This window comes from Sceloporus occidentalis, unplaced genomic scaffold (genome assembly GCF_023333645.1).
Source record: "Sceloporus occidentalis isolate IW3139 unplaced genomic scaffold, rSceOcc1.0.p SCAF_4, whole genome shotgun sequence".
Classification (NCBI taxonomy): domain Eukaryota; kingdom Metazoa; phylum Chordata; class Lepidosauria; order Squamata; family Phrynosomatidae; genus Sceloporus; species Sceloporus occidentalis.
The window spans coordinates 23,031,390-23,319,747 of NW_028316984.1; the positions used below are offsets into that span (position 1 = coordinate 23,031,390).

At 40.3% G+C, this 288,358-nt stretch overlaps 1 protein-coding gene across 3 annotated transcripts; it reads left to right on the plus strand.

Annotated features, from left to right (window-relative positions):
- The first annotated feature begins 11,523 nt into the window (after positions 1-11,523).
- SATB2 (SATB homeobox 2) lies at positions 11,524-196,725 on the plus strand. Of its 3 annotated transcripts, XM_089519484.1 has the most exons (10): positions 11,524-11,619; positions 49,932-50,108; positions 92,560-92,686; positions 93,724-93,847; positions 110,133-110,235; positions 116,524-116,996; positions 134,324-134,536; positions 142,571-142,726; positions 157,294-157,491; positions 193,705-196,725. In XM_089519484.1, the coding sequence occupies exons 2-10, from the start codon at positions 49,937-49,939 to the stop codon at positions 194,158-194,160; spliced, it is 2,022 nt and encodes a 673-aa protein (XP_089375610.1). In that variant the 5' UTR covers positions 11,524-11,619; positions 49,932-49,936; the 3' UTR covers positions 194,161-196,725. The 3 variants fall into 3 exon arrangements, with proteins under 3 accessions (XP_089375610.1, XP_089375612.1, XP_089375613.1); XM_089519486.1 differs by lacking the exons at positions 11,524-11,619; positions 49,932-50,108 and adding an exon at positions 75,952-75,995; XM_089519487.1 differs by lacking the exons at positions 11,524-11,619; positions 49,932-50,108; positions 92,560-92,686 and adding an exon at positions 92,826-92,888.
- The last annotated feature ends 91,633 nt before the right edge of the window (positions 196,726-288,358 follow it).

A 288,358-nucleotide genomic window follows, 5' to 3' on the forward strand; every position in this document is an offset into this window, starting at 1 on the left:
TCCCCAACAGATGGCCATCCAGCCTCTGCTTAAAGACTTCTAAGGAGGGAGACCAAGGGTTTCGAACCCTGGTCTCTAGTAAAAAGAATGCATTGCCTACATTAATGAATCACACGATGCAGAGATTTCTGGCTTTAGGAAGGGCCTCGAAAGAAATATTTATTTATTTATTTCCTCATATAAAAGGAATATTTTTTTCAACTCTCGCATAAGGGGCATCTCTTATCATAAGGGACACCTGCCAGCGCAAACTTTCTGGACCTCAAATAGGAAGCAACCAGACCTAAAGAGACATCTGACAACCCTACTTTGCCCCCGACTTTGTTGTTCTTGTGTGGCTTCAAGTCCTTTCGGACATAGGGCGACCCCAAGGCAACCCTATCACGAGGTTTTCTTGGCAAGGTTACTTCAGAGGGGGTTTGCCATTGCCATCCTTTGAGGCTGAGAGAGTGTGACTTGCCTAGGGTCACGTAGTGGGTTTCCGTGGCTGAGCGGGGTCTGGTCTCCAGTGTTGTAGTCCAACACTCAAACACTAGACCTCCTTTCCCCCAGATATGCCCTCCATTTCAACTTTCTCTCCAGGAGGAATCCCAAAACGTCCTCCTTTTGAAGCTGAGAAGCATGCCTTTATATTGACAGAAGTGTTTGAACTTTTACTTGGCCATGGCCTTCATTGTTCTGGAACGCCTTCCATTTTGAGTAGCACCGAGAAGCATGTATTTATTATATTCAGATGAGTGTTTTGGGCACTTTTCTGAACTGTCTTCTATTTTTTGAGTCTGACTAAGAAGCATGGGCATGAGTGTTCTTTGCATTTATTTGGGAATGCCCTCCATTTCTTTTCCCCTTGGAATGTCCTCCATTTTGCGGTGCCTGGTCCTCCTTTGCGGTTTTGAGAGGGCTGGGCTCCCTCTCGTCCAAGGCCTGCATGGCTGTGCCCTTCCTGGGTCTGCCAAGCCGAAGAGGCGGGGTGAACTGCCTGCCCCAGAGGCCTCTTCTCTGCCCCCTTTGGGGCATCTCTCCCCCTTGAACAGGTTGCCAGCGCCCGGTGGCGCTGCTCCAAGGCAAAGCCTGCCCCCAAAGCCCCTTTGCTTTGGCTGGAGGGCCGGAGACACTTAGCAGGTCCAAAACACACTGCAGAAATAATCCAGTTTGAGACCGCATTAACTGCCCTGGGTCAGTGCTAAGAAATCCTGGAATTGTAGTTTATTGTGATACCAGAGCTTCCTGATAGAGAAGGCTCAATGTCTCACAAAACTACAGTTCCTAGAATTTCCTCAGAGCAGTTAAAGCGGTCTCAAACTGGATTATTTCTGCAGTGTGTTTGGGACCTCACTTGCCAAGGAAATCCCAGGATGGCGTTTAGGGTCGCCTCCTGAAGGCGATCTCTTGGGGTGGCCTGTTCCCAAAGAGGCCTTCCCTCTGCCGGCCTAAGACCCCCTCCCCATCCCTAGCCTAGTCCCAGGCTTCTTTTCTCCCCCCCCCCCCCCTTTCCCAAACTTGAGGCCTTTCCGTTCTTTTGTGGCTGCGACTGCGGAGAGTTACGGGCGAACAAGGCGCAGGCAATTGGTGTCCGAGTCAAGAGGCCTTTCACGCAAGGGACACGTGTCTGCTCCATTCAGAAGGGGCGCTTTTAGGTCTAAGCTTCAGAAGACGTTATTCCTGACCTTTTTAGGTTTGCGGTCGGAGGGCACCCTCCTAAAACCGTCGACCTGGAAGAGTTTCCCCCTTGAAGTCAATGGGATTCCCCTAAGGGTTTTTTCTGGCCCCTTTGAGACCCGCTGAAAGAAAAAAGCTGGGAGCATGAGCTTTGGTAGACTTGATCTTCCTTCCTGAGAGGCCTTTGGTGGAGTGGAGGTCCCAGGGCTAGGCCTCCAGAAGCAGGGAGGAGGAGGAGGAGGAGGAGTGTGTGAGGGCGGCCAAAGAGACGCAAGGCCCCCTCCACTCCGTCTCTCTCACGTCTAGGAAAGCTCAGGACAGCAGCTTCTTTCTTTCCGTGAGTCTCAAAGGTACTGCACCAAGATGCCACCCTTTGCATGCTGATCTTCCAGAAGAACACATGGCCAGGTCTTTGGATTCTCTTCTTCGCTGCCTGCAAAGGGACCTTGGATCACCTTTGAGAGTCACGGAAAGAAAGCAGCCGAGAGCATGAGCTTTCCGACTAGACCTGAGCCTCCTCCTTCAGATCTCAGTCCTTCTTCAGAGCAAAGCTGAGGCAACCCACTTCTTTCTTTCCTTTCGTCGGGAAGGTGTCACAAGAGGGACAGGGCCAGGGCTTTGCACGCTGTCCCTTTTCTGTCGCGGACGGAAACAACCATTCCAAACACGGATTTCCCCACCACTCTCTCCAACACCATTCTTTTCCTAGTCCCTCGGCTGCCCCCTTCCTAGCTAGCCTCTCTCTTGCTCCTCCGATCAGAAGTGAAACCTTCACCTCTTTCCTCTCTCTCTGCCCCGATCAGGGGGAGCCCCATGGCCCCAGGAGGGAGCAAGGGCCGGCGCAGCCTCTGCCTCCAAGGCCTGCCTTCTTCTTGGAACCCTTGGAGACGGCCACCCTCCGGCCCTCCCTTGGGGAGCTTCCCCTTCCCTGCGGCCGCTGGGATTTCCTTCCCCCGAAGGGCCTGCTCCTCGGCGGGGGCTCTGGAGAAACACCGCCTTAGTCTCCCTTGCAGCAGCCTGCCTCCGGAGAGGGTTCCCCTGACCCTTTCAACACCCCTCCAGCGTTTTGGGGAAGGATAGGGATCCCCAGGGAGAAAGGAAAAGAAGAGTAAAAGGGGAGCTTCTCAATCCGAAGACTGAAAGAGAAAGGAAACCAACAAGTCTCAAGGGAGCAAGATGGGGCATGGCCTGAAGCCAAAGGAGGAAAAGAAGGAAAGAAAGAAAGAAAGAAAGAAAGGGAAGAAAGCTGGGAGGGAGGGAGGGAGGGAAGGGAAGGAAGGGAAAAGAAGGAAGGAAGGGAAAGGAAGAAAGGAAGGAAGGAAGGAAGAAAAGAGGGGAGGGAGGAAGGAAGGAAACTGAGGAAAGGAAAGGAAGAAAGGGAAAGGAAGAACCAATTGAAGGAATAAAGTAAAGAAAAGGAAAAAAGGGAGGGAGGGAGGAAAGGAAAAGAAAAGGAAAGAAAGGAAAGAAAAAGGGAAAGAAAGAAAGAATGGAAGGGAGGGAAGTGGGGATGGCGAGGAAAAGATTCTGTGAAGCGAAATGCTGATGTTAAACGAAAGTATGCTTCGGAGAGGAGAGAGTGGGGGAGCCTCTAGGCCCAGCCTGGACCGAAAGCGGTGGCTTTGGAGCCCTGGGTCCCTGGATCTGGAGAAGGCCAAGGACCAAGGGATGGAGGGGGAGGGGAGGAAGGAGGGCTCTGGGGCGACAGAAAGGGGCCACCGATGAAGAACCCGCCTGACCTGTCCTGACGGAAAGGACCCGGAGCAACCTCCAGCTCTACCTTAACCCCGAGGGGGGGCTAGGAGAGGCTTGTTCTTGCTGAAATGCCTAAATGCTGCAAATAGAAGGGTTTCGGACCCTGCGTATTTACCAGGAGAAGAAGTAGTGTTTTTCCTCTCTGGTCAAATAAAGACAATATGTGAAAACGATCAGCTTAGAAAGCCCCGAGTAATTTGAAGCAGAAAACGCTCTTTTATCGGGGAAGGGAGATTGGTAAATATATATTAAAATGCTTCTAGCCATAGATGTATTTCGCTCCGTTTAAACCTTTTTAGGAGGGCAGTTCCCACGATTAAAACTTTAACAAAATAATAAAAAAAAACATCTCAGACAACAGACAAGATCCGAAGGAGGGAGATTAAAAGCGATCGCTTCCGTTCCATGCTATTTTCGGCCTTGGAGTAACAATGTTTTCCACCTTTTTGCAACTCCACAGTTATAGGGGCTTTTTTAAAACAAAAAACAAAAAAAAAAAACTTTTCGCGGCTTTATAAAGGGTTTCGCCAAACTTTTTGACGGAGGAGAGGGGGGAAAGGGCGAAAGCACATTAAAAAACACAACCAAACTAAACCAAAGCACCGCAACCCATTGCAAACAATTTTGACATAGGTATTTAATTGGATGCATTATTCAAAATAATCCTGGGAGTGGTTGAATAATTTAGAATCAATAGTTTTCCCCTAAAATCTTTATAAAATATTCACGCTTTATGAAATATTGATCCGCTGCTAACAATCGCGGCAAAGGAGGATGGACTTTGGAAACAGCGACGGGATTTAAGCCCGGTCTTTAGTCTTTGGTCTTTAGTGACCAAGGGGAAACCCGGAATTTCCGTTATGAGGGGAGGCTTTACACACACACACACACACACACACACACGTACACATTCATATCGATTAAAGAGCCAGAATCGAGGCTTTCTATTCCCCACCCCTTCGCCGAAATAGTGAGGAACCCGCCGAGAAATCTGCCTTAAACCATTAGGCGTCCCCCTCCCCAAAAGCATTTTTTTAATGCTTTGTGTACTATTTTACTATTGACTGCTGGTCTTGGACCGTAACAAAGTTATTCGTGCATTCATTCATTCATTCATTCACCCCTAAAAGAGGGGCAGGCCTTCCAGCTTTGGCTACTGCCATCAAGGGAAGGGAAAGATCGCTTCCAGAATTGGAGGGGGAAAGTCGGGCCAGGTAAGGATGCGGCTGTCAATCCGGCCAACCAAGACCCCCACCCCCTCGCTCCACTCCAGGCCTTACTTGCTTCAAAATGCTTCCCCCTCATTTTTCAAAGGCGTAATGCGGCCAAGGCTTGGCTTGCAAGATATTCCCCCTTGGACCTTGGAAACCTCTTCTCGGGTTGCCTTTGTCGGCTTCCCGTGACTCGTGGGAAGATCCCCAGGGCACAAAGTTCGGCCTCCTCCTCCTCCTCAGCCTTTCCCGAGGCGGGAAGAAGAAGAGGAAGAGGAAGGAAGTGGCTTCTTCTTGGCCCAACCTTGGGGCTGCCAGGCCCGGTCGGGATGGGTTTAGACCCACTCCGTTTCGGAAGGGAAAGGAGCTGGAGGTTCATCTCTTACCCTGATCCGGGGTTCCCTGGCGGCAACAGGTCCTGGAGAGGGACGATACTCCAAGAGGAAGGAGGAGGAGGAGGGAAGCTGTGTCCGTTTGTCTCTCTCTCTCTCTCTGTGTGAAATAGGAAAGGAAAGGAGCCCTCTCCAGCCTCTGATCCTCATCCTTTGGAGGAACAGCCTCCTCCTCCTCCTCCTCCTCCTCGGTCTCCTCTCCTGCCAGGCTCTGCGGGTTTAGACTCCGAAGTAGCAGCGGCAGCCCCTCTCCCCTCGGCCTTCCTCCCCTGCAACAGGCACAGAGGGAGGGTTGGTTTCTGCATTGGTTTTAACGGGGGCTGGGGGTCCTGGGTGTCATTGTGTGCCTCCAAATCGTTTTCGACTCAAGCACACCTCGCCCTTGTGTGCCGCCTCCCGGTCGGTCCCGACTCAAGGCGGCCCTATCCTGGGGTTTTCTTGGCAAGGTCTGTAGAGAGGAGGTTTGCCCTGGCCTTCCCCTGAGGAGGCTGAGAGAGTGTGACCTATTCCCGTTCACTCAGTGGGTGAGCTGGCATGCGACGCTAAAACCAGGACGCCAAGTGCTGGCTCTCAAAAGCAAAGCTAGGCTGTTCTTGGCAAGTTTCTCCAACACAGCAGCTTCATTTATATACGACTTCCTATTGAAGCCTAAGCAGTCTCTTCTAAGCGGTGGAACAACTGGAAGCCAATTGCCCCCAAGAAGGCTGGGGACTCATTTTGGCGACCCTCCCTCTGCTCTTCTCCGTCCTTCTTCCGCCAACTTTGGACCACTTTCCCGAGGGTCTAGGTGGACCCCTTCACTGGAGGAAGGCAGAGTGAGCAGATACGTCCTCTCTGCAAAGGAGGACGAGGCCCAGAGAAATGGAGGACATCCTAGAGGGGGGAAAAAGAGGCCATGACCCAAGAAAAGCTCCAAACACGCTTCTTAGTCATGCTCCAAGCGGAGGAGATTTGGGGCGTTGTAGGGAAGGTTGAAATGGAGGACAGGCCCTGGGGAAGGAGGGAGAGAAGAGGCAGCTGCATCTGCTGGACTTGGTCCTCTTCCCCACTGCCTTCTCCTTCGGTGCCATGCCTTTTTAGACTCTAACTGTCTCATTAAGGATCTGCGAGCCTTTGGGGCTGAAGAGGGGAGCTGTATAAATATTGTCAAAGGAAAAACAAAAATGGGGGAAGAGAGTGGCCCAGCGTTTCCCCACCTTCATCCCTAGCTCCCCTGAAGTCAGTAGGGACATACTATAGCATACTATTCAATGCTGGGGATTATCCTGGCCACGGACTTGGCTCGGTTCCACTCAGTGGCCCGGCCTCTGTGCAAATTACACTCCTCCAAAATCCAACGGTGTCGAAAGGGCCAAGCCTATCTACTACTCTCTTTGCCCTTGGTTTGAAAGGGAGAACCCAAGGAAACCCACCCCAGGCTTTTCTCTTTCGCTCTCGCTCCCTTTTTGACCCTCGGGCGCCACCGTCAAAAACGGGATCTCTTAAGGCGGGCCGTGGCTGGGCGGGGGAGGGGCTCCGCGGCTGAGGCTATTCCCAGGCTTTTCCGGCTCCTTCTGTGGAGGGGCGGTGGGAGGGGAGAGGGGGGCAGGGGCCGCACGGCGGGGCTGGAGCGAGGGAGGGAGGGAGGGAGGTGGGTGGGGAGAGGCCTTGCCTCCCGGGGCCACCTTAAGAACCGGCGCCGCCGCCGCCTCCGCCGCCTGGGACGCCCCTGAGCGGCTTCAATCCTGAGGCGGCTCTACTTCTTTCCCTCAGGAATCGTCGTCGTGTTTTGTTTTTATTTTTGAATTTTTAAACCGACAACGGTTTACTTCATCTGAAGTCGCTATTATTTAAATGTATTATTTCACTATGACCCAGTCGTCTTTCCCCCGCCCCTCCCCCGCCCCCACCCCCTCAGCGTCATTTCTCCTCATGTTTACAAAAGCCAGAGAGAGAGAAAAAGCCGGCGCGGCGCTTGGAGGAGAGTGAGGAGAAAGAAAACTCGGGCCTCCCTCAGGGAATACAGCGAGCCTCTTCCACTGAGAGAGGGGGGAGGGGAGGGGAGGGGTGGGGTGACTGACAGCCCAACCGACTCTCTCTCTCTCTTTTCAAATGGGAGGCACGCGACCCTTCACATGCCCCGCCCCCTTTCCCCCTGACTGGCACGTGCGCCCCGCCCCCTCAGCGCCCCCTCTCTCTCCTAACCATTACCTGTCACTCTCAATCTTCTCCCACCGTCCCCTCTTCGCCTCAGAGGCTGGAGTATCATAGAGTCCTACAGTTCGAAGAGAGACATCGCAAGGGCCCTGATCCAGTCCAACCCCATTCTGCCATGCAGGAAATCTCAGTCAAAGCATCCCCTGTGACAGATGGCCATCCAGCCTCTGTTTAAAGACCTTCAAGGAAGGAGACTCCACCACACTCCCAGGGAGTTTATTACTGTCAGGAAGTTCTTCCTGTTGAGCTGGAGTCTCTTTTCCTCTAGCTTGCATCCATTGTTCCAGGTCCAGGGCTATCATATCACATCTTAACCTTCCCTTCTCCAGGCTAAACATCCCCAGCTCCCTAAGGCGTTCCTCATAGGGCTTCATGGTTTCCAGACCCTTCACCATTTTGGCCACCCTCCTCTGGAGCCACTCTGAGGCGCCCCCATTCCCCACCTGAGCTGCCTTTCTTCCCCCTTTCACTCCCTCGCTTGCGGGACTGGTATAGGGAGAGGAGGGGTGGCCATGTGCGTTTGTTTTGAGGCCTCTTCGGCAAGAAGACTTTATAAGTGGCGACAGGGAAGGGCCGAGGCTGGGCAGGCCGTTCTCTTGCACTCCCAGTGCCAGCCTCAGGCCCGGGCGCCCTCCCACGCGTGGCCAGCCCCTCTTCCCCTCCTTCCCTCCCCTCTTCCCCTGCCTCTCCTCCCCCTTCTCCGTCTTTCCCCTCCCACGCGGTTCCTCCTCCTCCTCCTCCGCGTGAAGCGCGTGTTTCCATGTTTTTTTAAAATGATGTATTTCTGGTGTCTCTTCATCTCCTGCCAGTCGCTTTCTCTTTCTCTTCCCTCCCTCTCTCGCCTATTCTTTCTCCGCCTGCCTGCCTGCCTGCCTGCCTGCAGAAGGGCTCTCCCGGTCCTTACCAGCACCAACGCCAGCAGCTATAATTTGTTGACAAAAAACCCAACAGCAAAACCCTTAAAAAGGGCTCTATCGTCAGCTATAACTCAGCGATTTTCTCCCACAAGAGGGGTGGGAGAGCACTCAGGGAGAGACAGAAAGGGAAAGGAGGAGGAGGAGGAGGAGGCAAAAGAGGAGGCAGGGAAGCGGAGCTGGTGTTATTTTGGATTCCCTGAGCCGGGAGGGGAAGAAGGAGGAAGAGGAGGAGGAGGAGGAGGAAGAGAAGGAGGAGAGGAAGGAAGAGAGGAAGAAGGAAGAAGAGAAGAAGGAGGAGAAGAAGGAGGAGGAGGAAGAGAAGGAGGAGGAGAAGAAGAAGGAGGAGGAGGAGGTAGAGAAGCAGGAAGAAGAAAAGGGGAAGAAGAAGGAAGAGAAGGAGGAGGAAGAGGAGAAGGAGGAGGACACCAAACCCCCCCCCCCCCAGATAACCCTCCAAGGAAGGAAGGAAGGAAGGAGGGACAACCCGAGGAAAGGACTCACTTTGCCTGATGACTCCAGGCCGCTGAGAGACCCGTCTCCTCTCCTCTCCTCTCCTGGCCAGAGGGAGAGCCTGGAAGGGACACCCCGCGGCTCCTTCCCTGCCTCCTCCTCCTCCCTGGGAGCAGCGTCCCTCTTTAGAGGCAGCCTCTCTGCCCCCCTTCTTCCCCTCCCTCCCTGCTGGATCTCCCCTCCTTTTTGTCCCCTCTGGAGACACCCCTTCCCCTCCTCCTCCTCGGCGGCGGCTTCCCTCCAACTTCCCAGCCATCCAGGGCTCAAGGCGGCCAGGCATTTGCAGCGGCCACATCGTCCTGGTCCTCCTCTTCCCCGCAGCCTGACCCCGGGAGGCTTGAGAAAGCCCCCATCTATCCGTCCATCCATCCATCTATCGCTGCCGGAAAGAGGCGCCGAGGGCCGGCGGGGGAAGGCGAGGGTTGGGGAGGCGGCGGGAGCGGGAAGGGCCCGCGAGGAGGACGCTTTCCACCCTGGAGTCCCTACTCTTGATCCATGGACAGAGCCCGGCGCAGCCCAGCTACGGACAGAGCATAAGCAGTAAGTACCCGCAGGGTCACACTCTCTCAGCCCCTTTCCTAGGGGAACAGGCTCCTCCTGGGCACCCAGGATAAAGAGGGTCGCCTCTTGGGGTTAGGTCGGGAGCGATGACTCCAAGGCACAGGGCAACAACCACGACAACAAGGACTCCGGGCGGAAGGCTGAACTAGCGAGAGGTTTCCTTCCCCCCAAAGCCCACAACTTTTTCGTGTTTCACGGTGGTTTCTTTGGGTCAAAGGATTCCTGCGGGACACGGGTCACACGCCCCTCCATTGATGGCTGTCTCTGGGGCTTCCCCCTTCCTCTCTCTCTCTCTGCCTCTTCTGTTGTGTAGCCAGGCTTGAAAACGCAATCTGCCGGAGGAGACACAGCCCTTCGCCACAAAGTATCGAACGGAGCTGCCAATTGCCGCGAAGAGAGAGGAGCGGAAGCCCCGAGGAGAAGGGCTACAGAGCAGTTGAGAATGAAATGAAAGCAATGGAAGCCCTCCCTTTCAAAGCCAACCACCGGCGCCTCTTTTGCCTAATAATAATAATAATAAGGATAATAATAATAATAGGATTGAAGAGTAGAATTAATTTTCTTTAAGCGGCGCCTTGGGAAACTGAAATGGTGACGTGACTTAATAAAATAAAATGTATACACCACTCCTCCGCCTTGTGTAGTCAGAGTTTGCGAACCAGGGCTGACCTTGGGCCAGCCCCACTCTCTCAGCCTCCGGGGGAGGAGGAGGAGGAAGGGGGAAGCGACGGAGGTACCCCCTCTCCTCTCTCTCTCTCAGGGAGGGGGCCTCGCCCAGAAAAGCCTCAGATGGGGCCCCCCTTCAGTCGGACGGGGCTTCAGGCACACAGCCGCCCAGGCTTCTCGCCAGCCACACAGACTGCCTGGGAGGCTCCGGGGCTCCCAAGCGCCTTGCCCCCTTGGCTCCTGGGAGCTTCCTCCCCCCGGTTTGTTGACTCCAGTCTTTCCTTCCTTTTTTCCTCCCTCCCTTCCTCTCTTCCATCCCCCCTCCCTTCTTTCCTCCCTTCTCCTCCCTTCTTCCTTCCTTCCTTTTTACTTCCCCTTCCTTCCTTCCCTTTTCTTCCTGCCTTGCTTCTCCCTTCCTCCTTCCTTCCTTTTCTTCCTCCCTCCCTCCCTCCCTCCCTCCCTCCCTCCCTCCCTCTTTCCCTGGCTCTCCCGGGGTTTGCAAAGCCCAAGGGCGAGGCCGGGCCCACTCGGGGCTCCAGGGTTTCTGGGCGGCGGGGCTCTGGGGCCCCGGGCGCAGTCCCCGCTCTCTGGGCCAGGACGAAGGCGGCTGGGCGGCGGGGCTTTCTGAGGGGAGAAGGGCCCGGGTCGCCTGGGGCTTGGAGCGCTCTGGAGACCGGGCTTCAGTCCCTATCTCAGCTAGGAAACCTATTGCCTGGCCCCGGCCGAGTCCCACTCTCTCAGCCTCAGGGCAGGAAGAAGAAGAAGAAGAAGGCAATGGCAACCCCCCCCCCCCTTTTCAGTCTCTGAGGAAACCTTTCCCGGAAAAGCCCGGGAAGGAGCGCCCCAAGCCCCGCCACTGCTGGGTCAGCGCTTCCCGGCCTTGGGCCTCCAGGCACGGCAGCCTTCCTCCCCCGGGATCCCTGGCCCTCGGGGGCATGAGGAGGAGAGCCGGAGGCTGAGAGCTGGGACCTTCCCCTTCCCGGACTCCTGCTGCCTCCTGGGCCCTGAAGCGCGAAACACCCGGGACACTTCAATTTGGTCCTCCACTCTCCTGGAGGCTTATTCCTGCTTGAGATGGGAAGCCCATTTCCCTCCTGTTTCCTGGGACGGGAGGGAGCCCTTTCCTTCCTTCCTTCCTTCCCCGGTGTTTGGGGTGGGTTTTGTGGTCCTGAAGAGTTTCTCCCTGGCGTCTCGCCGGCATCTGTGGCATCGTCCTCAGAGAGGAGAAAGGGGAAGCTATAGGACTTTAAGGGCTTCTCTGAAGATGCCGCATAAGAAACTCTTCTGGAACAGGGACCCACAAGGAAGCCCTAGGGATGCCAAAGCCTCGGGGTGTCTCTGCCTGTCTTTCTTCCTGGGATGGCGGGACAGGGCCAGGGCCAAGGTCTCTGACTACTGGTGTCCCTCTCTTGTGTCTCCCCGCAGGCCCCTGCTCCTTCTACTGCGACCTTCCCGGGGGGCCCTTGTCGCCGGCCAGGGCCAGGATGGACCGCAGCAGCAGCAGCGACAGCCCCGGGCACCACCAGCAGTCCCAGCAGCAGCAGCCCCAGCCCCAGCCGCCGCCGCCGCAGCATCTCCGCGAGAGCCCCCCGGAGCGAGGCAGCCCCGAGGCCAAAGGCGGGCCCTTGGCCCCTCTGCCCTCCCTGCCCCTGGCCCTGCCTCCCCCGGCCAAGGTGGCCCGCCTGGAGCAGAACGGCAGCCCCCTGGGAGCCCGAGGAAGGAGCAACGGCGCCCTGGCCAAGACCCTGGGAGGTAACACACACAGACACAGAGGGACGCTGGGGCATCCTTTGGGCACTCTCTGCCAGCTGGACCTGGCTTGGTTTAGGGAAAGGCGCCTCCTGGATTTTCCTGGGAAGCTTTTGGGGGGAATTAATTAATTTTGTTATTTGCCCCTCTATTAGGATATGTATGTATGTATGTATGTATGTGGGAAGCTTTTTGGGGTTATTAATTTTATTATTAATTCATTAATTTATTTTATTTTTGCCTCTCTGTTAGGAAACATATATATATATATATATATATATGCATGCCTTCTTAGAAAGTTTTTGGGTTATTAATTTTACTATTTTATTTTATTTTGCCCCTCTGGTTAGCATATATATATATATATATATATGTATGTATGTCTTTATGGAAAGCTTTTGAGTTGTTATTTTATTTTATTATTTTTTGTTAGTAATAATAATAAACGTGCCTTTGGGTGTTTTTCTTTTAAGACGGATCTCTTCCCCCAAATAGGACAACCTTAGCTAATGATTTCTCCCCACCTTAAGTCTACTATCATTCTCCCATTTCCCAGTAGATTGTTGTTAGCAGTATTTATTATCAATTGATCTTAAGTTGCAATGTGTTTAATCCTTTTTTTTTTTTAAAGGAGGGGGTTAGATATAGTATTGTACAGACTTTATGTAGCAGAAAAGCGGGGTATAAAGAAAAGTTACATTTCTTTTTATTTGAACTTCCCCAAAAGTGGCCTTTTTGGTGCTTTTGGGAGCTAAAGAAACTAGTCCTTCTTTAGTAGCTGTGCAGAGAAGATTCCTCCTTCTGAGTTGAGTCTTGAGTTGAAAAACAAAAGGTATCAGCTCTTTCTCTTCAAACACATTAAAGTTCACAGAAAGAAGGCATCACAGCAAGTGGTATGTTTTCTAGAGCTATGACTATGATATGGAATAGCAGTGTAGCCTGGATTAAAGAGGGCGGGGGGGGGGGCAAGGGATCCTTTCCAGGCAGTTATACATTGAAATTAGAAACTGATTGAAAATCTTTGTCTAATAGGAGATGTCTTAGAGTTTTAAGGGGATGGCGCGATCATTTTAGTAACTAAGGATGCATGGAGATAAATACAGTATACATATGTATTGTGGGTCACTTGTCAGAGAGGAGAGAAAAGGAGAGGGTCACTCATTTGAAATTTGTGGAGTCTAGCTATGCATCAGCAATGGCTTTCTAGAACTGTGAGTTCAAAATATTCAAATGAGTTGTTTCATGGCAATATGTAGAATATAAAGCATCTCTCTCTATAAGTCAGATACTCTCCCAGACTTCCCCAAACAAAAGAAAGTTGGTTTTTAAAATAGAGTTACTGCAGTTTAATTTTTTTAAGCAAGGATCCAGCTGTTGCAGATTTGTTTATGCAATTATATCGTGTTCTTAACCTTGTGGTGTGACTTAAATAATTCACGCAGATACACAAAAATCCTGAATGTCACGATTCTCATTTATTCAAATCTATTATTCCATCTTAAGATCTTCAGCATTTTCTCTGTGTCCCAAAGCTCCCTTGCTCAGTGTCTTGGCAATTGCTGGAAACTGCTGAGAAACAGCATCTTGGAGGATCTTTGGAGCTGATTTTTTATAATGGGACCTAATCTTTCTGTAAAGTTTATGGGGGGGGGGGGGGCGGGGGATGATAGTCTAATGGGCAGTTCTTGCAAACATACCACATGCTAAGATGCCTTTTTTCTGTGTACTTTAATATGCTTGGATACAAAGAGCTAGTAGTTCAAGCTGTAAGTGCAGCATAGTGCCATTCTGCCAGTTTTTAAGAGCTTCAGCATTTTCTCTCTGTCCCTTGCTCTCTGTGTTAGCAATTGCTGAAGAAACTGCATCTTGAGGTTCTTCGGTCTCCCTGATCTTACTTATCTTTGTATTCTTAGGTAGCTCATATTATCTTTACACTGGGTGAGAAAAAAAGTTTAAAGGCTGGCTTGGAAACCTTTGCCGAATGCATTTCTTTCTCTCGTTCTTTTCTTAGACAGAACAGAGAAAAAGTGCACAGTTAAATACTGTACTTTCATAAGTTTCTATCTAGCATGGTAATAAAAAGAATACTTACCGATTTGTTGCTAGGTCAGTCTGCAAATGTTTCAGAATGACCTCTGGAGTAAACCAGGGCTATTTGGAAGCATTTGGGGCAGTTCAGAAGCATTTTTTGTTTGAAAGAGTTTAAGTGCACATTAATATAACAAGATGCTCTGCTAAAATACGCTGCGGAGAATGGGGAGAATTATATTAATATTTTGGCATACATGGATCTTAAATTGCTATAATGCTTTCTCCAAAGGAGTCCACAATGGTTTGTGATGCTATTTTTAAAGAATCTGAAAAGAATATTTTGGTTTCTGAATGCCATGGTCTTCTAAGAGGTTAGCTTTCCATGCAGTTTAAACAGGAGATTTGCAGTACAGTTTCCCTTGAACTCTGTGCTTAAAGCAGATATTTATGTTTGGAGTACTTCCTTAAAAACAGAACAGAAGCCAACAAGAAATGGGGGGAAATGTGCTTCTTAGATGAGTAATACTATGTACTAAAGTAATTAGATCAACCCACCTTGATAAGGCAATGACTACAATTGATTTTCATCTTATTTTAGAAAAGCTTTTGAGATAGCTATCTTGTGAAAGGCTTTTTCCCACTGTCCTTCTAAAGTATATATTTTTAAAGATATTTTTGAAAAGATTGGTCACATTTTGAGAACAAATTATAAATTGGGGCATCAGAAGAAGCTTACACGGTTTCAGGATCCATGTGAAAATAGTACAAATCTTGTCCCCTTTTAACTGAACCACTTGGATATGATTTTTCTCAATGTGAGAATTCTTAATTATATCAAAAAGAGGAATCAATGCCAGATGTTCAGCTCTCTCTCTGCCTTATGAAAGTGAAATGGCAAGCTTTGTAGTTGCATTGAAGGAACATTTAGCACACAGTAAAGTGAAGAGGCTTTTCATGAACATTAGTTATCGGCCTGAAAGATAATGATTAATTAGTCAAGATGCTGGCTTTTTGACAAGTAGATTTTAAATACACAGACAAATATATGTATTTGTATATAATAAAGTTTAATCTGACCTAGTATTCCAGTCTGCCACCTTAATCCAAGTCATTTTTTTAACAACTGAAAAAGGCAGAAGCTGAAATATTTTAATTCGCTTATAAAGTATTATTTGATAGTCACTCATATATTTGATAGTCACTCATATGTGCGCGTTCGTGTGCGCATGCACATGTATCTCTATCTATCTATCTTATCTATCTCTAAACAAAAACCTAAATTATTTTGCATCTCATGGGAGAAAAACAGTAATATACTCTTTCTTTACTATGTACCATTTTTTTCACTCTGCTAAGAATACATCATTATTATTGAGCATGATTAACAGATCTGAAGTTTCTGGCAGTTACTATGCTGGACATATACCTGTTGTTGTTGCTGTTGTTGTTGTCCTCGTCCTCCTCCTTCCTTCCTCTTCCTTCCCAATAATGGCATCTTTTAGCAAAAGAAACACTTGCAAGGATCTGAATTTGGTCCATTTCATTCCCCCCCCCCCCTATACAATAAATGAGATTACAAAATGCTCTACTATTGCTGGTACATGTTAGCTGTTCTGACGTTAAAAACTTTTTGTTGTTGTTGTTGTTTATGGGGAGATGTAAAACTCTTGAAGGAAAAGTTAGAGCCCGTTAGAGGCATTTTGCCTTGGGAATTTAATAACGGTGTCTGATGTTAATCTGAGTCGAATTAGCCAGCCTTAGGCATTCTGTCACTTCCTGCAGTTATCTAAGTGCTCTATTTTCAGCATCTATGTAATAAAACAGAAGTGCCTGCGATATTCACGATTGGCAGCTTTTATAGTAAAAGTGAGCGAGGGGGAAAAAAGGTGAATATCTCTTTAAAGCACATATGATGCCTGGGAGAGAGGTTAAAGCAAGCAAGAGCTCTGTGGTGTTGACAGCTTTATATCCCTGCTGGGCAACATTCACTTACTAGAATTGGCGGCACTTCTCAGTCAGTAATTCGCTCCATAAGCGTTTCGAAAAAAGAATGATTAATGGCCAGGAAAGTCAGATTTCTAAAAATCCTGGTGAAAGTATATCTATATTCACAACTCTTCCCTTTTCGTGTGCATTTTCCCTTTGGTTAATGTTTTTAAAAAGACAGAAAATTGGTTTGGTAGACTCAAGCATAACTCAAGAGAATCTCTGTTATGGTCACAGACCAGCACACAATAAAAGAAGGTAAAAACACAATTTAAAAACAGCATTTAAAGTATCATTTCAGATTCCAGTATAGCAAGACAAGATTGGTACTAGTCTGCTGTGGAGGTCTATGCCTGGCAAATTTTAACTGCAGCTGCACAAAATCTGGCAACGTTATATGTTGTATCAGGGTTGATATCAGAAAGCAGCAGAGAAGTATAAAATTGACTGGTGTGTCCTTGGTATTTATGCAATAAGGCTGAGGTGGATGTCCCTGTAGTAGGAGCACTAGAGTAGTATGTGCTCTGCATAAATATAACTCAGTATAACTCAAGTATAACTCAGTTTAAACAGTGAAGGCTGTAGAAGTAAGTTCTGTTAAAACTGTATTTCAAACGACATTCCCATTTGCGAAGTAAATGAACAAACAACATGCTGCTGTATCATTGTCAAGCCTAAACATCAAGGTACTCTGTCATATTTGATTCATCCCAATTGATTCTTATATCAGCGGTAGAAGGTTTAAACATATCCTTTGTTATCAAATTCTCTATAATTGATTCAGACTTAATCAAGCACTAGTTGGCTCTTACCTAAACAGAAATACGGTGTGTGTACATGTTTTAATGGAATCTTACTATCCTGTTTTGATGGAAAGGTCACACTTTTGTTGTCTCTCATAGGGCAATGTGAAATAAACTTTTACATTGTTTAGTCTAAATGCTCATGTGAGTTTTAATGCAGGTGGTCTAATTCTAAAATTATAGCGGGCTATATTCAGATGTAGTCATACTTAGAGCAGGCCCACTGAAAGGAACCCAATGAAACCAATGCAGCTTAGTTAATCATAGCTAAATCTCAATTCCCATCGATTTCTGTGGATCTGTTCAAAGCATGACAATGTCTGGCTCCAACCCACTGTCTCCATCTTTTAGGAATTTAAGAACAGGTACTTTTTGAAATCCCACTCATAGAAATGTTAAATTGTATTGTAAAATGCCATTAAACGGCTTACAATTCAGTCCTGTTTATAAGAAGATGAATCATAGTTAATAAAAACAAATTGATATCCAGTCTAGATTTCTGTTCACACAGTAGCTCATCAGTTGCCTATGGGACTATAATCCACAGGACATAAATGCAACAGCACCCTCCTGCCCATGCTCTCCATCAACAGTTGTACAGAGGCATCTTGGAGGATATATGTATGTTCATCATGACTAGTAGCCACTGTGACTAATAGCCATGCATGTTTATTTGGAATCAAGCCCCACTGAGTTTAGTGGGTCTTAGTCTATCATAAACAAGAATTGAATCGAAACATTACATATTACACATAGAGCCTAGGCTTAACGCATATTTACTTCAGTTTCTCTAAACTACGTTTAGAGTTTTGGTTACTCCTAAGCAGGTTTGTAGCCTTTTAAAAAGTAGTGTATCACCGTTAACCTCTGTAACATACAAATGTTAATTGCCAGCATGTTGTGACCCTTTTTTGCTGTTGGAAATATGAGTGGGAAATCACCGCTGATGTTCAGTTGAAGCCTTTGGATAGAACATGGAGTGTGGTCAGAACACTGGCATTAGAGTCATATGTTTGTTGTCTCTCATAGGGCAATGTAAAGTAAACTTTACATTATTTAGTCTGAATGCCCATGCAAGTTTTAATGCAGGAGGTCTAATTCTAAAATTATAGTGGACTATATTCAGATGTAGTCATACTTAGAGCAAGCCCACTGAAATCACCCTTATGAAATCAATGCAGCTTAGGGCCTGAACAGAGAAGCCAAAATAAAGCTCCTAAGGACCGGAGCTCAGCTTTGGTGCAGCTTCTGGCCTCTTAAGATGCACATGTCATTTAAATAGCACACCTCCAAAGTGACCCGAAGCAGCTTTATTTTGGCCTGTCTGTTCGGGTCCATAGTTAATCATAGCTAAATCTCAGTTGAATATTGTCTTTGACTACTGTTTTGCTAACTTTTGCTAGTACAGTATTTACTTGCAAATGAATAGAGTAATTTATAAGTGCCGAGTCCTTCTGTATTGTTCCTTCAGTCTACCATGTAAGGGGTATTTTTCTAGGAAGAACACACATATAAAAATATTTCCTTTTCTATTGTTTTATATTTAAAACAGTTGACTATCATGATAGTGCAAACTAGTTCCAACCACAAAGACAAATGTGCTTGTGTGAATTATTAGAACATGCTATTTTGATATGTATAATTGGATGACACAGCTTTTTAAAGCATTAGGTTTTAACACCGTTTATTTTTATACGCTGATGTATTTAAAATCTTTCAAAGTAAAGCCTAGAGAATAATAACGATTTCTTATTAGAGTGAATTGGAAAAAAGGATTTTAAAAAACAACAATAGCAGTTTTTATCTTTAAACATTCTGGAGTCACTTAGCTTGTCAATTCACCTTTATCTGCTAAGACAAAAGCCTTTCTCTGTGATTTCAGTACTTGGTTTGTTTAATGCGAATCTGCAATTGTTCTGGTTTCAAAATATTTGCAATTTTGCATTCTCATTTTCCTTACTATATTCTCTAGTCAAATACCTATGCTTGATGCTTTGTATAATTTTGAAGCACATTGTTCAATATGCTCTAAAGAAAGTCATAATCCTAATGGGTTTGAAACATCAATATGAACTAATATTTTTGCGCATTTGTTTATAAGATGTCATTTATAAGAGCTGTTTTTATAAGATTTGTTTAGTCTTGTTGAAGACTAAAATGCACAATGCCTACATATTAAAGGAATTACAAAGAAAGGATAAAGTATAAAAAGTTGGAATCATGGCTCTAAAAATGCTTATTAAGAAGTAAATTCCAGTGACTTCGGTAGGATGTAAGCACTTGCTTGGAGGTATTGCTGAGTTCATTGGAAGATGTATGCTTAGATTACAGCAATATAGTATCTAAACCACTCCCGTGATCAGGGCTTATTGGCATTTTCTTTCTCTTTCCTCAATATACCATGAATTATGTAGATGACCTGAGCAGTGAGGGAGAGGATGGGGGTTGGGGTTGGAGACATTTCATTCACAGGATCGCCATGACACAAGTATAACTTGAAGGCAGCTAACAACAACAACAACAGCAGCAACAACAACAACATCCCCTTAGAAAGTGAGCAGGTTTAATAGGTTTTTTTAAAAAAATAATAATGAGAAGTAGAAGAGAAGTCAGGAGTCCTAAATTTATTTAGTTGGAAAGAATTGAGTCCTGGACTGTGACTCTGGAGACCTGGGTTCGATTCCCAGCTTGGCCAGGAAAACCACTAGGTAACCTTGGGCAAGTCATATGGTCTCAGCCTCAGGAGAAGACAAAGGCAAACTTCTCCGAACAAGTGTTGCCCAGAAAACCCCATGATAGGTTTGTCGTAGGGTCTTCATATGTTGGAAATGACTTGAAGGGGCACAACAACAACAAAACGTTAATCAAAATAGCTATATAAGTTCTTTTTTTATTTACTACTTTCAGTGAGAAGGAAGTCAGTAGGACTTACTGGTAAGTGTGTCACGTTAGAAGTGGCACTTCTGTAACTTTTCTTGGTAGACTAAGGCCTGGTACAGACAGGCCCTTTGTGGCGCGCCCATGACGTGCTAGAGTTGCTCAGGGGCAGGGCGTACACACGCCCCGCAACCCTAGCACATCATGGGTGTGCTGCAGCTGTGCAGCAGCACTCAGTTGGTGCGTGCAGCGATGACATGCCAGCAGTGCAGCATCCAAACAGGCCTGCACTGCTGGCACGTCATTGTGCCATCACTGGCGCTTTGGCATGGTGCAAGTGCACCGCAAAAAAAGGAGCCACTTCCACGCACTCCTTTCTTGCTGCGCAGCAATGCCGCACAATTTGGTTGCTACGGCGCTGCTGCGAAGCAAGGAGAGATGCCTCCCCGGCGCCTCTTTTTGGCACTCTGTACTGCGCCAATAAACCATATTTAATGTAACATTTTAATTCTAACATGTTTATCCAACAATAGTGGAATGCATCCTAATACCTGCACAAGAAATATATTTTGACTTTAATACTAACTTCTTATGCTAAAACTGCAATAATGTGTGTTAGATGTTGGAGGAAAAAAGTCTTATAAAAGATATTGACTATTTTGATGTGATACATATTTACATATAGCAAGAGAGAGAGAGAGAGAGTTAGAGAGTGAAAGAGAGATGCGGGGGAAGAGAAAGTACATTCAAGGATGGAAATGTCATGCTCCGTCTATTGGACTTCATTTACCTCCAGTCCTAGTAAGCATAACCAATGGGAGGGAATACTGGGAGATGCAGTAGAGTAGCATCTGAAGGACTTCATGAATCCCACCTATATAGAAAGAGCCTTCATAGTTGGAAAAATGTCAGTGTACTAGCAATATCTTGTAGATATATTGCGATATGATAGTTGGCTAATTTAACATTTCCAGAGAAAACCACAGGTTTAGATTGTATATGAAAACGTTGTTGTTGTTGTTGTGTGCCTTCAAGTAATTTCTATTTATGGTGACCCTATCATGAACCTACCACAGAGTTTTCTTGGCAAACTTTCCTCTGAGACCGAGAGAGTATGACTTGCACAAGGTTACCCATTGGGATTTATAGCTGAGCAAGGTTCCAAACCCCGGTATCCCAAGTTGGTGTCCCATGTTCAAATTGCTACATCATGCTGGCACTTGAAGAAAAACTAGATCACTTAAAACAACATCAATCACTCCACTATCCCTTGGGTGTTGTTGTGTACTTTCAAGTCATTTCCTACTTATGACAACCCTAAAGTGAATCTATCATAGTTTTCTTGGCAAGTTTCTTCAGAGGGGGTTTGCCATCAACATCCTCTGAGGGTGAGAGAGTGCGACTTGCCCAGGGCTACCCATTGGCTGAGTGGGGATTTAAACCATGGTCTCCAGAGTCATAGTCCAGCATCCAAACCACTACACTAGGTAGACTCCCTTCACCTCAAAACCACCTTTGCTTGCGAGAGTCCACCACACTGGTTCCTGAATTACCCCTTTACCTGATGAAAATACAATAAACATGAAATGGCAACAATGAAATAATGCATCATGCTTATGGGTAATGTCTTCGGGAGTAAGTGTAAATGAAAACTAGGAAGGTCTAATGTAGAGACATATAATGTAATATGTAACTGAAAGTCATACTGACTAAATTAAAAGTTAAGCAGATCAGTTCCTAGTCCTTTTTGTTGTTGTTGTTGTTGTTGTTGTGTGCCTTCAAATTGTTTCCAACTTATGGCAATTCCGACCTTATAACGAGGCTTTCTTGGCAAAATTTGTTCAGAACTTGTTAATTTTGCATCCTTCCGTAGGTCACTAAAACGAGTACCCAGCTTGTTGGGGGCAATTAGCTTATACATTGTAAACCACTAAGGGAATGCTTAAGTGCACTGATGAACATTATAGAAATGTACTTGATATTGCTATTGCTATAGAGGGGGTTTGCCCTTGTCTTCCTCAGTGGCTGAGAGTATGATTTGCCAAAGGTCACTCAGTTGATGGCTGAGCAGGGAGTCAAACCCTGATCTTGGGAGTTGTAAACCAGTGTTCACACCACTACACCATGCTTCTTCTAGTCACAGTTAAAAGTACTTTAATTTTAGAGTACCATCTTTTAGTGGCAGGAAGACTTCTACTGTCTGCCTGAAGGTAGATTACAACCCAAAGAAGTGTTTAATTGACGACTGGGTCTGTGTATGAATGAGAGAGAGAACAGGAACAGGCAGCATTATCTAGAAGGGAAAACGCTCTCGCGGCAACACAAAATATTGACTTTGAACTATAGAGTGTGCTTAAGATGTAACTCCCCCCTTGATAAATGATGAATCAATCTTATGGTAATTGGTTCCTACTGTATAAACTCTGCAGAAACAGATGCAGTTTTGTATGAGGACATTCTATAAGTGAAACTGTTTTAAGAGCTAAAGCCACAACTGACAAACATTTGAAGAGCTGATGATTTCAGAGAAATATATTTAATTATCTGCCAACAGTGTATTTTCCCACCATATTTAAGCTAAGCACTCATCCATATTGTTACGTAGTTATCTTGTATTTGTGGAAGAATGAGTGTCAGCTGATTTAGATTACAAGAAAGAGGATCGATGGTGTACAAGTCTTCCTCTCCACTAAAATATTGTTTTCTAGAAAATGAATTGTAAGAGTATTTCTTTGACCCCCCCCCCTTTGTGACAGTGATTGTGTTGTTAGCAGTGATAGTTGTCTAAAGTTGTATAAGATTTTTTTGAGGATGCATGCCAATCTAGAACTCATTTATAAGGAATTAGTGCTCCGTACTTGCAAGTAAATTTTATTGACATAGGGGACACTTCCTTTCATAATAGTAGTGAGAAATGTTTGTATTACCAGTTCATTTTTACATAGGGAGCGGGGATGCATGAAGTCGGAAAATATATATAATATCAGATATATATCAATAATAATTAAAATGAACTGAAAAGTAGTCTAATATGAACATAGATGTTTCTAGAATACCTGATGGACCCAGACTATCCAAATATGTGCACAACATTTTGAAGGCGTGTGTATAACAATTGAACATGTAGTGATGTCATTCCTTTCAACTAAATGTCTTTTAAGATAGAATGAGCTCAATATATAGTGTACATTCTTTTTATTTCTTTTTCTATTTTACAAAACATGTTCCTTGCTGCAAAGACTTACAAAGAACCTGATGTGAGCCTTTTGTCATTCTTGGCAGATTTGTTTATACACATGATTTTTTTTTCTTGCACTGTTGTGGTCCAAGAATGGATTGTGAAAAACAGATACAGAAAGAGGATAGAAAGTGCAAGAAACACAGTCTAGAACAGGTTAGGCTGCCAATAATAAATGTAATTAAAATTATGGAATTTCCAGTGTAGTTCTGTAAATGTCTTCTTGGAAACATGTCTCATATGATTTTTAACAGTGATTACTTCCGGGTAAACTGCTAAAGAATTGCAGCTGCAGGTGCTTAGTATTATGGTGAGCCCTACTGAGTACAGTAAGATTTAGATGTATTGAGTTTACTGTTTTGGTCACACATTTTTTCTGTTGCCTTGTTTCTACCTGCGTGTGACAATTTTAGTATCTAGGTTCCCTATGAATTGGTTAATAGTGGGTATAATGTCTATTTGCTCTTTTACAAAATGATCCCCCCCCAAATGCATCCAACTGCTAGTTTTAAAAGGCCATTTGACATAAAAATAGATAAGATCCAAAAATTAATTTTGCTGCATGGGGGGACCTCTATAACAGACCTCTATAACAAACCTTAACAAGCCTGTCTCACAATAATGTGCAGACTTTAATGAAAATCCGAGCTGTCCAAAAACGGAAGACATTTCCATCCATGGCAGTTTGACATAATGAATTATTGAAATGAATTTATGCATGCTTTTGTGGTTAACCGGTAAAATGTGAGGCAACTTTGTGTGCTGGCGTGTGCATGCGCACACATTTTTATAAAACCACATACTGTAAAAATATGCTGCAGAGAGCTACAATTAGTTGCGGTTATTTGCGGTGTGTGTTAGTAGTGAACAAATAGTGAAACAAATATATGCAGCCATTTTGTATGTTATCCAGTTCACAGGAAAAATAATTAACTTAAATATGGTGCTTTTAGTACTCCTGTGAGTTGTACTTAGTCCTTCATGGCTACTATCTGATGCAGATAGCATTTTTTTAAAAAAATAAACACATTGCAATGAAAACTTAATTAGGATATTTAAAAAGTTTAATCATATTGTTCTTTTAAATTGTAAGTTACATTGAATCCCAATTTTGGGTGAAAAGTGTGATACTAAAGCTACCACGGCTACTTATTACTACTACTAATTCTACATTAATAAGGCATTTATAGAAATTAATAGCTCCATCACAGGTATGTTTAAATATTTACTAACATATGGTGTGCTACTTTGTACAGAATATGGGCAACAGTTTGAGCTTTTCATTAATGTGGTCAAATGTACCTGTTAAAAATATAGTCTTAGCCTGATTTGTCTGATTTGACCACAGTTCCAGTCACACTAATGAAAAACACAAACTGTTGCCCATACACGCGGCATGACAGCAAGCTGTATGTTAACAGATACAGTATTTAAACAAAAGATAATTTCACTGGAAGAGAAACATACGAAATAAGTCTTCAGTTATGGTGATGTGCCCTGTTCCTTAATTTGTGGCTGCTCCATGCAGTATATTTGTTCCTGCACATAAAAATTGTTTCAGCCGTCCTTGGCTATTGAGTCTTAGGGTGCATCTACACTGTAAAAATAATGTAGACATCACTTTAAATGCCATGATTCCATCCTACAGAATTCTGGAATTTGCAGTTTTGTGAGGCATCAGCACTCTTTGGCAGAGAAGTCTAAAGAACTTGGGAAACTACAAATCCCAGGATTCCATAAGGTAGAGGTACAGCACTTAAAGTGTTGACAAACTGAATTATTTTTACAGTGTAGATGCACCTTTACTGAGAGATGGACATGGGCCTGTATGGAATGGATATACATATGGTTAGCATTCATTTTTCCAGCAACTTCCTGAGCTTTTCTCATTATGGTTACAGGGATTTCAGTGCAAATTATTGGTTTATACTATTTATTTTCCAATTTACTTATTATATATAGCTGTGTAAATGTGTATTTACAGGTGATTGGAACTGCTTGCATGAAGAACAAATATATGATATTCACAGATTCTTACATGCACATCTATCGCACATTGTCAACATAAAATGATTCCATTAAATTTTGGGGAGATGTATTTATTTATTGGGAGCTATAAAAGCTCTCAGAGTGGCTTACATTTTTTTAAATTAGACAGTTCCCTGTCCTCAGGCTTACAGTCTAAAAAGACATGACACAAAAGGAGAAGGGAATGGTGGTGGAGAAGGGATCAGGTCCAGCAGTTCTTCTCCCCCTCTGAGACCTGGACCATGGCAGAAGGGCTTTTCATCTTAGTTTGAACTATGCTGTCATGCTGGTTTGATACAAAAAGAAAATAGATTACAAGAAACATACTTAGCTTCATAGACTAATATTATACAGAGTAGATGATGGAAGTATAATTGAAGTTGATGGAAATGAATTCCTAGTGCATGTGTACATTTTAGGACTGTTGTGTTCCAATTTTGCAAAAATTGTAATAAGAATCTTCATATAAAGGCAGTTGCTTTTTATTTAGTACTAAAAACATCTCTAGACTATAAGAAAACACATTAGACCACAGTAAACAGAGCTTAATATCAGTAAGTTGATTATTAATTTCTTTTTAATAACATAATAGTTGGCATTCCAAGACATTATTTGATTTAGATCTAAAAGATGTGTAATGCATGTTGCATGTTTGTACACACTTATCTGAGAATAGGTCTCTCACTGAACATAATGATACTTCAGAGTAGACATGAGAGTATGCCTCATTGAATTCAATGTGACTTACTTCTGAATAGACATGTCCTGTTGGTTCAGACCGGACATGGCCTGTTGGCATGACACAACAAAGTAATACATAGGTCCCAGTGAAATGCGAATACATGCTCATCCTATTTAATATATACATGAAACCACTGGGAGGGGTCATCTGGAGTTTTGGGGTGAGGTGCCATCAATTTGTAGATGACACCCAACTCTGCTACTCCTTTCCACCTCAATTCAAAGAGGCTGTCCTGGTATGGCATCAGTAATGGACTGGATGAAGGCAAACAAATTGGAATTTAATCCAGCCAAGACAGAGGTGCTCCCGTTCAGTTAGAAGGCAGATCAGTGAATAGGGATCCAGCCCTGTGTTAGATGGGGTTACTCTCCTCCTGAAGATGCAGGTACTTGGTGCTGAACCTGGAGGCCCAGGTTTCTGCAGTGACCAAAAGTGCTTTTGCACATTTAAAACTTGTGCACCTTGAAATCTTGCCATGGTGGTACATGCTTTGGTTACATCCCATTTGGACTACTCTACTTTTGGCTGTCTTTGAAGAGTGTTTGGAAATTTTAGCTGGTCTAAAGAGTTGCAACCAGGCTGTTAACAGGGTTAGGTTAGAGGTCACACAACACCCCTATTGAAATAGCTCCACTGGCTGCCAGTTTGTTTCCAAGCACAATTCAAAGTGCTGGTTATGACATATAAAACCCTATATGTCTCAGGTCCAACCTATTTGGCAGACCACATCGAGGGACGTAGCTAAGGGGGGGGGGTCCTTGGGGTCCGGACCCCCCCTTCCATTAGAAAAATGAATGGTGTGTGCTGTTGCACCACTGCATGCAAGCCCAATTATAATGCTGACACTAAGTCTGGACCCCCCCCTTCCTAAAATCCTGGCTACGTCCCTGCCACATCTCACTGTATGAGCCAGCCTAGGCTCTGAAATCCTCTGGAGAGGCCCTTCTCTCCGTCCCACCACCATTGAAAGTTGGTGGGAACATGAGAGAGGTCCTTTTCTATGGCTGCCCCTAGACTGTGTGTGGATCTTCCTTTCCTGGGAGACCAGAATGGCCCCTTCCTTGTTGGCCTTCTGTTGGCAGGCAAAGACCTACCTGTTTAAAGCATGGGGTGGCGTTGGATTGTTTTAAAGTATTTTTAACATTTTTATCTTTTTAGTTGTATTTTATTATTTTGATATATAACTTGTTTTAATATAGTAATTAATTCTGTTTTAATGTACTACTTTTGTATGCTTTTAACTGTACTTTTTTAATGTGAGCTGCCCTGAGTCCCAGTTTTGGGTAAAGGGCAGGATATAAATAAATAAATATAATAAAAAAAATCCAAAACATATTTTTTGGCAGTGGTTTCCTAAGCTTTAATGTCATGTGAGCATATTTAGGACTAGCCTTATGTTCAGGATCTTTCTTACTGATGATGGTGTTATACTAAAAGTGAAACATGTCCTTTGAATAACCTATATTTTTTAAAAAAGAGTATGAATTCATATTTTAACACAGTGTGCACTTTATTATTTATATGTTAGAACTGAATATGCATATTTCTTAGATTTGATATTTTATATTTTATTGGCTATTAAGGAATAAAATTCTCGGTTATGAGTTATGCATTACTTTGCAGTAAAAGGTGCCTTTCGTAATGTCTTTTCCCAACTTACAAATAACTTTTTTGCCATAATACTCACATGCTACCAGAGAAACATGATAGATGTCTCCTTAAGTGTCGTAGTAAAAGAAAATGACTTGAATTTTGAGGCTGTGGATAGTTTATGTTGTTTTGGACCAATTTCCCAAGCAGTGATCGAAAACAGATTACAATAACAATTATACAGTCAGAAGATGCAATATCCATTTCTGCTTTAATTGGGTGAAAGAATAATAAAAACATCATTAAGAAAAATGAGATGGACCTGTCACATACTCTACCAATTTTTAGACTTTGAGAAAATGCAGAGTAACTGAAGTACTGTTTAGTTTACTTCATCTTGTTAGCTAAAATCTGTATTTATGGTAGAAAATATGCAACTTGAGCACACAGATGTGGACAAGTTTTTAGTAACTGCTGTTATTAAGATGTTAAAATAGAAGTGAAATATTTGGGCGTATGCCTCTCAAAAAGATGAAGAGCTTCCTGTTGCCTGCTTATTTTTCCCCTCTCCTTTGGTTGTTATAATTGGAGCCATTTGTGATCTGCTAGTTTATGAAATGGAAGTCATACCTTAGTGATTGTTGCAGTTTAGGTTTACTCCTAAAATATGTGTTTCCTTGGTTTGAATTCCTCATTCTTCTGAACAGTTAGATTGACAAGCTTTATCATCTATGAAATAAATGAGCATGACCTTTCTGGCTGAGATACTACTATAGACACCAGAGATGGGTAAATTGTGGCCTGTGAGTTGCATGTGTTTGTTCCTCAGCACGTAGTGCACCCCCCATTTCCCAATTTTGGGAGCCAAAAATAGTGTGGGATGGCCATTTCCCCCTTTTATGCAATTTCATGCCCCAAGATTATTTTAGTCCAAGAAAAGAGAGCCCCCTTTTGACAAACTGGAAGTGACCAGCCACAGTCACTTCCTCATGTTATAAAGGATATTTTCTGGCCTAAAACCGATCTGAGGACATTGTGTAAAATTGGGGGATTGTATCTTCAGAGACTTCCAGGGTGATGATTTGACTTTGCTCCCCAAAAGGCATGCAAGGTGGGGTGGGTGGTCAAGGACAGAGGAGCCTATGCCCCCCCCCCCCCACTCTCTGGGAGAGAGCAGAAACAGCGTGTAGACCCTAAAGCATTGCTCACACCTGGTATGAGTAAATATTTTGCTTAAATGTATTTATATTTCAAATATTTAAATATTTTACTTAAATTTGCTTTCGAGAATGCAATTTTCCCTATAATCCCATATCTTTCTAGCATAGTGGAGACTGGGTACAAAAGAATCAATCCCATGTTCTAGGTTTGATATTTGCAGAGTCTAGAAGCTTAACATCTAGAAACTCATCTGATAGGGCCCAAATAGTAGTGAAATTTAGTTCGAGTTAATTTGAAGGCGTGAGCCAGTGGGTGTAGGTCTGAGTGTTAGACTACAACTCCAGAGATCAGGGTTTGATTCCCCGCTTGGCCATGGAAGCTCACTGGGTGACTTTGGCAAGTCACAGATTTTCATCTCCAGAAAAACCCATTTCCCATAAGTCAGAAATGACTTAAAGACACATGATTTGAAGACATTTTGTGAAATTTTGTTAAATTAAAGGGCACATGTATATTATTAATTAAATAATAATAAAATAAAATTTTTATTTATATCCCGCCCTTCTAGAAATCAGGGCGGCTTACAACATGGATTAAAATACAATCAATATACACATCGAGGTTAAATTTACTTAGTATAATATAGTAGCCTGATGTGTTTGATATATTAGGGGGATTTGTCTTTGTATAAGACAGAAACTGGATTTTTAAAGGATCTTTTGATAATCATATTAGTCTAAATCCTTTTGGTTAGTTCCAATCAGAGTAGACTCAATGAACCAATTATTGAATTTAGTGGTAGATACATAGGTATTGTACTGAACCAATGAATCAACTCTACTTGGGATGAACAATGTGATTTAGACTATTGTTGACAAATACATATGCTGCCAGATGTTGAACAAATGTGATACTACGGCAATATGAATGTTCTTGAAAGTTATGAACATTAAAGCCATCCTATCTGTAGGACATATGGGATTTTGGTGTACCTCACATGCTCCTAATCCATGCCTATTAATTTTAAAAATTGTGTGTGTGGGGGGGAAATGATGGATTATTGTGGTTGCTAAGTGAATACATAAAGGTACATTTGTTGATTCTAACACATTTTGAAGATGAACGCTTCTTTAAAAGCAGTCTTGGGCCCAACCATGTTCCAAAGAGTTAGGGAGTAAATAATGAAGCCCAAGTTCAATGGGTGGGAATGCAGAAGATATTCCAAAACAGAACTGAAGGTTTTTTTTTAGTGCACATGAGGAGCTTTGTTGGTGTGGATTATTCTTTATCCATTTATCCTCACAGAAATGCTTTTATGATAGCCATGGCTTTTTTGGGAACAGTAGTGTGAGATCAGTTTGGAAAGGAGATGTTAGAGTTGTTGAGATCATGACAACTGACAAGGCAAAAAGATTTGCAAGGGATATTCTGATATGCTTCACTTAGATATAATGGCAATGTGTAGTTTTGTGTTAAGCAGTTGAGTTCTGTACTCATGTAGCTCCTCTTTGATAGCTTACCCCACTGTATGGATGTTATTGCAAACTCTGTTTTGTTGCTTACCATGAATCATTGAGTTGGAAGAGACCACAAGGGCCATCCAGTCCAACCCCATTCTGCCATGCAGAAAATATAAATCAAAGAATTCCCAACAGATGGCCATCCAGCCTCTGTTTAAAGACCTCTAAGGAAGGAGAATCTACTACACTCTGAGGGATTATGTTCCACTGTCTAACAGCCTTTATTGTCAGAAAGTCCCTCCTAATGTTGAGGTGGAATCTCTTTTCCTGTAACTTGCATCCATTGTTCCTAGTCCTGTTCTCTGGAGCAGCAGAAAACAAGCTTGCTCCCTCCTCAATAGGATATCCCTTCAAATACTGTATTTAAACAAGGCTATCATATCACCCCTTAACCTTCTCTTCTCCAGGCTAAACATACACAGATCCCTAAACAGCTCTTCATAGGGCATGATTTCCAGACGGTTTCACTGTTTTGGTCGCCTTTGTCTGGACATGTTCCAACTTGTCGTTATCCTTTTTGAATTGTGGAGCCCAGAACTGGACACAGTATTCCAGGTGAGGCCTGACCAAAGCAGAATACAGTAGTACTATTTCTTCCCTTGATCTCTAGACACTACACTCATAGTGATGTGGGATCATATTGGTTTTTTAAACTGCTTCATCACTGTCATCTTTAGTTTATTGTCAATTAAGACTCTAGATCCCCTTTGCATGTACTGTTACCAAGCAAGGAGTCACCCATCCTGTATCTGTGCATTTCATTTTTTTCTGCCTAAGTGTAGTACCTTGCATTTCTCCCTATTGAATTTCATTTTGTTAGTTCTGGCCTAGCTAGCTAATCTGTTAAGGTCATTTTGAATTCTGATCCACAATCCTTTATTTTTACCTTTTATAATACTGGATTTTTGAAGTCTAATGCCAAGAAGAGAAAGAGGGGGGAAAGAATGAAAAAGAGTTGCTCCTGGTCAGCCAAAAAGCTGGTCAGGAAATAGGGATTCAGCTGGTGTCAGATAGGGTTATACTTAACCTGAAATCTCAGCTTCACAGCTTCAATATACTCCTGGAATTATCCCTGATCTAAGCACAGGGTTTACCAGTGGCCAGGACTTGTATGCACAGATAAAACTAATTTGCCAGCTGTGCTTATATTTCTCTAGATGTTAGATTTGGCTATGATGACACACACATTGATTGCAACCTGCTTGCATTATTGTAATGCACTTTATCTGGAGCAACCTTTGAAACCTGGCTGGAAACTTCGCTGAATCCAAAACGTAGTGGCTAGATCGCTGCCTAGGTCTATTTATAGGGAAGATAAAACTTCTCTGTTGTAACAGTTTCACTAGTTTCCATTCTCTTTCCAGGCCAATTCAAAGTGCTGGTTATCACCTATAAAGCCCCATATGACTTAAGTCTGGGGTATCTGAAAGACTGCACTTTGTATAGTAGCCTGCCTGAGTTATAAGGTTCTCAGGGGAGGGCTTTCTTTCAGTCTTACTTTCAGTTTCATCACGGCAGGCATTTTAGTCACAACACAGTAGCTGCATTCCGGCAACAGAATTCCCTCCCACAGGAGAATTGACTGGACTCCTCTCTGCTCTCTTTCCACCTGCAGGTTAACTCTTTTATAATTAAACAGGCTTTTCGCTATTAACTATTGGTTGCAGAAGGATATTTTAATGGGACTGTTGTCCTTTTAGTCTCATTATCGCATCTTTAATGGTTTAAAATTGTTTTAAATTAAATCTATATTTAACAGGATATCTTACTTGTTTTAAAACATTTTATTACAATGATCATTTTAACGATCATTGTTTTGCTTTAATCTGCATTGTTACTCATCTTGTGACCCATTTGGGGAGAAGGTGGGATATAAATTAATTAAAAATTAAAAGCAGATTACAAAAGTTGTTCCAATTGTACATATTCCCATAGGGCACTTAAGTAACTGACAAAATAGCCAAAATTCTTGGTCTGGAGTTACAATTGATCCAATGTGTAATCTCACCATCAAATCATGCCAGGCCATCTTGGTAGCAGAAACTGCAAGGGGCACCATCCCTTGTTTTCTTTAATGATCCACAGATTTGATCTTACTTTGTTTTGCTGTGCTGTCTCATTACTACTGTAGGTTTTAATCTGCTTGCTGTTGCACCAGTTTAAATACTTGTTTATTTTTCTACATTAACAATAAAAGGATAAAACTCTGATTTAAAATATAGTAATTCACAACTCAGTAGAACATTTTACAACACCCAGGATGGGATAGCCTGTGTAATGTAAGACGTATCTTTCTTATTATTAGTTTAGGTAATCAATAAATTTATAAAATGCCAAGCTGTGCCTGCTGCTTCAGTAGTTTAGGAATGATAAGATACACTCACAGAAACTTAACAGTATGTTAAGTTTGTGTGAATGTAACCCATTAAAGATATCACAGTTTGGTGGATTTTTTATGTTTTTGGATTAACAGTATGTAGTTCATTACAATAGATCTAGACTGTTAAATTGATGTGTCACACTACCTATTACAGTTACTATCAGCTGATGGCTACCTTTGCTTATACAGCACCTCTAGACATCCATCAATAGACACCTTAGCACTACCTAGATATTGTACTTGCATACTTTTCAACAGTTCACAGATTAAAACTAGGAAACCCTGTGGCGAAGCAGCATCAGAATGGGATTAAGAGGGCAAAAGTTATAAAAGAGGAAGATCACACAATGCAGAAGGGGCTGAATCTGCTTTCATTTGAGCCTACCAGGAAGATTCCTCTCTTCTTCCCACACTGAGTGGAAACTATGTTTGCACTTTGAATTCAGTTTGCCACAATTAAAGTAAGTGAGGACAAATGGAGAAAGTGGGAGGAGGAGAGAGAAAAACTGGGACATTTTAGCAGCTGAAAAAGTTGAACCATATAAGATTAATTGGGACTATCCCTACCAATTCAGTTATTGGGTATGTACTCAAGAGGACAGTCTTCCATATGAGCAAAGAGGATAGTAGACACCGAAGGCAGTTTGCAAAGGAGTATTGCAGCATCTTTGAAACTAACAGAGAGAAAGGAAGAAGTTGGTAGTGTAAGCTTTTATAGACAGAAATCTTCTTCTTCAGATGTATGGAGTGAAGTGTCTAGGAACTGACATTTATAGTGAGTAGTGAGCCATAGGGGTCGGGTACCTTGAACTGGGTACCCAAAGACCAGAGTTTAGAACATTTATCAACTACACTATCTTGCTTGCTTTTAAAACAAAACAAAACAAAACATTTTTCTGGTATTTAAATTATTTATCTTAGCAGTAAAGAAATGTATACTGTGCTTAAAACTTTAACACTTACACCTCATGTTCTGCGCTCCCAACGTCATTTTTAGTCAAAGGCAGGAAAAAATAATAGAGAGCTTTCCTACAACTCCATGTTGTTTTCTTAGCATCGAGTAGACAATATTAAGTGAATAAATATTTTCTCTGTACCTGCAGAGGATGTTTGATGTTGTTAAACTGCTGTCAAGTTGACTTCAACTTGTGGCAACCTTATGTACGAGACGAGAGACCACCAAGTCACCCTATCCTCTGCAGCCCAGCTCAGATCTTGTAGACTCAGGGCCATGGCTTCCTCGACTGGAGTTTATCCATCTGTAATGGGGGCTTACTCTTTTCTTACTGCCTTCTGTCTTGCCAAGCATCATCTTTTCTTATATGTCCAAAGCATGACAGTCTCAGTTTAGTCCTTTTGGATTCCTTGGGAGAGTCTTGTTATATCATGTAACGTCAGTTTGCTCAGAAACAGCAAGTGAAAGCTCAGAAACCTAAGCAAGAATTGGCAATTAGTTCTAGACAGGCTAAAGTTATTTTCACGAGACAAAAAAACTTAAACAAATCCCCATGTTTGATTTTAGCTAATGTGTGTGTGAGAGATTGTGATACAGCGGTATGTTCATTTAATATAAAAATGGATGTATATGTTTTGCTAGCTAGTTTGTAATGAGATTTGGTTTTAACTGTTATTTTAAAAAGAAGTCAACATAGAAATTTAGTATTTTATTCAGATTTTAAAAAAAATTTAAAAATTGAAAAAAAATTGTTTAATTAATAAATAAATCTGTTTTTAAAATTCAGCCTATGAGCATAGAGCTTAATCATGTAGTGCCAAACCATGGTATGTTGCATCTAAAATAACACATTACTTCTACTTTTAAAAGGAGAAGATTTCCCTGTTTAATTCTTGTATTTGGTCCCTATGCTCTCATTACTTGTCAGATGACAAGCAAAGGAATTAGCTTTAGGAATATAATTTACAAAATTCATGTAGATTAATTGTTATACAAAAATAGAATTAAATTTTGACTTGTATTATAAGACAATTTCAGTTCCATTTTTGGAGAAAGATATAAATAAAATAAATTTTGTAATCACATTTGGGCCTAAATCCTGTTGTTAGTCTTGACTATAGCAAACCCATTGAATTAATTACATTTACCTATATTGCTTGATTGAATTGCTCACCTCTAGTTAGAACTAACAAACAGGATTTCAGCCAATATTTCCACATTTTTACAGTAAACAGTTCTCGAATTTTATTAGGAATGAATGACTGAGATAACTTAAATAGTTGTTTGTAAAAATAGTTGTTTGTAAAAATATAAACTGAAAAACCCACACAATTTAAATCCACATAAATATAAAATATAAAAGTCATAAACCAGTAAGTGCTTGCTTCTAAATGTGGGAAGTGGGGAAAAGGTGGGGATAGTGTGTATACCCAGAATCCCACAGATATGGAAAACAAGAAATGCTTGTTAATATAATTAACAATCCTTTGTTAACATCATACCATGTAGTTAAGAAAAGTAGGTTACCACTGATACAAGGGCATTCTGGATTTGTGGATTATTTGATCATAATCACGTACTGTCAGACTATAAAATTAGTATCTAGTCCGTTGAATGTGAACTGAGAGTTCCTGTCCTAAAAATGGCAGAATGTTTGAGTGCAATGTCTTTTGTATAACAGATTGGGCAACAGAAATGATTGAATAATATTTCCAATGGACATATATGTTGACCAATAATTCTAAATGAAATTAAAAATGCAGCTCTTTAAATTCAGTGGAGCTGTTCGTTGCCTCATAAGACATGAATAGATTCTTTATATTTTGAAAAAGGTTTTTTACACCAAAGTTACATATAATGACATCTTAATATTTTAGTACAAGATCTATTTGTAGTTGCACTTTTTAAGACATTGGAATGTGATCATTAAAATTAACTTTGGGTGGAATTTGGCATCGAAATTAACATTAAAAATTATAGCTGCACAGGGAATTATCTTTAATTTTCTCCCCTCTAGACGACTTTTTACTGTTTTATATGCATCAGAAATACTTGCGTATCTTAAAGAGGTAGTTTTAGGAAAACGTCTGTATTATTAGTTATAAAATGGCATTGCTCTTTTGAGGTGTAATATTTATATATTTTCCATTAGTTCATGTTGTAATGTATTGATGTGGGATATTTGTAAAACAGCTAATAGCTAACTAGTTTTGCACTTGGTTTTTAATATGCATTTTTAGAGTAATATTTTATCTACACAGAGAGTTATTTTTGTAATACTGGTAGGGAATGATGTCTTCAAAGGAAAATGGTAATAACAACTTTCATTTATTTGATTTATATGCTGCACTCCATCACAAAAATCTGAGACCTAGCTTACATGCTGCATTATCTTTAAACTATGTATTGCCTTTTAACAGTTTTGTATATATCTGCTTGTGCTTATATCTGGTGTTAAAATGAAAACAGGCTAAGAGGTATACAGGTATGTGATCCTATATATATATAATATATTAGCTTATCCATCCCTTTTGGCAATGGTTATACTGTGGCGGGATACAAACCGCCATATAGTACGTATAGGATACGTACTAGGGTTAGGAAGGGGCGGTGCTTCCGCACCCCCCTAACCCTAGTACGTATCCTATACGTACAAGATGGCGGCGGCCCTTCCACATGGGCGCCGCCATCTTTACGTACTGGACGCATAGCGTCCAGACGTGTTGCGGCGCCTATGACGTCGCGAGTCCGCGCCAGGCGCCTCGCGACGTCATAGAGGCGCCGCAAGAAGAAGCTCCGAAATGGAGCTTCTTTTTTGCTCCGCGCGGGAGCCGCGCGGTTTGACTGCTGCACATATCAGCACATATCTTTTCTATGTTTAACCATTTCTAGCCATTACCTTTCCACTTTCCTTCTCATGCTCAGTGATCACATGTCACAAGTCATAGTATGGTTTATTAAAATTTGGCTTGTTGTGATGTACCGACCCAATCCTGTTAACCAGCCACAATTCACTTTATGAATCCATAGTGTGTTGTTAGCTTACCAATTGTGAATTGATTAAATCATAGTTGTTGTGATGACTACATCTGCAATACTGTTTTTCCTTGGCTAGTTTCCCTAGCACCCGACCCAGAGACAGGAATGGGGAAGCCTTGGTTTGTTTGCTTGTTTGGTGTGTAATAATAATGATAAAAGTAAAGCAAGAATATTACTGTATATAATTATGTATAAGTCTAGAAATTTAGGTCAAAAATTTACCCCAAAAAACCTCAGTCGACTTAACTACAGGTCAATGCAAGTACTGTATCTTAATTCTTATTTATAAGAAGGAACCATCCCCTGGTGAAAGGCAAGAGTATAATCTGTTCAGGAAGCACCAATCCCCTCTACTCTCTCATCCATCTACCCTTAAGAGTGAGCACAAAGAGCTATGTCTGCTGGGATTTTGTAAGGTTTTTTTACATTGTTTTGCATTGGTTCATCCCTTAGATTCTTTGCTGTATGCCACTAAGTTTTACCATCAGCTTATCCATGGGTAATATCAAAATCCATAATTTTGGCCCTAAAACTTGCCCGTGATTTATACAGGAGATTGACATATAGTTGAGTATATACAGTATTTGCTCTAGTAATATTGCTGTCTTTGGGGGATTAAGAAATTGGTGTGTTTTAAACGTATATTCCAGTAATGTTTCACTATTTCAAAGAGCAGTAACATTTCAGTTTGTGAACCATCTCTGTGTGGTTTTTTTCTGAGATTTGCTGCTATTGATCAGAAAAATTAACATGAAACAGCTGGATGCTGCAGTTGTCTTTTTGTCAGAGAGAAAAAATTTAGGAAAACCAAGACTAACTGTCTTTCCTGAGGCTCTCTTAAACAAAATAAATTATTGCTTATCTTTGATTCTGACTGCTGTTCATAACTACACATATGTTGGAGATTAAAAGAAACTATAAGGTTGACATTTGGGGTGGGGTTTTCCTGGTTCAGGGCATAATGCAGTCCAATCTAGACCCAGATGCAGGGATTCCTTCACACAGTCTTGCTTTCTCATCCTCATCCTTTCTGGCAGCAGAGTCTCTGCATTGCCCCAGTCCCCATACATCCTTCTCTCTTCCTGATGCAAGTTCTTCTCCTGATCAGTTTTTGTGCACACTTGAGAACAAGTGTGCTACCAGCAGTCTAAAACAAAAAAGAACTTTTTTTGTTGTAGGAAGGGAGAGTTTTTCTTAGGGTTTTTTTTTTTGGGGGGGAGGGTGAAACTGACTTGACCCTTTGTGATGTTTGTTTCCCCTATCCCCAGTCTTTACTGGCCTAAAGATCCTTCAGAAAGTAAACAGCTTTTGTTTAATGCTGAAATAATAAGCTGACTGCTATAAAAACAGTTAGAAACATTTGTATTTTCGATTGTTGATTCTGTTTGATAGTAAATGGCTACTTAAATGACAGCATGTCACAAAAATAGACAGTATGAGCAGTGGAGTGCAAGCATTCTGATTTGTGCTTTTCTAGAGCAAGGAGTAGTTATGATTTAATGGAAAATGCAGAGGATTATTTTTGCTTTCAAAATTCCTATAGGAATTATGGTGTAATACAGTGGTGGATAGACTTTGGACTTGTGGGATCAACTTGCTCTTCACTGTGGTCTCTCTGCATCACACATAGGGATCAATTAGCTACCTAATGCACCCCATGCTATGATTATAAATTTACATCTGAATTACTTTGGATTTGGACCTCTGGAACAAGCTCAAAACAGCTGTTGTTTTGCACAAAACAGTTATTAGCCCTGTTTCACAGGTATGGAATATAACGGCAGTTATCATAAGTGATTAGAGAGCTTATCGCTCACCTTTTAAAACCAGCTCCAGCCTCCCAGGCTGGAGCAAGGACGCAGGATGAAGGCGGGGATTATTGCTCACTAAATCGCTCCTGACCGCTGGCCATTGTCAGCTTGGGTCCAAGCCAGGTCCTAGCTGCACTCCACGAGAATGTTTTAGAAGTCGGAAAGCTTCCGACTCCTATAAAGTGCTGGTGGAGTGCGGCTGGGACCCAGCTTGGAACTGAGCTGATGGTGGCTGGCAGTTTGGTGAGTGATAATGCCCGCTTTCATCTTGTGTTGTGGAACCAGCCAGGAGGCTGAAGCTGGTTTAAAAAGGTGATTGATAAGCCCCTAGCACAGGACCAGCCATAGCAGATTTTTTTTAAAAAAACTTGCTACTGTGAAACCATTGATGTCCCACTGAGATCTATCTTCTTCCTGCCCAAGTGTGAAAATGATTAGATCTATTATGAAAAGACTGAGGCAGTGTCTTTTCTAATTTCGTCCCACTTTAGACTGTATAGTGGGCTCTTCCCTTATGCGGGGGGATCCTTTCTGGACCCCACCCCCCGCGTAAGGGAAATACCGTGTATGCTCAAGCCCCATTGAAAACAGTGGGGCTTGTACACACAGTGTGGTGTGGTGCACGTGCCATGGACGCACACACCATTGCCTATTCTGGCTTGTGGCTTCAGCTGAAAGCCACGTATGGTGTGCCCATGCACTGTAGTCCTTTTAGACATTCTTATTAGCATATCTACTTAACCAAGCATGTGTCCTGCTGTATCTGTATTCAACAGTAGCATGTCACATTAAACATAGTTTTAAATGAATTAGCAAATGTGTATTTCTAAACCTGTAGCAAGACGAGCCCTCCCTCTCTGCATCTGGCATCATCTGGCCTCAGAGGGAGCGAAAAACCGCTGGACTTGTTCCCCTTCCCACCACCATTCCCTTCTCCTTTTGTGTCATATCTTTTTTAGATTGTAAGCCTGAGAGCAGAGAAGTGTCTAATTAATGATGTGAAAGCTGCTCTGAGAGCCTTTCTGGTTGAAGAGCGGGGTATAAATATAGTAAATAAATAAACAGACACTGGTCCCATTCTATTCTGCATTTTTTTTGCTTGTTTTGAATAATTGCATATGCGTTCCCTCATGGATCTTGACTAAATCCTCCAATTTGTTGAATGCATTCTCCTCAACCTTTTTTGTGGTTCCTCCTTGCCACTAATAATTGTTCTATAGATGTGTATGTGAAACTGATGACCAACCATGGAATAATGAGGCTAGACACAGGAGATTGGATTAAATTAGAGCCACTTTATTTCACCTAAAACCTATTTAAATTGCTTTGAACCTGGAAAGGAGCAAGGGGGCAAGTAACTTGATGCAGGTTCAGGTGAGGCCAGGTGTCACCCCTTGACTACCTCCTCAGCCTTCCCTTGGGCAGATCACTAGAGCCCAGATGGCAACCCAATCATTGGGTTGCTCCTCAGCTGGCCATTTACTGGAAGGCAGTAAATGGCCAGACCACCCCCCCCCCCAGATCCCAGGATTTTATAAATGAGGGAAAACCCCCAGGTCACCCCCAAGGGGAGACTCTTTCCCCAGTCCCTAAAGAAACTATCCTAGAGGGATATGCTTAATCTCTTTGCCCCACCAGACCAGCCAATATGGTCCTTACTCCCTGTTGCAATTCCCTTGGGAACAATATGTTACCCTCTTCTGACAGATGACACCATCAACCTTGTAGAGCTCTGGCGGTCAGGAAACTGGGGGATGTGGAAGAAAGTGACCCAATTCCCTATTCAATGCATTTTCTGTTTCCATATTTATCCTTCTATGGGCAAGGTCAAGGCATCAAGGATCCCGCCCCCTTGCCCTGTCAAACTTGGCGTGGCAAAATAGTAGACCAAGAGGCCATCTGCTTAGTACACTTGGGAGTTTTTGGGTTATGCTACTAATCAAATGTGGTGTTGGAAGAGACATAATGCAGACCCTATACAGATATCTTCTTAAGACCACACACAAGATACCAGCACTAGATTAAACAATAGTTCTTCTAAATCCCCCTCTTTCCAAATTGGCTCAAGAGGAGGAAACAGTGTGGATTCAGGTTTTCTTGAAAATCCAACACAGATCAATAACCATCTTTGGGTATGGGGTACTGAGCCTACCCAGGCTGTGCTGATGCAAAGGAAAGAGGCTCCATCTGGCTCAGGGTCTTGTCTGCCCCTGCATCCATCCCCAAAGGCCTTCTGATTTAAGAATCAATTATGTAGTCTACACAACACTCAAACCAGTGTTGGGCTAGGACACCAGGCGACCAAGTGTCTCCCTGCTGGGTCTTGGAAACCCACTGGGCGATCTTGGACAAGTTACACCCTCTCAGTCTCAGAGGAAGGCAAGGGAAAGCAAATTCTCTTGAGAAAATTCCCCGATAAGTTTATCTTAATGTTGCCATAAGTCAAAAATGACTTGAAGGCACACAACAATAACAATATGTAGTCTGTATGTGAAGTATTTTGTTTTGATCAAAGGCCCTGTGTAAAAAACACATACATTTAGGCTCCAGCACTGAGTCACTGTAAATTTCGCCATCCACTTAGAATGGGAAATGCTTGCTGAATCTGAAGAGATCTAATTCAGGTGAGCTGCTTATGGGTACTGAAGATGGTGCAGTCCTATGCTACAAAATAATATTTTTTAGCTAAACAGAACTATTTGGGGTCCAAGTATGCTTTGGTTTTACTTTCTCTTTAATATCATGATCTTGAAGCAAATGACTCATAAAGTGATTTAGGCAAACTTTCCATAGTTCAGTGTGCAATAGGCAAGGTAGGGAGAAGAAATGTTTAGTCACTTTAAAAAACAACAACAAACAAACAAACAAAAAAAACCCCTCCAAAACCACAACAGTGTTCTTTATGCAGTTTCATACTGACATGTATGAAAACAATTGTATGAAGTGGGTATTAAGTGGATGGGACAACGACGGGTATGAAGCGGGTGGGACAATGACTAGAGTGCGATTGGCGGAAATCTGGACATTTATCTGACAGAACTCACCATAGGAAATTCCTTTTTTCTTATGGAGAGGCAATTAAAGCAGCGAAGAGATCCTCCTCGTCTGCTCGTATTGCGTCTGCAAAGTCTCGGCCAGCAGAGCTGTTTAGAGCTGACGATGATGCCATCTACCAAGAACCCTCTGCTTAACCCAACAACGGCTTGCTGCGACACTTTCAACTACTTTATAGACAAAATCTCTCAGATAAGAGCCCATTTGGACACCAACGTTGAAGCAAAATCGACTAATGAGGTGTCCAGTAAACCTGTTTATAAGATTAAACTGGATCAGTTTGAGCTAGTGAGTACTGATGACGTGGACAAGATTCTTGGAAAGGTAAAAAAGACAACATGCCCTCTTGATCCCTGCTCATCATGGCTGGCCGCCCAGGAGGTTGAGGCATTGATGGCACTTCTCAGACATATCATCAATGCTTCCCTTGGGGAGGGTCATATACCATCCTCTTTGAAAGAAGCGATAGTTACACCGCTCTTGAAAAAATCCTCCCTGGACCCCCTGGACATGAAAAATTATAGGCCTGTTTCCCATCTGCCATTTTTGAGCAAGGTGATCGAGAGGGCAGTTGCTCTTCAGCTCCAAGCGGTCTTGGATGAAGCCGATTTTCTTGATCCATTTCAAACAGGCTTCAGGACCTGCCATGGTCGCTTTAACTGATGACCTTCATCTAGCCATCGACAGAGGGATCGTGACTCTGTTGTTGCTGCTAGACCTCTCAACGGCATTCGATACAGTAGACCACAACATCCTCCTGGAATGCCTGAGAGAGTTAGGAATTGGAGGCACTGTGTTGCAGTGGTTCCGCTCCTTCCTCTCAGGCAGGTTCGAGAGGGTGATGCTTGGGGACAGTCACTCTTCAAAAACAGAGCTTAATTGCTGTGTCCCTCAAGGCGCCATCCTGTCCCCGATGCTATTCAACATCTGTATGAAGCCGCTGGGAGAAATCATCCGTGGATATGGGGCTGGGTATTATCAGTATGCCAATGACACCCAAATATATTTCTCCATGTCCCGGTCATCAGCGACAACGACAGATGGCATCTCTCCCCTCAACCAGTGTCTTCAGGCAGTAATGGATTGGATGAGGGAAAACAAGCTCAAGCTGAATCCAGATAAAACAGAGGTACTTACAGTAGGGGCCCCCAAACCAGGTATTGGGCTGCAACCTCCAGTCCTAGAGGGGCTCACGCTCTCCTTGAAGGACTGTGTTCACAGTCTGGGAGTGCTTCTTGACCCATCGCTTCAGATGAGGAATCAGGTGAATGCAATGATCAAGAGCGCCTGTTATCAGCTTGGGCTGATAAGCCAGCTGCGCCCTTTCCTGGAACAGGGTGACCTCAAAACTGTAGTACATGCGCTGGTAACCTCAAGACTTGATTTTTGCAATGCGCTCTACATGGGGCTACCCTTGTGCCTAGTCTGGAAACTCCAGTTGGTACAGAATATGGCAGCCAGGTTGGTCACAGGAACAGCAAGGAGTGACCATATAACACCAATACTGAAGTCACTCCACTGGCTGCCTATCAGTTTCCAGGCACAGTACAAGGTGTTGGTTATTAACTTTAAAGCCCTGCATGGCTTGGGCCCAACCTATCTAAGGGATCGCCTGCTTCCATACAATCCGCCCCGTACTCTCAGCTCCTCTGGGAGGAATTTACTACAACCCTTAAAGACCAGGCTGACGGCAACCTCCCAGAGGACATTTTCTGCAACCGCTCCCAATTTATGGAATGGCCTGTGGGACGAGATCCATCACATTAACAATCTAGAGAGCTTTAAAAAAGCCATTAAGATGGATCTCTTCCGATAGGCCTTCCCGGAATAAAATACTCGGCCACGGACAAGACTTCCCATCTAGTGACTCTGCCCATGATGATTTTTTTTATTAGTTGGTTTTTAATCTTATACTGTTTAATCTTGTTTTAAAGGGGGGTACTGTGTATATATGTTTGTATTTTAACTTGTATTTTAACTTGCTGTACGCCACTTTGATTGCTTGGCAAAAAGCAGGATAGAAATAAAATTTTTATTTATTTATTATTATTAATTGTTCATTCCAAACCAATGTGTAGGTAGCAGGTTTTGGTCTGGCTTCATGTGGAAAAAAGGTGTCAAATCTGCTGTGATTTTTTTTTTATAATAAAACATTTATCTCATGGCCAGTATTTTGCTCTTAGAATACCATTAATTTTGTTACAAGGATCAAGACCAGTTGTTTCTAACAGCTAATACTTTGCCAAATGTAATCAGATAATGTGTGTGTATTCGGAATTAGTCTGAAGAAATTGAGTTAATATCCATTTAATGTTTGGAATTCCATATCTTTTTCAAATTTTAATACATCTAAATCATCTGTAAGCAATAACAAGTATTCCATGCTTCAACTTTTGTAACGGTATAGTGGAGTTTCAAAGAATATCAGAAAATTACGAACCCTGAAAGCTTTAGTTTAGGGCAAGAGGGAGGAACCTGTGGCCTGCCATGTGTTTTGGACTCCACCTCCCAGAAATCTCGGCCTGTATGGCCAATGGTGAAAGCTTACAAGAACTGAAGATAACATATTTCAGGTCAAAGGTTTTCCATTTCTGATTTAGAACTTAAATATGGATCATGTTCCTTTATACACCCATAACAGAAGACACAGTGGGTATTTTCGCATGCATTACCACAATATGGTTTAACTTTATGATACAGATCTCATACACTACAGTTATTTTCTCTTTCAGCATGGCCACGATAATAAGTTTGAAAGCATTTGCTCCCATTTTAGACTAGTTGGAGCTTGTGGTTAGAGCTTTCATTTATAGATGATAAATGTCTTTTAATTTTCAGTCTCTATGATATCCACAGATAATACTGAATTAATTGGGAAAGGAAAGTGGAGACACTGATAGTCCCTGAGATAGGCAGCTCTACAGAAATATGAAGTAGTATTTGATCTTGGAGATGGTTTTAATAGTTCTATATTTAATTGTTGTATTTATACTTGGGGTTTTGTGTCTTGTTTTTTTGTGTTTCAGCCTCTGTTTAGAATATCTGAAACTGGCAGAGTTTAGCACAGGTTTGCCCTAGCATCGCCCTAGCGAGCAACCATTATTTTAGTAGGAGAGCTATGTAAACAAATAATTTTTCTCTGTTGCTGAAATAGCGGTAGGTTGGAATTGTCTCTCTTTGGTTGGTTCATTTCCTTAGATAGTGAAGTTTGTTCTTTATTACTAATTGGGGCATTTGTTGTTATTGAATGTTAATTTTAAAAGCTTATTTATGAGAATAATAAACAAGTTTTCTAGATTATTCATCTCCTTTGGGTCTTGCTGTTTTTGCAGGTTTTTAAAAAAAATATATCAGGTATGGGAGTTAACTAAAGATCTTTACTATGGTCCTTGGATTTTTTTTGCCATTAGTTTTGAATTTTCAATAATTCTTGCGGGCTTTACTAGCAGAAGAGCATATATATACAATACGGGACATTCTTGCAGAAAACTGAGAAGCCTTCAGAGTAGAAAAGTTCACTTTTTGAAAAGTGTATAACAAATGTTGCTGTAGTGTTGGACTATTAAAATCACTTAAACCCTTGTTTGGTGGAAATAGGTTATGCAGCAATTTATTACAGCACAAACTTCATATTTACTTTAAAACAGATTTTATTGTGACTAATTTAATAATCAACACATTGTATTAGCAAAATCATACAGCTTGCCATCAGCAAGGGATTCAGGTGAGGGAATGAAAACACAACAGAATGAGATGGCAAAACAAAGAAGGTTTTCTGAGAGGTTCTCAAATCAAAATAGTAAATGAGCCTTCCACTTTGCTGCACTCACTATTTTGAGCATGGCAGGGGGTTGGACTGGATGGCCCTTGTGGTCTCTTCTATTCTATGATTTTATTCTACCCCGTTCTTGAAAAGGTGTTGGAGAAGCCTGGGTTGGATATGGGCTGCCTACTGCCTGGGCATGGGACAGTGTGATAACATCCATTGCTGAGGATTACAACCTGCATGTAACCCAGTGCGGATTTTATGTGCGATAATCTCCCAAGTTGTAAGCAGTATGTTAACCAATAGAGTGCGCCCTTGCCTTATGTGGGGGATTTGTTCTGGGACTCCCTGCGTAAGGCAAATACTGTGTATGCTTGAGCCCCATTGAAAACAATGGGCTCGTGCACGTGGTGCATGTGGGCACACACACCATTGTTTGTTCCGTTGCGTGGCTTTCAGTGTAAGATGAAAGCCGCATATAGCGTGCTTGTGTATGATACGGGTGCACTGTACTAAAATGTCTCATAAGTATTTTATGAGTACTGTATTTCGTTGTCCAGTGACCTGTATCTCTAGGCACTTGAGTTCCTTAGATTTAAGCGGCTATTTGGTGTTGCTGTTTTGTGTCTCTTTGATATAGGGAAGGGCCTATCCCCATATTCAGGGGGAAATTTAGGGCTGTTTTCCCTGAGGATCTCTGTATTCTTCCTTGAGTTCTCTTGGTATAGATGTTTTGCACAGGGAGCATAGGGCTCTCTCTTTATGCTCCCAGGTTAGTACAGGAGCATCCTCCAAGAAACATGGATATGCTGGAGGCATGAAAGGAATGTTCCAGTGGCTCAAGGGAACCTTCTGTGGGTCGTATATTAGCACACTCTGTGAACAAGTGAGTGGAGTTAGAACTAGGGGGCAAGGCCATCCATGCTCCTCGTTCATAGACACACATATACTTGCACCTTTTTGCAGTACATAATACAGCAAGGAACTAGGTTATGGAAGACCTGTAAGGAGCCTGTTTTTTGTTAAGCAAACCTCACCCTACCCCCGCAATGTTCAGTGATCCTAAAACATTCAGACATCTCATCAACATTCCATTAGGATGCAGGAAGACAAGGGGCAAATTTAAAGTTTTATTTCACATCTAAGACATGGATACAATCAAAAGCGTTTTGCGAAGTTACTTCTGTTTTCAAAATTAATTCCAGTTTGATTTCCTTGGATTCTTTTCTCGTTTTGGAAATACTCATGGAACAGATGTGTCATTCATAAACTGAGCTGTCATTTTTCTGAAGCATTCTTTTGCCATCATGTATTTTTTCCTGGTCTGAGCAACTTTGCTAAACTAAAAAAAAATTAATTTGTTCACTGTGCAGGTTTCCCTTGAGGAAAGGTAACCAAAATGCAGAAATTTGTTTGAATGCAAACAGAACACTACTTTGAGGTTAGAGCTTGAAGAAATTAATTTTGGGGACTACATGTCCCAGAACTTCCCATCTGGGTAATTTGGGGAGTTATAGCCCAAAGATTAATTTCCAAGCTCTTTTTGAGATATATTAAAGTTAAATTCAAAACGTAGCAGAAAATTCAAGACATAGCAGAATGATAGTAAGATAAAGGACTTGTCTACGCTGAAGGAAAAACTCACTCCAAAACCATACCTGGCAGTCGTAATGGTGTATGGTTTCTGCCTCTAACCTGACTTTGCTCCAAACTAAGCAGAGTCAGGCAAAAACTTGGTGTTTCCCAGAAACCCTGGCGTGACTATGGTTTTGTTTTTTTTGGTGTGTGGACAGCTGGATTCCATCCAATTCAGCCTTATCTATTGTCCACATGTCAAGAGCCACACCACCACCCTTCCCCATGTTGAGCAGTACAGGGATGGCCTGTTTTTGGAGTCGCTGCTTCTGCTTCCTCATGGACATGAGCTCTGTATAAATCTTGCTGAGCATGCCCCCACTTCTGCTGAGGACAGAAACAGGCATCCGGACGTGTAAGCAACAAGAAGGGGGGTTGGTCTACCCCTTCCTTAATGATTACAGGGGCTACCTGTTCTAACCCCAGCAGAAGCAGTGGTGCACTGGGTAGGTTTTACACAGAGCGGTGGCAACAGCACAGAGAGGGTTGGGTCAGCAGGGCTGATGTTGGCCCATGTGTACAATGATGCATCATTGCAGCCTATGTAGCCTGGTGTGTGTGGCTACCATCGTGGTTGTTCTGGGTCCAGTCCAGGCTTAATGCTCTGGGCTGGCTCCAGATTAAGAGGGCAAAACAGACTGCTCCTTTGTGCTGCCTGGAAGCCAGCTTCATTCTGCCTAGCTGCCTATATGTGGGCTGGCTTCCGGGCGCTCTGGCAGCACGACATTTACACACTTCACACTGCCAAAGTACCTGAAAGCCGGCTTCTGTCCGCGGCAGGGTGGAAAAGCCAACTTTTCGCTGGCACAAAAAGGCAAAAAAGGTGGATTTGGACCATGCCGTGCAGTTGCTGCAGGCCCAATCCAGATTTCTCAGAGGTGGCTTCAAGACACCCCTTCGGGGTAATCTGTTTCACCCTTAAGTGACTAAGGCAGATTCACCCAAAAATGTATTTTTGCTGAGACACTATACAAATTATTCTGAGGGCCACTTTTACATTCAGTTTTATCTCTAATTTACAATGGAGATTATCAGACGGGAGCAAACAGATGGCTTGCTCCTGTCCTTAAACCATACTAATTGCACAATCAGGCCCCCAGATTATCAGATGGGAGCAAACAAGTGGCTTGTTTTCATCCTTAAACCATGCTAATCACGTGATCAGGGCCCTGAAGGCTATCATACCCCCACGCACTTATCCCATCCTTCTGTTGTCCGTAAAGAGTAATGGAGCCATCATTTGGTATTAACGGGAGTTCCTGTTAATATCAAATGATACCTCCATTACTTTTTATGGATGACAGAAGGATGGGATAAGTGCACAGGGGTGTGATAATCTTCAGACGCTTGGTCACGCAATTAACATGGTTTAAGGGTGGGAGCAAGCTACTTTGCTCCCATCTGAGTTTAGCCAGTTAACATTTATTTTCTTACTACAACCATAATTGTACTCACTGCTCTCTCTGTCCCTTTCTCTGTTATTTAGCCTTCTCACCATAAGAGTGTTCTTGCCCACTATTTACTTTCATTTTTATCCCTCCCCTTTCCTCCTTGTTCTGTGTTTGTCTTCTTCATTATCTCTGCTTTGCACTCAGTATGGTGAAAACAATTTTCAAGGTTCCTGCATTCTGAGTTGTAGGTGAGCTGGCTGCCATGAACAAAAAAATCCTGTTGCCAATCCTGAAGCCCACCAATCCAGGGAGATGAGTAGGAGTGTAAATGTGATGGAGCTGTCCTCAGAGAGATGTTGGGAAGGACTGTAAACTGAATATTCTGAATTCTCTGGGATGCAGCAAACAGTCAGGGATGGCTGGCTTCAAGTTTAAGGGATCCCGTGGTAAAGTGAGCATGGATGGTTGTCCTCTGAGGTGGGTAGGCTCCTGGGAGGGGGTGTGCCTTGTTTTAGCACTGATAGGCACAAATGTTAATTTCCTGTAATGGCTTGGAGAAATGTTATAGTGGGAGCATATGGAAAGCTAACAGTGGCTATTTGCTGCTGTTTCCAGATGGGTAGGACTGGCATCAGTGTTGGGAGTTGTTGCTGGCACATTTTGGCTATTAATGCTGACACATGCTCTAAGACTTTGGGGTGGGAGGGTGGTGGATTCAAGTTATATCTAAAGGAAAAAAAACACAGAGTTTAACATAACCTGTTATATTTTCTACTCTGAAGTCTGTATCTGTAAAATAGAATTAGTGATGTGTTTAACTGGAGTCTTCTGAGAGTAAATGCCACAGGCTTAGAAAGCACTTTACACAATTAAATGCAATATAAATAAATGAATAATATACTTGATTTATGGTGAGTTGGTCCCAGCAAGTTGGTGGTTAGGGTTAACCAGTATTGATTGTAATGTGTTTGATTTATCTTAAATGACTCACAATGCTATAACTGCCTTTGAAAGCCAATTTCGTAATCTGTTTATTAATCCTTAATGATTCCTGTAGAAGTGCTTTCGGTAGAAGAGAGATAAACAAGTATTCTTTAAAAACATACGGCTATTTTGTGGTATGATCCTGAGCCCTGGTTCCTTGAAAGATCACCTACTCCTAGTTGTGACTGTGTGACTAACCAAATCCTCTTTGGAGGGACTGCTTAGACTGCTTAGAGTTCCCTGCCATATTGAGGTGCAATACAAATTATGACATTATCTCTTGTGGTACCTCCTCACCTTGGAATCTCCCTGCCTCTTTAGTTTTTCACATGCTTACTCTAACAGCATTTAAGCAACAGATGGAGGATTTTTTTAAAAAGTAGGTTTTATTTTTTAAAAAAGCATTTATTGCTGTTTGCTGATTGAAACTGCTTTATTATTTGATGTATTCATTTTGACATTTTTGTAATTTTACCATGTTTGTTCAAAAATGTTGTTTCCTGTCTTGGGAGTTCTTGAATGAGAGGCAGAATAGAAATATTTTAATTAAAACAACAACAACAACAACAACAGCAACCTGTGGCCAGTATCTTAGCCCTCTTTGAAAAAAGTTAGACAGATGTATTGAGGATGAAGACTTGGTTTGGATGTTCAGAATTCTAATAAGGTAAACGTCTGAGGAGAGGGAATGGGCTAGCTCCATCTCCTCACATTTTCCTGCCAGACTCTATGTTTGGAGGGCAGCTTTCTGAAAAAGAGTCTCCTTATCCATTAAGGCTCTCTGTGCAACTTGGAACACTGGAATATAAATGTTCTCTTCAGAAGATCACTGTGAAGAGGGCAATGAAAATGCATTCAGAAAGGGATGGGACTAGTACATGGCCCTTTTTCATATGCTTACTCTCTCTGGAGTCTGAATGTTCAAATAGGACTTTGATTTCTCAGCTAAAGGATACTTGGAAGACAAGCAGAGTCAGCTCTGGTTGGTCGTTGGATGGGTGACTGCCAGTGAATATCAGGTGCTGTAGGCTATATTTCAGAGGAGGGTACTGGCCAAACCACCTGTGAGGATTCCTTGCCTAAGAAAACCTTATGAAATTTATGTAGTCAACAGGCGACTCAAAGGCACATGCACATACATGCTAGTTATTATTGGGCATGCAGTGTGGGACAGCTGTTGCTTCCCCCCACCCCCTGGCTTCCCAATGGCATCTAGTTGGCATCTGCTGGAGACAGAATCCTATAGATAGACCTCTTAGAAGACTGAGCCAGAGGTGATTATTTTGTTCTCTAATTGTGTATCCAACAATCTTTCTCTCTCCAGGCTTGATGATCCCAGTCTTTTGTGTAGTGGAACAACTGGACACTTCTCTTGAATATGATAACCGAGAAGAACATGCAGAGTTTGTTCTGGTTCGCAAAGATGTGCTTTTTAGTCAACTAGTGGAAACTGCACTCCTGGCTCTTGGATATTCTCATAGCTCTGCAGCACAGGCACAAGGTATTGCATGAAAACTTTTGATGGTGTGGTTGCTAGCATGCAATTTCTTCCATAGACTTTGAGTACATTTTGAAGGCAATGAGGAAGCCAATAGTAAATTTAAGAAGCAATGAATCCTTGATAAGGGTATATTGTTAAACATTAAAGCTGTATTCCTATGCCCATTTACTTGAAGAAAGTTTCTTTGAACATTGCAAGACATTGTTTTGAATAAATATATTCATGTTCCGATTTCACATTGTAAAAAACTATCCATTTGCAGGTTGGGTCACAATATTTGCCTTCAAAAGGAGCAACCTAGAATATTGTTTGTGTGTGCTTTTAGCCAAAGCATATAGGACAGGCTACAAAAGTTTATTTTAATAGCTCAGTACATTAGCATGTGTTCATGATAAATATAAAACTGTGTAACGATATTCATTTGTTTTACCTGTATTGCAGTTTCTCACTCACAAACCATAAGGTTGCGAGTTCAATCCCAGCCTGACTCAGGCTTGCATCCTTCCGAGGAGGTCGCTAAAATGAGTACCCAGATTGTTGGGGACAATTAGCTTACACTTTGCAAACCGCTTAGGGAGTGCTTAAATGCACTGATAAGTGGTATAGAAATGTACTTGCTATTGCTATTGCTACCAGCAGAGTGCTATACATGATATTTTACAAGTAATTGTATCCATAGTGGTTGTGGCATATTGTTCAAAATCAAGTTAAATCACCTGAAGAGATTTAAGTTTGTAAGAATGCCAACTTTGAGTAGCCACTCATATTGAAAAAAATCTATTAAAAACCCCAGACTTTTAACTAGCGGTCCTGAACTGAATACAATGAATTGTGATGTATGATTAATGTTTTGAGCCTTGGGTTTTTTTTTTTGTTTTTTTATACAGACTGGGCTGCTTTTTGTATTAAATACATGCAGTTACCTGGAGAGTAATCAGTGTCTTTTGAAAGCTGAACATTCCCTTGCAAGTTAGATGATGCTTCAAAATGCAAAAGGCTGTTGTCCAGTTAAAGAAATCTTAGCTGATTGTCATTTGAGCTTGAATCAGTTCATTTAATTATTGATTAAATTTGCATAAAATGATATGAGAAAAACAACAGCAAGAAGCATTCTTTCTTTGCTTTTTGATGATGCCACAACGTGTAGAAGCCATAATCTTAGGAAACATATTTGGTACTGGAATGGAAGATAGGGAATCTTGCTTTTAATCTTAAGTTTCCTAATTACGGATTTGAAAGAATAACATACAAAATATATCTGTGGCCTTTTAGGTCAAGCACTCTTATAACAATCTACAGTCCTCCCTCTGTTCTTGTGGTTTTCAGACTCGCATCCAATAGTTATGTGCGAGGGATGAACAAAAGAAGAATTAATGGGGTGCGCGCCTGTGCACCCATGCACCTGTGCCTGTGTGCCCATGTACCCGGACCTATATAAAAGCCAATGGGACTTGAATATAAGTGAAACTCCATTTTTGCGAGGAGGTCTGGAACAGATCCCCTGCAAAAAAGGAGGGACAACTGTACTAATCTAACCAACTAAGAAATAAAATATTGTAAGACTAACTAACTTTCCCATCACAGGATAAGTGCTTCAAATTATACATTCTTGCCTTTTGGTAATTTCTTCGGAGCAGAGTAGAATGATTTAGACTCAGTTAGGAAAAATCTGCTGTCTTAGTTTGCTTTGATAAATGAATGGAGATGGTTTACACATTTAAACTAATTTAAGGTTGCATTTCTAAGCATGCTTACTTGGAAATAAGATAGACTTGGTTTATGAGAAGGTTTTCAATTGTGTTTGAGGATTGACTGAGAGTCTAAACCTGTATTTTAATACGGCAGGTGAGAAATTAGAAAATATTCCATATGGGTTTTGGTGTAATAAAATCAAAATAAATAGGCTGGAAAATAGGCTACTAATAAGGCAGATTTTAAGGGATTTTTAATCAGAGCAGTGCAATAATAACTTCTCTCCTTTGTCAGTTTTGAGAGGAAGTTTAAGGGTGTGATTAGAAATAAAATACATGTAATAATAGAGCCTAGCAACATTGCACTCAGTTACCAAACATAAAAAAGCAAGCAAAAAAAAAAAAAAAGAGTTTTAAAGAACCACTTCATGCCATTTTAAGAACATTTCTCATTGAATATAAAGGTCACTGTATCCCACTGTTTCTGTCATGGTGAACCAGCTTCCTCTTTGACAGCACTATCCATCAAAGTTAACACAGTTGCTCAACATGTTGTGAGCTAACATGTGGAACATTCTGAATTAAGCAACCAAGGCATCATTCTTGGCATCCACAAAGGGAAGGAGATCCCAAGAAAGGGGGCTTTTATGGATATATGCACATTCATTTACTGACCAGCATTAGCTGAGTATTTTGCTTGTGGAAATGTATTGGGACTCCATTTAGGAAAAAGTGATTGATTCAAATTGACCTTTTCATCTTTAGGAAACAGTAGCTATGCAAGTAGTTCAAACATTTATTTGCTTGGCATGGATATTTTGCATCTGTCATGGCCCAGAGACTGCTTGGTATTATCACTATAACATTTTTTCTAAAATACCTGGTTGGGTGGGTGAGGATTTCTGCATATCTATGCAGAATCAAATGTTAGCTGGTGTAGATTTATGTGCACTTTTCTTATTACATAACTTGCTTTTCCAACTCACAATTTATTTATTATTTATTATGATTTGTATGTCACTCTTTCTCTGGTTAGGTGACTGGCAAAAGATTTGATTTAATTCAGGGGCAAGAGCAGATAGAAATGTCAAACATATTCAACGGAACCTAAAATACATTCTTGCTAATTATTCAACTAATTTTTTTCTGGGCGCTAAGGAGGAGTTTGGGTTCTTCTCTTCCAGAGTAATAACAACTCCAGTCAGTGGACAGGGCAAAGAAAAACATATCTTTCAGTCTGTATGCTTGTTACTGGCATGCTATATCTGTGCAATAGTTTGGTTAATACCATGACTAAGATATGTCTCTTTCCTTATGAAGAAATAATCATTGTGGTGGAAGACAAACTTCGGTGTATATGAATTGTTTGAAACATCCCAAGGGATGGGCAAACAGGGTGCTGTGTATTCTGCAAATATACATGATGTAAACTTTCCTCGTTTATTTAGGAAGATTTTAGTATAGTGGTGCTTTCCAATTAACAAGCTCATAATACATTGTATTATGACACAGTCAAAATGATTACATCTCTGAGTGTTTGAATCGGCTTTGACATGATAAATGGTTTTGTGTTGTATAAATACAATGATTCTAATACAAAGGGAAAATGCATTTGAATAATATTAACAAATTTATAATCTCACCATGATTTTTAATCTAGATTTTTTCATATAGTTGTCTATCTGAAAACATACAATGTAAATTATATCAGCTGGACTCATAGGAAATGGACACAGTTCTTTCTGAATAAATATGGAAGACAGGAAATAGACGCTTTTTTCTGAATACATATATTTAGGAATAATATCTAGCATGGTATGAAAGGCCTTTAGTCCCATCTGTGTTGACAAAAATTAAGACATAATTCCAGTCCTAAAGCAGGTGCTGTGTAATTTGGATATGAAAGTACATTGTATAGAGCATGTATTAGAAGCTTCATATCCAGGATATCTGTTTTGAAGACCGAAGTTCCCCTTTTCCCTCAGATAATGTTTTGTAGCTGTACTCTTGTGTAGTGGTTGTCAACATTTCTACAACACTTAAAAATGACAGGAACTGTTGTAAGAGTTTATCAATTTGCAAATTTCTCATAAAAGGTTTGCTTTAGAAATGTTACTAGCACTTTTACGTAAACAATACAACCCCTGTATCTAGAACTGGTATCTGCAGTCTCACTTACCTACATCTGAAAGGATGTGTTCTCTCTGGGCGTTTTCTGGGTCCTGCAGCATGATTCTGGTATGTTTCCAGTGGAAACTGATCATAAAGTAGCAGTGGAGGACTTAGAAATGCCTAGAGAATTCATTAATTTCAATGGGATTCGCTGTTATACATGGTAAATTTGGGAACATATCCCCATGAATACAGGGATCTAACAGGAAGGACATATATATACAGATACTTCAGCACACATTGAATACATTAGTAACTTGTTTCCTATGCCAGTGCTACTCAAAAGTGGTAGTTGGTGGACTAGTGCTGGTCCATGAATTATTGGCTGCTGGTCTGCATTGATTTTCCATGAAAGAAAGAAAGAAAGCTATAGTCAATGGGAACAAATATATTGTTGGCCTTGTGCACTGGGAAAAACCTCCTGCTCATATCCCACACCCCACACTATGGTGCCGAGGAAGCACTAACTTATGCTATATATCACTAAATGATAATTTGTAAGAAAACAAAAATAATGACCACAGGAGATCTACATAATTTTAAAGCAGATGATGAAGACATTGAAATAGTTCAAAATGTTTTGGGCTCAATCAATCAGAGAAGAGACTGTAGTCAAAAAATCTAAAGAAGACTTGTACTTGGAAGAGCTTGAAGTGTAAAAATATACCACTGACTTTTAAAGTCAGGATGGTCCATGCCATAGTATTCCCTATCTCTATGTATGGCTGTCAAAGCTGGACAGTGAAAAAAGCTGACAGGAAGAAAAACTCATTTGAGATGTGATGCTGGAGATGAGTTCTGTGAATACTGTGGACTGCTAAAAAGACCATTAAATGGGACCTAGAGCAAATCAGGGCTGAACTTTCATTAGAAGCAAAGAAGACTAAACTGAAGTTGTTGTACTTTGGCAATATCTTGAGAAGAAAAGACTCACTAGGAAAGACAATAATGTTTGGTAATGTTGAGGGCAATAGGAAAAGAGGAAGACCATGTAGCAGGTGGATAGATTTAATCAGAGAAGTCATGGCTGTGAATCTGCAAGAGCTGAGCAGTGTGGCTGAGGATAGTGTGACTGGGGGGTCGAGCAGATGGGGCAAAAGAAGTGGTCAGAGGCTGTTCCTGCCCTGTTTGCTTCCCATTTAGCACAGGACTCTGGCAACCAGATGCTATGGTTCTGAGGCGGGCTGCCACCACAGTCCGCAATGGACCTCTGGCAAGGAATGCTTTTTTGTGCTCCTTTTGTGGCTGAGTTTGGGCTGCCTTAGGTGGCTGTGGTACAACCTCAGCCCAATCCGGAGGCATGCATCATTTGAACACCATGCCCCTGGTTCGCGCTTTTGGCCTGTCTTTTCAGGGCCCTGGAGGTCTCGCATTCATAGATTTGTCATAAGTTGAAGTCAATTTGCAGGCAGTTAATAACACTGCAATAGGTCTGTGTTGACAGTCCGAGAGCTTGATTATAAGATGTGGACAAAGTCAGCTGAATGATCAGAAGTTAATGTAGATTACAGTTCGGAGAGATACAGTACTTTCGCTTTATTTCCAGTGAGAACCGTAAGGAAGTCAAATAATTCTAAAATGAAATCTGTATAAAATTAATCTCATATTAAGATCTTCCCAGGCCCAAGCAGAGGAATTGGGACTCAGGGCGGTACCCGTGTTGGATGGCTCCAGGAGGACAGGCCTGGGCAGTAAGCCCATTACCACAAGGAAAAATTGTGGCTCATGCTGAAGGAAGTTTACATAAATTTATTTCTGTTTGAGATGTTTAGATCTTGTGAGACTTGCTTGTACCCATCAGAAGCAAGAAACTGTCTGCCCAAGCACAGGTCAATGAGAGAGAAAAGGAGAGATAAAAAGGATTATGTTGAAAACTCTTTGAGAGAGGGAGGAATGCATGAGCATATATGATTCTTTCTCTAAAGAATTAATCAAGCCCCAAATTCTTTAATATTTGTTGGTGCTTCCTGGATACATGTAAGAGGAGCCAATAGAATATGTCATCTGACTAGGTTTGCCAGCTATACTTTATGATAGAGGATGTCCCCTGTTTGTGGGCCAGAAATCTTATCCCTTATAGGACTGGTAGGTGTCTCTAATTATAAGGGAAGTCCTCTGTTTGAGGGTTGAAAAGCTTTTCCTTTTATACAAACAAGATGCCAAAAGATACACTAGTTTGGGGTGTGAAACCTTCACAAAAACAGAAATGTGTGTGTCTTGAGAATAGCAACACTCAGTGGCATTGACTCTGAAACTGTTAAAAATGTTTTCGCTTGGGCAAGCAAGCCAAGGCACCAGGGAAGGGGGGGGGGCAGAGTGCATGGTCTCACCCTTCCTTCCCCAATGCCTTGACTAGATAGGGTGAGCACAGCACCCCTCCACAGTGGGAGGAAGGCTGAACCAGATGTCACCCTCCTCTCAGATGTCACTTGGTGCAGTCTGAACTCCCCATGCTTCATAGTGACATCACTGATTCAGACCCTGAGAATCTTACAATTATCTGGCTCAGGAATCTTTCTCTGATGTTACTATAAACATGACAGTGTAAGACATAATGTTTAATATCCTCTGCTTGACCAACCTAAAGGGACAAAGATGGTGTTCCATAGGGATCTTCTAAAGTTTGCCTTTGAAATAAGCAGAGGCAATGTAAACTTGAAAATGCTTTTTGTAAGGGGGCACTGATAATACAGTCGGTCCTTCCCTTACGTGGGAGATCCATTCTGGACCCTCCGCGTAAGGGAAAAATGCGTATGCTCGAGTCTCATTAGAAGTAATGGGGCTTGTGTCCATGGCGCATGCCGCATTACTCCTGGGACGTATCAGTGTATTCAGTGCGGCTTCCAGTGTATGCTGGAAGCCGCATAAGCCACACCTGCATATAATACAGGTGCACTGTATGAATAAGATCAGTATATATCAAAACTATATCTCTGGAAAACATCAGAAAATCTGTTCTGAAGCAATATTTTAAAAGGACCTGTTTCTGGTCCTGTACAAGGAGAAACATACACTGGGGAAATCAACTAAATAAATAAATCTAATAAATATATTTGACTATAAGTTGACCTCATGTATAAGTCTAGGGCAGGTTTTGGGGCCAGAATTAGGGGTTTTGATACGACCCATGGATAAGTCAGGAGTAAAACTTAGAGGCATGTAACAAAGGATGTAAAGGATGAAGCAAAGGTAAACAATGTCAGACAAATGTGTATATTTAAGGAACCAATTTAAAACATGCAATTAATTATCCACCTTTTAATTGATTGATTAACAGTTCAGTGTTGGAACTGAGGGCTGCATAGTGTAGATTTTGATGTTCTTGGCAGTCTGTTTAGTATTTGTTTTTGGGGAGGGCAAAATGAAGAAAGTTATTTTTGTTATTTCGGAAGTTGTCACTTCCTAAATTTAGGAGGTGAAAATGAGAGAGAAGGGATTGAAATGGTGGAAAGGGGCAATAACATGAAATGGTGGAAAAGTGAACTAAGCAATCGTAGCTGTTGCTGCTAACTGTAACTTTATGTAATGCACATATATATGTAATTATTTATTGTTGAAAGTATTTATTATCTCTCAGTCAACCATTCGATGCTGACCTGCCATTTTAAAGGCATATCTTCCACCATCCCCCTTACACAACTGCTGCCTTTAGGATACCAATAAAAATCAGCAATATTCACATGTTCTATATGCTGAAACCTTTAGTAGGTAGACAAAACTTCTGCCTTGAAACCCTGGAGAACTGTATTAAGTACAGTAGATCATGGTGAGCAGGGGGTGAGCAGATCCCCCCCTCACAACTCAGTACAAGCAGTTTCTATATTGCCTTTCTGTATTGCCTCTGACCATAGAAGTGTACACAGGCAGAACACAGGTGGAGCAGATTGGAGGACATTTAAGTATTTGGAGCTGAAAAAAGAGATAGAGAGATGGGGAAGTCTGCCCATTTCTGTATTTTTTCCACATTAAGGTTTCTTAAATCTCACAATATTTCTGCCTCACCTATGAAGATAATTGATAAATTCTTCAAAAAGGAACGGAAATAAAATTCATAGCTATCTGCACTTCCAACATGCAGAGGCATGTGATGTGGCTACTTGCAATATAGGTGTCAATGTTGAGGAGCCTATCTGGGAAAAAAAAGAGATGAGCAAATAGCAACCATGATTCAATACTAACATGGTTGAGATCATAGAGATCTGAAGCAAAACCTTTAATTGTTAAGCACTTAGAAATTTGGGCTGGGGGGGATGAATCTGTCAGTTTCATTCTCTTCTAGATGCTTATTTTAAAAAGTTCATAATTTTCTATCTTGAACTGGGAAAAATTGTATTTTTTGTAAATTCTTAGAAATTAACTAAAATAAAATTCTCACTATCTCTAAAGATAGGCTTGACAGGGTGAAAACAGAACAGCTTCTTGGAGAGGCTTCTTGATTTTGTGTTCAGTTTTCTTAAAGATGAAGGGTCTTAGCTATAGAGGCAACACTACAAGGAATGCAGAAAATCAGATGTGCTTATTTATATAAAAATAAACAAAAATGATCAAGGAAGAGCTTTGTCTTCTTTTAGTATTTAAAGGATTTTACAGAGACAGTCATAACCAACAAACAATGGATCTGAGATCACTACAAAGAGGTGTATCAAGTTTGTGATTCGCAGCACTATCAGTTTAAACTCTCCAGCTGATATAACTATTTCCCACAAAATCACCATGTTAGGAGAAGAGAGACAAAATACTGACATTTTCATTTGCAGAATTTATAAATTGGTTCCATGTTGCATAGAAAACTTGTGCCTTCTTGAGCAATTGGTTATAGTTCAGGAGCTGGGAAAAGTGTGGCCCATAACTCTGCTTGTTTTTTTTTTTTTGCTTTTGTAAATTAAGCCCACTTTAGTGTTTGACTGGGAGGAGATCTTTTCTCCAGCTTCTATTTATTTTCCGGTGGCTTCAAAACATGGTAAAATTCCCTTATGGCCCTGGAGTGCATAGAGGGATTTTTGTTAACCATTTCCCTTCTTAAAAACCTTTTCTTAACAGTAGAAAATTAAGGGTTGAGGTTGGGGTAGGTGCAGTCCTATTGGTGATGTGCAGTTCCTCAAGCTAGTATAGTTGCTCACCGTTTAATTTTCAAAGGAGAGTCATTTTATACATTATAAATTCTTAAACAGAAGGCAGTTCTGCACAGGAATTTGCATGATCTACCTGCATGTAAAATTGTCACATATAAAGATTACATATGAATGTTTTGTCGTATGTACACCTGCTGAAAAACTGGCAATGTGCATTCGTGTTACACAATACTGTGGGAAATTTGTACCACAGGATACAGTCCTTACATCTTTTGCCTGCAAATATTGAAAAGCTTACCCAGGGGAAATAGAACTATTGCCCAGGTAATCTATTCTATTGTAATTTGGAATAGAGCAGTAGATATTATTAAATTGATTTAGGTTAAGAGTTGGAAAATGGGTTATAAGTAAAGCTGCCAGATCTCCTGATGTTCAGGGTGCTGAAGGCTCAGGGAATTGTGCTTCTCTGGGTCTCCAGGTGGAGAATCAAGCCTTGGAGCAAGTGGCACTATGGAAAGAGAAAGTCTCAGTGTTTTAGCTGGGCTCATTTTAAAACCTTGGCAGCAATCTCCACTCATTCCCAGATGGTGCTACAGCTCTCTGCCTCAGTGCAAAGGTATTCTATATTTGCTGTGAAAAACCAGGTGCATGCATGTGCTTGAGTTCACCATGTCATTTAGAGCCAGATGAAACAGAGCACCAGTTTTGTGATTTGTGAAGCTTTGTTTACAAGCCTGGGTAGCATTGACACAAAGCCTGGGGGAGAGAATCCTGGTGGGCTATCGGTGAGCTTCCCACAGTGCTCAGCAACAGCAGCATTAGGCCTGTATTTCCCCTGTTCCCATGTCATATGTGCAAGAGGTAAATTCTCTTAGGGTGTGACCCTGGAGAAAGAGTTTCTAAGAGTCTGCAACCTTTTGCATACTTTTTGCATACTTCTTCATACCCTTTCCCACCTGTCCAGTCCCTCTGCCCTTTGCTTTGTTTTTCTTTCCTGGTTGTGGGTTGTCATTTAATCTGATTCACTGGGTCTGATGAAAATTCTGTGCCCATTTACTGAGAATACCTATCAGGCCTGAATCCCCAAGCAGATGATCCTGAAGTAATTTCAACCTACCTGTCAATACCACTCTCAGGCCTCATTCACACATCATTTTTTTAAAAAAACTGGAACAATACAAATAACCTCACACATTCTGGGTTTGTTATTCACATTATGGAACCACATCTTTCTGGGAACCGCATTGCTGTGAGTTAGGCTGCTTACACATGCGGGCACCCCTTTCTTTGTCCCTGCACCCACCAGTACTGCTCAGCCAGACACAGGCTCCTCCTGCTGCCATTCGAGGGGATCAGCATCCCTTTTTTCTCTTGCCCTTTTCCTCTCTCTTTCCCCCTTTTCTCCCCAGTGGCGGCTGTTCTGCTGGGGAAGGGTCGGCACTTTCTTGACCGCATGATTAGTTGATGTGAATGCATTTGAAACCCACTAAAGGCTTGGAGATATTTCTCCTGAGTCTATTTGGGTCTATTCATATTGCTGTTCATACAGCTGGCAGTGTGAATCTTATGTAAAAACTCAGAGGGAAAGCTCGATATCGATTATCCCGGGGCAAGTGGATTTTTGACAGCCCCCCTTTGACTTAATTGAGTGCATTTGAGATGCGTATGAACAACAAATATACATCACAAATCCATCCAGGATTATTTTCATTGTGTGAATAACCCTTCAGAGAATGAGATGCTGCTGACCTAGCAACCCTAAAGCTAATTGCAGCATCCCATGCAATTACTGCAGATGCCATAAAAGTGCAAGTAAATGAAGCAGAACTAGATGCATCCTCTACAAACCAGCATGGATGGAAAGCAGTGATTTGCATATTTTTATTTTGCACAAAATAAATAGGAACTAATGAATAAATAGGATCTAATGAACATTGAATGAAAGGCACCTTTGTTTAGTTTCAACACTGTCCATTTAAATAATCTCAACTCACTTCTTTTTATCATCAGAGCTAAAGCTGACTTAATGATGCAGATATCCTTATATTTCCAGTTTAAACTGTACTTTAAACTCTTATATTTACATTTGATCTTAACACATTTTTCAGCACAGATCATTTTAGTAGTGAATTTTCTTTATCATGAAGCAAATTTGTTGTATAAGACTTTATTTTCAAGTGACTCTAATTATTTGTATACTGTTTACAGGATACTTGTTTTCTCCTCAGCAAATTTCTTCAGCAAATAATAATTCTTTCTTCCTGTTCTGAAAACTATTATTCTGAGATGTGTGATTAATTTATTTGTATTTGGGCAGTACAAAAGGAAGTAACTGACAGAAGCTTAACCAAAGCTATCCTATTCCACTTGATGTCTTTCCCCTAGACCAGAAACATCACACATAGAAGATGAAATCCAGGTGAATTCAAGCAATGATTTGAATGTATAGAGCACACCTTGTTCAATGAGCAATTTTATTTCACGTATGCTGTTTATATTCTGTATGCTCATGGTGAAACCTTTAAAGAAAGTATTTGGATATTTCAAAGTTGGATTGGCTGCTTTGGGAGAGTCTAGCAAATCATGTTTCAGTCAGTTATCTCTTGTAAGCTAATTCATTCAGAAATTCTGAAAAACTTTCTGAAGAATATTACTAAAGTGATAACAGCTGTATTACTTCCTTAGACATGAGGCACAGATTCAAACTTTCACTTATTCACTTGGTGCAGACAGTACTGAGTGAATGCATTTTCAAAAATGAGGAATCAAATTTCTTTGCCTTTTTTGCTGCCAGCAATCTTAGTGATGACTCCAATGTTTTATTTATGCTGTTGTAATCTGCTTTGATTCCTTTGTGAAAAAGCGGAATACAAATAAATATTATTATTATTATTATTAAGTGATCACATCGCCTTCTAAAGCTTAATTTGAATATATACAGATGTCCCCTTTTCCATTCCACCTCAAGACATCATGGAGACATCATGACTTCAAAGACAACCCAATTGTCATATCCCCTTTGTCATGCTTGTCTGAAGAAGAGAACTGTAAAGTGTGCGATTTCCTACTCTCATTTTGTTTGTTAGTAAAAATATCATGACAATATAAATTCTGGAATTTTTCTTATGGCCAACATAGCTAACTTCATTTTTGGCTTAGCTATGAAGCTCATGAGGTAGTATCAAAGAGATTATTATATGTCAAATTGGGAGGATAACGTAAGTATACAGTATATTAATGTGTCTCTTGGCATAGGACATGGGAAAAATAAAATAGAAAAAAGCCAATGCCTCTGCACTTGCATTTGTTTGTGAAAGGCAGGTGGTCTAAAACATATTTTACCATGAACCACATCAAAGAATTTGTGAATTAATTTATTGATTGACAGAAGCTCCCCTTCCCCACTAGATTTGAGATTAGAAAGTAATCTGGTTGCATGGAGAATGTGAATAGCTGCTGGAGGAATCTTAAATGGATTAGTGTTTTTCACTGAGGCCAGTTGTTTCTGTTTGTATTGAGAGATTGCAACACTCAAACTTCTCTCTTTGGCCTCTGGGATTGCTTTGAAGTGAGTATTCTTGAGGATCATAAATTCAGTTGGAGCATTACATTGTAGAACATTCCAGTAGGCTTGAATGTACTTGATGCCTAAAGCATTTCTTTTTAGTTCTGATACATTTCTCACTGCTTTAGACAAACTAAGTAGCTTCTTTTTATATTTTTATTCATCCTGTCTTTATTTATTTATTAATCATAATCATTATCATCATTTCTGACTCACCACTCTCCATGGATTGAGGTGGGGGAACAACAACAATTAACAGATACACCACATTAGTTAAAACACATCAATTACAATACACATCAATTTAAAAGGATTGCATACATATTGAAAGGACAAGATATGCACATATTAAAAACAATCCAAATTTAAAATTCATCATTTAAAATTCACAGTTTAAAAATCATCTGGGTAAGCCTGCTGAAAGAGACTGGTCTTTAATGCTGTTTTGAATTTAGACAGCACATTCAGCTGTCAAATCTTTCCCAGCAGGTCATTCCACAGTCTAGGGGAGGCTGAAGAAAAAAGAAGATGTTTTTATTCATCCTGTCTTGTTGATTTAGAGCAGGTAATGTGCTTAAAAACACACTACTTTTACTTCCACTTCTTCAAAAAATATCCATGATGTTCAGAGCAGCAGCTTTTGAAAATAGGAGGCTTTCCGTTAGGCAGTGAAACAGAAGAGTGTGAAGCAAGTTTTGTCTAATACTTCTATACTGAATACAACATTGATGTATGTAGCAGCTTAAATACCCTAAAGGCACCAAAACATGCCTGATCTTGGAAGCTAAGAACAGTCAGCTCTAGTTACTACTTGGATGGGAGATCATCAATGAATACCTGATGCTATAGGTTGTACTTCAGAGGAAGAGACTGGCAAACCCACCTCTGGGGATTCCTTTCCTAAGAAATCTCTACGACGTTCTTGGGGTTTTCAAAAGTTAGCAGGCAGCTTGAATAGACACACACATTAATATAAGTTAAGACTTAGGATATTTTCCCCTGTTAGAAGAACATTTAAAAATTTAAGATTGACATGTAGCTGATTACTTTTTTTTTGTATGTGTAATTTTGAAATATTTTCCCTTAGCCTTATTACTACAGGTATTGCTGAAAAATGTCTGTCTGGCAAGTAGCAATGGTAGATGAGGGGCTGTATGGCTCAGCATAGTTTATTCTGCATGGGAACTTAACTAAACTGAACCATATATCACTACCTGGTACAGTAGACACCTATTGTATAGCCTCTGAAGGCCTCACACCCCCAGCCATATTCTGTGCCTCCTGAGTGGCAGACAGGATAAAGACGTGTTTATCTATATCCTCTTAGCCAGGTGTGAAATGATTATAGCAGTGCTGAGACCTCTGGAGAACCCTAGCAGATCTCAGCATCTGGCTATGTGGCTGCATCCAGATGCTTCTCTGATCCTGCCTGCTTGCTATGGGACACAGAATGACCATGAAGGGGGGATTGGATTCAAAGGCTGTATGTTAGGTCAGTGGGATGCTTTGGGTGCTGGAGAGGGAGGAAGGGAATACCAACCTTGGCTGTGCCTAAGAGAGGACATAAACTGAAATAATGGAAACTTACACACGTGTAAGCTTTTCTGTATTACATGTTATTTATTTTAATTGTACAGTGCTCTGCCTCCAAATACTCAGAATACTCTAATATTGTTATCTAGACAGAACCAGTGTCTCACTATACAATTCTAGGTCCTCACCTTTTGATACTTCTTGCAGTTTTAATTGTTTGTGTGTGCCAGCACTGATATTTGGTTATAACATCTTTTCAAAGGCATTCAACATTATAACTGCACAGTCATAAAAATCAGTGTATTAAAGCTGACAATGACTGCGGCTAACTTTCTCCCACATTATCTACTGTGAAGCTCTCAGTTATATCTAACTTTTATTTGCCGCCTGTTTCTTTTTACTCAGTTCCTTTGTTTAATAATGACAAAAAAAAAACAACAAAAAAAAAAAACAAAACAAAAAAAAAACAAAACAAAACAAAACATTACCATCATCATGTAGGAGTTGTATTACAACTAATACTTGCATTCGATTTTAGCTTTTCTGACTTCAGCAGAAAGAGGCAAACTGTAAAAACATGGTGGTACTAATTTAAAAAAGGGATGCAGAAGCTTAGTGGTTAAGACACCAATTCTAACTATTGGAAGATTAGAAGGTTGGCAGTTTGAGGCCCAGGTGATGCATGATGGGGCGAGCTCTTGCCACTAGTCCCAGCTTCTGCCAACCCAGCAGTTCAAAAGCATGCAAATGCAAGTACTGTAGATAGATAGGTACCACTTCGGTGGGATGGTAACAGCGTTGGGTGCAGTTATGCTGGCCACATGACCACCAGAGCACTCTGGCTTAGTAATGGAGATGAGTTGATTATGACTAGACATTCATGTTAAGGGATTACCTTTACCCTTTTTTACTTTACTAATCTAAAACTTTTATTAAATGAATTAGCTGTCACCTCATGTACACCATTCCATATGTATTCCACTGTCAGGCTAAGGAAGTATCCACATTTTTTTCATTCCATGTAATAAATTATTTCTGTTTACTAGAATTTAGATTCTATATATTTAAGAGTTAAACTGCAGAGATGAGATTAAAAGAGAATGTTGTGTACAATTCAAATTCTTAGCTAAATTGTTTCCACATTTCATTCTTGTAATATGTTTGCTGCTTAGCCACAGTTGGTCTTTCCCCTCATTGCTTCCCTAAAAAAATCATTAGTGGTCTAACTAGTCTATACTTCCTACTGTATTTGCAACTGGAACTCCACACTAAAAATATTGTGGGGCCCAGCAATTATTAACAGACTGTGTCTTTCCAAGTCTGTAGCATTCCAGCCTCCTATCTGAATTCTATGTAATAATTGTGAGAGTAATAACGAGGAAGGCTGTTTATTTTGAGCATCATGTGGCAAAGACTGGTTTCTGGTCAAGGGGGGCTTGCCAGTTTAGGGAAAGAGAAAATCATTTTTTAAAGCTTATAAAAATTATTCTGCCTTTAACAACAACAAATGATGAATAAAGCAGTTTGACACCATGAATCTGCCGTACATAAAGTAGCACTGTGGGACTTCTGATAGTTCCCATGCTCTTCAGTGTCTACTGTATAAACTCAACCATAAGTCGACCTCATGTATAAGTCATGGGCAGGTTTGAGGGCCAAAATTATGGATTTTTCCATGAGCCGTGGATATGTAGAGGGTAAAACTTGGAGGCTTCTTCAGTGTGTGTATGTGTGCGCACAGCAAGAGAGATTCTGAGGCTTTTTGCTTCAGTGATTCCTTTACTCCCCAGACAGTATCAGCCAGCATGGGTGGGAGAGGGACTCTGTTTTTTTTTACAGCACTCAATAACCCAAGACTCTTTCTGCTTGTCTCAAGAAAAAAAGAAAAACTCTCCTGACCGCATGGGGATGCTAGTCATCAGTCACCTGGGCCTGTGCTACTGCTGGATGTTGCAATGGTCTGGATGATATCTGGATGTTGTAATGGCCTGTATGATATCCAGTAAAGGGAAGATGAATCTTATGCACACAGACTGTGTGAATGGGTGATTCCTAGGTCTGAGAAATGGGTAAGAGGTCTGTCCCAATTGGATTTAGATTCACAGTGAACGAGCAGATGTGTACCTAGGGGAGCACTCTTTTTGTGAAACTACCCTTGAAGACAACCCAGAAGTTGGGGCTGGTACAAGATGAAACAGCGAGATTTCTGACCAGAGTAACTCATCTGAGAGGAGCTGCATTGGTTGTCATTTTTCTGCTCTGAATTCAAGGTGTTGGTGATGATATTCAGAGCTATAAATGATTTGGCACCCCAACACATGAACGGAGACCTCTCTCCCTCTGTCTGCTGGACACTGAGATGTGTTGGAGGGGCCCTCCTTTGCGTCCCACCAGTGGAGCAATATACTGTGGGAAGATATGGGAAAGAGCCTTCTCATCTGTAGCACTCTGCTTACCCTTTGAGGACTGATTCACAGTGATGAAAGTTTCATTCTAGCATGAAAAGTTATAGCTTGACATTAAAGCCATTGGGGCCTAATGAATTTGTCCTCATTTGTATATATACAAGGTTGTGGACTGTTACAACTATTTAAATTATTCAGTTATATTGTTTGTAATGTTTAATATGTTTCTACAGTATATAAAGTTTAAAGTTTTTATTCTCTTAAAAAGGAAACTGCTTAAACTAATTTAATTGTAAGGTGCCCAGAAATCTTACGATATAGAAGCCATGTCCAGAAGAGGGCAACCAAAATGGTGAAGGATCTGGAAGCCATCCCTTATGAGGAGTGGCTTAGGGAGCTGGGTATGTTTAGACTGGAGAAGAGAAGGCTAAGAGGTGATATGATAGCCTTGTTTAAATATTTGAAGGGATGTCGTATTGAGGAGGGAGCAAGCTTGTTTTCTGCTGCTCCAGAGGCTAGGACATAGAGCAATGGATTCAAACTACAGGAAAAGAGATTCCACCTGAGCATTAGGAACAACTTGCTGGCAGTAAGAGCTGCTTGACAGTGAAATACACTTTTTAGGAGTGTGGTGGAGTCTCCTTCTTTTGAAGTTTTTAAACAGAGGCTGGATGGCCATTTCTTGCAGGTGTTTTGATTGCATATTCCTGCATGGCAGGAGGTTGGAGTAGAGGATCCTTGTGGGCTCTTCCAGCTCCATGATTTTATGAAAAGGATATAAGTCAGTCAGTCAGTCAGTCAGTCAATAATGCACCTGCATCCTAAGATGTTATGTTATGAAGACCTGTGTGAAAGCCCATGAAAAATGATAGTTTGGCTGGGATCCAGATCAGTGCAAGCAGCTACTTCACTCATGCTTAGTTTTTCCCCCAAAGCTCTTTCTTGACATGCCAGTTTCCTTGGATCCTTTGACGAGTCTCCTGACAGTTAACTCCAACAGCATCAATGCTTGTTTTGTAGATCTGTGTTTTCTTTCCTTGAGAAGGGAGGTGTCTTCTGCGCAGGAATACTGATGTATATCTCTGTCAGTGTTGCCAATTTCTGGGGAATTCCCCAGAATCCGGGAAATTTAATTATTTAATTAAATTTGTTTTTGACTGAATAATAATAAATATTGGGGAATTCAGGGGATTTTGGATTTTAGTAAAACATTCCGGGGGATATCTTCGAGGCTTTTTGGCAACACTGATCTCTGTGGTCATTTGACCAGTGTTGCTTGTGAAGATGTCACTTTATTTACCCCTTTTCTGGGGCTAAATAAAGTTTATTCCCTTTTATTCTTCCCTCTTCCTCTCTCAGCTCTTACCAAGCATCGAAGCAGAAACCAGCTTGTGCTACTAAATATGTTTTTTCTTCTTACTTACACATATGAGAGTCAGCTCTAGGGACTCTTCTACCAATTATAGTTTTCTCTACTGATTAGTTATTTTGTAGAACCTAGATACAGTATAGCAATAAAGTAAGTTTCTTTTTTCCTACCAATGTATCCTATTTATTTATCAGAAGCTCAGATCTAGTTGTTTTTACCAAATGCCTATGGAGTACATGCTTGTTGCTGTGTTGCTGCTGCTAAACTTTCTTAACCACAAATAACCAAAACCATAATCAATTTTCTAACACTGAAAAGATTGCTCCGAGCCAGCATCCAATAAGAAAAAAGGTGCTTCTGTTGATTAGTAAGCCACCTTATTCTGAGTAAGACCACTGTTCCATATAGCTTAGTGTTGTCAGAACTGACTGGTGGTGGCCTTCCAAGGTTTGAGACAGGATTTCTTTGTTGCACTACATGGAGTGTTGCTACTTTCTGCACACAAAGCACATTGTGTAGTACCATTCTGTGGCATCTACCAACATTGCAAGCTTCCTTAGGTTATTGGTCCAGCTAGCCCAGTATCATCTGTACTGACTGACAAGAGCTCCCCAGGGTTTTAGGTAGGGTACATGCCTAGCCCTACCTGGAGATGCTAGAAATTTGAACCTGGGACATTCTGCATGAAAAATGTGTGCTATACTATTGAGTTTTTTAGCCTTTTTTTCCATGCTTGAGTTGAAGCGTTTGTCATGTTTACAGTGAAATATTGCAGTGGAGCTGATATTACATGCTGAAACTAGATTTAATATATATATTTTAGGGGAAATTATGATAGGTTTTTTTTTGCTAAAGTTTATCACATGTAAGGATAAAATGAACACTAGATTTGTTTTAAAGGTTATTTTTATGACAACTGCTGTTTGGTTGTGTTAAATATTCCAGCAACTTGCCATACAGTATCTTGCTACATTTGCTGCCCTTGGAATTCTGTGTGCTGAAGTTGCAGGGTATAAATGCAGTAATTAAATGTCTACCTAAATAAAATTGAACACTGCTCAAAACAAACAAAAAAAACCAGTGCCTTGGAAGTGATTTTACAATGACGAATTCCTAAACTAACTTTCTGTTTTGTTGAGAATTGTAATACATATACTTCGAGAGTTTCTTTAAAATATAGTGTACATACTGGCTTTAAAAAGTGATCTGCTTCTCTTAACTGAAGGATGTATTTATCAGGCTTCAGTGATATTTGTTTTAGAATTGGAAAACTGTATTAGATAGTTATAAAATTATTTTAATCATACAGTTATTTTATAATAGACTGGCTAATATTCCACTTAGCAAAATACAGAGGCATATATGAAATCCATTTTCTGGATTAGAATAATAGACTCATAGAATCATAGAATCGTAGAGTTGGAAGAGACCACAAGGGCCAACAAGTCCAACTCCCTGTATTTAAAGACCTCTAAGGAAGGAGACTCCACTACACTCCAAGGGTATAAAATCCAGGATGGTCGCAATGGAGAGAGCCAGTGCAGTGTAGTGGTTCAAGTGTTGGACTAGGGTTCCGGGATGCCATGCTCAAATCCATGCTCAGCCATGAAAACCTACAGACCTTGGGCCAGTCACATTCTCTCACCCTTTACAGGAAGGCAATGGCAAACCCCCTCTGAATAAACCTTGCTAGGAATACCCCATGATAAGTGCCTTAGGGTCACCCAAGTCAGAGAGACAGCGTGGTGTAGTGGTTGTATCTTTCTTATACACTCTCACGCTGGCATGGGCCAAGGTATGTATGCAGCTAAGGGGAGGCAATGTCTTCTCCTGCCATTTTAGGGTGTGGTGCCCTCTACTCTACTTAGACCATTGGCAGGCTCTGAACTCTATGTAATATCACCAAGGAGCTAAACCCAGGGCATAACTTTATAAATAAACAGATAGAAAGTTATACAGATAGAAGGGTTGACTTTCAATGATACCGATTTGTAACACAATATAAATAATGAGGAGCCGCCTTTATGAATGACAAGATAATTACATTTGAATAACAATGAATAACAACGAGTTTGGTAGAGTTATTGGAAACTATTATTAGTAGCATTTTGGTAAAAAACTAAAACAAATTAAAATTACTGTCATCCCTCTTTATCCACGGATTCTTTATCCAAGGAGTCAACCATCCATGGCTTGAAATTCTCCATGCTAAGGGAAGCGTTGCTTATTTCTAAAATCTTAGAACTGCAGCTACTGATGGAGCAACCAAAAGCAACATTTACTGTACGTGTTTCCCCCCATCTGTGATAGTAGATATAAGTAAAAGAAAATGTTTAAATTGTGTGAAAGCTATTAAAATGCTTAGTGTTGTAATAATTGAAAGATCTGGTAAAAATGGCTATTAAGAAGAATTATTTTAAATAAAGTGATAATGTGACTATGTGGAATTAGGTTTTGTGTCTCCTGATGGTCATTGTTTGCCTGTTCATGCTAAAGGAGTGTTATGTTATACACATGATATTGTAATAGTTGCTTGTGGTAATATGATAAACGATAAAAGATATTCATAGTTTTTTAATTTTTTTAATTTGTATTGTTGTGCCAATTAAAATACTTATTTAAAAATATATAGAGCTCAAATTATATAGCACCCAGCTCAGCCTCAGGGATTACAGTAGTCTGGGTGTCTAGGGACTTCATCTCTCTGGTCTATCTAACATCTAACAGACATTTAGCTTTTCACGTCTTTGAGATTGGGGACTTGGAACTGGACAGGGATGATGTTGGTGTAGTGTTCATCTTATTGACCAACAATTTCTTTTCCTAACTGATCATTGAGAAAATGTTGAGGTCTCACAGACCTTGGGCTGTTCCCATGCATGCTCAGACCATTTCAACTGGGCAGCTTCACAACGTCATGGCAGCAGTGATGACCATAGGCTTACCTCAGTATTTAACTTGACATGTGAAGGATATATGTTGGACTTGGTATGCGGTACTGCTTTGGGGGGAATGATCTGTGGTTGTGAGGATGAGAAAGAGCTGCATCGTCATGAATGAAAAATCATCCAATTAGGTTTGATAAATTGCCTTCAGAAGGGTGATAGCCTTCAGAAGGATGGTAGATAGTTTTAGTGGTCTGCTTGCTGAACCTGATATATCCAGATGATTTCCTGAAGTTTCCGGAGGGTGGTGAGAAGGGATTATCTTTACTTTTCACCCAGGTACTGCTGAACTCCATTTCCCCCTTAGAAGTAGTAGATGATTCAGCCCAGTGGAATCATCTTTCTTAAAGAGTCTTGCCCTAATTAGAGACACAATGTTGCCTTAATACTGTGATAAACTGCAGATATGAAATATATGGATTGAAAAAAGTAGAGCACAGATGGCAATCTACCCCTCAAAAAACTCACCTCACCAAAAAACCCTCAGTGACAGGCATGCTCAAACTCAGTCAGGCTTAGACCTTAGGATATAATTTATGATGGTGATAGTTGGAATAAATTTTACTTCACAATTAACAACTACTGATATCTGCAGTGCTGGCCAGTAGCGCTTTTAAAAGTGTTGATCTTCCTTCTTTAAGATCAGGACATCAGCAGGCTCACTGTGACCAGATTACATCACATTTTGCAGCCAAAATTTCTCTTTACCTGTTCCAGCTTGGGCACCATGATTTTGACAGAGTCATAGAGGGATGTGGCTGATGTTTTGTTTTGTCATGTTATTTTGGATGCACTTCAGCTTATATGGTGTGATTATGGGGACAAGTTACTTGGTAGGTTGAAGCATATCACGTGGTTTTGGGCTCCATGCCCTTCCTGGATATTAAAATTTAGGTTTACCATCTGGATACTGAAGGTGATTAATGCTTCTCCAAGGAGGGGTATGGCTCTCACTTCAGTTACAGAAGTGGTGGCCAAACACCTTTCCTGGGGAAAACAAAACAAATTTGCTAGATAATTATCATCCAGAGCTTAATGTACTAGTTGTGAGTCAGATACTTGAAAAGGTGGTATTTTTGGATGATGGGTGATTATTTGGATCTTTTCTGATCTGGTTTTGAGACTGGTTTGGGAATAGAAGCAGTCTTGGGAGTTGGATGACTTTTGTCAGAGATTACAGATGATGAGTAAAATGTTCTTAGGTACCCAGGATTTCTCAGTAGCTTTTGATACTATGAGCCACCATTTCTTCAGGCATGATTTAAATTAACAAAAGAAAATTAGAATTTAAACTATAGATTTAAATAAATAATTTCCCCTGGTACTGCTTCACATATTTCTGATGCTGTAAATTTAATAACTATTCATCTGTTTACAACTCAATAGATAAGTTTATTACCTCTGTAAAACAACATATGAGACAATTGTTTTTCTGTGCAAGGCCTGGCTCCACACACATGAATACAGTCTCTCAGTCAGTATCTTTATATATCATATAATGTTCTATGACAAACAGTAATTGAAAGCCAAGAGTTTGAAACACGAATTGGTAATTATTGTTCATCACTGGACAAACTAGAGCCATTTACATTTCTTGTAAAACACCCATGTATGGTTGTTAATAGCTCTATGTCTGTGAATGTGGCAGAGTCATTCTTTTTTTAAGACTAAGTAAAAGGTTAGCTAGCTTATTTGTGATTATATGTAATTTGAATTATTATTTTAAAATGAAAAGAAAGTGTCCTTAAATTAAATTGCTAGTCCCAACTAGAGTAGATTCATTGAATATTGGAATTTACGAAAGTGTTGATATACATCATAAGTGTTTAATTATTTGTGGTTACGAGGACAAGAAAGAGCTATGTTGAAAGAATACAGTGGCTGCTTCCTATATGCGGGGGATCCAGTCCAGATCCCCCCCCCCCCGTGTATGGGAGAAATCGTGTACGGTTAAATCACATTATTTTCTATGGCGGTGTGTTCCCGTGTGCAGTACTGCGTGGGTGCCTGTGGCTTGTCTGCTGTGGCTTGCTTATTGCGTAAGCTCAAATCCACGTAAGGCAAGCCCACATATGGCGTGGGTGCACTGTATATTATTATTATTGTTGTTGTTGTTGTTGTTATTATTATTATTATTATTATTATATGCTATTCAGTGAATTTAGTTGGGACTAAATCGGATTTAACTCGTAGCAATTAATTGTGTGTGTCTGTGTGCATTTTCTAAAATTATCAATTTTTATCTAGTCTGATTTTTGTCCCACATGTTTGTAACATCTACATGGAGCCACTGGGGAAATCATTAGGAGGAGTGGGTTAAAGAATGTAAAAAGCGGAACTTGTTATAATGGTCATGACCTGTCCACTCTATGGGGGACTGCTCTTAAGGACAGCTCAGAGGCTTCAGTAGGTGCTTAATGCAGCAGTCTCAGGTGTTTATGGAGTTTATGGCAACTGGAACATATATAACCCACATTCTATACCAGCTGCATTTGCTACCAATGCATTTTCAACCACAGTTAAAAGTTCTGGTGATGACTTTAAAACTCCATCTGCATACATGCAAACATGTCTGTGCCCCAAGATGAACCTCAAAGGCCCAAATCATGTGTCTGCTGGTAAGATTGCATCCATTTTGGACTACTTGTTACATATTTTGAGATTCTAGGAAAGCATTTTTGTTTCATTATCATATAAAACTAAAGCCATTATAACATGTAACATCATTGGTGGGAATGTGCACACACCTCTTGTAATGAGAAGTGTGAGCTTAAGATTTGCAGGAAGCTCGTGTATCTCCTCATATCTGTTCCCTTTTTTATTTTGTATATGACATAGTGCATCATACAGAGTACAATCTTGCTGAAAAAAAAATTCTGAAATATATTTTGGAAGCCTAGTTTTATAATTAGGATTACCACACTAAATGAACACATGCAGAAGCATAATAGAGAAGTGACTGTGCGTACATGTTTTTACTTTTCAGCATATTCTCAGAAACGTAAACTACTTATTTCCATTATAGTCAGAGGTGGAAATTATATGTACATGACACTGTTGTAGCACTGTAATGCCACTTTAACTGCCATGACAACATCCTGGAATTTGTAGTTTAATGAGGACCAATAGCTCTCTAGCTGAGAATTCTAAATGCCATCTCTAAACTGCAAATCTCAGGATTCCATGTTAGGTCATGGCAGTTAAATTGGAATATAGCACCATAACAGTGTAGTGTGATAGAGCCATAAGTTGGTTAAATTTGGTACTGGGATGTAGAGGATAGGGCTGTTGTCTGACTTACCAGAATTCAAAACCTCATAAGCATACCCTTTAATTACTTTTGTCTTTAAATGTCTAGTTGGAAAGGTTAACACATATAGCTTCAGGATACGCAAACAACTATAGAACAACATTAAATTGTGATCTGAAAAAAATGAAAACAAAAAATCCCCAACCATCCTGCAGAAGCATTCTGAGCAACAAAGTATTGCAGAGAGATCTTGTAAATGTTAGTTTTTGCCACTACTGTACTTTTTGATTAAAGGATCAAATACTGTCTTTCAAACACTATTTGACAAAATACTTGTGTCAAAATGTAGCAACCATGAGCCCTTTCAGACATAATGCAGTGGCGCACTTCAGTTTGCCACCAACTACATATTTAACAGAGAATTTGCTGTCTAGGTGACATCCATATCTGTATGACAAGACTAAAAAATCTAGTACTTTTCAATTTTCAAGTTTTAAGTGTGCAGTTATAAGTATGTAAATTGCCCCTTAAACACAATAGATTGTACTTTTCTGCATTTTTTTGGCATCACTTGGGTTTTGGTGGGAAGCAAAAGTTTTTATAGGGGGCAAAAGCAGTAAGAGAAGTTTAGCAGTAGGTTTTAAAATAGTTTCCAAAACTGGACAATTTGATCCCCTTTTCCAATCTGTTAATGAGATGAGTGCAGTTTGAAAAATGCTGTTGGAAGTCAGTATGTTTATGTTGCCATACGGTAGCGGTGGACAACCTTACTGTTGAGGACTTTATTTCCTTTTAGCTTTTTTGTCTACATGCTGGCCAATGATGGGTGAAGCTGAAGCAAGCAGTGGCAAAGTTTGAAAGTGCTACCTTTTTTGACTACAGCTCCAAGTATATTATAGCTATTGGCCATGTTCTTAGACTTGTAGTCCAAACAAATAACTTCCAAGCTCTAGTCATGAACAGAGACAGATCCAAAAGTAGGCACTCATTCCCATTTTGTCTCTACCATCCCTTTCTTTCTCTCCCTCTCCTCCCCATCTAGTGAGCTGCTGGGGAAGTGACAAGTCACTCTTGCAGAGGAAGAGGGCTTTTGAAATCACTTGGACAGGACTTTAGAAATTATGGTGAGGATTTTGTATGATCAGCATGGGGCCACATGTGGTCCTAGGACTGCAGGTTGCCTACTTCATCCATATGATGTCTTTATGCATGTTCTGTAATATAAAATTTGAGGAATGCCACCTTTGTTACTTTTATATGAAGATAAGGGTATGCATTCATGCAGCACAAAATATACCACAAATCTCAAAATGGAAAATGTAGAGGTTTAGGGATAATCATTGCAAAGCATCTCCCTGGAGGTTTATGAGTTTGTAAGGGAGTGGTTTATAAACTTTAATTTCCATTGCTTTTTAGAATGCTTTACAGTATTTATGTCAAGACTTTTTAAAAAGAGTAACTGAATACAAATGTGAAGATGTTTCAGAGACAGATGTAAGAGAATATCTTTTACCCTATAATTCCATTATAGATCAGAAGTAGCTTCACTAATTGTACAGCCGGCCCTCCCCATTTGCGGCTTTGACTTTTGTGGATTTGATTATTTGCAGATTTGATTAATATGTTCTCTCTAAGAATTCCTCGGTCCTCCAACACAACTCTGTGGTTAACTTCCACCATAGGTTAAGCATAATGTTGTGTTGGAAGACCTAGAGAATCCTAGAAAGGGGTGTGTGTGTGTGTGTGTGTATGTGTGTGTGTGTATATATAATTTGTGTTTTTTCCACTTTCATAAGGGTCCAGCACCCCTGACACCAGCAAATATGTGGAGGGTCCATTTTATTGGTTTTGGGGAAATGACTAGAGAACTGTTGCTGAAGAGGAGGTGAGGAATTAGTGTTTTGACTATAAATCTTAGATAGACTGTAACTTCCATCTTCTGAATATCTGTAGGATCTGTAGGTTTTTGACTGTTGAGACTGCCCATTTGCTTGTCCATTCCTTGGTTATGCTTGGACTATTGCAATAGCCTACTGGCAGGTATGCTTTCCTGCTCTTTTACTCCTCTGGTTTTAATTGAGGACAATGCTGTCTGGTTGTTTTAAATCTCCCCAAATATTCACATGTCTCTTCCTCTCATAGATCCCTCCACTGGCTTCCAGTTTATGCCAGGGCTCGTTATAAGCTTTTGGTCCTAGTGTTTAAGGCCCTGCAGTTTAACCTCCTGCTTTGGCAGCTCGGCTAGCGTGGTATGTACCATCTAGAAATTTAAGATCTTCAGACAAAGGATTATTGGCAGTTCCACCAACGTGTACAGCTTTGCCAAGGCTGTGAGCCTTTTACAATTTGGCTCTGCATTTGTGGAACAGCCTTCCTTTTCACCTCCAGCTGGAGGAGAATCTGATCCACTTTTGTAATGGATTGAAGATCTTCCTCTTCGATTCACCAGATTAAGTTGCTGAGCATGCTTAAGGTGATCAAGTGACTAAGGAGGATTTTGTTTGTTTTGTTTTTAGCATATTCATATATTATTTTAGTATTTTAGTATTTTATAGCGTGGTGTTTTAGTGTTCACTGTTTATTGTTTATGTTTTGGTGGAAAGTTCATTATAAATAATAATATTAATAAACACATGCCATGATGACGCCCCTACCGTGGAGCTCCGTTTGGGCGTTCTGACACTCTTGCATCATCATAGTGCGCTCCGTATGGACGGATGTGCACCAAGATAGCGCATGGGTGCCAATAGTAGGTCTTGCAGCATGTAAACACTAAGCCCTACTTTTGCCCTACTTTCAGGCCCTGGCCGGTGCAAAGCGCCTGTCTGTACTGACCCTAAGGCATTAAAAATAACATCTTCATTTATTACATATTTTACCAACAATGAATATCAGCATTTTTACTTAAAGAATTATACTGACTGTTTTGAGAAATATTATGTTATTTGATGCTTTGTTATGTTTGGGCATCAATTGGGGGCAACGTGTTACTAAGAAAGAACACAACATGTTGCCTTTTAAAAGGAAAAGCGTATAATTCAGCTCCCTTCCAAAATAATGCTAAAACATTAGTGTTAAAAGGCAACATTTCCAAAGAGTAATTTGTAGCACCTTTACTTGCACAAGGGAGCATATTGTCCCTTGTGCATATAAGACTAAGTTGTGATTTAGTATTGCGTTTGAATTGCTTCTCTGACTGGCAGTAGCTTTCCAGGGAGCTAGGCAGAGGTATGTAGGTCTTTGCCAACTCAACCACCTGACATCATTCTTAGCTGGAGAAAATAAGGATTTACTTGAAATGCTCTGCATACAATTCAGGTTGTATTCTGTAACTGCTATGGCTTTCTCCTACCATGGTCATGTTGTTGTTGTTGTTACTACATTTGAGTTATACCACAGTCTTCTTCATAAAAACTCAAGATGGCAAACAAAAACATCTCCCCCTCCTCCTCCATCATCATAGTTTCCAATTACTGGACTCTGTTAAAAACATCTTTAGGTGCCCACCAAATCAAACATACAAAAGTTAAAGACAATATATATACAATAAAGTGGCACATGTAATTGTGACCTAAGTGTACCAGTGTTGAAGAACAAATCATTTTAAAATGTTTTATTGACACATTGTCTCATTTATTCACAATGTGTATGTTATTTTGATATTTTTATGACTATGCAAAATAATGAAAATAGAAAGTTCCCTCAAAATTTGTACTAAATGAACATCCTTTTAGTATGCATTTTGTCTTCCTCTGGATCCTAACAAATGATACAGCTTTTTCATTTGGAATTGGAGCATAACCTCTTTCCTTTCCTGTGTCATTTAAAAATATTTCTCCATATAAAGTGAGTTACTTTAAGTAAAAGTAGTAACTGTTCGCTTGAAGCTATCTGAAAATGTTAGCTTGAGATGTTCCTTACATCCATTCCTCCCCCTTCAGCTGGCATAGTAATAATTTCAAAATTAAGCCTTGATCTGATTAAGCCTTAATTTCAAAAATAAGCCTTGATCTGAATCTAGATAAAGTCCAGGTAGTTATCAATGCCGGAGAAAACAGAAAAATTTTCATGGTGGCCTGGTATGTATAACATGTTTATATTTTTCTAGGTAAACCAGATCTGCAATAAATGCAAAACCTAGACTAAGAGAACACTCACTTATCTTCATCAATCTCACTGGAACATATCTTTAAAAGTTTTTGTTATTGCCCTAGATACATTGTTAAATGATGCATGGCCTATACACTGCATTCTTCATTGCATGGAGAGATTTCTTATCAACTAAATGACCATGATTTCAAATAAAATGCCTTTGAGTTGTATTAACATCTGAGCTCAGATGCAAGATGGCATAAAGAAAAAATGTCCTTTGGGATTTGAGAGGAATGAAGTCTTCTTTTTTAGTATTTTTCTTCAACATATGTCACACTGTTAGGAGTCATTATCTAGGCTCTGTGGAGGAGAAGGGGTAAGGTGTGTGTGTTTAAGTCTGGAGTTAAATTTTGCAGTGGAGAAACATGTTTTAAAGAAACACATTTTTAATTTGAATGGCAGTCAGTTTAATTTGGAATATTGGTTCCTGCAGAACAAAACAGAGTGTTTCAGTGGCATGGAATTCCCCCTCCATCAATTAGGCTTGGAAGTCTGTCTGTGGTGAAGACTCAAGGCTGACATAGGTTAGTTCCTTGTCTGAGATGCAATCCAATCTCTAATCTGCACTGCAGAAAGCAGTTTGACACCACATTTATTGCCACAGCTCAGTGCTATGGAATTCTGGAATCTGTAGTCTGTTGTTGTACCAGAGCTCTGTGACAAAGACTCTCACAGAACTACAAATCCCACAATTCCATAGCATTGAGCTCTGGCAGTTAAAGCGGTGTCTAACTGTATTAATTCTGAAGTTCAGAATAGATCTAAGTCTCACACTTTTCTTTCTATTGTACTTGTTTTCACTTTCTTAGAACATCCATGTCCCTCTCTTGTCATGCCAGCAATTTAAACCATTATTTGGACTAGCAAGAAAAAAAGACTGTTCAATGATATGTTAAATCAACTTTACCATTTATGATTATCACACTTTCAGAATAAAAAAGCAAGTCCATTGTTTCATGGAACTATTAAGATGTGTTGCTTTTTCTAACAAATGTACATTTTAACTATACTTTTTGAAATTAATTCATATACATATATTAAATTAAAACAATTTTTAATAAAAAAGTTTAAATCATCCAAATAACCAATAAGTTGCATCTAAAAATCAAAAGGAAACACACATACAGGCCTAAATAATCTTTTATGAGTTGTCTGCAGTGCAGAGAACATAGGTTGAAACCTCCTTCAATTAGGCCTCATCCTGCCTGTGCAGACATGGATCTTGAACATCTGGTATGATTCTGGGGTAAAGAGCTTTTACACCAGGTAAACCAGCCTGGTTTCCTGTGGAATTTCTAAGAAACTACATGGCAAAACTGGGCTGTTCAACCCCCCCTCCTTACCTTTTTGGCAGTGGATCCAACTGAGAAGCCCCCCCAATCGCCTTGTCTGACTTGGAAACGGGGTGCCTGGCCACATGGGTGCAGCTAGGCATCCCATTTCAGCATCATACAGGGTGTGGGGGCTTCTCAGATGGATCCACTGCTGGAAAGGTAAGGAGTGGCACCCTGGTACAGGGTCTTGGGTCAGTGCACCAACCCAGGGACTAACCCAGGTGAGTACCGGGGCCGGGATAGCATGGGCTCAGCCTGTCTGCACAGGTCATGTTTTGACTAGGGTAGACCCATGGAATCCTTTAGATTTAATCACCATTCAGCAATTGATTGTATAGGTCTCCTTTAGCTGGGATGAACCAACAAGATACCAGCCGCAATGTATTACAGTGATAATTCCTGGAAGTTAATAGGGAGTGGATAACTGTGGCCTGATATTTCTATATGGAAGAGTTTGAAGCATATATGTGTTATAAAAAAGAAATTATTTATTTAAAAAACCACTTCAACCTGAAAATATCAGTTTCTTGAGAAGCTAAGCTCCAGATCCATCACTGCATTGATGTTGTACTGCCAGTACAGTAGAACTCGCCTCTTCTTTTCTCCAGCATTCCTCTGTGTTACCTCAAAATCAGCTCTTTCTCAGCCCTCCTGAGCAGGCTTTGGTAGGGCAGAGTGGCTACACTGGGAAGGGAGATCACTCCTTCCTAAATCAATTGGTGGAAACAGTTCCACCAGCAAATGTCCTCTGCTACAATTACCGTATATAAACAACTATAAGTTGACCTCATGTATAAGTTGAGGGGAGGTTTTGGGGCAAAAGTTATGGATTTTGATATAACCCATGGATAGCTTGAGGGTAAAACATAGGGGCATGTAACAAGGATGTAAATGATGAAGCAAAGAAAAATGATGCCAAAGAATTTACAAAATTCCAGCAGGCATAATTGTTTGTGCTCACAGTAAAGGCTGGATGGATGCAAGAGTGTGGGGATTGGTGTTTCTTTTAGGTACACTTTTCACCAGGGGATGTCCCCCCCTCCCATAACAGTTAAAGTGCTGTACTTACATTGACTTGTGGATAAGTATACCAAGGTTTTTTGGGTCAATTTTTTGACTAAAATTTCTAGACTTATACATGAATATATAGAGCAAGCCAAGATGTATAGGAAGACAATTCTGTTTATTATCAAGAAGAAGCAAAAAGAAAAAGTTAATTTTCTGGCATCTTGTTTTGAATGTCTGGAATTTTTTTTATAATAAACTATGAAATATCAGTTCTGTTACCTTTATATCTTGGCCATCATTTTGGCTGTTCTTTGAAGGAAACAAAGCTTTGAAATCAAATAACTTGCTCCTCAAGTCATTAACTTTAGAAAGTTTTATTTAATTCATGGCCTAATTCTGTTCTCTTCATAAACTTTTAAAAATTAGTTCAATCTAGTCACTTAGTACTTAAATTAATCTAATCTGAGTTAGGACTCTTGTCATAATATTTACCAAATGTGAAGTAGCATCTATTACATGAGACTAATCTTTATGCAACAAAATACAAAATATGTATATTAAGTTACATGGCATCAAACTGTTTGGTATATTTATATGCAATGGGATAATATATATTGTACAGAGCAACAGAGGAAAAAAGGCATTACACAATTAAAAACGTTAAGCCATATGTAAGTCCTTTTTTACCCTTAAAAATTGTAAATTTAAATACATAATTCTTCTTGTGCAAGTTAATTTTTTCACCTTATTTTTGTGACAGATCCACAGTACCATAGCTTTTATATATTCTCACAATATCCACATGAGCAGGTTGCCCCAGTTCTCTTGAATGGAAAGGAAACATTATACATGTAGTATAATGTTTAATAAGAACACTTTCTCTAAGTAAGAGAAGTACAGTTACCTGGAAATACTCTGTGTACTAGGTTTCTGCTCTTCTACTGCATCATAGAATCATAGAATCATAAAGTTGTAAGAGAACCACAAGGGCCATCCAGTCCAACCCCTTGCCATGCAGGGAATTTCAATCAAAGCATACCTGCTTTGTGTTTTTAATGTTTTGCTTTATTTGCAGCTCGTTGGTCACTAGTCCAGAATCATTTGTACTAGTGTGAAGAGCAAGGCATGAAAAATTTACTTGAGTTGTAGTTCAAAAATAACTTTTGCAAGCTGTGGTGAAAAGAAATGCAAATATTTTACTTGCTTCATAGATATATGGCTACATAGCTGACTCAGTCTTTTGGTATTTCGAAGGGGGGGAGATATATTGGGATATCCCTCTGATGTCAGAGAGACTAGATTCAGGTTATTCCCTTTCCTTGGAAACTACAATGAGCAGAATATTTTTGGGTTGTCAGGGTGCTTTAGAAGGTGAAAGCTCTATTCAAATACTGTCTTTGATTGAAAATCTTACCAGTAGATTCCTTTGTCAGTGCTGGAGATTCTTGAGGGCTGCAAGAGGAAGGAGAATTGCAATCTCCCCATCCCTCTGAGGGAAGGAGTTCAGTCAGCAGAACAGCCCCACTGGTTCATGACAACTGTTTATAATAGAAAGGGAGAAGAAATCAGAAGGACTGTGTACATGCAAATGAAGTTCTTTTGTGTACAACCAAGTTGCTAGCTTTTGAATTTAATGGGATACTTGCACTGCTTTCTTGTTTGAAGGATTTTAGGCTTTTCACTTGTTTTTAGATTTCTTTGCAGTCCCATTTCTGATGTAATTGGAAATCTCAAAAAACATTGAGAGTATTCCTTTGAGCTTCTATAGTCACTCTTTTCTCCTTTCTGCATGGCCCACTTATTTACTATTTTTGTGTGTGTTAATTATAGTTTACTGTAATTTCTAATATGCCAAAATATGGGAGGTGTTACCTCTTAATCACTATTTCAAGCTTTGCACACTGTGAAGTGATGGTTGGCACTGAAGATTGCTTGCCAATGTGAAGATTGCTTGCAAACGTGGACATTGTGGCAAAATTTCAGTTAGAAATTTTCATTTAGAAATTTTCAGTTAGAAGAAGTAAAAAGGTAGAAAAGGAAACCAGTATAGAAACAGATCATGCCAGCTTGTTGAGATCTTCCTAATGGTTGAACTAAGCTTGGTCTTTCCTTTGTATCTATCCAACAATATAGCAGTAGCAATAGCAAGTACATTTCTATACTGTTTATCAATGAGCTAGCACTCCCTAAGCGGTTTACAATGTGTAAGCCAATTGCACTCAACAAGCTGGGTACTCATTTTGCCAACCTATGAAGGGATGGAAGACCGAGTGGACCCTAGAGCCATGCAGGATCGAATTCACAAACTTGTGGTTGTGAGTGGCAACAGTCAGCATTTAACCACTGCACCAACAGGGATCCCTTTAGAGTTTATATAGTTTAAATCAGTTGTTGTTAAAAACAACAACCCACCCACCCCATATCAGAAAAGCTAAAAATATCAAAATAATGAATATGAACACGCATTTCATTAATGAAAGTCATCTTTCTGTACATAATTGTCTCATACGTGAGTTAAAGATATTACTCACTATGGATTTCCAGGTGATTTGTAGATCTGTATGTCACACTGCTTTCACATTATTTATTTGAGTTTGTCTGCTAAATTATTGCAGTGGAACTGAGGTGTGTGTGGTGAATGTGGAGTGGGCTTCTTTTATATTAACATTAGTGTAGCAATTTGCAGTATACAGTAAAGTACTATAAATCATCAATATATCAATGGACAACAATTCTCTCCTAAAGATATCCTTTTGAGCAGAGTATAATTTATGGACTAGGCAAATCAGCTATTGTGGCACTCCTTTTTTTTAGTTATTCATAGTTTTTCATTATACATATAGTCACAAGCTTTACTGTAATCTATATAGAACAGGTGGGTTTTCTTCTGAAAGTCTTTGGTGTAATGAAGTTGTAATGAAGCTCTTGGTGGTGTAGAGGAGCAATCCACTAGCTAGTGGGTTTTATTTTGCACCAGCTTTATTAGGCAGAAGTCAAAAGTTATTTTCAATTTAACTGCTGATTCCCCTCTCTCCTCAGTTTGTCTAATTCTGCCTTGCCAAACAGAAGCATTTTTTCTTTTTACATTTTTTTTATTATAAACACATATACATACAAAATATAGAAAAACCAGTTAGAACAAACACATAGAAACATTTTTGTTTTTTCTTCTTCAGTTGTGTAGAAACACTTCTGAAAAACCTGTCATTATTAAGCTAATGTCTTTAGATGCAACAAAAATGACAAAACAAAAACAAAAACCCAAAGGAAAGGAAAGAGGTTGATTTAGATCAGAGACTGGAAAAAATGCTGCAGTTCTCTTTAAAAAACAAAAAGAAGGGAACCACCGAGAAGCTAACCCTATTAAATGCTCATTTGACTGTTGAGCAACAAGTCTCTAAGTAATATATGGAAAAACAAAATAAAGCCATTCACGTGGTTGCCAATCCACAAGCCCTTGAGCAAGCAAGTGAATTGCTATTATGAAAAGCATTTACATGGAGAGAAAGCAATCTGGAGTGTTTGGCTGGGACATCACCACCATGACAAGAAAGATTCTGCTGAAGATTACCCCAGTGAAACCCCCCTGACAAATCCAATCTGAAAAAAATGAAATACAAAGGCAGGCGGGATACATACCGCCATTTAGTACGTCTTCTATACGTACTAGGGTTAGGAAGGGGCGGTGCTTCCGCACCCCCCTAACCCTAGTACGTATAGAATACGTACAAGATGGTGGCGCCCCTTCCACATGGGCGCCGCCATCTTTACGTACTGGACGCACAGCGTCCAGACGTGTCGCGCCGCTTGTGACGTAGCGAGCGCGCCCCTGGCGCCTCGCTACGTCGCAAACGCGACGAAAAAAGAAGCTCCATTTTGGAGCTTCTTTTTCGGTCCGCGCGGGAGTCGGGCCGTGTGAAGGCTCCGGCTCCCCCGCGGACCTACTGGCGGCGGCGGCAGAGCGGCGCAAAGTGGCGGTATGTACCCCGCCGAAGATAATGTTAGTTGAGAGACAGAAAGGGAGGTTGGCGATTGAAAGTAAAGGAGAGTAAAAAAAATAAAAAATTAAGGAAAACTTTTGGGGAACCAAATTGTAAAAGAGGAAAAAAAACCAAACGATTTGACAGAGAAAAATCCTAAAATGATTTCAACCCACTGTTTGTTTCAGGGATTTTGAGTCACAAAGCGGGCTATGGAAGAAAGAGTTCTCAAGCAGAGTTCCATAAACACTAGACCAGTGTGGTTCCCAAGCTTTGGTCCTCCAGCAAGCCTACAATTCCCCAAAGCCCCAGTCAGCTTGGCCAACAGCCAGCAATCATGGGATCTGAAATGAAAAATATCTGGAAGAGCAAAGTTTGGGAATCACTATGCTAGACATTTGTCACCCATTGTCCATATATTTACATTTGATAAGAACAAACTGGAAAGATTGGCTGTCCCACTTGTGGATGGTTCATAGCTGTTTTGATTTTGGAGGCACTTATTCCTAAGGATAGTAGTGCATGTCACATATACCTCATTTAATGAAGTGGATGGACATTTCTTTTATAACAAAATTTGGTACCAAAGGCAGAATTAATATGGAATGAATAAGGATGGGTTCCTACACCTCAAAAAAGAAGAGCGGCTCAACATGTTTTGCCAAACTTTTTATTCAAAACGAATAACCCTATATGTACATGTGAAATGAAACAACCAGGTTAGGTACGTCCTGCTTTTTTTTTTTTTTTTAAATTAAAACCATTTTGAACATTTTCTAGAGACTGATGCCCCCAGGGATCACTTCCTTTTACCACCACCCACTTTTCTTATGAGTTTCATTTTGGTAGAAATTTATAGGTCTGTGTTTTTTTAACTTGTTGGGGATAGCCGATGAGGTAGGTTTATCTGCTTTGCCCTTTCCTCTTTGTTTTTCTGTTCACATATGTTCAGTAAGGCCAGCCTTATGAGAATTCTCTTGGCTAGTTCATCACATCTTCTTTCTGTTTCTAAACTAGTGTCATTACATTGCAGTAATTCCCACCATCATCCATAATGCTATCTACTCATCTTGGCTAGAGGCAACATCCTTCCTTCTGCCTTTGTCCCTCAGTGACCATAATTGAAACTGAACTTGTTACCTTATCACTATACTCACAAGTTTTGCATTTCTGTTACAAACATAGCCTACTTATAAAGGTCTGTTCCTAGGCACTTCATTCCATTCATCTGTGGAAGTAGACTTGAGTCTACGAAAGCTTACACTACAAACATTTTTGTGCTCTCAGATAGTTTCAAAAGTGCTACAGGATCTCTTTGGATACTGATTCAGACTAACATGGTTATGTCTTAGAATTGAAATATCTGCATTTCAGTATGGAGACTTTCCAAGTTATCAAGGGAAATTTACATTGCAATAACTACCTTGTGTCTGTCAATGACACGGAAGCTTGTTTGCATATTCACATATTTGAAGAAATGGGATACAGGTATTTAGACAACATCTTCTGAAAGCCTTGGACAGAGAGAAAGGCATCTCAGACAGACAATTGTATGTCTAGAACAATTCTGATTTCAGCTGAATTACAAAAAGAGTCATAATAATAGTATTTATTTATATCCCGCCTCTCCCTGTATTGGATCGAGGCGGGTAACAACATACAAAAAACCAATAAAATCAAGAACATAGAACAATAGATATAAATACAATGAGCTCCCGATTCCCACTCCCTCCCTCCCCTAAAATTAACATTAAAAGCAGTTCGTGAACAATGGCGATAAAATCAATCAGAAAGATAGATCAGTTCAAAGGGAACACGTTTAAGCAAATGGAGAGTGAGATTAGGGGGTCAGTTTGGGAAGGCCCACCGGAAGAGATCTGTTTTTATTGCCTTCTTAAAGGCCTCAAAAGATGTTAGATGGCAGATCTTGTCCGGCAGATTGTTCCAGATTTTTGGAGCAGCAGCAGAGAACGTCCTCTGGGAAGTGGTTGTCAGTCTAGTTCTCTGTGACTGCAGTAGATTCTTCCCTGAGGACCTGAGAGTGTGGAAAGGATTGTATGGGAGGAGGCGTTCCGTCAGGTAAGCTGGACCCAGGCCATGTAGGGCTTTATAGGTAATGACCAACCTTAGTCATCTTCAGTTAACTATGGGGTCAAGCAGACGGGTAGCTTGAATTGGCCTCTGGCCTCTCCAGCACCGGTTGCTTCCTATTTGGCACAGGACTGTGGTGCCCAGACACCATGGTCCTGAGTCTGGCTGCCATCATGGTCTGCAACAGACAGACCATCAGCAAGGAGTGCTTTTTTGCTCTCCTTTTAGGGATATGTTTCGGCCACCTTAGGTGGCCACAGCGTGGCTTCAGCCCAATCCAAGGGTGTGCATCATCTGTATGCCACACCCCCAGATTGGCCCAAAGCCAGCACTTTTGGCTTGTCTGTTTCGGGCCATGGTGCCTGATACACTTGGGAGCAGAAATAGACAGTCAAAATATGTGTCTAGATTTATGACAAGAAAGAAAAGTAAAAAAAAATATTGAAATTGAGGACTGTGAAATCAGCAGGGATAATATATTTGACAAAAATATTAGGATTTTTAATATCAACAATAAATCTAGTACTATAACCATATTGTTATACGAGGGACTTGCAAATAATGTAAGGATGTAATGTAATGTAATCAAATAACAATAATAGAGAAACATTGTTATGAAATAAAAATAAAGAAGGAGTTGAAATCAGCCCTAGTGTGGTGGATTCAGGAAAGGAATTTGAGGAGGGGGTGTACCATTTACACTTCCACAGACAGTTGTAATAGCAACAAGTGCAAGCTTATTATTCTGGGGAGCACATTGCAAGGAAAGGACAATTCAAAGAAAGTTGATTCCACTAGAGAGGATCTCCTGAATTATTTAGAGTTGGGAGCAGTGAGGCTATAGTACTTCTTCATTTTGAAGAAACATTTAGAGGGAAACATGTTCAGATTTGTATGAGCAACATGACTGACAATGAGGGAGTATATCAGTAAAGAAGGAGAAATTGATCCTTTTGTCTGATGAAGGAAGTAAAAAAGCTACTGAAATGGACAGAAAAGAGTATAAATTCAGTATTGACAATTCATGTGAAAGGAATACAAAATGTACAGGTAGATTATCTGAGCTAAAATCAGTTACCTCTGACAGAGTGGATGTTGCACTAGGAGGTCTTTGAGCAGTTGCAGGAGGAACTGAATCCATTTGTGGTTTACGTCAAAGAAGAATGCAAAATTTAAAATATTTCTTAGAATCGTAGAGTTGGAGGAGACCACAAGGGCCATCCAGTCCAACCCCCTGCCATTTTTCTGGTAAATGAAAGTCCAAATACCTTAGATCATGATACACTAATTAATTACTGGCCACATAATTTGCTTTATGCATGTATTATATTATCTCCTCAGGAAATTATATACAGGTTTTTTTTTTTAAAAATAGGAAATCAACAAAAAAGGAGAGGCAGTAATGATTGTACCTTTCTGTCTACAACATCTATGGTTTCCATCACTGCTTCTGTTACCCATTCAACAGTCAATTTATCTGCCCTTAAGAGAGGACTTTTTATAGTGCAAGGACCACTACAATCTTCCAAACCTAGGGTCTCTAAAACTGTTTGCTTCGACAGTGAATGTAATGGTTTCGCTCCTACTCCTGAAAAGAAGGAAGTTAAAAAGGTAAAGATAAAGGTTGCCCCTTGACATGAATGTCTAGTCATAACCAGTGTAGGGGGCAGTGTTCATTTCTGTTTCTAAGCCAAAGAACCAGCATTGTCTGAGGACTGTTCTGGTGTTCATGTGGGCAGCATAACTGCACCAAACACTGTTACCTTCCCACCTAAGTGGTATCAGTTTATCTACTTGTATTTGCATGCTTTCAAACTGCTAGGTTGGCAAAAGCTAGGAGTAGTGACAGGAGCTCACCCCATCATGCAGCACTTGGCCCTCGAACTGCCAACCTTCTGATCTTCCTATCATCAGAATTGGCATTTTAACCACTAAGCCATCATTTCATTCACTTAATTCGAACTTTCTCCACATCTTGACTCTACAGAGAAGTTCACTCTTCTGGGAAGATGAGAATCCTATGTGCACACACATGCAAACACTCCAAGCAAGGCACATGAAAAGTGTGTGGGAAGAGGAGATTTTCAGTGGACAGCTTTATTTTAAGTAAGCCATCTAATGTTAGCAAAAATAGTATCTTTTCCATGAAGGCATCTTCCTTCAGCCAATACTTAGGAGATGTTAAAAGCAATCTAGGTCATATTTAGCCATGCTTAAAAATAAACATAAGCCCCTAACATGACTAGGTAACATTGCTATTCTGTTCACAATACAGATGGTGTTCTGAGTCTTGGACATCCATGGGGGAAGTTTGGAGTCTGAACGCCTTTGCCTAGCCTGTGATAAAGCTTCCCTTAGGTGAGGCAGGTGCCTCAGTTCCTTTGTCTCTCATTCTCTCTTTCTCTTTCTCTTTATGCCTTGTGACATCTTATTGGGAAGCATTTTAAAGCTTTGCATTTCTGAAAAATTGGTGATCCTCATTGGGCAATTATCTTTCCTGATCTCTGTGCTCATCTGTGATGCTCAGCCCCAGTAAATGTAACTTGAACCAACACATCCTTAACCATCTGTTTACCTGGAGGGGAGACTATATCCCTCGGTTGTGTTGCCCAGATAATGGGAGAGTCCATTATCACATGCTCTCCCCCAAAACCTCTGACAGTTTGGAAACAATTGGAGACTGGAATCACCTTGGCTGTGATTTCATCCTGTAACCAAGGAAATAACAGAGTTAACAGACATGAAAACACAATACTAAAAGGTTAGCTATGCTGCCAGTTAGCAGGCATGTAGGAAATGTCCCCCTGCCTAACCTCCCACTCCCGTGTTGGCCAGAGTGTTGGAATTTCCAGATACCTGTTGAATATCAATGTCAAAATCTTGGTGGGTCAGGCTTTACCAGAGCAGTTTCTTGTTAGCTCCCTGGGCTGTGTAGAGCCATCGAAGGGCAGCATGATCAGTCTGAGGAGTGATACAGCATCCCCATACATGTGGCCTCAATTTGTCAAACACATACATAATAGTGTAACATTCTTTCTATGATATGGACCAATTGTACTCTCTCATAAAAAGCCTCTTGCTGAGGAACAGAACCGGATGCAAGATGTCATCTGGACTTTCTTGCAGCAGGACTGCTCCAGTGTCTCTGCTGGAAGCATCTGTAGCTGCGATGACCGGCTTGTTAAAGTCAGGTGCCATTAGCATTGGATCTGACATAAAAGCCTGTTTCAGTGACTTGAATGCTTTTTCACTCTCCATTGTTTTCTTCGCTGCTTTAGGCTTCTTGGAACCTGTCAGATCTGTTAGAATGAGTGGGTATGCTAAATTCCAGTCCCACATACCTCACCATTGGCCATGCTGGCTAGGGATCTTAGTCCAGTACCATCTCTGTGGCTTCATGATTCTTACACCATCCTAACAGAATACAAAGAATGCATTCATACAGTCATCTTGAGTTCTGAAAGTAAATGGCATTCTGCTCTTTGAGTTCTTTTACTGTTATATGAGTAAGCTTCAGAACTGTCTCCTTTATGAAAAGCAGCCCCTGTGTTGGCAAGTGGAATATGATATGAAGAGCCAACCCTGAAGTCTTGGATACTGAAAATTCGCTTTGTATGCTAACTCTGTAAGATCAGAATCTAGACATTAGTTATACTGCGGCATAGTCAGCACTAGATTGTGAAATTGTAGTCCTGATCAGTAACATGATTTTAATGTTATTGTTCCCTTTATGTCATGTTTATGTCAAGCAACAGGCATTTCTCTCTGACAGACTTACCAAAAAAAATTCTGACCATCAAATTGTAAATTAGTCTAATTAAAACATGTTATAAGTTGTCTGTTAATGTGGCTTTGCTTTGAGTCCCTAGGAAAGGGGACACCAGAGATTGTAATAACCACAGTAACCACTGCATGTATCTTACATACAAGCAAAATGGTGCTCAAAATTCTACAACAAAGACTTGTATCATATATGGAGTGAGAAATTCCAAATGTTCAGGAAAGGAAGAGGCACTAGGGCAGTGGTTCCCAACCTGTGGGTCGGGACCCCTTTGGGGGTCGAATGACCCTTTAATGGGGGTCACCTAAGACTACTGGAAAACACCTATTTAATTACAGTTATGAAGTAGCAATGGAAATAATTTCATGGGTTTGGGTCACCACAACATGAGGAACTGTATTAAAGGGTCACGGCATTAGGAAGGTTGGGAACCACTGCACTAGGGGAACATATTGCAATCATACCTTGGGTAATGGAATGCACCAAATAATTCCAGAAGTAAATCAGACTGTGCTTTCTAGATTATGGCAAAGCATTTGATTGTGTAGCTAATCTTGGGATCTTTCTTAAAGAAATGAGTGTGTCACAACATTTCCTTGTCCTGATGTGTAACCTATGATCAAGACAAGAGGCTACTGTCAGGACAGAACATGGAAAAATTGAATGGTTTTCAGTTGGCAAGTGGGTCAGGCAAGGCTGCATTTTATCACCCTTCTCTAATTTGTATGCTGAACATATATGTATAGCAGAATTAGACTTGGAGGGAGGAAGTATGGATTCCCCCCCCCCCTTAATTTTGTTGTTTATGAAATGTTATAAATAAAAGGGCTTGTTCCAATTCTGTGTAGAGTTTACTAAGAGTATTATTAAACTGTGGGACTGTGCAGACTGACCTTAAAAACCGGCTTGGGAGTGGAGTCAGGGTGTGGCCACGCACCGTGATGCCACATTCCGCTCCATACGGCACTTCTCTGGCACTGTGTCCACATGATGCAGTGCCAAAGGAGCACCGTAAAGCCGCAATGCCGCAGCTATCATACCCTTTGCAGGGTGCAAAAAGGAGCTGCTTTTTAAGGCTTCTTTTTGCACCCTGTAAAGATCAGCTTGGGGCTGCAGTGTGCAGTTGTCGCAGCCCCGATCTGACTGTAAAAGGGGCAGCTGTCTGTGCAGCCTCTGTGATAGTTTTAAGTGTCTCTTCTCAGAATCTTGGTGTTGATCATCATAACTAGGGCACCACAGTTTAAAAAGGATGTTGAGAAACTGGAGCGTGTCCAAAGAAGGGCGCCCAAAATGGTGAAGGGTCTGGAAACCATGTCCTATGAGGAACGACTTAGGGTGCTGGGGATGTTTAGCCTGGAGAAAAGAAGATTAAGAGGTGATATGATAGCCCTGTTTAAATATTTGAAGGGATGTCATATTGAGGAGGGAGCAAGCTTGTTTTCTGCTGCTCCAGAGAACAGGACCCGGAACAATGGATGCAAGCTACAGGAAAAGAGATTCCACCTCAATATTAGGAGGAACTTCCTGACAGTAAGGGCTGTCCGACAGTGGAACACACTCCCTCGGAGTGTAGTGGAATCTCTCTCCTTGGAGGTCTTTAAACAGAGGCTGGATGGCCATCTGTCAGGGATGCTTTGATTTGGATTTCCTGCATGGCAGGGGGGTTGGACTGGATGGCCCTTGCGGTCTCTTCCAACTCTATGATTCTATGATTCTATGATAGGTTCAATCCCTGGGATCTCCAAGCAGGGCTGGAAAAGATTTCTCTTTGAAACTATACAGCTACTGCCAGAGGGATCATTACTTTGGCAGTGTATATGAATACTTGCTAATTTTTTGTAGTCTTCGTCAATACAAAACAAAATCCATATTTCTGAAGGGCTTTGGAGGATGTGGATTTTCTTTCTTGTCCAAAGCTTACTTACTTTCTAGGTCCTTCACATTTCCATGAATAGGAAGGATGAACAGGGCTATAACTGTAAACTGCTATCAGAAGAAAATTTCAGCACCCTAGTAAAAGTCATGCCCCTTGAACAAATAATCTGATGATATTCGCAAACAGATATATGTTCATGTATTTGTTTATTCCATTACCTTTTCCAGGTATAATCAAACTTGGGAAGTGGAATCCTCTTCCACTCAGTTATGTGACAGATGCCCCTGATGCTACAGTAGCCGACATGTTACAAGATGTCTATCATGTTGTGACATTGAAAATTCAATTACAAAGGTGGGTATTCGTGAACATCTGCCCTCCCCTCATCTCTGAGCTGCTCTACCGATCACAGTATCACTACTGAGATTAGCAAATCCTGTCTTCATTAATTTCAGAGCTTTGGTTGAAATGGAAAGCAAGATGAAGGAAGAGTGCTTCAACTGGCAGCTCTTTGTGGGCAGTATTTTATTTCAACATGATGTTGTAGTACAGACAGGTACTGTTAGTCACTGAAAGATCTTTCAAAGAGAACTTTCCATACCCCACAATCTGTAGCTCCTCAAGACCTCATTAAATGTATATATATATATATTAAAAATAAACACTTTTGCTGTTTTTTTTTACAACTTATCCAGAAATTAAGAGCTGAGATCTGAAGTCTTAAGGGTTGAGTCCTTCTATTGGCTTTTACTGAGGTGTAACACAAGCAGTAGAAAATGCTTCAGTTTAGTCTGTACACCAGCATCCAAGTGACTGTTTTTAAGTCCAGAAAACATATCTAGGACTAGCCATGTTGGCCATCTAGCAAAGTAAAATATTAACCAAAATCCACAAAACAATGATACTTTTATTGGACCAGTCAGAATGCACATTATACCTGTTGCCTGCTTTTGAAGTTTCACTGGCTTCTTTATCAGGCAAAGGTGTTAAAATCATACAGGAGAAAGAAAGAAAGAAAGAAAGAAAGAAAGAAAGAAAGAAAGAAAGAGACATAGCCTGCAGTTGGCCAAGGTGTCATGGTGGTTGTCCTCAGTTAAGATGGTATGGAAGGATATTTATGCAGATAGGCCCCTTCCTCTTTCTGGCCATGTGGGTATTGGGAGATTCACTTCAGGAAATATTCTTAAGTTCTTAAAGTTCTTAAAAGTTCTTAAGTCCATTTTGGATTCAGGACTGTAGGTGGATGAAATGGTTACATCACAAGTGGAAAGAAGCATGGGAATCTAAACTGTGTTTGGCTTCACAGAGCTTTGTAGCTTTTAAGTAAAGAGCAACTATCCTTGCAGGTGATGCTTTCCATCTGTTTATTCTTCTGTTCTGTGTTTTCACAGTTGTTCAAAGCTGGAAGACTTGCCAGCAGAGCAGTGGAACCATGCCACAGTCCGCAATGCCTTAAAGGAGTTGCTCAAAGAGATGAATCAGAGCACATTAGCCAAAGAATGCCCTCTCTCCCAGGTTAGTGCTGCTGTTGTTGAAAGAGGTCATTTATCTTGATGGTGAAATAATACACTATAAAAATGAAGGATGTCTTTAAAAAAAAGAAAAGGAAAAAAATCAGTTGCATGGATTGAGAGGCCAAAAGCATAGGCAGATGACAAGGAGTGACAAGAGGATAAACTGAAAGGATAATTGCTGTCTTGTTCATGTGGACATATCCCATGTGTGGTTCTGAGTCATGGGTTGCCTGTTTTGTCTTTCACCTTCTTTCTGTTTATTGTTTTCTTGGCTAGCTTTTTGACACAAGCTGCCACAGTGGCTGAAGTGGTATATATTGTGTTCAAAGATGAAAGCTGTATAATTTCAAAATAATGGGAGGCTGTTTTTTTTCAAAGTACTGAAAAATTAATCAATAAAACCTGCAAGTTAACACTGATGCAATGTTTATAAATTAACACTGCCACTAAATTGTCATTAATGGATACATTGTCACTAATGAACTGTATTCTGATTTGCCAGAGTATAGTTTTACTTATGCATCACATTCTGATCTGCCTGTCTTAAATACAGTTTTGTTTCCATTGTACATAATACATATGTGACAGTAGTTAACTGATTGTGTCTACCTATACATTTGATATGATTAACAAATTAAGGACATCTATTCTTAGATTTTGGAGGTAGTATCTGAACTAGTATCGCGAATACATTGGGCCCTCAGTATCTGCGGGGGCTTGGTTCTAGACACACACATACACCTGCATATACCAATAACCATGGATGCTTTAGTCAATATTTAACATTTAAGATTACCTGGACAACAAGTTCCTGGCATCAGGAAGGCATACTTCTTGAAGTGTTTCTCACCTTCCCGTCACGAAGGCTCTGCCAGAATTGAAATCCCTTTCTGACTCTTGTTTCCCACCTCCTCAACTCTTCCCATCAGAAAGCCTCTGCCAGATTTCAAACTTCTTTGCCACCAATCCACCTCAGGGAGGGGCAGCAGACGGAGTGGGGCAAGGAGGTGTGTCGGTGGGTAAGGGATTTCAATCCTGCCAGAGGCTTCCTATGTGAAGGTGGGAAACAAAGTGAGGCAGGAGTGTAAATTCTGGCAGAGGCTTCCTTGCAAGAGAAAGGCAGGGTTTAAATTTTGGTAGCTGCTTTGTGATGTCAAGGTGGGAAAGAGAGTGAGGAAGAGATTTCAGTTCTGACTGTGGCTCTATGGTAGGATTGACCACCATGGGAGGGAGGCATCGGCTTGCCTGGGTCTTGCTGCAGCAGACTCAGCTATTGCCCTAGGACTGTTTCTTAGCCTGGCCATCATGGTTAAAAAAAATTAAATCTTCCTTCATTTCAATCTGCTGTTGCGCAGATCCATAGATATCGAACTTGTGGATACCGAGAGCCTACTGTACAGGCACACATGGCACAGAAGCCTGAAGACTGTTGAACAGTCTGTGAGTGTTTAATCCAGTACTTCTCAAACTATGGGTCTTATTACTCGATGTGTCATCCATTGAAAGGATTGTTTTTTTTAACACACTGAAAGGATTTTATTTGGACAAGAGCATATCATTAATATTACAGAGTCCCTTTGAATGATAGCCACCTTCTCTGTCAGTATTTGGAGGAAAATGAAAAACTAAATTTAAACTTTCTTAAATTGATATTTATACTAGCATGTAGAAGGGGGAAGTCAGAGCTTGAATGGTGGAATTAGTTTACAAGTGGATCTCATTGTAAAACGTTTGAGAAGCATTTGCATAGGCTTATCCTGAAAACTTTGGCAAGAACAGGCATCCCTCATTTAAAGATGAAAATAAGCTTTCCAGAGACATCTACTTGGCCACTGAGAGATAGAGGATGCTTGACAAGATCATCCTTCAGTGTGAAACAGCAGGGCTATTAAATTCCTAAACATACAGTTGAAACATGTCGTACAACTATAGAAAGCCCACTGAAGCCTAGACGATAGATAAGGGATTGAATATTTAAAATATTTAAAAGTATATAAAACAGTTCCTACACAAGAAGCCTATTGTGTCAAACTTGAACAGCTGTATATGATATGTTAGCATTTCAGTGTAAGGTAGTCTCTTTTTTTTTTGGAAGAATTAAAATATCCACATCTGTCAGGATGGTATTATGTCCTTCTGCTCAACCCAGAAAGGCAGGTAGATAGGCATTCTTGATGGCTGCTTATCTGTAGTGGAATTCCATTTCTGTGGAAACTTGCCAAAGCCTATATGTGACCATATTTCAGAAATGCAGGTGTTTTAAACTTTTGCAGACTGTTAATGGACTCGGGATGATGTGGGGCTGGAATTCAAACATTTGCAAGGTTTTAATATTTTTTCTTTTAACTGATCAGAGTTTATATGTTTGCACACCTCAAACTACAAGTGCATTAAAAATTACCATCATCCTAAACACCATCATGATGTTTACTGTTCAAAGAGAGAACCACTAAATGCCTTTATTATATCATGACTCTGTTCTTAAACAGGCCAGCTGCAGACCAATATCGCTGTGTGTTGTTCATGATTAAATTCTTATCTATTATTTTTAAAAAAGGAAAACAGAGTGGATATTGGAACTTGCAATGGGGAGTTTGACTAGTATAAGTGATACCCCCCTTTACATGTTTTCCGTCTTTATGAAAATATGTCACTAAATAAAATCTTTTAGTTGCTAAAATCTGCTGACAGATGAAAATACATACAATATAGTTAACATGTATAAAAGTTCAAATTTAAAATGGAATTAAACTATCACCAACATTTTAAAGTGATTTGAAATACACCTTCTTCGAGGTTTTGTATAGCAGCATGTGTGTGTGTATTTCTATATGGCCTCCAGTCAGCTGTCAAATTATAACCCCATGAATTTCACAGGATTTTCTTAGGCAAGGAATTCTCAGAAGTAGTTTTTCTAGTTCTTCCCTCTGAAATATAGCCCACAGCACCTAGTATTTTTGGAGGCCTCCCATCCAAGTGCTATATAGGGCTGACCCGACTTAGCTTCTAAGATCAGATGGGATCTCATAACTCCAGAATATTTAGGATCAGACTTGCAGATTCATAATGAAAGTTGCTTTTCTGCCTGGAGAGTCATTTTTAATTATTGAATTTAAATTATTAATTCTTAAAAACCTCATAGAGATTACCAGAGCACACTGCTCCAGCAGCAAAACAGCCCTGACCAGCGTTACATGTGTTACCAAACAATAAAAACAATAAAAATATGCTTCATATTAATGTTTTTTGTTCTCAAGTTTGCAAACTTTCAACTAGAATTTGCTGCATCATTTCAATTTTTCCTCTCCATTTGAGATTTTAATTTTGGTTTATTCCAAAATGCACTTAGGTTTAAACTGTTTTAATTTTTAAACCCGTTTTAAAAATTGGTTAAATTGTTTAATATGCTTTTACTGTGTTCAAATTATTTGTATTGTTTTGATTTTTAAACTGTTTTAATAATAATAATAATAATAATAATAATAATATTTATTTCTATACCGCCCGGTGGCAAAGCCAATCTGGGCGGTGAACAACATAAAAATTTACAGAATAAAATATACATAAATATTTATACTCCCTTCCCCCCCTTAAAAAATATGAAACACTTAAATGTATTAAAATGAGACTATAACAATTTATAATTATACTATCCTAAACTACACCCCCAAACCCTCAGTAATCCTCACCATCAGGGGATGGGGCCACGAGAGGAATAAGGGAAATCGGGGAGCCGGGGAGCCTGGGCCGGGAAAAAAATTTAATCTGGAAAGGCCTGCCGGAAGAGATCCGTCTTGACATCTTTTTTAAAGCTGTCTAAAGATGTTAACTGACGGATCTCATCCGGCAGATCATTCCAGAGTTTAGGGGCGACAACAGAGTATGCCCTCTGAGAGGTAGCCGCAAGTCTAGATTTTGAAAGCTGCAGCAAATTCCTCCCAGAGGACCGGAGAGCGCGGGGAGGATTGTACGGGAGGAGGCGGTCTCTAAGATAGCTTGGACCCAAGCCATTTAGGGCTTTAAAGGTGATAACCAACACCTTGTACTGGGCCCGGAAGCTGATAGGCAGCCAGTTTTACACTGAGTTCCCTGTGATAAAAGGATATAAAGTAAATAAACGAACAAAAAATTGACTGTGATCAAAATAGTAAATAACAGGCATGAGGGAATCTCATCTAAGTCAGATCTTTCCAATATACATGAAAGATAATCATTTATTGAGAATATCCTTCACCTCTTTCAAACCAAGGTCATACCTGCTCGCATTATGCGTCACTGACTGCATGCTGATTGTCTACATCATCGTTCTTTTTCCTAAATCCAGTTGTTAATCCCAACTAGAACAGACCCATTGAATCAATCTGAACTTGTTAGGGAAACACTGCTATTAGTTGCCTTGATTCAATGGTTGTGCTTTAGTGGGATAACAGTTTAATTCTGCAGTTTAAACCTTGATGGTGTATATATGGTATGACCACATATCTGCAGGACTGGTACCCACAGTTTCACTTACCCGTGTAAAATACACACACACACACACACACACACTCTAGGAATTTTCTAGGTCCTCCAGCACATTCTATGGTATGCTTTTGAAGGAAGTTGACCATAGAGTCATGGTGGAGCACCAAGAAATGCTTAGAGAGGTGTTTTCTCTAGGAATTTCTAGGTCATGACTAGGTCCTCCAGCATGACACAAAGTCACTTTGCTCCAGAAGTCATTCATTTCATGCTTTATGTTTCCACGGTAAGTCTGGGAACGGATTCCCTGCAGATACAGGGACTGTACTATAATTACAATCCCTGATTAGTGTATGTAGCCTGATTAGTATATGGATATCTGTTTGTTTATGTATTAAAGTATTATACTCATGCACATACCTAGCTAGGCTTGTTCTAAACTGAATGCATTCAGAGACTCCTCAGTCTGTGTTCCGAATAGTAATATTGCGACATATGCTCTGCCTCCACTGCAAAAAGTGGACAAAATGTTTGAGCAGTGTTGGTAAAATTATGCTAGGATTTAGAAAGAAATCCTTTCCTTCTCTAATTTTTTGTGTTTTTTTTGGGCTATGTGGCCATGTTCTCTAAAAGTTTATTCCTGACGTTTCCTTCTCTGCTTCCTTCTGCTACCTGTTTCCTCATCTAGAATATTTCTGCATTCTACTCTGTCAATTTTTTTCCAGATTTTATTAAAACAGTAGTGCTTTTGCTAAAATCAGTTTAACCTTTCTGTTCTATATTGAAACCATTTGAGCATCCAGAGGTTAATTCAAAGATTTGCTTCCCTCTACTCTTTTCAATTAATATCCACTTACAATGTGGATAAAAGTCAAGAGGGTAGAAAAGATTCTACACAGTCATAGTGGTGATGCTAACCTGCTGCATTTAATAAGATATTCACTGCACAAAGGGCAATGTCCCTGATCATATGAGCTCAAAAGGAGTAGTAGATGAGTTAGAATCATAATCCTTAGTTTGTTGTTTAGTCAGGAAATGTAAATAGTGCAGAAAAGAGACCACAATTTTGTTCACTACAGTAAACTAATAAACACGTGTTTTTAAATGTAAGACGTGCTGATGCTCTATTAACACCAACAATAACAATAAACCTATATTATTATAACACTGTTGTGACTTTCATTGAAAATATTTGGGTGTCTGTTCTTTCCTAGTCCTCAAAATCTGGGGAGCATTTTCTTTTTCAATGGTTTTACAGATTTATTCTGGGAACCTCTGCTATCTGCTTCCCTCCTTTTCTCCTTCTCTAGGGAGTGAGTTAATACCCACTGCCTCATCCATGATCAGAATGGCTACCACTGAAATGGTGCAGAAGCATCCCCTTTTCTTTTTTCCTAATAAGACTTTGTGTGGTGTGCATGTACAATGTGGGATTTGTTCAATTTCTTTTTTAAAATGGTGATTTCTGTTGTAGAGTGGTAATATCTACAACAGTTGTCCCATTGCAGCATCCATGGTAATGAAATCTGACCAATATAAATGATGCCCCTCCCTTACATGTATTCCATATTTACCTCCACCAAAGGTCACTAAAATCTGCTGACAAAAGAAAATACATACAATATAGTTACAATATAAATCCCTATTGTGGGGTGAGTCCATTTTCCATCTTTGCATCCCTCAAGCCTCTTGGAATGAAAATGAAAATATATAAAATACAGTTAAAATGTACAAAAGTACAAAAATAAAATGGAATGAAACTATTATCAACATTTTAAAAGCATTTAAAATATACATTGTCCAGGGTTTATATAGCTATGTCTGTGTGTCTGTATTTGCATGTGCCTTCAAGTCACCTGTTAAATTATGGCAACCCCATCTCATAGAACTGAGAAAAGGAAATCTAGACCAGGAATTACAAAGATTGGATAATATACATTGTCTTGCTTTAAAACTTTCCTGTTAAACAGTTTTTAGAAATAATTTTGGGATAGTAAATATGCAAACACTTTTCTTAAAATTTTATTAATAATTCTCAAATAAAATATTCCAGAGTCCATTTTAAATTTTTCCTTCGTTTTTTTCCCCTTCCAGGTAAAAAGCTCTTGGTGAAAAAAAATCTAGAAAAAAGTTTTCCCCCCTTCAAATCTTTCTTTTCTTTCTTTACCTTGGGCTTTCATATCTCTAATTCAGATTTTTCATATCTCTCCACTAATTTATTGTTATGGAGATGCTTCCAGTAGCAATGATATAAGAGAATTATTACTTAAGGAACAATTTGTTTCATCATTGTATAGACAATAATAGCAATTTATTTTGAAGTTATTGTGTGTTACCAAGTTGTTTTTGACTTATGGTGACCCTAAGACAATAGGGTTTTCTGAGGCTGAGTATGTGACTCACCCAAGGTTACCCAGTCATACTATTATTTGGTCTATTATTACTTGACTTATTTTTCAAATTAGTATGAATAACTTTTTGCCAGAAAGTTTGAACTTTAGGGCACTCTGTCCACATATGAAAGAAGCACACTCTTTATCACAACCTTTCCATCATCAGTATCAGCATTATCGTTATCATATATTTATATCATGCCTCTCCTTATGGATCGAGATGGGGAAGAACAACAGTTTAAAACACATTAACAGATTAGACACATAACATCAGTTTCAAACATGTAACATCAGTTAAAAGATACATAACACCTATTAAAAGACACATGAACCCTGGTGGCACAATAGTTAAATGCCGGTACTGCAGCCATTCACAGCCACATGGTTGTGAGTTCGATCCCAGGCAGGCCTCCAGGGTCGACTCAGCCTTGCATCCTTCCGTAGGTTGCTAAAATGAGTATAGGCAAGAAACTGAAAGCATGCAATCAAGCAGCAAACAAAGAGGAGATAAGCTTCATGTGCTCTAAGATGGTCAATTGTTTATTCAGTTTTTATTCAGTGTTTAAAAGGCCCAGCGTGTTTCAGCCACACTAGGCCTTCAGGGGTGGAAAAGAAATATAAATACAATTAAAGTATAATATTTTAAAAGATAGGACAACACTGAATAAACAGTTGACAATCTTAGGGCACGTGGAGCTTGTCTCCATTCTGTTTGCCCCCAAAATGAATACCCAGCTTGTTGGAGGCAACTGGCTTAGGCATTGTAAACTGCTTAGGGAGTCCACAGATAAGCAGTATAGAAATGTACTTGCTATTGCTATTGCTGTAAAAGATCACATAAAACCAATACATATTGTTGTTTCCTTCAAGTTATTTCTGACCTAAGGCGAATGTATGAGTTTTCTTGGGAACTGTTCAGAAGGACATTGCTTTTGTCTTTTTCTGGTGCAGAGAGAATGTGACTTGCCCAAGGTCACCTTAGGGAGATATCCGCACCCCAGTCTCCCAGTCCAACTCCAAAACCATTACACCATGCTGGTTCTCAGTACATATTAAAACGGTAAATTCATAATTCATACATAAAAATGTATAATTTAAAAAGCATTTGGTCTAACCCATGGGTAGGCAACCTGCGGCCCGCGGGCCGGATGCGGCCCGGCAAGGCCTTGGGACCGGCCCCAGCCTGGTCCTGCCGCCGATTGCCACCGGGGGCTTTGGGGGGCAATTGTCTATAGAAGCCTCAGAAACATGCATTTATATTAACATTTTTTAAAAAATCAGCAAATTTTTTCACGTGTCCTCCATTTTTTTAAAAAAAGTGTCTTCCATTTGAAAATTTTGTCCTACATTTGTCCTGGTTTATGTCTATATTTAATTTTTTAAAAAATATATTTAATTATTTATTTTTTGGCTTCGGCCCCCCAGTTGTCTGAGGGACAGCAACCCGGCCCCTGGCTCAAAAAGATTGCCTACCCCTGGTCTAACCAATACAGAGATTAACATGTAAATCACTTCCTCTCAACCAAGGGTCACAGATTATATGTGTGTGTGTGTGTGTGTGTGTGTGTGTATCCCATTCACTCCCATGCCAGCATTCTCTGAAGATGCCAGCCACAGATGTTGGCAAAATGTCCAGAATACAGTGGACCCTTGTTATACGCTGGGGTTTGGTTCCAAGATCCCCCGTGTATAACAAAATCCGTGCTCAAGTCCCATTAAATATAATGGCATAGCAAAATGGTGTCCCTAATAAAAAATGGAACATCAAGGTAAATTTATACTTTTTTGGAACATTTTCAAACCGTGTATGCTTGAATCCGTGTATAAAAAATCCGTGTATAAGAAGGGCCGCCTGTAAACTCTTCTAGAACATGGCCACGTAGCCCAAAAACACCACCGAAAACTATCATCTAAATGTTTAAATGCTGTATCCAATTTTGGTTTTAATCTAAATTTCTTATCAATTATCCATATATACAGCATAGCTACTAAATATTTCTCTTCATAATCCAGTTTCTGTACATCCAGTTTCAATTTGTTAAAAAAATGATATTGGGTTGGTGTATCTTTAACTAATTTCTTGTCCAATTACAGTGTTTGCTCAGTATGAAACCATGGTATTTTCATTCCTTGACCTTTTTGAAATATTTGATTTTTATCAATGAGTTTGCCTTTTATTAATACATCTTTTACTGTGAGTAAACCACACACAATCCAATAATATGAAATTTTAAACTGCTTTTTATCATTACACATACTAGAGCAATGAACAAAATTAATTTAAATAATAAAATTTAGATCCAGTATGGCTTCAGTGTTGAATGGAGCTAAGCATACACTATGAAAGGTTAATGAGAGTAACAATAATGGTAATAGCATTTCCCAATTTCCTCTCTATTAGATCCTCCTTCTTTGTTTTGGTTCATGTATTGTAAAATTAGGTATGTTTTAGATAAGCAGTCTGTTGCCATCATCTGGCTATGCTTCAAATACAGTCCTTTCCCCTAAATCAGTTTTAAGAAAATATTGTGCCAAATGTGAAATGTCATTACAGCTCCCTTGTGATTAATATATTATTGACAGCAGCAATTTACGGAGTTTTCTCCTAGGAATGAAACTGCTGAGTAAATCCTGCTGTTTATTAATGTGCTCACAATGCATCAAGTATTTTTCTGCAGAGAAGTGAAAGGAGGTAGCAGAGGGAGTTTTCTCTTTCTTGTTTTGGTACATGAATTTACTTCTAGATTCAGATAGCCATTAAGGTAGGAATGTAAGCACTTGTCTTGATTTATCAACCCTCAAATTAGATGTAATCTGCTAGGTTTTAAGCTCTGGTCTTGGTCACTCTTGATATAAAGTAGCTGAGATGAAAAATAGTTTAGTTTGTGGATCAGTAATGGAACTGTATTGTCAAAACTGTGCCATTTTAACTAAATACTAAATATCCATCAGTACTGGCCAACCGAAATACACAATATACTTGTTGCAAGCTTTCAAAGCTCCATGGACTTCTTCATCAGGCAAGATGTTACAAACCAAACAGGAGAAAAAAAAGACCAATTGCAGATGTTAGTCAGCCTGCATGTTGTTTCAGTTCTTAGTAAAGATGTTATGATGGGAAGGATATCTTTTGCAGGCAGGCTTCTCCTCCTTCTGGCCATGCAGCAATAGGGAGATTTTCAAAGTCCAGGAAATTTAAAATCCATTTGCGTCTCAACAGGGACCCTTCTTTTGCAATCCAATATGTCTCCATTCCAGTGAGGCCACAGGCCTCTTTGTAGGCAGAGAACAACAGAGGTGTTCCTGTTGAGATGCAAATGGACTTTAAATTTCCTGGAAGTAGAAAATCTTCCTATTGCTGTATGGCCAGAAGGAGGAAGAGCCTGCCTGCAAATATATCCTACCCCAAAATACCATCTTTACTAAGGACTGAAACAACATGCAGGCATCTGATCAACATCTCCAATTGTGTTTTTTTCCCTTCTGTTTAGTTTGTAACATTTTGCCTGATGAAGAAGCCCATGGAGCTTCGAAAGCTTGCAACAAGTATATTGTGCATTTTGGTTGGCCAATAAAGGTATCACTGATGGATTTTTGTTTGTTAAATGGCCAACACAGCTATCCCTGAATGTTTTAAATACTAAATAGTTAGTTAAATCTGTATTTGTACACATACTGTTTAACTTCAGGACTGGGCAATTGTCAGGGGTTGGGGGTTGGATTGATTTGACATGGGGCCTTGCAGGCCTTCCCCCCTGCTATGTCAAACACCTTCAGTATCAGACACTACTTAGGTTGGGCTGGGAGACAATAGAAAAAGTAGGGATGGGGATGATTAGCTCCCTCCACCCTCATTCCTATTTTGATAATCACATCAGACATCATCACATCATATGTATTTATTGTATCGCATATACAAATTTATTATCAAGAGCCAATGGAAAATTTTGTTTTGGTCACTTTTATATGTCACAATAATAGCTTCCAGTTTAAGTGGAATAGGATGTTCTATTATCTGTTGTTTTCTTTTCGGTATTTCTTTACATTTTTGCTTCAGGTGTGAATTTTTTTTCATATTGATAATGCAGGAAGCTGAGCCTTCATTTTCTTGAGGGAAATGATAAAAAAACAGAAGTGTGAGTGCGATGACACTGCCTGAGCTTTTACCCAGGTATCCATGTAACCATGATTTGGGTAGTGTGATACTGTGAATTACCTCCAGCTCACACAGTTCTCCTTGGCTGTATGTGCATTGTGGAAATAATGCAGTTTGACACCACTTTAACTGCCATGGCTCAATCCTATGGATTTCTGGGATTTTTAGTTTTGTCAGATACTTAGCCTTCTTTGTCAGAGCGCTCTGGTACCACAATAAACCACAGTTCCCAGAATTCCTTAGCATTGAGCCATGACAGTTAAAGTGGTGTGAAACTACATTATTTCTGTAGTGAAGATGCAGTCCTTAGCTCCACTTCAGCTTTGTGAGCAAGAGACGAGAACTTCTACTTGTCCTTTAGAACTGTAGTTGCACATTAAATACAAACTCAGGGAATTAGATTTACTTCAATGTGATCTCAGTTTGTTAAGCAAGCTATAATCACATAATGGAGAGCTACATTTTCTTCTAAGCTGAAAGCAAAGGATTTCTCTTTCCTACTCATGTGAAGAACAGATTAGAATCACAGAATAATAGAATCATAGGATCACAGAGTTGGAAGAGACCCCAAGGACCATACAGTCCAACCCCCTGCCATGCAGGAACTCACAATCGATGCATCCCCTGGGACAAATGGCCATCCCCCCTCTGTTTAAAGACGTCCAAAGGAGAGTCCACCACATTCCTAGAAAGCATGTTCTACTGTTAAACACCTCTTACTGCCAGGTAGTTCTTCCTAATGTTGAGAAGGAATGTCTCAACATCCCCAAGACATTGGAATTCATAGAAGAAAATGGAAGATGGGCCGGCTTAAAAATCAACAAAACAAAATCCTCGATACTAATACTTGACATGACAGAGAAAGAGAAAAAACAGCTTCAGGAAAAGACACAAATACAAATACAAAAGAAAGTGAAATACCTTGGGATATTTTTAACAGAAAAGAATGTAGAGCTTTTTGACAATAACTATAGGAAAATTTGGAATGATATTAAGACAAAATTAATAAAATGGTCTAATCTACAAATTTCATTAATGGGGAGGATAGCTATTATAAAGATGAATATTCTACCAAAGATCATGTACTACTTCCAAAACTTGCCTATTATATACAAAGATGCCATTTTTAATTTGTGGAAAAAAGATATATTAAAATTCATCTGGGCAGGCAGAAAACCAGTGATCAAGTGGAAGACTCTAACTGACATCAAAGAGAGGGGTGGCCTAGCATTACTGGATTTTAGGATTTATTGTTATGCAAACTGTTTGGAATGGATAAAAGATTGGATCAACTATGGCCTGTTACAGACGGGCACCCTAGGACGGACTCAGTCCGTGCTAGGGTTAGAAAGGGGCGTCTCTTCCAGACGCCCCTAACCCTAGAACGGACTGAGTTCGTACAAAATGGCGGCGGTCTGTAACACGCCTTGGAAAAACAAAACAAAACAAAACAAAACAAAACAAAACAACCTATTAAATCTGGAGGGATATAACATAAGATTTGGGTGGCACACATACCTATGGTATAGCAAATTAGATCAAAACAGGGATTTCAAGGAACATATCATAAGAAAGTCTTTGCTGAGAATATGGATACAATATAAAAATAAGGTATATAGACATATCCCAGGTTGGGTGTCACCTCAAGAGGCTTTTTTGAAGAGTGGGAAACCGGAAGGGAAAGATTGGTTGAGCTATAACGACTTGCTGAAAAAAGAAGGGGAGAATTTAACCATGAAAAGCAAAGAAGAACTGGAGAGTGAAGACATAAGATTAAATTGGGAAACGCACTGGGTGACCTTGGACAAGTCATACTCTCTTAGCCTCAGAGGATGGCAGTGGCAAACACCCTCTGAAGAAACGTGCCAAGAAAAGCTCATGATAGGTTTGCCTTAGGATCATCATAAATCAGAAATGACATTAAGAGAACAACAGCAACAACAGTGTTCTCACATAATCCTGCAACAGTGAAAGTATGAACCTGTCTTCAGCTTTGTATACATAGAGCTGCAGTAAAATAAACTGGTACTCAGGCCTGAGATAGATGGGTGGGACCTGGCGTGCCGGTGCCGATTCTAGAGTTCGGGAGCGTGCACCAACCGTATGCTCACAAACCTAGTCCATATGGATGTCACCATCATGGCAGCCTCCCATTCCTATGGGGGAATGATAATGCATCCGTATGTTGGAGCACTGCGCTTGTGTCATTTAGCAGGTTCTTTTAGTGAGTTATTTTTGGTGAGGGGGGAGCCTGCACGGTTTGGCTGCTGTGGGCTCCCTGGGGAGCAAAAACGGGCAGCTCCAGCCCGCCCTTTTGGGGTGGTCTGTCGAGCCCCTCAGTTATTTCTAAACTGCCCATTTTGGGCCCTGATCAGTCACCATCTGTCTTTTACAAGGTTAGTGCATTTCTGGTGGTGGTGGGGAGATTAAGGAGTATCTGAATACTTAGTAGTGTAGAATATTTTACTTAATTGTAAAAGCTCACTATAGAGACTTATTTGAAATCCCCATTTTGATATGCTTTCAGATGATACCCCATGTTCTCTTATGGAATGTTTGTTTGAAATATTTTGCTTTTGTACACTTTTACTATAACTAATAAGAGTGGAAATAGTCCTTCAGATATTCTGTTCACACATTGTTTAGGACTTTAGATGTCAAAATCTGCACTTTATTTTATTTCTAAAAAAATAATCCCATCTTTTGGCCCTCAAAAGGACTGAATGCAATGTTGAAATGTTCTCCAAAATAAATGGGTAATATCTCACTGAGCATAGGGTCAATATGCTTATATGTCATTAGCTATTTTCTTTATTCTAAGCAAAACATTTCTGTTTTGAGAATGAACACACCTACAACTTGTGGTATACCAAGTGGAGCTGTTGTTACTAACTGTTTAGACTTGCTAGTTTTTGATCATTATACGGTGTTGCATCATCATGGACATCTGGCAAGATAAACCCAGTACTGCATCTTTGAGCGTTGTTAGAAAGTTCAAATTATATATATATATGCAGTGAAAGCTTTCAAATAGGAGCTCAAGAAAGGCATTGCAGTGGGGAGGTTAAAATTACCTTCTTGAGAATTGGTGGAACTCCCACATTGCATATTAGAGCTGATGTGGGTGTTTTGTAATAGGAAATCATTTCATTTTTTTCTACAAAAACACAGATTTATTGGGTTCTCAGTGCAAGGGAAAGGAGGTTATATCTTTCTCCTTTGTTGTTTTCCTAATAAGAATAATCTCTCCCCAAAGTGGCAACATGTCCTAATAGCAAAGACAGAGTCCTAGGATTGTGGATTCTATCCCAGCTATTTTTGAGAGTTTCCATTCAGAACTCTTACATCACATCAGGTGATAATCTGTTGAACCACTTGGCTCTTAACTTCTGTACTCTGTTATTCCCTGTAATTTAGCTTCTGCAATTAGGAAAACTGTAAAGGAAATGAGGTACTTCATTTTACTTTATAAGACTTGGATCATAAGAGAAACAAAATAATATTTCAGTGTTACTCTAGGACAATTAGAGTTATAATTTAACCCATTACAGTCAAGCCTTCATAAACATTAAAATATTTGTATGTGTTGTATTATAAAATATATTTTGTTGAAAAGATAATAGAACAATAATTGAATTGTTCATCTAATTCTTCTTCCAACATCCCTTATGTCTTAAGGCCAAAACTTTCTTAGTTCTTAGGTTCTCTAAATAGCTCCCACCTTCTTATTTTAGAGAATGTACCATAGCATTTGAATAAAATTTTAATATATGCTGTGTGTTTTAGGTGAGCTGATATTTTTATTATTAAAAAAGCTTAAACTCTGGAAGAATGAAAATTAATTTTAAAAATAGATAAAAACAAAGTAGCAGTAAGACAACAGTGCTTTTCATGAAGCTATTATACATTATACAGTCTGACTTGAGCAAGTGTATTTGTGCTAGGTGATAAATAGGTTCTGGCATCTGATGTCTGTTTCCAGACATATTTTAAAGTATTCCTACACTGGTTGTCATATCTACTGTATATGCTAGTTTAGGTTGGTGCACTTTAAATAGCATCAGTGTCAATATTATCTTCCTTCACAACTCAGAGTAGTATTGTGATTTCTCTCCCTGTGTGGATTTTCACACAAAGACTAACAGCACATTTCTATAAATTATATTAATTTAACTTATTTGCCTCACTATTGTTCCACAGCAAGTAGCACAAATGATCCCACATTCTTGGCTGTGTGGTCTTTCTTGCAGTTAGAAGCAGAACAGACACATCTGAAAAACATTATTTGGATTATGCATACTGGAGCATCTAATCTTACCTTTAGGATCTGGTTCCTAATCACAATTCTTCTCAACCTTTGTATTTCCCAATTTGAAACTGCTTCTAGTTATACTCTTAGTAAGAGGATTCTTTTCATAATATCCAGTATAAAGTAAAGTGACAAGTGGTTATAAGCTGGAGACATAAGTCTTTTCCAGACAAGACGTAATGAAAGTAATGACATCTAGGCCTGGGACATATGGTCCTGAAGCGGCATGCCGCTGCCGATTCTAGGGTTAGGGACAGCATACCAATCACACAGTCCCTAACCTTAGCATGGCATGGCGGCAGCCTAATGACGGTGTCCCGTCCACAAGGAGTCCACCATCTTGACGTAAGCGATGCACAGCATATAGATGTTGCTGTGTGTCGCTTACATCATGAGTGCGCCATTGGCCTGGCGACCCAAAAAGAACCCAGTTTTTCCAGGTTCTTTGTGGGGCAGAGGGACGCCAGGCAGTTTGGCTGCTGCGACATCCCTCCGGAGTGAAACAGGCCCCCGCCAGCCAGCCCTTTTGGAGTCGTCTGTCCTGGGCCCTTGTGATACGAAATGAGAGATAAAGTAAGATGAAGGGCTGGAGCACACTGGCATAAAAGAGCGGCCTGAGTCCGCTTCGGTTGGAAGTGGATCGGATCCCCACTGACTGCATGGCCCACTCCCAAGGTGGGCTGTGCACACAGGAGTGACCAAACGCCACCAGGATTTGGTTTATCTCAGCTCCTTTTTGCTCCAGTCTTAAGGACTGGAGCATGAGTTCTGGCCTCTTTGGAGGTGTGCTTTGTCTAAACAACACACTTCTAAAGCGGACGGAAGCTGCTTCATTTTGACCATCTGTTTGACCCCAGTTTTGAGATTTCCCAGTAGTGTGTGAGATGTTTTTAATTTTAAAAATAACAGTTGTAGTATGTTTTATTGCATAGTTACATACTCTTTCTGTCTCTTTCTCTGCTTCCAGAGTATGATATCATCCATTGTAAATAGCACATACTATGCTAACGTGTCAACAACCAAGTGCCAGGAATTTGGGAGATGGTATAAAAAGTACAAGAAGATTAAAGGTAAACTGATTTTAATTATTATTCAATGCCAAGCCTATGAACAGATCTTGAATACTGGAAAGTAATTGTTCTAAAATGATCGAGTGATGCTTTGCAAAAGGTGATTTATGCGTACAATATCAACAATATTTTTCCAGATGCAAAGGTCTTCTTTGGTTTAAGCAGTCATGATATGAGTTTGAACCATTTTATAAATGTTGTGTCTCAAGGTAAAGAAAATAATATTTTAAAGTGCTGTTTAATTATATGCACTTAGCTTAAAAAAGAATCAAAGGAACCACAGAGATTCAAGGACATCTCATGGATCATTCTTACTTGTTGCAAGAGAAAAAGAAATGGTTTTCCTTTTCCATTGGACCATGGTGTAAGAGTGCCTTCAAACATGCTAGAAAGGCCTTCCCATGCTGTTCTGAGCTGACATTACTACCCTAAGTATTTTTTTTTCATATTATGGAATTCCAATTCCTTTCCCCCTTAGCATTTTGTTTTTAATGATTTCTTTTTTTCCTGTTTATTTAAAAGTTATTATGAGTACAGTTAAATTATTGAATGCAGTAAAAGCAGAATGAGACCTTGATTTCAATTGAGAGGTCAAGGATCTAAACCCAGAGAGTTTTCTGGATAACAGTGTATATACGGTAAAACAGATACAGTACTACCTGTTTATAGCTGCTGGGAAGGCTATGTGTGTATGTGTGCATGCTCATGTATACTTAAGGAGAAAGGAAAGGTTAAGGTATATGTGAAATAAACACAAGCTGCTCTAAAATGGTTCAAGTGGGGCTGATTTATCTGTTCAACAAGTGGAAGGGAAAACAATAAAAAACATACAGGTATATAGCTGTGCATGAAAAAATAAACAGATATACAACTTCATTATCTTCTTACAAAATCATCTCAAAGGGATACATTGGTATTTTTAATTTCACATCTTCTCAATTTTCTTATGATTTCCAGTTCCACTTCATAACCTAATGTTTATAAATGAAAATTTATTTCATATGTGAGATCAGTGATTGTTTGTAAACTTCAATCTCAATGCATTCCTTATGTTTTTTTTAAAAAAGGGATTTGAGGATTTTGAATCTGGTCAGCCTGACTATCAAGCATTCAGAGTCATTTCATTTGACACTGCCATTGATGTCATAAAGACTAATGCTTGTATCTAAAACTTGGATATAAAAGCAAAAGAGCAGTTCTGATTTTTTCTTGCAAACAGAAAGTAGAGGGTTTCAAAATTATTTTTTGCACATTCCAGTTTAACATAATCTGCTGTGTGAAATGTGTTTCTTATTTATTCGCTAATGTCTCTTTTAATAAAGCAGTGGGAACTAACTGGTTCCTTCTTAATCAAAACCATGATTTCCTAAACATAAGCTATGTGATTCTGTTACAAGTTGCCACATATAGATCTCTTTGGTCAGCCTTTTCTCCTCCCACTCTATCGAAATAAACAAACAGTAAAATAATTATACATAGTGAAAGATCAAAGTAAATATGACTAATGCACAGCAAAAATTTTAAAATCTTTCTGGAACAAGGAAAGCATTAGGTTGCAGAACATATACTTAACATTTAAACAAATATAAGAAACTGAACAATCAATAATTTGATATCATTAGCAACAGATGTAAAAGCTATTTGCAAGGAGATCTTGAAATAAACATGTTCAGTGTATAGTTTGTGGAATTCATTCCAAATGCAGCAGAATTATTTAGGCTTGAAGTATTTTAAAGTTTTCACTTAGAACACAACAGTCTTTGTCTCTATGTGAGTTGCATTTGCTTTTTGGAAGTTGATTAGCAGCCTGTGCATATTCTAACAGATGTTTGGGTGCAGTTGCAAATTAAAATCAATATGTGAGAATTCCCTTGCAAGACTGGCTGCAGCAGTAACCTCCTTCCCTTTTAACTTTCTCCTAATAGTGCCTTATCTTAATTTTTGTATTGCAACCTTGCTAGAAAAAATGATTTTTGTCTTATTTACTGTACATAGCAATTTTGGGCAGTGCGTACTGCCACTACTATTGATACTACTGCTCTACTAACATGGTTGCCAATTATAGGAAGTGTACAATTCCTTTGTTCTAACAGTTACACTGGCTACTAGTCTGTTTCCAGACACAAATCAAAGTGCTGGTATGACCAATAAAGCCCCATATGTTTCAGCTTCAGTTTATGTGATGGATTGGAGCCAGTATGTTGTGGTGGTTTGACTGTTGGACTATGACTCTTGAGGCCAGGGTTCAAATCCTGGCTTGGCCATGAAACCCATTAGGTGAGCTTGGGCAAGTCACATTCTCTCAGCCTCAGAGGATGGCTATGGAACCCCCCCCCCCCTGAAGAAACTTGCCAAGAAAGTCCCCTGATAGTTTCGCTGCAGAGTTGCCATAAGTTGGAAATGACTTGAAGGCACACAACAACATCTGGTGAGAACATAGGAGAGGAGTGTGGCTTTGGTGTGCTTCCAGGCTCTTAGGACGCATGCATCATTTAAACAGCATACCTCAAAAGTGACCCGAAGCAGCTTTATTTTGGCCTGTCTGTACAGGGCCTTAAATGTTAAATATTGAACAGTTTAATGGATGAGTTAGTGAACAACTAAAAAATCTCATCTTGTAGCAGTCTAAAATACAACTGCTAAAAGAAACAATATTGCCCTCCCACCTTCTATCTTGAGCCCCTCAGCACTTACTGGTTTTAGGGCTGTTTGGTTTTCTTTGACTTTTCAATAGGCATTTGTAACTGTTTAAATAGATTGCATGCTTCTGAAAATTTGTTCTCTGAAATAGAGAGGGGAATTTTCCAGAATGCTTTAGCATCATTTTTTGCTGTATCGAAATAGCATAGCTAATTAACTTGAAGAATGACTCGCAGAATGGGAGCCTTCATCTGTCTGTTACTTTTGTAGTGCACAAGAATGTGCTTTTCTTCACTGTCCAATAGTTTAACTTGGTAGTATAATGACATGTAGTGCTTTCAGGTTTTCTTTAAAAATAATTCAAGGGAAAGTCTGCGGTTTTAGGCTGTATAAATTATTTTAATTCTTCATATTCTGGTGATCAACAGTTTTTCTCGCCAACTGTAATAAACAATACATATCATTTTGCAGCCACAGGAAGACCTCTGGACTGGCTTCTTGTGAAATCATGCTAAACGTGTTTCAATAAGCCATCAAGGGAACTTGCTTTAAATGTTCTACCCAATCTACAAAAGAGCTTTGACTAGAAAGTTTTTTTGGGATTAGCAAGCATAGTAGCCGATGACCGATCTGCACTTTCCTCCATTTTATATGTAGTTACAGGAGATCACTTCAGAAGTCATCTCATTGCTGCAAAATGTTATGGAAGAACTGCCCTTTTTGCCTCATGAACTACAGATGTGCAAATACGGTTTCCGTAGCCTGATACCAGACACTAAATAGCATTGAGGGATGGTTGGGGTAAACATAAAGTTAAATGTTGACTAGAAATGAGATTTCTGAAATTACCCCCTTGCTTCTAGTTAGGGTAAGTGGGCTGTGATTAAAAGAAGCAAGTAGTTAAGATAATCACAGTTTTTAAATAAATTACCACATGAAAAGCACCTCCCAAGCTCTAGAGGGTCTCTGAAGTTGAGACAACATAACAACATGCTCACTGGAGTAGACTACTGAATAAATATTTCCTTGAGGCTGCTGGTGACCTTATAAATATTTTTTTCCTACAGTGGCAATAGGTGTTCCAAGCACCTAGGCAGAACCTTAAAAACATTGCCTTTGTCTGTATTAGTATTTTTCTGAATGAATATACTAATACAAGCTGTTACCTATTCATCTGTTTATGTGATTGATCCATGTATAAGTACCTTCTGTAGTAAAATAATAAATTGATGAGGATGTAAAGGAAATGTAACCTCCCCCCTCCCCTTTCTAATATGATTCCACTAAACTTTGTTAACAGTGATGGCTGGACTGTCCAAAATCTGCTGGCTTAAAAAAAGTGTGGAATACGATCTGAGCTGCATTTTTGGAAAATGGCATAGTCTGTCACCAGCTTGGAAAAAGATACTGAATAATGACATTTTCCATCCAAGACTGTCCTCGCTGAGGAAGGTTTAAAATGTATGTTTCTGGTGTGGTGGTACAGAAAGCTCCCTGATAATAAGGGAAAATATATTATAGTTAAAACGAGCCAGATAGTATACATGTGATTGCTATACAGGCTAGCAATGAAAAGGTTAATGGCCTAACGATATTTCCATTTTAAAACTTTATTTTTATACAGTTATATAGCTTACCCCCAAAAGTGGGTTTGTGTGGAAACTTGGCAGGAATGATTTCTGTCCAAAAATGTATTTTTGGTTTTGTACACTTTCAAATATATTGGCTTGTGTTAATTGAAAGATATTGGTACGTATTTTTTTTTAAAAAAACTTAAACACTAATTAGTAAAAATAAAGAAGGCCAATTCCCACATTGGAGAAATCTTTAAAAAACTTTTTTTACTTTACACCTGTATAAATGTGGGCATAATTTTGTTCCCTATAATGTTCGTTGAAAGAAAACAAAATATCAGGTGTTTTGTTTTATTATGATTTTAATAGTTTTTTTTAAAAAAAACCTACACACACCATCTAAAGGAAATATTTCACTGTTCACAAATACTGTGACAAAACTGCATTGCTATAATTTACTAGAAGGATTGGAAAGTACCTAGAGTTAATTTGGATATTACATATTAGCAGGGATCAAGATATGAGAACCTGTGGATCTACCGGTATGTTGAAAATTATTTTTCTAAAGTATGCTACAACAAAGTATTAATTTGATTATTCATTTTAAAAAAATTAATGTGCCTCTATGGTGGTCACAAAAAAGACTTTATATGTACCAAACAACAAACCACCCATATATATCTGAACAGAAGAAGAAATTGTTGTCACTTCAGAGTTGCTGTTGAGGATTTGGTGAACTGATCCAAATTCAAATATTTCTGTGATTTTGTAGGAAAAGTTCATTGATATGCATTAATATTTTCTGATAGTTTAAATTGTTTTAATACAATTTCAAGCATTTAGTGGAAGTGGTATAGAAATGAAATAAATAATAAAAGGAACAAGAATAAATTGCACTTCAGGAGGTTATAAGTATTCTGCACTTCTACTGCCCACAAAGGAAGATGGATAAACAATTGATAAATAATTTATTTTTTTATTTAAATGAGTTTTTAAATTTTTTTAAAAAAACATCATTTTTTAAAGTCCTTAGCTAAGTTTTAAATCCCCTCTAGTATAAGCCCATTGCAGCAATGGGAACTTGGTAAGTCAGCATTAATTTAAGGGCATTGATTTAGTGGGGCTCCTTTCTGGTTGAGACTAAAAATTAGTGTAGAACTCAATTTTTCTTGACATTTAAAAATAACAATTCCAACTAAATCTTTTCAAAAGCATACTAGCCACATCTGTACCATCTTATAAAAATGAATGGTTGTGTCATATTCAGATACCTGGGAGGTGGGATCCTATTGGCTGGTGTAATTATGTTGGCATATGTGGTAACAGTGGTGCAGAGGAAGTGGCAAGAGTACAATGACAGCATCTTTCTTTCTTGCCAATGATTCCTTTCTCTCCTTTCTCCTATGACCAGCATGCAACAACAAGAGCTCTGAGTCAGCCTAATGACTACTATGCATATCTGAAGCACCTACAGTATTCCATCCTGACTTACTTAGAGTTAAATGTGGGCATTCATTTAAGTTTTTCTTGTCGTGAAAATAATGCTGATCTTTCTAGTGCCAAACAGTAATTAATAGATATGGACTTTTGCTTCAAGGTATGGACTTTATGTTGCAATTGCTTGCAATGATATATGGACATACAGGCTGACACTGCTCCAGTGTTGGAAGGACTCCTATCTTTTGTCACAGAAAAACAACAGCCGGTGTACCTTTCTTGATGTTGTAGACAACCCGGTTGACTTGTAAATGTCAATTAAACAATTTAGCAATTAAATCTGCACCAGTATCAGAGAGAATTATATTTGTCATTGATTTAAAATATGAAGTTTCAACCTCAGATGTTACATATCCTGGGGAGTTGCTTTTCTTTTTCACAGAACTCTTATTATACATAAAATTTACAGGGGGTAGACATTACTAATTTTGCTTCAATGTAGAGTGTTATGGCATTAGTAAACTGACACTAAAAGGAAAGCATTGTCTGGGTTTTTTCCGTATAATTAAAAAAACGTGTTGTGTCTTCTACTCAAATTATTACTTACCTTATTTATTTATTCATTTATTTATAACAGTGGAACGAGTTGAAAGAGACAACCTATCAGAATATTGTGTTCTTGGTCAACGTCCCATGCACTTACCAAATATCAACCAGCTGGCAACCTTGAGCAAAACAAATGAACAGTCTCCTCATGGTCAAATTCACCACAGTACTCCAATCCGAAACCAAGTGCCAACTTTGCAGCCGATCATGAGTCCTGGTCTTCTTACACCTCAGCTCAGTCCACAGCTTGTAAGGCAGCAGATAGCAATGGCTCACTTGATAAATCAGCAGATTGCAGTAAGCCGACTACTTGCTCACCAACACCCACAAGCTATTAACCAACAGTTTCTGAATCATCCACCCATTCCTAGATCAGTTAAACCAGAACCAACAAATTCATCAGTGGAAGTCTCTCCAGATATCTACCAGCAAGTAAGGGATGAGCTGAAGCGAGCCAGTGTATCCCAAGCTGTCTTTGCAAGAGTTGCTTTCAATCGCACACAGGTATTATATTTTATTTATTTGAAGACTTTTTACCCTGTTCTTCAGCTAAGAAAGGATACTATTGCAGTGCAAACATTCTCTGCTCTCAGGTTTAAAGCCTGATAAAAGACATGTCACAAAAGAAAAAGCAATTATGAGTGGGAAAGGGAAAAAAAAGCAAATTTAGGTACTGTTGTTTAAACAAATGTATTTTTATTCTAATTCCTTGTTCCCCTTCAAAAACTGTAATAAAATGACATTTTAATCAAAGGTCTTTTGTATGACATTTCAAGGCACATCTAGAAAATACCTTATTTTTGCATCTACTAATTTTGACCCTTTTTAAAACTGGGTTAATCCAATGTTTACTGCACCTAGAATAGATTTATTTAAATTAATGGGACTAGTTTAAGTCTCATTTATTTCAGTGGGTTAGCTGTAAATAGGACAAAGACTAGATTAAGTCCTCAAATTTGCATATATTCTAGAATCCTAAATAAAATTCGAGGGGGGCATGGGATATGAGAATATATAGGTTTCCTTTTTCCCATCTCCCCTCATTAGTGAAGAGGAAAATGGTGATCCTAAAGTAGGATCTTGTGATCTGCTGGACTGGTTGATCTAAGTACTGCCAAGGAATGAAGGGAAAATATCTACAGTCTACACTGGAGTTTATCAGACAAGGGAAATTAGAAGTATAATCCAATGGCAAGCTGAACGCAATCATGGGGTTTAACATTATTGCGTGATAGACTACCACATGCAATTTCGGGCAATGGGAAGTCAGTCAGAACACAATCATGGGGTTTGACATTATTGCATGAGAGGTGATTACACGCAATTTCGGGCAATGGCAAACTATTTTCAGGCAATGGGAAGTCAGTTTGAACACAATTCGAATTCACGTAAATTTGCTGAACTAGCGTTCTGGCCCCACTTTCTTTTCATTCAAAATTAAGAGAAATTCCTCCCGTGTGATAAATTCCACTTCTTCAGGATGTGTATTTTCTCTTTGTAGAGAGATCTTGTAGCAGCTTTGAGACTAACTGAAAGAAAGAAGTTGGCAGCATGAGCTTTTGTAGACTTCAGTCTACTTCCTCAGATGCTTTCTGTTTGCTATTTTAAATCAGTAAATATGATGTTAATTTTGCAATGTTTCTTTTCCAAATTAACATACTATGGCCTGATACAGACAGGCCAAAATAAAGCTGCTTCAGGTCACTTTGGAAGTATGCTGTTTCAATGATGCATGCGTCCTAAGAGTCCGGAAGCCGCACCAAAGCCATGATCCAGTCCTAAGGACTGCAGTGCAGCTTTGGTGCAGCTTCCTGACTCTTAGGGCACATGCATCATTGAAACACCATACCTCCAAAGTGACCGGAAGCAGCTTTATTTTGGCCTGTCTGTATAGGGCCTCTAACAAAAATATTTGGGCTTCTAGATTTCAGAAAGGCTAGTTAGATTGTAGTTCCCATAGGTTCAAAGTTACACATATATTCACTTGGCATGTTATATGGTGTTGTGTTTCCTTGCTTAGTCAGGACAGGCTCCAGGTGGAAAATGGGAAAACAGAGAGACATTGCTTAGTACCTTTGCCTCTGGTCAATTTCAGCTCAAAATCACTCCTCTACAACTTTTTTTAAAAAAAGTTATGGCTATCTTTCCACTTGTAAGTGACAAAACAGCTTGGAAGAGGATATGTTTTTAGCTGGAGCAGAACGAAAACAAGAGAAAACAGCGTCCCCTATTTGCCTATCTATCCTGTTTTGGATAATTAAAACCACCAAGGAAGGAACCAAAGAACTCATGAAATGTGTAGTTTGAGCTTTAGGGTGTATGTGTGCAGCAGTTTGGTATAAAGAAATGCTGGGGAAGAGGTGCTTAACCATTTCCTTGCCTTCCTTTTTTTTAAACTTCCCTCCATTTCTCTACTTGCTATAGTTCTTCCCCAAGAAAATCAATCAATGGATTTTTAAAAATAGGTTTGCACGTGTCACGTGTGGCCTATTATTTCACACCGAAGTAATGTATATGGAATACGTTGAATGCTTGCAGGTGTGTGTGTGCATGCTGTTGTTTTTATGGTGCTGCTATCATGAAGGTATTGCTTTGCACCAAATGAATAAGTAATGCAACAAATGAATACATCAAAATTATTTTTTTCCTGTGTTTGCATGTATGTACATGAGTGTTTTTGTAGGCAGTTGTTCAGATTAGCCTGCCACAGCTCCATTCTTGAATCCAAAAGCATTACAAGAGCAGGCCAGGAGTGGCAGCAAAGATGGCAATTTCTTCTCTCTGTTTATCTCCCGAAGGCCTGTTCTGCACACAGCACAGGGCAGTTGTCTGTTCTACTAGATTAATGATTTTCTTTGGCATTGCCATGTTGGAAATGCCATGTTATGTGGGAACTAATTAACATTGTAGCATATTTTCATTACTTCCTTTCTGCTGTTAAATTTATAAGATGACTATAGCCAGCAAAAACATTCACTTTGAATCAACATGACTGAATTTTTGGGGTTAGCCTTGAGGATATCAAATAAAAATTATAGTGGAATGCATGAGTACTTCCTTTTTAAAATGCTGCTTTTAATTTGGAAAAGCATTTCATCCCTTTGGGATCTTAACCTGTTCTGTATGTATATGTTAAGGCCAGTATAATACATGTAGATTGTATTGACACAATGATATATTTTGAACTTGAGCAAGAGGTCAGCAGTAATATTGGTTTTATACACCTTCTCCTACTGTTACAGAATAAAATGCTGAATTTTAGCAAGATTGTTAAATCTATGTTGATAGTATCCCAGCCTACAATAAAAAAAGAAACAAAACCTATAACTATTCACTGTCAGAAGCTACATGGTGTTGGTGTAAGATTAAAATTACTGTATATACTCAACTATAAATTGAGAAATTTATGCTCAAAATTCAACCCTAAAATCCTGGGTTGACTTATACACAGGTCAATACAGTAATAGTGCTTAGAAAGATCCTGAAAAAAGCATCATCTCGTGTGCCTCAGCAGTGATTTCAGAAAGAGCTGAAGGCAGGGAGTATGTTTTTGTGTGTGTGTTTGTGAAAGAGGTGATTCCCTTCCTGATCTGATATTAATGCCTTCTTTCCTTGCCAAACTCTACATTAAATCCACTTCTTTCCCTTCCCCATCTGATGTTAAAATGTTCTCCAGCACCAGGGAAGTGGTGCTAGGTGGTAGGGAGAGATACAGAAAAGGAATTGGTGTCTTCCCCTTTAGATCTTTTGTTATAGCTCCCTAATTTTTACCCGCAACTTATCCACAGGTCATATAAAATTCCTTGATTTTGACCCTAGAACCTTGCTCAACCTATACATGAGGTTGACTTGTATATGGCTATATACGGTAGCAAAACTGTCACTGAAATGGCAAATACAGACTAAGGCAAATGCTGCTGTAATCTTTCCAAGAAATCACACATGCACTATATTGTCCTATAACATTTAAAGATGAAATCGCTCTTCTCCATGTTGTGTAGTGGAACTTTATTCCTTTGCCATTGGAAAGGAAAGATTGGAAGGGGAGACAGCTGAATTGGGATACAGTCCTTCATTCCAATTTTTTAGCAGAGGTCTGAACTGGCATAATGGTTTTGTAGCACATTACATATTTTAATAGCCATTTTTCATTGCATTAGCATATATAATAAAAGTATTTTAAACAGAATCAACATTCCTAACTGGAGGATATATTGGTTCAACACTTCTGAGACAATTAATGTCCTAACGCCTGACAATTTGAATACAGTAGTTTATAGGTGTCCAAATGTTAAACTCCCTGACCAGCATGGCAATCTGTATTCCTCTGATTTCACTGTGGCTCCACTATCACAACTATGTGACTTGTGCATTTATATCTGAGTTATTAATGTTGTACTTGCAGAATCTGAGGAAATAGATTGTAATTCACAAAAGCTTGTGCAAAAAAAAAAGGCTTAAAGGTGTCACAAGATTCTTTTCCTTCTTTATTTTTTTTTTAACTTTCTTTAATTCTTATACTGAAACAGACTAACTCTAAACCTCACATACCACTTTAATTTTTTATGGTATATCAGTCTGTTCTGATGATTCACTGAACCCATTTACATTATTATGTGAAAAGAAAGTTACTGTTTAATTTCAGAATGACTTTAGCAGAAAAAAAATATATTCATTAGTATTCTAAAAATGCAATCAGTGTATACTGTGTTGGAGTGTATTGGAAAGCACTCATGAATTAAGCCTTAGAAAAGACTACAGAAGAGAAAGCAAAACAGAAAATAAACAAAATGGCGAGGAGAAATACTGGGCCTATAATAAAAAGGGATTAAGGGATCCCAGCACCTATAAGGCTTCTCTGCAATTTAAACCCATTAAAAAAACTCTTAACAAACTAGTGTTGCAAGTTTGCTCCATTAGAATGCTAGGTCTTGTTTCAAGATAAAACTTGGAGCAGAACTCACTGACTTGAATAAAATTTACTCTTAAGAGTTCAGTGTATCACTCCAGCGGTTTGCAGTGTGTGTGTGTGTGTGTGTGTGCATGTGTAGTTGTTGTTCCCACACACTACGATTCTCCCGTAAAACAACCCAAATGCAGAAAAAGATGTATTTCAAAACTTTTGAAGTGCTATAACCACACACAGACACACACATGAAATTTATGGTGCAGGCAAAATCCATAGTTATTTTCCCTACTTTGTTTTGAAATATTTCTGGGGATGACATGAGCCTTTTTCTGATCTTATGCAATTACTGAGTTCATGCAAGTTCACTCAGTGATGACATATGTGCAGTATTTGCAGACGGTCCTAGATTTTATGCATATGACATTCTTTGATATGGGTAAGGAGGAATGGAAGCTTGAGTTAAAAGTATTACTTAGCAGGATTTTATGAGAAGATTATCCCACTGTTGGAGAAAGGTGGTATACAAATGAATACACACACACACACACACACACACACACACACACACACACACACTCTTCTTTGAAATGATCAGTTTAAGATTTTATTGTACTCCAGGTTTTAGATAAAGTTTGATTAGAGAATTACAAAAGATGGAAATTGTTGAAGTATATAAGTTCAGATGGGAATATGTCTATGTAAATACAGCAGAGTAGCCACGTTCCAGCCCCTCAAACCTGGGCATCAAATTGGTATGAAATGCAAATTATGATAATTATACTTACTGTTAATATACATTGTAATTATGTAAAATCAACACATTCATTGTTGCTTTTTTTGTACCGCTATGTTCCAGCTTTTGTACCACTTTTTTTTTTTTATAGTAGGTGTTCCTCTGATAGAATAATGTTTAAAGTAGTGGAATTGGAACAGAGCAAACTAGGGGTGCATCTACATGGGCCAAATAAAATAGTTTCACCTAGTTTTTACAACGAGGTGTCCAAACTGTGTGCGCCAATTGGAGCTGAATCTGGGCCCTTCTTCACCTTAAAGCTTTAAGCCAGAGGGGGAAAAAGTGGAGATTTACGCATTTTGAGCAGAAAATCCAGATATTTGTGTCCTTGTGTGGACTGTGTTCCATAATGATGTCAGTGTGACCCTGGGGGGAATAGTTCATAAAAATACATAAATCTCTATGCGTGAGGAGTGGAGGGGGGAAAAATTTGGATCAACGGCTTGTGTGGCTACACATACTGCAATTTATTGAAAGGGAGAAGTGTGTGGACTGTTCTCCCAACCTCACCTTGATGTGTGTAGACAACCCATGGTTGCTGCATATCAGGGTTGCCTGAAGGTAAAATGGATTTTCCTGTCAGTGTAGATGCACCTTAAATCCAAATCCCTGCTTGCATCCTTGATTATGTATGACCATTTACTATATGATCTTGGACTGTCAGCACTTCTTGTCAAATTTACATTATAGGGCTGTTGTGGGGAATAATAGTCAGGAGCTACATAACGTGCCTATATACATTCTTGAAATGCAGAGGAAAGTAAGGACAAGCGTATGAACTTCACCTCCTTTGCCTCACCTTGTACCTAGGTTGCTTGATTCTTTTACCCTTCTGCTGAGCCCCACTCTCCTTCTTTCCTCTCTCTTCTATTGCACCATATCTTTACAATACCCCCCTCCCTTGTTCTGCAGCTGCACCACTCTCTCTCCCTTGCCTCACCTTCACTATGCTGCCCTCTCTTGCTTCTTGCACTTTCTTGCTTGCATTTCTCACCCTCCTTTCCATTCTTATCTCACCTTCTGCCAGCAGCCCTCATTCTCTTGACATCTTTTGGCATCTTACATCTACACCCTTGTTCCTTGCAACTTAGATTTTTAGATTGTTATTTGATGTTTTAATGCTGTTTTTGCTGTTTTTATACTGTTTTTTAACGTGTACACCGCTATGATCTTGAAAAAGGAATAGTGGTATATAAGAATAAAGTATTATTATTATTATTATTATTATTATTATTATTATTATTATTAACTTGCCACTACACCTCTCACTCTCCCATTTGGCACTCCACCACTTACCTGTCTCACCCTCCCTTTCCTCCTTCCCCCTCATCTACCACAACTCCCTTCTCTGGCATCTTTTCTTCATGTGATGTACCTTCGACCCTCTCTCCTTTCCCCAAGCTTACTTCAGTTTGACCCAGCGCCATGCTGTCTTGTTGCTGATGCTGTGCCTTTGAGTTTTGCTTCCTTTCCTCCCTTTGCTTCACTGATGCCTGCCTTTATGGCATCCCCCCTGCTTCACTCCACTCCATTGCTTCCTTTGGAGTCTGCAAAACAGACTTCACCAGAGTTGTAATATTAACCCAGGTACCTGGAACCTGGTGTTGAAAGGCAGTGTGTCATGTGCAATACTGTAACTCTGTTGTAGATATCATTCTTGAGTTTTTATTGTAAAACTTCGTGCATTGACTAAATACGCTCAAAGACAGAGGCCTCTTGGTTTCTTGCAAAACATCTGGCAGAAGACTGCCATATTTTCCTCATAACTCTGTCTTTTTTCCAGAGTTAGAGACTTGCTTTTTTTAAAAAAAGTTAAAACTTAAATGATAGTCCAAACAGGCGATTTATAGCCTTCTTAGAAATTGGGTGAAATCTGGCTAATTGTGGTTACATCTACACTGTAGAAATAATGCAGTTTGACACGACTTCAACTGCCCTGGCTTCATCCTACAGAATCCTGGGACTTGTAGTTTTGTCAGGCACCAGCACTGTTTGCCAGAGAAGGCTAAAGATCTTGTAGAATGACAAATCCCAGGATTTCATAGAATGGAACTAGAGGACGTAATGTGATGTCAGACTGCATTATTTCTACAGTGCAGACATACCCTAAGACATGGTACGACAGCTACAAAGTATTTCCGCTGGAGCCCTGAGAGTGAACAAGTATGTTTATACCCAGGAGTGAAAACAGAGCAGCTTTCCCTGCTTAACAAATACAGTTGACCTACCATATTCACAGATGCTTTATCCATGGATTTGACCATCCATGGCTTGAACTGTATGTATGTATGTATGTATGTATGTATATATATATGTGTGTGTGTGTGTGTGTGTGTGTGTGTGTGTGTGTATTTAAAAAGGAAAACCATGCTCTTGCAATTTTAAATAAGGGACACCATTTTACTATGGCATTATATTTAATGGGACTTGAGCATCCATGGATTTTGGGATCCACTAGTGTGTGTGTGTCATGGAACCAAACCCCAGCAAATACCAAGAACCTACTATAATTTTGTTTCATTCACTACTTAATTTTGCCTTCAAATCAGGTTTCCCGATGCATGAAAGCTCTTAAAGAAATTAACTAATAACTTTTTATTAATTACCAAATGATGGGCTAGTTTTTAATCCTAATACAGGGTGCTGACATGTTGTATGTTAACCTGCAATTAGGTTCATAAAATATGTACTGTGGGATTTTTTAATAGATAAATTATTCTTTCATTTATTTTAAAGTCCAATGACCTACATACTCAGAGGCTGAAAACCCCTTTTGCTAGCAGTATTTTTCCCATGAGATCTTCCATCTGAGTAAATCTGTTAAATGAAGTAAAGGAAGCTTTGATCCAAACTAGGCTAAATCCATTGGAACAAATTGCTGACACTCACGTGTATTGGGGATGGAGAGAAATGTCAAATTAGAATTTTGATTAGTTAAATCTAAGCCTAAACGTTTTTGGGGATCAGTGTGTGCTTTTGTCAAAAGAGCACCTCATCCTTCTTTTCAGGAAACTTAAGTGGAATGTTAGTTACATTGGTCATTGCCCCAGAACTTTTCTTGCAACGACCTTTTATCATGGTACCTAGTATTTTTATTGTTCTAATATTATAATGTCTAGTCAGGGCCTTGCCAATTATGGCACCTGAGGTATCACTGACACCAAACCTTTTGTGTTTCTGGCATCTGGTGTGTGTGTATTAAAAAGAACCAGGTCTCTCATAATATCTGTCTAGGGAAATAGTTTGCCTGAAAGGTAGGATTAGCATCCATAAAATACATTCACAAATAGTAAATATTTTTGGTAAATAAGTGGCATTTGCAATTTGCAATTTAAGCAATTTAATTTTGACAAAAAAGTGTTAGTTTTTTTAATGCCATGATTTTGGGGTGTTTGGATTAGGATAATAATTTCCAGAACTGAACTTCGAAATTTTAAGTTTGGTAGAAATAATTGTGGCATGCAGTTTGTTATCCTTCTGTGCAACAGTAATATATATATATTAAATGTAAATGACTACAGTTTATTTAAATATCCAGTTTAATTTTTAAATACAGGTTTATTTTAATAAATGAATCATGTCCTAAAACTTTATTGTAAGATCTTAATAATAATATGTAATTGTGCTAATTCATTACTGTATGCTGTTTTCGCTACTTGTCAGATTCAGAGAAGATGTGAAAGTGAAGGTGCAGTTGTGTTGCATGTCTTGTGAGAGAAATTTCATTGGGAAGGAGGAATAATTTGAAAACAAAGTCTTGAAATAAAACCAACAATAAAATAAAGTCTTGAAATAAAACCAACCAACACTGAAATAAAACCAATAAATGTGAATTAATTTGAAAGTGACCAAAGGCAAACTGTGTCTTTGAAATATCTCTATGTCCAGCTGATGAAAACTAAATCTTCTTTAACTTGTCAGCTTGAAAACACTGAAGGCTGGCCTTCATATGTATTTAGATAAATGTAGACTCAGGTATGGATAGTGACATGGCTAGGAATAGCATTTTTTCAGGAAAATCCATGTTTTACTTCATAAGACTGACAGGGTTTTTGGTTCCTTCCTTCCTTCCTTCCTTCCTTCCTTCCTTCCTTTGTTGTACATGAGAAGTTTGTAATATGTCAAGGAAAGTCATTTAAGGGAATCTCTAGTTGTAATGCAGATTTATAAGGAAGTTTAGGTATTTTGACTCAGTGAATTTGAACTACGCCAGTTTTCACATCTAATGCTTACTGAACTGAAATAAATAGACAGAATAAGAAAACTGATATATTATTTTGTGGTAATATAATCGCTGCTACAACAGAACCCCCCTCCTTTTCCTCTAAAGCTCTTTGCATTGCCTAAAAACTAGATGGGAGCACCACTCATCTCTTTGGAGCAAATTTTGGGAGTACATTGGAGGTTGCAATCTGGAGAGAGATCACCCACTTCCATTTCTGTTGATGGAAACAAGCAATCATTGAAAATGTCCCACTAGATCCTGGACTTTATATGTAGCATGCAAAGTTTATCTTTATACATGCTTTCCCCCTAAACTCTCATAAATGCTTTTGGAAGCAAATGTTTTCCAGAGAATTTGGGAATTCAGAATGGCTGTGTCCTCCAAACCCAACAAGCTGTCATTAAACGTAAATGCGATATGTCTAAAACAAACCAGCTTTATAAATAACAAACCGTAGTTAAGATTAGCTACTTTAGTATTCAGATGATGGCTTAATTGTAGCTACAGAAAAATGGAAACCAGTACTTCCATTCTCCTCCTGGCTGCCTTAGAGAAATATGAAACTACTGGGAAAGGCTAATTTCTGTCTCAGTTTTATTTTTATATCACTCATTGTGATAGATTGTTTGATGCTGAATGAACACAGTCAATGTGTTACTTCCTTTCAGACAAGCTTCACTAAGGGCATGTTTCATTGAATATACACGTTCCATTGAATATAATGCTTTGCACTTGCATGTGGTTTATCTTGCTCTTCCTTCGCAATTCCCCACAGGTACACAAATATGCATTGCCCTTCCTAAAAAGTGACACTTTAATAAAAAGAGAGTTTATTAAACTAATGTAATAGAAGAGTTTTCTTTGAGGAGTAAAACACTTCATTTTTAATAATAAAAATTGAATTCCCATCATTGCACACTGTATACATTTTATTCAAATCAGTCAGAATGCTTCCATTCTAAGGCTAAGCAGATATCTCCTGAGATATATATACCTTAAGCATTGGTTAAATTAGTTTTAAGATTCTCACTCATGCCAATATGTGATAATGAATTAAAGTTTAAAGTAATACCAGTATTGAAACTGAGGACATGTTATGAGACATAATGATATAAACTGTAGCTATATTCATCTGCAGCCAGAATTTCATAACAGTTACATATCTGCCACTTTTATTTCTGTAAGATCAGGGAATATCCCATTAAATGTGTAAAAAGGCACTTTAAAGCCTGATTTGTTTTAGCATGAAGTTTGATGGATTTGAATCCTCTTCTTCAGATACATTGATGAAATGCAATTGTGTAGATGAATTGCATAGTTGTAAGCTGGGATCGCAGTTAATGTCAGCTCCAAAAGTCAACTTTGGGGTTACTTCCTGTTGGAAAAATGTATTAAAGTGGCCCAAAGAGAAGAAAAACTTGTGAAATTGGTCTCATGGCATTGGCATGGGGCAAAAAAATTAAAATAAATCAAAATATCTTTTGAGTGGGTATGCAGCAGGAGATGCAGCTCTCTGTGGTCCCCTGGGGGATGGTGAGACCCCATAACCCAGCCCTATTTTTCAAGGATGAACTCATCCACTGGCTGGGAAATGGGAAATCTGCCAGTTTTGCTTTCAGCTGCATTCATTCTCTTTTCAAATTTTGATCCCCCCCTTGTATTGAATATGGTTTTATCAAATTTTGGTAAATTCTTCAAAAAACAACTTTGCACTGGCCAAATTCAGTCAGTACTGCTGTTTTCCAGTTTTCAAAAATCATGTCCCTGATCTCCATAAAGATGTTTGTAATGGGAGAGCCTGGAGAAGAGATCCATTACAACATGAAAGAACAAGAATAGTGTTGAAAAAAAGAAAAGAAAAGACAACTTTATCTCAGCATTAAATTAGGATTGAATGCACAGCTACTGAAATCTCAGTTTTTAATAACTGAGCATTCAGAGCCTAGGCCTGGGTGGATGAATTCATGAGTTTTCAGTGAAGGCTAGTGGTGCCAATCTATTCCAGGTTTAAGACTGAATGTTTAAATAGCTATTTATTTTTATGTATTACTTATTATGGTATTTATACCCCTTCATTCCCTTCATTTATACCCATTCAGCCCTTCAGCCCTAAAGGCTATCAGAACGGAAGTATAGACTAAAACTCAGGTTGGATTCATCAATCCACTGCCATTGGCAGCACCAACCTTCACTAAATTTCATTTTCTTGCCCATTCATTTTTTTTAAAACTAAAATTATTTCCGTCCTAAACATGGAAAGATTTTCATGTTTGGGTTTAAAGAAATAAAGAGAATTTTCATAGCTAGCACCCCAAATATATTTAGAATTATCAGCATGGTCAACTTTTCCCTTTGGAAGCAAGGGTTTTTAGGGGGAGCCCTGGTGGAGCAGTGGCTAAATACCTATACTGCAGTGAAAAAGTTGTGAGTTCAATCCTGCAGGGCTCCAAGGTTGACTCAGCCTTGCATCTTTTCATAGGTCAGTGAAATGAGCACCCAGCTTGTTGAGAGCAATTAGCTTACACATTGTAAACTGCTTAGAGAGTGCTCAGCACTATAAAGCGGTATAGAAATGTAAGTTCTATTGCTATTTTTATGTATTCAAATCTGATTAGGCTTTCTTCCATTTAATTAATCTTTAAAGGTCTTTTATGATACAGTGTGTAATTTTAGAAGGAAGCATAGGAATTTATATTCAATGTAAATGGAATTTTGAATGTTAATACCCAACTTGACTGTGCATAGCTTTGTTTATTATCAAATCTTATATTAATTAGCATGTTTTTTCTCTTTCATCCTCCTCCTTCCTTTCTCTAAATCATCTTTGAAATGTTGTTTAGGTTGGAAGATAGTCTGCTTACAAATATGAGTGCAGAGAATTATTTGAGCAATAAATGTTCATTACAAGTCTTCACAGCAGAATTTCAGGCTGTTATCTTGTACCCAGCTTCTTTGAGTCCTTAGACGCTTTGATTTTTTATGAGTTCAAGCATGCATAAAAGCATTAGGATTAGAGCTCTAGACTTGCATGACTCTTGCTTCTTAGTTTGATCAGTTTTTTAAAGAAAACATGTGGGGCATATCTATATGATGGTATGAGCTAATTTAGCCAATGAAATTTTATCCCAAAATATATGAATATTGTGGGTTACATCTTCCTGTTTGTTCCCTGTAGCAGAAACTTATTTTGCAGGAGTGAAAATAATCTCTAGCTAAGTACAGGCATTTCTCAAAAATAGCAATGCTACAGTATGTCTGAATGGGCCAGTTCCCTTACCACACACCTGGAGTATATCACTTTAAAAATAAATTATGCCTCATTAAATTACAATTAAATGAAATCATGATCATTTGCTTTTCTTGAAGGAAGATGCTTTGCATATTGAAAGTTTAATTTGCTGCAGGTGAGAAAAGGCTGAACAGATTATTTAGCATCACTTTATTTTTATATTTTATAATGTTGATTGTTGGTTCATTGTCACACACTCTACTGTGTGTAGATAGATTATATCTACGTTGACATATCTTTCATGATGTTTTGTTTTATTGACTTTGCGATCACTGTGTCTTCTATTTGCCTTGCATTGAATTAAATTTCTTACTTGAGACATTGGGCTAGTCTGTACGTAAGTGTACTGAATTAGTGCACATTTTTGCACATTTGTATTGATGGTTAATTGTATGCACTTTCCTGTGCAAATTTTCATCTATGCTTCTCCCTTCCTTTGCCAAAAATGTACAGCCATATGTATGTATGTGAAGCAGACGAATGACCGCAGTTACTCTGGTAAAAACCATAAAACCATTTCCCATAGAATTTAAGGAGTTTTTCACCCCCCTCTCCCCTTAAATCCCAAACCTTTGCAAACTGCATGTGGTTGAATTACATTCTGTTTTACTGGAATGAGTATAGATGTGTAGAATAGCCCATTAATTTCTTATTAACAGGTATTAACCTGGCGGCTGTGGTTATACTTTGTAGTCTTGGAGTACTTCTGCAACCTTTCTTGAAAATATAAAATAGATTGTAAAATACCCCAATAATAAAAGGACGGCCGCCCGACTGAGCGGGCAGGCCGTGTTGCCGCCGGTGCGGCGACGCAGGCTCGGTGGAGTGCCCCAGCATGCTTTGCTGGGGCGTGCTTGCTGGCGATTGGTTGCTTGGGAGGGAAAGGGAGGTACTTCCACCTCTGAAAGGCCGCTCTAGGGGGCGGATAGTCCCTCTCTATGGTTGCCTCGGTCCTCCAGGGCGACCGATTGGTTCGGCTGCTCTGGGGGCTGGGTGACTCCCTTCCCAGCAACCCTCTGGGCATGGCCTATTTAGACCCAGTTGCCCAGTGCACGGTGCCATTTGCTGCTTGGCTCTCCCACCCGCCCTCCGCCAGGGTGTTGGTGTTTGTCACAACTTTGGGGCGGCAGCAGAGGGTCTGGATCTGGTGGTCATGGTCTATATGGTTGCATAGCACTGTATCGGGAGTCCCTATGGGACACGGGAGCGATGAGGACATGCGTTGTGGCCATTGCGGGGGCCATAACGTGACACCGCTTCCTGGTGACTAGGGGATTTAATTTGAATGCAATCACTAGGTTGCATGGATATGAGAGGGTGTTCCATCAGCCCCTAGCTCATCCCGATATCTTGCTGATATATGACTGGCCAGTATCTTACAACAGCGGGTTGTACGATGATCCAGACCTCATGCTTTTGGCCAACCCTACCTTTTGGCTGCTGGTTTTGCGTGAATAAAGTTGTGGCCTTTCCTCCACATATGGCTCATGTCTTATTGTGGCGCCGCCCTCCCAGGCAAATAATAAAATACTTGAAAGATTTAGAATCCCAAGCCCTGTGAAAGTTACCAAATTGAATTAAAGTATGCAAAATTGTGTGTGTGTGTGCAAATGCATGTGCACAAATGTATGTACACATGTATAGAAATAGAACCATCTCAGCTTGGGGGTGTTTATTTTACATTACTTTGGAAAAACAATAACCAACAATAGTCACTCAAACAGTGTTCTGTTTCATGTGCTTCTAGCATGTTTCCAAACATCTCCAGCAACTAACTTGAACAATATATAGGGGAAAACAATGAATTGTATATACCATAATTCAATTAAAATGTTATGGATAGATATTCATGCAGACAGGCCACTTTTCCTTCTGGCTATGTGGGTTCTGTAAGACAAAGAGTTGTAAAAGTCCAGGAAATAAAATTTAATTTCTATTAGTGGAACAAAAAGATGCTTTCTTTGAGATCCAGGTTGTCTCTGTCCTTTGTGATGCTACATGCTCCTTTGTTAGGCAGAGAACATTGAATTTATCAAGAAGCCTTCATGCTTACTGTTGCATTAGGAAAACTTTTAGGTACTCTTTAAAGTAAAACATGACAAATGCAGTCCCAATTTTTTTTTAAAAAAGATTTATATTTGTTGAAGGTAGAAACCTTGGCTTCCTCTTTAGGATTTCTCTGTTGTGGCTAATATGTGGTATCTTCACATCTAGAAAACATATCCAGACAACATGGCTTCCCCTGGATATGTTTTCATGAAATACTTGGGTATGTTTTGTTCAAAAAACCCATTAAAATTAATATTCTAATTTGGTGATAACTCTGTAGCACAGAGATGAGGAACTGATTGATTTTTCTGGAATTTTGAGTTAAAAATGAATCAAATATGGATGAATTATAAAGAGCATTACAGTGAAGATTTAAGAACTAAAGTGAATTACAACTTTAGTTCACTTTGTTCTATTGTTCTTAGCAGATCTTGAATTCAACTTGTGAGATATATCTGGTTAAGACTGTAAAAATGAAGGATATTTAAAAAATTGAATACATGGTGTATATAGTAGTGATATGTTGATGAATGGAAAACAACAGCTTTTCTTGACAATAGTATATTGCGAACATTTGTTAATACTTTTCATTTTAGGCAGCTGTTGCCTAAATTTGTGTTCTTTGTCAGTGCTTGGCTGAATAAACTTTTTACAGGTAGAAAGTGAGGCTTTTGAATGTTTCTATTCTAGTATTTAAAACCAGTTTGTATGTGTACTCTACCCTCTTTTCCCCATCTTGTCTGGATCTGGTTACGTTAACTTCTTTGTGTGTGCGTATGTGCCTTCAAGTCACCTTTCATGTTATGGCAATCCCATGAATTTCATGCAGTTTTCTCAGGCAAGTGATACTTAGAGGTAGTTTTCCCAGTTCCTTTCTCTAATATACAGCGTAAAGCACTTGTCCTCTTGTAGAGTACTAACCAGGGCTGACTCTACTTAGCTTCCAAGATCAGACAAGATCTGTTGCCTTATTTTAAATGTAACTCCATGTAGGCATTTATAATTCAGTTGTGCAAGCTGTCCTTTACCATGCTAACTGGCATGGGACAGCCATTTCTCACCTAATATCTTCCTGACTCATAAGCTTAGGCTGTTTGCCTCTTCAGAGCAGGAACAGTGCTGTCCCATGCTGGCTTCTGTTCTGGCTTTACTAATAGGACTGACAACTGGGGAGAATTAAATGCAGTTCATTTTTTTAATAAGAATTTTATAAAATTGGTGATTCCCTCCCCCCAAACATAATGGAAGGAATGGAAGGAATCTGGCATTTTAAAAACATAGAATATGAAAGAAAGTAGACCTCACGGTTTCACCCGTCCCCTCAGAATTCTCTGAATATTAATCACCTGAAAGTTATTGACTTCTGGATTCCTCCTTGTTAACAGCTGCATGGCAGGCAGGTACAGAGTACCTTCTCTGTGCATGGAATAGCTGCTGTGACTATTCTGATAGTTGAGACTAATGTTCAGTTTTTGATATAAACTTATAATTTCCAAATTTTGTCATGAATGGAATGGCAAGAAGTTAAGAAATTTTAAAAATCAGTGTCGGAAAAACATACATTGACTTTTAAAGCCCTACTCTTTGAGGACAAGGCTCAGTATTGGTCTTTTGGCCTTCATATACTGTTTTGGACCCATTATTTTGCAAGGCTGCTGTGATTATTCTCTGGCAATGATCAACAAGCTGTATAGATTCCTATAGTTTACTTGATATTCTCCTGGATGATAGCACACAGATGGCAAGTTGGTAATAATAATTCTTCTAAGCAAAGACCCAAAGCTTATTTATGGTAGCCCACATTTCAATACCATCTTTATGTTGACCTTAGTTATTGGTCAGTAACATATATTTCCTCAAAGTTGTCAATTTATGCTGTATAAATCTGCTAGGTTTCTAAGGGCCTAGCAACATGTTATACTTTAACTAAACATCTGATTTCTTTCATGTAAAAAAATAAAGCTAGGCATATTTGATGGATAAGGGCATTGTCACTTCCTAATTTTCTTAATGAAGCATCAAGCAGTTTTCAAATTATTAATTTCTAACAATGAATTATCATGAGGATTTTTCATATTTGCAGCATTCCCTCCTCCCTCCTTAGAAAGACTTGACAGGTTTACAGTGAATGAACTGTAACATCCAAAGCCTGCCAAACATTTTTCTTCATGAGTCTCCTGTGCTGTTTAAATGTCTGGACTAAATTTACCAAACTTGGCAGATTCCTGAAGATGAACAGGATTGCCAAGTGTTTCTAGCCTAAAGCAGAAAGAGTGAGAGCACTAATAGTTCTGAAAATATTTGCAGGAGGCACCTGGCTATAATTGTAGCTTTATAAAAGGTGTCTTGCTACCCACCTGTCCCGTTGGCAACTCTATGTTCAGTTTGTTCTTAAAAGGAAGATAGAATCTGAACATAATGGCTCCCAAATAAATCACATGAGATTTATTTCTTCAAAACATTCCCTGTGCTTTGACATTTGAGGAAGCTTTCAGTTTTGCAACCTGGCTGGTTACAACAATTTTTAAAAAAAGACTTGGCCTTTTTGTTTAATTTTTTGAACCAGGGATTGCTATCAGAGATACTGCGTAAAGAAGAAGACCCTAGAACAGCTTCCCAGTCCCTCCTGGTAAATCTGAGGGCAATGCAGAATTTCCTCAACCTACCTGAGACAGAACGAGATCGTATATATCAGGATGAGAGAGAGAGGAGTATGAACCCCAATGTGAGCATGGTGTCTTCAGCCGCCAGCAGTCCAAGCTCCTCCAGAACCCCCCAGGTAAGGTTCAACCCTATTGATTGCTTTAAGAATTGTCCCACTATCCAGAAACCTCCAATCAGTGAGATCACTTGTTAGGATTTTCCCCACTTGTTATTCCATGCATCCAAATGCATCTTAGGTTGAATTTTTTAGGGTTGAAATTGCTGCTCCCAAGAGCGTGTTTTCTTCTAGCAACACTTCCTGGGTGGAGTCAGTTATTAATTTGACTAATGCTGCAAATATAGAGAACGAATGTTCAAGCAACTACATGAAAGAATTCAAACAAGAACAAGTTGCACACATAGGCTATGAACCCAGCTTCACAAGGCATCAGTGTTCATATGGAACTGCGTGGAAACAATAGCTATCCCAGTTTTTTCAATACTGGAAATGTCTTCTCCTGTCTTCTCCACTGCACACTTGTAAAGTTTAGACAGTCACTGTTTTCTCTGTGAACTAGCGCCCCCATGTCTGGCAAAGTTTTCCCATTTATGATTTTGCCCCATAGTTGCCATACTAATAAGGGATTTGCTTCAGTTCTTCATCTAGCTGATGGCAAGCCAATTTCTCAGCAGCAACTAAAGACTTAATCAGATCTTACGAAGGCTCTTAGAGCTTACAGAGGCTCCCATAAACCAGTAGTGAAACATATTTAGAAACATGGGCGGGTTACAAACCACCAAAAAATACGTATGGAATACGTATTAGGGTTAGGAAGGGGTGGTGCTTCCGCACCCCCCTAACCCTAGTACGTATTCCATACGTACAACATGGCGGCGCCCCTTCCACATGGGGGCCGCCATGTTTATGTATCGGACGCTGTGTGTCCGCACGTGTCGCGGCATCTATGACGTTGCGAGTCCGCCCCTGGCGCCTCGCGACGTCATAGAGGCGCCGCTTAAAGAAGCTCCATTTTGGAGCTTCTTTTTTGCTCCGCAAGGGAGCCGCGCGGTGTGGCTGCGGCGGCTCCCTTACGGAGCAAACGGCGGCAGCGGCAGACCGCCTCAAAGCGGCAGTCTATAACCCGCCTTAGAGTTCATCCAAAACAGAGCAGCCGAGTCAATTGTATTGTTACAATGAGTGTATTACACCTGCTTTTAAGGACTTTCACTGCTTTCTGGTCGGTTTCTGGGCCGAGTTCAAAGAAAAATTATGGACTTTTAACAGCCAAAATGGTTGCCCCCCTTTTTCTTGTGTGAATCTGTCCATCAGAAACTTTATTTAGATTAGGTCCTTGGGTTTTAATGAGATTGGTGTGAAGGAGTGATAGCAGGTTCTTTTCCTGCTGCATGGAGAATGTCAAATGAAGAAGAATGAATGCTATGTGTCCGAGGATAATTGCAGCTTGAGAAGAAAACCAGTTACAGAGAGAGACATGTGTAAACCAGACTTTGGAACTAACAACTATTATTATACCCAAGGAGATCTGTGGAGTTGGCTTGTTGTGAGAACACTGGCTAAGGACAAATATAGTGGTTGAAGAATCTAGCATCAAAGGGGACAATTTCCAACATGGCTTCACTAAAATAAATCATGCTGAAAACCATTATTTCTCTAGTGATTTTAGATTGGATATGGAGAGAATGCAATATGCATATTATTCTCCATCTGTTGATCAGAACTATCAGGATGGTCATGAGGTGTATTGGGTAGGATTCTCAGTGGGGCTATTTTTCATTAACTAGACAGGATGCACACATTTAGTGTGGTGTGGTCCCTTTCAAACCAGGCTTATTCCTCTCCTTGTATATCTTGCATAAATTTTGTTCAAATACACACTGCCTTCATATACTTGTATTAGACACTGCAAATGAAAAATAAAATCTGAACTTGTTCATAGTTTAACTACTGATTCAACTATTTTGTGTTGTCTGTTGAAGGGGGCAGTCTGTGGAGTCACAGTGGGACAATGGCCAGAGATCATGAATCCCAGAAAATCCAATATGCTGTCCATCACACTTTGAGGGTTTTTTTTTAATTGTATGGCTCAGCACCATACAGAGAGGTATACACATCATGGATAGGATCTGGAGGCAGTAGTAATATAGAATGTGCTGATGGATCATTTTTTTATCCCCAGTGCCTTGAAAATGAACACATCATTGACATTCTTGGGTTGAGGGATTATGGGGTGGCTGGAGCTGGACTGCATTCAGCACTACTGCCTGTCTCACTTCATTGCCTGGTAAGCTTAGGGAGAGGAGTGCCACAAGGGAGATATTGTAGGAGCAGCTCAATGATACCTTCTCCAAGGACCCATCACACCACATAGCCACCTTCTAAAGTAGGACTGAAAAATTAGTTTGCAAGTGGTTCCTGAAGGACTGAGCTAGGTTTACAGGGTAGTTTTGCTTCAAACATTTGAAAAAACGTCAGATACATAATAAATGGTAGTGCATTGCTCTCTGTTGTTGTTGTTGATGATGATGATGAGGAGGAGTAGTAGTATATTTATTTCTATCCCAGTTTTTTTTCACAAAAAGGAAATTCAAAGCAACTTACAATTTAAAAAATACAATTAAAAATGCAAAAGTAAGCATTAAAATAGAATCAAACTGTTACAGTATTAAAACACATCACTCATGAAAAGAATAAAATGCAGTTTAAAAATATAAAAGTGCTTAAAAACAGAACATGGCCACCTAGCCCGAAAAACCCACCAAAAACATGCTTAAAAACAGTACAATTAAAACAGTTCAACATCCCCATCCCATTCTATGATGACTTTCTATTTTTCAAGCTTGTCTGAATAAAAATGTTTTAGGAGATTATTGCATTACCAAAAAACACATCTTATCCATGATGGGATACAGTCGTGTTTCAGGGTGCAAGCGGTTTTTATTGCACTCAAAAATGCTGCTGCTGCCATTGGATGGCTGCAACCCACATGCAGCCTGGATCCCAGTCATGCTTAGCTGGCTGATTTTCAAAGATGGGAGTTTCCCGTCTTCGAAAATTGGCCGGGTGCATGCTGGTTGGAATCGCTCGGCGGCAGTTGTGGCATTTTTGAGCATATTCTGTCAGGGATAAGGCACTTTTTAGGTAATGTGATAATCTCCTTAGTCTACCAATGGAAGGACAACAAGAATTCTGACCAACCATGCTTGTGGTGGGTCTGAGAGATAGGCATCTCCTGATGATCTCAGAGCCTGGGCTGGCTCATACACGAAGATACAGTCTGCCAAATAGTCTAAACCTGAGCCATTTAGGCCTTTATAGGTCATAACCAACACTTTGAATTGTGCCCAGAAACAAACTGGAAGCCACTGGAACCGTTTCAACGGGGACATTGTGTAGTCTTTTTAACCTGTCATAGGTGCTTTACAGTCCGCCCAAAAAGGGCAGTCTGCCGGTGCCGTCATTTGATGCACGGAGGAGCCCCAGCGGCCAAACCATGCGACTCTTCCGCGCAACAAAAAGAAGCTGCAAAATGCAGCTTCTTCTTGTGGCGCCCTTATGATGCCGCAAGGCGCCAATGGTGCACTTGCGGCTTCATAATGGCGCTGAGACGTGCGGACGCTAAGCGTCCGCTACGTCAAAATGGCGGCGCCCATGTAGAATGGGCACCACCATTTTGTACACACTCGGCGTATACTAGGGTTAGGGGCATCTGGAAAGGACGCCCCTTTCTAACCCTGTGCACGTACTTTCTGCCCGTGCAGAACAGGCAAAAGTTAGTAGCTGTTTGGACCAGTTGAATTTTCTGAATACTCTTCAAAGGCAGTCCCAAGTAGAGTGTGTTATAGTAGTCCAACCAGGATGTAACTAAGGCATGTACTTCCATGACCAGATTTGGTGTCTCAAAGTTGGTGCACAAGTTTGAGATGTGCAAAAGCACTCCTTGTCACTGCTTCATAAAAGTTGAACAAAACCTAAATGAATAAATAACAAAAAAGAAGAGAAACAAGTTACTTAGCTTAAGAAGCAGGATGACTTCTTCTTTATTTTATGTCCAACTGAACCTGTACAAGAAAGTTATAAAAGACAGCTTAGAATAATTTTATTTTAAACCACAATGCATGCGTTATCATGGAAGATATGTTTATTTATTTATTTTCACTGTCAAAAGGTCATTTCTCCCCAAGATGACTTTACATATTTAGAAATGTATTTTAATGTGTTTAGGGATGTATTTAAAAATTGGTTTACCCATAGAGAAAATTCTCTAATCTTTCTTAAAAGACAAAAGAGGGAGTCCTGGTGGCGCAGTGGTTAAATGCCTGTACTGCAGCCATTCACTCAAAACCACAAGGTTGCGAGTTCAAGACCAGCAAAAGGGCCCAAGCTCGACTCAGGCTTGCATCCTTCCAAGGTTGCTAAAATGAGTACCCAGACTGTCGGGGGCAAATTAGCTTACTTCCTAATTAGCTTACTTGCTGTTCACCACTATGATCTTTGGAATAGTGGTATATAAATAAAATAAAATAAAATAAAACAAATTATTATTATTAAATTATTTACTTCCATTTACTACTTCCATTACCCAATAGGCTAGTCGCCCGCTGGCTGCTTTCAACAGCCAAAATGGACATGGATCCAGTATGCATGTGGTGGCTCTCACCTCTCCAAAGATTCTCTCCACATCCTCAGGTTGCACAAACCTCCTCAGGTTGCACAAAAGTGTATCCAGTAACACTTGGGAAGGAGGCATCAAGGTTACATCCACCAGACCTGTATCAACTACAGCATCCAAGTTGGAGTGGATCCGAGCGATTTTATCCGCAATGTCCTGTGCAAACTCTTCACAGCAGGCTACTGAGTGGTTTATACACTGCTCTTCTGGGCCGGAATGCAGAAGGCTCCACTTCATGACACTATGCGGATGCAATGGTGGTAGCAAAAAAGGATTTCTTCACTGCCACCACTGCCACAGCATAGATTTTCCAATGAGCTCTAGCCCATGTTCGGTCAAACATGCTCCGAGACTTCCAGCATCTTCGCTCTAGTCTCCTTCCCACTTCTTCACTAATATAAGGACTGTATTCCCTTCCTTCCCTCCCATTTTCAAACATATTCTAAATTTTAAAGATGTTTATGTTTAAAAAAGATGGAAGAGAGGTGGAGAAGAAAAAAACTGGCAGCACCTTTAAGACCAACTGCTTTTTATTTTATCATAAGCTTTCATGGATGTAAACCCACTTCTTTGGATGCAGTACCAAGTGGTCTTATGGCCCCAGGCCCCAGGAATGAGATAGAGTCTAGTGGAAGCCAGAAAGGTGCTAATCATGTCTCTTGCTTTAAATTTCAAACGTAAAAAAGTTCAAATTTTCAGTCTTCAAAAAGTCATGTGTGTGTACCAGGGGTGCAGTTTGTAAAAAACACTGATAGACATTCTTCAAAGTAAAATGGCTTTGCAGAGTCAGAGGGATGGGCAGCAATGGCAGAGAAGAGGAGAACGTTGTGTTCTCTGACTCATACATATGGGTCTTGAGCCTGTGAAAAATAATATATGGAACCTTCTACAGTTGAGTAACTTTAAGCAAAAACCCTTCCTCCACAAATCCAGCTAAGGGAAGCTTTTGCCCCTTAACTGATTTTCAGCTAGTACAAGAGCTGCATCATATGGGGTTATACACCATAGTATGGGGTGCCTTTCAGTCCACTCACAAGGACTTCTTTATTTTATTGTTGATATCTGATGCTTCAGTTTCAAAATTTCCATGGTAGATCACAATTAGTATGTTAAAGCCACCAAGAAGATAAAAACAGCATAATGTATTATTGGAACCACAAAGGAAGAAAGCCATTAGAAAATTGAAATATAGATATTATGCGAGGTCTGGGCAAACAAACAGGTTTCTGCTTAGTGCTGGATAAATTAAAGATTTGGTGACAGGCAGTCTCTTTAGGAAGAACCTGCAACATACAGGATGCCCTAACTGAAAAGTCCCTTTTTTCCATTGCCACCCAACCCACCTCTGAAGGTTCTAGCACTGTAATAAGAATCTTAGGGCCCTTTAAGCTGCCATCTGAGTGGGTTTGGAGTGTGACGTTTTGATGCTGCCAATCATCATGAAGCTGCCCAGAATTTGGGCCACTGTCCAGACATGGGCAGCTTCATGACATTCCGGCGGCATTATGTTTATATGTTACACACCACTGGAGTATCATGAAGGCCATGGGGCCGCCCCTTTTTTGGCTAAGTTGAAGACGGATTGGGGCCACGGCCACAATCTGTCTTCAGAAGGGGCGGCTTTAAGCTGAACCTTCTTGCCAGTCTGTTTCCCGCCTAAGGTCCAAACCACACTGCAGAAATAATCCAGTTTCAGATTGCTTTAATTGCCCTGGGTCAATGGTAGGGAATTCTGGTAAATGTAGTTATGTGAGACATTTATCGTCCTCTGTCAAAGAGCTCTGATGCCACAATAAACTCTGATTCTCTAGCATTGGGCCAAGGCAGTTAAAGATGTCTCAGACTGGATTATTTCTGCAATGTGTTTTGGACCTTAGAAGATAATCCTAGCATTTGTGCAGGTTCATGTGGAACTAGGCAGTAATTTTGATGTATAAAATATATGTTTCAAGGTTTGCCACTGATATTAGAAGATTACCTTAAAAATCACCAAACATGGCAGGCAGAGAAAATATATTAAAAATGAAAGACAAATTTGTGTTCCAGTGGCAAATGTTAATCCTCTGTATGAACATTGTTTCCCTTGATACTGCTCACAGATTGGTTTTAAACCTTCTGTTGACATTTGTATAGGAGCAGACCAGGGCTTTTAAACATATGTTTCTGTACAACAAAACACCAAACGTCCTTTTTAGAGAGGCGAAGTAGTGATCTGTTCCCTACAGAGGTTGGATTAATCAACATTGTTAGATTAAAACAGGCTATAAAATATTCAGCATCTTCCACAAATTTGAGTACTTTAGGGTTTTGGAATGGGGGAAAATGATATTGCTATCTTTTCTACATTTATTGGTAGATTTCAGTGTTGGTTGTTACTCTCTCTGGGTGTGTGCGTACCCCACCAAATCCTGCTGTTTGGTGTAATAGATTCTGCAGTTTGCTCATGATTAGATACATAATTAGGTGTTTCAGTAGTGTAACTGACTTGTAGTGTTGAAATTATTAGCCAGATTCCAAATTTGGGGGTAATGGGGTCTCATTCATTTACCATCTATTCCTTTCCTTTCCTGAGAACTGTCTCTGATACCTCAGCATGGGGAAGTGCCAATATTCACTGTTTATTGTCCTTCAGTTGTCACAGAAGTTGATTGGAAATCATTCAATTAAAAGGAGTGCAGTGGAATACACAGAAATGCAATATGAGTTAAGGAGACCAAGGGCAACACATCAAATACACTGTCAAGCCTGGAGTTATTAATTTTTTCTCATTCCAACTGATTTCCTAGGTGAAATTAGGTGACTATCTGGCCAGCATAATGATGGGAAAACATACATACTCAAATGACATACGTATCGCTTTAATAAAGAATGAGAGAGACTTGAGGGAGTACATTAAATTGAGTAATAATTTATTATTTAGAGACCTCTATGCATTTACTCATTTTTTCTGGAAGAATTGGCTCTTCCTCAAAGGTATGCTTTCTTAAGGGGGAGGAAAGCAAAAATCCAAATAGTTCTCTATATAATACATTGTGTTTGGTGGCTAGCTGGATTGAGCAACTGCTTTGAACTTAATGCCTCTTCTGCATAATATTTCAGTTTTTCCAATACATGTTTGCCTGTATATATTGACTGTATATATCTGTATATACTGATAGAGGGACAGAGAAAAACTCTCTCTCTCTCTCTCTCTCTCTCTCTCTCTCTCTCTGTGTGTGTGTGTGTGTGTGTGTGTGTGAGAGAGAGAGAGAGAGAGAGAGAGAAATGAGAAGGAAAGAGAGCACTGTGTATGTCCTATAGGAATGCATTGCAATTATTTCCAATCACAATTAACCTGATTAGAATAATGGACAGGAAATGTCCCTCTGTAGCTAATGCAGTTTGGCATCAGCTGACTGAAATCCTTTGATAATTTCTGCACAGATGGCTGGGCTGAAAGCAGCACTTTTTTAATTATTATTTTCATGGTCTCTCGGTAGGCCAAAACCTCGACACCGACAACAGACCTCCCCATTAAGGTGGACGGAGCCAACATCAACATCACAGCTGCCATTTATGACGAGATCCAACAGGAGATGAAAAGGGCCAAGGTGTCTCAGGCTCTGTTTGCCAAAGTGGCTGCCAATAAAAGTCAGGTGAGTAGGCAGTTCTTTTTCGAGACCAGAGAAAGCTTTGAGATTGATATTGGACCTGTCTCTTTTGCCACTTAGTAAAGGTGCATGTCTCTGCTATTGTAAAAACAGTAACAAGAAAATTGTCATCATCAACATCAGTCCGTTCAGAATCAGTTGCATTTTGTCCTTTAGCTACTGAATGTTCCTTCCCCCCCCCCCCCCCCGCCTCTTTAAACTGAATGAATAATAAAAAACACAGATCACTTTTCTTTACAAATACTGAAATAGAAGCAGGGTCATAACACGCATAGTGCTTTTCTCCTCCAACTTCTACATACAGTGAAGATACTTCAAATTATGGTGTCCTACATCTTTGACAGGTAAAATGTTTAAGGAATTGAACCATTTTCTCTACCAAATGAATGGAAAGCCATAGATGGATTAATCACCGAGATTTCGTTGTTTGCTTTTGAATGTATTTGTAGTTAAAAGGTGGGGAAAAAACTCAACAATATGCAAAAAGTAAAGTGCACTAATTTCTAGAAATACCAGTATTATTACTATGCGGAGAGTCTATGCCTTTCCCATCCTTATATTGTTCTGTCCTTCTTATTTGTCATGTCTCCTGGTGTACCACTTGTTTTCAGTGGAGCCTGTGGGTTAATGATCACACACACACACACACACACACACACACACACACACACAGCCAGCAAAAGCCCAGGCACAATATGAAATACATAAAAGGAAAATGCCACGGAGCCCTGTTACACAGTTAAAGGAATAAAAATCTCATGTACCACATGGCAAAATATAATGAGAGCTGGAGCTGTTAAACGAATAAAGCTGTTAAAAGCATAATGCCACTTGGCACAACTACTGTGCATTTAACGGTTTTCCACTGTGTAATAAATGACATATGTGGTAAAAGTGCAGTAAATATAAAAACTGCACAATTGATTTTGCAAACGTGCCCTTCATCCTTTCCTTCATATGAATTCCAAAGATATCTGCGCAGCCAAAGCTGGATAGTTCTTAATCAGGACCCTTTAGAACAAACCAAATTACCAGGCTCTTTTTGAGGTTTGGCTTCAAAATGCCTGGAAGCTTCCTGTCATTTTACCCAGAAGAGTCTTGAAATAGAAAGGCAGGCTTTAAGCCACCCAAAATAATTTGGGTGGCTCTCCCACTACAATGTGTGCCAAGTTTGAATGCTGAAATTCTGAAGGAGTTTGTCACCATCTATTCTCCTGGCTAGAATGCACTCATTATTCTTGACCTGCAAAACAAAACAAATCAACAACAATAATAATGTTGCAGCACACAAAATAGTGGTTGGTATCTGCTGTGTGGAAAAGGCCCTCTATTTAAATTTGACAAGTATTTGAGGTCCACACTTGTGTGAGTTTTTTTTATATAGTTTTTTTTAGTTGGACGTGGGTTTAAGATTTTTTTTTAACTAAAGCACACATATACTAACCCATGTATAGGTAAATTGATTCAAAATAAGCTGAAATTAATGAAATGAATTCAATGAATTCTTCGGTCCAAGGTCTCTATAGTCCAGCATTCAGTTTCCAACCATGGCTAATCAGATGCCCCATAAAACTCACAAAGAAGATTCTCAGTAGGAGTTGATTTGATACCACACTGTCTATATAACCAGCTATTCTACCCATTCTTCTTGTCTCCAAAGTTGTTCTTGCTCAAAACAGTATTGAAGCAGGAGCTTCATGTAGTGATAGATTAAATAATTTTAGATCTTGCTAAGGAAAATATGCACTCATTCAAGACCATCTTGATTTTTGAAGGCCATATGTATTGTAAACTGAGGTGTAGGTGGTAGTCCCATCCAGTCTGCATAGCAAACAAGCACCATAGTGGGGGCAGCACATGTTGTGTAATCCAGATGGTACAAGGTGACATGTCAATATAGTGTTCTCCTGCACTGTATCACATCTGATTCCCCCTCCCCGATCCTTTTGATAGATTTCCAAGTTGTTGTTAAAGAGCTAAAGTAGGATGGAGTGAAATATCAGCATTTATTCTGGTCCAAGATAATCACATAAGGATCATAGGGAGTAAAGTATGTTTTAAGGTGTGTGTGAATGTGTGCAGGCACGCATGATTGCAAAACTAAAGGAGATTTAAAAGCTGGCAAAATGTAGAAGATGAGTTCATTAATCCCAAATAGTATCACTTCCAAAGGGAAGGAAAAGGCAAAGGGGGGAAAGTTCTTTTTAAAAATATTAACTGAGAAGTCATGAAGGGGGATTGACAGTTAGTTAAATCAATTCAGATTGTATTAAATAAATCTTCAGGTTGTAAACTATTCAATACAAACAGGTATATTTAAAAATTTCATTTAGTCACCTTTATAAAGTGAAGTCACTTAACCCACACCTTCTAGATCTGCTTGTGAACACAGTTATCCTTTGGATTTTGCACTCTTTAAATTTTGCAGTCAAATTCTATGCTGTAAATAAAGCTTATTTTAGGTTAAAATCTGTTTATCCTAAAGCACTTTGTACTTTGAGGAGAGATAGTTTAAAAATGTGCATTTTGTGAGAAGACATATTTGAATGCATATTTAAATTTGTATACTTAAAAAAAACACAGAAAAATGCAGATTAATGGGGCAACAGGATAGATTGGTTTTGATGTAGTGCATGTGAAATTAACCCCAGACCAGAAGTGAACTTGACTCATCCATCCTTTGCCTTCAGGCACAATTTAGTTGGAAAGACTGTTCCTAATCCTTTCACACAGCCTCTTTAGGTGAGATGCTGTATGTGCTATAGAATATAGCAAGCATGTTTTAAACCACTCTGAGTCCCAATAATAATAATAATAATAATAATAATAATAATAATAATAATATACATTGGTCAAAATGTTAATTAAACTTTTAGTTTATTTTTTTTAAATAGATGACATAAAATCACAAACTTATTTATGTACATTATGCTACTAAATACCTCAAAGGTATCAGATCCCACCTAATCTTGGAAGCTAAGCAGGGTCAGCTCTGGTTAGTACTTGGATGGGGGTCAACCAATGAATGCCAGGTGATGTAGGGTGTATTTCAGTGGAAGGAATGGGCAAAAATGTCCCTGAGTATACCTTGCCTAAGAAAACCCTATAAAATCCTTGGGGTTGCCATAAGTTAACAGGCAACTTACACACACGCACGCACGCACGCACGCACACACACACACACACACACACACACACAAGTCTTTCTGGTCTCTTTGGTTTTTACTTTTACACTTTCAGCCTTTTCCTACAACTTTTATAGTTAGAAACATATAATGTAAAGGAATGGAAGGAAGACTGAAAAAGAAACCCAGAAGTTAAGAAGAAGGCAACAAAGGCCTCAATGAAAGTGCAGGATTTGCTTTGGAGTATACAGAAGATTACTATGAGAATTGAGGGACTGCCTCCCTTCCAGTTCCTGCAATGATGCTGTTCTATTAGGGCATGGGTAGGAAGATCTAAAAGATTAAAAAGATATTAAATAGCTTCTCCTTTTAGAAATGGACAATATAAAACCAGTTAAAACAATCATGAATAATAGAACCATAAAATATGTGCCGTCTGGGTAAAATCTGTTTAGCCCAAAAAGGCTTTAATAAAAAGCCTTGTTTAAACTTGGTGCAAAATGATTCCATTGTTGGCACCAGACATTTATGGGGAGGGAATTCCATAACCAGGGAGTCATCACAGAAAAGTCTATTGATCATTTCTAGGGCAAAAATTACATATTAGAATAATGTTTGATTGTTTTCTACAACTTATGTAGCCAAAGAGAGGATCAGAGAGAGAGAGAGAGAGAACAGAAAAAATACCTATGTTTTTGTGTAGCATGATAAAACTATCTACAAAATATATGGCAACAAATAATTATTTGTCACAAAGCTACCAAAATATTGTTTGTAAGGAGAAATGAAGAACGGAGACTGCAAGAAAGTTGTCCTTTAAACCACTGGTGGGTGGTGGGTGTCAAGTCCATGGGGTGGTGAATCCTCTGTTTTTCAGTCCAGACTTGAAAGAAGCTATTCAAGGTGCTGAACCGTATTGCCAGAATAATAATAATTTATTTATATTCCACTTTTTCACAGGGAATCAAAGTGGATCACAACTGTAAAATGACACAGCATACAATTAAATTATAATTAAAAAGACAGATCCCCAAAGCCCAGCCCTCCCTCCACTCGTAAAAACATAAGTCCAAGCCATTAAATAGGATTAAACAGCAGACAGTGTAAAACATAATAGAAAAGAAAAAAATTGTGGGTGAATTGTGCAAGAGAGGTTATCCTATAGGAGAGAGGGGGCAGGGATGGTGATATCGGTACCAATATCAATAGCAATGTTAGGAGCAATAGAAATAGCAGCAACAGTAATAGTAGTACCAGGGGGAGGCAGGTCAAGGAGGCTGATCTGGGAAGGCCTGCTGGAAGAGATCCGTCTTTATAGCCTTTTTAAAGGCTTCCAAGGTGGTAAGATGACGGATCTCATCCGGCTGGTTATTCCAGAGCCTGGGAGCAGCAGATGAAAAGGTCCTCTGCGTCACCGCAGACAACCTAGTCTTCTTAGGTTGTAGCAGATTCTTCCCAGAGGACCGAAGTGTGTGGGCTGGATTATATGGAAGGAGGCGGCCCCACATGTAGTCTGGACCCAAGCCATGTAGGGCTTTAAAGGTTAAAACCAACACCTTGTATCTTGCCCGGAAACTGATAGGCAGTCAGTGGAGAGATTTTAGGACAGGTGTAATATAGGCAGTTCTAGGTGTGCCGGTAACCAACCTGGCTGCCATGTTTTGTACTGAATGAAGTTTCTGAACTTGGCACAAGGGTAGATTCAGCCCTTACCTTGAGAATTTTTATGTGCTGTCACAGTTTGATAAAAATGTAGAATGCAAGTTTTGTGTGATGAATACTGTTAATATGTGGATTGTCTGAATGTTTATCTAGAATAAAGGGGTAAAGAGTTCAAGGAGTAATCTGGCAAAACTAGTGCTTCCCCAAACATTATGTTACCGAATGTTGTGGTTCAAAGTTGAACAGTAAAGAGCAAAGAGATCACTAGGCCTTGTCAAGATCCCATCAAGATTCAATGCATAAATTACTACTACTCAAATCAGCTTTTCTGGCTGTTTTAAATCACTAGGATCTTTATTTTAATAGTTAACTATTAACTTTATAGAATAAGAGCTTTTTGTGACTAAAGAGCAAGTTCAGAATACCACCTGGTTTGTTTTGTGTTGATGTGGATATTCAGTCACCCAAAGAGTTAATTCCTGCTGAACACTTGTTTTAGAGTACAATTAGGAAGTAATCTTTCTGTGGCTAATAGCATAATTAGAATATCTTCTAAGACATACATTACATTTTTTGTCACAGATGCTGACATTTTTCTGCAATGAAGTTGTGGGTGAAGAAATATCCTTTAACATATATTTTGAGTAGAAATTTTTGAATCATTTACACTAACATCACTTCATTTGCCTATTCATGTATTTTCTGGAATCCCTGCAAAATGTCAGTGTAGAAACATTCAATTTCTTTTTAAAGGAGAAGAAGAGGAGGAAAAAAGAACATCATGCTAAACAAGTACTGCCCAAGGTCAATGAATTAAATGCTGAAGTTATATTTTTCCAAACCAATGTATCAGTGTATCATTGGTGATAGTGTCCCAAACAAGCAGCTTTTCAATATAAATTACCCTGGATAGCTCATTTCTGGCTTCCATTACAAGCATTGCTTAATTGGTAGAACATTGTCAATGGTCTTAAAATCAATGCCCTTCAGCTTTCCAATAATCTAGCTATTATTGCAATAAAGCTTAGCTTCTTTTTCAGGCTACTCAAGTCTCAGTGGCTCTCCTCTCCCCCCCCCCCCCGCCCCCCAAACACACATCAATTTCAAATCATCCTGGTCTCCTGTGCACTATTTATGTTAGTATATGAGACATATTGTTACTCTGAAGGCAAGTATGAACATTGCGCCCATTGTAGGTTTCTTCTGGTATTCCACAAAGGCCTCTTTTGCCTTTTTCTTTCTTTGAGTGATGCTTCAGGGCATAGAAATACATCCTCTCAACCAAATCAAGCCAATATTTTTTTTAAAAATGGCACACTCACATAAAGAAATCTAAACTGTGAAGAGAAAAGGCACAGGAAAGCTTTTATTTCAAAAAGAAAAAGAAACTATAATCATCCAGTAGAACTAAATGCAAGTAGAACCTGTGGTAGAGAATGTGAACAAGAAAGAGCTATGTCCTTTTCTAGACTGAGAAAATTAATACCTTGATGCCCCTAATACATGCTTGAAGGAGTAAATTTACATGGCAATAAGGACTGCTCTGAATTGAATTTAACATCGTTCCTGCCACTATAACAGATTTTTGGATCAACTTCAGGTTTACATTCATCTTAAAGGGTTTCTGTATATGTCCTTTTTGATAGATAGTTTATTTTTTCTTGACCACCACATTTGATTTAATTGTAGAAATAAAAAGACCAAGGAGTTTATCACACGCGAGGGCTCCCGTAATGCTCCTGTCACTCAAATGTCACCAATCTGCAACAGGAACCTCCTGGTGGGTTCGCGTCTGGCACTATTAAAGGGGAACACTGCTGTTTTTGTCATGGAAGCGTTCTCGTAATTGTTAGGAAAAGGGCCCTTTTTTAATAACGATTTGATCCGTTATTAAAAAAGGGCCCTTTTCCTAACAATTACGCTGACAGTTCCATGACAAAAACGGAAGCATAGCGCCATGAACGATTCCACAAGGAGGCTCCCATTGCAGTTTGGTGACGTTTTGGTGACAGGAGCATGATGGGAGCCCTCACATGTATTAAACTCCCAAGACTCTTAGCTGAGGTCCAAAATATTCCTGGCTTTCTTTGATGACTTTCTTTGTCTGCAAGCTTTGGGGTTCCTAGTTTTTGTTGTGGTTGTGGTTACTATCTGCCACCAAGGTAACTTTGACTTATGGTGATTCTGTGAATGAGAAACCTCCAGGTCACCCTGTCATCAATAGCACTGCTCAAGTCTTGTAGACTCAGGACCATGGCTTCTTTGATTCATTCTATACATCTGGAATGTGGTCTTCCTCTTTTCATACTGCCTTCTAGCTTAACAAGCATTATTGTCTTTTCTAGTGAGTCATGCCTTCTTGTGATATGGCCACAGTACAGCAGTCTCAGTTTAGTTATCTAAACGTCTAGATAACCATGTATTTAATATGTCACCTTTCTCCTAAAGTAGGATGCAGTGTGGCTCACAGATAAAATTGATTAAAACCTTACCAATAGAGTTTTAGAAACAGTAGCCCAGACAAGATGTAATCATAGGAAAAGCTGGCCCACTAGTTTTAGCTGTGCAAATGCACTCCTGGCCACTTCTGAAACCTGGACATCCAGGCCCAAAGCTGAAATTTCAGGGGGAGTGTAACCCCATCCAAGCATCCAACAAAGGCAGGGTTCCTGTTTTTTGATCTGCCATTCAGTTGACCAGGAGCACTTCTGTCTCATCTGGATTAAGTTTCAGTATGTTTGTTCTCATCCAATCTATTACTAACAACAGACACTGGTTCAGTATGTCAGCTTCCTTGGAATCACATGGGAAGGAGAGAGAGTTAGGTGTCATCAGCATAGTGCTGATACTGAACCCCCAAACTCTGGAAGATCTCTTTCAACTAGTTTCATGTAGATGTTAAATAGACTGGGGGACAACACAGAATCCTGAGGGACTCCACAGGCCAATGGCCAGTGCACTGAACAAATCAGGTTTGGACTAGAGTTGCTCCAGGACCCCTTATTTATCTTTTTAGCAGGCCACAGTATCCATAGAAGCTTTTTGCAATACCACATTTGAAATGAGTTGATTTTCTTCAATCTGTCTTCACTATCCAGCTTTCACAACCATACATAGAAATGGGAAATACAATGGCATGGACAATTCTAACTTCAGTATTCAATGATATATCTTTACACTTCATTGTCTTCTCTAATTCCTTCATAGCTGACCTTCCAAGTCTTAATCTTTGATCTCTTGACTGCAGTCTCCATTCTGATTAATGATGAGCCAAGATATGGAACATTTTGAACTATTTCAATATTGTCATAACCTGCTTTAAAGTTATGTAAATCATCAATGATCATTATTTGTCTTTTCTTTATGTTCAGCTGTAAATCTGCCTTTGCACTTTCTTCCTTGATTTTCTTCAGCAATTGTTCCAAGCCTTTGCTATATTCTGCTAGTAGTATGGTGTCATCTGCATAACTTAAATTATTGATGTTCCTTCCTCCAATTTTCACACCTACTTTCTCCAAATCTAATCTTGCATTACATATTATATGTTTACTTCGAAGTTAACCAGACAGGGTGATAAAATGCAGTCTTGACTGACCCTCTCCCCCCACTTGCCAATTAGAAATCAATCAATTTCTCTTTGTTCTGCCTTGGTGGTAGCCTCTTGTCCTGAGTACATCTGAACAATGAAATGTTGTGACACACTCATCTCTTTAAGAGAGATTCACAGTTTTTCATGATCTAGAAAATCAAAGGCTTTCCTATAACCTAGAAAGCACAAGTCTCCCTCCCCCCCTTGAAAGTCTTTGGCATGCTCCATTATCCAACATATGTTGGCAATATGATCCCTAGTGACGTTTCCTTTCCTTTTTAAAAAATCTTTATTATTTTAACATATATACAATGTTGCATATACCCCATTCCCTACTCCCCACTCCCCCCTCCCGCACGGCTTGAAGAGTTTAGGATCAATATACTGTTTACAATTAATACCTAACATTCAATATGTGGGATTTAATTACATTATTGACTTCATTGTACTCCGTATTCTGTTTAACTTTCTCAAGCAGGATTTTCCAACCCAAATTCTTTTCCTTTCCTGAACCCAGCTTGGATATCTGGCATTTTTTGATCCATAAATGGTAAAAATCTTTGTTGTAGAATTTTGGAATCACTTTGCTTTGCTTTGATGTGCAATTAATGCTTTGGGGTTCCCAATGTATTAAGTTTAAATTGTTATGCATATTGAGCAACAGAATGGGAAAGTTTACTTCCCCCAAAGATTTTATCTCTTTTGTTATGCAAAATGCGTTGATCAGGAGACAAAAAGATACTGATGCTATCTGACAAAATGTGACAGATATGCAAACCTATTGAGGTTTTTAAATATATATATAAAATTACCAGATATCCATTCATATAACTAAAGGTTTGTGTACAAAAGAAAATGCAAGCTAAATACCTTGCTATCATAATTACAGCCTTTCTTCAGTTGTATAAGACTATTTATTCGGGGCAACGTTTCTTTCCTTTCCTAAATTTGAATGTTTCAAAAAGAAACTTGCAGCATATTTTATTGGCCATTATTTTATTCTGCTTACAATAAACTTGTCCCAGAGTGTCACTGTTAGTAATATAAAGCATATACACAGAATATAGAAATTAATGCAAGTTAAATATGATTTCCTTCAGCAAGTGAATAGTAAATTCCTTAAAACTTCCTAAAGCCATTAAGATGGATCTCTTCCGGCAGGCCTTCCCAGAATAAAATACTCAGCCATGAATAAGACTTCCCATCTAGTGAACTCTGCTCATGATGATTATTATTTGGATTAGCTGGTTTTTAATATGTAGTTTTAAATCTTATACTGTTTAATCTTGTTTTAAGGTGGGCATTATATATATATATATATATGGATGTATTTTAACTTGTTGTACGCCGCTTTGATTGCCTGGCAAACAGCGGGATAGAAATAATATTTTTATTATTTTATTATTTATTAAAGGTTAGCCACTACCTGTTCGTAAATAATATTTCTACTTAGTTTCGGCAATTTTACAAAATAGCAGTAAGTGCCCCCTTATTTCACTCTACAACTGAAAACTAACCCAAATGGCAATGATGGAAAATACTAATTCAGAATATAATTGATTAATCTGTTATTAATTAATTTGAAAGCTTTTGATGAAACTAGGCACAAGAATGTAAGTTTCTAAGACTATTTGTTTATGAGAAAACGGGACTGGCAAAATTGAGCCAATATTAATTCTACCTACACTCAACTTCAGTGTACTGGATCAGTTCTCATCATTTCCTGAAACTCTGCTACCAGTAACATTAATCGAAACCCTGAAGTCAACACAAACACATCCATCTACATGAAATTCTGCATCAGCGTTTCTTACATGGAAATAATTCCCTTGGTATGCTGAGTGTGACATACATGAAGTCCCTATGCCACTACCTCCTTGAATAAAATAACACAACTTCTTGAGGTTTTTTTTAACAGAAAAAGGAGATTTATTATTAATAATTCATGAGTTCTCATTGAACATGCACGAAGCAACGGTGCTATTCAATAGAGAATACTGTCATCTGTCACTGTTTTATTTGACATTTACACTTTTTTTTGCTTGGTACTGCAAAACTTTCTTGGATGGCATGCTAAGATTATTTAAATGGTTTGTGCGTGGGCGGGGGCACCCTACACAATGCACAAATACTTCTTCTTTTAGTGGTAGTTTGTTTGGATATTGTGTGTTTCAGTTAGATGGGGCTTATACTAGTTCGGTTTTTCGTCTCGCGTTAATAATACTGGTACTTAACACCTATTTGGTAGATGCTTGAAAGGCTGTCTGAATAAAAGGATGTCCGGATACTAGAATGATGAAATAGAAATAGATTTGTTGTAGATATGTGTACAAATAGACTGCAAAACAGAGAGAAAACAAATAATAGCTATTGTGAGAGAAGCTGACACAAATGAATTGTCATTGCTGATGCCAAATAAATATTTATAAATGGCATCAGAGGGAGACCCATTTGTATAAAATTGCAAGCATGAAGAGGGCATTTAGCACAATGACATTACAGAGTTAGGGGGGGCTTAGCAATTTCTTGCTGATATTAGGCTCATGAAAATCTTTCTGCTCTGTAGATTAGTTATTATTTATAAAAATTGCAGAACCAGCTGATACATTCATAAGCTAATTATTGTAGCAGCTGGGTATATACATGGTGCAATATGTCTGAGGCTGTGAAGTATCACAGATTTCTTGGACCCTGCTGGTGTGTGTGTATGTGTATGTGTGTGTAAGCACTGTAGAAAGCTGGATCCCTTAATCTGATCACCCAAGCAAAGAGTTTCTGGGGAAACTGGATTAATATTTCCCTAAGTAACAGGAATGCGATTCACCTTCAGAGCTGAGCTCTGCTAAACATGCCATTAGCTCATGTCCACTGGGGAATCGAGACATTCTCAGGTGTCCTGAGGATGAGATCTTTGCCTGGTAACTTCTTTTGCCAGAAATTAATTTGGTTTGCTCATGTCTGCACACATGGTCACACTGCAGTCTAGTTCTCTCCTTAATAGCTCTACGGTCAGGACCTTGCATGTTGCTTGGCAAATTGAGCGCTATACTTCCTCAAGACTAATGGCAGAGAGCATGTAGTCCATAATGAGGCCTGTAGTGTCAGGCTAAGTGACTGTAATGAGTGCAGATTATATCAGTGCTTATCCATCAAATGCAGCTGAATATTGTATACCGCATTCCAAGATCAGAAGCAGAGATGGTAGCAGTCAGCTGTCAATCGTCTCTTTTCAAGCTGAGCTTTCCAAAAATGCAGCCGCATCCTCAGACAGACCAGTAAGTCTTCGGATCGAGATCATTCAAAACGTTGACTTTGAACGGCTGTAGGAATTTTCTTATCCTTTAAAAACAGCTTTCTGGAAAAAAAAAAAAGGTCTTGCACTACACTTTCCCATGGGAAGTGTTTTAACCATACCTGATTGAAATACTTGAAAGTGTTTGTTGGAGGCTTACTTGGATCTGTAAAAAGGATGGAGAAATAGGAGCTTATTTTTTCCACAGATGGTTTATTTTACATTTCAAAAATTATTTCCTTTGTGAGGAGGAACCCCTGAGAAAACACTTTGGAGCTAAGAGGGTTTTTGTTGTTGTTTTGTTCTGTTTCTAAATTATTATGAAATAGACACAGGATCTTGTGTGAGAGGAAGAGACTGTTTGTGTGTCAGCTGATTCTGTGGTTATCCACATACCATTGAAAATACTAAATACATATATTTATTCAAAGAAATAATTAGATATCTTCTTTTCATTTCCCCCCACTCCTAGCTTATTGCAAGAAAAGATCAGGTCTGCACAAATGTGGCCTCTCACTTGTAAAAACAAGGCAGTGTTGTGTTACAGATTAGTTTATAAATCCCCAGTGGCTTCACAGTTCAGTGCCTACAGCTGCTGCAGATGGGCCTGGGTTTTTGTCTCTTTGCTGTGCTGCAGCCGGCAGTTGAAGGAGAAAATGGAATGATCAGGTTATTAACATGTAGGCCGTGAGGAAGAGGCTGCACAATGAGAACAGCTGGTGTTGCTGTCTTGGCTGATGCAGCGGAGATAATCAAATCTTGCCTTTTCCTTTTTTTCCTTTTTTCCTTTTCCTTTTTTTTTTCCCCCCCTTTTTGCAGGGGGATAGAGTAAAGACAGAAGACACAGTGGAGACTTAGGCAAACAATGACACGAGACTATATGTGGTGTTAATACCATCTCCCATCAGGACTTGTCACTGACTTATAAGTTTTTGCATTACAAAAATCTCTCAGTGATTCTTCGGGTTAGTGACAAACCACAGTGTATAGGTATTGCCACTTCTTGAATTTTAACAAAATATTTTTAAAAATCAAGATTTTCTAAGTGCTTCTTAACACATGACATGATCCCTCAAGTCCCACTGATTTCAACGTCTAGTTGAGCACAGGGCTGTGGACTGCACTGGGTGACTCCATGGGGGATATTTAGCAGGGTGGTCACTCACTATTGGTTTCAAGACCCCCAGCTGCCCTCCTCTGCCAGCCAAGACATCTCTGGCGTCCGTCCCTGTTGAGTTTGGCAGGGCTGATGGCTGGGCCAAGAAAAGGAGATACCATCAGTGGTGACTATGAACTCCTCCCTTTCCCCAGAAGGAAGTACAGGGCAGGGCAGTGGGACAGAAGGGAAGGGAAGGTGGGCAGCAGTGTGCCAGGCAGCTGGGCTGGGCAAGGGGGTGGTGAGGTGGACAGGAGGAGGAGGCAGATGGTGACTGCCCCCCCATTCCTGCTGCTGCTACTACTCCTTTAACTGTGCCTCCCCTCTCTTCCCACTCTCTCTCCAGGGTTGCACATCCCATTTTTGGAGGGGAGGGAGGACTCACCACCTGGCACTGCCTGCTGGGGGATGGGTTTGGGATGTCAGGTGGGATGTAGCTGCTACAAAGGCAGTTATGGCATTCGTCTCTTCCTCTTCTGTTCTCCTTTCTTCCATCTTCTTCAGGGGTGGGGGCATCCCAAGAGGCCCCAGTCCTGGCCCCCTCCCATCCCTATCATTGCTCCAGGGGGCAGCATGTGGCGACCAACACCAAGTCCCTTCTTCTGCTGGCAGCTCTTATTCACTAGCACTGGAGGGTGACTGTCTGCCTGGGTGTGACACCATGAGTCATTACTGCATTGGGATGACACCAGTCCTAGTGATGCCACTGTCAAATGGACAAAGATATATACTTGAACTTTACCTGGGCTGGGCTCATACTGTCAAAACCTAGAGCTCTCATTTCAATGTATGGGCTATAAAACTCTCAAACTATTTGAATTAGGAAGTGCTGGGAAATCTTTTATTTATTAGTAAAACCACAAGAAAGGATGATTCAGTCACTGCTGTGCAAGAGACAGCTGCTTGCAGATATGAGAAACTAGGCACTGCAGATGTATAGTGTACCTAAAACTCCAAAGAGGATTAGCATACCTGCTTTCTATACATAAAGGTGGCTGAATCTGGGAGAGTTTTTCACTCATTAACAACAATTCTGCCTTTCTGCCCTATAGTTTACATTGCTCTTTTCTCACAGCGATGTAGGCAATATCTCTATCTATTAATGTCATGATTAAATTCTATTAAATTTGTTTAGGGGAGTGGTCTCTTTCAAAAGTTCAATTAAGTAATTCTTTCCAGTTGGATCCTATGTGGGAACCATGCATTTTTCATAAGCAGTACATGCTGACTCATAACTGATAATATAAGACCATATTCTGTTGCTGTCTTGCCAGGGAATCTAGTTGTGCATCAACTAGATGCATTCAAAAAGCGTTCATTGTATGACTTTTCCATTTTGGTGCTCAGTATCTGGCATCCAGACAAGACTCTGGCAAGCTGTCTATACTGCCCTATTTGAATCAGGATCAAATCTATATGTGATTGCACTAGAAAACATGTTTAAAGTTCATTGCATATTTGATTAAATAACTTGGAAGATGCCGTTTGGATTACAGTAGGATTATAATGACCAAACTAGCATGCATGATACAAGTTCTAGTACTTTTAAACAGTCTTAATGTAAGATATCTCAAATGAGTAGCTGGAATTGGAGATGCCACCTTCAATCATGGTTGTACATCATATTGGAATAACAGAAGAAGAGCTTTCCCAACAGAACCAGAGAATTATGTCGTTCATCAGTTCATTAGTACCTAACAAATCCAAATTTTTTACTTTCCACTGCAGGGCTGGCTGTGTGAACTGCTCCGGTGGAAAGAAAATCCAAGTCCAGAAAATCGTACACTCTGGGAAAATCTGTGTACAATTAGACGCTTCCTGAATCTTCCCCAGCATGAGAGGGATGTGATATATGAAGAGGAGTCCAGGCATCATCACAGTGAACGAATGCAGCATGTTGTCCAGCTTACCCCTGAACCTGTGCAGGTCAGTTGTTCTTTATAAAATGATTCTTGGTCCTGCTCTTGTCGTGTTTTGTTCTTCCCTGTTGAAGGAAAGAAAACATGACTGGTTTTTCAGCATTCTCCAGACTTACAAGCATGAACCACCTAGTGTCATCTTCAGTGTAGGAATTCCTTATTGGGTTCTTGTAGGGATTAAGACTACATTGAAAGAGGATGACCATGCATATGGGCAGTTATGATTCTCTGTTCTGTTACAGTCACACCTAGATACATAAACAGATTTTATAGCTGCATCTTTTCATTGGTATCTGAGTGGTACCTTTTATCAATTTTTTAAAAACAAGTACATGAAAAATGTTTTCAAAATGGAAGCTCTTCATTTTGCATTTTAAAAATTTCATGTTAGCCGGTGCTGAAATAACTGCAAAATAGAGAAAGTGTTGAGAGGTTAAGCAGATTTATCTGGGAAAAGAGATTTTTTTAGAAATTTCATATCAGATTAAATTTATCACCCTTGCAGGTAGGTTGTAGTGGAAGCTGCAGGTATTCTAGCGGTAGGTTTGTCTAAAGGTTGACCTTGAATATTTAGCCTACTTTTGAAATACCTCAAACACTTTTTTTCCATAGTGCATGTAGTTTCTTAGTGACACGTTACACTGTATTGGAGTGTGATGCATTTGTATTTGTCAGCAAGTTACAAAGCCTGGCATTAATTATTTATTACAATCAAAGTAAAAAAAATGAAGACTATCTGGAACAAGCTGGCAGCTACAAATAGCAAAACTCTGGAGATCCTCCAGTACACCTGATACATTAGATCTTTCTTTGGGGGAAATTGTACTTCAGGTATTGTTATGCCTATCTGCCATGCCTCTTATGTTTGCTAACCTGATCATAAATTCTGTTATTGTCTTGCAGTTAAGATACCTATAGTGCCACTCATGAAAAAGAACTGATGGCTTATAGGATCATATTTGTCACATCTGTGCTGATTGTACTTGTATTTGGGTTGTATCATGTGACATAATTGAACATCCCTACTATCTCAAGTTGGCAATAAAGCTTAATCTTCCTAATATTTACTCTGTTTGAGGAAATATACCTTCTTCCCAAATGCTTTTGGGCTCTGATTACTCTGTCATACCTTTATATTGCATAGCTTTTTTCAGTAGCTGAAATACTTTAGAAGAGTCTGTTAAATAAAACATCATACCAACATGCGTGGATCTTAGTGTTTTTCCCTCTCAACTCTATTTCTGTATCTATAGTAATCAATGTTTATAATACTTTCTCATGAGATCTTCTCATGAGATCTCCACTGTTGTGGCAAAATAAAAGGCTGAATGTGCCCTTTTGGCTGCTGCCACCACCGCCACCAACAGCCCCCCCCCCCATTGTTGATACCAGAGGTGGGAATGCCACTGCCCTAGTGATAAATTTAACTCATTAAAATCACTTAGTTGAATGCTGATTTAGTGGCAATACAGCATTTGTTAAAGTTGGCAGAAACCTGTTGATAACCATTATCTTGCTGAGACAGAGGAAGCAAAGGTTAGCTATTATAGACAGATAGATGAGTATTTATTACGATCACAAACCAGCATAAAGTTTGCTGTTAAAAAATTACTCATGCCCTTGCTAATGAACTATTTAAAAAAATTAAAGGTTTAGTACTAAGTGCTAAAAAGTTCTGTAGTTTGGGGCGATTATGTTTGGCTGAATGTTGACTTTAGTATTATATTTCTTGACATGGTAGCTGTTCGTGGCATCATTTTTATGCAGTTTACCAGTTGTAAACTGTACTTTACAGAAAGTACATTAATGAGATGAATACTTGGAACTACTAGGCACTACTGGTGGCGTAGTAGTTAAATGCCTATACTGCAGCCACTCACTCACAAACCATAAGGTTGTGAGTAAGGTTGTGAGTTCAGTACTAGCAAAAGGGCTGAAGCTCGACTCAGGCTTGTATCCTTCCGAAGTCTCTAAAATGGAGTACCCAGATTGTTGGGGGCAATTAGCTTACAATTTGTAAACCGCTTAGGGAGTGCTTAAGTGCACTGATAAGCAGTATAGAAATGCTATTGCTATTGCTACTGTAGTTTGTTGTGATTTCCCACAAAAGTCTTTGGAAGAAAAGGAAAGAGAAAGGAAAGAGGCACTGTCATTGGTGAATCACAGAAACTAATGACTATTGTGCAAAGGATTTATTATTCTTACAACACGAATAGTCAGTGCAGTCTTTGTTCTGGTGACTACTATATCTTGTAATTGTGTGTTATTATTAGTTTGCTCTTTTGTGTATTTTGGACCTAAACTACTTAAAAGTTGTAGTTGTGCTTTCACTTGTTCAGACTTTTCCCACTTATCATGATTTCACACACACACACACACACACACACACACACACACACACACAAAATGCTTGTAAGGCATTCTTCATTTATTTTTTCTCTGTGTAGTTTTGGGTTTGATATGCTTCTTCTGAACTAAGGCCCAAAATCTTGCTGTATCATAAACTCACCATCTGGCTATTATTTTCCCCCCATAAAATTATCTGCTCCCCTTAGTGTCATATCTCATAAACAGCAAGAACATATTGGATGAATGTATCTGGTTTCTTGATAAGAACTCTGTTTTTCTGGCTGACGTCATCATTGCCATCATTTACACACACACACACACACACACACACACACGTGCGTGCGCGCGCGCACACACACACACACACTGTCCTGAGGCCTACAGTCTAAAAAATACATGACTCACAAGGAAAAGAGATTGACATTTGAGGAGGGGATTACGTTTAGGATATGATAACTGCTCTTCTCTCTTTCTGAGGCCACAGTAGTGATAGTTAGGATGGAGGGCCTTTTACTGGGATCAAGGGACAATGCTACTGTGCCTGACTGCTGTTCTCTCCTAAAGCATCCAGAGCACTGGCAGTTAAAATGGGCTGCTTTTCATCAGATGCTGGGCCTAGGCATGATGAACCTGTGCTGGATGGAATATTGGTTGTTGTGTGTCTTCAAGTCATTTCTGACTTATGATGATCCTAAGGTGAACCTATCATGGGATTTTCTTGGCAAGATTTGTTCAGATTGTGTTTGCCTTTGCCTTCCTCTGAGGATGAGAGTGTGAGACTTGCCCAAGGTCATCCAGTGAGTTTCCATGACCAAGTGGGGTTTCAAATCCTAGTGTTCACAGCTGCTGGATGTCCAGACAGAATAATTTTATTTGGTAATTGCTAAGGAAAGCATATAAATTTACTTGGGAGGAGAGTGTGATAATATTTATTTCTTAAATTTGCATCCCTGTATTGACTTTGGGAATGAATGGGTGGTCATGGCACATCAAAACAGATTCAGAAATGATAAGGAGGCAAAGCTATTTGTGTACATGAACATTTATTGGTAAATGGAGGCAGTGGATGTTTGTTGCCAAAAATGTTCTGCACTGTGAAATGCTTTGATCCACAGAAAGTGTGCCAAGTGGAGGCCTCCATGCATGCAAACATGTCTGTACACCTATCCACTTTGGCAAAAAGCAACAATATCACACTAAAGGAGGGCCCAAATCAGTAGGCAAAGTGCAGCTCTCTTATTTCCAGAAGTCCAAATGGAGAGATATAGCAATAATGTACCTCCCCACACCATGCCTGTTGCGGTTAGGTAGAGAGGGAAGGAAAGTAGAACTGACTAGTTCAGAAGGAAAGCATGCAATCTCTTGACTTATTTCTTGGAATACTGACATGCTCAGTAGGTGGGTTTTTATTCTGCTCTCTCTGCCTTGTTGACTGATTTGTAAGCAAGATAGCCTATTGTTCCATGAATTGTGCAGCCACCTTTCACAATCCCTTCTTGTGACAATAGGCACATTGACTATCACTGCTGTCCTTAATGAAAGTAAAGGTTTACTTCACAATATTTCTACAAGATAAAGAGACAGCTTCAGGGCTTTGTGTAAATCAAGGCTGATCAGAGTCAAATGGTAAGCATGGTAAAGCCAAATTATCTGAGGTGCAGCAAAGTGCCTATTTTTGAAAACATTCATTAGAGTTCATTTTCTAAATAAACTATCCATTCATCAACCAGAAAGTGCCAGAAAAGGAAATAGTTTGTTACACATTGCTGTTAATACAGATTAATGATTACCGTATATACTCGACTATAAGTTCACCTCATGTATAAGTTGAGGGCATGTTTTGGGGCTAAAATTATGGATATTGATATGGCCCGTGGATAAATTAAGGGTAAAATTTAGAGGCATGTAACAAAGGATGTAAAGGATAATGCAAAGGAAAATGATGCCAAAGAACTTAGAAAATCCTGTCAGGTATACCGTAACTGTTTGTGCTCATCCTAAAGGCTGGATGGATGAGAGAGCAGAGGGGAGCCTTGCTTCTTTTTGGTGCTCCCAGGATGGACTAAGCTCTCACCGTTTATCACTCTATTTAGAGAAAGGGGATGGTTCTTTTTAAATATATATATGAGTTAAAGTATAGTACTTACATTGACCCGTGGATAAGTCGACTCAAGTTTTTTTTTGGTCAATTTTTTGACTATAATTTCTAGATTTATACATGAGTATATGCAGTAATCTCTATTAATGCTGTAACAGAGATTAACACGATTAAAATATATGCATTTAGACAAAATTTTAATAAATTCTGACTTGTTACCAATGAGCCAGCATGCTGTGATGTGCTAGCCTATTGCTCCTCCTCTAAGCAGAAATGACTAAACCAACCATGGTCCTTCTGTCTATGGTTTTTAGGTTGATGTCCAAACATGGCAGGAGCAGGCACTCTAGGTTGTTTCTCCTCTTCTGATTTCTTGAGGCATCTTTAGCTGCTCCCAAGTGCAATAGGAACAGTAGGGAAGTGTTGTGTGAGCATTGTGCTCATGGACAATAAAACTAGGTTCCTGTAAAACCTTGCTTATTGTGATATGAATTAGTCCTGTGTGCCGCCTGCTTTCTACTGCATCAATATTTTAATGCAATTCTTATTCTAAGTATTTTCATTTTGAGAAAAAACAGCAACAGTAGTGTGATTCTAGTTTCTATGAGTAAATAAAGAAGCAAAGCTTAGGATCTCTTCTACAAGACTGTATTTAACTGCAGACTTGCATTTCTGTGTCATGATTGTAATGCTGTCTTCTGCTCTTACCATACTAATATCATATTATAATTTTAATACAACAAATAGGTAGATATGATTGGTGCATAAGCCTATATGGAAGAGGAGGAGGAGATAAATACTTCAGAGGCAATGGGATAGAAAATTCCTTAGCAGAAGCTATCAATGAACACAGGTCATGGCCAGTTCTCTTTGGCAAATAGCATTGACACAAAACTGTAATCAGAAGAGGGAGTACCATATGTATACATGCAATTATAAAGTAAGAATGAAAATGAATTAAACAATTAAGCAGCACATTGAATATCTGATTTTGAACAAGCCTAAGATCAAAATACCTGCATCAAACAAACAATCTTTTTTAAAAGAAAGAGAATTGCTTGAATAATGTAGTAATTACATTAGGTTTTGTGCAAAGTGCAATAAGAGGGCATTGTTAGACTTGATGAAATGATATTGACAATAAGGAGCAGTCTTAGTTTATATGTATATCTTTGTTGAGTGCAACAGAATTTAGCACAATATGTATGAGAGAGAAAGGGCGGGGAGGGAGAGGGAGACTGGACAATGCTGTTCTTAAACAGTTGGTGCTGTTCTTAAACAATGCATTTATTTATGTGTAGCTTAGCCACTGTGCTAAACTGTGTTCCATGTCCTCTTCTCAACTTCAGTCGTTTCTTAGAAAAGGAACAAACCTGCTAAAATTGTTGGTGTACTAGTCATCATGAAGAATGAAAGCTAATCTCTGTAATTTTTACATTGCATTGTTTTGAGACTGTCACTGTCAGAGGTTTCATAACATTAACTTTGCCCTTTGCTTGGTCTAGCTCTGAATTCTCCAAAATCAGTGTTTTCTAGAAGCTATTTAAAAATGAGGGACACAGTGTCAATTCAACAGGTTATATTACCAACATATATATTATTGTTTTTCATTCCGAAATGATTGGCAAGTGGATTCACGGGGTCATGGAAGTGGGGGGCAGTGGCTAAATATAAATGGGAATGTGCATCAGTATGGAGCATTCCCATCCACAGCTAACAGAAGCTATTAAGGCATAACCATTAAACAGAGTTAAATGTGGATTACAAGGAAATGACTAATATATATCTTGGACCTGGTACATACCTTCTTGAAGGTCTGGGCTGGTGGTGGCGGTTTTTCCACCGGAGGGAAGCCGCAGCCGCCAAATTGCGGGAGCGGCGTAACAAGTGCACCACAGGGCGCTGCCATTGTTACGTCGCCATGATGTTTTAGGGGTTAGGGAGCATGTACATGGTGCACGCTCCCTAACCCTAATGCCAACACGGTATGCCGCTTTTTGGCAGTTTGTACCGCGCCATAAATAAACAAAACAGTACTTTTTTTGGCTTGTAGATGATAACTTGATTGTACTCCTCGTGCTCACATATCAAGAATAGAAGCAAAATGCAATGGAAATTGTGACAGAAGTGGAAAGAGTGCATTGCCACTTTGCATTCTAAACATCAGCATGGCTGTTCTGTGCTACCCTTCTATATATGAGTCTTCAGAATGGCTGTTTGGGATAATCACCGCAAGAATCCCATTTGCATGAACATTTTGTCCAAAAGAAAGATTATTCTAAAAATTTCCCAAACTTCCACTAAATGTGGCAAAAGAGGGACAGGATGAAAATATTCTTTTAACAGATCTTTTATCCATTCATTTCCATTTGATTATAATTTTGATAACACTGCACAAAATTCCTAAGCTAAATAATAGGTAATGGAGGTGGACAGAAAATTGTTGTTGTTGTTGTTACTCTTGTGTGCCTTCAAGTCATTTCCGACTTATGGTGAACCTATGGTGAACCTATCATGGAGTTTTCTTGGCCAGTTTCTAAAAAGGGGGTTTACCATTGCTATTCTCTGAAGCTGAGGGCAAGTGTAGCTTGCCCAGGATCACTCAGTAAGGGCCCGAACAGACAGGCCAAAATAAAGCTGCTTCAGGTCATTTTGGAGGTATGCTATTTAAATGATACAGGCCTCTTAAGAGGCCAGAAGCATGCCAAAGCTATGCTCCAGTCCTTAGGATTGGAGCGTGGCTTTGGCGTGGATTCCAGACTCTTAGGACTCATACATCATTTAAATAGCATACCTCCAAATTGACCCGAAGCAGCTTTATTTTGGCCTGTCTGTTTGGGCCCTATGTTTCAGGACTGAGAGGGGACTTGAATCCTATTCTCCAGACTCATAGTCCAATGCTCAAACTACTACACCATGTTGACTGTCAAAATATAGTTTTGATTAAACATTATTTTAATAATAATAATAATAATAATAATTATTATTATTATTTATACCCTGCTCTTCAGCCAAAAGGCTATCAGAGCGGCTTACAAATTGTTAATTAATCACTTTGGGTTCATGTTATTACAGCTTTTCAAATTATACGAGTCTGCTCTTTAAACCTGAACAGCTAGGGAAGTTCATTAGTGTTATAATTTATAAAACACTTTTTAAAAAGTACAATACAGCTAACAGTTATATAGTTAAAAGTGTAGAGGGGGGAAATTAAGCAATAGATTAAACTGCCAATTTAAATTATAGCTTCAGTTTAATGTTGTCTAATATTTCCAGTATGTATAACTCAATCTTGTGGGTTAAAGGTTAAAAAGGTAAAAGTAGTCCCTTGACATGAATGTCTAGTCGTAACCGACTGCAGGGGGTGGTGCTCGTCTCCGTTATTAAGCTGAAGAGCCAGCATTGTCCGAAGACGATTCCGGTGGTCATGTGGCCAGCATGACTGCACCAAATGCTGTTACCTTTCCACTGAAGTGGTACCTATTTATCTACTTGCAGTTCATGCTTTCAAACTGCTAGGTTGGCAGAATCTGGGACTAGTGACAGGAGCTCACCCCATCTTGCAGCATTTGGGCCTCGAACTGCCAATCTTCCGATCATCAGAACTGGCATCTTAACCACGAAGTCACCGCATCCCTCTTGAGGGTTCGGGAGATATAAATATCTCCTCTACCAAAGGATCACCATGTTTTAAGTTCCAAGATGCCTAGCATGATTTTAACTTTTTAAAAAATAACTTCCTAAATTATTGTTTGGTGACTAATATACCCACATTATATATAGTCAAACTTTGATAACAGTATTCACGCCACTTGAGTGGTCACATTTAAATCTTTTGAGAGAAAGTATTTGAGGTCTGAACAAATTGCAGCTACTTTAATGGAAGGTACATAAAAATAGTAAAATCTCCAAAGTGAAAATATTGCTTCCTTGCTATAGTTTATTTGCCATGTTCCTAAGAAACTGATACTTTGCCATGGAGAAAGATGTGACTATGCTTGGTGGTTTTGTTTTAATGAAGGTTTGACCACTTTTCTTTTTAGTAAGCACCATTTGGACATTTTATGACAATTTATAGAAGCTTAGAAATCTTGTTCTTGCAAGCATTGCATACATTTTGACAAAACCAATAAGTTACAAATTATGGGCAATGAGGCCCTTTATATTTGACTATGAGATATCCAGTAGAGTTTCTTATGGTAGATAGTTATTACAATTGCAGTGGAAAGCCACGGAGATTTCACTATTGAAGCCAAACCTACCTATCATGTCATTTCAGCTGTTTCTGTTTAACTCTGATGCCTTATGTGGCTAGAGAATGCTGCAGATTTCTATTAAGAATAACTCCATAATAATCATAGTATAACTTACATTGGGAAGAGGAGAAATATTCAACTTCCTTAGTTCAGTACTGTATATTTTAGATTTCATTTTATCCTGAAAATTGTAGATAATGTATCCCAGACAAAATAGATTTTTGTCACTTTTGAGACTGTGCATTCTATTTCTCTGGGCACATAATAAAATATACTGAGACCCCCCCCCCCACCTCTAATCCTGTGTAATGTGCTGATCCTAAGATATTTAGGAATTTAGATGCCAAAGCCACATTGAATCATGCCCCACATAAGTAACCTTTACACTGCTGTCTTAGGGTAACACCCTTAGGATTGGCTTTCTGGTCAGAAGTGAAAGCTTCTATTAATGGAATAAGAAGAGAGGTGGTTTTAAAACATTTTCCTTTTCTCCTGAAGTCATCTATACTGCCTGCTATGCTGTCCTGTAGGTTTTAGAAATGTTCTGTACTTTGAGAGCAAGTACATTTAGAAGTATTTGATGAAAAAATATTTAAAACATTTAAATATGAATTTTCATATAATGGTTTTATTTATTTATTTGATTAAAAACAGATTAATGCAAAAATGGCATAGAAGTAAGTCTTTCATAGTGCTGATGTAACATGTGTGAAGGGCATCTCAGTTGTATCAGAATATCACAAGGTATAAAAAATTGTGTGTAAATACCAACCTCCTGCCATGCAACCAAGCATATGCTACCCTTGCTGAACAGGTAAACTATCATTTCTCCCTGGCTACATCAGCACTCTTAACTTGGTTATGAGTCACCTAGCTTTCTATAATCCCTGCATTCAACAAAGTTCTATCTAGTTACCTTCACTCTCGAATTGGAAAATCTGGGACAATAATAATAAAAAAATAGGTTTGCCTTAGGGTTGATGTAAGTTGGAAATGATTTGAAGACACATAACTACAAAAAAGTAGTGGTGGTAGTGGTAGTGGTGGTAACAGATGTTTTTGTTCCTGTCTCAGCATCATGTGTCTCTGTGGTTCATGTAGAGTTGAGAGTGATAGAAGAAATGATAGGCAAATATTGAACTCGTCCAGATTGGCCTAAAGAAGCATGGGTTTTTGTGTTACAGTCACTTGGTTTCTACTGATTTTTGCCACTCATTGGCGGGTTACAAACTGCCATTAGGGACGTCCTGAGGACATCCCAGTTTGGAAAAGGGGCGTCTCTTCTAGATGCCCCTTGCCCTATCATGGACTCAGTCCGTACAAAATGGCGGCGCCCTGTTCATACGGGCGCCGCCATTTTGACGTAACGGACACTCTATGTCCACACGTGGTGCCCCGGAAGTGACGCCATGAGTGCGCCCTTTGGCACTCGCGGCGCCTCTTCCGGGGCCTGAGAAGGAGTGCAATTTCCGTGCTCCTTCTCTGCAGCGTCCGGGAGCCGCGCCGTTTAAAGGCTGCGGCTCCCCGACGCTGTAAGCGGCAGCAGAGGGAGAGCGCTGCAACCCGGCGGTTTGTAACCCGCCATTGTCTCCTCAGCATCCACTCATTCCACTCTTTTTATGGCTGTTTGTAGCAATTTCGTGAATCTGCTTTAGGACTCTTGTGCAGTTTTTTTAAAACAAAACAAAAAACAGAGCATGGATTGCTGAGGTGATCCCGTTGTATGAAGGGGAAATTGTCTCCAATCTGAATTTGAGGGGGGGGGGGAGGGAAATTACAGTATTATAGTGCAAAAGTGACTTTTCACTATTGCTCTGACATACTATAGGTTTTTTTAAATGTAAGAAAGGAAGAAAAGAAAAGGGTCCTTTTTGTTCTGATATGTTTCGGAATGAAAAAGAAGCCCATTTGAGGATGGGAATAAAAGGCTGTCAGAAAATAGTCCAGGGCAACAGAAACTATGGTTTGCCTGCTCTGGAAGAACCTTATGTCAGACCTCTTCAAAAACAGTTTAAAGTCTGTTTGATATGCCATTTCAGGTGATGATAGCCATGGAAACTATTTTTTTTTACAAGCACCATTATATCAGCAGACAATGCTCCCAGGAAGCTACTCTAGGTAGAAAATGGATTGATGCATGTGTGTGATAACACTTTGCTTTTATAATCACTCGGGTAGAATCTTGTTCAGATATTATAATAGGACCAAACCCCTTTTACCGGAAGTGACAAATGCAGACATTCACAGTTTTACTTTATTACTCCTAAAATTGTTAATAGGATTGGCTCATATATACATTCATTGGACTTTCCCCTCATTCATACTGTTTCCTTTAGACACATTAATTTTGCTGCTACAGAGAACTATAGATCTTCCCTACAAGTGGAAAAGATACAATTATCTCCATTCAACCATTTCTAAAACCAACAAACCCTGCGAAATAAGGATCATTCCAGTTATTGTTGTTTCTTATCTGTACCACTTAAGCAAAGTAATGGAATTTATAGCAGACAGTATAAAAAAACAAAAACCAGACTTTCCTGGAGAAAGCATACTTTTCCCCCCATCACTGCCATTCTGGTTTTAGATCTAGCTACAGTACTGAAACCGATGTAGTGACTCTGGATGAGGACCTGTGGCTTACAAGTGGTAGGAGAAATATTGTCATCAATTCTGTAACTCTCACAAGCTTTTGGTGTATATAGGTCAACTTCTGTTAAACAAACAAACAAATAAATAAATAGTTCTCTTTCAGGACTTGGTGGCAGTTTGTTGGCTTGCCTATGCCTTGCTATGATCATTCCATTTATGGTTTAAATCCAATTGTTACTCCTAAACAGAGTAGACCAAATGAATCAGTGAAACGTCTGTAAGGGGTGACTGAGCAAGCTCCCATTTTCTTGGCATATCTGCTCTAGTTGGATAATTGGATTTAGGCCCATGTATTTCTGTGTTCCTTAGGACTGTTGCTTGAGTTCCTCTGAGTTGTCCTGTGAGTGCATGCTGCTTTTTTCTTTGCCATGTTATTTCTCCTTACAAAAAATATTGACATGAAACCATTGGAGCAGTCATCCAGAAAGAATGAACTGAAGTGTTATCAATGTGCTGATGACAGGTATTTCTTATTTTCTATCAGATCTGGGAATTGCAATCTCAATTGTTAATTCCATCTGGCTTTAAGTGGTGTGTTTCCTTCTGGAATCACCATGCCTAGGTGTGAGATAACCAGATCATGTCACTGTGGCCTAGTGTGAGATGCACTGTTTCTCAGTTCTGGAATTAGTTCAACATGTTGATTTTAACCAGAAAACCATCAAAGAACCTATTTATTTATTTATTTATTTATTTATTTATTTGCATGAAGTGAATGGGTCTGTAGTTCTATTCACATGTGCCAGAAAGATTGAAGCACATGTTTTCTACAAATATTTTGGTAGTCTGCTGTCTAGTACCTCTACAGTTAATCTGCAGTTAGTTACACTATTCCTGATTTGGTTTTCTCTTGCATTTAGTTAAGTCTGAGCAAGGATTCCTTTTTTTTTTGAAAGATATAGGTGCTTCAGATTCAAAATTGTCACTTTGGACAGTGAGCTAACTGGGTAGTTGTGAGCAAATTCTACCTTCTGTGACTTGATGTAAGATACAAGTGGCAGGATATTTAAATAAATAACATAAAAAGTGTGACTGTTCAAATATAATTATACTTGAATATATTGCATGTGCATTTGCAATAATTTCCAGGTGCCAAATAATAATAATTTTGGAAATCCACTATAACAACAATAGAAGTATTATTAAAAAGTGTTTTCTGCATCTTGATTCCTGATCTTCACTGAACCATGAATCCCCTTAATTGATTAAGTCACTGAGAAGAGACTTGGTAGAATTCCTACATGGCCTTAAGTTACGTGGACAGACAGTGCTTGAGCACTTAAGTGCTAAGTAATTATTACTATTTATTATTTATTTCTTCCCCTATTTTCTCTTCATGCAAGCAGGAAATAATTTTGTTCCATTTTGAAAGTGAAAAATGTTTTCCCTCTGGCATTTGAAATTTTAATAGTCCTTAATAAATAAAATCATATCTAATAACATAACTGGTTTTACTTGGCACTGTGATCTAGATGCACTGCAGTTGCGGAAACATAAATAGTTACAGCCTTCGAAAGCCTAGTTCCTATTTGCTAAATATACTTGGCTGGCTTTAAATTCCTCTGTGTGCAGTCATTAATACAATCCTCTTTGACAGCATTTAATTAAAGTGCTTTTCTCTATTAAATTCATTAAAACTTTTCTATATGAAGTATTCTTCCCAGGCACTTGAATGCTAAAGATCTGAAAGTCCCTCTAAATAATTTCTCTCTTCTCTGTAAATTGTTAATTAAATTTAACTTAGTGTCTTCTTAATGTTGGTAAAGAAATGAAAAAAGATACCTTTTTATTAATCCAACCTTTTCTTGGTGAATGGCGAGGGGCGGGGGGGGGGGGAGAGGGAGGAGGAGAAGCATTGCGTCTGAATAGAACTGCTCTAACAATCTGAACGTAGAGATAGTCTTCATTGTTCAGAAATGGAAACAGACATGCCAAATGGAGCAGGCCTGTTTCAAGCTTAAAGTAGCACAATCCATTCAGTTTCACTTCACTCGTCATTAAAATAGTGCCACATTCTCAAGTTGCTGAGAATATCCTAGATAAAAGTTTGAACTAGGACTGTAGAACTCTGTCCTGCCTGATGTCAGGATATATCAGTCAGGATGTCCAGTTGTGGTGTACCTCTTCCAAAAGCTGAGCAAGCTTTTGGGGTCCTGCATCTTTGCTGCACAAGGCAGTGACATTGTGTCAGCCTTGGGGCTAGGGATTGTTCCCAGCACTGAGTGGTTATTGTTACTGATTCTAGGATGATACTATCACATTGCATCAATTATATAAATAACAGAATTAGTGAAGTAATAGGTAGGACTAATGAAATTTATCTGAAGGATTCAAGATACATTGCATAGCACTTTTGTATCTGGTTGACCTAACTTGCAAAACTAGGCATATGCTGTGTAAAATGAAAGATTACTTCCCGAATCCCAACCACCAGTCCAAACTAGATTAGAACCCTTGACTCAGATGCTGAATGATAAGTCAGTTCTTCTGTAAATTCCATTGTTTTGTTTGTTTACTCTAGTTTGAACTAGAATAAGAATCAGATCAGGGGTAAGAAGTATGTAGCCCTTCAGATTTGCTGAATTACAATTCCTAGAAGCCTAGCAGCATTGATAAGGGTGAGGAAGTCCGGGAGTTGCAGTGAAGCAATACAAGAAAAATCACACAATTCCCACCTTTCATTTTGGACTTTGGGTACTTTAGAAGGCAAAGCTAGATTTCAGAGGCTAGTTCTGGTCAGATCTGTCGCTCTGTGGCTTTGTGAATTTTGTGTTTTAATAACCTAAAGAACTAATTCAAATTAATTGTGAGGAATTGATCTAAATAGGTGAGCATTTCTTGGGGAAAGCGGTGGGGGTTGTTCCGTATTAATAGATTATTGACAGCTTAATGTCTTGGCACTTAAACAGCCCATAAGGTATAATAAACAGGAAGCTGCCTGATGTGGGAGCAGTCAATAGTATATTCAATCAGAACCTTTCAGTTAATTGCTAGTTGACCTCAGAGGGATGTCCTTTCTTTTGTTTAGAGCTAGAAGAACCAGGAGGCATTTAATAATCAAAGTATTATTGCACACACATGAAAGAGTGGAATTTGTTATCATTTTCATTAATAGCAATGAAGTATGTACAGAATAATAACTTCACAGGCTTTAAAAAATATTGCAGTCTTCTAGACCTTTCAAATGCACTGTACTTTTGCAAGATACTGGAAATTGTTAAAAATATGAAGAAAATAAAATAAAAATGAAGATGTTGTTCAGAATTTGAAGCAGGATTCTTGGGCAAGCAAGGGGGCTGGCCAAGAGTCAGTATGAAAGAAGGAAGCAGGAGACATATTTAGGCATATGTCCAAAGAGTTAACATGTGTCTGGTGCTAGAACAGAAGGTTCTTTCTCCTGGAAGGGAGAACTATGCTCTAAGGGGCTATTCTGACAGTGAAAATAATCCAGGTAGAATCTTTGTTTTCCACATGCATTTTGAATGCATCTGATTGAGTTTTTTTTGGGGGGGGGGATGCTGCCAAAAACCCACTTAACCTGGGAAAATAAATGTTAGGTTTTTTTCAGAGTAAGGTCTGAAACATCTGTGCAGGAACTCAACGATCTTATTTTTAGACACTTGATTGTCTTCTGTGGAGAAATAGGGTTCACCTATAGAACTCCCCAACATAATAAAAAGAAAATCAATGTCTGTAGCACAGCAGCCTTTTTCACAGGAGGGTTCTCTGGAGAATTAAAAAAAAGTGGGAACAAAGTTGGGAAGTCTGCTGAGACCTTCTCAAAGACTTCATGTATAATTGACTAGTGAAATTTCTAATATTATAGAATTCATTGGAAGATTTAGTGTAACTAGTTTTTGTTTTGGAACTTGATTGTTGTAATTTTAGGTAATTAGTTTTGGTTTTTGAAAAAGGGAAATATGAAATGATTGAGTTCTGAGTCCTGGTGCTTCTCAGTCTCTAGTCTGTTGTAGAGAGATCCTGCTAAAGGAGGAATTCAACTCAAAGGTAGCATCTCTATCCTGCTGAAGGTCATGCTACTTTTTCTTTAACACTGCCATCATTGTGACCTGAGCTACTTAGGATATGTAGTATAGGCCAGAAATAAATGTGGTGATGAATTTCAATAACAATAATATTTATAATACTTATAAATATTGGCATTTATAAGTGAAATAAAGATCGTAGTCTATTAGAATCCATGTCCTCATTATAATTTGAAAATTATTAAAATTATGCCTTGTATATAAGGTACAGAGATGAACCCCATGAGAATATATATACTTTCTTATTTTCCATCAGATTGTCAGGGTCAATTAAAAAAACATGGCTGGCAAACAGATGTACTAAAAGGAAGACAGCTGATTTGTGACTTCATATAGTGGCTTGTTTGTACTAGAGAAAGTATAATGGGGAAATGATTAGTAACAGGAGGCAGAAAGTGGCTGCATCTAGACAAAGAAGTGCTGGATTCACAAGTATGTTTTTTCTCCAAGAGCCAGTATAAGTTTTGTTTAGATCTAGTTATTCATGCATTATAAAATCAGCATGCATCCACACAAAAAATCTATACCTACTGCTTTACATATTCTACTTAACTTTTCTAATTTTGAGGGCTGCATATCTTGATATCTAGATAATCTACAAAGGCAGGCAGGCAGGAAGCCACAAGGGCAATTCCTGACCCTGACTAACATTAAAACATCTGCTCACTTGGGCAGGGAGGCTGCATGGAGAAATTTGTAAGAAATAAATATGCAATCAGTCTCAGTTCCAACCCCTTCAGTATGAAGAGTGAGGAGGAGAAAGATATTTGGGTCAACAGCACTTGTTCTAATGTGGGTTTCTCTATAAGAAAGAGGCTAAGTGGTTTGGTAACTAGGGGAGCCTGAATTACATTTCATTTAAGCAAGAAACCTCTACTTACATTAGTATGTTTCCATATTAAATAAGGTACATCCAGTTCTACTGTGGAGATTATTGGAAGTTTTAAAAAGGGATGCAACGATGCAGCATTTGGCACCTGCAAACCACACGCATCTTTGCTGGTTCTTGTTTCTTCAAATAGAATTAAGAGCACTGTTTTAATAATGGGCCCCAGGAGAGTGTATAAACAACTGAACAACATTTATCCCCTTTCCTAATATTCCTGATTTTATATTAAATGTATATGAAGATTGGTGTTTTGGCACATACTACATAATCTAGAATCATGACCCTACAACATGACTATTTTTCCACACATGATTTCTTGTTGTAATGAGGTTTAACAGAGCTACAACACAGATCTCTGTGCATATAGCACAAGGAATAGGTGAGGCATTTATTTGGTTACCATTTCAATGCAGAATTGCCAAACCCACTCATCCAAATTTGGATGCAGTTCAGAAAATGATGATGAATATCTTTGAAAAAATACTCACAAAAATGAATACATTTAAAAATGAATACCAAGTGTACATGTGTGTGTGCATGTATACATATGAAAACACAAATTTGTAATCTGATGCAGAAGAGGGACAAGGCAGACATAGTAGTGGAAAACTGAGAAGCTGAGTGAAATTCAGCTTTGACAAATTTGTCCATCCCTGTGTAGCATGGGTGAAAAGAACATATGCTCAACTCACGGCCTTTCTGGTTGATCACTTTATGGTGGAATAAATGCAGAGTTGTTACTCAGCTGTTGTAGAGATCTATGCTCTTTTCTGCAGCTAGCTCATCTGCTACAAACAAATGACATGCTCTTAACATATAGATCGCAATATGTTGATGCTCAAAATATGTGATGGCAGTGTCCTTACTTAGCTGCCCCCCTGGAGATGAGAACCATATGTGTGCATATGTGCATTGAGCACCTGCAGGATAGTACCCATTGAATACATATGATGCTCCCTCCCTCCTGACATCACTGAAGCAAGAGTGCTTATATAGCTTTAAATGATGTGCACATATGCCAGTTGATCGGAAATATCAGTTCCCTCTTTTTTTTCCTTTTCTGTTGGGTTTTGTACTAAAACATTCATTTTTGTGGAAGAAGCACAGTTTACACCAAATGGCTTTTTCTGTGAAAAAATATTTTTGTGCAATGAAGTCCCGTAAGGTGAACAAAATAACTGGAAAAGGTACAAAAACTCTCATCATCATCTCACCTACTATTGAGAAAACTTGACAATTTTCATACTTGAGCATAAGAATGAAATAAGAGTAGATTTACAGCCTGATGAGATAGTGGAGCAAATTCCATTAAACTGATTTGTATGAAGGGAGGTTGTATAGTGAATAGACATACTGAGGTGAAAAGGGCACCTCACGACTAGAGTGCTGCTGCATATTGGGAAAGAGGAGAGAAGGCAGAGTTGGCAGTGGCTGGTACTGAAGCCAAAAGCAGATGGGCCAGACCCGCTAGGGCAAAGACCACCCACCTTAAAAGATCCTGTAGTCAATAAAGGGGTTGTTCCCACTTAAGATTTGAAACGATTTAAAATACAACGTTTTTAATAAAATCGATTCAAAATAACACTGTTCTTATCCCGCTATCCGAATCGCTTTGTTCATTGTTCCCATCTGGTTATTTAAATCGAAGTTTTTACCTGCAAGCATTCCTACTTGGCATGAAATCGGTGTTTAAATAAAGCGATTCTTCTCCTCCATACCTTATTTGGAGCTGTCAATCAATAGTACGTCAGAATGACGTAACGTTAATCCGGAATATTTGGAAGCGATTTATCTTTTGGCATCGTTTCCATTTCATTGACTGTTTGTGAATTTAGCGAATTTAGGAAAGCGAATTTAGGAAACCCAAGCTCTTTCCAGAGGAACTATGGGATAGGTTTTGCATGACAGCATCCCCTCTTCATGTCTCCCAAGACAGCCAGGGAGAATCCCTTCAGAGAGCCCAGAGATCAATGGGGGAGGCTGCTGGAAAAGCGAATTTAGGAAACCCAAGCTCTTTCCAGAGGAACTATGGGATAGGTTTTGCATGACAGCATCCCCTCTTCATGTCTCCCAAGACAGCCAGGGAGAATCCCTTCAGAGAGCACAGAGATCAATGGGGGAGGCTTCTGGCAAAGCGAATTTAGGAAACCCAAGCTCTTTCCAGAGGAACTATGGGATAGGTTTTCCATGACAGCATCCCCTCTTCATGTCTCCCAAGACAGCCAGGGAGAATCCCTTCAGAGAGCCCAGAGATCAATGGGGGAGGCTGCTGGAAAAGTGAATTTAGGAAACCCAAGCTCTTTCCAGAGGAACTATGGGATAGGTTTTGCATGACAGCATCCCCTCTTCATGTCTCCCAAGACAGCCAGGGAGGAGGCTGCTGGAAAAGCAGGGACGGAGCACTCTTCCCAAAGATTCTCTTTCCAGGGTTGGAGGAGAAGGCAGATTCCATTTGAGAAATGGAGGGAGAAAGGCTCTATCCCCCCCCCCCCGCAATTGATCAGAGCCCTTCCTTGCCTGGGCGAGATCAGATGCCTCCTCGCGAGGAGCCTTCCCTTCCCTGTCTGGGCGAGATCAGAGCCCAAGCGGGCAGGGAATGCCTCTTCGAGAGGAGCCTTCCCTTCCTGCCTCTCCTCCGTTAGAAATGGGCTCTCCCCACACAGAGGGGAGGTTGCAATCCACCGGCAGATGCAGGCGCTTGAGCAGCCGGGACTTCAGGCGCTTAAAGCGCTGAAGAGATTAAGCGCCTGTAAACCATTAAAATAAAAAATAAAAATAATCCTTATCTCTTATTGAAAGACCACAACGGACAAAGGGGTGAGGGAAGCAAAAATGGCGACAGCCATGACGGATGGGGACAGAAAGGGCAACTCCCCCAAGGCCAGCTCCGGTTCCTAACTCGAATCAAGGGAAAAACGTAGGTCGGACCCTAGTGTTTTTTTAACACGCGTTAAATGAGGAAAATTCGATTTAAATTTTTATCCCGCTCTACGATTCGATTTGTAGTGGGGACGATTGCGGGTTGCTCTAGAACCGTTCTAGGTTTAAATTGGATCCTAATAGGAACGCCACTCCTTGGATTCGATTCAGAACGCGGGGTTTCACCTAGTGGGAACAACCCCAAAGTGTTGTTCTGAATTATCCCAGAATTTCAGAAGTGACCTCCAGCACAGCATGAGTGGTTGTTGCCAAATATAAGAAGCAAGGAAAGAACAAAGAAACTAGGGGTTCTCTGGTGTGAACACATTATTAAATTCGTTTTACCCAAATTACAGAATCGAAAAGTTCAAGGACTGCATGATAAAATTACTGTTACTACTAAATATAAATCTGTAATCCCCCCATAAGCATAGTACTTATATTAACCTCTATTTAACTGTTTGGTCTTATGAGTCTAATAGATATGATGCAAAAGGAATGAGGAGGGAAGAGCAGAGGGCATGTTGAGCAAAAGCTATTTCTCTGTTTAGTGTATGGAGGTATACTGATCTTTTCATTTACTACTAAATTCTTCCTGAGTAGCAGTGGGACAACCTCTCAGTGACACTAAGGGGCTCAACAGCTGGCCCTTAAAGGACAGCTCTGTGCCACCCCTTTCCTAGCCGGATAAGGGCTGCTGCACTTGCACGCTGTGACCCTGATCTGGCTTTTCCGTGGCACAAAAAGAAGCCACAAAAAGCAGCTCCTTTTTGAACCACAGAAAGGGCACCCTAGCCACAGCGGCTTTTTGGCGTGCCTTTGGCACAATGTATTTAAATGCTCCGCCAATGGAGAACAGTGATGACCCAGCCATGCAGTTGGGCTCATGGCGTGATGGTGGAAGTATAGTGGCATGCATATGCCACCTCCCCATGCTGCCCCCGGAGTGGTGTATAATCCTGGTCTGTACAGGCTCTGAGTCTTCTGATCAATGGATGAGACCAAAGTATGCTGACCTTTAGCTCTCCAGCCCCAAAATAGTCTCCAGTTTATTAAATCTATTATGTAAATGAGAGAATCTAAACTGGATGTTGCTACCATTTCAAACCAAACAGCACAATAAAATTAGTGTTCTGCATAATAATAGATATACTGGGCTAAACTGAACAATAATCCTATCTATACACATTGAAAAGAACAGGCCTTCTTAGAACAAATTTATATTCTATTGATTTCCATGAGTCTATTCTATGATTAAGTCTGAAATTTTATGAATTATAAACAGAAAAGAAGTTATTTAATGTGATCCCCAACATATTTCAGTCCAGTTCTGTTTATTCAATTTCAATTAAAATTATATCAATTTAAAAAATTAAAATTAAAACAATCCATTAAATTTAAATTCAGATGATGAATACATGTCTTGTCAAAATTTTGGGTGTGATGATATGGTTATTTTTCTTCTGACTTTGCTATCTAATAACAGTGTTCCTGTCACTGAGCATATTGCCGATAGGGGGAAAAGATGCTGAATAGCATTTTTTTCTGCATAAATCTCTTTCACCACCCATAACATTTTTGCTGATTTCTCAGTATCCCTAAGTAAAAATGTCACATCCAAGCAGATAGTAGTTTGTATGGTTCTAGAGTAAGAGACAGTTCCAACCAAACATCTAGGCACTCATTGAAACCAAATAACATTCTGATCATGAGATATTGGACTTTGTATCCCAGAGTTTTAATTGCATACTTCGAAGGAGTTCAGAAACTACTGTATCAATCCTGTCCCAGACTTGGAGGCATTGAGAGAGACACATTATAGAAGAATTATGCTCTAGCACAGGTCATTGCCATATGGAAATTCAATAGTTGTTTAATGTCTTTTCATTCCCTGAAGGAAAAATAACAAGGAATTTTGCCTAAATGCAGAATTTTGCATTGCCTAAGAGGGACGCTGCCGCGGACACAATGATAACAGCATTTTGGAGGTAAAGGCCACAACTTTATTAGCATAACAAAAGGTAGACCAAAACATGAAATGTAGGGTTGGCTCCAATGCATGAGGTCTGGATCTGTCATCCATCAGCCCAGTGCTGAGTGGATGAACCAAATTGCTTGGTCACGACCAAGCTTCAGGATGGCAAGGGATTATTGGTTATCACTTGCACTCCATAGATCGCTCAAGCGATTGATCACATATCTGCAATGCGCATCAACACATAACTATCCCTTGTCAACTGGGGACGCTGTGCTGGTGCTGCCCCCACAATGGCAACACTGCATCGCTTGCAGCGCCCCTGTGTCCGAATGGACTCCCGATCCAGCGCTACGCAGCCCTGGAAACCACGCCCACCAGATCCAAGACCTATGCAACCGCCACACAAAGTTGTGACAACAACCCAGACCCACAGAGGGAGGGTGGGTGGGTGAGCAGAGCTGAAATGGCGCCAGCTCAAGCGCCTCGTGGTCCTTTTGTAGGTGTCATGGCCAGCCAAGATCAGCTCTCGGAGGATGAGGAGGAGGATGAGCCTCCTCCAGAGCAAGGGCTGATTGAGGCAACGCCAGGTGCTGTTCCTGCCCTGCCAGGTCCCAGCTGTGATCCTCCAGCCCCAGAGAAGGAGGTTCAACCAGGTCCTAGTGCCGAAGAGAGGCCTTCTATGGTACCACTGCCTAGTGGGGACTCTGGGGACGAAGCTTGCATGCAGGTGCCTTCTTTCAAAGAGAGAAGAGCTGAGAGTGCTTGCAGGCACAGATCACAGAGAATTGCCGAGAGGCAATTAGCCAACCAGCCTCAGGTGGCACGAGGGAGAGTTTCCCTTACTTAAGTGGGAGAGAGACTAATGCTGGTTGCTAGAGTTTATTGCATCATCCCTCGGCGTGATTGCTGCTAGCACTAGCTCCTAGTATCTAGATTCTTTGTTACCTTGACCTCGGACCGGACTTCGTTATCTCTTGGCTGTTTTGACCCTGGACTGTTTGACTACGCTGTTTCCTGGTATCCTGACTTCGGCTTGACTTTCGGAACGTTGGAATCTCTGGAATCCTGACTTCGGCTCGTATTCTTGACCCGCCCTCGGACTGCTTCTTTGCAGGGTCTGCTTTACTTCCACTAAACTAAAGGCTCTGTTATCAGCTACGGTCAGTGTTGCTGGCAGCTTTCCCGGACAGTAGGCCCTCAGACCAATGGGAGGCCGGGAAAGAGCGGCAAGGCCTGCCTCCTGGCCTCCCCACCAATCCTGGGCCGCGCCAGCTGATGACGCCACCCAATCAGCGGGCACTTCCACCCACGGGGCCCACTGGGACCTGTAGTCCCAGTGGTATGGACGGAAGTCCCGCCTCCCGCCCCCTCGAAGGAGCCAATCACGGCTCGAGCAGCCCAGCACCGAGGCTTCTGGGGCCGCTCGAGCCGGGAGAGGCTCGTGCCCGTTGTGTGGCCTCCCCCAGCGGCAACCAGGCCGAGGCGGGCGGCCTCATTTTATCTTTGTTGAATTTCATTCTGTTAGTTACAGCCTAATTTTCTAGTTTATCAAGGGCCTTTGGAATTCTGTTCCTGTCTTCCAGTATGTTAGCTACCCCTCCCATCTTTTTGTGCCATCTTTAGATTTGCTAAGAATTCCCTATACCCCATTATCTAAGCGCACTGATAAAAATGTTGGAGCAACAGCACTGCAGGTCTTCATTTGCGATGTCCCTATAGTTTGAAGTGCAACCATTGTTGATGACTTTTGCAGTTTATCTGGCTCTGCAGAATTGACTTCATTTAGGTTAAGTAAGGGCCAAAACAGATGGCTGTAAAAGGGTGGCTCTATGCTGCCCCCTTGAACACTGGATCAGAGCTGTGACAACTGCACACTGCGACCCTGATCTGGCATTTTTCTGGCCCAAAAAGAAGGGCAAAATGCTGACCATTTTTGTGGTGGAAAAAAGACAACCTTTCCACCACTGTGTTGGCTTTTTGGCATTTCTGTGGTGCGGCACATGTAAACACCGTGCAACAAAAATGCTGTGATGCCACCCGCTGTATGGTCAGTGGGCTGGTGTGACGCTGGCTTGGGGGCATCATCAGGGCAATCACCATGCATACGCCACACACCCACATCACCTCGAAGCCAACGTTTTTTGCCGGTCTGTTTTTGCCCTAAATCTCTTTATCAAAGCTTGATTTACAACTTGGATCCCTTGTTCTACTGATGCATGGATGCACACAGTTCTTGGGGTGGGGGGACTGAAGCAAAATAGGAGTTGAATAGCCTTTTTGTTGTGATCTGTTACCTTTTTACCATCCTTACTGAGCAGCGCATCCACAGTTTCTTTGGTCATTTTTTTGCTTCAAACATCCCCCACACTTTTTTTGTTGTTTCTTGCTTGCCTAGTCAGTCTCAGCTTGTTCTGAGTTTTAACTCAGTATTATATTATCTATTGTGATGCACAAGGAACATTTGCGTACTTCTTGGATTTATCTCCATAGGGCCTGCACAGACAGGCCAAAATAAAGCTGCTTCGGGTCACTTTGGAGGTATGCTGTTTAAATAACACACAGATCTTAAGAAGCCAGAAGCTGCACCAAAGTTGCGCTCCAGTCCTAAGGACTGGATCGTGGCTTAGACACAGCTTCTGGCCTTAGGACACATGCATCATTTAAACAGCATACTCCCAAAGTTGACTGGAAGCAGCTTTATTTTGGCCTTTCTGTACGGGCTCATAGTTTATTATAGAGCAAGGGATGTTTTTTGCTCTGACAGACTGGCACTGTAAGATCAATAACAAAGGTCTTTCCTGTCATCTCCTACCTCACTATTGAACTCGAGATGGTGTTGATGAATTTGGGATTATTTGCATCCAAACTGTGCCTTTATCATTATGGTCTTTCTCCCTTCATCTCTTCATCATTACATTTTCTTTCAAAAACTTTAAAATGTAAAAAGTAACATAGATAGAATCACTGCTGTTTCTTTTTAAATTCTGTTTGAAACTTCAGAGAATATTTAGGAACATTTTAAAGTAAGGCTTTACTTTAAGTAAATAAGCCCCAAAGAGATATTCTGCCCTGATGAAAATAAGCTTGTTGTATAACTCACCTTGGTTGTTCAATTATCTGCCAAACCAGCGTTTACTTTGTGAAGCAATTATTAAACCCTTTTAAAAAAAAGGCAATACATGAGAAATGCCAGTAGCATTTCGGTTACAATATTAAAGGAAGCTAGCTGAAAGTGAACATATATATATCCATGTCAGACTTCCTACCATTTTGCACGCTCATATTGATTTCTTTTGACATGGTCTTCATTTATTGAGTAGTCTTTTTTCTCCCTAAACTCCCCTGTCTATAACAGTACATGCTGCGAGCAATTGTAAAAGGAAGCCAACGTATATTAAACCTGCCTGAAGTCAAAATGTAATCTAACACCTGTAGTCTGTAATTTGTCATCACTTCATAGTTTTTTTGTTTGTTTTTTAATAACAGTTTGAATTTTCCTGAGCTTGTAACCTTAGGATACTATATGGTCCAAGAAAAGTGATGGAACTAAATAACAGCATTTAATGCAGTTTTATTTTATTGCATCAAAGTGCAAAATCACAGCCTCAAACAAACTCAAAGAAAATACTTTCTTTGGAGCCCTAATGTAGTGAGGCAGTGCTTAACTGAAGAACACACAAACCTTTCATAGGGAAAAATAAAGTCTTAATCACTATTTTTTGAAAGGGAAAAACAGACACAGGTGCAAATTGTAACTTCTTCCACAGTTTCTCCTGTAAGCAGCCAATAAAGGTTCTTGGCAGAAAATTCTGCCTAATTAACTGTCTTGCCAACAGGACACCCAGACCATGATTGTGTTGACAACTGCAGATTGTTTATCAAGTCATTGTTGTTGTTGTTGCTACTGTTGTAGCTTTTGTCTTTATAAAAATTGGAGGCTCTCTCTACATATGTTTATGTAGTACCTGCAAGCATCTGCTCAACAATATAAATAGGATTCTTCTTCAGCACCAATATAGGCTCAGAGAGTGCAGCATATACATGGCAGCATGGCAGAGTTTGTTCTGTACGTATCTGAGACATCTGAATTAGGTGCACAAATGCAAAGAGTTGCTTGGTTTAGAAACTCTGCAGTACAAATGACAATTATGTAATGTATTCCACATTTCCTTAGAGCTGTGTCTAATGACAGCAGTTGTTAAGAGTTTAAAAATATATACATGTAGCAAGCACTAGGTGAGGATGTACTCAGACTATTTGAAGAACTGTATCTCCCCATATGAACCTGTTAGAGCCCTAAGATCTTCAGGGGAATGGTTTCTCTTTGAGGTTTATCATACAGGCCCCTGGAACGGACCTGTCGCATTACAAAATGGGGCGTGATGGGAACAGGAGGTGACATAGAACACATCTTACTGCACAGGAGAACGCTGCTGCTGCCACCGAAAATTCCCATCATATTCCAGATGCGCCCCAGAGGGGGTGATTTTCAGGAACAGTTTAGAAGCATTCATGAAAATCACCCCCTCTGGGAAGCATCCGGAACACAATGGGAAATTCTGGCGGCGGTGGCGTTCTCCTGTATAGTAAGATGCATTCTATGCCACATCCCGTTCCCATTACGCTCCATTTTGTAACACGACAGGCCCGTTCCAGGGCCTGTGCAATAAGCTAGTTGGTCTCACTACCATCGCAAGCTCACCTGGTGAGGACACAAGAGAGAACCTTCTTGGTGGCTGCCCCCACCCTACGGGACATCTTTCCATGAGAGGCTAGGCTGGCTTCCTTCCTGCTTGCTTTTTGTCGATAAGCCAAGACATTTTTATTTAAGCAAGCATTTGATGTATAATCATATCAAGATGGTTTTATGGAGTGGGTGTGTTTTAGTCATGCTTTTAACTTCTGTATATTTCAATGTAATTTTATACTGTTTTTAGATTATTTTAATTGTTTTAAATGTTGTTGTTGTTATTATTATTATTTAATGTTTTTATCTATGAGCTGCCTTGGGCCCCTTCTGGGAGAAAGATGGCATATAAATGGAATAAAATAAAATACTCAAACTAGGACCCCAACAGCAAAAGGATTTTTAAAAACCATTATTACCACTGGTTAATACAAAATATTTTTTAAAAATAAAAAATATATTGTTACCACCCACCTCATCTCCCATGATAGGGGAAAGTAGGTCCCAGAGGAACTGCTGAAGATGTTATAATGCAACAATGCATCTGAGGAAGTAGACTAAAGTCTACAATTTCTCTCTTTCAGTTAGTTTCAAAGGTGCTATAAAATCCCTTTGCTACTGATTCACCAGGCTGACACAGCTATGTCCTTGCATTCTACCAAGTTATAGCTATACAAGCAGAAGGTGTATTTTGCTAGTCGAAGATTCAAATTTAGTTGCTTGTCTAGAATAGTGTTATTTAAGTGTTGAATTACCATTCAGCAGTTGATTAGGTTGATGTGATGTACTTAAAACTAGCTATTGGATTTAGTCCAAAAAGTGTTTTGTCAAGTAGAGAAACATTTTAGATATACACAGAGAAAGAAATATATGGTTTCAGTAATATGGATCCTTTATTATTTGCGGGGATGAGTGGGACATGGTCTGTTATTGAGACTGGGAAACTCACAACCCATTAATTCAACCTATCTCGCTTGAACAATTTTGGGGTAAGTAGTCTGAATATTGTAACATAACCATTGTAATTCCCCAACCCTAAAGGACTAAGGCTGCATCTGAACTGCAGTTTGACACCACCTTAGCGGCTATGGCTCAATGCTATACAAATTCTGGGATTTGTAATTTTGTGAGATATTTCTCTTTCTTTGTCAGAGAGCTCTGGTACCACAACAAACTATAAACCCCAGGATACCATAGGATGGACCCATGACAATTAAAGTGTTATCAAAGTGCATTAATTTTGTAGTGTAGCAGCAGCCTAAGAAAAAAGCAAGAAACACCTTTTTAAAAATGCAGTATAACTTATTTTAAGGTAAAGAGGTTTGTTGGCTTTTCAGCAAGGTCTCTTATTTAATTAATAATTTAATTCTGGAGTTATGTTAATTCTGAAATTCATGCTTCAGCCAACCTCAGGAATTAAAAGAAAGAAATAATTAGGCTGCTTCTTGTTGTTAGAATGTTTTCAATGTAACTGGTAATTCAATTGATTTTAATTAGTTAGTTTCTATCACTCAGTCCGGTCTTTCTTGAAAAATTGCTTTCTCATTCTACAGGATGAAAATAACATAAAATGTGAACTAACTCTGACTAATGAAAAAATGCATATTGGGCACAGTGTCAATCTCCATTAGATTTGGAGGTGAGGAGCTCAGGTGGTCTCTTTATACTCAGTTTCTACTTTAAAGATATCTCCATTCCTTTAGCTCAGGACTGGGCGAACTGCAAACACAGCAGTGTGTTTCAGTATGTCCAAAGTGTTGTGATGTTGCTTCTAGCTGCTGTTTTGGCTTTTTTTTTAAACTGACCTCCCCCCCCCCCTTTTTTTTTTTTTTTAAATCTGTTTTGGTAGGTAGGGAGTGTAGGGAAACAAACTGTTGCATTTTTAGGTGGTTTGGAAGTTTTTGGGCAGTTTGGGGGGGGGGGAATCATCCCCAAATCAGTAATAAATAAATGAATGTTTTGGAGGGCTTCTAAATGCATAGAGGGCTTCTTAGATAGCCATGGGCTGTAGTTTGCCCTGTTTATGTACAGTATAAGATAGAGCAGCAACTCCCACGATTTCTCTGAAAAAAAATTATTTCCTTTTCATTTTAAAAAGATATCAATGGAGAGCTCAATAGTTTCTAAACTTTTTATGCTCTTGTTATCCATGTCCATCTTCCTGCTGTGGAGCATTTATGCCTGTGCTGTAGAACCCCTACAGATGTGAGATTCTAAACTCTCTAAAAACAAAAACTGGAGCATATTGCGTTCACTTTGTATTGAGTGGTAAATTGGGCTTTTAAGCTGTACCCATTATCCTATGTGAACTGTGTGCACATAAGCTGACACATAGCAAGAGGGGTTGCTATACCTTTTATGAGACTTTTTAATAACAGCCTGACATGCAGAAGTAGTGTTTCATTTGCAAAAAGATAGTGATGAGGGAGAGCCAGAGTGGTGCAGTGGTTTGAGCACTGAACTACGATGTTGGAGATCAGGGTTTGATTCGCTATTCCATGAAAACCCATCCATGGAAACCCACTGGGTGACCTTTGGCAAGTCACATACTCTCAGCCCTAGAAATCCTGTGATAGGTGCACTTTAGGGTCACCATAAGTCTGGAAGAAATTGAAGAGCAACAACACCACCACCAAAATCGATGAGGAAAAGTTCACCGTCTACTTTATTTGCAACTAACAATTGGATTTAGGCCCTTATGCCAGGGCCACTTAAAAAGTCACAGAAGTTTGTTTTTTGAAGAAAAAGAAAAAAAAGGAAAGGAGAGAAATCAGTCTTACACCAAAAACTGTTTTTAAGCTACCAATAAAATAAGTTGTGGTGGGCAAGTTAACTCAAAAACCAGCTTGTTTTCCATTGACTGACCTTCTTACGGAGGAAGGTCTGATAAGTTTTTCAGGAACAGCGGATTTCCTAGAATATAGCTTGAAACCACTGCCTTGGCTTATTAAAAGTAATACAGATCATTCCCATAATGATATACCACATTATATATTTTCCTAAACTTAATCATTCCATATCATACTTCCTTCCCTGCAGGCATGTAGTCTTATTTTTTACACATGGTTCCCAGCTGGATTTCATTGTGGCCTTCAAAACATATTGCAATGTTGTGTGATTTAATAGGAGTCACTTATCTTTTTAAAGTCAACTTTCATCATAATAGGTATCTGTATGTTTTCTATCTGAACGGGCTAATACTTCAGAAAAGTGAAAATTAATACCTATAAAAAGTAGATCGTTCAAAAACAAAATGGTCCTGATGTTACCCCCCCCCCCCCCCGAAATGTAGATGTTGTACTGCCTTTCCAACATTAAAGTGGAAATGCATTGTAGAAGCAGAAATGGTTGAGACCTGTGGCTAGGGAACAAAACATGATTCGGTTCAGATTTGCAAGGAGATGGGAAATGATTTGGGGAAGAAATAGGAAGTCAATTCCAGATGGGCAAAACTTGTGCTAATAAAGGACTAGAAGCAGAGATCTGTAAGTACAGAGATTGTCAAAAGTCTTGTTACAAACCTAAAAGTATTTACTTGAAAATAAGTGTAGACATTTCACTTATCTTTAAATAAGGATGTATAAAGACAATTTTTTTACAACCTTCTATGATGCAGCCAAAAAATGTTAGAATCCTTTGTTTCTTGCTTATTTAGCCTATAGAGTGGAACCTCAGTATCTGCAGACTTGCCATCCATGGCTTTAAGCATCCACGGACAACAAGCTGCCCATTGTCCCCAGTGGCAGTGCTTGCATGTGGCCATGCCGCCATTAGGGATAGCTCCTGTGCTGCCATTGGGGACAACAAAGGCTTACCAAAAGTCCAGTTTTTCCTAATGGTGATGCAGCTGTGTGAATGTACCACCACTGGGAAAATAGGACTTGAGGTCCTGCAGATTTTGGAATGGATCCCCCATGGCTACTGAAGTCCCACTATATTTAACACTGTATAATTTCCCTAATCTCTTAACTGACAAACCTCCCAGCTCAGAGTTAATTGAGAACTCTGATTTTAAACAAAACTAACATGTGACAAGAAGAGGGTAGAGGCAAGGATCAGCATCTGCACTTATTTACAGGTTCAAAAGCCATGGCCTAAGAGCCATGGAACTAGGCATCATCTTCAATTTTGCCTAACTTTATTTTAAGTGGAGTTTATACCAGTGAAGCTTACAGCCAACCATTCTTGCAAAAAAAGAAGAAGTTGTAATCATAATATAAATGATTGAGGATGAGGATGATACAACAGTCACATTTGCCTTTGCATACCCCCTAGCTATGTCATTGAAAATGCTCATATCAAAAGGTTGAATAAAAAATGTTTAAATACATATGCACATATGTATTTAAAGAGCTTTGCCATGATTTTTGATAGTTTCTGCCTTATTTTAAATGTTATTATTTCTGTTTGGGAGATATCAAATATTTAAACACTTAGCAGGTCGTCATGTTTCTATTTCCCTGTTTTTAGCTATGTTAAATGAAATGTATATACCTGCCTCTCTTTTTTTATCTGTCCTAGTTGTTGTAACCTCTCTGACAGTTATAGTTTGAGAAAGGTGTACATGATTCTTTATTATTTATTTATATAGCACCATCTGTTGCATATGGTTCTTTACAAAGAAAAGGAAATTTTCAACGCCATGCTTATGGGACTGTTTCACATATGAAATTTTTTCCTCATAGAAATAATCTCAGTGGAATGCCATGCCACTATTTATTTTTCAGCAAGCATTCAAGTTAAGAAGTAGTTGCTCAGACAGAGTATAGAACAGACATCAGTAGATCTTAACCAGTTTATATCTGCTGAAGTGCTGCTATGTTGTTTATAAGGGGCATTGCATAAACTAGATTATCTTTATCATAGTTCATGTAGTCAGCTAAGATGATACTGCAGTAGTTTTGTGGAGGACCAGTGCTAGCCTCTTTATTCCTTCACCATACAAATGATTTCTCATGTGAACCTCTCCAGAACCTCTCTCTGCTTTGATGGAGAAGAATCTTGTGAACAATGTCTTTTACATCAGAAAGAGATGCAAAATAGATTGTTTATACTGAATGTTTTCTCTCTAGTAGATATATGAGAATGGGGATGCTTTCCTACCAGGCTGTTGAAATCCTTCTATAGCTAAATCTGTGAAAATTTCAGCTGAATTTATAAATCAGTTATTACAGTTGGTCCTTCTTATACACGGATTTTTTATACATGGATTCAAGCATCCCCAGTTTAAAAATGTTCAAAAAAAGTATAAAATTCAAAAATCAAACTTTGATTTTGCATTTTTTATAAGGGGCACCATTTTGCTATGTCATTATATTTAATGGGACTTGAGCATACATGGATTTTGTTATACACGGGGGATCTTGGAACCAAACCCCAGCGTATAACAAGGGTCCACTGTATTCCCCCCCCCCCCCAAAAAAAATAATAATACCCTGACTACCCTGTGACATTCTAAAATAATGCACATTCTGGCCAAATTTCATATTTTTCATTTTTCAGGCCTACCTTTTAATTTAAATGGTTGATCTACAGAGAATGATCATTTCTTGTAGACTGTGTTCTTTTCTGTGTGCACAGCACCCTGTGCAGTACAATATAATGTTCAACGTCCTATTTATGTTAAACATTGGCTTAGATGGAGCATTGGCTTAGAAAAGCCACACTGGAATCCTGTTATCACCATCTACATTAAGTAACTTTATGTATACTTTGCTATGTAGCAGAGATGCTAAGAAACCCTGTTAGTGAATGGCAAAGATCTGTCACAGGACATCAGCAAGAGTGTCCAATGCACACTGGTGCCTGATGCACATTGGGACAGATGCAATAACATAACATCAGTGATAACATAACAGCCTCTCTCCTGGATATGAATATTACACTGCCCAGTTCCAGTTCCCCCAGAAGTAAGTTGTAACTCCTCAAAAGGATTCTGGCCAGAATTTTCACAGAACTCCCAACAGCTTCTTGAACAGAGATATTCTGTGAGACTACCAAGTTTAGATAGATAAATATATGTATACACACACTGTCTTTCATATAAATATAGTCAGCAATCAGTATCTGTAGGGGATCTGTCCCCCCCCCCCCCCCCGTGGATACCAAAGTCTGCAGATGCTCAAGCCTGCATTGTCCCCAATGGTAGCGCATGCATTTGGCTGTGCGCTGCCATTAGGGACAGCTCCCATTGTCCCATGGTGGCATGTGCATGTGGCCACACTGCCATTGGAGACAACAGAACTTAATGCTGACAAGGCTGCTTGCATGCATCGCCATGGGACAATGGGGACTGTCCCTAATGGTGGCTCGGCCACATGCTTGGGTTACCATTGGAGACAATGTGGGCTTGCCGTCTGTGGTTACCGATGCTTGAATCCTCAGATGGCAAGTCCATGGATACCGAGGGCTGACTGTATTAATGATACCGTTCAGACTATGGGACCACAGACTTTCCCCCCATCTTCTCTTAATGGATGTAAAAATTTCCATTCTGTTATATGCTGATGATATGGTACTTACATTGTTGGGCTGAAAAGAATGGTGGTGAAACTGGATTACTATTGTGAAAAGTTAACGCTAAGTAAAAGCTAACTGTGACAAAACTAAAAATAAGGATTTCAGGAGAAACAAAAGTAAATATAAATGGTTAATTAATATACGACAAATTGAACAATGACTTGGCATTCAACAACACTTGGTCTGTAAGGTGCATCTTAAATAAGCTGAGTGGGAGCTAATATAAAATTTGTCTTTTCTAAAAGGGGTGTGTACAAGCAATAGACTCTGCACTTAAAGTATTCCAAGGCAAAGTTATTTCACAACTTTAATATAATAATAATTTGTTTTATTTATATACCGCTATTCCAAAGATCATAGCGGTGAACAGCAAGTAAGCTAATTAGCAAGTAAGCTAATTTGCCCCCAACAGTCTGGGTACTCATTTCAGTGACCTCGGAAGGGTGCAAGCCTGAGTCGAGCTTGGGCCCTTTTGCTGGTCTTGAACTCGCAACCTTGTGGTTTCGAGTGAATGGCTGCAGTACAGGCATTTAACCACTGCGCCACCAGGACTCCTGTGGGGCTGAAATTTTGGGCTGGAACAAGAAGGTGGCTGATCAGGCAGAAGCAACCCAAAATAATTTAAAGGACAATTTTGAGTCTTTTCCAGGGTACTCCTGCACATGTAAGATTGGACATTTGGCTGAGTATAGTCTGTATAAGTGTTCACCTGAAAGTGTTACACTATTTTAGAATACTAGATTGCTTCTCTGGAGACCATTTAATTAAACTTTGATTTTGGCACCTTGGGGAATAGAAAAATATGCTTGTACATGGTTGCCTTTTTTACAAACTTATTCCTTGCCTTCTCTAGGAGTCATTAAGCTCTGTGATGCATAATAATAAAGTAATAATAATAATCCACAACTGGCTGTTTGCCCAGGTCACTAATGGAAATATCAGCTTGGTCCAGCACTCAAAGTTTTCCAGGTGGTAGTCCCATTTTATGAAGAATAATTGTATTTCTCATTACTTTATTGATCTTACTAGTGCTCCATTATGGAAGGCAGTTACAAGTTTATGTTTCCAAAGTATGTCCTCTATGTATATTGAGGGCAGATTTCAAATGTCCCTGTGAAACAATGTCATCATCCCTTTGAGCTGAGCCAAGTGGAAAATACCAAACATGATGTTTTACAATGTCCTTTGTATAGTAACATAAGGGAGATTTCTGAACCAGATTATTGTAAGATTCTCAGGGCCCAAAGAGGAATGTATCACTATTTACTGGCAGATGCACCCCCGTATGTTACTGACTGTGGCTATTTTTACTTTTCTTTTAAAAAGAGCTGTATCTGCTATAACTCTGGACAATTTTCAGCTTTTTAATTTTTATATGTGAGTTTTTAAAAATTATGTTTTGTAACTATTGCTTTATATTTTTAACCTATAATTGTTTTTGAAGTTATTTTTAATGAGTATGTATTCCTAATATTTTAATTAATAATTTGTTTTATTTATATACCGCTATTCCAAAGATCATAGCGGTGAACAGCAAGTAAGCAAATTAGCAAGTAAGCTATAATATTTTGTTATGATGGAGTTACAACATTAAACATACTTACTTGATCTGTGTTAATTTTCTAGCCCATTTTTTAAGCAAACAATTAGAACATTACTACAATAAATGGGCTTGGTAAGTTATTTAAACACAGAGGGCAAATACTGGCTTTTAATGTTGAGCATTGCAGGACTCACCAGGTAGTAGATTAATGAAGTTAGGGAATTGAAAGACTGTACTTTTCACTTTCTTCCTCTTCTTCTTCTTCTTTTTTGCTGTTGCCAGCATACCACACTGGGCCACACATGCATCTCATTGCTGAAAAGTGATGCAGCAAGAGTGCCAAAAACATTTATTTTGAATTGTCACATTGTGTAGGAGATAGGTTAGAAGATACTCATTCTCAATGTCCTTTTATCGAATCAAGATTTTTATCTTCAACGCTAATAACTGAATGAGGCTTTTATGTCATTTCTCCAGAGAATTGTGAAAATTAAAGTAAATGTAACACATTTGACAGATGTGATAGTGCATCCTTAGTATATGATTAAAGTATCTGTAACTTATTTCTCATGTAGACATATTGGATTAAAGAGACAACACACATTCTCGTGACATAACAAGGTTTTTCAAAATAACTATAAATTGATTTTAGAAATTCGCTGTATATTATGTACCTTGCAGCCTGTAATGTTTCTAATAAAATGTCACAGTATAGCTCAAGAATGTGTTTTCCTACAGATTGTTCTTTAAAATCATGTGTAGGAAATATTTTTGAATTTGTTTCTGCCATCTTAGTGTAGTATCAGTATGCATTTTAATGTTCAGAAATCTTCTTGGAATGTGTTGGGCAGTCCAAGAGTATTTCCTGTTTTGATAATTGTGGCATACCGTCTTCATTTAAAGATAATGCTAGATAAGCTAATTTTGTGTTGCTGAAGCAGGCTTAAGTTGTGTATTGTTTTGTTGTGAAATAAAATCCTAGAATAGGTCATGTTTCTCATCTGGGTGTCCTATGATTTTTATAATGTATACCTCATGGCAGGATGATAAGGGAAACACAGAACAGTACAGTTAAAGGACTTTTGGATTACTGTGTCAGTATTATTACCTCCAGTACTAGAAGCAATATACTTCTGAATACCATTTGCTAGAGAACATGCATTGGAGGATGTTTCAGTGGTCATGTCCTACTTGTGAGCTTCCCACAGGTAACTGGCAGGCCATTGAAGAAGTAGAATATTGGCCTAGATAGGTATGTGCTGGTCTGATCCAGCACAGTTCTTATTTATATGCATAAATTGTATCACTTCTTAGCCCTAAACTATGATCATCAAACTGACTTGAAAATGGAGAAACCCAGCAGTGAAGGAAATCAGGTCAAGCACCTTTAGTGACAAAAATATAACAACAAAAAAAATAAATGCAGGATGCTTTGGTAGGATTAAGTGATGGAACTGACTGGCAAAGGTTCATTTTACAACATAACACAAATATGTAGTGCGTCCGCACCATACATGGGTGCACTCTACGTGGCTTCATGCATATGCTTAAAGCCGCATAACAGTGAAACAAATGGTGCACGTGCTGCACGTACGCACTCCATTGTTTGCAATGGGGTGTGAGCATACGCTGAATTCCCCTTACGCAGAGGGATCCAGAATGGATCTCTCCGCACAAGGGAAGGTCCCACTGTATTGTTAAATTCTTACAGCTGTCAGCTTCCCCTGATTCTGAGCAGGGGGCAGGCCTTATGAAGATGTTTTCTCTGTAGATCCAGGGTCTCTCTTCAGACAGTCTGCAAGTCTGGTAATGTGTAAGAACTGAACTGTGGTGGATTGGAAAAGATCTTCAATTCATTAATAAATTCACTTTCCTGCCAACTAAACTTTTGTCCCCATTCTTACAGTTATTTCTCCTCAAAAAGGAGGGTGCATTGTATGAACTGCCCCCTATGGATATATGGTCAGATGTTACTTGGTGCCAAATAGAAGGAAAGGTGCCTTCTCCTTCTCCATATAAAGAGGGTCCACAGCTCATACAAATCTCCTTTTCATATGACCTTCCCCATCTCAATACATTTATTTCTTCAGTATGTTTGCATTGTTCATAAAAGATGGTACGGGAAGTAAAATTACAGTTTTTTCCACAAAACAGACTTAGGGACTCTTCTTAGTTTTTTAAAGCCTTGGCTAGCTTGATTTTGTTAAAGGATTATAGTCTCATCATTAGATCTAGAGTCACACATGACTTACCTTAATTATATATGCCCTTTTTAATTTTTTAGGTACTTCACAGGCAGCAATCTCAGCCAGCCAAGGAAAACTCACCTCCAAGAGAAGAACCCCCACCCCCATCTGCTGAGGATACGTGCACGAAAAAAACAAGATCCCGCACTAAGATTTCTTTAGAGGCTTTGGGCATCCTTCAAAGTTTCATCCATGATGTTGGCCTCTATCCAGATCAGGAGGCCATCCATACCTTATCAGCTCAGTTGGATCTACCTAAGCACACCATCATCAAATTCTTCCAGAACCAGCGTTATCATGTAAAGCATCATGGAAAGCTAAAAGAGCATTTGGGAACGGTGGTAGATGTGGCAGAATACAAAGATGAGGAGCTGCTGACTGAGTCAGAGGAGAATGACAGTGAGGAGGGTTCTGAGGAAATGTATAAAGTGGAAACAGAAGAAGAGAATTCTGAAAAAAGCAAGGCAACTACTTCGGAAACGGAACAGAGATAATGTGAAAACATCACAGGCAAAAGCAATACATTGATCCAAGATCTTTTTTTTTTTTTTTGCTTCTTTAAAAAATGTTTTGGGGGATTTTAAGTATGCATACAATATGTGCAAATGGAACAGTTATTTTGCATAACCTAATCAGACATTCCCTTGTAATAGGCACTTACGTGTTACACTTTTTAAGTTTGACTGAGACAAACATTAACTGTAATTCATGTAGGATTACATCGTCGCTAAACCTTGCACTTATGAAAAGACCCTCTAGCAAGATACAGGAAGAAATAGACCTATGAAATCAATGAAGGAAATGAAAACAGCATCCATGTATGTGTGTGTGTGTGTGTATGTATGTGTGTGTGTGTGTGTGTATATATATATATATATTATATATATTTACATCAAAATATATATATATATGAAATTTGCATGGGACATAACTTTACAATCTGAAAGTATAGACTGTGAAATGAGCTCGTTAAAGATGAGTCTTGTTTATGTATTAAAAAAGAAAACCACTTCACAATGAGTTGCTTTGGCTTTTAGATAAACTGTTGCCTGCTCTCAGGGGTGTGGTTACTATTTTGGAATACCTATTTATTTTCTTTGTTTATCCCTGATTTTTTAATTGTTATTATTACGGCTTCCACTTTGGCAGCTTGATGGGTCATTTTTGAGGTATGCATTTTAAACATCCAAATCTACACTGCCAAAAATAAAAAAGTGTGAGAGAAGGACAGAGAAAATTTGAAACAAAATCAGGGCACCTTAAAAAAAAACAACCCAAAATAAGTAACTTTTAAAAAGATTAGTACCTAATGCACATTTACAGTCACGGAGCATGTTTTGTTCTTTATCATTTTTATACCAAACGGATGGATTTTCATGGAATTTTCAGTGAAAATTCAGTGCACAGTAGACTTCTCTGTTAATAAGGTCTTCATGGACAGTCGCTTTTGTGAGATTTAATGTGTGGATTTTTACATTGAGCCACAGTTAATAGTGGTGATATTTTTTGAAGGCGCAAACCATCTACACTGTTACTGTGCAACTTCTCTTAATTCCAGTGGGACTTGTGCAGATACATTTCTTGTTCTTGTGTTCCTCTAGTGTCTGTCTGATATTAATGTTTAATAAAGTTTTTACAAGTGAAATCATAAAACAGAATCAACAGCTATTATTCTGGGCAAGTTTGGCTAGTTCTTAATCATTCAAAGGGTCTGATGGTTCTCCAGTGCTGAATTTCCTTCCATATTTCTTTTTCCTGTCACATCAGAAATCTTAGACTTCATTATCTCACTGACACATGCAAAAATGGTTTTGGCAAATAGTTTCCCAAGGTACAGTTTTTACGGGTGCAGGCAGACTTAGTGGGAACTTGCTGAAGTACTAGGGAGTGAGAGTAAGCCAAGCAATTTCTGTGCAGTCACTTCCTTGTCATAAACTGAAACCTTTTCCCAGGGTCCTAGCATAGCAATTCCATTACATAAAGCAGAACTAATGTTGACTGACTCTTCAATAGTCCAAGCATTAAAGCTGCAATCTACTATAGCTTCCAACAGGTTTTTAAAGTTAAGGTTGGAAGTAACACAAGCGGTGTAACTGTTCTCCCTGGGCTTAAAGGTGTCCCCCCCCACTCCCCCAAAAGGAGAGTTTGACTTCCTAATGTGTCTGGGTTGATTTATGGAGTTGGTTGATTTGTGGAGATATTAATTCATTGAAAGGCTTCCTTTCGACACATTCTTTGTAACTTAACAAAGATTTCACACAATATCACCTGGAAGGCTGTTTTATGTTTCTTGCACAGGCATTGTAATATATAACTGTTAATACTATTTATATATTTGAAAGGTATAAAAGGCAGACATTAAAACAAAGCTCTGTATAGATAGTTACTCAGAATGTAACAGCATACAGGGAGACAACATGTTGCAATACTAGCTATTTCTAGCTGCTCAATAACCTCTGAAATTTTTAAAGGGACTTTCCCAGAACCAATCTTCAACAGCCACAGTGTATCTGTATTCATTTCATATATCTTTGAAAAACAATGTTGACTTGTTGACTGAAATTCTTCATCCTTTACTTCTGTAGTATGCTGCAGCTTTAATCAAAAATTCAGTAGGCACTGCTTTATGTTCTCCATCAAGGTACTCTTTCCAAACTCTTATTGAAATTCTCTTGCTGAAATCACTGCATATATGTAATATTGGTCAAGATGGCATCAGCATTGGTTATTTTTTAAAAAAACACTTTGACCAAAAAAATTAGTAGGTATTTTGTTTTCAATGCTGAATCTTGCCTTTTTTCTGTTTTAAAAAAATTTCACTGCCAATTTTGCAGTGGTTCTTCTAAGTGAATCTGTGGGCATTTTCGCCTGTGGTCTTGCCAGAACTTTGCGAATTACAATGCATATATGTCTATTTATTCAATATTCATCATATAATATCTATTTGGAAAAAGAATCTTTTCTTGTAGTGCCTCTTAACAAAGCACAATTTTCCGCCTTTTTTGTGAAATAAGAGAAAACTTTAAAAAATTGTGTTTATTGCGGTATCAACAATGTGAATGAGGATTAACATATTGTAAATGTTCTTTTTCCATGTAAATCAACTTGATCTTTGTTATCACTAAGTGATAATTAAATTTTAACTTATGTGCATTGTTAGTCTGTTAGAATTTTTTTGGTTGTTGAAATAAAACACATTCAGTAAATGAGTTCGTTTGTGATGTCATTTTTGGGGAGCTGCTCAGCTTTTCTTTGCTTCGCTCTTCCTGAACTGATATGAAACCCAAATAGTCAACAATACAGCTTATTTTAGAAATACAATGTATGCTATAGTCAAAAGAGTCTGTTTAGATATACGAAAGGTCTTGTTAAAAGCCCAGTAATCCTTCCATTTTTCTTATAAGTACAATATCCCTTCCAGCCATTTTACTTCACAAACGTAAAGGTTTCACTGCTTAAGAAATAATTTGCCATTTTGGGAGGAGAATATAGAGTGAGAGTTCTTGTGAACATACAGACCATTAAAAATCAGGCTAACTCAGAAGAAATTGAATATGATATTTTTCCAGGTTTGACTAAAATAATTTTTGATGGTCATGACTGAGGCGGGATACAGACCGCCATAAAGTACGTCTTCTATACGTACTAGGGTTAGGAAGGGGCGGTGCTTCCGCACCCCCCTAACCCTAGTACGTATAGAATACGTACAACATGGCGGCGCCCCTTCCACATGGGCGCCGCCATGTTTACGTATCGGACGCTGAGCGTCCGTACGTGTCGCGGCGCCTATGACGTCGCGAGTCCGCGCCAGGCGCCTCGCGACGTCATAAAGGCGCCGCAAAAAGAAGCTCCGAAATGGAGCTTCTTTTTTGCTCCGCGCGGGAGCCGCGCGGTTTGGCTGCTGCGGCTCCCTCGCGGAGCAAATGGCGCCGGCGGGAGACCGCCGCAAAGCGGCGGTCTGTATCCCGCCTGAGTTTGGTTATGGTTGCTTTGCTAAAATATTTAGCACAAGGCTGGGCAACTGGGCCAAGAGAGGAGCCAATTTTTGCCCTTTACTCCCTCTGGAAGCTGTAAATGCATATTTTTGGTAACTAATACCTGAATCTTATGGACCGAATAAAACACCTTCTGGGCACTTTGGGTGTGTGGTGTTCAGATGATGCATGCCCCCAAACCTCCCAGAAGTCACTGTGAGGCTGCCTAAACTGGCTGAAAGCCGGCCCAAAAAGGAGCGCCAAAAAGCCACCCCTGCCTGCAGCCTGTTTGGGACCATGGCAGCAGCTGGCTTTGGGACATTGGCATCCAGTCACTGCAGTCCCAGAGCGATCTGGAGCAATCGTGCTCTTTCTATTTCACCCACACCTTTTCTCCTGTCTACTTTACTCCTAGAATATATTATGTCACACCCAGTTGCATTTTTCCCCCAGGAGATTTTCGGAGATTGTGGATCTTGAGTGAAGGAACCTAACCTGCTTGGTTTAGGGGCATTAGGGTTTTCTGGTGAAAAACTCACTTGAAAAAATGGGAGGCATAATGACTTGTGTCCAAAGGTGCTGGGTGCTCCAAATGGGGCTGGGCTGCAGATCTGGCCTGCAAACCATTCTTTCCCTATTCCAATCTAATTTCTTGGTGACAAAGGACACCAGAAAGTGAAAGGGTGCTTCAAGAGAATAAATTTGAATCACTGATAATCATTAATACATTTTACATTCTTCAAGAGAGTACCACATAAAAAGTAAGATCACCGCACTCATTCAATATAACCCACTGCATCAAAGAAGCAAAGCATCTCACTCTGCAACTATTGAAAGCACATATAGTAAATATGCAGAGAACCAACGCGTTCAAAGAAAATAAAATAATAAAGGAGACAAAGGACACTTCAGCTGAAAATTGTAATAGCTCTACTTGTTGCAAAAATAATTATAGATTTTTTAGATTCATCAGGACTGAAATTTAACATGGACATGTTCAATTGATTAATTTATATCTTCTTCCCTATACATTTTTACAGCTGGGTTTCCATCTTGGTTCTTTCTGTTGTTGCCTCTCATTTGCATTTTTTTATTTTTTATTTTTATTTTTTTGTCAACTGAAGCATGCTCATGTTTCCTAGAACAAACAGCAGAGAGAAGGTGACTTGCCCAAGGTCACCCAGTAGGTTTCCATGGCTAAGCAAGGATTTGAACCCTAGCTTTCTAGAGTCCTAGTCCAAGAGTCAAAGCACTACTCCATGCTGGCTCTGACACAGATACCATGGACAAAACGGAAGCTATCGCACTTTGGATATATGAGATGACATGACTCATCAGAAAAGTGGATAATACTTGGTAAAGTGGGAGGCAGTGGGAAAAGATGAAGGCTGCATTACAGGTGCATAGAGTCAGTCAAGAAAACCACAGCCCTGAGTTTGCAAGACCTGAGCAGGGCTGTTTCTAACAGGGTGTCATCTCTAATTCATACAGCGTCCATATGTTGAAGCTAACTGGGTGACAATAAGCTTAAATATAACTCAAGAGAAAAGTATACAATACAAGCATAATAGTAAAACAGGACAAACCACAGGGAGATAAGGCGCCAGTGATGAAAGCATTAGCAGGATCAATACAGCTAGCACAGTTCAATATGGGGGTTTATGCCTAAGTTTAAAAGACTATATGTTGACCCCTGTTTTTCATACCTTTTCCAGGCTTTGAGACCCAGCAACAGCACATCAACCAGATGTGCTCAGAGCATGTCATCCAGATATATCATTCAGATATAAATCAAAACAAGAAAGTATTTCTCTGGTTGGAAAGTATGTCCTATACAAAGTTCACAGTCCATACAGCCTTAATATGGATATCACCTATAGGCCTAGTTGTCTAGAAGATAGAACTGGGGACACTTCCAAAAAAACAGGTTAACTTTTCCAAGGTCTCCTTATAACACAGATGACAAAGATCTGGTTATAATGAATGGGAATTGTTTTTGTGTCATTTCTGACTTATAGTGACTCTAAGGACCTGTCATGGGGTTTTCTTGGCAAGATTTGTTCAAAGGGTGTTTGCCTTTGCCTTCTTCTGAGGCTGAGAGAATGTGACTTGCCCAAGGTCACCCAGTGGGTTTCCATGGTTTCCAGTATTATAGTCCTATGCTCAAATCACTATACCAGGCTAGCCTCATGGGAATTATGGCCCAACAAAATAAATATTATCAAATTTACTTTAAACAGAAAAAAAAACCCCAAACAAACTAGGCCAAACTTTCCTTACAACAGAGAAAGGAAAACCTTGCCATGATATATTTTAACACAGGAGAATTGTAATCCAAGAAACTGCACTTTTCTGAGCTCTGCTTTTAACCCCAACTATGACCCAAAACAGATGGGGTGAAAGCACCATGTCAGCACCGATATTAGGGTTCCAGAGTGCACAGCAACAGCATGCTCTGGAACCCTAATACGTATAGATGGTGCCATCTTTACGTGGTGCAGTCCATTTGTGGTGTGTGTGCACGATGCAAGAGCAGCACCACATCCACACCTCCGGGCACACTGATGACATCCTCCCCATGCCCCAAAAGAACCTGCTTTTAGCGGGTTCTTGTTGGAGCGGAGGGAGCCCACGCGGTTTGGTTGCTGTGGGCTCCCTCTGGAGGGAAAATGGGCAGTTCCAGACCGCCTCTTTGGGGCGGTCTGTTGAGCCCCTATGTTACATGGGGTCAGATTAAACAAGAAAGAACCATAGGCGGGGTACAGACAGGCAGGGGAAGATGTCTTGGAGGTGTATTCTGCTGAATACGGAGCCTCCAGACCGCCCGCCCCGGGGGCGTGGCTCAGGTGTATGGGGCTTCCACATGGGGGGCTTCTGCACCGGCGGCCAAAAACGGGGCTTTTTTTTCTTTTGCCGGCTGACGAATGCGCAGCTGCGCAGCTGTAGCGCTCAGCACCGGCGGCAGAAAGCCTATGTGCACATTTAAAGCGCCCAGGCCCCTTTAAACTTTTTCCCTCGCCCTGGCCAAGAACAATGGTGGTCTCCTGCCAGCTGGTGATCAGCTGGTGTTGGCATCCTTGTCCGCTTGCACATTGGTAGTGTCACCAGCATCATGGATGCCTTCTCTCCTTTGGTCCCCACGCTCTTGCTGAATCTGCAATGCACAGCCACAGCTGTCGCCGCTGCCACCGCTGTCCCCCTGCCATCCCCCATCACCTCCCTTGTACATATGTAAATATTTAAAGTTTTAGGGTTTTTTTATTGTTAGGTGAAAATGGCACAGGAATGTGTGTAGGGGTTCACTTTAAATTCCAAACTTTCCCCAATTCTAGCAGCGCATGCGTACATGTTGCTCTAGGGTTAGGGTTAGGGTTAGGGTTACGAGCATTAAAATAGAGTGCAGCTGTGCTGCAGCTTCCACATCTGCATGGCATCTGACGCTCTAATTAGAGCCTCGGTGCAAACTGCGCATGTTCCAGGACCCCGACTCATTATGCAACGCAGCAGACACGGAGCTTTTAAATGGGCAACTTAAATTAGCGGCGTAACAATTCTGGCGTACCGGTACAGCAGCTTATAGACGGAGCTGCGCAGTTACGCAGTATATAGAAAAGAAGCGGGGAAAAGCAGCACCTTTTTAATGCCGCTTCTTCCCGCTTGGGGCGTGCGGGCGGCGTATTCATGGCGGCATTCAGGTAAGGGCCGTCTGAAGGCTATACCTTCATGATGTCATGAACACACCCCTTTTTGCCCGTCTGTAACCCGCCATAGAATCATAGAATCAAAGAGTTGGATGAGACCACAAGGGTCATCCAGTCAAACCCCCTGCCATGCAGATACACAGAATCAAGGCACCCCCAAGAGATGGCCATCCAACCTCTGTTTAAAGACCTCTAAGGAAAGAGACTCCACTACACTCCGAAGGAGTGTGTTTCACTGTCAAACAGCTCTTACTGTCAGGAAGTTCTACCTACTGTTGCAATGGGATCTCTTTTCCTGGAGCTTGCATCCATTATTTCAGAAACTAGAGTAGAGGTATCCGGAGCATCCGTGGACTCGATTAAACTGGATCACTTTGAGTCTGTCTGTACCGAGGATGTGGACAAGATCCTTCGAAGTGTTAGGAAGACGACTTGCTCTCTCGATCCCTGCCCCTCATGGTTGGCAGCTCAAGAGGGAACGGTTGTAACTGACATGTTGCACCGTATTATTAATACATCCTTCAGGGATGGGCAGTTTCCATCAACCTTGAAGATGGCCATTGTAAAACCTTTGTTGAAAAAGCCCTCCCTTGACCCCCTAATTTGGAACAATTATCGGCCTGTCTCGCTGCTGCCATTTTTAGGGAAGGTGATCGAGAGGGCAGTTGCCTTTCAGCTTCAGGGGGTCTTGGATGAGACGGATTATCTGGACCCATTTCAAACCGGCTTCCGGGCGGGCTATGGAGTTAAGACTGCCATGGTCGCCTTAATTGATGATCTCTGTCTGAGCATCGACAGGGGGAGCGTGTCCCTGTTGGTGCTCTTGGACATCTCAGCAGCCTTCGATACCATCAACCATGGTATCCTTCTGGGACGCCCGAGGGAGTTAGGGATCAGGGGCTCTGCTCTGCAGTGGTTCCGTTCCTACCTCTCGGGCAGATTCCAGATGGTGGAGCTGGTTGACTGTTGCTCCGATAGGAGGGCCCTTACATCTGGGGTCCCTCAGGGAGTGATTTTGTCCCCTATGCTATTTAACATTTACATGAAGCCGCTGGGAGAGATCATCCAGAGACATGGGGCACGGTGTTATCAGTACGCTGATGACACCCAAATAGTCTTCTCTGTGTCTCCGACTGATGCAGTAACTAAGGATGGCATCTCTCCTCTTAATGCTTGCTTGGAGTCGGTAATGAGCTGGATGAGGGAAAACAGACTCAGCCTGAATCCTGAGAAAACAGAAATACTGGTGATTGGCTCTCCTGGTCCAGGTAAGGAAATTGTTCCACCTGTCCTGGACGGGGTCACGCTCCCTGTGAAGGACTCTGTTCGCAGTTTGGGGGTGCTTCTGGACTCGTCGCTTCACCTTACTGCTCAGGTGGATGCGACGGTCAGGAGCACCTGTTATCAGCTTCGGCTGATTCGCCAACTGCGACCCTTCCTTGGCCGGGGGGGACTTTGAAACCGTTGTACATGCCCTGGTAACCTCTCGATTAGATTTCTGTAATGTGCTCTACATGGGGCAACCCTTGTACCAAACCCGGAAGCTTCAATTAGTGCAGAATATGGCTGCTAGGTTGGTTACTGGATCTCCCAGAGCCACCCATATAACACCTGTTTTGAAAGATCTCCATTGGCTGCCTATTCGCTTCCAGGCTGAATACAAGGTGTTGGTTATTACCTATAAAGCCCTAAATGGCTTGGGCCCAGGGTACTTGGAGGACCGCCTCTCCCCATATAATCCGCCCCGCACACTCAGATCGGGAGAGAGACATCTTCTGAGAGTTCCAGATGCTCGATATGCTTCATCTCAGAGGATCTTTTCTGTTGCTGCCCCACGGCTCTGGAACTCCCTCCCCAACGAGCTCCGTACTTCCACCTCCCTTGATGTCTTCAAGAAAAGCCTGAAGATGCATTTGTTCCGCCTGGCTTTCCCCCCGTGAGCCTTGTTGTCATGCTTTTTCCCTTTTCAATGTTTGCTGTATTTCCATTCTACACAGCCACTTATACGGGATGTTGTTGTTAGTTTTTGTATTAGACTGGTTTTATTGTATATTTTTTGTAATACCGCTGAGGGTGTGGGGTTGCGATGCTTTTATTGTAATTGTTATTGCTGTGAACCGCTGTGATCTTTGGAATAGCGGTATATAAATAAAATTTTATTATTATATTATATTGTTCTGGGTTCTGTTTTCTGTTTTCTGGAGCAGCAGAAAACAAGCTTGCTCCAAGAGCCCTGGTGGTGCATTGGTTAAATGTTGGTACTGCAACCACTCACTCACAAATCACAAGGTTGTGAGTTCAGTCCCAGCCAGGGGCTCCGATTCCACTCAGATTGGCATCCTTCCAATGTCACTAAGATAAGTACCCCGCTTGTTGGGGGCAATTAGCTTCCACTTTGTAAACTACTTGGGGAGTACTTAAGCGCACAGATAAGCGATATAGAAATGTACTTGCTATTGCTATTGCTCCCTCCTCAATATGACACCCCTTCAAATACTTAAATAGGGCTATCATATCACCTCTTAACATTCTCTTCTCCAGGCTGAACATACCCAGCTCTCTCAGTCCCTCCTCATAAGGTATAGTTTCCAGGGCCAGTTTCATTGCCCTCCTTGGGACATACTCCAGTTTGTCAACATCCTTTTTGAACTGTGGTGCCCAGAATTGGACAGTGTCTCAGGCAAGGCCTGACCAAAACAGAATACATATAGAAAACATATAGGAACTTGGAAGCTACCATTACTCTTAACTGAGGTGGACAGAGAGAGCGCTACAGAACCACGCCACTGAAGGAGATCAAATGCAGATTCATCCTATTGAATCCTGGGATTTGTAGTTTTACATCGTCTTTAGCCTTTACTGTCAGGGAATGCTGGTGCCTCACAAAACTACAAATCCCAGGATTCTGTAGGATGGAGCCATGGCAGCTAAAGTGATGTCAAACTGCATTATTTCTACAGTGTAGATGCAGCTCATGTGTTCCAATGTGAGGTAGAGATGCTACATTTAGAAATGCATATAATAAAAATAAAAATTTGCTCCCATAGTTTCTGGTGTTGCAAGGTTTTCAGCTTTCCTCAGCATCCTTCACATGACAGGCAACACATGGAAATTTACTCTGTTGGTAAGTTCCAAGCAGCAGTGGCATTGCTGAGGTTGATGTCACCTGAAGCAGGAGGGGCACTGCTTTGCCCTCCCAGCTGCCTGCCTGCCCACCTGCCCAGAGCATGCTGGGTAGTAGTGGTGCTACGGCCTCCTGAACTCCCATTCAGGATCTGGTGTGCCTGCTCTTGAAAAGGAAAGGGAAATGAAGCCCTTTCTCACTTGCCTGGTAGCCATGCCAGTCCTGCCAGGTGTATTACCCCACTGGGTGACTCTCCCCTATGGGGTCTCACCCTGTGCGGGACGCACCCCTCATGCCATCCTAGTGATGTCTCTGCCAAGCAGTCAAAAGAAATAGCTGCTTGAATTTGTTTCATTTTTAAAATTGGATGCCTTCTGATGGCAGAAAAATCTCTTGAAGTCCCAGTCCCCCCCCCCCCCCGCGCCGTATAAACTGATTTTATTTTGGAGAACCTTATGATATTTTCCAAGAGCCAGCAAGACGTAGTGGCTTGAATGTTGGACTGTGACTCTTGAGACCAGGGTTTCATTCCCTGATCATTCAGAAAACCCACCTGGTGATGTGAAGTTGAAGGTTTTCATGGCTGGGATATATAGGGTTGGTTTTTTTTGGTGGTTTTTTTGCACTATGTGGCCATGTTCTAGAAGAATTTATTCCTGACATTTCACCTGCGTCTGTGACTGGCATCTTCATTCTCTGAAGATGCCAGCTACAGATGCAGGTAAAATGTTGGGAAGAAATTCTTCTAGAACACGGCCACATAGCCAGAAAATCCCACAAAAAACTACTTCGTGACTTTGTCAAGTCACACACTCTCAGCCTCAGAGGAAGGGAATGGCAACCCTCTGAACAAATCTTTCCAAGAAACTTAGGGTTGCCATTAGTCGGAAATGATTTGAAGGTACACTGCAATAACAGCAACAGTGAAAACGATGTTGTTTTCTTCATCCAAAATATTCCCCATGAACTCCTGGCATTAGCAAAGATTTTTACTTCCACTCCACAGATTGGTTTAAATTAATGTAGTTCTTTCTGAACTGAATTGTATTGGTTATTTGTTGTGTGCTTTTACTGTATCGGACCCAGGCTGCCAAGTAAACACCACTATTGTTTCCAGGACACATTTTTAATGGAGGTCAAGCAAGGGAAAGAGGAATATCAGCATGAAAACAAAATGTTCCTAATGCTGATCTAACGATTCTGTTTAAAGCAATCCTGATTTTTTTAACTGCTTGGTAGAAACTGACGGAAATCCATTTCTTGCATGAGCCTAGATGTGGAGACACAAGGACATAGAGGGGGAGAGAAACCTGGCTTTTTCAGGAGAGAGGACTGGACGCAAACCCATTACTCTGAAGGTAGAATCAAAAGAAAAAGAACTGGAAACTCTTGATAACTTGAGACAGTCTGGTTGAGACCATAAACATCCTCAGAGTTTTATTGGAAAGGTGGGGGACTGTACAGGAAGGCATTCTGGGGGGAAAACATATGGGTACTTCTTACAGCTCTTCAGAAGTGATCATTTGGTAGGCTACAATGGTAGAAATATTTTTATTAATGCTTCTATTTCACCATACTTTTACCTGCTGCTGTTGTCTCTTGTCAAACATATTTGAGTCTCGCAGACATATGTATTTCCATCATAAATTGAATGTAAGTGGAAAAAATAAACATAAAACTGTTTTTTGTTAATTATGGTTGTGAACATACTGCCTTTTAAAAAATGAACTACAATTCATTATTAGTTTGGTACTACTTTCACGATAAAAAGTGGAATAAATTAAAACATTCTGGACTGACCAGTTTAGGATCTCTGACTTATTAATTGTTAAAATAACACAATAATTTTATATTAGAATTGAATATAGTAATATTAGACACAAAATATGAATCTCCCTTTGCACTAGCAAGTGTATCTGTTTTTAGAATATATACACAGCAGTGATAATTTTTAATGGATTAAAGCATTAAAATTATTAAAATTAAATGAGAAACAAAACCACTGTTGTGGTTAAAATAAACTATTTTACCACAAGCCAATGAAGAAATATGTGCTGAAGTTTAGAGGAAAGCAGTAATAATGAAAATATGGAGCAAAATATACAGAAACCACAAAGAATTGAATTCTACAATACAATGTGGATCCTGCTTACAATGGATTCAAGTACTCCTGCTCTGAAATAATTTGTTTGCCTAGCTTTCTGACTGTCTGTTTTATTAATATGAGTGTATTTTGCCCTATTTCATAGAATCTAAAAAACAAATTAAACTGTTTCAAACAAATTTAAAATAATAAAAGTAATATGAACATACTAAAATTGTGTTAAATAATTTAACAAGTTAAAACAGATGAATCTCCCTTACCCAGAATTCAGAAATCCCAAACACTCCAAAAACCAAAACTTTTTTCATGGGTGACTGAGGCAGTAACACCTTTGTACACAAATGTAGTTTCATGCAGACAATTATTGTGTAGAATTACCTACAGGCTATTTGCACAAGGTGTACAGTGGACCCTTGTTATACTCTGGGGTTTGGTTCCAAGATCCCCCATGGATAACAAAATCCATGGATGCACAAGTTTCATTAAATATAATGACATAGCAAAATGGTGTCCCTTATAAAAAATGGAAAATCAAGGTTTGCTATTTGAAATGTATACATTTTTGGAACATTTTCAAACCATGGATGCTTGAATCCGTGTATAAAAAACATGTATAAGAAGGGCTGACTGTATATGAAACATAAATGTTTAAATTTGGGTCCATCTCCAAGAAATATGTATATGTATATGCAATTACAAGTATTCCAATTTTTTAAATAAAAAATCCAAAATCCCAAACACTTCTGGTCCTAAGCATTTCAGAGAAGGGGGACCCAACCTGTATAGTCATATAGCATGCACATTTTGTGTGTGTGGATGGGGACACACAGCCTAATTCATTAAAGCCATGTTTTGACTTGACACCACAAAGGGGAGGGCATTCCATAAACAGGGTGCCACAGAGGAGAAGGCCCTTTCTCATGTTCTCCTATAGGGTATTGCTCCCATTGTAGGGAAAGCCACTTCCACAGGATATAGGCAAGCAGGCATATAATGCATATATAAAGATGTTGGGGTGTGTTGAAAAGGTTCACAGCAGAGTCGTAGAGCAATGTCAACAAAAATAGAGCTTTACTCAGCAGAGTGCAAAACAAAATAAGCAAAGCAAAAAATATAGCAATGTGGCTAAGTACAAATATACACAATGCAAAAATAAATATGCATAGCAGTACTACAACTCCCTAGCAAAGAGAAAAACATCCCAATAACATGGAAAACAATACACTCTCCAAAAACCAAGCAGATTCCCAATGCAAGTTATACTCTGCTAAGTGGCTGTCATAACCACCTGGCCCAATTGCCTGACTGCATCACCAGTGGAGGCTTACCATCATGGACTTCACCTGTCACTCTGCTACACCCTCACCCAGTCACAACTTAGTATGCAAACTGGCATACCCTGACAAAAGAGGCATTCCTTCAAGCATCAATGTCCTAAGCCAGTTAGGGCTCTGAATGTCACCACCACTATCTTGAATTCAGATTGGAATCATATTAGAAGCCAGTGCAGTTCCTTTAAGACCAATGTGATGTCTATACAGACCGCCCTTATACAAACACAGTTTGGACCCAATGAGATTTAATTCTAGTTAAGTCCCATACAAAGGTGCTTTATACTGAGCCAAACTATTGGTCCACCTAGCCCAACATTTTGAACACTATCAGGTAGATGCTATCCAGGGGTTCTGGCAGGATTCTTTCCTATCTCTACCAGGAGATTCCTGGGATTCCCTAGGGCCTCTTGTCCAAGTACTAACCAGGCACAACCCTGTTTGGCTTCCAGAATTAGAAGACACCATGGACTAAGTTTTTGGGGTGGTGTGGTGGTTGTCAAAACCAGCAAAAAGGTTGGACTAAGGATGAAAGTGAGCAATGTGAAAATTCCTGTCTTCCCCTTCAAACTCAGTGTAACCTCAGTGTCCTCCAAGAGTTTTGAAAAGTACCTTTTTTGGACCACAGTAAGAGAAGATAAATACTGTTGAAAAGGTGGAAGGAGCTCAATGTCTCTTCCTCTCCGGTTGCAGTTTAATGTAACTTTTTTTTCATAGGAGTGGCACAATGGGCAATAAGTAAAATCTTCATTCTGCATGGATGCCTTTGTTTATTCCAAAGGACTTGATAAACATTTGAGGAAAAAGCAGGCCTGTTGGTGGCTTCAGCTCCATTCAGGTTCAAATTTGGCCCAAGAAACTACTTGGTGCAAATACTACACTGGATATTGGTCTTTCCACAGTAGTGTTACCAGCTGAGGTTGCATTTGCTCTCTGTGTGATCACAAATGATTCCAGGCCTAGGCATGGGACAATCTCTCTCCCATTTTTGTTGACTTTCTCCCAAACCAATTTGTATTTTCTTTGTACCGTTGTTTCATATTGGGCTTTGAGACTCTTCTTTTATTTTCCCCATTGAAATATGAATGCATTTGGATGTGTTTTACCTAAGGTACATGTTTTTCCGTCATGAACTAAAACATATGCAGGCATGTCTCCCCAACTGTATGCATTTTAGCACATTTTAAAATGCATGTACTTTATTTCTCCTTGTAAGCCTTGCAAATTCTTAAGGCAAGGTGTGTTTCTGTTTGCAAATAGCCTCACAGTGTGAAAAGACTACTTTCAAGGAGACTGTCAAATGCAACACAATTCTATCTCATCCCTATTCAGGACAAGCAGCATGGGAGGAACAGGGTGAGTGAGTGACTGGCTGACTAAATGACAAGACGTTGTGTTCCTCTCTAGCTCTCTGTGCCTCACATTTTATGAGGCGGAGGCTGTTTTACTGGAAAGGATTTGACTCTACCAAAAAAGAAGGGAGCAGAACCTGTTAGGGTAAAATTCTAAGCTATCTGAAGGATATGGAACACTAGTGTTTTTGTGACAAGTAGATCCAGGGAGATTTGATGGTGCAATACTGAATCAAAGTTCCCACTATGTTCACCCCAATCGAATCTCTCTGTGGCAATTTAACCCTGATGAAGTTCACATTAACATTTGTATCAATTTAAAATGGAGCTGCCATTTCAATCATTCTCAGGTTTTTTTTAAAAAAAACTATCACTCAAATGATGCGCATCTACATCACACTGACACTGTTTGCCCCCCCCCCCCCATCAGCCTCAGAGGATGGCAATGGCAAACCCCTCAGGACAACCCTTAGCAAGAAACCCTGGGATAGGTTAGCCTTAGAGGGAGTCACACTCTCTCAACCATATAATAATATAAGCTCTCAGCAATATCATATGTGTGTGAGGGCTTTAGTTTGCACCAACTTGGGAGCAGAGTCTGTTGTGGTTTTATTTGTTGGGAAAGAGGAAAAAATGACCCCTAAACCACAGCCCCACTGATAGGTTCTTTAAAAAAAATGTCAAGCAAATTATGCACACCTTTGTCATACTGGTGATGTGAGTATTTAAAGGTGCTGTCTCCTGTGGCCATGCAATAGCAAATAAGCAAATAAGCTGTCAAATTATATTTTTAAAATTCCCCACCATCTAATGATGTTCCCAGGAGAAGCCCCTCATTGGCTTTGGTGAGCTCTGGGAATCAGACATTGGTGCAGATAAGGGGACTAAAATTACTGGCAGAAGAGGGAAAAAAGCTGGGCTGTGCTTTAAAGAGACCGCTTTTCAAAGCGCAGGCTGGAGATACTTTTTTCAATCCTGCAACCAAGTGCCAAGCAGGAAAAACAATGGTACTTGGCTGGCAGGGAGAGAGCAAAGGGCTGGGCATGATCCACCCCCTCCACATTAACCCCTCCCTCCTGGATGCCTCAGATGGGATCAGGAGCAAGTTCTCATTGGCAGCACCCTAATAAAACCTGATGTTTTGGAAAAGAAATGGGGGGAAAACCTGATCTTGGAAAAATTGGGTTAAGAGGGATTTGTGTTGCCCCCCCCCCCCCTTGAATTCAGGTCAAGAAGAACTGGCACAGGTGTGAACGACCCCCTTTTAAACTGTTTTGCAAACTGGTTTATAACGTAGTGTGAATGACCTCCAAGATAAATTCACCAATGGGAAAACCTAAGGGCAGATGAGATATATAGCCCACAACTAAAACAGTCTAGATGAGAAGGTGTTCCGTATTTGAAACCCTGCATCAGCCTTGATATACCATTAAACTAGTGACATCATAACTACAGTCACTTTTTTGTCATTTTTTAAAATTTAACCTGCTTTTCTCTAATGCTGTCATATAGGGGGTTGGAATTTCCAGAAGAAGTGGCAAGGCATTTGAGAGTCAGTGTGGAATAGTGGTTTGAGTGTGGACTACAACTCTAGAAATCAGGTTTCAATTTCCTGCTCAGTCATAGAAACCCACTGGGTGACCTTGGGCAGGGATGTAGCCAAGTGGGGGGGGGGTTTCTTGGGGTCCGGACCCCCCCTTCCATTAGAAAAATGAATGGTGTGTGCTGCTGCGCCGCCGTGCCCAAACCCCATTATAATGGTGGCACTTAGTCTGGACCCCCCCTTCTTAAAATCCTGGCTACGTCCCTGCCTTGGGTAAGTCAATTCTCTCATGGTCAGAGGAAGGCAAAGGCTACCTCTCTCTGAACAAATCTTGCTAAGAAAACCCCGTGATAGGTTAACAACAACAAGGTTTATCTTAGGGTCACCACGGCCCATTACAGACGGGCATAAAGTACGGACTGTATCCATATTAGGGTTAGAAAGGGGCGTCCCTTCTGGATGCCCCTAACCCTAATACGGACCGAGTCTGTACAAAATGGCGGCGCCCATTCCACATGGTGGCCGCCATCTTTACATAGCGGACGCGCTGCGTCTGCATGTCGCATGGCGCATATGATGCTGCGAGTGCGCCATTGGTGCCTCGCGGCATCATATCATCGCCACAAAGAGAAGCACCATTTTGGCGCTTCTTATTTGCAGCGCGGAAGAGTTGTGCGGTTTGGCTGCTGTGGCTCCTCCGCGCTGCAACCGGCAGCGGCGCGAGACCGCTCGTTTTGGGCGGTCTGTAACACGCCCATAAGTCAAAAATGACTTGAAGTACCACAGCAACAAATGGGTAGCTCTCACATTTTCCCTATGCAGATGCTTTATATGATTAAGGGATATATCACATAGTAAGTGGGCATTTACTAGTTGCCATTGCAAAGGATAACCAAAAATGTATGTTTGAATAGCAGTGAGCAATATTAAAAGGGCCTAATAAGCTTGTAACTCTTCCACAAGAGGCTGTTCCGCAGTTCCCACCTTTTGATCTTTGATCTTTGTTCTTTCCCAGCACTACATACCTCTGCTCACATCAGAAACCGCCTTATCATGTTGGCAATTGATAGTAATAAGGTTGGCTCTACTCCAAGAACACATGAAGCTGGTTGCATTCCAAAATAGCTTTAGCACCTTTAAAGTTCACACTAAAAACCCACAAAGATTCACTTATCCAGTAACATGGGAGGCACTATTGGTTACCCCATGAAAGGAATGAAGTTATCCCTTGTGACAAACATTAATGTAATGGGGTTAGAGCTATATTAAAAATTGCATGCCTTCAAGTCATTTCAGAGTTATGGTGGCCCTAAGGCAAATCTATCATAGAATTTTTCTGAGTTTGAGAGGGTGTGACATGCCCAAGATCACCCAGTGGGTTTCCATGGCCAAGTGGGCATTTGAACCCTGGGCTCCAGAGTTGTAGTCCAATGCTCAAACTACTACATAATGTTGGCACCACTAAAAATATACCTTCACTAAAAGACAGAGTGGATCCTTGGCTTGATAGATATAGGAGCTCATAGCTACCACTGTTGTTGCCATCAGGGCCAAAATAATTTTTAATGGGAAAGAACAATCTTGAAATGCCAAATGTCTGCCTAAAAATATGTCTTTACACACACAAAAGTTCTAGATCATTAATCAGACTGTGTGCATGCCAAAGTACTGAGAAGAAGGAATGGAATAGAAAACTACACCGAAGATATCAATACTGCTCCACATCGGCAAGAGAGGATTCCAGGTCCCCTTGGGACATGTTGAAACTGTCTGATGAGCCTCTTAGGCTATGCTGGAGAGGCTAAGGGAGAAATTAAGTACCCAACGCCCATAGCCTCCCTTCCCTTCTTTCTGTCTGACAGTGTTTCTTTCCAATAGTTCAGAGAGATCAGGGCCATATGGATTAAAATGCCACACTTGATCTCTGTACTTTCCCCCTCCCCTTTTGTGGATGACGTTTAAGAAAATTGCCTTTGGACTATGCCGGTGCTTCCTCCAAGTGCTTGATGATGTTTCCCACCCTTGCAGGAAATATACAGAATTGCAGCAGCTTATTAAAACAAAGAAGGATGTAATGGAATACTGTGCAAAAGAGGTGTTGTGTTAGATCCCTTAGGAAACCTTCTCAAAACACAACAAAAGGAGAAAACACAATGGCCCATGGAAACACAGCTCAGAAAGGCCACAAAAAAAAAAAAAACAACAAAAAAACAGCAGAGTGGCTTCAGACAGTCTTATTAATCCTGTCTAACTTAGAAAGTAATGTTGAAACATTAGGTTTCCTCTAAATACAGATTACAGACCAAACAGAGGCTGTGAAAGTTGTCAAATAAAAGAAGTTGCAAACCATGGGACAGTCATGCCATATGGCAGGCTGCTTGCTCCATTCAAGCAGCCTGTCTCAGTATAACAGGGCTCTATTAAAAACATTCTCCAGTCATGCTTAACCACTGGCACCACCAGCTATTTCAACTGGAAAGCTGGAGGGCAGCCTCCATTGCCAACTCAATTTGTGGTGCAAAGCCAAAAAGGCCTGCAACATAGTTCCTACAACACAATGCCTTTCAGACCACCAATCAAGGGAATCTGAGATGTCCACAATGTAACTCATGCAATTTTGGAGCCACTTCTGAATCACAGGAGTCTGGAGAGGCCGACTCACCAAATTACATTAAGAACAGCTTTGCTGGGGAAGTGCTGTAGCTGAGAATAGGATGCATGTATTTGCAGGCAAAGGGTCCCTCTCCACTTGAGGGCTATTGACAGAATGAGTGTTAGCCAACAGGAGGGAAAGTGTGGCTCTGAAAACATTGCTGGATCCAAACACCCCTCAGTCTCAGCCTATGGTCAAGGATTCTGAGGTCTGTAGTCCAGCATCATGCAGACAGTCACAGGTTCCTTATTCCCCCTGGTGTAACAGAGAGGTCAATGATCTGATTTAATACAAAGCAGGCAGTGAAGTGTAGTGGGTTGAGCGTTAGGCCATGACTCTGGAGACCAGGATTTGAATCCCAGCTTGGCTAGGGAAACCCACTGGAGCAAGTCACACTCTCTCAACCTCAAAGGATGGCAGTGGTAAGCCCCCTCTGATGAAACTTGCCAAGAAAACCCCATGATAAGTTACCCTTAGGGCTGCCATAACTCAGAAACAACTTGAAGGTACACAACAACAACTGATTCCTTGAAGAAAATTTCATTCAGTTCAGAACTTGTGTCTTCTATGATGACCAGCTAAAGGCTCATGGGAAGAAGTACACAAAAGAGAGGTCATCCCCTGTCTTGCCTTTAGAGTGGAGACACTTTCCAATTTTGTCTGCATTCTTTCCCCGGGAAATGTGTCCCAATTTTGTATGCACTCCTAAGCTTTATAGTTCAGCTTTGAAAGATGACTAGGATGCATAGTATAGTATTTATGCATTATTTATGCATTACCCTTTGCTTTGGACTCAGTGTAGAAGGCCATAGGAAAGGAAGGAAGGAAGGAAGGAAGTAAGTAAGGAAGGAAGGAGTGCAAAATGAATTGAGAAGCCAGTGAACTTTAGATTTTAAGTTTGGTCAGCTACAAATTGGAGGCCTGAAATCCACTGTTTCCATCCACATATTTATGAGGAGAGCATGTGTGTATATGATAGCAGATCTCATTCCTTTATTATTTTATCAGGTGACAGAAAAATATAACTTTTTTGGTACTGCCTGAATTTAATCAATATCTTAATCACCTCCTTCCTATGAGTTAACACATGGATGCACACGAGAACGCCTGGCATCCTATCAAACCAGGGGCCATGAGTTGAGCAGCTCACAAAGTTTAACCCAGTTTCTCCTCTAGATGTTCATGCAGCCCTTTCCCCATTTTTGTCTAATGACCAGGGAGCATTTCACATCCAAATACAGTTATTCTGCCCTCTTCCAGTTTTATATAGAGTTCGTTCTGTGCTGAGGGGTGGAAAGGGATGGAGGCTTCCTGCTTCTCCTCATTTTTCTTTCCATACTTTGTGCTTCTTTTCTGGCCCCACTTCCAATACCTCTAGCAAAGTCTGAAGTAGTTTCTGTTTGGGCAGAAAAGGTGTGTGTGAGCAGAGTAAGGTTCTTGCTCATATGAAGAACCTTTATGCAAACAGAAGTGTCTCTTCTTCACACTCATTTTCCTTGTAAGGATGATGGTTCTGTGGCTAAGACCTTCCTCCTTCAAGTGTTGATTTGAAATTGGCAAGTTAACACTTAATTCGTTTTCCTTTGTTTTGTTAACCATCTTGTCAGAAAGACATTGATATTTGGTTGACTTTGTGTATAATGAAACCAAACAATTTTATTTCCAGTCAGTCATTCAGCCATTGATCTTTCAGATGGATCAATGTACATTTTGAGATCGGGATTCCAGTATGTGGTTGCAAAGGCTAAATGGTTTTCTGTGAGTTAAAATCAATTAGACAAGGGCCTCCCCTATGTGAAATGTCATCCCCTTCCACTAAGACTTCAAGTGATTCAGTTCTTGAAAGAGTGAGTCCTTCATCCCTCTCTTCCCACCCACTGGAGGCTGGCAAAATATCTTCCACTTTGACACTAGTGGATGGAAGGACTGAAATCACAACATTGCTATAAATTGCTATAACAGATTTAGAAGGTGCTTTCTGAGGCCTGCTCCGAATCATATTTCTAAGAGGAAAACTGGAGTTCTCAAGTGCCAGATTTCCCTGATAGTTTGTGATAGTGTATACGATGCAACAGATGAAAAAAGCAGATTGTACTCTGCTGATTTCTTCCTTGGTGAGATTATTATTTTAAAGTGGGCCCTTATCCTCACCATATATTGTGCTAAAATGTGGACACAGACAATCTTTTTCACCACAGAGTGATCCATTGAATGTCTTTGTTCTTTCATTACTAAAATGTTTTTATAAGCATTGCCAAGAACTTCTTTAAAAAAAATTGTTGAGTGCAAGTAATGAGGCACGTAATACACATTTTTCCCCTTTAAAAAACACCCTGTAACATGTGGCTTTTTAATTTTAGTGATTTAGTGCCTTGGTTCCCAACTTCAGGTCCCAGTATTGACTACAACCCCCAGTGTCCCCAATCATTGGCCATGCTGGCTAGAGATGATGGCAATTGAACTCCAACAACTTCATGGGACCCAAGGTTGGGAACCATTGATATTCTGCGTACCCATTACTTGTCCCTCTTAAATACCCTCTTAAATAAAATAGATGCCTCAGACATCATAGCTGCTGTAGAGGAATATTCAATTCTAACTTTCTCCCTAGAGGTATTCCACCCTCTCCCACCTTACAAAATATCATGAGTGCAAAACTGTTAACATGATATGACTATAAGTGGCATTGAGCTGTACAGGCAACCTTTCCCTGACATGTTGTATGATATATTTGACCACACATCTGCCATTGATGTATGATGAAGCTTTCTTTATTGCCCAGCAGAACAAAACAGACAATCAAGCTATCCCATGGTGAGAGAGCTTACACAGCGTAGTCTGGCTATTTGTATGGAAAACACACAAATAATAATAATAATAATAATACTTTAATTGTGTCTTGTGAGTGGGGTCTATGATGGTACCAGCTGCACTGAGCTCTTTTAAATCATTAAAAAAAAAGATTATCACAAAAATCACGTCCTGTTTCATTTTAGAGTGCTGCTGCTGATTCTCATCAATGTGAACAAATTTATAAATTGCTATATAAGACAAATCACTTAGGGACAAATGAGAGATGGCAGCTGCAGACCCACATTACAGTTGGATTCCTATATAGGGGAGAATGGAGGTGATTTAAAAATTCAAAACAAGGGTGACCTCTTTCCTTGCCAGTAGTTTCCCCACTGAAAACCATTCAATGCCAGTGGAGGTAGCACAAGAGTGGAGAGGGGTGCAGGTTGGGGAAAGAATTCAACACCCACCTCTGGCTTGCATCTTCTGAACTAATTCCTCTTTCTCTGCCATCCCCAGCCATTTTAGGGGTGACTCATTTTGGTAGGTCTTCTGGACATTTAGCCGCATTAGCAGAAGAGACCTTTGTGCCAGGTAGTTTCAGAGGCCAATGTCAAATCCATAAAGGCTGCAGCTGGCTTTAATTTTTTTCCTGGAGCTTTGCCTCAGGATTTGATATTAATGCAAGTGCTTTATCAAAATGATTCCATCCCACTTTAAGGGGATGTACACATGTAGCTGGGAGTAATTCCTGTGGAAATGAATGAGACTTACTGCTGCTGCTGCTGTTGTTGTTAACTGCCCTTGAGATAATAATAATAATAATAATAATAATACTAACAATAGTAATAATAAATTTTATTTTTTTTTATTTTTTTTAAAATAAATTTTATTATTAAAATACAAACAATCAAACAATAGATACAATACAAAACCACTGCATAATCAAATTATATATCAAATATTACAAATACAAAAAACAGAATTCACCTCAACAAATAAACAAAAAAAAAAAAATAAAGTAAACAATTTAAAAACATCTTCCCATCCTTTAAACTGAATATTTGAATTACATCATTTATTATGACTTTCCTTTAATTCCTCTTAAGTTTCATATTATCTTTTTTTTTTTTTTCATATACATTACTAGAGCTTGCTATATCTATTTTCTTATATAATTGCATAAGTGTTATTATTATTATTAATCGTATCTTCACTTAGGTGTCCTGTTATCTGACTTTATATTATAGACGTTAATGTTTCTGTATACAAACAATTGCCAATATTGTCTTAACACCTTTAATTCCTTAGCGATTTATAGTTCTCTTATTTATCCTGTATCATTCTTATATCTTAATCAGGTTTCCTTTATCCCCTTTCCATTAGGTATTTCATGATCGGTTCCCATTGTTTCTCAACTTCATTAGGTGATTCATTCTTAAGCAAATATGTCAGTTTATCTGAAATCATGATATCATATATCTTATCATACCATTCTATGAGTGTTGGGTTTTCTTTGCTTTTCCATTTTTTTGCATAAACCATTCTTGCCGCTGATATCATATAGAATATCAATTTACCATATCTTTTCTCGGCATTATCATCTTTTATTATCCCTAATAGAGATAATAATATATCTTTCTTTATTTTGATGTTTAGAATTTTCTCCATTTCTTCATACACTTGTTTCCAAAACGTTTCCGCTTTCTTGCATTCCCACCACATATGTTTGAAGGTTCCTTCATTTTTTTTACAATTCCAACATTCTAGTTTCTGATTTTTATTTATCTTACAGATTTTTTCTGGTGTTAGATACCATTTATACTGCATTTTGTAATAATTTTCCCTAATATCAGCACAGAGTGTATATTTAATCCTTTTGTTCCAATTTTTCTCCCATTCGTCTAACATAATTGGTCTTCCTATATCTTGTGCCCAGGTTATCATGAAATGTTTTATTGTTTCACTTTCCATTTCTAAATCTAATAATACTTTATATAGTTTAGATATTTTATGTTCTTCCTCATTTATTATTATTTTTGCTAATTGTGTTTCTTCCTTTTCGATTTCGGATACTTTGGAGTCTGATTTATACCTAGCCACCATTTGCATGTACAGAAACCAATTACATTTCCTCCCCTCTTCAATTAATTCTTCCATTGTTTTTAATTTATACTCCCCTTTTTCCTTTTTCAGTATGTCTTCATATGTTACCCAGTCTGATTCTTTCATTTTTTCCCTTCTGAAAAACGCTTCATTAATTGATGTCCATCTGGGTATTTTTTGCGTAATGTGTGGTTTATATTTTGTCCATATTCTAAAAAGTGATTTTCTTATCAAATGATTATTGAAATTTTGGTTTACCTTAATCTTATCATATATTAGATATCCGTGCCACCCATAATTATTGTCAAACCCTTCCAACTCTAATAATTTATGGTTTTTAATTTGTATCCAATCTTTTATCCAATTTAAGCAACATGCGTTATAATATATCTTGAAATTTGGTAGGCCTAATCCTCCTTTCTCTTTCCTATCTTGTAAAATTTTCAATTTAACTCTTGGTTTCCTGTTATTCCAAATAAAACTGGCCAGATCTGTTTCCCATATTTTGAAATGTTTATCATTTATAATTATTGGAATGTTTTGAAATAAAAATAACAATTTGGGGGTTACATTCATTTGTATCGTAGATATTCTTCCTAACCATGATATATTTAAATTGTTCCAGTGTTTCAAATCTTCCTTTATTTCTTTCCATAGTCTTTCATAATTGTTCTTAAACAGTTCTGAATTTTTCCTTGTAATTTGGATTCCTAAATATTTGATCTTCTCTTTTGTTTCACATCCTGATATTCTACGGATTTCCTCTTTGTCTTTTTTATTTATGTTTAACGTGAGAATGCTTGTCTTGTTCTTGTTGATTTTTAAACCTGCCAAATCTCCAAATTCTTTGATAATTCTAAATAGTGAGGGTATTGTTTCTAGAGGGTTTGACAATGTTAATACTATATCATCTGCATATGATTTTAATTTAAATTCTGAATTCCTAATTTTTATTCCAGTAATTTCTTTATTATCCCTAATTTTATTACTTAATATTTCTATGGCTATGATAAAGAGTAGTGGGGAGAGTGGGCAACCTTGTCTTGTTCCTTTTTCAACTTTGATAATTTGAGTTTTTTGTCCGTTAATCAGTATTTTAGCCTTTTGTTCCTTATAAATTGCTTGTATCCACTTGACGAATTTTTCCCCCATTTTCAATTCATTTAATACACTAATCATATACTCCCAATTTAGGTTGTCAAAGGCCTTTTCCGCGTCAAGGAATATCAAGGCTGCTTGTCTGTCCCTCCTTTTTTCAAAGTATTCAATTATATCTATAATATGCCGAATGTTATCTTTTATTTGTCTTTTTGGTAGAAAGCCCGATTGATCCTGATTAATCCAACTGCATAGGATTTTTTTTAGTCTTTCTGCTAATATCCCTGTGAAGATTTTGTAATCTAAATTTAATAAGGAGATTGGCCTATAATTTTTTACATCTTCTAAATCTTTATCTTGTTTTGGGATTAAGGTTATGTATGATAACTTCCACGATTCTGGTATTTCCTTATGTAAAATTTCATTCATCACTATTTGTAGTGGACCAACTAATTTTTCTCCTAATTTTTGGTAATAGATGGCTGATAAACCGTCTGGGCCAGGTGCTTTCCCTTTTTTCATCTTATTGATCATATCCCAGATCTCTTTTGTGGTTATCTCTTTGTTTAATCCTTCCTTTTCTGTTTCATTAATTTGATCTATTTTCTCCTTCTTTAGAAATTTATCCACATCTTCTTTTTTTATTATCTTTTTAGAAAAGAGCTTTTCATAATAATTTTGGAATGCTTTCTGGATTTGATTTTGTTCCACGAGAATCTTTCCTCCTTCCTTAATTTTCCAGATTGTATTCTGTTTCCTCTTCTTTTTCAGTTTCCATGCTAGCCATTTTCCTGGCTTATTTCCCAGTTCGAAATATTTTTGTTTTGTAAATCTTGTAATAATAAATTTTATTTATATACTGCCTTTCCAAAAGATCAAGGCAGTTTACAAAATTACATGAAATACATAAAATACATAAACAATTTACAAAAGCAAATAAATAAAATATCTAAATAATAGCTTCGCTATCCTCTGCTACTCTGCTTAAATCATGTAGATTAATGCCCTTGACCTCCCTGATTGAGTCTATTCATCTAGAGCACAGTCTTTGTTTCTACTTCCGTCCACCTTTCCTAGCATTAATGTTTTTTCTAGTCAGCCCTGCCTTCTCATGATGTGGCCAAAGTATGATAGCCTCAGTTTCATCATTTTGGCTTCTAGGGGGAGTTCTAGTTAAATGTGTTCAAAGACCCGTTCGTTTGTCTTTTTGTCTTACTTCTGAGGAGGCATGAATGGGATTGTACTGTTAAGGTCTGGTGCAGAAGATGTGGAGATGGCTACCAGCTTGTGTGTGTGTGTATGTGCCTTCAAGCTCCCTGATGACTTATGGTGAACCCATGAATTTCATAGGCAAGGACTGCTCAGAGGTGGTTTTGTCTCTGAGATATAGCTTACAGCACCTAGACAAAGAAAATGTGGCAGACAGAGAAATTGGAGCCCATCCTCTCAATGGATTAGCCTATCATAGCCCTCAGAACATTAGGTATGGGTAGGTGAAAAAAGCAATTGACAGTTAAGTAGGAATTGAAGGGCTGGAAGAGCTTGAAAAAAATGTGACAATGTAGTTGCCAGGATGCAGAGAAAGGGTGACAATACAGAAGATTTAGACCAGGAGGGATATCAATCCCAGAGCCCCCCCTTAGACTTGGCTGGGGGGAATGGGACCTCCCTGAAATGACTGGGTGATGCTGGGCCACCAAGACCCATATGTAGTTAAGCTCCTGTTGCTGTTGTTGTTTGCCTTCAAATCATGTCCAACATGATGACCTTAAGACAACCCTATCATGGGGTTTTATTGGTAAGATTTGTTCAGAGGAGCTTTGCTGTTGCCTCCCTCTCAGGCTGAGTGTGGGACTTGTCCAAGGTCACCCAATGGGTTTCCATGACCAGGCAGGGAATCTAACCTTGATCTCCCGAGTTGTAGCCCAACGCTCAAACCACTATGCCAAGCTGGCTACAGGAATTATAAAGCAGAAGTGTATTTAATAATCAACCCACACATGCACATACACCCAGAGAGAGAGAGAGAGAGAGAGAGAGAGAGAGAGAGAGAGAGAGATGGCCACACATAGAGAATCAGCAAAACATAGAGCATTATGATTATGCTTACCATTTCTCAGCCCCAGTTTTCATTCAATGAAACTAGATAATTGCACCATACCCCATGATATGCTATGGGAAAATGCAGACAGCACTATGGAAACTAGGTTATACCTGCAATGCCTGAATCCTAATATTGCACAATGGTATTTTTCATTATAGCTGAAGGCCACTGCAGGAAAGTCCCAGTTATGCTGCAAGGCTGCATATCATTTGCACCAATCGGCCAAGTTTAGTTGGCTGATATCCAGTTTGTCATTCACAAATTTGGAAAGCATATTTTCTTCAGAATCCTGGCATGCTTAACAGAAGCAGGAGCCCAAACCATTAAGCTTATAGTTAGATATAGCCTATCAGTAGGGATAGATTCTTAGACAAGATGCAGGATGTTGGGCAATGTGAGAAATAAAAGTGGGATCTCTTTAGAAGATTAATCAGACTGGCAAGACTGAAGCTCAACAATAACTCTGCCCATTCAATCATACAGGCTCTAGTGGAAAAGAGAAATAAGTGCTGGGTGTGCGCAAAATATATAAAATTATCTTTACTTAGAAATTACTTGTATATAATCAAACACATGGTCTAAAATGATAGAGAGACTGAGAAAGAGAGAAGGGAAAATGGTTGCAGGTTAGAGTGATGTAGAAAGAGGGCAGGTGTAGAAAAGCAAACAAATTGGAAGTCGGCATACGTGCAAACTAGCAATTAGTACAAGCATGCAAAGACTGCTAACTCTAACTCTTAAAACAGGAAATGCAAAGGTGAGAGTTCCAGCTTTTTATCATCCTTGTAGAACTATCTTGTGTCAGTCTGCTGCCTTCTAATATGATCTCTTCCACACAACATGCCAAGGGACAGGAGCTTTGTTTTTTATTTCATCTGCTCACCTTAATCTAGGAGTAGGCAATATGTGAATTTCCAGACTTCCATCTCTTCTAGTCAGCATAATCTGTGTTAAGACATGATGGGAGTTATAGTCCAAAATATCTTGAGACACACATGTTGCCCACCGCTGCCCTAATCTGGCCACAGTTAAGCCTATATGGATGTGGCTATTTTCCATCTTTCTGCCCAGAATCTGACAATTTAGAACAGATCTTAACTGAAACCAATGCAGGATTGTCATTCCCAGCTAAAGAAATGATTTAAAAAATTGGTGTTGGTTCTTCCACTGAGCTGTGGCACAGAGCCCACTCATGAATTCAACTGAGATTTTAACATTAACTTCATGTTAATAATGGGCTATTTAAACAGAGGAGTTCCAGTGAGGTTCAGGACTCAGGAAAGACAGACAAAAGTTATTTGTAGCCCATCCATCTGGAAACCTGGACTCCTCCCTCCCAAGAATTGAGTCACCACTACACTCTCTTAAAAACGCTCCTTTTCCATTTAGCTTATGATTAACTGATACCTCACCCACAACAAAGTAGTTTCTGAGGCAATATGTTCCATGGATAAATAAAATGTACTGCATCGTAAAAACATAGACTAACAATTAAGGGGAAGAAATGGAGACACAGAAGTGTAAAGTTTATCCCTATCCCCGTCCCCCATCCTCCAAAATCAGGACACATTCTGTTCTTCAGTACTGATAACTTGTTTGCATTGAATTTTTAAAAATACATGCATACCAAATGGTATCAAATTAAGACGAGTAGTTAGCAAAGAAGAAAGGAATGTAACCTGAGACCATAATTTGGCCAATGAGCCTGTAGTAATACATTGACATTCTTAATCCACTTCAGTAATGTTTTCCCCCTTAAGAGTTTTTCTCCTCCTCCTCCTCCTCCTCTTCTTCTGGGTTTTGTGATGACTGCTTGAAGCCATTTAAATAAGGGATGCTTTCAGGTATGATGAAGGGCACTGTCCTCTCACCAATAATATTCAGCTTTCAGTCTACTTACTAAGGGCTAACCTGATATAGAACATCTAGCCATTATATTTATCATATTATCATAATCATATTATAATTACAATTATCATTATAATTACTCATATTACAGTAGACCCTTTGTATCTGCTGGGATTTGGTTCCAGGACCTCCATGGATACCAAAATCTGTGGATGCTCAAGTCCCATTATATACAGTGCCATAGTAAAATGGTGTCCCTTATATAAAATAGAAAAATTAAGGTTTGCTTTCTGGAATTTATATATTTTAAAAATATTTTGAAGCTGTGGATGCTTGAATCTGTGGGGAAAAATTATGAATATGGAGGGCTCACTGTACTACCAAAAAGTACCCAGATAGCATATTTATGTTCTGCATAAATCTGGAGAAAAATTGTCTAGTTTTACTCAAGTTTGTGTGTGTGTGTGTGTGTGGTGTTTTTCTTTCTTAATTAAATGGATATAAAACTATGGTTATTATTTTGGAAGAGCTTGCAAGAGTATGCAAGAGCTTACCATGATGATGGGTACATGCAGTCATAAACACCAAAGAGCAGCAGGATACAGCATAATGTCTGATTTAAAAGGATCAACATGACTACAGCCTCTTGACAGCAAATGCTACCGAAGTCAACAATACATAATCCTCACTAAGTTCAACTAGCAAAATATAATTGAACTTAAAAATGTCTTTCTCTAGCTGAAACACAACCTTTATCTTTTAATTAGAAATGCAAAGAAGCATCACCTTTGACACTCAGAGTAAAATAGGCAATGTGTCAATGATAAGGGCAGAAATATCCTACTTGATCATTTTCTTCATTCCTTAACTTCAGTCTATCATCACTAAATTAACATGACAATACAAGGAGGATGCATCCATTGCCCTGGTCCAACAGGTGATAGCACTCCCTCCACTGTGGAGGGAGGAAAAAGCATGAATCTGTGCTCCCCCTCCCGTGCCTCTACTATGCTACTACCTGCCAGTCTTTCTTCTCATCCATGCCAATACAGTCAAATTGAGATCCATAATATCCTTCAGAAGAAGGGGTCGATGGGATGAAAAGTGGATTTAATAGCTTTCTTTAATAGCAGCATCCCCAAATTAGCAGCCTGAAGGGATCACTTCACTTCTGTAAAATCCCTTTGGGGTATGAAGAAATATGTATACACCAGAGCAGGGGTTGGCATTTCTGGCCTATGGCGATAATATCTTAGCAGTTGCAGTCCAGAAATATCTGGAAAACCAAGATAGTTTCTTCATTAGAAGAAACTTTATGTAGAAGCACTTTGATATAATAATGTATAGCCAAAAGGAAATGTGTTCTAGTGGAGCTGTGTGCTTGCCTATGGGCTAAACTCCTTGCCATGATCCCCGTTGCCTTTTTCAATGGGAGGTTCAATGGCCTTACCAGAATGAAGCTCGATCTCTGAGATCATGGGTCCCGCTATAAATCTGTACATATTATAGATTTGTAGAAGTTGACAGAAGAACTCAAAGCAGTTTTGTTTTGGCCTCAGGTTTCACAAGTTGTAAGGATAGGTTTAGCTAAAACTAAAAGCAGAAATGTCAGAAGAGGTCACAGAGGGGAAGTAGAGATTGTGAAGTATCTGTCCATTCAGTCTTGATCAACAAGTCTTATTTCATTACTGATGCCAAATGAACTGGACAGCAACAAGGGGGTATTCGGCAATGCTCTGATTGAAATAGGAGTTGTGATGAGTTCTGTAAGGCCTTTGACTCCAATTATCAAGTTTTGCAAACGGATTGCTTGGTTCTTGCAGCAGAGTAATAGGGTTAGCTCAAGTTACTCTTTGGACTACAACTCCCAGACCCCCCCCCCCCCCCGCAAGACAGATGGCCACTAGACACATATACAGAGTTGTGTGTTTCATCCTGAGCACAGGAAAATGCTGTGCCTTGACTTATTAGATAACAGCTATGATATGAGAAATATAAAACCTAGATTTAAGCCAAAGAAATATGGGTTTAACTCACACTTATCTAAAATGACAAAGACTTGAAAAATGAACCTTGACTTCATATTGGAAACTGGGATGAGCAGAGGGAGATCTAATGCTTGGGTGTGTGTGTATGTATATATGTATGCAAACACACACACACACGCATCAAGAATGTTTTGCAGATGTGCTGTTTATTTGGGATAATAACAAGATACAGATATAGCTTAACTTGAAGGCAATGTTGATTACAATTTAGAACAAACCAATTAGGACCCAGAAAAGCTTTATGGAAAAGAAAAGGTACAAGGGAGGAAGAAAACATCTGACTTTCTCTCAACCTCACCCCTCCTTTCTAGTCCCTTCCTCAACCCTGTTACATCACCACTCTACCTTTTGACTTCCTTTTGCCCTATGTCAAGAGCCTTTGGATTCAGGACCCTTTCACACTACATCATGGGCATACCTTCCAACATTTCACAGATTAAAACAGGGACGTGAGTGGCAACATCAAAGTGTGGTCAAAATGTCAAAGGTTATTAATGAGGAAGAACACATAAGCTAGGAAAAACTGGCCAAATTCTTTCCCCTCCTGCCCTCTTCTCTTGCTCAGTTAATTGAGTACAAACTACTTTTGCGCCTTGAACTCAGTTTATAGCTGCTGAAGGAAGCTAAGGATAATGGGAGAAAGTGGGAGCAGCAGAGAGAAACTGGGACATTTTAAAAGCAGCTGAAAAGTGGGACGACAGAGGATTAATTGGGACTGTTTCTGGCAAATTGGGACTGTTGGAGGCATGCACTATAGCACAATTATTCCACTGGAACTGCCATGGCAGCATTGTAAGGAATCCTGGGGTTTTTAATTTAGGAAGGGGACTTTAGGATTCTCAGTCTGAGAGCTCCTCTTTTGGTGCTTCTGACCCATTTGGCCAGAAGAGTTCCAGAGGATGCAGCCATGGCAGTTAAAATGGAATCATAATTTCTTCGTTCTAGAGGCCTTATCACACACAGCTATCCAAGTGGCAGGAAAATGTGATAATTGAGCTTTCGATTCCCCCATCCTGTGTGACATTGCCCAGTGATCTAAATATCAGCAGCAATCATATCATATTGGGATGCGTGGATATTTCCTGATTATAGCCTGTATTGTCAAAGGTTTCCATGTGGTTTTGCAACCATGTGTGGGAATATATTTAATGGGTGTTTTGAAGAGGATGTGTGCACAAAATGTCTCAATGTCTCATGTCCTAGCTCAGACTCCATGACACCCTCCCAATGATCTCTCCCATAATGAGCTGGGCATTTTATTTTAGAGAGTTTCAGACCTTTCTGCATATTTCAGTGCATATGAGACTCAAATATGTCCACATCTAGGTTTCTACCTTTTGATACTGGCAACTTCTTTCCTTCTCATGTGCCACATGTTATGTTGTATTCGTTGTGCTTTAGTCATTAAGGAGCAAAACTATGTGAACCAGCATTCATTGCCCTCAGAGAAAGAGGAAAAAAGAACAGCTCCATGATCTTAGGAAGGAAACCTTGATTCTTGAACCCAGTATCTCAAACAGTCACACATAAGTGCATGCATGCACTTCATGACGGTTAGGGAACAAAGAATTGTGTCAAACACTTAAGTGAAAAGTAATGTTTTCCAAATAAGAACAATATACTGGAACGGCAACCCAAAAGCTCATGGATGAGTGGGGTTCTCCTGTCTTGATATTTCATATTTTTAGTCCATTTCCATTCAGCAAAGTTTATCAGAAACTGGAATGTATTAGCTGATTAGAGGAAAAATGAAAGAGACATATTAAGATTGTAATAACCCTGCAATAAAAAGGCTATAAAAAGAGAGAGGTACTTAACCAAATTTCCAGTATTTTTTTTCCTGTATGCTCTTGAAATAGAGGTAGACCCGCCCAGACGTCTTCCTTCTAAATACTGAGTGCTGCATCTGTTTTTAAACCCAAAATAATACCTTTTGATTGGAAAGATTTCAGTAACATTATTTGTGCATTTTATTGAGGCAGAGGTTGCAATTATTAGCGTCACTAGGAATCTGGGACATTTAAACACAGTCTTTAGTTTGCTTTAGAGCAAACCACATCCCTGGGCAATTATTGTTGTATCTAAATACCTTCAAACCCATGTTCTGAACTCGACACTGACATTTGTTGCTGGTGGTCTTTTTGTAAGTCACAGTTTACAGTGTAAATGTAGGGAAAATGAGCCCAAGAAAAAGCCTGGGGACAGTGGAGAGGGGTGAACACACACACACACACACACACACACACGGGTACAGATTTAAGAAAATGGGTATAGATTTAAGAGAGAAGTTAGTTTCTAAAAATCAGAACCTCTAGACCTGATCAAAATCTTTTCTCTGTTGTCAGTTAAGTGTTAGTACAACAAACTAACACCAAGGGAAAAAATTCAGTCAATGGTGTCATGAAAATTTGCCTGAATTTGCATCAGAAATGAACGCCCCATCCCACCCCACCTGCTACCATCAAAACACTGAACCCTTCTTTTGGTTTGGATGAATATCAGGTGTGTGTGGAATGACTGATGTCTATTACAATCACTAGGCCAGCACATTGAACATGCAGCCCCCCAACACACAAAAAACAAGAGTGAGATTACTTTTCAAAAGTAATTAATTAAAATTGTAATTCTAAGGCCTTCAAAGAGGTTAACTGCTCTCATAGTTATGTTCTTAGAAAACTTTAAAAGGCAGTGGCCATTGAGCTTGGAGATCCAGCCAAGGCTTCTCGATTACTTAGATAAGTATAATTCGCAGAGGTGGCATCAGACCTTGGAAGGTTACATTTGAAAAGCAACTAGTTGAATTAATATTCAAAGCCCCGTTCCCCAGTTGTTAGTCACTGTCATGATTGTAGCTCTAAAATAATTCCTTGTTTTCCTATTTCTCAGGTAAATACATTGTTTAGTTTTTCGTGGGGTTTTGGGGCTATGTGGCCATGTTCTAGAGGAGTTTGTTTCTGATGTCTCGCCAGCATCTGTGGCTGGCATCTTCAGAGAATGCTGGCACGGAAGAGAGTGGGATATATATATATATATATATATATATATATATATATATATATATTCACACACACACACACACACACACACACACTGTTTGTTTTCAAAATTTGGAATGCTACAAGCCCCAGGCTTCTGGCACCAAAATGCTTTCCCTCTGTCCACCAAAGCATAAGACAGCAGCAACTGTATTGTAAGGTTGTTATTTATTATTTTTTCTATTTGGAAAAAGAATAAATTAAGTTATATTTTTGAATGTCTTTAGTCTTATATTTTTAAAATCTCAGTAAACATTATTATTAGAAAAAAGAGACTGTTCACAAGCTTATAGTCTAAAAGAATATAGTTTTACAGAAAGAGTGGTAGAAATAAAAAGAGAATTTATAAACTCCAGTTATTATGAATGGGAGGGGTTAACATCAAGGGGAGGGCTTTGCATACATTGTTTGGAGGCTCTTCTGTTTGCAGAAGATTATGAACTCTTGTCTGACTCCTTTCATGTTCCATTTGTGTATTTGTCAACAAAGCCACTGTTACAAAGGCACCCCAAACCATCCATTCTCTTCTCCCCCCCTCTCATTGAAAGGAGGCAGAACCTGTTAGCACAGACCTCCTGGAACGTCTCACCTTTTGGGGAGAGTGGAGAGCATGGAACAATTTCAGCTGCTGACCGCCATCTGCTTGCAGAAGTGCCAGGTGAAATTCCTTTCACAACACAATCTCCTGCAAACATATGTTTAAAAGCACTGTTGCCCATACTTTGCTATTCTAAGAAGTTTTAAATTCAAAGATGACATTTGCCCCATTTCTTTCCCCCACAGTTCTGGAAACTCACTTGCAAATATGCTCTTAACAAATGCACCAGACAATATATATTTTCTTTGAAGTGTTTTGAAGGAAGAAAGGGCAACATACAAACAAATATGGGGAGAAAAGACCAGAAAGTCTGCAAACTGAATCACATGGTGCAATCCCACTTTAAACCCAAGTGGATGATGATCAAAGACACTGAACCTCAGGGGTCACCTTCAGCATTCCAAAAAACGCTGAAGCTCTCCTTCCAATCATGATGCTTCAGGGCAAGATGAAAACTTCCATCTTTTACAACATTACAGAAGATTCTGGAGATGCAATACTTGTCAGGTTGAAGACTGCTTCAACTAAAATGTTTGGCCTGAATTCTATTGCTAGTCCTACCTAAAGTAGAGCTGTTCAGTCAATTAGATTTACCTATATGTTCATTTATTATTCAACAGTTCATTGAATGGATTGACTAGTTGGTACTATCAGCCAGATTCCAGGCATTCTTGCCAGGCCCCTCTAGCCAGTCACCAGCCAAGCAGACCTGGAGGACAGAGCCTCAAGTGATCAGGATCCAAAGCTAAGGAGGGAGCATCACCACATGAGCCAGTTGGGGGTCAGCCTAAAGCAGCCTAAAGATCATGTTCAAGAGGCATCACCTAACCTGAGAAAGCTTGGAGAACAGGTACCCAGTCTGAACATTATCTCATGAGAAGAGGACTAGCTCTAGCAGAGGTTTCCAGATCCACAGGGAACTGCATGGCTTTCTGGTTCATGTGGGTTAAGATGCTGAGGGACTGTGACCTGGGATTTGAGAAGCAGAGCCCAGAGAAGTTACTTCCTGTTCCACCACAACATTCTCTGACAACAAGCACAAACCTTCTGTGATGCAGCAGCAGTGCTTGAGGCTAATTCCTTTGCCACACTACAAATCCCAGAATCCATGAGCTGATACTGGTCATGAATGGTGGATTTGGGGAGCTGTACTCCAGAAAAATATCATTTCTGGACTGTGAACAGCACATGCAAAGACTATGTGTCTTGACTGGAGCCTAGTTGGCTTTCTTAGGCCTGGACTCTTAGGACGCATGCATCATTGAAACACCATACCTCCACTCTGACTCGAAGCAGCTTTATTTTGGCTGTCTGTAACAGGTCATAGTTTCTTATCCAAGGTTACATCTACACTGCAGAATTGATACAGGCCGAGACTGCTTTAACTGTCATGGCTCAATGCTATGGAATTCTGAGATTTGTCGTTTTGTGAGATATGAGAGTTCTGGTGTCACAACAAACTACAAATCCCAAGATTCCGTAGGATGCAGCCATTCAGTTAAAGCAGTGTCAAATTGCATTAATTTTGCACTGTGGCAACAGCTAAAGCTGGGAAAGTTTCCTTTAACAAGGCCTGGTCACTCATTCTTTCCAGAGCTCTTTCTTCCTATTGGAATTATTGACTTTAGTTCTCTTTTTTCCCTATTAGTGCATTGGTGATTTATATTTAAAAACCCATAAAGAAATATTTTTAGTTGCACACTTGCACTTGAGTGCAAAACCAAAATGGCTTAAAAAGTGGCGACTGCTTCTTTCAGCTGCCAGCTCTTTAATTAGTCATTTCCAAAACTAGGCCAGGAGGAAACTAGTTCAGGAAATGACTAAGAGTTGGTAGACAGAAGAAGCAGAAGCTACTTTAAAATACACCAGATTGACAGACTTTCCCCGATGGATGGCTGAAATGCTAAAGACGCTGTCTAGGAAGTAAGTCCAGTTGAAATGACTGGCACTTACTCCCCAGTGAAAATAAAGGTCTTGTGGGTGAGGATGGACATTGTGAAGTCCTCAGTTTTAATTCTACTTCTAGATGATACCAAGAGCTACCAGGCCCTTGCATGGAAACAGACTTAGGTGTGTTATCAGAGGCAAACTGTGTTCCTCTGGAAGATAAAATTGAAAATTCATGAAATTTTATAGCTAACTTTTGTTTGGTCCGAGGAAGCAAAGCATTGCTTTGTTACAGGCAGGGTGTTATTTTGTTGATATGGATGTAAGGAGGTTATAGTGAGAAGTGGATCAGTAATTGTGGAACATTTTTTTTAAAAAATTGAATGATTAACGTCACCCAGTTTCTATTAAAAGATATCTTTAAGGGTATTTTGAGGCATTTTAGATGCAGTTTGAATCAAAATGTTCAAATATTATGCCATTCTCTGATCAGTCCTAAATTGGGTGGAGGTTTCAATGGATTAGTGAATTACTTTTGCAGAGTAACATTACAGGATCTGTAAAATAGATGGTTAGGGTATTTATTTAGCTTCTGAACAATAACTAGCATAAGTGCCTTTGAAAAAAAAAATTAGGTCTGTCAATGCAGGTTTGGCCTTCTCTTCTTCCTTTCTTTCACCATCTACATGCCCACTGATAGTTAAGAGGAAGGAGCACATAAGCCTGGGGAAGAGAAGGTTAAGAGGTTAAAAGCTGACATGATAGCCATGATTAAATATATGAAGGAAAGTTGTATTAAAGAGAGAACAAACTTGTTTTCTGCTGCTCCAGAAACTAGGACACAGAGCAATGGATTCAAACTACAGAAACAGAAATTTAACCTAAACATCAGGAAAAAATTCCTAATGGTAATTGCTGTTCAACAGTGGAACATGCCACCTTGAAGTATGGTGGAGTCTCCTTCTTTGAATGTTTTTAAACAGAGGCAAGATGGTTATGTACCAGGAATGCTTTGATTGTTTATTCCTGCATGGCGTGACAGGACTTGACAGCTCTTGTGATCTCTCCCAACCTATGATTCTTTGATGTGAGAGGAACCAGGGCCACCTCGGACAAGCCAACCATGGTGCTGGTGGTAACAGGAAGCATAATATAGCTTGTTGCTGAAGGGTCACCCAAACCTGGTTCTGTGGCATGAGCGGTAGCAAAATGGAGCTTTCATATCCAAAAGTTATGCACTGTGAGTGACTAACAAGCTGTAAACCAACAAGCTGTATGAGACCAATATAGAGCTTGAAGACAAACAAGCTGTATGGGAGGGCCATCATTTTCCTGCCTTCCTTATGAACTTCCTGTTGGAAGCAGAATAACAGTTTCCATGGGTCTCTGATATCACTCAGCAGTGCCTTTCTTACATAATATACTTTTATAATAATATACTTTATTTGTATACCGCTGTTCCGGAACGATCAAAGCAGTTCACGGAGTCTTTAAAAAACATACATCATAAAAACACATATCATAACATATCTATACAGTTAAATACCAATAAAAACCAAAGCAGTATATAAAACAGACACATACATGGAATCTATCGATCGTAGTTAGCCATTTCTATCAGAGGAAACATTCTCTATAAAGAGTCCGGAGGATATGCTAACCGGAAGAGGTAGGTCTTTAAAGCCTTTTTAAAGGCATCCAATGTGGAATTCATACATGATAAGTATGTTGGGCCATTTCATTTTGTCAGTGAAAACTGTGTTGTCCAAAGGCATCAGCCAGAACTGAAGAGCTGCCACATTGCAATAGACATGATCTAGTGACCATAGTTTCTCCAGCATGACTTGAACCCGGGCACCAAGTTGGGGAAGACTAATCTGGAATATTACTTTGTCATGCTTCAGTAAAAATTCTCATAGGGACAAACACTAGGTTTTTTTTAAAATAAGAACAACAAGAAGATTTGAAATCATAATTGTAAAAAAGAAAACATACCAGACAACAAACAGAATAAAACAGGACTTAACAGTCACTATACAAGTAGGGAAGAATATTTTCTTCTGAAGGGCATGAGTTGCTGAAGTTTGCTTTCAAAGTGGTGAGTGAAAGAAGAGGCTAGGACTAACCTCATGAAAAAGCTATTTTCTTTCTTATTGGCACAAATACCAGCGTGAGTGCCTTTCCAAAGAAGGCCATAAAGAGGCCATTCTTTCCAAAGATGGTGGGTGTTTGGTTATATACTTTCCAGGGCAGCTGCCAGTCAAGGCCTGTACTTGTGTCTATGCAAAAGCAGAAGGGGCAACAGGCAACACTGGCTGTCAGTGAAGGGCAACAATTTGCAGGGATTCACAGCTGATCCTGCCCTTCTCTCTCTGGATGGAAAACCCTGCCATTGCCCTGTGGCTGTGGCGCTGGGAGCTGCAGGTGCTTTGCAGACTGCCAAGCCTGGAGCTAGCCTGCAGTTATCCTGTCAATGTCGCTTAGGCCTAATGCTTTGTGACAACTGTCTACCTGTAATGTGATAATGGGCTGAAAAAGCTCTGCAAAATTGATAGGCTCTTTCTCACAGAAGGAAAATTTCTAATGTGTCAAAGCCACAGACCTGGAGGGTTACCCATCTCTTCTGTTCACCTGTCTTGCAAATGGGAAATGGCTCTTTTCAAGCTGAGAAGTGGAAGCTGCAATAAAATGTTATACTGTAGTATGGAGCGCTTCTATCCAACGTCCCAATCAGCTGGCCCTACCTTTCCCAGGATGCTCCATTCCATCCCATTCCATGACATCACATCTGATCCTCTTCCTCCCCCCCCCCCCCCATTTTCACCCTGCTTGCAAGAATCAGTCAGCATTCTATGCCTTTGGACCATGTTCAGTCTTCATTGGCAGTTATTTTGTCCCCCCCCCCCCCCCAGCAGTTCTATAAAGTTTGGGGTTTCCTCAAATCTGCTGCCATCCTATTTTTGGGTCTGCGTAGTGCCATTTTGGATTCTTAAGAATCCACATTCAGAGGATGAGTTGGCCGGGGGTGTAGTGGTCTGAGCATTCGACTACAACTCTGAGACCACCTCTGAGACCAGGGTTTGTTTCCCCACTCAGACATGGAAACCCACTGGTGACCTTGGGTAAGTTACACACTCTTAGCCCCAGAAAACCCCGTGATAGGTTCTCCTCAGTGTCTTTGTAAGTCAAGAATGACTTCAAGGTATCTAACAACAGGGGTGAGGAAGCTGTGATCCTCCAAATGAGCCCCTCCTCAGCTCCCTCCCTTCCATGGCTGGCTGACAGCCCCTTGTCCACTCAGTCCAAAGCCACCACCCTGGCTGGTCAACAGTCACCCCTGCTGACAATATAGATCTGTTGTTGATGAAGAGCTGGGGGTCTGTCTAAAAAGTTTTTCCGCTGGAGCCCAAATCTGCTGCTGTTAGCTTTGTTGCATATCAAGTCCAGACCTGAGGATCAGATGAATATGGGTAGAAAGGGGATTGAAAGGGAACAGACAGGGGAAGATCCAGAACATCCTTCCTTGTATTGTCAAGCTTGACTCTCTGCAACACTTTATATAACTTAGGAGTTATTCAGACTTTTTTTTTTAGCATGGTAATGCGAATAAACTCACTCATGCATTCAGGTTTTGTTGTCCACACTACAGAACCACATCTCCACATATCTCTGTGAGTTTGGTTGCTCACATGTGCCAGCATTGAATAAAGATGGAGTCAATGATCCGTTGTATTCAAAGCATGTTCAAGGCATGCAGAGTTTTATCGCGGTTTATTCTCAGTCTATTCACATCAGTTGTTCACACTGCCGGTTATGCAAATCTTTTAGAAAAGCTAAAAAAAAAAAAAAATACTCAAGATCAATTATCCTGGTTTAAGTGGGGTTTTTTGGCAGGCACACCGCCCCGCCCCCCCAACTTAATGGATGCATTGAAACTGCATGTGAACGTTTTCACCATGTGAATAACTCCTTAGACATAGTTTGTATTTGGAACAAAACTTTGTTTCCGATACCAAAAGTTCTGTTCCAAAACTTTACTCTACTCTACTAGCCAATTTTGCAATGTTTGACAAGAAACATTTTTTTGACTGCAGTAATCATAGTCCTCTAGCCATCATGGCCACTGGGAGTTATAGTCCAAAAATAACTTTTCTAAGCTCTGCCCAACTGCAACCCTTGCAGTAGCTTTTGACCCACACGTTGCTCACTGTCACATCTGTGGATTTATCTTGCTCCTTAAAAAGGCCATTAACTTTGGGTAAATGATCCCTAGGCTGTTTTTAGAATAATTAAAACCAAAAGGCCAATAGTTACTATCAGCTGTCTATCAGCAAAACCTGTGTCTCCAAAATGTGTGTTCAATTTCTTGTTGTTAAAAAGCATAGAGCCATATGTGGAACATTATCACGCATCTTTGTGAAATTAGCAGAACTATTTAGAAACCCCTGTCTGTCTCTATGGAATTGCAGCCCTCCCCTCCTCTCCTACTTCCATCTCTCTCCCCTGCCCCCCCCCCCCCATGACTATCAGGTGAAAGTACTTGCAAACATAAGTGCTGAGGTGGCTGGGTTAAAGTCTGAACACTAGAGATTACATGGAAAGGCTGGAATTGTCCTTGGAAATCAAGAATGGTTGGCTAACTAATAGAGATATGGAATGGAATGCCATTTTCTCTGCATGCATGTTTATGCTGATTTCTTCAGTTTTTGAGCCTGGCAGTCCCTGGTGTTTGAGCAGCCATCTAGTCTACAGAGTAGAAACTTGGAAATGGCCCATTCCTAATGAGGAGGTCTACTCAAGTAGCATCTACCCTTGATAGTTATGAAAGAGATCAGCACAAACTGGGAATATGGGGTAGAAGCTTTTTAAAGGAAAGAGAAGGGAGAGATACCTCTCTAGGGGTTCACGTGGTAATTCTGTTTCATATCCTCATTACCACTGGGAAAATGTAGAAGTACAGTGCTACCTCGGGTTACGAAATTAATTTGTTCCGCGGCGCCGTTCGTAACCCGATACATTTCGCAACCCGAAAAGGCGCTGGAAAGCCGCTAGCCGCGCTTCCGATTTGAATTTCGCGCCGAAATTAATTTCGTAACCCAAAAAATCTTTCGTTACCCGGAACAGTTTTTTTAAATCTAACTTTTTCGTACCCCGGAAATTTCGTAACGCGGTCAATTCGTATCCCGGGGTACCACTGTAGTGAAAAAGGAGGGGAACTCTGCATGTTGATTTCCTCACAAGAAGGGTGTCTGATGGGAGAAGGCACAAAAGAGAAGTTAGATCTTGTGGAGGGGTGGAGAATGGGAACTGATCAGCATTTGAGGGCACTATGTTCCTTCAGGAACTGCAGCACGAGGAAACAGATAATAATAATAATAATAAATTTTTTATTTTTATACCGCCCTTCCAACAGATCAGGGCGGTTAACAACAAGTTAAAAACAGTACAGTAAAAACATCAGTACATACAAATTCAACATCACAAATTCAATAAAAACAACAAAAAAGCCCCGAATTAGCCAATCCCCTTGCCAGTGAAGAGGAAGGAGGCCCATTGGACTTTAGTCGGGGAATGCACTACAGAAAAGGAAGGTCTTTAGATCCCTTCTAAATTGGGCCAGGGAGGTGGCCGAGCGGAGCTCTATGGGCAGCGTATTCCAGAGGGCCGGGGCGGCGATGGAAAATGTCTTCCTAGTAGTGGAGACAAGCCTAGCCCCGGGAACCCTAAGTAATTGCTGCCCAGATGTTCTGAGGATGCGGGATGGAATGTATGGGGAGAGGCGGTCCTTCAGGTATCCTGGGCCCAAGCCATTTAGGGCTTTATAGGTCATCACCAACACCTTATATTGTGCCCGGAAGCGAATCGGCAGCCAATGCAGATCTTTTAACACCGGTGTAATGTGGCTGGCCCTGGAGGTACCAGTGACCAGCCTGGCTGCCATGTTTTGTACCATTTGTAGCTTCCGGGTTTGGTATAAGGGTTGCCCCATGTAGAGTGCATTGCAGAAATCCAGTCTCGAGGTTACCAGAGCATGTACCACAGTTTCAAGGTCCCTCTGGGCCAGGTATGGGCGCAGCTGGCGAATAAGCCGAAGCTGATGACAGGTGCTCTTGACCGCCGCATTCACCTGAGCAGTCAGGTGAAGGGACGAGTCAAGAAGCACCCCCAGACTGCGCACGGAGTCCTTCACAGGGAGCGTGACCCCGTTCAGGACAGGTGGAACCACCGCCATTCCTGGGCCAGGGGAACCTATCACAAGTAACTCCGTTTTCTCTGGATTCAGCTTGAGTCGGTTTTCCCTCATCCAGCCCATTACTGACTCCAGACAGGCCACGAGAGGAGAGACGCCATCCTCAGTCACTGCATCAGTCGGAGACATAGAGAAAATTATTTGGGTGTCATCAGCGTACTGATAACCCCGCGCCCCATGTCTCCGGATGATCTCTCCCAGCGGTTTCATGTAAATGTTAAATAGCATGGGAGACAGAATGGCTCCTTGAGGGACCCCAGTTTTAAGGGCCCTCTCATCGGAGCACACGTCTCCCAGCTGCACCATCTGGGACCTCCCAGAGAGGTAGGACCGGAACCACTGGAGCGCAGTGCCCCCGATTCCCACCTCTGCCAGGCGCCCCAGAAGGATACCATGGTCTATGGTATCGAAAGCCGCTGAGATGTCCAAGAGCACCAACAGGGACACGCTTCCCCTGTCGATGCCCAGACGGAGATCATCGACCAAGGCGACCATGGCTGTCTCAACTCCGTAACCCGCCTGAAAGCCAGTTTGAAATGGGTCCAGATAATCCGTTTCATCCAAGACCGCCTGAAGCTGGATTGCGACCGCCCTCTCGATCACCTTCCCCAAGAATGGCAGCAGTGAAACTGGCCGATAATTATTATGTACCAGGGGGTCGAGGGAGGGCTTTTTTAATAAAGGTTTTACAATGGCCAATTTAAGATCAGATGGAAATTGCCCTTCCCTCAAAGATGTGTTAATAATCCGGCGTAACAATAAGGTCACAGCCGGACCCCCCTGGGCCGCTAGCCACGAGGGACAGGGATCGAGAGAGCAGGTCGTCTTCCGAACACTTCCGAGGATCTTGTCCACATCATCGGTACTTACCAACTCAAACCGATCCAGTTTAACAAAGTCCACGGAGACTCTGGATGCCTCTACCCTAGGTTCTGCTTGAATGTCGGCGTTAAGACCTTCGCTTATCCGAGAGATTTTATCCGCGAAGAAGTTATTAAATTGGTCGCAGCAGGCCTTAGAAGGTTCAAGGATCTGGTTCTGGGCAGGAGGGAGCTGAGTTAGCTCCCTGACTACCCTGAACAACTCTGCTGGACGCGACTCCGCGGACGCGACACGAGCACCATAGAACGAATTCTTAGCTGCTCGTATCGCCTCTCCGTAGTCCTCTAACAGTTGGTCTAGGAGAGTCTTGTCGTCTAAGCGAAGGTGTTTCTGCCAACGGTACTCTAGCCGTCGCAGTTCCCGCTTCCTTGCCCGGAGATCTTCCGTGTACCAGGGCTTACGTTTGGAAGCGGGTCTGAGAGGGCGCTTGGGAGCGATGCTGTGTATAGCCCTCGAGAGACCGGTATTCCAGATACCAGTCAGGGCATCAACAGAGTCGCCGTCACTTCCAACCATGTGTCCCTCTAGGGCTTCCTGGAACCTTTTGGGTTCCATCAGCCTTCGAGGGTGGACCATCCTAATAGGTCCACCACCCCCGGGAGGGATCTGGGTAGAGACCTTGATTTTTGCCTCCACCAGGAAGTGATCCGTCCATGGCAGGGGGGAAATATTAGTTATTTCCGCCCACGGATTATCCACCTCCGAACAGAAGACCAGATCAAGAGTATTACCCGCACAATGCATGGGACCCAAAATCAGCTCAGACAGGCCCATGGCTGCCATGGTATCCATGAATTCGCGAGCTGCACCGGGTGGAACATAGCTGGCTGTGAGGGAGATGTTGAAGTCGCCCAGGACAAGTAGCCTGGGCGTCTCCAGCATCAGTTCAGCGACCAGCAGTGTCAGCTCGTTAAGGGAGTCCGTTAGCGCACGGGGTGGCCGATACACCAACAGAATCCCTAGACTGTCCCTCGCTTTTAGGGTCAGGTAAATACACTCGATGTAGGACGTCTGTCGGATGTGGTTCCTGGTGAGGGACACGGTGTTCCTATGTATCAAGGCCACACACCCCCCCCCCCCCCGCCCACCTAACCTGGGCTGGTTCTTCACCGAGAACCCGGCAGGCAGGGCCTGAGCCCACACAGCATCCCCTTCAGGCCCAAGCCAGGTCTCGGTAATGCAAGCCAGATCGCAACTTTGGTCCTCCAACAGATCGTGGAGGATGTGGGACTTGTTGTTGATCGATCTGGCATTGCACAGGAGCAGCGACAGGGTTTGTGGCACGGTTGGAGTGACCCTCAGGTCCCTTAGGTTGGGAGGGGGACAGGAAGGAGAGATAGATATGACGCATCGATCTCGCCTTCCCCTGGAACGCAAGTCCCTTCTCCCACCGCCATACCTCCCCCTGCCCCACACTGCCTTTAACACTCCATTTTTGTTATGGAAACTGCAAACTTTTGGGCAAGGAACACATTCCTTGATTCTTCTCAAGGCTTTCTGAAGGAAACTAATTAAACATATTAGTATGCTTACCCTGTTTATGAATCCATGGGGTAGAAAAAACAATGCTAGGAAAGGTAGAGGCAGGGACGTAGCCAAGGGAGGGGGTTCTTGGGGTCAGGACCCCCCCTTCTGTTAGATAAAATGAATGGTGCGTGCTGCCGCGCCGCTGCACCCAAGCCCTGTTACAATGGTGGCACTTAGTCTGGACCCCCCCCCCCCTTCCCAAAATCCTGGCTACATCCCTGGTAGAGGGAAGTAGAAAGAGAGGAGATCCCATGCTAGATGGATAGACTCAATTAGGGAGGCCATGGGCTTGACTCTACAAGACCTGAGCAGAGCAGTGGAGAATAGGGGAGCAAGGAGATGTCTCATCTACAGGGTTGCCATGAATAGGGGATGATTCAAGGGCAGCTAACAGCAACAAAAACATTAGATTTGTATTTACAGTGAGCCCGCACCATACATGGGCTTCTCTTCCACGGCTTTCAGCATATGCTGAAGCTACGGTACAATGTTATGAATGGTGCGTGCATATTTTCAATGAGGCGTGAGCATACACGATTTCCCTCTTATGCGAGGGGTGTGTGTCTAGAACGGATCCCCTGCATAAAGGAAAAGAGGACCGTATATTATTTTATAGTGGACACTTGCCTTACACAGGGGATCCGTTCCGGCCCACCCACACATAAGGGAAATAACGCGTATGCTTGAGCCCCATTGAATGGGGCTTGTGCTCGTGGTGCGGTGGCACATGCGCCATTCATTGTATTGTAGCGCAGCATAAGCTGAAAGCCATGTATAGTGCGCCCGCATATGGTGCAGACACACTGTATATTAATTATATTATATTATATTATATTATATTATATTATATTATATTATTAATTTTTTATATTTGTATCCTGCCTAAATACCCTAAAGGCTCTGGATCCTCTCTGATTGTGGAAGCTAAACATAGTCAGACCTGGTAGTACTTGGATGGGAGACTATCAAGGAATACCAGGTGCTGTAGACCAGATTTCAGAGAAGCATAATGGCAAAACCACCTCTGAGTAGTAATTGCCTGAGAAAAGCCTTTAAAACTCAGGGGGTCACCATACATTGACAGGTGACTTGAAGGTACACACACACACATCCTGCTTTTCTCCCAACATTAGGACTCAAAATGGTTTACAATGTAAAAGAACAACACAATTCAAAACATATTAAATATCACAATATTAAAACAAGTGTTAAAGTGGGGAAGTGTTAAAGTACAGGAAGACTGTATAAAACTTGGCTTCTAGCAGATTTACTAGAAGAATGAGGACTTGTGTATAAAGCAGTTGCCGTTTCAAGGGGACTTGTTAAAGATTGCTGATGATGCTTGACACCAAAGAGCAAACCTCTCAGTAGGCACACTTCATTGGTATGACCAAATGTTCCTTCCTTCCTTCCTTCCTTCCTTCCTTCCTTCCTTCCTTTCTTGAAGTTTGTTTTGACTGCAAAGTGATGATAAAGGAAGAAAAATGGTCATATGTAAGGTCTATATAAAATAATTCTGCCCAAGTCTCAAGAACTTTAGGATAGCCTTTCTATCTGTCCCTTGCCCAGGAATGTAGTTACAGAGGGTGAAAATGGTACTATCTCCCCAAATAAGAATTCTGCCCCACTAACAGAATTTTCCTTCAGTTCCCAGATTTCTAGCATTAAAACTGCACTTGCATTTGGATAATAATAATAATAATAATAATAATAATAATAATAATAATAATTTCTTACCCGCCTCTCCCCATGGATCAAGGCAGGAAAGAACAACAGAACAACAAACGTGCATCAGTTAAGAACACAACATCAGTTAAAACATACATCTATAGGTGTCCAAAGAAAGAGGGGAGGCACAGTTATCAATGAAAGAGTTCTAGAATTAAACAGTTTAATTCTCTGCAATGCTAGAAATCTGAGGAATGAAGGAAAATTATAGTGTAGGGGGAGAATTCTTATTTGGGTGGGCTATGCTTTCATTCACCACCCCCAACATATAGCATCAGCAACAGCAAATACATTTCTATGCCACTTATCAGTGAACTAGCACTCCCTAAGCGGTTTACAATGTTTAAGCCAATTGCCCTCAACATGGTGGGTACTCATTTTACCAACCTACGAAAGGATGGAAGGCTGAGGGGACCTTGGAGCCCTCCTCTAAGATCAAACTTACAATGTTGTGGCTGCAGTATCAGCATTTAACCACTGTGCCACCACATATCCCTGAGTTTCCCCAATATCTGTATTTTTGTTGCTGTTATTTTGGATGCTACATACATTGAACTCTGCTTCAGTGAACCCAGTCAGCCTCCTGTTGGGATCATTGCAATGCATTTAGGTATAATGCCCATGAAACTGGGCGAGAAACTTCAGATGGGAGAGAATATGACTGTAAGATTATTGACTTAAGCAGAGAATTTTGCATTGACAGTAATTTCCAACCTGTTTCATGACTCCTCCTTAGCATACTAGTTTTGGCCATTAAGGTCCTTCATAGCTTTGGACACCAGTAGTCGAAGGATTGCTTCTTCCCACAGAAGCCCTGCTTCAGATTCTTTTGCCAAATAAAGTCCAGTGAATGTTGGCATATTAAAGCACCTTTTCAGTGGCAGCACCCCACCACCACTGGATGGTCCACCTGGAACCCTACTTAAATATTCTTTTGATAGCACCATTTAAAAAAAGCATTTCTTTCCCCTAAACTTTTAAAAGTATTTTGTTCTTTGCTCTAGTTTTGATCGCATTGTTTTAATATCTTTGATCTTGCATCTTGAAGCATCATTCTATATTAAACTTGCTTTTTTGTTCTGTATTTTAGAGGAATTTTATTCCAGTATGGCAGAAAATTAACTTTATTGATTGAATGAATGAATGGTTATTAATAATTGAATGCATGCCTTGTCTAGAGCAGAGTTTGGAAAAGTTACTTTTTAAAATGATAACTCTCAGAATATGTCAGACAGCATGACCAGTGGAATTCAGAGTTGTATTCCAAAAACTAACATTTCCAAGTCTAGTCCTGGTTAGCGGCCATATTGGTTGGATGGTCCTGGGAGTTGTAGTCCAGAAAATAACTTTCCCAAGTTCTGACCATGGGAGTTTAGAAGCAGGTCAAGAAGTATCAGTTGTCCCTTCTCCTTGTTGCCCACCATCTCCACCTTCTGGTTAGTGATAGGCTGGTGATTTACAACAAGGAGCTGGGGACATCAAACAAAGAAAATATGCATAAAAATTACTGAGGTTTTTTTGGGGCGGGGCAGTCCACTTTTCAAGTAAAAATGAACAACAACAACAACAACAATCTCATGTTTTGATTGACTGAGCTGATTCAGCAAATATAAAACCATGGAGAAGTCAACCCTGCATTTACAGCCCCCGTGAGGTTTTTCATGCCGCCGGCTCAGTCCCTAAGTATAAATGAACCTCCTACTCTTGGTTTCTGGCTTGCTTACATTTGTCCTGCTCCTTTGTTTGAGTCTCCAAATATGATGACCTTTCATGCTTGACATGGTGAATCGTTTAACTGAAATGCAAATATTTTCTCTTGAAATGTTGAGAGAAGTATTCTGGGTGACCAGTTTTGATTTCTCTCATAGGTCCAACCTCCTCTCCCTGCTTTCTTTAAGATATTTTAAAAGACAACAGTCTCTCATTGAATTGCAAAACTATTTTCAACAGGAAGAAGGAGGAGTTTTGTACAAAATAGACCTGAGCCAAATAATTCACCAACGATCCAATTAGTTATCTAATTGTATGTTGTATATGGACCTCACCATCCCCCAGAATGCTTTGGACCAGAGGTATTGCCCAGATTCATGTTCACTGTGAACAGTGCAGTTTAATCCAGATCCTGAAAAAAATCACATTTTGGACTACAGTGCCCAGAAGCACCCAGCTAGTGGTCTTGCTAGCTGGTTGTTTTGGCAGTTATAGTTTCCGTGCTCTGAGCCAAGCCTCCTAAAAAATGTATAATTACGCTACAACAAATTTAGGTCAACATAGCATATTGTTCAGTATTTTGACTCTTTTGAGAGTTGATGTTTGTTGACAGGACAATGGAATGCTTCACTTTTGAATGTTGTGTGAGAAGGCACATCAAGCCATTTACTTTGCTGGACTGTGTTTGGGAGATCCAGGTTTTAGGCCTCCATTAGCCATGAAACTTACTGGGTGACTTTGGGCCAGTCACTCTTTCTCTCTCAGTCTAATCTACTTCACAAAGTTGTTGTCAGAATAAAGTAAGGAGGAGGCAACCTATGTGTGTTCATTATGAAAAGGTGGTATATAAGTCTAAAGATTTATATGTTAAAGATAAAATAATGTGTTTATGCTGCAGTAAGGGAACACTGCAAGGCATTTACTACATTGTACTGAAATGCATGGGATCACCATAAGTCAACAGAGCAACACACACACACACACACCCCTTCCTGGTAGGATAGTGAGATTAATTTTCATGGACAGAAATCCTATGATCCATAGGTCTTAAGAGAACTAAGCATTTACAGCTCTGTATTGCTTGTAAATATCAAGGAACAAGTCCCATTGATTTCATTGGATCTCCTACCATTTAAACGTTCCTATGAGCACAACTACACTGTAGAAATAATGTAGTCTGACACCACTTTCAGTGCTGAAGTTCCATTTTATGGAATCCTGGGATTTGTAGTTTTACAAGGTCTTTTGCCTTCTCTGCCAAAGTGTCCTGGTGCCTTCCAAAACTAAAAACTCCAGGATTCTGTAAGATGGAGCCATGGCAATTAAAGTCATGTCAAACTGCATTGTTTCTAGTACAGCAGTACCCTAGAATTTCAGCCTTAGGTGGGCTATAAAATAACAACAACTTTCATTTTAAATCTATGACTAGTGCATAGATTGATTTGTTGTGCAAATGAATGCTTTTAGAGTAAATTGTTATTGCTACTGTTTTCTTTTATGCCAAAGGAATGTGGGATTAGCCTTCTAATCACAAAATGGTAACCCCATGAAAGTGTGTAGTCTGTGAGTGGGTTAACTGCATTCTGTGCAGCCTAATGCTTTGGCTATTAATGCAGTAAGGAAATCAGTTAGGCAAATTGCCCAGGGTGCTGATGCTAAAGACCTATAATTAACATGTGACCATTCCTGGGCTACAGAACAGTGGGTAATAAGAATGTGATGATACTCATCTATTTTCAGATGATTCATGCCTTTTATCCTGCAAGTTTATAAATCTGGGCTTGCAGGAGGAGGGGGATTCCCTATTAAGTCTCTCAATTATTCCTGGACTGTGAACAGTTTGAGCCATGTTAAAGTGCAGCGGATGCTGTTGTTGTTTGAAGCATACTGACAAAATATTGTTCATTTGTCATACATTCAGTTGTTGCTTCTTTGTGACTTTCAGAAATGGTGGAGCTTCTCTCTAGCATGCCTAGATGTCCTACTGTGTTGTCTTCTCTTTGAAGGGCTGTCAGGTCCTGTCTGATTCAAAGGCAAAGAGTCTTAAGAAGGAAAAGCACCTGGGGCCCTGACACTGCCCATCAACATTGAGCTCCTCAAAGCAGCAGTAGAAGCAGACACGGGGTGGATGGTGGGTGAGGGCTGTCTGCCCCAGGTGCAGGCAATGGGGATGTGGATTCTTAATGTGGTGTACTAGGGATTGGTGTCACCCGATATGTGGGGGACAGTGAAGGGGGGTAGACTGTTTCAGCCCCCAGAGGTGTTTGGGTTCTAGCATGGGTGCTACCACATCAAAGGAAAAATGGAAGGGACTGACACCCCTCCCCCAGCAGCCACAACCACTGGAAGTGGCAATGCCAGGCTGCCGGAGGTCTATTTGCGCTTTGGCATGGCTACAACCATGCCAAAGCCCAAACAGAAGGTACTGACCTCCCGGCACCCATCACCACTGGAGGGGGCAGTGCCAGGCCCCTGGAGATTGGTTTGGTGTGGCTGCAGCCATGCTGAAACTCAAATGGAAGGGACTGCCATGGCAGCTGTGCCACTGGGTCACACCCACCTCTAGGGTGTTCATCCAGTGCAGTCCACACCCCCCGCAGCTCCCAACAATGACACTGATTGTTAGACAAGCTCCCACCCTAGCTATGGGGGAGGGATGGGGGGGTCATTGTCTTTGCCACCCCCCTAAACAGTGTTAATTCAAATTGAGGTTTTACTTTTTCTGCTCTCTTTCTCCTTTCCAGGAAGTTCCATGTTGATTCCAGCTGCCTCTATTAGTCTTCTCACTTCCTCCAGCTGGTGCTGCTTCTCCTTCACCTTACCCCAGGAATTAACCTTCTGCTTTTGGTTCCCTCCCCTCACGCACCCTCCTCATCCTTCCACCTGCCCCATCTCACCCCTGGTTGTCCATGAGCAGCACACATTCATGCTCACTCACTCACTCACTCACTCACTCACTCACTCACTCACCTTGGTCATCACCTTCCTGTACCAGATTGTGGCTTAGGCTGAACACTTTCATATTTCCCTCCCCACAGGCACAACCACCTGGGTCCTGTTGAAACACATGATGACTTTCATCCTCCTGTCCTCTGAAATCAAGTTCCAGCCATGAGCCCAGTTTCTGTACCATGAGAACCAGCCTGCTAGAGTCTTGGTCTCTTCCTTGGGAGTGAGCACATGCCAGGTCCCCAAATCTGTTAACACATCTGTTAATAGGGGACACCATCAGATAGCAGTTGTCCTGCCCATGTCTCTCAGGGGTGTTAAAAATGACTCAGTCTGGGTGTCAAATATGCTACGTATGCCACAGCACACAGATCACCTCTTCACAAATTTTCCCACTGTGCTGACATGGAGTAAATTTCTATTTCCAACTTAGAAACTATTTCTGCATTTGCTTTCATCCCTACAAATCCCCAAATGCAATAATTTGGGTAAATATGGCTCTTCTCTTTTATAAAATCATCTCTGAAGTCAGGAAAACAGTGGGCTGTTGTTGTTAACTGCTGTCAAGTTGACTTTGACTTGTGGCAACCCTATGAAAGAGAGGCCTCCAAGTCACCTTATAATCAGCAGCTCTACTCAGGTCTTGCAGACAGTGGCGTCAGTAGGGGGCTGCGGGTTGTGTGGGCTGCACCAAGGGACAGCCTAAGGGAAGGTGATACCACTGGTCCTCAAACACCTACCTTTTGGCAGAAAAAGGGTGTAGCATTCATCTGCTTTCCTTTAAAATGCTTTAAGAGATGGTGGGAGTGGGGTGAAGTTCAGTGGGAGAAGAAAGGAGAGGCCCCTGGATTTTTTAAAATTAAAATTTCACTATGTATATGTCAATACATTTAGGTTGTGCATATGATATTGTAATTTGAAGGTATAATTTTAATTTTGCTAGTTGTTTATATACATTCAGGGGTATATGAGAACTATGATTTATGAGTAACATTAGTGCAAAAAAACAAAACAAAACCCCAACTACTAAGGAGTCTGTATGGTGTGAAATGGGAGGGTGATATCATGAGTCAATGGGGGGTGTGTGTGACACCATGACTTACCGCATTGGGTAACACCAACCCTAGTGACACCACTGCTTGCAGATTCAGGGCCATAGCTTTCTTAATTGAGTCTATCCACATGTAATGCGGTTTTCCTCTTTCCCTACTGTCCAAAGTATGACAGTCTCAACTTAGATATCTTGGCTTCTAGGTATTTTAAACACACACACACACACACACACACACACACACACACACACACACAATTTGCCCGTGTGCCATCTTCACCCTTGATGGAGCAAGCCAGTATGGTGATGTTAGGTGTGCTGTCCCAAGCCTGGGAATCAGCTGACTGTAACAGTCCACATCCTTCCCTTTCCTCGACTCTGCCCTTTCTACTACTATTTATGATCTCCTTGATCTATCAGAAGTCTCTTCCTGTGCAGACTGTGTCATCATGTTGTTTATTCACTAAGTGGTCCTAAATTTACTCTAGTTGTACTTAGATAGGGCTTGGAGTTTCCTGTTTTGTTTTGTTGTTTTTGTTTTGGAGAAAGACAATGACCTTTTTTTTTTGTCAGTGTGTCCACTCTGTTTTCTCTGATGCTTCTTTTACAAAACCATGGCCTTGTCTGTATTGCCCAAAAAGTCTGCTCCCCCTCCCCCATTCTGACAGCACCCTGTTCGAACAGTGCATGGCCCAAATTCCCTTTCTGGTGTGAACAGTCCATATGTGCACGGCCCAAACTCCCTTTCTGGTGTGAACAGTCCATATGTGCACAGCCCAAATTCCCTTTCTGGTGTGAACGGTCCATATGTGCAAGGCCCAAATTCCCTTTATGGTGTGAACAGTCCATATGTGCATGGCCCAAATTCCCTTTCTGGTGTGAACAGTCCATATGTGCATGGCCCAAATTCCCTTTCTGGTGTGAACGGTCTAGTATGTTCAGCACTAGAACCAGGGAATAACACCCTCATAATGAATTTTAAAAATTCTTACTTTAGATCTTCTGGGAAGATGAGCCTGTGCAACGGTGGCAGTCTGTACTGGCATCCCACTGAGATGCCTGGTACATCTGCTGCTGTCACCAATCACTTGATCTGGGATCAGAAGGAAGCACCCAGCCATGTGAACATCATTTAGTGCCTCCTTCTACAGCAGAAGCAAGTGATCCACTGCAATGGTACAGATGCTGGGCAGCTCAGCAGGATGCCCATGCAGACAGCCACTCTGGCACAAGAACAGGGAAGTTTGGCAGTTCTGGGGTCCGGACACTCTGGGCTGTCCCTGGAGTATCCTGGTTAATGCAGACAAGGTCTGTATCTCTAAAACTGCTATATAATCAAACCACAGCTGTAGTAAAATGGATCAGAGCTGACCGTACCATTGCATTGAGCGAGGCAGTCACCTCAGACTCCAGATTTTGGTAGTCAAGAAAGGGTAGTGAATTGTGTGTGTGTGTGTTGTGTGTGTCTTACTGCCAAGAAGATGGAGAGAGGTGCTTGTGGTATTTTTTGGTTTACGTGTCAAAAATAATTTGATTAGCCTTACCCTCAGAGAAAACTGTGACTGGAAATTGAAAATCCATATACAGTTGGCCGTCCACATTTGCAGGTTTGACTTTTGCAGATTTTATTATTTGCAGGTTTGAATAATAGGTTCTTTCTAGGACCTCCAGTGCTACTCTGCCAGTAGTTGACCATAGAGTTGTGCTGGACAGCCTAGATTTTCCTAAAGAAAACACTTCTCTAGGCATTTGTAGGCCCTCCAGCATGATTCTGTGATCCACTTCTGGCAAATAGAGTTGCACTGGGTGACCTGGAGATTCTGAGAGAGGTGTTCTACTGGGTAAAAAGAATAGGTTTTTTAATTTGCGTTTTTTCCACATTCATGGGGATGCTTCATGCCTAACCCCAGAGAATGTGGAGGGACCACTGTATATGTTTTTGGTCTTAATTTGAAAATTCTACTAATACTGTGGAAAGACAAGTGACCTTAATGAGTTAAAATCAAATAAGCTCAAATAAGCTCATGACTATTTAAATAGTGGACAAACAGTGGCTAATAGATTATGCTAAAACAGTGAAGGCTCTCACCCATTTGAATTAACTTCTGTTATTGATTAAGCTGTTCTATTAAGGGTTAGCTGTGAGCACAGTAAATAGAAGAAGAAACTGGGGGGAAAAATTCAAAACAACAGGAACAGCCCACACATTTGAAAAAAAAGTATATTGGAATCATTAACTGGATGGCTTTTAATGCCAATGATTATAGTGCACATGCCCTTGTCTCTTATATAACTTTGTCTTCAGGTGAAGAATGGGGAGTGAAAACATCCATTCATTGGAAATGCTGTCCCAAATCTAGTTAAAGTCATGAGCAATAAGCATAAGTGCTAGTCATGTCCAGTGTCCATGGCTCCCAGGTGGGGACATACTGGATATACTCACCTATAAGTCTAAAAATTTTTGCCCAAAAATTGACCCCAAAATCCCAGTTTGACTTTTTTATGGGTCAGTATGGTAATGGGATAGCATGCACTGGCCTTCGCTGTCTGGATGATGGCTATACCAAAGTTGAAACAAACAACCTCAGTTAGAGTCTCTTTTGCTGTATGCACACATACACACACTGAAGGAGCCTCCAAGTTTTACCCTTGACTTATCCATGGCTCATGGCAAAATCCATAATTTTGGCCCCAAAACCTGCCCTCAATGTATACACGAGTTTGACTTATAGTCGAGCATATATGGTAGGTCTCTATCATGAGGATCAAATATTGGGTCTAGATGGGGTCAAAGCGGATAGAGATCCAGACTGTATGAAAGTGTGCTGTCACATACAGGGTTTCCCTATTGAACTGGGACATTTGTGTCTCTCTATAGCAAAACCATAGCCTTTCCTGTCACCTTGTAATTGATTTTGACTATTTTACTAGCTAATGGCCAGTACAATCTAGTTAAACATGTTGAAGCCCACTGCTTTCAAGTGTCACTTAAATCTACTTGAAAAAAATAGACTAGGATGAACCATTGCCATGTGTCAGTGGACTTTCCAAATGTAATACCCAAAGGAGTAAAGAAGCTCAATGCCAGGGCAGAGCAAATGTACAATGGAGCATGAGATGATGAAAGGAGGTTAAAAAAGAATATCTGGTGTTCTTTAGTGGATGTTTAAAATAATATATGGTATCGTAATAACAGATGGTTGCCAAAATAGCCCTCTTGTGAGTGGCATTATTTATGTTAGAAAATACGTGGAGAAAAAGAGAGAGACAAAGAGAGCAGAAGAAAGGGAGACTTCAACGCTGATTCTTTGCCTGTGTCCAAATCACATTTTGATTCAAAACAGAGACTTTGAACCTTTAACTTGTACCCTTTACCACATTTCCATGATATGATATGGCCACTGAGCTGGTTACCTACATATCAGTATCTGAATTATATCAGCTTTACAGGTTCCCGAGTTCCTTTCCCATTTTGAGGATCTTTTCTTTTGAACAATTAGGTACTGAGTCTCAAAATTAAGTTTTATTTCTGTAGTGCAATTGAATGTCAAAATATTTCACAAAACGAAGTAATAAAAGATTTCTGGAAACAGATATGTCAAAATGGGGTGGGGTAGGGGAGAGGAAAACTCATTTTTAACTCAGAGCTGATGAAATGTGTCAAAACAATGATTTGAACATTTAAACATCAAAATCACACTTTTACTTTTTGAAGGAAATTGAAAAGTTTTGACAAAAAAATAATAATTCTGACAAGACAGTCTCCTAAGAAGGAAACAAAAGATGACAGAAGAAGTAGAGTTCTTTACAAATTTGACAATTCAGTTATCTTTGCAATGTATAAAATGAAATTCTGATGAGAAAAATGGCACAACTTAGGTCTAGAAGAGTAAAAACCACTGCTACAAGTTCAGCTACTAGTCTTTTATATTTCTTGATACATGAACTAAAAGAAAAACCATTTTTATATTTCCAAGGTCTAAATGAGGATATTGACCATCTCCCACTCTTGTAATTTTTTTCTTTTGTGCCCCTTGCTTTTGGCCCAGGTACACCAAAGGCCCTTGAATGCTATTTAACAACCCCTCACCCAATCTAAATTTCTGAAGTTAAATTTCAAAATATGTTTGGGATCAGTAGTGTCACTAGGGGTGTGTGGACCACACTGGGTGACACCATGGCATGCGGCAGGGAGGTGGAGGACCTGGCATCCCCAGTCCCTGCCCTGCAAAGTTGGATTTCCAAGCCTCACAAGACAGGGATGTGAAGGACCTGGCGTCCTCAGTCCCTGCCCTGCAAGGCTTAGACGTCAAGCCTCACAAAGCAGGGAGGGAAAGGGCCCGGCATCCCTAGTTCCTGCCCTGTGGGGCTTTACTTTACAGTAAAGCCATGCAGAGCAGGGACAGGGAGGGCACCGGGCCTTCTCCCTCCCTGCCATGCAGGGCAAGGAGGGAGGGGCCCCACCCCACATACTGGATGACACCCCAGGGCAGAATGCCACTGTCTGGGATCTCTGGTGCTCAGTGGTTAAATGCTGGTCCTACAACCACAAGATTGTGAATTCAGTCCCAGGCAGGGCACTAAGACTGACTCATCCTTCCATCCTTTCATAGGTTGCTAATATGAGTACCCAGCTAGTTGGAGGCAATTGGTGTAAACTGCTTAGAGAGTGCTGAGTTCAACTGATAAGAGTCCTGGTGACACAGTGGTTCAATGCCTGTACTGCAGCCACTCACTCAGAGCTATAAGATTGCGAGTTCAAGACCAGCAAAAGGGCTCAAGCTTGACTCTGGCTTGCATCCTTCCGAGGAGTTTGCTAAAATGAGTACTCAGATTGTTGGGGGCAATTAGATTACAGTTGTAAACCACTTAGACACTGTTAGTTCAGTATGAAGCGGTATATAAATGAAGCAGATTTTTGTTTGTATTGAAATGTAAATGCTATTGCTATTGCTATGCTATGCCGAGGCCATATTGAATTCATATAATGTTATATCATGTATAGTTTTATTGTGTATTTGTGTTTTGTCTCCTGTGATTTTAGACAGCCCCTGAATAAGGACTTTGAGACATATTCAGGACAAAACATATTGGGCTTTTTAGCAATAAAAACATCCATCAATTGAGCACCTTGACACAGGTCTACTTTCTTCTGTGGATTGGTTGCACCCCAGTTTTTGCTTCCTTTTGATTTCAGGTGAGCCATTTAATATGTAATAGGATCTACCAAGAGTATTATCCTCAGTAGGTATGCACCTAATGCTTTCTTTTCTTCCTTTTATAGTTGGTAGCTGCTCCAGTAACCTACATTTGCCCCTGGATACCTGATCCTTGCACAGCCTGAGGTAATGCTTGTTAGTTTACTCCAATTGTACCTCCTCTGGACCCCCAGAAATTCCTCTCCGTGTTACCATGGTTATGCACTTTAAGAAATGGATTAAGAATTAATTACAAAAATGTAATTAAACTCTGATCAGTTTGAAATCATGGCTGAAAGTATCCCATGTGACATCTTAGCCTCATGGCTAGAAAGAGAAGTCCCTGTTTGTTTCCCTCACTCCAAATACTAAAACAACAGAAAGGATGATATTATTATAAATCATGAACAATATCTGGGGGAAAAATTCAGTGGACATGGGCTGCAGCCCAGCATTCTGGATCCCAAGGAGCCATCCAGACAGAACCCCCACCGAGTGTGTCATTATAGTGTTTGTCTTGGCTGTGGTTGACTTGGATTGGTTCTGGATGAGCTGCGGGCCACACCGTGTACAGACAGGCCCTGGGAGGCCAGCTTGTATGGCTTCCAGCATTCAGCTTGTTGCTCTGTACCCTGGGCTCATCTGGATCTGAATGAGACTGGAAGACTCTGAAAACACCTTTTGCCTTGGCCTCTCTTCACTGTTCCTTTTGGACATCTTGACAAGGCTCCCAGTGAAGTGAAGGAGAGAAATGCAACCTTATGGCTTGGAAGCTCACAGCTGCGTACAGAGCCGTCTTTGGCTCATGTGTTGTTGAACACAGATTTCTCCTCAATTTGGATCCTGGTTGTCATTACTCATTTCAATGACTAGATCTTTCAGCAAGATCAGTCACTCCACCCGGAGACACAGCAAGACAAATTCACTGGTCAATATCAGAAAGCCCTGAAAGTGCTCTTTAGAGACTTGGAAAAAAGCTGAGCAAGTCAAAAGTTGACATACTTGTGGTTGGGTCTTTTCCCCATGTGAGGAATGTTTTATTGTTTGATGCACCATTGCCCTCTTAATTCCTCCTTCAGTGGCTTGCATTCATGCTAGAATTAAAGGAAGTTACTGGTAAGCCCCCACAAGCAATGATCCGTAGTAACTCCTTTTCCAATATCCCCCCCCCCCTTTTATAAACAAACAGTGGTGAGCCCTGGGCATATATTCTGACCACCTAATGTCTCTTCTGCTCCATTTTTAGTACTGGGTAGCCTATTTTCAGGAAATAACCCAAATATTTATATATGCCTCTTCCCAGGTAGGGCAGTGTGAAAACATTTCTCTCACTGTGGCTGGAAAGAAAGAAAAATATGTTTCCTTCGGCTTTACTTTATTTCAATTCAAGGCTGCTGTGTTTTATTTTTCCTTTTTCTTTTTCTGGATTTAGGTACAGATGTCACTTTTAAGATGATCAGCACTAAGTGATCTAAAAATTTTAAATCATGAATCCTCTTTCGGGTGTTTAAAATATCTAGGTGCCCCTCCCATTGTATGTTATAATTTAGCTCCTCTGCAAGAGTTGCTATAGTCAAACCAAGAGTCCAGCCCATGTCATTCCTGAGACCACTGGGCTGATGTGGTTAACCTACTGTATAATACAAGAAGCCATTTTATTCCTAAGCAAAAAATAGGCTCTCATTCTACTTGGGATACATTTTCAGACTTGCATAAATAGAGATCTAGATGCTGGTCCAAGGTGATGGCACATAGCCAGGGTATGCTTCTGTCCTTCAAATCTCCCACATCACAGCACAAAGTCCTGGTTTGGCCCTGACTCCTCTGGTGAGGCAAGAGTCAGGACATATAATGAGAGGAAACGAGAGTCCTTTATCTCCACTTGTTGAACAAACAAGTCCTGATGCCCAGAGAGAGTGTCTGCTCTCAACAGGGGTTTCTTAGCAGCTCTGTGACTCCCTTTAAGCATTTTCAGCAGCCACATAACAAAAGAAGTAATGTTAGAGAAGTATGATGAAATGAAAGCACAGTTTGTTAGTGGTACAGATAAAATCGTAGATATATCAGGATGGAGAGACGATATGAAGTTTTTGTTTCATTTAACACAGGTTTTCCGATTCTACGAAGAAAAGGTAATTTTCCTTTCATCAGCTTTCACAAAATCCCGAACATCAGTAATGCCAGATGGAATTCAAGCGCAATTCTTGCTATCCTGGTCAAGCAGCGAGGGAGAGAGTGTTTGGCGAAATTACTGATATGGGCAATAAAAAACGCTCTAGAACAAGCCCTGATACAAACAAGCAGAACAAAGCTTCCTAACAGCTTAAAATCGATGACTTACTTGTTAATGAGGAAACTGTGAGTATTCCATCTACATTGGCAAACTCAAACTTAGAATTTACAATTCCAACTGCTAACAACTTTCTTGTGTTGGGAAAAGAAAATGAGCTTTTATCTGAACTTTTAGTATCTTCAGGGAGTGAGCCGGCTATCCTGGTCTTTATTTTAATAGGTTTTTAATTGTTTTTGGACAAAAATTCATCAAAATATAATACAGGAGTATGAGATTATGAAACTTTCATACCCCTGCTGGGTACATTTAGCCTGGGAAAGACAAGGTTAAGAGGTGACATGACAGCCATGTTTAAATATTTGAAGGGATGTCATATTGAGGCAAGCTTCTGTTCTGCTGCTCCAGAGACTAGAACACAGAATAATGGATGCAAGTTACAGGAAAATAGATTCCACTTCAATATTAGGAGGAACTTCCTGACAGTAAGGGCTGTTTGACAGTAGAACACACTCCATCAGAGAGTGGTGGAGTCTCCCTCCTTGGAAGTCTTTAAACAGAGGCTGGATGGTCATCTCTTGGGAGCGCTTTGATTGTGTATCCCTGCATGGCAGGGAGTTGGGCTTTGGTGGCCCTTGAAGCCTCTTCCAACTGTAGGATTCTATGGTTCTTTTCCTCTACAGTCAGAAGTTCCAAGAAGGAAATGCAGATGCTCAAACATCCAACAAATTCCATACATGCATTGATAGGTCGCTGTTCCACTTTGGGTGAGGGAATGGAGAACCCAAGAAGTCAAAGCCTGCCTTGCAGGACGTTTCTAGATCATGAGTGAGCTAATAATCCTTAAGAAAGGGGGGAGGGATCCCAGATATCCTAATGTAACAGCTTGGTGGGTTTTAACTAATTTTACAATGAAAGTAACATGAAAGTTAATGTTCAAACATAAACATTTTACAGTATAAGTCAAAGTCCATTAAGTCCATGCAGGATACTGGTATCAGTTAATAATGTCCTTGCCTGACCTTTACTGCAGAAGAGACCAGTTTCAGATATAACTTCACAGTATATCAAATGCCAAAGTCTTCTGTAATTTCAAGGGCTCCAGCAATACTGCAGTATCCTGGCAAAGAAAGCATAAGTTGTTGTTTTTAGTTCTCTATGGATTTCTTCTCTTTCCTTCTTTTTTCTTTGTGTCAGCAAGGCGAACTGTCTGTGCTGATGGACTTAATGTGAAATGCCTATTAAAGGGGTGGTGGCATTTCCTCTTTTTTGCTTGCATCAGTGTTGTGGGTTTTCCTACTTTTAATGACCGGCCAGAATCCACATTGCACTCAAGAGAAGCCCAATGGATTTCTTTAAAACACTCAAATCCATTTCAGGAAGTTCAACTGAAAGACTCTGTGGGGCAGGATGGTTTGTGTGTGGGTATGCAAAATAAAACCTTCTGGCATTTTATCTTTTAGAGAATGAGATAAGAGACTATGAGCCTATACAGATGGGCGGCTCTCTGCCATCTGTTTTTGCTCCACAAGGAGCCCACAGCAGCCACTAGGCGGGTTCTTTTTGCATTCCGGAAGTGGACTTGTGCATAGTGCCATTTGGGTGCTCTGCCCAAGGGAAGTCATCATGGCGCATGCCATGTGTATGGGTGCACGCCAAGATGGCATCCTGGCAACAGAACTAGGGGTTGGAGCGTGTTAATGCTCAGCCCTAGTTCAGCCCTAGTTCGCCTGCAGGCCAGCACAAAGTGCCGGTCTCTATATTACTTTGGTTCAGGCTGCTGGCTCTAACCCCAGGGGAGTGGTGAATCTGCTCTAGTTTTTAGATAGAATCTTAAAGGAGCTATCCACAGTTATGAACCTTATCCATGGTAATGAAACCCAGCTGCACCACTTTGTGATATATCCTTTAAAGTTTAATCTAAAACCCATAGTAGATTCATCACTACACTGATATTGAAGCCAGCAGCCTCCACTGACTTAGCTAGATCAATCTAGTATGTTTTTATAGCTGGGATAAAAAATGTTGACAGCTTTCTACATTACAGCAGTGTGTGTGGCTGGAGGTGGGAGGAGAACCTCTGTTCTGTGGAGCTTCCCATCTCCTATGGAGCTCCTTCTTCCCTTTCCTTTTTTCCCTCTAATCTATCTAGGAGATGGGTCTCCCTGCTATCTCTGATCATTGAGCAGAAACAACAGTTGCTGAGGAAGGGGAGAAGGTGAAATAACACAATGGACAACTGATTGGCAGGAAAAGACCACAACTTTATTTTAAACAGCAAAAGAAGAACAGAGAGGGTTGGCCCGAAAGCATGAGGTCTGGATCTGTCATCCACCAACCCCTGTTGGTTGATGAACCAAAATGCCTGGTGATGACCAGGCTTCAGGATGACAGAGGGGTAACCGGCTTAAAGTGTCTTTCATTTATAGAGCCGGTTATGCGCATATGCATATTTTTGTCCCATGTCATTGGGAGATGCTGAATTGATGCCGCCCCCACATTGGTGACATCGCCAATAAATAAGACTTCCCATTCAGTAAACTCTGTCCGTGATGATTTTTATTTAGCTTAGTCGGTTTTAATGTGTAGTTTTTAATCTTACATTGTTTAATGTTGTTTTAAGGAGGGTATTATGTATATATGGATGTATTTTAACCTGTTGTATGCTGCTTTGATTGCCTGGCAAAAAGCGGGATAGAAATAAAAAAAATATTTATTTATTATTTATCGCAAACCCTGAGCACCCCCGGGTCCACATGGGACTCCAGATCCAGTGCTCCGCAGCAAAGGAAACCATGCCCACCAGATCCAAGACCTATGCTACCGTCCCCAGAACAGTTGTGACAGCGCAAGAACCCTGCAAAAAGTGAGGGAGGGTGGGGAGCTGAATAAAAATGGCACTGGGTGCCAGTGCCACGCAACCCTATATATGTGGCTGGCCAATGTGCAGTCAGGAGGCTAGGGTGGGAACTCCTCCCCAGGCCTCCTGGCCAATGACAGGCTGCAGCCACCAATCCTGGGCCACTTCCTCACTCCCAGGGGGACCTGGGAGTTGGAGTCCGTGGCCCCGGAAGTGCCCTGGCCTGGAAATGCGGTGCTTTCACTCCCAGGGAATCTAGGAGTTGTAGTCCACAGCCATGTGGATTGGAGGCGCTGTCAGCCTGCTTGGCGCATGGTGGAGCCTAGAGGCTCACCTTTTTCCCGGCTCTAAAAGGAGAGGCATTTTGCCATTTCTACTAGAGCCGGCAAAGCACTGGATTGGGCCCGTGGCATGTGGTTGTGGCAGCCCTGATCTGGTGCTGAAAGGGACGACAGGACACTGCTCTATCAGGGCTGTCTGAGTCCCCAACTCTTTAACAGCCCTGTGGCTAGTACAGTAAATCCAACCCTAATGTAGTCAATTGAAAGGGGGCCACAGTGAACCAACAGAGCACAAGATGCTGTGATTTCTTACCCATGGAAGCTCTCCTCCATCTTTCCCACCCCGTTTCCCATAAAATGAGATCAAAGAAATCCAATTCACTTTTCCTGCAGAAAACAGTTACTCTACAGAGGACTGTAATAATGGGATTTAATTGCCATAAACACTTTAAGCACTGTAATGCTAATTGATAATAACTCCCCTTGGTTGTTGTTGAGCCAGATTGCAGCCAAAGAGAGCAGCAACAATATTTTTTTCCTTCTCTCTAATGTCCTCAAACACACTTCTGTTGACAATAAATGGATGCCTGCTCATGGGCATTTCTTTCTGTCAGCAAGGTTCAGAGTGCAGGCAGGTGGTATTCTATCACATACAGAGACACAGGATGCATCCACACAGCATAAATACAGCATTACAACACTACTTTAATTGCCATGACTCCATCCTGTGAAATCCTGGGATTTGTAGTTTGGTTAGCTAGTTAGCCTGGTCAGCCAGAGAGCTTTGATGCTATACTGAACTATAAATCCCAGGAGTCTGTCAGATAGAGCCATGACAATTAATGTGGCATCAAACTGCTTTATTTCTGAAATGTGGATATATCCATAGCTGTGATAGTCTGGAATATCAGTATGGAAAGGGATCTTGTAGCACCTTTGAGACTGATTTAGGGGAATTTTTTTAGTAAGCTTTTGTAGGCTTGACCTTTTTTTTCAGATGCATGGGCACCAGTTCATCTGGGGAAGTAGATACGTCTATGAAAGTTCATGATACAACTTCTTTCGCATGGGACATTACTATACACAGCTTTTAAGCTGCAGTTTCACTGGGAAAGAAGCTGCTTTGGTGGTACTCATTGCTTGATGACACCTGCAACCTGGAGCTGCCCTGTCCCCAACCTATGCTTTTCAGGGAGGGGGCCACTTGTGAATAACCTGGCAATTGTGCAAGTCCCAGAAGCTAAATGTTGCTCCTGGGGGCAGTTGTGCAATTGCCAGTCATGTGGTGTTAGTGTTGCTTCCTACTCCTATCCCTCCTTCTCACTATTCCAAAGCACCTTGATTAGCTTTCTTTATTTTTTCTATTTATTTTATTTATTTAATTTATTTACTGTTTATGTTTAAACACTTAAATTGCTTCAGTAGAGCTCCAGAATTGCACAGGAAAAAAAATCAAAACAAACAAATTCCTAAAGGCATGCTGGGCAGGGCATGTGGCATGGAGGTGGCATTAAGGGCGCAACTGAGAGAGGTGCAGTGCTATGTTCCCATTTTATTATTACTTGTGTAACTGTTGGGGCTTGTGAGGGAGAGTCCTTATTTAGTCCCAAAGGTGCTGCAAGATCCCTTCTATACAGCTAAAGGGATCAACGTTATTCAGAAAGGAGTATAGAGGGTTAGGAGGCAAGTGTTGGAATTTTGTATATTTGGTAGTTTTATATATATGTTAAGCAGAGCAGCAGCTTGCCCAAAAGTATATCTGAGCTTCTGGTAATAAACAGGATATTCTGGAAAGGTAAAAACAAGGCTTAATTTATTGTTACAAAGAATCCATCTAACATCCAGGAAAACAGACAGTCAGTAGAAAAATCTACCTTTTATTACTGGAGTCCCTAAAACTGACTCTCATAGTGAACGTAAGAAAGGAGAGCATCTTGAAGCAGAGCCTCATGTCTACATCCATCTCGGACCTAGGACAGGAAGAAGAAGAGAACAAGAGTTGTAAACCTCAGTGCTTAACCTTTAGTAGAGAAGAGGAGGAGATAGGAAATGACGTCTTTGAAATCACAGTGATCAAAGGAGTATAGACAGGCAACAAGACAGGCAACTAAGGAAGTTATATCTCTGTTCCCAATTATCATAGAGACAGGCATCAATGCAGTCTTCATTTCCAACAGCAAGAACTCAGTGTCCTAAGAACAGGGCTGACCCTGTCATGAGGGTGTGTGGCATTCAACCTTGTCGTGCAACTTTGGCGCATTGGAGGAATTTGTCCTTTTGACAGTGTTAAAGAAAGCTTCAGTAGCCAGTCCAGTTACTTCTACCCAGTTCTAGACTATGGTTCCATTTTAACTGCCATGGGTCTGTCCTTTGGAATTCTGGGACTGGTAGTTTGCTCAGAGGCACTACAGAAGAACTCTGGCTGAGGATCCTAAAGGCCACTGCCCATCCCAGGATTCCACAGTATGTTCCCTATGAGAATTAAAGCACAACCACAGTGCTGCAACTATGTTGTGTGAAAGGACTAGGTGAAAATTTCGTTGTTCTGTGTTGCAGAGTTGTAATACTCTCCAGATCCAAAGAAGAGCAGTAGTGCAGTCTGTTGGTAGTGCAGGGACAGCGTCAGCAGGGAAAATGGAAGATACTCATGAACATCTGCTCCTAACCCCTTGAAAAGTAACCATGCAGTAGCGTGGCAGAAACATCTGTGCAGTGTAAAGTCAACGTCAGTGCCTGTAATTTAGGCAGGTTGAGTGAAGAAAGACAAAGGAGAGCTTCAGCATCCTCCTCCTCCTCATTTAGGCTTCAGGGGAATAATTTTATTTTCTTACTGATAATCTGTGAGTAGTGGGAATGCCTTTGAGCTGGAGATGTTCACGGACTTCTTATAGGCACTTTTTGAAAGTCTCTCCCCCCCCTCCCCGCCATCTCACACACACTATTTTCAACCTAGCATTAAACAGAAAGTTATGCGGGGTGGGGGAGCCTGACAATACACTTGAATTGCTCTTATTTGTTGAGATGGCAGGCATTTGATAAATAATAGTATTTGCTGTTCTGGCATATTAAATATTTAGTAGGACCTATTTTGCCATCTGTTTACAGGCAGTCAGGGAAAGGAAGGAAGGAAAAGTCTGAAACAGTTAGGCTCAAACTATGTGTTACATGGAATCCCTTGGCTTTTTTGTTGTTGTTGTTCCACTTTTTTTTAAAAAATAAAAATCCAAAATCAGCAAGGAAATGCTGTGAGTTGGAGAGAATGGAGGGATAATGGAAACAGAATGGAGACAGAACTCTTAACCCCTTATTATTTTCTGGTTCAAAACCATCCTTCTCTGACTTCTTTTTCACCCACAAGAGAAAGATGCCAAGGAGATATGGGTAGCTGCATCAGGGTGCATAGGTTCAGTCAATTCTTATTCCCCAGAGCTGTGTGTGAAACTCGATCCAGCTTGTTGTCTGCAGCCCCTGTCACTAGATGTGATTATCCAGGCAGGAGAGTGATCCACACAACATATTTTTTGCTGGTGTGGATCCTGATACAGCCAGGGGTTGGTGCATTAGAGATTGCATGGGTACATTTTTTTCACTTCCATTGCAAAAACAGTTAATCAAATCTATATATTTTGGGGGTTAGGAGTGGGTGGAAACATTTTTTTGCAGAATGTTTGTAATGATTCCTGGGATATGCATCAGATTGTGGAAATGTTTGTCCAGGATTTCAGTGAATATAACTACATTTATTCTCTTATCTGTGTGGTGATGGGGCCACTTCCTCCTCCACTTCCAGTAAGCAAGAGATATGGCCAAAATATCAAAACAAGACAGAAAAATGTGTCTAACAGGATGGCGAAGAGAAAAGGAATAATCACAATGTAATGAGAAGCTCATAGACAAAATATCATCATCAGAAATAAGAAACAATCATTAGTTTTCATCCTGTTTTAGTGAAAGCAAAGTATTGGTAAATGTTCTAGCAGATGAATATTAAGATAACAGTATTGGTGAGAAACATGGCATCCTGTTTTAATATGCTCATTTGGAAAGAAGAAAGCAACCAGGAATATAGATTCCAGGTGTTTAAGAGAAATGTGGTATTTTGCTGGGATATATTTGGTGGTAGTGATGGTGGTGGTGATGATGTGCAGCAGTTTCCACTACTGTTTGTTGATCAGTGATGCCTAGCAAGGGAAGAATTGGGATGGGCTATGTCCATTCTAGTAAGCGGCTTTGTCACTTGACTTGCTCCCATCCCCATCATGCTGAAAGTCCTCAGTGAATTTGGGGACTAGGGAACTGTGGCAGGAAGCTCAGGCTTGAAGATTAATCTTACTCGAGTGAGATCTTCTGGAATATGTGAACCTAGAATGGTAGTGGTGAACCTATGGCATGCATGTCCTCTCTGGTACATGAAGCAATTTCTGAGGGCATGTGCACACCTGTTCCTCTTCTCCCCCCACCCTCCTGTGCTTTTAGCTGCTGCTCTGGAGACAGAGTCAGGGTGGAGACAGGATGGAGAAGAGGAGGAACAGGCCTTCAGCTGTCTCTGGGGAAGTCCTGCACCCAGAAGTCCTGCTCACCGAATAAGTGCTGTCCCTCCTGAAGCACTGTTCCCCTCAGAAGTCCTGGCTCCTGGTATCAGGCAACACCTGGTGCAGGAATGCCTTTGAGTTTGGGCACTCGGTCTCTAAAAATAAATCATTTATTAAAAGGTTCACCATCAGTGGCCTAGACCTTCTAGCCATTTTCAAAGAACAGCCCAACCTTAACTGATAAGGATACCCTAGGAAAGCTCTGGAATGGGTAGCTGGCAGAGTATAAAACCCATGATTCCTGCATCTTGCTACTACCTGATCCAGAGAAGAGAGTTTCCTCCAACAAATCGGTTTCTTAGCTTTGGCTTCTTGCAGGTCTCTCCTTGTGGCTGCAAAACAAGGGGATTGTCAGACACTTGGCAGCCTGCAAGCCATGTTCTGTGGGCTGTGTTTCTTATTAGTGAGCTGCGTATCTGATATGCTAGCAACAATGACTTTGACATTGTTTCCTCCAAATTAGGAAGGTGTGATATGATGGCTCACCGGAGAGAAACGAGGGTAGCTGAAGCAGATGTACAGCACACCAGTGAAAAGCCAGGCTCTGCTTCATTGTATATCCTGCTCTTTGGCGGACATTTTTCCATCCCCACGGTTCTCCTGTACTCTCTGTGTGGTGGAGAGATTGGAGAGTCAACATCTGGCAGACCAGGTCTAGTTTGTGAATGGGGGCAATTATCCAAAACACAGGTGCGTTATCCTCTGAAAAAAAATCTTTCTAATGTGGAGGTGTCTGCAAATAATTTATGAGGTAATACTATTTTATAGCTCCCTGCCCTGCAGAGGGATAATTACTGTGTTCTCTTTTTCCCCTCTCTTCACCTTTATTTTATACAAGGAAACTGAGCTTGCCCTACTAGTGCTATGTTTTCCCCTAACAGGTCATTTAAAAAATTTCTTTGATGTGCAGACTACCAGTTGCAATGTGGTTTTGTCAAAAGCAAATTAGCGCATGGCGAGAATTCAGAGGGACTTTACAAGCCAATGCATTTTAGTGAATAAAGCATTACGTTTCAAGACTTTGGCTTCCCTTTTCTGTGTGGAGCTCCACTGAATAGTCTAGAGTGGCTAAATAGGGATCAGGGAGGGAATGTATAAACTCCTACTTCAGCCAAGACTTGAAAACAAAAAAGGAAAAAAAATGAATCTGTTTCCTGTTTCATGGCTTGTTGATAAATGATCTAAAAGCAAAACTTGATGTGATGCAGGAAAGCCATGATTAGGACTGTGTGTGTGGGTTTAATTATTAGCAGACAGGGTATGCATGTATAATTTTGATGGTCATGGTAGCATTGCATGGGTACCTGTTAAGTTTCCCCTGAAGGGCAAATTGCAGCTTGGAGGAGAGATTTCACTCAGGAAAATGGTCCAGGACAGCCCCCATCCCCTGTGGTGACTATTAATTTGTTTTAAAAGGCATGCATGAGATCCTGGTCATGAATCTCCAGCATTATATCCAGTTGTTCTCTGAATGATGCTGGAAAATGGTTGATTTCATTGTTCATTGTATTTTTTTTCCCATACTCCATGTCCATGGTAGTTGGCAGTTACCATATCAAGATGTAGTGTATTTGCCCTGAGACTTGGGGTGACATCCTGTTAGTGACATACACATACTGAAGTATGGTTTGCATGTGTGCAATGCATATCTCTTTTAGATGGGGTACAGGGATCTATTCTCTAGCCATTTTCACTCTGTTCAAAACCTTACCTTCAACAGCTGTCAAACCATGGTAGAGACCCCTCCTCCTGTTGCTGCTTACAGGTGAGAAGCAATGCAGACAGTGAAGATGTGGCAACTTTGGGCTCCAAGAAAGCAAAAGAAGATGTACTCTATCTGTGAATGCATCTTTATTTCTTTTTTCCCTTCAGCTGAGACCAGAAGCTTCTTCATCTTCTTCATGCTTGAGGCAGGATCTTGGCTATTGCACTTAAAATGAGCTTTATAATGTATTGAATCTATTTTGGGGATAGGCTTCAGCACCTTGGATAATACTTTTAAAGTTTGGACTACAACACATAGGAAATTGACTGTTCAACTGACATAAGGATCATCAGTGAGTGCTGCTTCTTGCCCCAAAAGTCTCTCTAGGCATCTGACATACTATAAGTGACAACAAGACAGCCAATCCAAAATGACAAAGTTGAAAAGGAAAAAAGAATGGGGAAGGAAGATATAGGTGCTGGACAGACTGCCCCAAAAGGGCAACCTGCCAGCGGCCTAATTCCCTCTGGAGGGAAGCCACAGCTGCCAAATCACACGTCTTAACTAGCAGGGAATCACTATATGAATGGGACTTTTCAGTTGACACTTAAGTAAATCCCATGGATTCAATTAGTCTGTTTTTGTTGTGGGCTATATGTTAGACTTAGCCTAGTATACCAACTATCATTCTTTTAAAGAAAATGATAAACATTGTTCCAATATTGTGATTTGTTGGCACCTCAGAATTGCTGCAGAATGCTACAGTCTCATGGTGCCATATTCACCCAGCATTTCCCCTCCCTCAACACACCGAGTAACCCAACTGCAAGATTGTGACTGGAGACATTTTTCTTGGCATGTCACCTGCTTCTTCACCATGTTGTATCTGGATGATAGGATACAGCATGCTGAAAAAAGTCTGCCCTGGCTAAGCTGAGGTCAGTTTGTGCTACATGGAAACATGCCAAGAGAGAAAGATCAGCTCCTGCCCTTGTGTTAAGCGATTTCAGCCATTTTAGCTGCTCTCCAATGATAGGAAAGCAGGGGAAACATAATCTAGCAGTTAGGAATTATTACATCTAGTTGACAAGTCTGAGATATTAAAATCTTGTCTAATGAGTGTACTGTGTATGGTGCGATCAGCCTGTCCAGAGTTGAATTTGCTGATGGATGGATAAGAATAGAAGTGCTGTATAACAGAAGAGCAACAAGATTTGACCTCCTTAGGGCCACTGCTGTCAGCTTAGTTCATGTTACCTCAACTCTCTGGGTTTGCTGCAGCATTGCACTCCTTCAGCTGGACAACTGGAAATATTCAAACTTTTTTTGTTTTATCTTGGATATTGGGGAATCCCATGTGGTTCCTCAAATGACAGAGGCTTTTTATTTCCCATTGGGATGGAGTTGTAAGTATAATGTGCCTTCTTTTGTTGCAACACAGGTGTGCAGCTGCTGAACATGAGTTCAGTGGGCCTTGTATGGAAGAGATATGTAACCATGTAAGGGGAGTAGCTATTGGGGAGAGGGACACAAGGACACTGCCCCCCCAGTGAAATTTTCCTTCAGTCCCCAAATTTGCAGCATTGAAGGAACTTAAAACGTAATTTGAGCATTTAGAAATACAGTGTAGGCGTCCAGAGAAAGGGAGCAGGCAAAGATACCATGGGACTGGGAAGACAGCAAACTTAATTCCTAGATGTGTACACTTTTCAATGTCTCCCTATACTTTTTCTCCTATACTAGAAATTTGAGGAGGGAAGGAGGGGGCATAATTCTTATTTGGGATGACAATGCCCCTATTTACCCACCACCACCTTCCATAGCTATACCCGTGGCCATGTATAGGCTGTCACGGAGAGAACAAAGTCTGAGTAAAGTATTAACGTGGGCCCTCACCCAAATCACCCTCAAGAATGCTAATTCTGCCTCTCTTCCTTACTTCAAGTGTCCCTTTTTACAGCATCCCTTAAGACCTAATACAAATATTAGCCACAATTCCCCTATTAATTATTGTTAAAGATTTAAAGGGTCAGGGACTCTAAACCTAATGTCTCGGTCACTGTGAGAAAAGGTATGAAATGATTCACTGCATAAAGAGATGTAGGTGGTGTCCTTTCTGGAAAGTAACTGGTGGGCCAGGAAGGCATGCCACAACTTAATCGCTCCAGCCTTCAGAGTCAGGAAGGGGTGTGTTTTAGGGAACTAGTTGCACAGCTGAATTGCATTGCAAGTGCCAGGACCTTGTTTTCTTTCCCAGTCTGCTAATTATACAATATATCCCATTCTTTCTTTAGAACACAGTTTCGAAGGCTCCTCTGTCCAGAGAATCATCCAGCCTTTGTCTACTTTGCTTCAACACTATGACAGCACAAGGTGCTCTTTGGCTATGCATTGGGTTTCCCCCCTCCCATGGATTAAACTTACTGAAATGACTAGCAAGCCAAAGGCTTTGGCAGATGATACTCAATCATGAGAAGTTAGGCAGAGGGAAAATAGCAACATCAGAAGGACAACCTGAAAAGTTGTTGCCTGGGCTATGGTAGGTCTAGGTATTCAGAAACATCCCCCCCCCCCCCCCGGCAAGTCCTGTCCCCCATTATTTACTCCAAAATTAAAACAAACAAACAAATAAACATGGAAACAATTTCACCGTGAGCTGCTTTAGGCCCCCAAAACAACAGGAAGTGAACTGGAAGCTGATGTCCGTTGTTGTTGTGTGCCTTCAAGTCATTTTGACCTATATGGCCTTTTCTTGGAAAGGTTTGTTCAGGGAGGGTGTCTTTGCTTTCTTTGGTGGCTGAGATTATGTGACTTGCCCAAGGTCACCAAGTGGGTTTCCAAGGGAAAGGGGGGATTCAAATCCTGGTCTCCCAGTGTTCTAGTCCAACATTCCAACAACCACACCACATTGGCTCTCTTTTGTTTGACTCCCAGTTTAAGACAGGCTTCTCTGGGGCCTAAAATGTTCTGGTGTGCAAAAGCATGGCAGAATGCCCCTCCATCCCCACTAGGGTAGGTGTGGTGTGGTACCACTTTGGGCCATTTTCAAAGGTAAAAAATTAGGGGCATGGTGGAACACACTGCGGACGCTGTCCTTCAAAGTTTCCTTTGAGGGCCAAAGTGTTCTCCCAACCATTGACAGTTGTCCAGTCTTAACCAAAGCCATGGTAACAATGTTGCTCTAGAACAGTGGTTCTCAACTTCATTGGCACCAGAGTTGAGCATGGGTTAGGACTCTGGGAGACCAAGGTTGAATCCCTGTTCACCCATGGAAATCACTGGCTGACCTTGGGCAATTCACCCTCTCTCAGCCTCATAGGAAACAATGGCCATCCTTCCATATATAAATCTTCTTAAGAAAGTATTAAGATAGGATCTCCATAATTAGAGCCAACTTGAAGGAACAGTGAAAAAGTACTCATAATTTCAGAGGGCAGAACCTATTAACAATTTTCTATAGTAGACCAGAAATTGTCCTTAGTAATCAGAAGGGTTGTATTGTATTGTCATTTTTTTCAAGGAATTTCACAAGGAAGGCAAAATAAAATTTTAAAAAATCCAGAAACAATTGCAGAATAAAGACTGTGAAGCAGTTCCAAGGGCAGATCTGGCAGTTCCCCAGAAGGTACAGTGAATAACGTAAGAGCTTCACCTGACAGTCAGCAGCTTTACATGCTGGTAGGAGAACAAAACTTGGCAGTGGTCAAGTGTCAAGGGCAGCATGAAATTGCCACCAATTTGACATTAATTAGACACCCATTGAATGGCTGTGCAAACTTCAAAGGTCGTCTGTCCTCAAAGCTGTTTTGCCTGCTTGTATTTCCCCAAAATATTCCTTAGTAAAGAAAAAAGGAGGAGGAGGAGGAGGAGAAAAAGAAAAGAGGAAACTGGAATCACACCAGATGGAGGTAACGCATAATTAGTAGAGGGATTTTGAGACAACAAGCATCATGGTACTTCTAGGACAAAGTAACTCAAGTAGAAATATGAATGGCGAACAGCTACGTCAACAGAGGGTTTATCTGGAGGAGGTGTTATCTGAGTGGACAATTTTCAAAGGGATTCCCATCTGTGATTGTCTGACTTTCTGGTTGCAATACTATACACCCTGCTTTTTGGTCCAGGCGGCTAATGTGAAACAATTGAGTGCTGCAATGAAATAAAATAACAGTGACATATTGCCTGAAGCAACACATGTACATCGACGGCTTGTCAATGCCCTCATCAGATGGGGGGGGGGGGCACTTCACAGAGGGTGTGTGTGTGTGTGTGTGTGTGTGTGTGTGTGAAGCCTTTCAAAGGAACTTCATGTTTTAAATCTGTGATTAAGGAATTAATCATATATACATTAATTAATTGGGTCTTCAAGCTTTTTAGCCAATTAATCAGGGTGACTAATTGAATAGAGTGCTAGTGGTGTTATAAGATGTGCCCTGATTATTTGGCAAATTCAAAGAGCAACTCCAGCACTAGGGCTTTAGAAGGAGAGGACCTAGTTTTCTGTAAAATGTCCATGTGTGCCATCCCTCCCCATCCTGACACTCTCTAGATGTAGAGACTGTGTTAGCGGTTAAAAATGGGGGCTCCTGCAGTCACTTTTATCAGGATGTTGCCAGGCTGAGGCAGTTTGGTCTGTGTATGTGTATGTACTCCCCAGGGACTGGCATAGTGCTTCTAACCTTTGTTAGATGGTAGCATGTCAAGCCAGAAGCCAAATATTTATCAACACAAAGGGGTCTAGATCAGTGGGGAACAGTTGAAGAATTGCCCTGGTGCCTGAAGCACTCTTGAAAATATGACTCAGAAGTAACTGGAAGTAACCTCCAGTTTCTATTTCCAGATGGGTTGAAGAGATGGGTGTTTGGAAGGAAGGTAGGGAAGGCCTCCAGCAATGGTAACTGATGTGTTTTGGATACCCCCCCCCCCAGTATGTTGGAGTCCACATGTGGTCCATGGGCTGTGGTGTTCACACTCTTCTTCTAGAAAATGGTTCAAACCTTTTGAAAAATCACAAATGGGTGTTTTAGTAAATTAGCTGCTCATCAGTGTCATATTACATTGAGTCATTTGCCACACATTTGCCTTCACTATTTGTGAAGACTTAAAAATGTATTTAAAAAAACATTGAAAAATTCCCTCACACCTCACACCCTCAGCTAAACATAGACCAGTGGGTTGGCTGTGCGGTTTATGAAATTGCTTGATCAGTGAGAAATACAAACGGATGAACTGGGTAGTTGTTCCACATCCTTGTTTTGAGAGACTGCCCAGAACAAATTAATGGCGCAGCCAAATCTTTTTGTCAGAGGGTAAGTCATCAGTCAGATGTCACAAAATTAGTTGAGAGCCACTCTCTATTTAACAACAGAGTTCAAATGGTTTGTTTGTTAAATATGTGGCCAGCAAAGCCTGACAATCATGATTCTGGGAACTGCTTTGAAAATATCAATTGTTGCAAGAATTATGATTAAAGTTATGGGGGTTGTCAGAATTCTTTGAATTCAAGGTTGTTGGTGTGTGTGTGTGTGTGTGTGTGTGTGTGTGTGTGTGTGTGTGTAATTAATCTGACTTTCATTATACCCTGATATAGGATGGGATGTCCAATTTGGCCATGTTGAGGTCATGTCTAGAGCAGAGATGTAAGTAGAAATAATCTTTTATGGGCATTCTTGTCTTTTATTCTGTTTCTTTTAACAATGTCCATTTGATTAAATGACCTGTGAAAATGTCCTTTTGGGCCCGTACAGACAGGCCAAAATAAAGCTGCTTCGGTTCACATTGGAGGTATGCTGTTTAAATGACACATACGTCCTAATAGGCCAGAAGCTGCGCCAAAGCCATGAATGAAAGGAATAACCTTGATGGATTAGACCCAAGATCTATCGAGTTTAGCACTTTGTTCACACAGTGATCCACCAGTTGCCTCTGGGAAACCCATCTGCTGGATATGAGTGCTACTGGATGCTCTGTCTCATGCTCCTCAGCATCTGATATACAGAATCGTAACTGACTAATACTTGAGGTGATCTATAGTTACCCTGATCAAATAGCTATTAATGTTTTCATATCCCAATTAATTTATCTATTTTTGTTTATTTGGTGGCTTGGCTATACCTTGTGACAGTGAATTCTACTGTGGATTGCAGCTCCTTGATGAATGCCCCTTGGTGGTAAACATGGGTTTGTTTTGGTGTATGGTTCGGAATGTCCCTGTGTGGAAGAAAGTGATTGAGGAACTCTTTGAAGAAGAATTAGCTTGAACAAGAAACACACAAAGGTTAAGTAGTGGGGAAGTGTGCAACAAAGTAAAACGTAAATATCAGAAAGGCTGTTGTGTAGGAGATGGAGTAGATTTGTTTCCTTTTGCTCCAGAGAGCAGGACTAAAACTAATTAATGGATAAAAATGACAAGGAAACAGACTTTGGCCAAAATATTAGAAAAAATATGGATGGCAGTAGAACAAACTGCCTCAGGAGGTGTTGGAGTTGCCTAACCAGAGGTTGGGTGAACATCTGTCAGGGATGTGATATGTGCCTGAATACTGTTTTAAGCAAAAAGTTCATCCTCAGGACCTCTAAGGTTGCACCCACACTGCAGAAACAATCCAGTTCAACACTACTTTAACTGCCATGGTTCAGTGCTATGGAATTCTGGGAACCGTCATTTGTTGTGGCACCAGAGCTCTCTGACAGAGAAGGTGAATTGTCTCACAAAACTACAGTCACACTGGTGTCAAACTGGATTATTTCTGTAGTGCCGATGCAGTCTAAGATCCTTTCCATCTTTAAACTTCATTGCCTCCCTGAAGGAGGGGATGATTTTCCCACAGATCTAGATTGTTCTTTAGTATCCGCCCAACTAGGTTCTGGTGCAAAAGGGCAACTGTCTTGTGACTTCTGTGGCCTAGTGCCTTCCCTCATGTGGAAAATGCATTGCCTTTTGGTGTGGGACAATGGAGGGAAGGCAGGGGAGATGCATGGGGACTGGGAGATGGGTCAGGTGGCTGGGCCTTAAACCTCTCCCTGTGAGGTTAGGTATATCCTATCATCTTCCTGGGAATCACAAAATCATTCTGGGCTAAAGAAACAAGAATGAAAAATATGTTTGGCAGAGAAAGAGAGGTGGGGAGGGAGAATATTTAAAGTGTAATAACACCTACGTTTTATATTTCTACCATCTCAGTCTTTGCAATTCATCTGATAGCTCAAATACTATAAATTTAGTTGAAGATAACAGAACAGATGGGAAAAACATATGGTTTGTAGGTAGTGTGTGGTGGTTGGTATTTGTAGTACATTAGGGGAATTTATTTTATTTTCTCTGTTTTCTAGTATAACTTTTTTCATTCTTTGTCAAGCACATTTTTGCAGAACTCTGTATTAAATGGAGCAGTGGTTTTTGTTTGTTTATATCAGTTCAGCCATGGCTTTGCTTGCGTCACTCGCCCTAAATCTTCCAGGCCTGTAAACGTATGCAACCCTGTGATCTGACTTGTGCTTGGTTAATAGACCTTGGTCCTATTCACAGAGTGAGTCTCAATTTCTTTCTTCTCTCAGCAGTGTAATCTTGTGCATGTCTACTCAGAAGCAAATCCTACCATATTCATTGGAACATTTGGTCAGCTGAATGAATGTAAGGCAGAGTGGGAATTGTGTGACCCTTGAGCTATTGTTAGGCTGCAACTCCTACTGTTCTGTGCTATGGACTACGCTGACCAGGGCTGCTGGTCAACAACATCTGGGAGACCCCACAACTCCCACTTTCAGGTATAGAATTACAGTCTAAATTCTCATTAAAAATAAGACAGCAGTGTATATACTGATGTATGATTCATTCTTGCATTAACTCTGAACTGTGCTCATCACAAAGTAGACAGGTGCATTTGGAAAGGGAGCACACCCAATTGGGTTTTACCAACACTTTTGTTGTTAACTACCTTCAAGTCAATCTCGACTCATGGCAGCCCTATGCATGAAACATCTCCAAGACTCCCTGTTCTCCACTGCTCTGCTTAGTTCCTATAAATTCATACTGATGACCTCCTTAATAGAGTCCATCCATCTAGTATGCAGTCTTCTCCTCTTTCTACTTTCCTCCACATTTCCTAACATTATTTTCTTTTCCAATGACTTGTGTCTTTTCATGGTGTTATCAAAGTTTGAAAGCCTCAATTTAATCATCTTGGCTTCCAGGAAGAGTTTAGGCTTTATCTGTTTGAGGACCCATTTGTTTGTTCTTTTGGCTGTCCATGGTATCCTCAGCACTCTCCTCCATCACCACATTTCAAAAGAATTGATTTTCTTTTTATCCACTTTCTTGATTGACCAGCTCTCGCATAGGAAATACAATGGCCGTTATGATTCTAACTTTTATGCTTAGTTGTATATCTTTGCTCTTTAGGACCTTTTCTAGTTCTTTCATAGCTGCCCTCCCCCTTCTTAGGAGCTTGACAGACTGCCTCTAAGGGGCGGCCTGCAGCCACCCCTTTTATCGCCGGATGGGGGCTGCAGCAACTACACATCATGGCCCCAATCTGGCCTTTCAGCAGCACAAAAAAGAGCCACAAAAAGTAGCTCCTTTTTGTGCTGTGGAAAGGGTGCCATAGCTGCCATAGCTGTGGCTTTTCAGCCCTTCTTTGGTGCTGCATCATCTGGACGAGCACCAGAGGAACACCATGAGGCCACCAGCTGAGTGATGAGGCATGCAGCGTCATGCCGGCATGGGGAAAGAGTCAGGGCATGCATTATACGGACACCATGCCCCCACTCTGCCCCCAGGCCGACCTTTATCACTAGTCTGTACACCCTCTTAGTCTTCTTATCATTTTTTGATTATAGTCTCCTTTCTAATCAAACTTTGATCCAAGGTATGGGAACTTCTTTACTATTTTTATATCCTCATTGTATAGGTTGAATTTATGTAGATCTTCTGTGGTCATTATTATTGTTTTCTTTATTTTCAGCAGTAAGCTTACCATTGCACTTTCTTCTTTGACCTTCCTTAGTAGTTGCTCCAAGTCTGTGATGTTTTCTGCTAGTAGTATGGTTTCATATGCATATCTTAGATAGATGATGTTCCTTCCTCCAATTTTCACTCCTCCTTCTTCTGTGTCTAAGCCTGCTCTTCATATAATATTTTCTGCAAAGAAGTTAAACAGATACGATGAAAGGGTGCAGGCCTGCCAGACCCCTTTGCCAACTGAGAACCAATTTGTTTTTCCATGCTTTGTTCTAACAGTAGTCTCTTGTACTAAGAACAGATTTCTCATCAAGACCATGAGATGAAGTGGCACTCCCATATATTTAAGGGTGTCCCCATAAGGGAAAAAATGTGTATGCTTGCGCCCCATTAAAAATAATGGGGCTTGCATTTGCGGTGCGGCGTGGGCATGCGGCATGAGTGTGGGCGCCATTATGTCTTCTGGAGCATGCCAGGGTTTTTTCTGGTGCGGCCTCCAGCATATGTTGGAAGCTGCGTAAGGCACGGCTGCGAATTATGCGGGTGCACTGTATATAGAGGACAGGTATAAAAAGAGACAATTAAGGACGTGCCACTTCCTATTTGGCACTGATCCAGTTGACTTAACCATAGAATCATAGAATTACAGAGTTGGAAGAGACCACAGGGGCCATCCAGTACAACCTCCTGCCATGCAGGAACTCACAATCAAAGCATCCCCGACAGATGGCCATCTAGCCTCTGTTTGAAGACCTCCGAGGAAGAAGACTCCACTACACTTCGAGTATGTTCCACTGTCGAACAGCCCTTAATGTCAGGAAGTTCCTCGTAACCTTGAGGCGGAATCTCTTTTCCTGTAGCTTGCATCCATTATTCTGGGTCCTATTCTCTAGGGCAGCAGAAAACAAGCTTGCTCCATCCTCAATATGACATCCCTTCAAATATTTAAACAGGGCTATCATATCACCCCTTAACCATCTCTTTTCCAGGCTAAACATACCTAGCTCCCTAAGTCGTTCTTCATAGAACATGGTTTCCAAACTCTTCACCATTTTGGTTGCCTCCTCTGGACAAGTTCTAGCTTCTCAACTTCCGTTTTGAATTGTGGTGCCCAGAATTGGATACAGTATTCCAGGTAAGGCCAGACCAAGGCAGAATAGAGTGGCACTATTACTTCCCTGGATCTAGACACTATACTTCTATTGATGCAGCCCAGAATCGCATTGGCCTTTTTAGCTGCTGCGCCATACTGTTGACTCATATTCAACTTGTGGTCTACTGGGACTCCTAGATCCCTTTCACATGTAGTCTTGTCAAGCCAGGTTTCCCTCATCTGATATCTGTGCATTTCATTCCCCCCCCCCCCCCCCAGTGCAGTACCTTACATTTCTCCATGTTGAAATTCATTTTGTTAGCTTTGGCCCATCTTTCTAATCTATTAAGGTCATTTTGAACTTTGATCCTGTCCTCTGGGGTATTAGCTTTTCCTTCTAATTTGGTGTCATCTGCAGATTTGATAAGCCTGCCCCCTAGTCTTTCATCTAAGTCACTGAAAAAGATGTTGAATAGCACTGGGCCCAAGGCAGTACCATGTGGCACCCCACTAGCCACTTCTTTCCAGGATGAAGATGAAGATTTACTGAGCATCCTTTGGGTTCAGCTGGTCAATTACAAATCCATTTAACAGTTGCATTGTCTAAATCACATTTTACTAGCTTGTTTGCAAGAATGTCATGGGGACCTTGTCAAAGTCCTTATTGACATCAAGATATGTAATATCCACAGTGTTCCCTTCATCTACCAAGCTGGTAATTTTATCAAAAGAGAGAGAGAGAGAGATCAGATTAGTCTAGCATGACTTGTTTTTGAGAAACCTATGTTGATTTTTTTGTGATTATGGCATTCCCTTCTGAATGTTCATGGACTCTCTGTTTAATGAGCTGCTCTAGAATCTTTCCTGGTACTGTTGTCAGACAAACTGGGTGATAATTTTTGGGATCCTTCCCCCCCCCCCCCACACTTTTGAAGATGGGGATGACATTTGCCCTCCTCTAGTCTGCTGGGTGTCTCCTGTTCTCCCATCCATCCTGAACTCCCTATTCTTTTAGTATTCCTGACCATGGGATCACCCCCAGTATTTCCATACATTTGCTGAAATCAGTTCGCTTAAACTCTAGAATGCGTTACTAGCTTCATCAAGCCCAACACTCTGTAACAGGTATGGATTTGAAAGGACCAAATGAGATGTCATGTGACGATTGCCTCTCTTCAGTTGACTGGTTTTTCTACATTAAAAAAAGTATCTGAGGCCATTCTCCAGATCAGATTTTCTTCCTGTACCAGATGTGTCTGTCTTGATTTGCACATCCCAGGCTCAGGTGTGATATGTGTGTGTGTGTGTTATTTGGGTTGGGTTTTTTTTAAAACAACTATTTGCTATCTGGAAAAAGGACACCCTTGGAAGTTTATATCTATAAATTAAATCTACTTTATTTAAAACGGGATACCCCCATACACTTTATGTTGAATGACCAGAAATTGGTAATTCAATATACAAATGACCAGAAATCTGAATGACCAGAAATACAAACAGAAATAGACTCTGCACATGCTCAAGAAGGTCCTCTATCGTTATTTCATATATTCCAGAGGGAAGTGTTTCTCTCAAACATTTGGTCCAGATGGGACCAAATCCTCATCTCAGTCCTCAGAATGACCTGATACCCAAAATGCATGGCTCTGTAAAGCTGTCAGTTCAGTGATAAATCACAGCCCATTTTGTTCATTTCATCTGCCAGGTAAAGGAGAATAAACTAAAATTTGTGAGTTGTAGCCTCTTTTTAAGCATTGAAAGAATGAGATATCGACATAAAAGTTCACGGCTTCAAAATAATCATTTTATTAGATTGATAAGTGATAAGTAAATATAAATAAATAAATAAATAAAGGTTTTAGAATGTTGGTTTCTTTTTGGAGTATATTAAAGCTTGAGTCTAGCAATGCATGACAAGTCAAACTTTTGTATCAAGTGAAATAGTTGAGTTGTGGGAGGAGGAGGAGGAGGAGAAGGCTCCATGATTGAAAGTTGTGATTATATTACATATCTGATATTTTGTTTTTTAAAAATGGTGGGGGAAATCTTATCACTGTTTCTTTCAGAGGGGCTGTGTAGATTCAGAAAAGTTTTCCAGCTAGCCTCACTCTTCAAAACTGATCTTTCCTTTCTGCTTCAATCCCTGCCTTCTATTTTTAAACATACCTTCATAATTTAAAAGATTCGACAAGATTATGCATTCCTGATCTCTGATCTAACAAGCATTGACTAGCCGTGCTTAACTCTTGTTCTCAATTTCTGCATCATTCACCTGAATTTCTGGAATCCCAGGTGTATTTGCTACTGAATAATTTTCCAGACGTTTTCTAAGCTTGGCTCACAAATCAGTTAAGTAATTTAGAATACAGCATGGTTTTGTTGCTGTTCAGATTCGCTGAATCAAACTGACAACCTGCCTATGATGTCTCTGTCTGTCTATGCTATTAAACTATTTTTTTTAAAAAACATAACATATTAAAAACAGCAACCCCATTATCCTTTTAACTTTAATTTCAAACAACAGATGCCCTTTCCTATCACAGCAAGATTTAGCTGATTACTCAACCAAAGTTTTTAATTATAGATTAACATTTTCACACTGATTAACCAATGGGACTGGCAGCTATTTAAAGCAACCACAGGGCCGGGCCAGCCCTGACATTAGACAGAGACAAAGGGGTCCCTTGGTCAGTAGGATTTGAGTGTCATTAAAATGATAAAAAATGGTTTAATTTGTTATGATTGTATTTTTATTGCCAGTAAGAGGGAAAGACACTGGTGGGATTTTTTGCTGCATGTTGTGCCAAAACATTACAGTACAACCCCATATTCACAGGGGTTAAGTTTCAAGATCCCTGTGGATACCTGAAACCACAGATAACAGGGAACCCTGTTATCGTCAATGAGGCAAATGACTTCCAGCTCAATTATACCGTAGAACCTAGAAATGCCTAGAGAAATTTTTTTCCCAGTTGTAGTAACATGAAACCACAGATACTGATTTATGAATATGGAAGTTGGACTGTACTTATCTGATTTTAGAAGAGGGGTGGGAAAAGTAAGGCCCATGGTCTGCATGCAGCCATTGGGCTCCCGAAGTACAACCCCTGAAGTCCCCAAAGCCCTCCCTTTATAAAAAAAAATCCAGGTGGTTTTCCACCCCCATACAGGTACAAAACATTGTAGTTGGATGGCGGGGGGGGGGGGGGAGAGAAATGGTTGGAGGGGATAGACAATTTTTTGAAACATTTTTTTAAGGGGTCATGGGACTCTGTTGCATGAGTGCAGCCTACTGTGGCGGCAGGGCTAAAAATGGACCCCTTTCCCCTTCACAGTTTTGCATTCTTAGTACAGGCCTTATGTAGCACTGGTGGCCCTTGGTCAGAGTGGGTAGGAGCTCATTTCACCCTGTAGGACAAGACCACTCTTTTGCTTGGACCATGGGCCTCTGGCGCTTTGCATAGTGATGTAGGTGATTATAACATATCACTTACTGTTCCATCACAGGCAGTAAAGTAACTTGGACTAGTCCTGACCACGTGACTTCAAGAAATTCTTGAAGGACCCAGAGCTTTTTTTTGCTGTTGTTCCATTTGTGCCAGGTCCAGGTTTTTGCACAGTTTGCTTGGGCAGGAAACACTCAACGGTCCCCTGAGTGTATCTACACACTGCTCCTTACAACTGTCCATTTCCCTACCTCACCTTCTCAGCTCAATCCACACCACCTTCCAGATGGAGAGGAGAAGTCATGCAGACCTCTGCTTGTTCTCTCAAAAGAGGAGAGAAACAGATGCTGACAAGAGAAGGGAAGAGGTATGGCCAGATAGGGGTAACCCTGGGGATTGGCAGCGGGCGTCCAAGCACAGGCTCTCTTGGCAGGGATCTGATCTCCCAAACCCTTGACACCACCCTTGTTTCTTGGTTAATAATCGTGCCTCAAGTTTCAAAGGAAAGAGTGAAATTTGTCCAGAAAAAAAAAATGACTAAGGAATTTAAAGTGTATCAAAGGCCATTTCTGAAGGACCAACATTTTAAAATAGTTTTTTGTGGGATTTTCAGACTATGTAGCCGTGTTCTGGAAGAGTTTATTCCTGATGTTTCACCAGCATCTGTGGCTTGCATCTTTTTTGTTTTTGTTTTTTTCTTTGGCTGTAAACGTTAAATGCAAATAGATTGGAACTGAAAGCTGGAGAATGGAATGGGATAATGGTCTTGATTTTTCTTGTGTATGTATGCGAGAGGGGAAGCACATAACTCTTGACTAATAGATTAGGGTTGCCAGATTAAAAACTGGAGAGGCCTCCTGGAACTTTAATGGTTGTACAGAAGAGGGACAAGCAATACCTGCTGAAATTCCCTCTTCTTGTTGCTATTGTGTGCCTTCTAGTCATTTCCAACTTATGGTGACTCTAAGGCAACGCTATCATGGGAATTTCTTGGCAAGCTTTGTTCAGAGCGGGTTTGTCTTTGTCTTCCTCTGAGGCTGAGAGAGGGTGACTTTCCCAAGGTTATTCAGTGGCTTTCCATGTTCAAGCCTGGATTTGAACCCCGGTCTCTTAAGTTGTAGTCCATCAACACAGTGATGAGGATTATATGCATCTGGGGAACCTGATTTCCTCCATGTTTTAACAGGCTGGATGCCCTGATTCCTAGTGAGCTTCCCTTAGGCCTGGGAACCTGCAATGAATCTAGAGAGAGAAAAAGAAAATCAGCAAATGTTATCATATTAAACAAAGGAAAACAATTTGTTGCTACGGAGTCCTTTTAATGAAACCAAATCTTCCTGCCCGTCCCTCAATTTGAAAAACAGGCAATTTCAGGCTCTAGGCCTATATGCACATTTTCAGCAGTGGATTTTGTACTTTTACAGCTGCACTCTGATAACACAAGAGAAAAATTAATCCTTTATAGCCTGCGATTATCTGGTTACAGTTTATTAAAGATATAAATGCCAGCAATTTTAAATGACTGTATTAAGTTGTCCTTGAAAGGGGGAAAAAAAGAAAGGAAAGGAACAGCATGCAGCCAACATAGACTAGGTTTTGTGAACCATTAATACAATTCACGTCGGGGCAGAAGGGTGTTACATTGAGAAATTTCAAACAGGTTGTTTCATTTGGTAAACTTTGTAGGCAGTGGCTCTAATAAAAGAGATGAAATATTTTTAATGACTAGCTGTTTGAACTCTCCTATCTCTGAATATAGATTATAAAACACTAAATTCAGAGTGTATAAATGATCTTAAATTAGCATTTGAACTCATTAGTGTCCTTTAGCTGATAGAGCGCATTGGATATTGAATGGAAATCTAACGCAGGTGGCAATTAATAATTATTGTTTGTTTGCAAAACAGTATTGCTACAATGATTTATGTAACTCCATTTAAAGAAGTGTGTTAGATAGGCAGCTGTAACCTAAAAGAAGTTTGTTCCATTCAGCTGATGACAAATGTTGTAGCTAGGAGATACTAGGGAATGTTTACACAAAACTTGCACAGTTCTGTTGTATTTAATCAAATACTTCAGAGAAACAGTATATTGAAAAACAAAGGATCGCTAAATGCATGATAATCAGATAAAGTATTTTTCTATGTTAAAGCAATGAGGATATAGCAGAGCTTAGCTCAACCCTTTTCAGATGAAAATCCAAATGGCTTTTGCAACCGTTTTTCCTGTATTAAGCCTTGAGAAGAAACTCAGGTTATTTTCTTATAAAACAAAGAAAGAAGGGCAGCAAAGTCAATTCAAGAAATGTGTATTAATAAGGAGGTTGTCAAATGTGTAAAAAGAAGTGATTCTCTGTGTCAGCCTTTACCAACCAAGTGCTCTAGATGTAATGGATTACAACTTCCATCAACCCTAGCTAGCATGAGCATTGACCATGCTTGGTGGGAGCTGTAGGCATCAGATGGGGAAGTTTGCTCGATGCTCAGAAAAGTTCAGTGAAACTCACAATTGTAGCTTCACTGAATAGGTAGAATATAGTTGCTCTGGAGATTATTTCACAAGGTTTTTAAATCAGAATTACAAGTGGATAATAGCATCTTTGCCACACTTATCACATTCCACAGGTCTCTCTAATTCTGCTTTGCATTTCAGCATTGATAGAGTGTACCTTTTCATTGATGGAAAAACCCATCAATGATTCCCAATATTGCTGCTTTCCCATTATGGCCGGAGATGTGATAGGTCCCTTCTGCTGCAGTTCCAACATGTTGGCAGTCATGTGGCATCAGGGGGCATGATTCTCCCACTTTCTCCCCCACACACCCCTCACTATTCCCAAGAAGACTATTTTCCTTTTCTTTTCTTTTCTTTCCTATCTCTTTTCTCTTTTCTTTTTTCCTTATGTCACATTGCCATAATTGATCAATTACATTAACAATATTTTTTTTTTAAAAAAGGGTACATTGGGTAGGGCAGAGGGCAGGGAGGTATGGTTATGGAGACCATGTGGAAGAGAGAACACAAGACTACAAGTCACCAAAATAGCATCTTTGCATTATTACCGAGGAGTGTGATAATGAATGCTCCTAAACTGGTATGTTTACTTTTCCTTACACTAACACACTTGCAATGAGACAAAAGGCTGGTGTGATAAAGTACTTTGAGTCACTTCTCCAAAGAATATTTGTGCTCAGTTCATGCTGGGATATCTAGAAATCAGTTTGCTAATCAATCCAAGTTGGCTGGCTATGTGTCTTCTCTTCATTCTACTTTTGTGCTTCTGCCCCCTTTCCAGTTAAGGTATTTCCCTGTTAACAAAATACAATGAAACACAAACCAGACTCATTTCTTCCTTGTGAACCTTCCTTGGTTTGGAAGCCTTTGAGGAAGACCTTTCTGATCTTTTAGAAAATTTAAAGGTAGTAGTGCTTGGAGTGGGACCTTATTCAAGGATGGGGATGTTGGATGGCAGCTTCCATCAGCCACAGATAGCAAAGCCAATGTGAGGCATGATGGGAGTTGCAGTCCAGCACAGTCTGCCTCCATTGATGGCAGCACATTCCTGTTTGTGCTATCAACATCTTCAGATTAACATTTTGAACAGCCTTGGCATCTAGTTTTATTTGGCTTTTGTAAACTCTTCTGTTCATGAGGATGAAGTTTTAAAAGGCTACAAGTGCTGTAATTTGTGCATTTGTTTTTACATTTTAAAAATACTTTACCTTGCATTAAAATGCTGAGCTAGGTTGGGCATCATATATGTTGCCCTTAATTGTGCGATAATAATTGCTCTGTGACTGCTATGTTTCCAATTTATTTTAACTGATGCAATTGCTGTGCGAATGAGGCTCATGTGGTAATATCCGTAGTTGGGACTACCGGGTAAACTTTGGTATCGGCTGTGAGTACAACTGAGGCACAAGTGTTCCATGATTGGGAAGATTCATTCTGCTCACAGAAGGACTTTTAATCTAATAGAAGCTTCTGTTGGTAGAAATGGGTAAGACTATTGTCTTTACTTCTCCTTCCCAGATAGTTTGGGAGAGTTCCCTAATATTCTGGAGCAGATTTTGAGTGGATCGAGGATGTAGGAAGAACTGGCACAATGCTGGCCGGGAGATACTGGGAGTTGAAGTTCAAAAAAGTAACTTTTCCAAGGAATGCTTCTGTCAAGGGGAGGGGCAAGCAAGTAAAATAAAGTTCTGCTCATAAGATCTCAAAATGGAAGCCCCTTGGCAGTGCAGCTGTATGTTTAAGATCTCTGAGTCATGAATGCTTGGCTGTAGCAGAAATGCTGCTGAACAAGGAGCTTAACAAACAACCTTGGGTGGGATAATCTCAGTTGGAGTTATAAAAGATCATTTAAACCCATTCAATGGCATCACATCAGGTTGCCCTGGTGGCCTTTTTGTTCAAAAGGCAGCTGCCTTTTCACACAGCTGACTCTGGAGCTGTCCAAACCTCTTCAAAGCTGAATGTGTGTCAACAGCTATAGAAGTGTGTGGCAAAAAAGAGTCCAGTTCTTTTTCTAAGGGGGCCTTCGTTTTCACACATGGAGCTGAAGTAGCCTCTGATCCGCTCTCACCCTGCTTGCATTGACTTCTGATGATTGTTAAGATGGGAGAGAAAGGGTGAGAGAGGCCTTTGACATTCAGAGATACATCCAGGCCAATGTTGGTTTTACATTCATGTTACAAACAAAGGCCACTTACACATAAAATGTGAAAATGCTGCCTGACTGAAGTATGTAACCAGGAAACAGATCTGCCTTATCCTTTAAAAACAACAACTATAAATCTCTGTTTGAAAGAGGTGTCTAGTTTATGCAAGATACTTGCTCTAATCTACTCTTTTTCTTTGTTACTTTCTCTTATGTTCTTTGTTTTACACACTCAGTGGCATACCTAGCATATTTGACATCTGGTGCTGATCATTTTTTAAACATGCTCCTGTGAACAAAATTATTTTCAGTTGTAATCATGAAATGAAATTAATAACAGTAATGGTCAAAAAAAGAAATGCAGACAGTGAATTTTTAAAATTGAACTCTGTATATATAATTATGCCATAAAAACCAAATAAATAAATAGTAAAATAAAATAAATATAACAGCACAAAAAAGGGGAAACAATATATTATGCAGTGGCTCAGTGGTTAAGATGCCAATTCTGATGATCAGAGTACTGCATAATGGGGTGAGCTCCCATCACTACTTCCAGCTTCTGCCAGCTTAGCAGTTTGGAAGCATGCAAATGCAAAAAGATAAATAGGTACCACTTTTGTGGGAAAGTAATAGCGTTCAGTGCAGTGCTAGCTTTGAAGAATGCTGGCTCTTTCGCTTAGTAATGGAAATGAGTTCCCTACAATCGGTAATGACTAGACATTCATGTCAAGGGACTACCTTTACTTTTACCTAATATATTAATATGTTTAAATTTCATTAATTGTTTGGTTTATTTTTTTTTTTTGAAAGAAGAGGAAACATATCCAATGTTTGCAATATGATCCCTAGTGCCTCTTTCATTTCTGGACCCAGCTTGGATATCTGACATTTCTTGTTTCATATATAGTGAATATTTTTGTTGTATAATTTTGAGCATCACTTTGCTTAAATGTGATATTAGCACAATGGTCTGATGTTGATTACAGTCCCTGGTGTCCTTGGGGATTGGAACATAACCTGAACGTTTCCAATCTGTGGACCATTGTTTTGTTTTCCATATTTGTTGACAGCTTTTCGTTAGATCCAGAGATTCTCTCTTTGTAGACTGAAGTAGCTCTATTGGAATGCCACCTGTACCTGGTAATTTATTTCCCTCTAGTGTCCTGAGTGCAGCTTCCAATTCACTTTCTAAAATTGTGGGTTCATCTTCAAATGGTTCTTCCTTAAATATATCTATCATGCTTTAATCGTCCATATATAGTTTTTCAGTTTATTGTTTCCATCATATTTTTTTTTATTTCTTCTTGATAATTTAGTGTATAAATACTTTGGGAGCAGCCCAAAGTATTCTGGCTTGTGGAGACGAGCCTTAGCCTCTATACATCTTGCACATGGTATTGATTTTTGAATTGTTACTTTTTTGTTCAGTATATATAAGATCATAAGCCAGATTTATGATATTGTAACTTTTGGGATTCATGTTTATGATCATTACTAACCAAATGTGAAGTTTTTCTGAAGCACGAAATCAGGGCACTGGGAAATGGCAACTGGAGCATTCTCCTGGTTGTAGTTGAGAAAAGCAGAGGTGTCTCCAACCTGCTCTTGAATCAACCTGAGAGCTAATAACAACAATTACCCAGTTGCATGTGATGCTGCCTGGCTTAAAAGGGAGGGATTTTTTTTTAGGTCTGGCATGGATAGAAGTAGATACAACAACAGAACCCCATTGTTATAGTTACATCTAATAATACCAGACCTTAGTTAGTATTTTCTGCATGTGCTGCAGTTTGTGGAAAAAAAAGAGTGAATTTTTCAGAAATAAGTCACAGACTACAGCATTTTCTGCACAGAAAATATAACTTCTGTGTAGAAAATGCTGTGTCCTGTGCAGAAAATTCTGCTTTCGGCTCACACACAAAAACCATGTGTGAATTTTGCACAGAATAAATCCTGAATTGTATTTATTTGTTTGACTGATTTTTATCCTGCCTTTCTATCAAAGCGGGACCCAAAGTACTTTTTGAAAACTGCACAGTTTTTGGAGTAATTCTCAGATGTGGAGGAAATTGCTAAAATTACTCATTGTATCTTTTGAGAATAAATTTAATGGAGAATGCAGAATCCCATCCATGGTGCTCCAAGGTGTGATGATAGAGAGATAAATCTTTCTCTATCTTTTTTGTTGTTGTTGTTCAGCTGTTACAGTTAGCAAGTTCTCCGTCATTACTACCACCTTCACTACTACTAATGATTATTATTTCTTTTCTGCCTCTCCTCAAGGTGCAAGGTGTTAAGGAAAATGCAACATGGGATATACAGTGACTGAAATAAAACATGTATGTGAGAGTCAGGGTGACTCAGCAGAAGCAAATAGAAGCCACACAGGTGTAAAAGGTAATGGAATTAGCAAGTCCTAAATGCCAAGGACAGAAATGTAAAGTGGATAATTGAACACACCTGAGAATTGTTAAGTGGACAAGGTGAAATGATGAAATCATTAATTGTGGGTTGAACCAAGAGAACCAATGAGAGTGGATGTACATGCCCACTGGGTGGAAACAGACAACAGTGGGTGGTATTATCCAATGACTATAATAATGGCTATGAATCCCAATGTATTTTGTGGGTAGTTGTGGAGGAGTATTGAGGAGTTGTGTTGGATAGTTTTGGAGCTGTGTATAGTAGAATAAAGTAGATCTTTTATATAAGACTACTGAGTTGTCTGGTGTCTTGGGTGAAGATACAAGAGCCAGCTGGATCCTGAAGAAGTGTGAAGACTTCTGTGGAAGCAAGAGTGAGAAGGCTTGGAGAGTTTGTCAGGGTCTTCAGCCTATTCTCTGTAACTCTGCTGCTTTAGAGCAAAGCTTTATCCACTGGCCAAAACTGGTCAGCGCCGGTGCGTAACAAGGTGGTGAGTTCGAGCCAGAGGTGAAGAGCTACAACTCCCATCATCCCTGACACAAGGTGGGGTACAGAATGTTAAAATACAAAATACAATTAAAAACATGTAAACCCACCATTAAAATACTATAAAATCATTAAAATACACTCATAAGAGTACATATACAAATTAAAAAGTCATGATTTAAAATTGACTCTCAAAAAAGTGCTTTCATTTTGATGTTCCTTCACACACACACACACACAAACACATGCACACACACACATGAGCAGATACTGTTTCCCTGAAGGTTTCCAAATAATTGGATAGGATTATTTTAACTAGTTTAACTAGTTAACAATTTTGCTTTCAACAGTAATTCAGACTATTAGTGACATATGCTGGTGTAATGCAGACAAACATCTTTTTATGGTTATTGTAGCGGAGGAATTCCCTTGTGTAATGATCCCTTTTATCTTAAGACAGTAGGAATATTTGGTATGTATGGGCTGAAACAGACCAATAAAATACGGTGGCTTCCCGGCAGCTTGGGAGTGTAGCGCATGCATGACACATGCTCCCAAGCTAGGAGGAAGCTGCTGTGAAGCCATCCAGCTGTTTACATGGCAGCAGCTTTTCAGTTCCCCAGCCATGTGATGTTAAGATGCCACACACTGCAGGAGCACCGAAAAGCTGCAGTGGAAAGGATGCCATTTTTCCAGCACAAAAGGAGCAGCATTTTGCCGATCCATTGGCGGGATACAAACTGCCGCTTTGCGGCGCTTCCCCGCCACCTGCTCCGCGCGGGAGCTGCAGCAGCCAAACCGCACGGCTCCCGCGCGGAGCAAAAAAGAAGCTCCAAAATGGAGCTTCTTTTGGAGTCGCGTTTGCGACGTAGCGAGGCGCCAGGGGCGCACTCGCTACGTCACAAAGGACGCGACGTGTACGGACGCTCAGCGTCCGATACGTCAAGATGGCTGCGCCCGTATGAACAGGGCGCCGCCATCTTGTACGTATTCAATACGTATTAGGGTTAGGGGGGTGCGGAAGCACCGCCCCTTCCTAACCCTAGTACGTATTGATGACGTACTATTTGGCGGTTTGTATCCCGCCTTTATGTGCTAGAAAAAAGCTGGATCAGGGCCACAGCATGTGATGGCCACAGCTCCAATCCAGCGCTCAAAGGGGCAGTGTCAAGCCACCCCTATACAGCTGTCTGTTTCGGCCCATAATCAAGCAGCGTGCAGTGAAGCCAGTGCTATATGAGCCTTTGGTAGAAACAGAAGAAAATGCTTGGAATGGTCTTGTAAGGAAATTCATCTTGGGCTAGGAAAGGAAATAGACCAAAGAAGATTACCTAAACTTCGATAGAAGAGCCCCTAAGGCTGGCTTTCATGTCTGGATGTTTGGTTAGCATCCATCCTGAGGCAGGAGCCTCATGGACACTCTATTCTCAGACAAAAGGAGACAAAGGACTAACTAATGTTTGGGAGAAGGGGGAAGTGACCTCTGCAGGAAGGAGGGAAGCAAAAAGGCTTGAGTACATGTAAAAGAAAAGAGAGAGGTGAAACAAAAGGGCAGGCATAATAATAATAATAATAATAATAATAATAATAATAATATGCTTTATTTATATAACGCTCTTCTGAAACTATCAAAGCAGTTCCCAGGATCATTTAAAACTTTCACAATATAAAAACAACATTTCAATATATCTATCAATAAAAACCAATAAAAACTAAACATCAATAAAACAAGCATGGAATCTATCAATTGTAATTAACCATTTATATCAGGGAAGACAATCTCTATGAGGAGTCCAAAGGGAATGCTAATTGGAAGAGGTGGGTCTTTAAAGCCTTTTTGAAGGCATCCAATGTGGATATCATCCGAAGCTCTTCTGGAAGTTTATTCCAGTACGTTGGTGCAACTGAAGAAAATGCTCTCTGGTGAGTTGCTGCTAATCTCACCTTAGGGTGTACTAAAAATTTTTTTCCTGATGTTCTGAGAGTGCGGGGCGGACTATATGGAGAGAGGCGTTCCCTCAAGTAACTCGGGCCCAAGCCATATAGGGCTTTATAGGTAATAAACAACACTTTGTATTGAGCCCAGAAGCTAATAGGCAGCCAGTATAAAGATCTTAGTACCGGTGTTATATGGTCTGACCTGGAGGTTTCAGCGACCAATCTGGCTACCGTGATTTGAACTAGCTGAAGCTTCCGAACCTGGTACAAAGGTAGCCCCATGTAGAGCGCATTACAGAAATCCAAATGAGAGGTTACCAGTGCATGTACTACGGTTTCAAGGTCCTTTCGGTCCAGACAGGGACGCAGTTGGCATATCAGCTGAAGCTGGTACCAAGCACTCCTGGCCATCGCATCCACTTGAGATGATAACTGTAGAGATGAATCCAGGAGTACTCCCAAACTGCGGAGTTTTTCCTTTAGGGGAAGTGTGACCCCAGCCAGGACAGGATGACAAATTTCCCTGCCTGGGCCTGGGGTACGTATCACAAGTACCTCTGTTTTCTCTGGATTCAGCTTGAGTTTGTTTTCCCTCATCCAGCCCATTACTGGCTGTCTGGTGTCCCCTCTCTTGCTAATTACTCTATATAAGCATTGATGCCTCTATGCTTCCAATAAAGAATCCCTTGTTCACTACTTCACATAGGTTATAGCGGCTGCTGAATAACTAAGGCATCTTCCAGGAACTCCCTAGGTTCTTTTTGAGTCTCAGAGGTTGATGTTATTGTAGCACATCTACCTATCTTGATACTGCTGGTCACTCCTTGGCTGCCCCTGCTCTCTCTTGGCCATTGTATGACCACAGGGGAAAAGGGAAGAGAGGGGAAGTTGGCATGGAGTTCCACCTGTGTGGGACTTTATCCTCTGTTTCTCGATATAGAGTCTTAGCCACTAATTGAAATAACTTAAAAATGACATCCTACAATAGGCATTTTTGGTTGATATTTATTTATTATCCTTTTGTCCATTGGAGACCTTGCATGCTTTGCTTGAATGAAGAGACAAATGGCATTGTTATGTAGTGATGCCTCAGTGATGAGAGGATATTTTGTGCATAACATAATGCCTTGTTAATAGCTATGATGGTCAACTGGTTCTAGAGGTAGCTGGAGTTGTTTGCTGAATGGCCTTTTATGGTTAAGCAATATGTGGACAACTGGTGGCTACTGCTTAGTGCAGTCAGAGACAAAAGAAAGGTAAAATAACAATTTGTGAATTGCCTGCTTCTTGTGAATATGTGTATTGGTAAACTGATAAATTCTGTAAAAATATTAACCTCCTTGCCCACTAAATAGGTGGCA

What these genes read in the sequence shown, in the direction of transcription:
- SATB2 (XM_089519484.1), top strand. Translation starts at nt 49,937, where the DNA reads ATGATCCCAGTCTTTTGTGTAGTGGAACAACTGGACACTTCTCTTGAA. An exon ending in GCTCCTCCAGAACCCCCCAG is followed by an intron (nt 134,537 to 142,570) that starts GTAAGGTTCAAC and finishes GTCTCTCGGTAG; the next exon opens with GCCAAAACCTCGACACCGAC. An exon ending in TGGCTGCCAATAAAAGTCAG is followed by an intron (nt 142,727 to 157,293) that starts GTGAGTAGGCAG and finishes TTTCCACTGCAG; the next exon opens with GGCTGGCTGTGTGAACTGCT.